Genomic DNA, 213,531 nt, shown 5'->3' on the forward strand with positions numbered 1-213,531 from the left:
GGTCATCAGAACCCCTCGCCAAGGGCGTACAGATGCACAAACATAGGAACAAGGGACAAGGCCAGGCACACAGCTGCCCCACCCCCCACCCCGCCCCATTTTTTAATTTCAGGGGAAAGTGTCGAGTTTCTAACAAGTGTCACTGGCATAACAGTGAAAACACATGGAAAATGATGACTTTTCCCTAACAGTTCCCACTTTCTGAGTTATTAGATATATTCCCAGAACCATCATTATAAAATGCTAGTTTTATTTATAATGGAGATGTATATTATTTCCTAACAAGATGTTAATCTTATGCCAAAGTAAATTAACGTAAGATAGATGCTTTAGGTTATATCCAATAGCATTAACTTTTACATATGAAATATGTTAGTGGAAGGGGATAGGATTAGATTCAGTTTCATTCTCTTAAGTGAAACCACAATAAATTCAACAAGGACTCTTAAAACTATATAGTGCTTAAAGTTATAGATCCATAGGATAACAAATCGGTTAAAGTCAGCTTTAACTCTAACTTAGATTTCTTCCAAGTTGTAGCCTCCCCAAGGCTCAGTTAACAGGGTAGACACACTTGAACTGAACTGGGTGGAGTCAGGAGGATGACCAGAAGACAGATAAGGAATGTACTTGAACTTATTGAGTTCTATTTATAAATAATATGTTCACTATGTTTATCCAATACCCTAATCAAAAGGTTCCCGTATTCTGCTCCTCTGATATCCTATTGCTGTGGTGTGGAGACCCACAGAGGTTTCCTAGTGAGAACTTACTCAGGGTCCGAGAATCTGAGCTTGCTTTACCCAGCAGGGCTGCATAAGGGGATGATTTGATCACGGGCATGGTTACCAGGTGTTTGGAAGGGTCTACACTTGGCTGTATGGTGTGCTTTGATCTTGCAAGGGGGGGGGTGTCTTTTGCCACTCCCCTTAGCATGTTATAAAAAGCCTTTTGAATAAACCTTCAAGGCCGTTGGGTATTGATCCAGGCCCTCCCAAAGCTATCCTGTGTTTCTGTCTTTCTTCTCCTCGGCTAGGTCTCTCTTTTTATCTAACATTTCCTTATCCCTCTCTCCTCCTCATAAGAACCCTAGAAAAGGTGGGGAAAGCAGGAGCTGAACTCCCACAGAATCCCACACTGTGGAATCATCCTTTTGTACACTGTTAATAAAAAGCTGATTGGCCAATGGTTTGACAGGACTTTTGGTGCAGGGAGAATGCTGAGAAGGGTGAGTCTCAGAAGATGCCATGAGACACAGATCGTGCAGGATGGGAAGTGTGTATGGGAGGTAAACAAGCCTCGGGGCAGCATATAGATTAATAGAAGTGGGTTAATTTAAGTTATAAGAGCTAGCTAAAAGCATAAGTTTCAGCTGAGCATTTATAATTAATAGTAAGTCTCTGGATGATTATTCGGGAGTGGCTGCCAAGACAGAGAAACTCCGACTATATCCTATGGAAATCCTTTTCTTTTATTGAAAATAGATTCTTTTTTCATACAATATATCCTGATTGTAGTTTCCCCTCTCTCTATTCCTCCCAGTTCCTCCTCCCCTCCCCTCCACTCTGGATCCACTCCCTTTCTGTCTCCCCTTAGAAAAGGACTGGCTTCTGAGAGATAACTACCAAACATAACAAAATAAAATATAATGATGTGAAGCAAGAATTATCGTATCGAAGTTGGACACAGCAACCTGACAGGAAGAAAGGAGTCCCAAGAGCAGGCACAAGAGTCAGAGACCCACACGTTCACAGAGTCAAGAGTCCCATAAAAAATACTAAGCTAAAGCTGGGTGGTGGTGGCACACGCCTTTAATCCCAGCACTCGGGAGGCAGAGCCAGGTGGATCTCTGTGAGTTTGAGGTCAGCCTGGTCTACAGAGCGAGATCCAGGACAGGCACCAAAACAATACAGAGAAACTCTGTCTTGAAAACAAACAAACAAACAAACAAAAATACTAAGCTAAAAGCTATAATGCATACACGGAGGACCTGGTGCAGACCCGTGTAGGCCCTGTGCTTGCTGCTTGCATCTCTGAGTTCATATGCACCTTGCTTAGTTGATTCACAGAGTCCAGAGGGCCTTGTTTTCCTGGTGTCCTTCATTCCCTCTGACTCTTTCAATCTTTCTACCTCCTCTTCCATGGGATTCCCTAAGTTCTGAGCGGAGGGATTTGATGGAGACCTCCAATTTCAGTTCTATCTCTGCATAATGTCTGGCTGTGGGTCTCTGCATCTGTTCCCATCTGCTGCCAGAGGAAGTCTTTTTGATGATGACTAGATAAGGCACTGATCTATGCGTATAGCAGAATATCATTAGGAATCATTTTATTGATTTTTTTTTTTAGACCAGTCATGTTTGGTTTTACCCTAGGACTCTGGGCTATCTAGTCTCCGGTTCTTGGTCACCTGAGCAGTGTCGGGCATGGGCTCCCTTGCATGGAGTGGGTCTGAAGTCAAAGAAGAAACTGGTTAGTTATTCCCATAAGCCCTGTACCACCATTGCTCTGGCATATTTTGCAGGCAGACGGATTGCAAGTCAAAGGTTTTGTGGTTGAGTTGGTGTCCACATTTCTCTTTCGGTGGTCTGCAGAGTACCTTCCCTCACCAAAGAGACTACAACGTAGGGTTGAAAGCTCCATGTAGGCACCAGATTGACTTCTCCATGTTCAATGAGTTGGGTGGATGTTATCCCCAGCAGTGGGGCCCCACTGTCAGCTGAATTCTCCTAATTCTTTTAAACAATAGCTTTCTTGTAGTGGAAGACATGACGTCGGTTACGTGCCTCTTTGAGATTGCTAACTACCTGCCACAGACACTTTATTTGACTCAGTTTCAGTCTGTGGTTGGAACTTGGGTCAGAATACCATGGAGGAGGGGACATGGAGGAAACAAAGAAATAGAACAGGACAAGGACAAGGTAGAGACAGTCCCCGGTGACCTGCTCCTAGTGTCCTGCTAGGCCCGACCTCCTACCTATTCCCAGCTCCCCCAAATGCCATCATAAAATGAATCTATCAAGAGATTAAGCCACTGATCAGGTCCAACCCCTTATGATCAGTTATTTCCAGAAACATTCTCACAGACACACTTGAGATGTGCTTGCCTCTGGGTGTCTCTTTATCCAATCAAACTGACAAATGAAAAGGTATGTATTTTTTTTTAAGTCAATGATGTGCTAGGAAAATATGCCCCACTACAGCAAAACTGAGTTTACTCTGCCTAAAACCAGAGTCTGAGAGGCTTACTCCTCCATGGGCAATCTCTGCTCTATGCTGTGGGGAGATCACGCCAGGGAAATTGGGAAGAGAAGGGCATAAACCTTCATTTGTGAAATGTGACTCTCCGTTGTTCAGGGAAGAAGCCAGACAAGTTAGAAGTGATAGGCAAGACAGACAAAAAAAGACACTGCCAACCAGAGCTAACAGAGCTGTTCCCTCTGTCACCAAAGACACCATTAACTTGTCCCTCTCCCCTCCATTTCCAAAGACATCTACCTTCCAAGGCCAGGCCTCCTCTCTGGCTACAAAAAACCGAACTCACCTCTCTTCTTCTGCGTTAGCTCAAAACCGATTCCAATCTTTCCCTTATCCTAGAGGCAGGGGACTCTTTATTTTAAAAAGACAAGCAAGAGTACATATACAGCTGAGACAGGAGGATATAATAATGTCAAGGCCTGCCTGGGTTAGAGTGAGTTCAAGGCCAGCTGATGCAGGTTATCAAGACTCTGTCTCCAAATAAAAAGTAAAAACCAAAGCGATAATACAGTCCAAGGGCAGGATAGTCACCAGGTTATGTGGAGCCTTAGGTTCAAACCTCAGTATTTTTTTTTAATACTTTTATCTTGGTGGAAGCAGTTTCAGGTTCACAGTCTACCTACCTCCAACCCTAATTATGCCATCTCTTCCCGACACCAACATTGCACAGGAGAATGGTATCAGGGTTAGAATCCACCAACCAAGGTTGTTGCATCAGCATCCCCGACGGTGTACACCAGGCTTCACGCTCCACGCACGCTCTGAAGGTTTAGGCATTTATGAATGACACCTGTCCATCATAATCATGTCATGCAGTGATCCTCACTTGCTCCAAGCATCCTCTGTGTAGAGCAGTCTTTTAAAAGCACAAATCTAATCACATTGTTCCCCTACTGAAACCCTTCACTGGACAGTGTTCCTGAGCCCAGCCTCTGCCTTCCCTGCAGGTCTGCCCCACATCTGTCCGCCTCCCTACCCTCTGCCAATCTGCACCTGCCTGGATCTCCAGCTCCTACCAGCCCCCCACCAGGGTCCTGGAGGGTGCTGTCAAATCCACCCGGAGCTTCTCCTCCCTCTGTCTCTCACAGGCCTGCTGCTTTTACGACTCAAGTGCCAGGCACCCCATCTAGTAGTCAGTTTCCTTGTTCTCAACTCTCACAGCTCCCTCTGTCTATCTCTCCTCAAGCAGGAGGCCTACTCTGTAACGCCCTCACCTCTGGGCACTCTGCCTGAAACACAGGATTAACTGGATGAACATTTGTTGAGCACAGAAGTTTCTAGACCTTTCCTCCTTTTATGTCCTACATTTGGAAGCCTTAGGATCATCATCGAGCCACTGTACCTGGGAGAAGTTACTGAAAGGAAGATCACCTTAGTAACTTCCTCTAACTCAGAGTGTGGAGAGAGAGAGAGAGAGAGAGAGAGAGAGAGAGAGAGAGAGAGAGAGAGAGAGAGAGAACATGAGCCCCACATTTGTTGCTTCCAAGAACCAAGTAGGCAGTGATCCATTTTGGATCCAATCGCAGCTCTTTATTCTTGCTCAGCACTCTTGTCCAGAAACACACAGGCCTCCATGGTGAGCAGACTCTGGCCATGAAAGCGAGTCTCCCTCTCTTCCTGGCCTTCTCAGATGAAGCATTGGACAGACAGCCTTCAGGCTTGCCTAGAGCCTGGGGAAAACAGAAGCCCACCAGTCCCAGTGACAGCCACACCTCCCAGGACTCTCTCCTAAAGGGAGTCCTCCCCAGTGCCCCCTGCCCTGCCTGACCCAGCTGTACAAGCAGTCCCTGCCTGGACAGAAATAAATCAGAACCAAGTCCTGAGACAACCCTGCACTCTGAAGCCCCGCAGCCCTGAGCTCAAACCCGGCAACCATTTCTCACAGGCACACTTTATGATTCACCATCAGAAGCCAGGTTTCCACCCCTTCAATCCCTCCAAGGAAGAACACCGTGCCCAGATCATAACTGCGTGGAGAACGTGCCTCTTTTCTCCTATAAAACAAGTCCAAGTGCCTAAGTTATCATCTTATCAGGGACTATGTGCTGGGTGATTTTAAAATATTGCCCCCCAACTGCACATTGAGTATGCCAAGAAACCATCAACACTAAATTACTTCCTGCTCCCAGGGCCAGGCTGTGGGTACTGTCCCCATGCAAGCTGTTCACATAAAATCCAAGATGTCTCACACTTTATCTTGAAACTTTGTAAAATTTATTGATCTTTATAGCCATGAAAGGATAGAGGAAATATATTTCAAGTTCATGTCTTTTATTACTGACCCACTGACCATGCGAAATGGCTCAAATTTATCCTCTCCTCCAGCTGCCAGCATTTATGGCAACTTCTAAACGTGTCACTTTACCCAGAACTTTGCATGGCTCAGGACACTTGGGGAGTTTGCTGAGTGGCTCTGGCTGCAGGATCAGAAAAACCGCACAGCTTAAGTACTTTCGCAGCTCACCGGACAGTGGAAGTGAAATGCACTTGAGAGGATGGTGGACCGTGGATCCCAGAAACTTGGTGAAGAAGCAAGCTCTCCCCAGATTTATGTCTTTCCACCTGGGAAAAACAGAAGTTCCCCTTGTCAAAGGGAGGTATGCTTGCTTCTCTTCTGTGACAGAGTACAAGGAACAGCCGGGTTCCCTTGTGACGCTCAGTATCTGCAGAATCGCTCTCTAACAGAGACCCCCAGTGGCCACACTTGGCCAGGACCCAGAGTGGACAAGAGCAACCGAAGAACAGAATACCCATACAACAAAGGTGGGACCAGATATCTGGACCAAGAAACATCTCAGACATCATAACTCCAGATGCCCAGATCCCAGGGTTAAAATACATACATCAACAGTCAATATGCTGTGCCTCCTCCAGAAGCCAGCAACCCTATCAAACTCATAGGACAGGGACTTCAAAATAGCAATTATCTGTCTGTCCAGAGATTTGAAAGAGGATATACCTTAATGAAGACCATGAAAACACAAACGGCCAAACGAAATAATGAAAGCAATTCAAGACACAAAAGTAGAATTTAACCAAGAAATAGAGTTACTAAAGAAAACCCAAACTAAAATAAAACTGGACATGAAAAAAACTCAGAATATCAAACAAAAACCTCAGAGGTAAACCTCAAAAACATCAAGAGACATGGAAAAAAAAGGATTTCAGGTTCTGAAGACAAGAAATGGATAGCTCAGTCAAAGAAAATGTTAATTTTTTTTAAGTCCAAGCATAAAACATCTAGAACATCTGGGACACTATGAAAAGGCCAAGCCTATGAATAATAGATACAGAGGAAGAAACGTGGGTCAAAGGCTCAGAAAATACTTTCAACTGTTTGCCCAGACTCTAGGCTGTGTTCATTTGTTTGCTAGCCTTGCTAAGCGGCTTGTACAGCATGAATTTGTTGTCCCACAGTTAGGAAAGATGGATATCAAAGATCAAAGTGTCAGGAAAGTTCATGTTTCCTGGAGGCTGTGAGAGCGAGGCTGGCCATGCTTCCTCCTGGATTTGGTGGCATGCCTGGGGCACGTCATGGCATCCCTAGTCTCATTGGTACATCACCCTCAACTCTGTCTTCATCATCCCAAAATGGTCCCAAGTCTCCCTTTCTATAAAGGTGCCCATCATTTCAGACCTCATGATAACTCAATTATCTCTCTGAAGTCTTAGGGAATAAAATCCAGGAGTTTTGTCAACCATAGAGTCTCGGCAACACAGAGGACAGAGCACTCAGGAAGCCCCAATCTTGCCTCCAGGGAGGGACTAGAGGTGGAGGCTAAAACATAGGTTCCACCTTCCCTGAAGAAGGTTGCCAGGTAAATGCTGAGACACTGGAGTTGGGGTACTGAGGGGGGGGAGCCAAAGAAAACAGCTGTGGACCTGCAAGGCAGCGTTGATCTCTACATCTGGCCTCAAGGGACATGTGCTAGATTTGCTTATGGCGAACTGCAGGTTATTTCTTTGGGAAACATTCAGGACATTTCCATAGCCGAGCAGGTAGGGGGTGATTTGGCTTAGAGAAGGCCGAAAAAGCAATCTGTGCTGTGTCTGTGAAGAGGTCTGTTGCCCTCCCCTTAGGAGATGCTCGGGATGGGTGTACACAGTCCTGGGAAGGAGACTCCAGGCGGTCAGGCCTCCCTAACCCGCTGAGGCTCAACTTGTCAAGATCTGGGAGAGCTCAGCCTTCCCTCCACTGCTAACTCATATCCTCCCCACACCCTGAAAACGTCTTCACACACGGTAACCCACTGGTCCCTTGCTGGTCTTTTCTCTGGGTTCTGTTTACATTCCCCTGGAGATGAAGTGTCTCTCAGAGGATGTCCGGTCTGTGATGATCTATTTAGAAGCAGGAAGGTGGCTCTGGGACAAACTAAGTACCATGGGGACTAAGGATGTGGTTCAGGGGTAAAGGGCACACAGTGTTTTTCCAGAGGACTAGGGTTCAGTTCCCAGCACCCACACTGGGTGGCTCACACCCCACCCCTAGCCTCTACAAGCATTGTACTTGTACATAAACCCATACTTACACACATGCACACACACAATTAAAATTTAAAATAAAATCTTTTTTTTTTTTTTTCAAAAATGAGTACCGGGTCCATGTGAGGAAGTCTTCTGGAACTATTGCGGACAGACAAAGCAAGTGGTCTCTGAGGCTTCAGAGGGGTTCAGCTTGCTGTGGGCGGGAAAGCATGCCAGTCGGAGCATGCAGCAGCTGGTCACATTCTCTGCAGGCAGAACTCAGGGAGAGATGGATTCCAGTGCTCGGCTCATGCTTCAGGAATCAGCCTACAACTTTAGGCAAGTCCCTTGACCTTTCTGGGTCTCAGTTTACCCATCCATGAAGTGTATAGAATGCAACCTACTGCTCAGGTTGCCAAAGAGAATGCTTATGCATGTTTATCTAAAACATTGCCAATATCTAAGACATCGGCTGTCATTTTTATTGCTGTTAGAATTTAATCAGCTACAGGGGTGCATGAAGGAGGGAGACCGAGGTTGCTCCATTTCTGTTCCCTCCCCATGGCAGGCAAATTCCATCCTAACTCTGAACACACTGAATCCGCAATGGAATGGACTGGCTTTGAACTGAATAATCCTTGCTTGGCATAAATTTGATCTGAGGTGTACCAGGCTACATGCAGGCCACTCTGGATACCCATGGAGAACCCACGTACTCAGGTGAGCCCACAGCAGGTCTCTATCGGTATCTCTGAATGAATCACACAAACTGTGTGAGGATTAGCAGGGCTTCTCAAAGAGCTTCATACCCAGAAAAGATTTGTATAAAAATGCAAATAATAAGACTGCACTTCCCAGTTTCCTCTGAATGGGTGGTGACAGCCTAGGGCGCTTCCACTTTGGTCCATTCAGAAATCTCAAGCCCGGATTCTGCATTCGTTCCTTTCTCATCGCTGACAAGATGCTGTTTCTCCAACCTCTATCACTTTTCTAGCATCCATCTGCCTGCAGCATCTTCCTCTGACAGGGTACTGCCTTCTTCCACAGCATCTCCATCCTTCCACAGCATCTCCATCCTTCCACAGCATCTTCATCCTTATATAGCATCTCCATGTCCTTGTCCCCTCCTGCCCCAATGTCTGGAAACCATTCCTCTGCACTATCTTGCTCCGACCAGGCAGTGAATTCTCATATCCGAGACTTCTTATCTTCCCCCTTTCAGGCAGCTCCTGCCTGCTTACGCCTATTCCAGTCACCAATTTTACAGAATCACTCCTCCCCACCGCTGAGTGACTCAAAGCTGGCAATTTGTGTCTTTTCTGAGTTCACTGGGTGTGCTCCTTTAATAACTGTCAAGGGGAGATTTCCTGATAGAAATCAGTTGGTGTAGAAATAGTAGCTGTGTTGGGTAACAGGTTCAGATGCTAATCTCATTATAATGGCAGTTCTAAAGGCCAGATTAGCTCACAGGAGCCAGTCAGTTGTAAAACTGCTATTACTCGTGGCTGGATATAGGACACAGCCTCTTCAGGGATGATTTTATTGTTTGGGAGGTTGTTTTATCTTTGTTGTGTTTGTAAAATTCACAGTGTACCTGGGGGGAATCTGTCCCAAGTTAGTGGAAAAGCACAGAATGTTTAACTTAGAACCCAGCTCACCAAACAATAATAAGTTCTGAGTTCACTTCTCACTTTATATGACCCAGATTTGGAGCTGAAAAAGCCAGCAACCTGGAGGCACCAATGGACATTTACAGTGGTTAGCCTAATTGTCAACTTGGCGCAACCTAGGATTGCTCTCATTACATTGCATTTCATTACATTTTCCTGTGGGCTCGTCAGTGAAGAATTGCCTTAAGTTAATTGATTTGGGAAGGCCCAGCCCACTGCAGGTAGCACCATTCCCTAGGCAGGCGGTCAGGAATGGATAAATCAAGCTGCACACAAGAAAGCAATTGAGTATGCATGCATTAATTCTCTTTCTAGTCTTAGAGGTGATAAGACCAGCTGCCTGTAGTTCCTATGTTGATTCCTCTGCAGTGATGGACTGGACTGCTGGTTGAAATTTTAAGCTAAATGAACTCTTTCTCACTTAAGTTGCTTTTTTGTCAAGATGTTTTCCTACAGTCACAGACATGAAACTAGAACATACACAAAGACAGCTAATGAAAGCCTGCTCCCCACAGCCACAGGACCAGGAAAAGACAACCTGGAAAGACAGACTAACCACAGTCACACCATTTCAGCCAAATGCCAGAAAGAAGCTGTGGTCTGGTTGCTACCCACACCAGCAAAGGCTGAGTGGGGAGCCCAGACTCACAGGCTACCAGGAGGTGCCCTAATCCTGTCTCAGAAGGCTGAATAGGGAGCTAGACCTTCCAGATTCCAAGCAGAACAAAGCCCCTTTGCCCTTGCACGGTGCCACAGGAGACCACCTGGGAAGTGTGGGTCACCATGCCAGTTCATAGTAACAAGGCTGAGTGGGAAGTCAGGACGTTCACCAGAGCCCAGTGGTGATAAGATGGGTGTCTGCCCCACTCCCAACTTTTCAAGTGAAAGGGAGGAGTGCATCATTCACACCCTCTCAGCAGAGGATCCGCAGATAGGGGAAATGATAAGACAGTGGGATTACAATGATTGGACAGATTCTGAAGCAACTGCTACAAAAAGTGCTTCAGAAGCACGTGTGAGCACAAGCACACTAGCAGCCAATGGGAAAGCATAAAAACTGCTCGTGTCGTTGTCTCCTTTCCTGCTGATGGGATCAAATACCCCGACCAAAGCTACTTAAAGGAGAGTGGATTTGTTTGGCTCATAATGGACCATTAATTCATAATTAATTATACAATAGGTGCTTTCTTTGTTTTTGTTTTTGTTTTGCTTTGTTTTTCTGAGACAGGGTTTCTCTGTGTAGCCCTGGCTGTCCTAGAACTCACTCCATAGACCAGGTTGGTTTTGAACTCAGAGATCCACCTGCCTCTGCTTCCCAAGTGTTGGCTAATTACATAATTAATTAATTAATGCACTCTACTACTACCTTTCCAACTCAGTTAAGACTCAATTTCTCTGTAAAAATCTTTCTCATCTTCCTAGTTCATTCACCTCCCCACCTTAGCAAGCACCTGCCAGGGGGACACCCACCATCTAGCTCATAAGTACTATAATTCCTAGGTGAAGGTCTTCTCTCTTAACAGATAAAGAGCCTCCAAAAGTCAGAATCTTGGCAGATGTTACAATGGCCCAGTTTTCCCCACTAAGTACCCAGCACATCACAGCACCCAGGGAATGTTTGACTCCTAAGTGGCACCTGCAACGGACAGAATTCCTTGTGCTTCCTTCAAAGAAAGACACTTCACAGAATGTTACAAGGGGGCTCTCTCACATCCAGGAAATGGGTAGTAGAAAGCCTGATGGGTCCTCTCTGGGAAGAAAGCACTGATGTGCTGGGTACGGAGGGAAGCCACAAAAAGGATGCTAATGTTGGCAAAGAGCAAAGGGGAGAGCCAGGAGCTGTGCTCAGCTTTTCTGGCTTTTAGAGCCAGAGCTGGAGAGAAAAGAAGGAAGTAAATCTCATCTCAAATGCTGCCTGAACCAGGCCAAGGCTGCAGGAAGGAACATGAGGATTTTAGGGGTCTAACCCCACCCCCCCATCCCCCACCCTCCACCCCCGCCCCCATCTCCCTGTCCTGGCTCTCACTTCTCTTTTAAAATTTAACCCAAGAAAAACACACCACAAAGCTCTAGCTAGAGCGTTATGACCCGCTGACCTCTCATCGTACATCTCTATAGAGGACAACAAAGAAAGCTTTGTAGAGGGTAACCACCTTTACCCATGCTGGGTAGCCAGAAGGGGGCGCGCACAGGGGCCACAGCATGGGCTCCACGAGGCAAGCCGGATGCAGTGCCACGGATGGATGCAGTGTCACGTCCATTGATGGATGTTGACCACAAGCCTCACCCGTCACCAGACCCCAGACCGGAAAACAGGAAACAGCACCGAGTAACCTCTGGTGCAAAACTGGAAGACATACCCACAAACACGCAAGTATTTAAAGAAAATAATCTTCAAGGGAAAGCATCAAACTTGTTGATGGAAAATCAGTGGTCCAGGGAAGGTATTCAGAAGAAAACTCAAGAACAGTTGTAACTAATTGGATACAAATCATAGATAGATACACATTCTTTTATACACAGGAATTTTCAACTTAAAAATACAAAAAAAAAAATTAAAATAAAGCTCAAGCAAAACTGTCCAGGAAGACAAGCATAGGGGCTCCTGCCTGTCATCCAGCACTTGGGAAAGGCTGAGACAGATTGTCTTGGCTTCAGGGCCAGCCTGGGCTACAAAGTGAGTTCTATGCAAATGGCGCTAAAAGATGGAAACTCTGTCGCAAAAAAATAAAGAAGTAAAATAATACTTCCAAGGGGAGGGGAGGGGAAGACAAAAATACCCAGTGTGGATGCATACCCAGTGCACACCTTTGATCCAGCACTCAGGAGGCAGAGGCAAGCTGATCTCTGTGAGTTCGAGGCCAGCCTGGTTTACATAGTGAGTTCTAGGACAGCCAGAGCTACAGAGTGAGACCCTGTTTAAAAAACAAAAAGTCTTCCAGTGCTTACATGGGGGATGCCTCTCTCTGAGTTGTTGGCTAGGGGGCTCCTGGAGCCTGCCCAAACCATACAGCCTACTGCCATTGAACTAGACAGTAATGTTGTGAAATAGTCCTTTACACTGTCTGAAGATGTGTCGCTGGGATTGGTTTAATAAAGCTGAATGGCCATTAGCTAGGCAGGAAGAGGTTAGTGGGACTTCTGAGGACAGAGAGCTCTGGGAAGAAGGAAGGAGAAGATGCCAGCCAGACACAGAGAGAGCAAGACACGCAGGAGGAGAGGTAAAAGCACGAGTCACATGGCAACATGTAGATGAATAGAAATGGGTTAATTTAAGTTATAAGAGCTACTGGGACCAGCCTAAGCTACAGGCCAAGCTTTCATAATTAATAATAGGTCTCCATGTCATTTTTTTGTGATCTGGCGACCCAAAGAAAAATCCATTTACACAGTAAGACCTGGTTGCTAAAGACAGCACACACTTTATGTCTAGGACACTGAAGAATCAAGCTGGAGCCACACTGGTGCAGGAAGTGCTGTACAGGCTGCTGGGGGAGAAACGTCATTAACAGTCTTAAACAGCTGTAGGCCCTGTGTGCTATGATACTGACCAGTCAGGCAAGAGGCACCCACTGACGCAACAGTGGCATGATCACTTGTTTAGGGGGTAACCAACCTCATTCTCTTTAGGTTGGAAGCCTGCTCCATGGGAGGGTGGTACTGTAAATCTAGTCAAAAGCTTACCGCTGGGGCTGTCCAAGGCCATAGGGGAGCATTTACTCCTGATGTATTGCTAAATGGATATGAACTAAAACTGTCTTTTAAATATGGGGATGTATTTCCATAGACTAGTGCTACTCTCAGCCTGGACCAGGGGAGCTTCTTTTTGCAGAGGATGACAAACAACACAGAGACTCCTGATTGGTCCAAGTGCTCAGAATAAGTGACTGTTGAGTACAGACAAAAGGACTGTCAGAGGAGGGGGGGAGGAGAGGGGGAAGGGTGGGGAAGGAGGGAGGGAAGGAGGGGAGGGGGGAGGAGGAAGGAGAGGGGAGGAGCAGGGGAGAGAAGGGGGAGGGGGAGGAGGAGAAGTAGAAGGAGGGGGAGGGGGGAGGGGGAAGTAGCAGGAGGGAGAGGGGGGAGGAGCAGAGGGGAGAAGGAGGAGGGGGAGGGGGGAGGGGGAAGTAGCAGGAGGGGGAGGGGGAGGGGGGAGGAGCAGAGGGGAGAAGGAGGAGGGGGGGAGGGAGGGGAGGAGGGAGAGGAGGACTAGAAGACATTCTTTGATAGGACATGGCCATTGCAGTCATGAACACAGCCACTGTATCAACCCACAAGACCTCATTTTTAAGAAAGACATGGAAGCAGGAGGGAGCTAGTTGGAAACAGAAGGTGACCAGCAGGAGCGGGAGGGGTTAAGAGAGGGCAATGGGGTGCATATGATCTTACTACATTAAATATATGTACGAAACTGACCCAAAAAAAATGGAAAAATAAAAGATACTCCACGATGGGCAGTGGTGGCGCATACCTTTGATCCCAGCACTCGGGAGGTAGAGCCAGGAAGATCTCTGTGAGTTCGAGGCCAGCCTGGTCTACAGAGCAAGATCCAGGACAAGCACTAAAACTACACCGAGAAACCCTGTCTCAAAAAAAAAAAAAAAAAAGAAAAGAAAAGAAAAAGAAAAGGAAAAAAGGTATTTCCAGTTACATCACAGTGAATCGGATCCTGGTGTCCACCCCTTCCCTCAGCTGCGCACCTACCAGGCCCTCCTGGATTGGCTGTGTGACTTCCCTCAGCCCTCACTAAGTCATCAACAACTTGGGATTTGTTTGCAGAGTTTGCCTCAGTCTCTCGAGTGCTCATAATTTGCTATTAAAAAAAAAATGGCTCCAGGGGCTGCAGCTCACAGAACTAGGCCCACGGGACAAACCCAAATCGAACCAGAAGCAGCCAGATTTCAACTGACCCACAGACCCACAAGCAGGGAAAATACATGCTTGGCATTATCAGTCACGGGACCAGAGATTAATTCTTAGAGGGCATCAGTGCGGCCATGCCTGGGTAATAACACACTTTACTGCTCAGGCCTCATCTCTGAAAGAGGTAAGGGTTAGCTAAAAGACACCATCCTTCAGCAAAATGCATCACAGCCCAAAAGGGGTAAGAAAGGAGTAAAATGTATGGTTACATTTCAATAGGTATTAGTTGCAATAAAATAGCAATAATCTATTTATATATTTATGTATTTATTTACAGGAGGTATTGATTTGTTGCCCATTGTTGACTAGAAACTTACTATGTAGTCCAGGCTGGCTTCAAGCTTACAACAATCCTCCTGCCTCATCCTCTCAAGTGCTGAGATTACAGGCATGAACCACTGTACCTGGCTGTGAGTCACTGTAACCAAACACACTGTAGCCTGCAGATAAGGAATACACAGCTCATAGCTCATAGCTTTGAAAGCTGAAAGTGCTTGCATCATAGCACAGGTCGGGCAAGGCTACCCCTTGGCCCAATTACCTCTTGACACAGATAGCCAAAAAGAGTCAGGTATTGCCAAACTCAGGCTTCTATAACAATCCTTCCCAGAAACTGCTAAGGAGTCATGAGAACTACCCAGTGATCTGAGACACCTAAGGTCCAACCACCTCCCAACAGCACCACCCAGGGAGCCAGACCTTTAGTCACTATGGGGGTGGGAGGCAGAGGTAAACAATATCTCACCCTCTTCCTAAGAACCCAGTGACAAACCAAGATGAGATTCCATGGAGGTTCTTTCTGAGGAACCAATGAATGTATTAGGCTCATTTACGGAGCAATGGGTGAGGGGTTAAGGGCAGGAGTGTGGGCGGCCTTAACGCAGCCAGCATGGATGGTGACTCCCCCGTGGCTGGGCAGATGGATCGCCCCCCTTAGCCTTTTCCCATTTATATCCTCTAGTCCTTCCCAGAGCCCCTAGGCTACATGTAATGCAGAATTTCATGCAACTGGTTGAGAAAATGGTTGGATCCTCAGTAAAGGTCCCACAATCCTCTCTGCCCACTCCATCTAAGAGGCAAGATCAGCAGTTAACAAGCTGTAAATTATTTTGATCTTTTTAAATGCTTCTTTCAAGGGTTGAGGATGGTTCAGCAGTTAAGGGCATCTGCTGCTCTCACAGAAGACCGCTCACAATTGCCTCTAACACTAGTTCCAGGGGAATCTTACGCCCTCTTCTGGATTCTTCTGGTACTGCACATGTGGAAATAACATGCAGAGATTAAAAAAAAATTTAAAAATCTTTAAAGTACACAGAAGTACAAGTCTACAAAAATAGCCAACATCATCTTGGAGGAGGACAGAGCTGGGTGATTTCTATTGCAAAGAACTTAAGACAATGCTGTCTGTTTTGAATATGTAGACAAATGGAGAAACAGGACAGAGAAACAGACCTTCAGATGTGGATCCATATGCAGTAATAGCAAATGATAAGAAGACCTTTTCCATAGAAGTTTTGGGGTCAATCAGATGTCCATATAGAGAAAAATGAACTGTATGCCCACCTGATGCTACGCACAAAAACCAACTCCAGTATTATTGTCCGCTAAAGGTGGAGGGCAAAGCAAATGAAGTGTCTGTTGGTCAAGTTATTCAGGAGAGTAACTGTTTTGGCTACTGCTACATCAACTTGATATAAGCCAGAGTCATTGGAGAGGACAGAGCCTCAGTGGAGAAAATGCCTCCATACAAGTGGGCTGCAGGCAAGTCTACAGGGCATTTTTTAAATTAGTGATTGATGGGAGAAGGCTCATTGTGGGTGGGGCCACCCCTTGGCAGGTAGTCCTGGGTTCTATAAGAAAGCAGGCTGAGCCGGGCATCCGTGGTACATGCCTTTAATTCCAGCACTCGGGAGGCAGAGCCAGGTGGATCTCTGTGAGTTTAAGGCCAGCCTGGTCTACAGAGAAAGATCCAGGACAGGCACCAAAACTACACAGAGAAACCCTGTCTCGAAAAGCTGAAAAAAGAAAAATTAAAAAAGAAAGAAAGAAAAGAAAAGAAGGAAGCAGGCTGAGCAGGCGTGAGGAGCAAGCCAGTAAGCAGCACCCCTCCATGGCCTCTGCATCGGGTCCTGCTTCCAGGTTCCTGCCCTGTTTGAGTTCCTGTGCTGATTTCCTTCAGTGATGGATTACAAAGTGTAAGCCAAATAAATCCTTTCTTCCCCAACTTGCTTTTGGTTGTGGTGTTTCGTCACAGCAATAGAAACCGTAAGACAGTAATCCTACAGTCTGAGCTAGGAGAGTTTTCACACGAAGAGATAAATTAAAGAGACTCAGCAGTTAGTGCATACTGCTCTTTTTTCTTTTTTTTTATTGTTAAGAAAAGTTTTCCATTCATTTTACACACCAATCAAAGATCCCCCTCTTCCCTCCTCCTGCCCCCCCAGCCTCCCCCTCCCAATACTCCTCCCACTTTTCCCCACAAGAAGGCAAGGCCTCCCCTGGGGAGGCACATCCAGCAGAGGCAAGTCCAAGCCCCTCCCCCTGCCTCAAGGCCTCACAAGGTGTCCCATCATAGGTAATGGGTTCCAAAAAGCCTCCTCATGTACCAGGGATGATTTCTGATCCTACCACCAGGGGGCCCCCAAAAGCAGATCAGGCTACACAACTGTCTCACCACGCAGAGGGCCTAGTCCAGTCCCATGCAGGCTCCATAGCCGTTGATCCAACTTTCATGAGCTCCCACTAGTTTGGTTTGGTCGTCCCTGCAAGTTTCCCCATCCTGATCCTGATGCACTTGCTCATAGAATCCCTCTTCTCTCTCTTTGACTGGACTCCTAGAGCTCTGCCTGGTGTTCGGCTGTGGATCTCTGCATCTGCTTCCCTCAGTCACTGGATAAAAGCTCTGTGATGACAGGGTATTCACTGATCTGATCACTGGAGTGAGCCAGTTCAGTTCAGGCACCCTCTCCATTATTTCTAGTAGTCTAAGCTGGGGTCATCCTTGGGGATTCCTGGCAACTTCCCTAGCACCAGGTTTCTCTCTATCCCCATGATGTCTCCCACTATCATGGTATCTCTTTCATTGCTTTCCCACTCCATCCCTGTTCCATCCCATCCCCTTATGTTCTCATCCCCTATTTCCTACCCTCCATTGCCCCCCCCTGCCCAGTTTACTCAGGAGATCTCATCTATTTTCCCTTCCCAGGGCAATCCATATGTCCTTCTTTGGGTTTTCCTTGTTAGCTAGCTTCTCTGGAGTTGTGAGTTGTAGTCTGGTCATCCTTTGCTTTACATCTAGTATCCACTTATGAATGAGTACCATGTTTGTCCTTCTGAGTCTGGGATACCTCACACAGAATGGTATTTTCTAGTTTCATCCATTTTGCCTGCAAATTTTATGATGTCATTGTTTTTCTCTGCTGAGTAGTAATCCATTGTGTATATGTACCACATTCTCTTAATCCATTCTTCAGTTGAGGGGCATCTAGGTTGTTTCCAGATTCTGGCTATTATGAATAATGCTGCTATGAACATACTTGGGCGTGTGTCCTTGTGGTATGATTGAGCATTCCTTGGGTATATGCCCAAGAGTGGTATAGTTGGGTCTTGAGAAAGACTGATTCCCAATTTTCTGAGAAACCACCATATTGATTTCCAAAGTGGCTGTATAAGTTTACACTCCCACCAACAGTGGAGGAGTGTTCCCCTTGCTCCACATCCTCTCCAACATAAGCTGTCTTCAGTGTTTTTGATCTTAGTCATTCTGACATGTGTAAGATGGTATCTCAGAGTCATTTTGATTTGTATTACCCTGATGATTAAGGATGTTGAGCAATTCCTTAAATGTCTTTCAGCCATTTGAGATTCTTCCTTTGAGAATTCTCTGTTTAGCTCTGTCTCCCATTTTTTAATTGGATTATTCACTATTTTGATATCTAGTTTTTTGAGTTCTTTATATATTTTGGAGATCAGCCCTCTGTCAGATGTGGAGTTGGTGAAGATCTTCTCCCATTCTGTAGTCTGTCATTTTGTCTTATTTACTGTGTCCTTTGCCTTACAGAAGCTTCTTAGTATCACGAGGTCCCATTTACTCTCAGTGTCTGAGCTACTGGTGTTATATTTAGGAAGTGATCTCCTGTGCCAATGCATTCAAGACTATTTCCTACTTTCTCTTCTATCAGGTTCAATGTAACTGGTTTTATATTGAGGTCTTTGATCCACTTGGACTTGAGTTTTGTGCATGGATCTATTTGCAATTTTCTGCATGTTGACATCCAGTTATGCCAGCAGCATTTGTTGAAGATGCTTTTTTCCCCCATTGTACAGTTTTGGCTTCTTTGTCAAAAATCAGGTGTTCATAGGTGTGTGGGTTAATGTCAGGGACTTCAATTTGATTCCATTGGTCCACATGTTGGTTTTTATGCCAATACCAAGCTGTTTTTATTACTATAACTCTATAGTAGAGTTTGAGGTCAGGGATGGTGATGCCTCCATAGGTGGCTTTAATGTACATGATTCTTTTAGCTATCCTAGATTTTCTGTTTTTGCAGAGGACCCCAGCACCCTTACTGGGTGGCTCACAACTGTCTGTGACTTCAGTTCCAGGAAATCCAATGCTCTCATCTTGCCTCTGTAGGCACCTACACTCACATGTGCCGACCCACACATTAGTTCTTACAAAATAACCCTTTTTAAAAGAAGAATTGCTGAATTCAGTTTCATCACAATTAAGGATGTTTGTTCAGAAAAATAAAAGCCATTCAGAGAGTGAAAAGCTTATTGCTGAGAGAAGGTTAATTGTAGGATGAATATTCAATGAGGAATTCACATCCAACATACATAAAGGATACTTCCAAACCAGGTAAAGACTGACAGTCCAATGTCACAACTGAGCAATAATGCAATCAGGCCCTTCGCAAAAAGAACTAACCAAACAGCCCCAACAAACAGCTGGAAAGGTGCATGTTATTAATCAGCGGTGAAATGACCACTCTGTCCCCCTTATGAAGGAATCTCACAGACTAGTGTCTGAAAGACACCAAGCATGAAGGGGACACACTGGGGCACTGCTTTCAAAACATGAGAGTCAGAATAGCAGCTACCTTCTGAAGGAGGTGATTCTTGGGCATACCCCGTGCCGGGATGGTCAAGCCCCTTATTTAGATGCACTGATTCATCATCGTCTACATTTTCCCCTGTGCATGTTGAAAAATTTACCCCCCCCCACACACACACACACAAAAAAACACCACCAAAAGCCTCCAGAAAGCAAGGAAGGCTGACCAGACACTGCTAGGAGTGTGAGTGAAATGCAGCCCAGCTGAGGATGAGGCTGACCAGAGCCTGCAAGCAGAGTCAGGAAGTGAGACCGGATTTCTCACTTATCAAATCTTCCAGGGCCTGTTCTTGCTGAGATGGAGCAGCTGCTGCTCTCAGTACCAGACAGAGATGTTTAGGAAATCTGGCTCAGGCCACATGGAAAACTTGGCCTCCTTTGCCTCCTCCCTGTGGTTTTGAACCATCTCCAGTTCTTTCCTGATAGCATGAAAGGAAGAAGTGTGTGTACGGATAGTCGACCCCACGCCCCACCCCGAAAGAAATTTCTCTCTGAAGATGAGCTGGAGGAAACAGCAGAGCTCTAGTGTACCGCTCTACTGCCTCTGGGGACTGTCACAGCCCCTTCAGTGACGCTGCATGGGTGAGTGTAAGCCTCGTGTCAGGCAGCGTCGGGCACAGAGAAATGCACTAGCCTGGTTAATCCCACACATCTATCGTACATGTTTTTTTTTTTTTGTTTTTTTTTTTTGGTTTTTTTTTTTTTTTTTTTGGTTTTTTGAGACAGGGTTTCTCTGTGTAGCTTTGCGCCTTTCCTGGAACTCGCTTTGGAGACCAGGCTGGCCTCGAACTCACAGAGATCCGCCTGCCTCTGCCTCCCGAGTGCTGGGATTAAAGGCGTGCGCCACCACCGCCCGGCCTATCGTACATGTTTTATCAGCTCCATCCGTGATGTTCAGATGAGAATACTGAAGTACATATAGACTATGCTTGTGGGAGTGGACCATGCAGTGTCATTCAGCAAGCTTTAAGACCTAAGTTTGATCCCCAGTACCGGCTAAAAAGATAAAATGGCACCAAATGTTTTTCATCTCTGGGTGTGGTGGCCTTGTGACATTGCACTGGAGAAGCAGAGGCAGAACAGGCAGTACCCTGGGCCACTCACTGTCTAGCCAACCCAGACCACTTAGTAGGCTCCAAGCCACTGGAGACCAAGTCTTAGAAGTAACAAGACCATGGACTAGAGAGATAGCTCAGTGGTTAGAGCACTGCTCTTCCAGAGGACCTGAGATTGGCTCCCAGCACCCACAGGACAGCTCACAACCATCTGTAACTCCAGTTTTAAGAGATCTGACATCTTCCGACCTCCAAGGGCACTGTGTGTATGTGGTGCACATATAGACAAAACACCCCTACACATAAAATGAAAATGAAAAAAGTACAAAAAAACTGGCTAAGGCTTGAGGAACAATACCTGAAGCTATCCTCTGGCCTCTACACACACACCACACACACACACACACACACACACACACACACACACACACACATACACACACACATACACACACACACAGGGGTATGCTCAGACACACAGAGAATTTTGGTACCTTGATAATTCCCACTGACAGTAGGTGGTAGAGCTGGGGTCTGCCCCGCCCCTTTCATTCCTGCACTGTTCCAGCTCCTGGTGGCACAGGTCCAAATCACCCCCACGAGTTACCCAGGTTCACACCTGCAAGACAAGTTGTCTCCTGAACAAACAGTCTTAGGAAATTCAAGTCCAACGTATGTAATCCATGCATAGAGAATGTGTATTCCACAGGGGGAAAAAAAAATTCAATTCAGTTTGATTACCTCACAGGTTAACATTTTTAGAGAAGCAACCACAAACAAAATTTCATCAAGTAGAAATGTTCTTTTTAAAAGGTTCATATATGTAGCTGGAGTTTTCTCCAGTCCTGCCTGGGCCCACTCAGACCCAAATAAACACACAGACGCTTATATTAATTAAAACTGTTTGGCTTAATGGCTCAGTCTTCTTGCTAGCTAGCTCTTACACTTAAATTAACCCATAATTCTTATTTATGTTTAGTCACATGACTTGGTACCTTTTCCCAGTTCTGCCTTCACATCTTGCTTCTCATGGCGGTGGCAGCTGGCAGCATCTCCTGACTCAGTCTTCCACTGCCCAGAATTCTCCTCTCTGCTTATCCTGCCTACACTATACTTCCTGTCTGGCTACTGGTCCATCAGCATTTCATTTATCAATCAATCAGAGTAACACATTTCACAGCATATAGAAAGACATCCCCAGCACATATACATTTGGGAAAGTTTGATTCACCCACAGTCTCACATACTGCTATTTAGTCTACAATAATGGCCAACCCCATTGGCCATTACATTGTATTTACATGTAAATGAAAACCTTTGCAGAACAGATTATCAATAAAGAAAATCACCTGCAGTGGGGTTTCTACCCACTGCTCTACACAGTACCCAGAGGAGGGAGAGTCCCCCAAGCCACGAGGCTACCTCCACTAAGAAGTGACTCATCAGAGACAGGGTAACAATCCCATGAGCTGGACAAGTTACCTTGGTATCAAGAGGTTCCCAGACCATCTTTGGATGCTAAAGCCATATTTGCACACAATCTATAAATACACCCTTGTGTACTTTAAGTCACATAGATGACTCATGTCACATAATCCAAAGTAGAAGTTGTGCAAGTGGCTGTTGTACCATATTGTTTAAAAAAATGGTAAGAAAATAAATCTGGAACTGTTCAGTACAATTGCAACTTTTTTCACAAGTTGAATCCATGTGTGCAGAATCTTTGAATACAGAAGGCCAACTGTCCCATCAAGACCTCTCTCTCTTCTCCTTACCATCTAGAACATTCCAGAGGCAGCTGGTGAGCATGAATATTCCTTGCTGCTAAGGGCTGGAGTAGTTCCAGATGTAAAGTCCTCCAAACCCATGAACCTGAACCGATGGAAAGAATTACTCTGAGGTTACAGCTCCTCTCCTTCAAAGGATGAACTCTGTATCACTGTGGGGGTTGTAAACATCAGCCATCAAAAGCAATGAAGAAAGGGACAAACAATTTGGAGCATGTGGAGGTCATTTGGGTCATGATTAGCAAGTACATTACTTCCTTGTATACAGTCTATTATTAATGCTTTTCTCAAGTCACCCTTCTCTGTCTACAGTGACAGAACCAGCTCCCTCGAAAACCACAACACAAAGGGGGCCCTTGTTCCCGTGCTCGGACGAGAAGTGCTCAGTTCCACAGGGATGAGGGATGAGGAGAAAATAAAAAACACACACTGCAGTTGCTCGGTGTGTATGTGGATCAGGAGATGCTGAACTTAAGTGGTCAGACATGGTTTTCTCAGGAACAGCATCCCAGGGAAGGGCACACGGGCCTCACTGTTGATCCTTCCTGCTTCCCAGATCACCCTACAAAACTTTGTGTATCAACCACTGCAATACAGAGTTCTGCATAAAGGGAAGCACATGACATAAGAATTATTCTGATTCCTAAAAGTTTTATTAAGCACATTATTTCATTCTGGGGTGGCCATTAGTATAGCCTCACAAACATCCCTCATGTGGAAGAGAAACTCAGGTTCCTGTACACTGAATCGGGGTAAAGGAAATGAATCCTATTCCCATCTCCAGAACTTTCTCCTCCACTCAGCACTTCCCTGTTGGTGACCCAGTCACAACTGAGTTCTTGGGGCAACTAGGAAAGCGTGGTGTCCAGGGATGACTATCTGGCTGGTTGTCCAGCCTCAGACAGTTTGGATCTTCAGACTCTGCCTTGACATACCACCTGGCCTAATCCCACTGAGTGGGGAACCTCAGAGAATCTGTTTTGCCCTCTTGAGCCTTGCTTTCCTCATCTGTAACTTCAGACTTCCAGAAAGTCAACCTAGAGCTCTGATAATGACTTCCATTCACAAGGATGATTAAGAATTGGTTGTCAATAAAGGGCACAGCCAATTATTCACTAAAAACAGCACTCAGAACCATACCAAGAGACTCCCATGGCCACAGCACCCTCATGACCTGCCTGGGACTGACTACCTTGTTCAGCTCTCAAAGCTTCTCACCAACCATGGTATCACTTCCGGGTCAGCCTCCGCCCCATTTCTTCTTTGCAGACATTGGCTGCCAACTTTGGGCCTTTCATTTCTTGTGTGGAGTTTCTCTCTGAAATACCATAACTTTCTTTTATTTTCTTTGCCCCAACTTCCGGCACGTATGGGTTTTTCTCCTTTTTAAGCAAGCTAAAAGTCAATCTGAGAGAATGTTTTTGAGAGTTTCTTTACCCTGATCTGGTCGATGTATGCTATGAAACATTAAGACTCATCGAGTTTTGCTCCAGGAGAGAGGAGAGAAAAATCCAACAATACAGCTGCCAACACCCTTCAAAGATTGTTTTTCAAGGCCCTCACTCCTGACAGTCTTCAGTGGGTAAAACAAGGCTGAAGATTTTGCTGAAGACCAGATTTCTTTCGAACACTTTATGGCACCTGCCTCTCCTTCTGCCGGTACTGACTGACAATGCCATGATAATCGTTCTCTCAAGAGTCCCGCTCTTCATTATTTTCATTTTTTTCTAAGCCACTGACAACTGTCATGGCATGTGCAGCTGGGGTGCCCAGTCTCCTTTCTGTGGGTTTCATGGGCTTCTGCATGGTACGCAGCAGTTCTGACCCAACCCTTCAATGGCAAGCAAAGCCATTCTTAGCTGGGGCCCTGTCTGTCAGTGCTAAAGAGGGACACTGGAGAGGGACGGAAGAGGGATTGTGTCTTGGGGAAATGCTGCATGGGGTAGTGCGCTGCTCTGTGGGGCAGAAAGATGGAGAGAGGACCCTGGCTTCTGCAGCCATCCTGCTCCAAAGCCACCTTTCTGCTCTGCTGCACTAACTGTCCATTAAAAGGACAAGGAAGGGGCTGGGGAAATGGACCTGTGGATAAATGAAGGGCTGGTGTTCAGATATCCGATACCAACAACATGTGCCAGCCTGCCCGTAATTCCTGTGCCCGAAGGCTGAGACAGGGCTAGCTACACCAGCCCACACCAGCCATCTCCGGGTTCTACTGAGAGACCTGACTCAAAGAACAACGCAGAGAACAGGCAACAAAGCATCTGATGTCAACATTGTGCACGCACACGTGAGCTCGCACACATGCACATGAGCTCACACATGAGCAACTTGCACATGCACACTACACACACATGCACATTAAAAAATAAAACTTAAGCCGGGCGGTGGTGGCGCACGCCTTTAATCCCAGCACTCAGGAGGCAGAGCCAGGCGGATCTCTGTGAGTTCGAGGCCAGCCTGGGTTACCAAGTGAGCTCCAGGAAAGGCGCAAAGCTACGCAGAGAAACCCTGTCTCAAAAAACAAAAATAAAATAAAATAAAATAAATAAAACTTAAATAAATAAAATTTAGAGGACAAGGTAATGCTTGAATATAAGAGAGCCCTGGGGGCTCCAGGCTTGCTCTTGGCTGGTCTTCTCTTTACACAGCAAAGGGCAACATACATAGAGACATACACATACAGACACACACAGAGACATGTACACAGACACATACATATACAAACATACAGACATATACACACATTTGTACGTATACACACAGACACATATATACACACATACAAACATATACATACACACATGCACATATATACACATACACATACAGACACGTATACATACTCACAAAGATATACATACACAATGCACATATATGCACATATACATACAAACCCATACACACATGTATACACACAAACACATACATGCCTGGCTTGGTCTCCCTGGCAGGAGTTAACCAGAGCAATGATTGAAAATGCCAAATCCACAAAACACAATCAGAGTCCCAAGACCAAATGGTTTCAATTCCCTCCTGTCTTCCACCTGATGATAGCAGCAGCCGGCAGGAAGGGTTCGCCCTGCAGGTTAACTCTTTCCTGCTCGGTCCTCCCACAGTGCGCAGACAAACCCACCACTTCCCTTAGGACCTCTGTTCAGGGTCACCTGATCAGAGGGTTCCTTTGTTGTGAGCCACAGGGTAAAGGTCGAAACAGTTTCTTCATGAAGTATTATCATTCACTGCGGCTTCTGATTTACCATGCTACCGTTCCTTAATCCGCCGTACAAAATGACTGGGATGCCTAGTGCCAACCCTGAGCCCAAGCAGCGGGGACAGGAGGATGGAGCTTCCTCTGCTCATGACTCAAACTTTCAGATGGTTTGTGTCTCATCTATGGGCTGTTCAAATAGGACACATCGTTTATTATCCTGAATAGAGAGCTGCTGGAGAGAGGCTGACCAACCCCTTAGATCCCACAGGTTCTGGTTCCCTGTAAAATAGGGCAACAGCCTTAGTTCAGGCAACTGTCATCCTCACCAGTGTCCAGTTGAGGCAGTGAGTGTGTGTGTGTGTGTGTGTGTGTGTGTGTGGTGTATACACACGTGAACCAGTACATTTGCCTGTGCATGCCCATGTAGACACCAGAAGCTAACTTTGGTTTACTTTTTATAACAATGTTTTTATTTATTTATTCCGTGTACATATGGGACATCATATACTACACTGTGCACGAGGAGGTCAGATAACTATGTGAAGAGTCAGTTCTCTCCTTCCACCGTGTGGGTCCTGGGAATGGAACCCATGTTGTCAGGCTTAGTTACAGACACCTGAACCCACAGAGTCATCTCGCCAGCCCCCGGCTGACTTAGCTTTTTGAGACAGGGTCTCTCACGGAACCCAGACTGGGTAGCCAGTGAGTTCCAGGAATCCACCTATCTCTGCTACCCTCCCCACCCAGCCCGGAGGTTACAAGAACCTGCTGCCACACTCAGATTTTATATGGTTGCAGGGGGTCCATACTTAGGTCCTTATGCTCACATAGTATTTTGCCTACTAGGCTATCTCCCCAGCTCCAAGACCTTGGATTTTCAATTACGTTCTGTTTTCTTAGTGTGCTCTGAATGCTGACTGCGTTGTTTACCCCCCCCCCTTTTTTTTTGCACCAACCTTTCCTTTTCAGAGCTTTAAGCCATGTATCAGCGACATGGTGTTCCTTGACACTGAGCACCTCTGTCACCCTGAATCCTGCTCTTTCTTCCCGTACTGTAGGCCAGACACTACCTCAAGTCTTTACCACCTCCATCGTGGAATCAGCAAGGTCATTCCCAAACACAGTCCTGTCGTTACCACAGTCTTACTAATAGAGGACACCACATTCTGCAAGCACAGAGCCCTGCCCAGCAAGAGGAGCCAGGATCCGAACCAGGACTCTGGGATGTGCCAACCAAGCTGTGATGTGACAAATGCAGAAGCTTTGCCCTCTGCTTCTGGCCCAGAACCTCTAACATCCTTGTAAGTTCCTGAGTGTAGAAATGTCCTTATTGTTCATTAGGATGTTTAAGGTTGATTGTCAACTTGATAGCATTTACCATCACCATGTAAATAAATCTCAGGACATATCCACAAGGGTTTTCTAGATTAGGTTAATGAAGGGAGAAGACCCACAATAAATGTAGGTAGCAACCATCCCATAGGCTGGGGTCCTGAACTGCATACAAAGGAGAAAACTTGTTGTTCGAATCTTAGATTGTTTTTTAATAAAAAAAAAAAAAAAAAAAAAAAAACAGAGCCAGATATCAGGGTGAAAGCTGAAAGATCAGAGAATCAGAACAGCCAGCCACTAGTTCTTACCTCTACAAAATCCTCAGCCTAAAGAGAGTAAGTTCCTATTTCCTCACAACTTATATACCTTTCTCTGCCCTGCCATATTACTTCCTGGGATTAAAGGCATGTATGCTTCCCAAGCAAAGGCATGAGATCTCAAGTGCTGGAATTAAAGGTGTGTGCCACCACTGCCTGGCTCTGTGTCCAATTTAGCGGCTGGCTCTGTCCTCTGATCCTCAAGCCAGTTTATTAGGGTACACAATATGTTACCACAAAAACTAGCAAGAACCAGCATTCATCCGTCTCTACCTCCTGACTGTGGATGCAATGTGACCAGCAACTCCTGTCTCCAGGTCTTCCCCGCCAAGATGGAATGATCCCTTCACACGATAAGCCAGAGTAAATCCTTCAGCCCTGGAACTGCTTCTTGTCGGGTCTTTAAGTAACTGCCGCAATAACAATCTAAGTTTATGTTAAGGGGGTGACCCCTTGGATAGTTTCGAGGGAGGAGGTGGTATAGTTACAAAAACCAAATATACGACTGGAGAGCTGGAATTGCTCAGCCCCAACACTGGGTCCCTGTGGACCAGAGGGCAGCAAGCATGGAGTTCAGTCCCATGGCAATCATCTCATTAGCATCTATGTGATGAAATTGCAAATGAAACCAAGAGAAACAGGGCTTGGAGCCTTTCTAGCTGGTGAGTGTATATGTCTGTATTATAGCTGGTGAGTGTATATGTCTGTATTATAGTTGGTGAGTGTATATGTCTGTATTAACCGAGGACCGCCCCTTAGCACCCACTCAGATGGGGAAACACACGTGGAGCCCCATTTAGCCACAGACATCCCAAGACTAACCCAGTGTGAGGCTTCCTAAATGTTTAATGGATTACCAGGATTAGCATTCTTCAGTAATTGACTAAGAAGACAAGGCGCCTCCACAATGCGCCCCTCCAGTGCTCAGTAGCATGACCTACACATTGCTGATGGGGTTAGCAGGCCTTTAAATCGAGTTTCCCCTTCTTGCATTAAACAAAAGGCCAATAACGGGGTGTGGGGGGGGATTTTATGTTCTTTCCACAAATCTGCTGAGAAAACACAAGCTTTATTTAAGACCACTTTTTCCTTGTGACCAGCATGTGAGTCTCTATCTTGCTCTCTTAACTCAACACATAAAATTCCCCACGTCCTTAATGTTCCCTCCACCTGCCCAACGAGCGCAAAGCGAAGACTGCCAACAATAATACTGCACTGTGTGTTTACATTTCCAAATTACTTTCGCACACATTGCCCTGTTCCATTTTTCTTTCCAGAGCAGAAATAGCTATGTCCATCTTCCTTTTTAAACAGAAGAAACTCGAAGCTTCGAAAATAACAGCAAGCACACACGAAGCATTTATTCTGTGTATCCCTACGCTGTCTTTTCATGAACTTCTTTACCTGGTCCTTTCGATATCCTGGGAGACCAAAGCTCTTAGTGACCCACAACACAGACAATGGAACTGGAACTGCAGAGGCTGGAGATGCGGCCTGGGGCTTACAGAGTGGGTAAGGAGTCCTCACTCTTGAGTGCAAAAAGCCATCCCCTGGCTCCATGCCTGGCTACCTCTGGATGTCCATCTGTGATTAAGTCTTCCAACCTGGTTTCATATTGTCTTATTCCTGGTGACAGGTCTTGACATACCATGTCCCTTCCTGCTCTATCCCTCCCTTGCCCACCCCCCGTCTACTAATATTATAGCAAGGGTTCAATAAGCAGTGTTGTCAGTGGTAATGCAGAGACTGCCATTTTATGGACGTCATCAACTGGAGACAGCGAAGGAGTGTCATCTGATTGAATTCTCTCGTCTGATGAGAAGGACACCAAGGCCCAAGATTAGAAGAGAGTTCTCATGGAGGTTCAGGCACCTGACCCAGCTGGGGCTGGAGGCAGGGACCCTTATGTCCAGGGCTCTCTTTATGGACCATGCCACCCGTGGTCTACAACTGCTTCCCTCTCTACAGCCCCAGGAGTCTATGTAACAGACAGCCCGCTCCCTAGCCTCCTTCCCTGGCCCTTCCTGTTCCCTGAGGTCCTGTTACCATCTGTTCAACACAACTTCAGTCTGGAGATTGGGAGTGCTCTTCAGTCTAATTGGTGAGTACAGAGAATGGGCCTGGGAAATATTGGCTCAACTCATTCTTGACTCATAGACAGGAGTAACTCACCATTTGGGTGGAAAGGCCACACTCCTACACAATCAACCCTCACCCAAGTACTAAAACAAATGACACGAGTATCCCCATTTTGCATCTGAGAGAACCAGGCTTTTGGAGGCCAGGTGACTCCCCCAAGATGATGCAAGTTGGTAACTAACGCAGTGGGGACTTCAGCTGGGGCTCCCCCTGCAACCCTTGGCCGAATCTGCACCAGTCACTAGCTGTGGGGCCTCAGCCATTGCCTCACACCAGCCCCGGAGATGATCTCTGTACTGTACAGAAGTGAAGGACCTGACCTCCCGGGCCCATCTCAACACAGAAATGCTGTGGTTCTCTGGCGTTCTGAAATTTGTGACAGTTGCATTCTGCTCACAGATCACAGGCAGGAGTCTCAGATGTTGCCAGTGGATGTGATCGGTTTGAGCTCCCTGCTGGTGCAGGCAGAGTCCTGGATGCTCACTGTTGCTGGGGAGGGTGCCTGAAGGAGGGATAGAAGGGGTGGGCAAGCATCCTTTTGAGGAAAGACATTTCTAAGTTTCACTTCTCTTCACTTGTGAAAGCCTTCTGTTGGGAGCCTGAGATCCACATCTGATGTTTACATGGAATGAGCTTTGAGTCACAAACTCAGCTGCCGGAGGAATCTGCAATGCATGCTGGGCCCCACTGCAGCCTGGCTGCGCCCTCAAATAACTCTTCTGCTGCTTACCCTTTGGCTTCTTCTTGGGCTCTTCCTCCCTCAGAAGCCTCAGGCAACCTGGGGACCCTGGGAGCCTCAGTAGAACCCATACCCTCTCACCTCCAATACCTGGTTCTTCTTCCTTGTGTTGATACTTGGAAAATAAGATGTTCTTGTGGTGGCCCCTGGAGCTCTGTGGAGCAGAAGGAAAGCCACTTTCTGGATCACCTCTGTTTGCTTTTCTTACCCACCCAATGGCGCCTCCAACAGTCAGCTGTTAGTGATCACAGATTTTACACAGTTTTAAAGTGAACTTCAGGTCCCCTGGATCTGACAGCAGGGGCAGCCTTGCTACACTCTTGGCTGGCAGGCTCTCTGAAAAGCCAGATTTGCCATGCTTTTTCTCTGGACTCATCCCCTAGGAAGCAAGAATTTGGTAGGATAATTCTAAGGGCAAGGGTGCCTAATACTCTTCATAAGCATTGCACATTATTGTGATAAGCAGGGCTAGCCTTTTTTCTTTTCTATTCTTTTTGAGACAGAATCTCCTTTATCATTCCCTGTCCTTGAACTGACTTCGTAGGCAAAGATGTCCTTGAACCCCTGATCCTCCTGCCTCCATGTCCCAACTGTTGGAGATATGTACCACCACTCTGAGTTTATGTAGTCCTAGAGCTAAAACCCAGGGCTTGGTGCATGCTGGGCAAGCACTCTACCAACTGAACGCCCTCGGCTGCCCTTTCCTCTCAGTGGTGAACAGACCTATACCTCCTTCGCATGAAACATGCAGTATACCATGGAGTCACACTCGGCCTCAGGCTTCTTAAAGGCCTCAGTGGCTTTGAACACAGCCTGGGGAAGAGCAGAAGGGGAGGTCTCCAAACTCCCCCTGCTGATGGGATCCTGTGCCCTCCCCTGGGACATTTGTTTGTATTACTATTTGGTTTTTGTCAGCTTGGCACAAACCTAGATTGACCTGGGAAGAGGGGATCTCACCTGAGGGACTGTTTCCATCAGATTGGCCTGTAAGCAACTTAGCAGGGCGTTCTCTTAATTGATGATTGATGTTGGAGAATATAGACTGTGTCTAGTGCCATGCCTGAGGAGGTGGTCCTGAGATACATTTTAAAAAAACAGGCTGAGCCGGGAGGTGGTGGCACACGCCTTTATCCCAGCACTCGAGAGGCAGAGGCAGGCGGATCTTTTTGAGTTCGAGGCGAGCCTGGTCTGCAGAGTGAGATCCAGGAAAGGCGCAAAGCTACACAGAGAAACCCTGTCTTGAAAAAAAAAAAAAAAAAAAAAAAAAAAAAAAAAAAAACAGGCTGAGCAAGCCGTGAGGAGCAAGCCAATAAGTAGCTCCCCTCTATGGCCTTTGCTTCAGTTTCTGCCTCCAGGTTCTTCCTTTGAGATCTTGCCGTGACTTCCCTCAGTGATGGACTGTGACCTGAAAGTGTAAACTGAAATAAACCCTTTCCTCCCCAAGCTGGTTTGGGTTGTGGTGGTTCTTTACGGCAACAGAACACAAACTGCGTGTTTGTCAAATGATTCGTTAAAAGGGTCCTTCCCGGGACTCAGTGAGAGAATCCATTTACAGCCCAAGACAGCTGTGACCACTGCTGCTGAGACCCTTGGCTCTGAGTCCTGGAGGCGAGTGTGTGCCGCCTAGCAAGCGGCCCACCCGAGAACAGGGCAGCCAACACTGAATGAACTTGAACTCTCCCAGGCCTGGCTGTGCTGTGAGGTACTCTCCATTCTTTTGAAGTACAGTCTCCATACCATACCTGACTGCAGCTCTCCTGCTGTAGAGGGCAGGCGCACAGGAGCAAGAGCTGGATGGCATCCAGGACCTCTGCTCCCCGGGACCCTAACCCTGGCAAGCCGCAACTCCTGGCGTCGTCTCCATCGGCATCCTGAGGACCGAACTGGAGGTCAGTTACTAACAAACGACAGCCACGCAGCACCCGGACTCTAGCCTCCTTCGAGGTGGCCTCTCCCGTTTCTAAGGCAACTTTCAGTTTTTTTAGGGGATGCTGGCACAGCGGGAATTCTGACCCCCCAGAAATAGGATTTTACTTTTTTTGGAATATGATTCGCCTCTAGTCTGGATTTTCCTCTGTGCTTTTGAAATGAAAATCCAATGGACTCTGGACGGAGACCAAGTCTTCCTCTTTGAAGGCCTCTGCCCAAATGTGTGTTCCCCCACAAGCTTACCTCTTAGAAAAGTCTGAGGGAAAACAGACTCAGTGAGGGATCCAGAAAACATGGGCCAGGGGTTTGAGCCAGGAGTGGGAGAAGACCGAGGCTGCAGAAGTCTTCACTCATCCTGGGCATAGAAGTGAACACCTCTAGTCCCAGCACTTGGGAGGCAGAGGCAGGTGGATATCTGTGAGTTCAAAGCCAGTCTGGTCTACAGAGTGAAACTCTGTCTCAAAAATAAATTTTAAAGACTTGCTTCTCTGGGGGCTGCTGTACAGCCACTCAGTTCTGTGTCTACCTCACATGAAAAATTGACAAGTACCAGAACCTGCTCATGTTAGACCTATGTCACACCAACGGGCCATCTCTACCTCAGGACAGCATGCCACCACGCATGCCACCACCCATTCAGATTCAGTAGTGGTCCTACGACTGCACCTGCCTTCTATACACCTGGACTTTGTGATGCACGTTACAAGAATGGTGTCCTCAGTTGACAGGCGCTGTATCGAAGCAGTGAGTTGGCTCGGTAGTTAAGAGAGCCTGCTGCTCCTGTAGAGGGCCGGAGTTTGCTTCCCAGCACCCACATGGGTCAGCCCACAAATGTCTGTTACTCCAGCTCTAGGGATGCCCTCTTCTGGCCTTCACAGGCACTGCATTCACATCTGTACACGTACACACACACACACACACACACACACACACACACACACACACACACACACCAAATATAATAAATTTTAAAATAATTCAGGTCCGTGTGGAATCTCAGAGTGTTATTTGGAAATAGAGTCAGCAGATATAATGAGTTGGGGTGAGGCCATATGGGACAGAGTGAGCCCTCCGTCCAACGTCCGTATAAAGAACAGAGACACAAAGGCAGCCAGGTAAGATGACTGAGTGAAGAACCAAGACACAGCCACAAGCCACAGAACACAGAGGGTCAGCAGCAACCAGCAACAGCTGGAAGAAACAAGGAAGGAGTCTCCCCGGGACATTTTTAGGGAACATAGTTGTTTTCATTTACTTTAAGTTTCTTTGACAAGCATTATAACCAAAAGCAACTCACAAGAGGAAACCACTTACTTGGCTTATACTTCCACCTCACAGCCATCACTGAGGGATGTCATAGCAGGAACTTAAGGCAGGAACTGAAGCAGAGACCACGGAGGAACCTCGCTTACTGACTTGCTCTCCAGCTCTTGCTCAGCTAGCTTTTTTACATAACCCCTGCCTAAGGATTGTACTGCCCACAGTGGGCTAGGTCTTCCTATGTCAGTGAGAAAGCAAGGAAATTAAATTCTCCCGCAGACATATCCACAGGCTGATATGATTGAGGCAATTCTCCAATAACTCTGAGCTAACCAGGAGGACAACCCCAGCTCACACACTCACACTGGTGACTCAATTCCAGACATCAAGTCACCAGAGCTGTGAGGAAACAAACTCCTGTTATTACAAGCCATCGGACTAGGGCAATACATTTCAGCAACCCTGCAACATTCACAAGGAAAAAGATGGTCAGAGGATAAGGGCATAAAAATGAGTGTGGAAGAACTGCAACACACTGCAAGTTTCTCCAGCTGACTGTCCTCAGCAGGTCAAAAACATCAAGTCTGGAACTTGGCTTAGCCTCCTCTAACCACAGCTCTCTGCTGAGCTGCCTGCCTCTCCATCCATCCATTTGAACGTGCTGCAAGCCTACATCAGGATCGCCCCTCTGCTCCACACAACCTCCATCCAATCCATCACCCAGTCCCTTCTCTCTGCCTTCCAGGCTCCCTCCTCCAATGTAGACCTTAGCAATCACGTTCACATGGTCCCAGTCCTTCTGGTCTTTGCATGCTCCCATTGACAGGGCTTGTCACATCTCCAGTCAGGTCACATCGCGTCCTGGGTAGGTGTGTCTACTCACTCCTTCCCCGGTGCATTAGTTACTTGCTTGTTGCTACAACAGAAAGCCTCACAAAGACAACTTAATGAAGGAAGGGTTTATTTTGGCTTCTGGCTCAAGAAGTGGAGCCCATCATGTCGGCAGGTGTTTATTACACGGTTTGTTCACATCTTGGCAGAACAGAAAGGGAGAGCTTGAGCTAACACCACAAGTGGCTATGGCCTTCAAGGGCCACCCCCAGCAATTTACTTCTGCTAGCTAAGTCACGGTCCCAAAGTCTCCACCAACTCCCCCAAACAGTGTTACCAGCTGGATGCCAAGTACTTAGACATAAAAAGGAGCCTGTGGAGGACATTCTAGAGTCAAGACATAATGTTCTGACCCTCGCAGGCTAACGGTCATCTCACTGTGCATTCATTTGGTCCTGAGGAATAGTCTTAACTATGGTAACACTGTTCAAAAGTCCAAAGTCTCTTCCTGAGACATGAGGTAATTTCTTAATTGTGACCCATGAAAAAGAATTTTTAAAATGAGTTGCTGACATCCAATGGCAATGCACAGAGGAAACATTCCACAATAGAGAGAGGAATCGGTGGATATCAGGGGAAATTCAGGGGAAAGTGAGACTAAAATGGAGCAAACACAGTTCTTGCATCTGGGTCCCAGGTGCTGGCACCATCTCAGCTCTGACATGCTACAGTCTTTCTGCTCCCTTTTCTACAATGATGCCTGAGCTTCGGAGGGAAAGGGGTGTGACTTAGATGTCCCGTATATGGCTGGATACTGAAAAGACAATTATTCTCTGCACTTTGATGTTTTAGATTGAAACCGTGATGCCCAATAACCTAAACCTCCTCCTGATATGAGGCGGTGCAGCACCCTCAGTTGTGAGTATCTGTGGTAACCACCATCACTGGGCGGGGGGGGGGGGGGAGCTTCTCTGAAGAGGTCTGAGGACTCACTAGTCTATGGGTAGAGAGATACAAATTTAGAAAGCACTTTAACACTATATCCATGTAGCATACTAATAGTAGTAGTTTCAGCCCGGGGTCCTGTGAATTACCCAGCCACAGGTTCTTGGCCAGATTTACAGTACCAGGCATGTTTCCTCCTGTAGAGTGAGCATTAAATGCGATCAGAAAGTGGTTACCCTAGAGCATTCATACCCCTACCACTCTCATGGGCATACCTTCCCACATTAGTCATTGTGATAATTCACAGAACTTGTAGCTGGGTGAGACTATTGATGGCTTCTCCCCCAGGCAGCCTACAAGCACCTTCTGATACCATGAAAGCCAGCTGTCAGGGAGCAAGCTTCCCGGTCAGCACCAATTTGACTTCTCCATGTCCTGTGATTCATGTGTGCGATATCTTCAGCAATAGTGTCTTATCATCAAGTTCTGGTGAGCAAACAGAAGCATGGCAAAAGTATTGTTTTGGGGGGTCTCCAGGACAGCTCAGACCAACAACGCGAAAGAAGGTACCTCACACCTACCTGGTGCTGGGATATTTATTTGGTGGATTACGGCTTCTGTGTAGGCTAACTCCAATTGAACTTTGGTATGAATATGTTTTGTATGCTTATAAAATAGATTTCCATAGGAATTTTTCAAATATTCTTGGTGTTAGTTATACACCAACCCCCTACATATTACGGCCTACATTCCTGTGAGTCTTCACTTGATCACCCCTGTCCCTCTTCCCCTTCATATCAACTGTGTTCTACAATTCCCCTCCCTTAATGATTTTCAGCATCTTCAAAGGCAAATCTCAGTGACAGAGACTGGGGCGCCCAGAGCAATGACATACTATTCCGGGGTGTCTTTCCTTCAAGCTCCCACACAAAATGCAATCCCTAATACACCTGGGCAAAACAGATGACCCATATATAGCTCTCTCCTAAGTAACTGCTTTAAAACTAGAATAAACAGGCTTAACCACAAGGAGAACCAACATTTGACCTATGACCACATTCTGACCCAACCTCAGCATCAGTACCAGACTCCCATCCTCACCTCCCTGAGTGCACACGACAGGTCAGCCAACTATTTTTAAACTGTGTTTTTCCTCCTGGACTGAGCAGAACAACGTAAACACCATACTTAAAGCTCTGCCATGGTCTTTACAGGTGCAATTACCTTAGCAAGCTAACAGTTCCTCCCTTCACATCAGCCCCAGGATTTTCCTGCAAGAAAAGGGAGCAATCACATCTTACATCTAAAAAAGCTTTGCTTAGGGTGTGGTGGGGGCTGGAGAGATGATGGGAGACGGTTCAATGATCGTGATTATTCACGTAGAAGACCAGAGTTCAGTTCCCAGTCCCCATGTCAGGTGACTCACAGGCACCTGTAACTCCAATTTCAGGGGATCCGACACCCTTTTGTGGCCTCTTTTAGTAACTACACTCATGTGCACAAACACTAACGTAATTTAAAATAAAAATGTTAACTAAAAAATAACCCCTCATAAACATAATTTAAAGCAGAATTTCAAATTAAAATAAAATTAGCTTTGGGGTGGGAAGATGGCTCAGTGGATAAAATGTTTGCCCAGAAGTTCGAGGACTGTAAGATTCCCAGAGGCTACTCAAATGCCAAGAGAGCAGACTGGGACACCTGTGATTCTGGTGCCTGGACAGTGGAGACAGGGTCCCTACATGATGTCCATTGTGGGCCTCCACATGCATAGATAAATATGCACACTTGTACACACAGGTAGTGCACACATACATACACATACACACACACACACACACACACACACACACACACACACACACACCCCACGCATATACACATGGAAAAAAAATCATTCACTTTAAGGTGTAAACATTCTGGCTTTTCAGTTCTAAGTCTGTGATGTGACAGTAGCAGCCATTAGGTGGATATAAATGACGAACACTGTCATTCACTCACACAGTCCCGCCACATGGTCCCTGAGGCTTTAAAGTTCCTTTGTGGCTGTATTGGTTTTATAAGGCTGAATACTCAAGTGTCATACACTTAACTACTTAAAACCACACCCATGGGTCACATACAGTTCATCGGGTCAGATGTCTAGACACAGCATGGTTAGAGTCTTTGTTCGGTCTTAGAAGGCCGAAATCAAAGCATAGAGATAGTAGACTTCCTTTCTAGACTCTCAAGGAACTGTTTGGCCAGTTTCCCTCAAGTTGCAGGATGAGTGACCGGTAGGATTACAGTCCCCAAGAACTGTAAGATGTGATTGGCTCCCACCCATATCCTTTGCCATATTGCCCCTTCCCATCTTCAGACGCAATGGCAGAGCATCCTCCTCACATCAATTGCTCTCACTATTGGCATCTTTCGCCAGGAAGAGCTTGGCCTCTTCACAGTGAATACCCTGTTAGCCCGGACTTCCTCAAGATAATCTCTTTCCCTGATAATCAGTCTATTGAGACCTAATTCTACCTGCAAAATCCCATCCCAGCAGCGCCTGCTTTGGGGTCTGACCACATAGTTGGGAGAAGGTGCACCAGGGAGCAGAAACTTTGGGAGCCATTGTGGTGGCTTAGATTTGAATACGCAAGTCCTTGTCTTCTTTTCAACAAGAGTGGGAAAGGGTCCTTTACTTCTAATTGTTTCAATATGTTAGAAAATGAAACTTCTTTGGAGCTGACAATCCGTTCTGTAGCCAAGCTGGCAACATTTCAGAGTCCAAATAAAATCCAGCCTACTCTGAAAGCTGTTTGCGCAGGGCCTGGTGTTAAAGTCTCCCAGCACTTACGACTATCAGCAGAACCGAGGGGTCACTGGGGCATGGTAAGCTACCAAATGGTGCTCTAGGGATAATCGGGATCCCGAGCAGGTAGGCCTAGCTGGATGTCTCCTGCACTTGCTGTTCTTAGGAGTCATGGCTCATCAAAAGGCAATACACGAAGTGATTCCCTGAGCCAGCCTGAGAGCCGGGATGACATGCAGAGCCCAAGGCTTTGTGCCAGACCTGCTGAGCCCAAGGCTGCCTTCCCACAAGGTTGTAGATGAGACAGTCACATCTGAGGAGCATGGCTCTAAACCTCCCAGGTGATGGAGTTAAAAGTTGAGGATAATGGTTTGTGATCAGGCCATGAGTGTGACCCTCAGATAGGACTGATCTCCTTATAAAAGAGTCTTCAAAGAGCATACACACACACACACACACACACACACACACACACACACACACCATTCTTCCATGCAGACACATACATCATCAATAAGAACAAGCCCCTCTGCAGACACGGAACCTCCCGGCACCCTGACCTTGGACCTTTTAGCCTCTAATATACATTAGTAAACTGCCATCTACTTAAGCTTGTTGAAAGTGGACTCCAAGAGTGAGGAAGCCCTCCCACGTCCCAGACTCAAGCATGTTCAAGTACCCTCCCAAACTCTGTGTCCTGGGGCAGGCTGGCCTTCTAACTGTGACCATAAGCTGTAACTGGAAGACAGCACACATTCACTCAGTAAGCGGACCTGAGTTTGAATTCTGCATCCCCTCTTTCTAGGCATGTGGCAATTTGGATGTCATCCCAATGCTTGGAGCAATGTTTTTCTTGGATATTCAAGCCTCTTGGTTTGGCTTTCCCTCCAGAACCGCCACACTTACCGGCCTTGATTGTGACCCATGGTCCCAATCTCTGTTGCTCACTGGGGTCACCCAGGGACCCTTACTGATAGAAGAACCCCCAGATAACATGTTTACTACTCTGCGTCAGAAGAAAGAGCTCCAGTTTATTTACCTATCCCTTCAGTCCACAGCTAACTGGCTGGAACTGGTCACATGTCTCGCCAGCCTCAAGAAACAGGAAGCAACTGTCCTTCCAGACAGTGAAGACTATCAGGTAATTGTTGGCGAAGATTTCCAGCCCACTGATGCGGAAGGCAGAGGAGAAGCAGGTGGGTGGTCTCAAGGCTCCCCAAATGTCCCTTGCCTATCCTATCCCCATAGCATTCTGAGTAGCAATTAGGAAGCCCCAAGAACCCTTTCTCCAGTGGCACATTTTCCAGTAAGTAGTAAGATACAGGAGGGCAGTGTAGCCCACCCCACCCCCACCTCCCTATTCACCAGCTAGTCCCAGAACCCACCTTGCTGACAGGACAATGCCCATCCTCACGCTGGTGTCTGATTCTCTCGGGGAAGGTGAGGCTTCCCTTTCAGGAGGCAACTCTGCCCGACTGTAGAATAGCTCTAGCTGAGAGAGAGCTCAGAGAGTTTGGGAGGTCCCAGGATCCAGGGCCGTGGCTTTGTGTCCGACGACCATGGGCTCCACCAGAGGCTTCACAGCCAGGCAGCCAGTGTTCTAGTCTCAACAATTTCCCTTCCTAGGGTTTGGCTAGGAGCGAGCACACTAACCTGCCAAGACCTTCATTTCCTTCTAGGAGCCTGGGGCTTTTAACAGCATCTCCTTCACAGTGCTGAGGCTCCGTACAAGGATTAAGGGGAGGGTTACTATGTAGCCTTGGCTACCCAGACTCCCCAGGTGCAAACTCTGGTGTCACACCCCAGGAAGCAAATGGAGTGAGACCAGGGTAGAGCATGCTGGCTGGGAAAGAAGTGAGCTTGCACCAGGAGCTTCTGCGGCTATGGAGTATGCTTGGGTTCTTGAGTGGCTCCTTTCGTGAGTGTGATGGCTATTCTTGGTTGTTAACTTGACCACATCTGGAATGAACTGGAAACCCAAGCCACTGGCTACACTTGTGAGGGATTTTTAGTTAACCAGATCTTTGGAAGTAGGAAGACTCACCTTAAATAATTCAGATCACTTGAGGTCAGAAGACCCGCCCTAAATCTGGGCCACACCTTCTGGTGACAGCCTATTTAAAGGACATAGAAGCAGGAAGCTTCTCCCGTTGGCAAGTTTAATCCTTCACTGGTTAGCGCCTAATTCTTCCAGGATTCTGACATCTACTGAAGACCAGCTAAGACATCCAGCCTCCTGAACTGAAAAACGACTGGATCCTTGGATTTTCTGTTGTTAGCCATTGTTGGACTAGCTGGAGCACAGCCTGTAAGCCACTCTAACAAATCTTCTTTTTACGTCGAGAGATTCATTCTATCGGTTCTGATCCTCTAAAGTAAGCTGACTAACACAATAAGTGAGCCGAGTTTGAGTTAGTGAGTGCTAAAGGAACCCCAGCTTTGTTCCTAGCCTCTTCTGGGGACATTGACCCACGGCTGATGGCAGGATGTCCCAGCCTGGATGAGGACAGGGCTCCTGATCTTGTCACTCACATCCCACACACAGGTCCCAGTGCCTCAGAATCCTGGGAACAGTCACACAGTTAAGGAACCTGGGGGCTTTCTCACGCTGTAACTGAAGTTGAGTAGCAGGTCTTGGTGACTTCTTCAACAGGCTGTGTCCAGGGAACTTGTGGATAACGCAGGGTGTCCAAGGGTGTGAAGGACAGTCTGGTCTTTTATCCACCTAGTGGTTGGCAAGTGGCATATGTTTCATGGCTCCATTTAGAAACCAGCTGTGTGCAGTGAAGGCACCACAGCTGGCCTTTCAGAGCACCACCCCTTTTATTTTCCTAGAATATATTTTTAGTGGTTGCTGCTTTGGAATATGACAGCCATTTTCTTATTCCGAGCGTGTGGAAAAGCAAGGAGCACCACTGTAATATGTTGTATTTCCAAGGGCTCGTTTTGGATGAACCAGAGAAGTTCTACAATGTTCTATATGTTCTTAGCAGGAGAGATAGTAGCATCCTTTTACCAAACAGAGACCTGACAAGTGTGCCTGCCTTCATATGATGTTTGGAATATGTCATTTACAACAGGTGGGTTTTGTTAGGCTTGGAGAGAGGGGGCCAATGACCCCTTGAAGACATTTAGGAATCAGTAGGGCCTTTTTTGTTTACCACGATGGCTCTCAGCTCCCATGCGGATCCACAGATACTGTATTGTAGTGACTGTGTTTAGAAGCAAGACAGTGAGGAAACACCATTTAGATAATCCCTTCAGCAGTGCAGGATACTGGCAGGTGGTTCCTTTGAGAAGTGAGAGGAATGGGCAAAGAAAAGGAGGCTGAAATATTTTTCCAGGACTCTCTGCATTTAAATATATACTACTGACCCAAAGTATATTTACATCCAAGACAGAAAAAAAAAAATCCATGTTATAAAAGTTCCCTTTGGGGACAAGATAGGGCCAGTGTTATCAGAAATAAGGCCTCCCAAGTCCCTTCCAAGATTCTGTCTTCTATACCAAAAAAGATCTCCCTGGGCCTTGCTATTCCCAGCAATTTTCTTTAAAGTTAAGGTCAAATACTCTATTGCCTGGCCCAGTAATACAGCCTAAACTTTTTGGCAATTTGTGGGTCCTAGACTCTGCTCTTATCCTTTAGAAGATGCTCCATCACCTGATCCAGACTATGGTCCCAAATTCAGGTCTCAATTATTTCCCCGTCCAGACAGGTCTGCCTTCAGCCTCCATGTTCTGAGGGAGAACATGACTACCTGCCCCACAGAGTTTTGATAGGGGTTTCACAGGGGTGTGAACAATATTTATAGGACAGATCTCTACCCCAGCAAACATGACCACCTCGCTGATGAAATATCTGCATTCCAAAGTCCTAAAGGAGGTTTGGGCTTGGGGTACAGTGAACCCTTTCCTTTCCCTTCTATCCCAAGTAACATCTCGATTTGGGGATCCTTGATCTGACATGGAGGCAGCAGAATGCTCTGCTAGGGTGACACCAGAAACTTTGAGCAAATTCATTGCCTTCACTGTCTTGCAGGGGTGTCAAGCTTCTGAAGGCTCCTGCAGTGACTGGCCTCTCAAGGCTTTGTTTTCAAGATTCTCCCACCCCATTGACTTCTGGAAGGACATAGGTGAGCCTTGTTGCCAAGTCTCCCAGAGCCATACAGGGTGAGTGTTCAGTGAGGGAGGGAAAGTGGATGGCTAACTGGCTGGCTATGTGGGTGGGTGAGTGCATGAGTGGGCTAGTGGGTATATGCAAATGGATATAGGTGACCAGACGGACATAGGTGGTAGGTAGATGGACAGACTGTAAGATAGATAGATGTACAAATGGATGGGTGGATGGATGGATGGATGGATGGATGGATGGATGGATGGATGGATGGATGGGTGGATGGCCGGATGCTGGCAATAAACTCAGCCCAGGTGGGAAGTTCCTTGCAAATGACCATGGTTCCAGAGTGGTTCCTGTTACTTTCTGGGGGAGAAAGTAGTTCTCCCTTCTGCCCAAGGCCTCCTCTCTGGACTGTCTGAAGTAGCTGACGGGAGAAGCTGGTGGTACTTTGGGTTCATCACAACGTCTCAAATCATTTTTCAGGCTCTTGGCCCAGCCCCTCAGACCTCTTGCCAAGCACTTTTTTCCTCTGTTTCTAAGCCCTTGGGAAATGTTATCTGAATGTTTCCAATTCGTTTATGCTCAGCTCATCAAAATGCCATTTTATAAGAGCTGTTTAAACTCCAAAAGGTCTGGGAAACTTTCCCCTCATATATTTATATGTGGAAAATAGCCAGGGTTCTTCTAGTAAATGGGAGGCCCCACTGTGCTGTCAGGCCCCATGCTCCTGATACTTGCCCTTCCTGATCCCAGCCTGACACACTTAGGACTGGACACAGCCAAGGCCAGGCAAGACAACTGGTCAACTGGGTCCTGTCCAAGCCATATTATCTTCACAACTAAGAAAGAACACTTGGGTCCTTGTAGCAGATCTGATTGTCCACTGGAAGCCTTTCCAAAAAAAGCTTCCTCCTGACCTAGCATCCTGCAATGCAAATGCAATGCCAATGTTATGCAAATGAGATGCAAATGAAGAGTTCCTGATGAGGGGAAGGAGTGTATCCCCTCAGGACAGCTGAGGGCCTCAGTATCCTTCTCTGTTTCTTCTGAACAGGGCATGTGAGGTTTCTGGATAACACCTCCCATGTACCCCCAAGCTCCACTTGATCCAGGGCCCCTTCCAAGAGAAGCTAAGAAGTGCTGGGGGGAGGGGTTGCCTTCCTCAAGACCTCCAGCTCCATTCCCCAGGAGCCTGGGGGTAGAAAGAGCATAGATAGATTCACAGTATCTGTCCTAACATTCCTCTCTCTTCCTGGGGCTTTTCTCTTCCTCCTCCACCCACTCTTCCCATCAGCCCCTGAAAGAGAAAGATGGAAATGGCTTCCTCACCCCGCATCTCCATTTTCCCTTCTCTACCCCCAAAGTTACAGGTTCTTTGGAAAACTCAATAAAATTGACAAACTTGTATCAAGACTGTCAACGAGATAGCACAGGCTGCCAGCATCTCAAATGAACTAAAAGATAAAACTAGAGCTGATACAGACATCACACAGACAACAAACGAGATTTCATACACAAGTTGGGCAATTTTGAGGAAATGGATCTATTCTGTGAAAATTCCAACTTCCACAAGCACCCAAGACAAAACGTTTACTAGCCCTGGAACTAAAATACAAATGTTAACCATGCTCTATAGCTCCCTGAGAAGAACTTCCAGGCCAGATAGTTTCTCTGAAGAGAATTCTACCAGATGTTTAAAGGTGATTTAACATAAACTTCATACAATTCCTCCCCCCAAATAGAAGGGGATACTTTACAACTTATTTTATGAAACTGGTATTACCTGATATAAAACCAAAAATAGAGCCCAAATCCCTGCAAACTTCGTGAGTACAGATGCCAAAAAATCCTTAACAGGATATCAATAAGCAAATTTTAGAAATCTTTAAGAGATTAATACCACATGACCAAGTGGGGTTTATTTTAGGGATGCAAGATTGATTCAATGCTTGGAAATCAATCAGTGTAGTCCACACGAACCACATGTAAAACATAAACCACTTGATGAGAACGGAGGATAACGAAACAGGAGGGGTTAAATGGGGTGAGGGGTGAGAGGGCAGGGGTAGAGGAGGGGTGTGGGGAAGGATAACAGTGAAGACCTTTGAAAATGCCATCTGGAAACCTACTACAGTAGAAGCCTCCTAATATAAACGCACTATGTATAAAGGGGTTTAAATGGAGTTACCCTGTGATGGGAGGACCATGTCTCCTCCAGACACCATAGACTATCAAATAGATAAACAAATAAATAAATCAGTACCAGGCATGGACTATCTCTCTTCTGAGCTGTCTATCAGTGTGATCCTTTAAGCCCCTGCCCCCCCCAAACATTACAAACTATCGTCAATTCTCTTGGTTACCACTGAGAACTAGATGGTAAGACCCTATTGCTGAAAACACTACATACCTGAGTCACAGGATGAGGAGAACTCACGCTGGTACTGACCTGGAAGCTTCCTCCCAACTGACTGGATTTCATAGTGCTGGAAGGTTTTATGTGTTCTACCCAGGAAGAAAAAAATCATCCACCAGCTTACTCAAGTGTGAACTCTGAGCTATGACATGGAATGGCCTGATAAGATGTGTCCATTGGTACAATAGTGGTACAGATGTTATACATATAACCAACAATTTTATCCTTAGAGCCAAAGCCTACTCTACAAGATGGAACCCATGCCTGGAATCGCTAAGCCAAGAACCTGTAGCTACACAGGTCGTAGAGGAGAACCCAGTACTATTATTCTGCTAAATGATCACGGTAATAAACTGTCTCCTAAGTTCTTGTTCTTATACTCATAGATTAGTGCATCATTCAACCCTCACCAAAGAAGATTCTTTTGCAGTTGATGGCAATTAATATAGAGACCCACGACTAGTCAATATGCAGAGAGAGAGATTTCAGAGTGCTTGACCGTAAATTGAACATCTGTATCACATCCCTTCCTTCCAAAGCTCAGGAATCATTAAGGAACAGGGGGCAGACAGATTGTAAGAGCCAGAGGGAGTAGATGTCCTCAGCAAAACAGTATTAGCCAGACATGACAGGGTAGTTACACACACTAACTCACAGTGGCTAGGACTGCAGACTTAAGCTCCGGTCAGCCAAAATCCCAACATGGATGGAGGAGGGCCTCAGGAAGTTCCACTCCTGACAGATGGATACCAGAGAAGAGGGGAGTCAGTGTTCACCAAGGATGTGGCCCCTGAGAGGAGATGCTCCCAAAGTGAGCACACAGGCAGCATTAAATGGACCCAGTGGTACTCGAGAGAGAGTACACATGAAGTTGGAAGGAAACGTGGTGAGGGGATGGGGAAGGAATATGAGGAGAGGGGATGCGGTGGGTTTGATGAAAGCAGATTATATGCATGTATAGACATTGAATAAAATATTTTTTAACAAATTAAAATTTTGACAGAAAAAAAGACAACATTTAACAAAATCTGACACCCACTCTTGCCAGAACTATCAGGGAAGGAGTCGATACTTAGCATTTACCCAAAACTACAACTAACATCAAATTTGATGAAGGATTGAATGCTTTGCACCCAAGACTGGGAACAAGGCGAGGCGTCTGTTGTCACAGTTGTTAATCAACTTACTTCTGGAGGTTCCAATAGCACCATAAGGCCACAAACGAACAAAAGGAAGGAAGAAAGGTGGGTATCCATGGAAACCACTGAGGAATCTGCCCCACCCCCATTTTTGAACCAGCATTGATAAATAAATATAAGAAGGTCATAAGCACTGTGTTCCTACATACTGGTGTGGATGTATGGAAACCAAAACAGAACGCCAGACATACTCTAAAAATGAAATATTTAGGTATTAGTCTAATGTACCACATACAGGATTTTTATGCTAAGATCTAAGGAAAGTGCTAACAAAATAAAGACAACAGCAAAGACGCCAGTCATCCCCAAATAGAAGTCCATGTTCAACACTTTCCATCAAAATCCTAGCAATATATTTGTATTAATTTTTGGTTAGCATACAAAGAAATGGGTCGCATTGTGATGGGTGTGTGTGTGTGTTTGTGTTTGTGTGTGTATGTGTGTATGTTTGTGTGTGTGTATGTTTGTGTTGTGTGTGTGTATGTGTGTGTATGTATGTTTGTGTGTGTGTTTATGTGTGTATGTTTGTGTATGTGTATGTTTGTGTGTGTGTATGTTTATGTGTGTATGTTTGTGTATGTTTGTGTGTGTATGTTTGTGTGTATGTTTGTGTGTGTGTATGTGTGTTTGTGTGTTTGTGTGTGTGTGTGTGTGTGTGTGTGTACTATTTATACTTTGTTTGTCTCTCCCCGGCTGTCATCTCCTGTCTTCTAGCAAGATATTTTTAACTTTATACAAAATTATTCTAAAATTTATACAGAATCTACTACTATTCTGCTAACAGAACAAAGCAATAAAACAAAAACACCTCATGGCATATTGCTATACCCATAGATCAAGGCATCACTCAACACTCGTCAGAGATGCTTCTTGTAGTAGACTTGTGGTAACTAACGAAGAGTTCCACAACGAGGATGAGGTGCAGAGAGTAAACCATTTTGGAACACGCATCCCCAAATGGGATGTCTTTGTCAAACTCTTCCCTTCATGGCTCAGGGATCTGTGCAGCAGAGGAGGCAGAGAGATCTCAGGAGCCAGAGGTGGTGGATGACTCCAAGGAAACAGCTTCTTCCAGACACGACAGGCCTGGTGCACCTATGAACTCACAGAGATGGCATGCACAGGACCCACACATATGCAGCCAGACAAAAACCCGGTAGGGAGAAGGGGAAGGGGACACAGAGTCCCACTCCTAAGCAAGAAGAAGCTCTTTACAACTGATAGCTGTCGTGGGAAAGAAAGGTCAGTTTTCTTCAGTGGAGTGTCACTGAGTATATCAACAACACTCCAGGGCAGGCCCCATGCTCAGGAGTAGCTGGTCCACACAAAACAGACTCCATGGTTTTTTGTGTGTCTTTTGTTGTAGTTATTGTTACGGTTTGGTGTTTTTTGTCTGTGGGTTTGTTTGTTTATCTTGGGTTTGTTGTTGTTTGTGTTTTAGGGGTTTTTTTGTTCTGCTTATTTTTGAGAGGAAGGACATGATGCGGGGTGGGTAGGGAGATAGGGAGGATCTGTGAAGACTTGGGAGAGGGGAAGAATGTGATCAAAACACACTGTGTGAATAAATAAAATTGATAATAGATTTAATTCATTTTTCATTGATTTATTTAATAAAATAAATTAAAATTTATACAGAAAAAACAAAGAGATTTATAGTTAGTTTTTTTAACTCTTTTGTTCTTTAACTCTTTGCTCTTTTGGGGGCCCTGCCACCCAGCTCTCAAATAAATATCCACAGAGGCTTATTCTTACTTATAAATGCCAGTCTTAGCTTGGCTTGTTTCTAGCCAGCTTTTTTAAAAAATAATCTGTCTACCTTTTGCCTCTGGGCTTTTATCGTTATCTATTCCTGTATTCCTTTTTGTTCCTTCTTATTCCATGTCTGGCTGTGTGGCTGGGTGACTGGCCCCTTCTTTTCTCACTTCTTCATCTTCTTTTGCTTCCCAGATTTCTCCTATTAATTCTCTGCCTGCAGCCCTGCCTATCCTTTCTCCTGCCTCGCTATTGGCTGTTCAGCTCTTTATTAGACCAATCGTGTGTTTTAGACAAGCAAAGTAACACAGCTTCACAGAGTTAAACAAATGCAACATAAAAGAATGCAATACATCTTTGCCTCGTTGAACAAATGTTCCACAGCATAAATAAATGTGACATATTGTAAAATAATATTCCACAACAGAGACTAGAATAGCTAAATCAATCATAAAAAACAGAACAGGAAGAGTCAGTCTGCCTGAGTTGCAGAGCTAGTACACAGCCGTAGTGATCCAGGCTGTGACTGGCTGAGAAGCCCACACATAGACCAATAGGATTGAGGGAGAACTAAAAGCCAGCCCCAGGAAGAGGCTCACAGAGCTGGAGAACTTTTCAACAAGCCACATATATGACAAAGGACTCATATCCAGAATACATATTTTTTTAATAGCTCTCAAAACTAAACAAAGTAATTAGAGAATGGACAAAGAGATATGCTGTGGTGAAATATTGTGTCCCTCAATATATTGTGCACCCTAATAAACTTATCTGGGAATCATAGAGAACAGAGCCAGGCACTAGATTACACACAGAGGCCAGACAGTGGTGGCACACATGTCTTTAATCCTATCACTCAGGAGGCAGAGATATGTCTGGATCTCTGTGAGTTCAAGGCCACACTGGGAACAGTGGCACAGGCCTTTAATCCCCGCACTTGAGATCTCATATCTTTGCTTGGGAAGGAGACACGTCTTTAATCCCAGGAAGTGAAGGCAGGAAGCAGAAAGGTATATAAGGCATTCGGACCAGGAACTAGAGGCTTTTTAGCAGCAGTTCAGCTGAGATCCATTCGGGTGAGGACTCAGAGGCTTTCAGTCTGAGGAAACAGGATCGGCTGAGGAGTTGGCCAGGTGAGGTTGGCTGTGGCTTGTTCTGCTTCTCTGATCTTCCAGTTTTCATCCCAATATCTAGCTCTGGGTTTTTTTTTTTTATTAATAAGACTATTTAGAAATTCATGTTACAGCCGGGCGGTGGTGGCGCACGCCTTTAATCCCAGCACTCGGGAGGCAGAGCCGGGCGGATCTCTGTGAGTTCGAGGCCAGCCTGGGCTACCAAGTGAGTCCCAGGAAAGGCACAAAGCTACACAGAGAAACCCTGTCTCGAAAAACCAAAAAAAAAAAAAAAAAAAGAAATTCATGTTACAATATATATAATCCACTGAAGATAAAACACATCACAAGCCACCAGGTAAATGCTAATTAAGAACATGTAAGCTGTCACTGTCCACCTATGGGAACTACAAAAATAGAGACAGCAGCAATAATAAGTGCTGGTGAGGACAGGGAGACCGGAGCTCTTGAGCGGCACAGTTGCCAAGACAGAAAGGTGCTGTCTCTGGAGAACAGGCCCCCAGTTAGTTCAGTCAAAAGAGCATTTCACTCTTAAAAAGCGTCCCCCCCCCCAAGCTCAGCAACTGTTGCAGAAGAGGAGGCAGAAAGATTGTAAGAACCAGGTATCAAGGAAGTGCAGGATGACACAGGGTGTTCTGGACACAACAGAACTGTGGCACTCGTGAACTCAGGACACCTGTGATTACCTGGGCAAGATCAAACCAGTTGGCACACCAGTATGGGAGGAGAGGGGTTCATGAGCTCCCACCCACAGCTGAGGAGCTATGGACCGTTGATGGCTTCTAGAGAGGAAGAGTTGGTTTTCTTTAAGGGTGTGTCCCCTGGTAGGTCAAGAATGCTCCAGGGGATGGCCTCACACACAGGAGAATATGGGAAGCTCACACTGGACTTCCTGGGTTACAAAAACAAAAGGCTATGAAATTCTCAAAGAATTAATAAAATTTTATATTAAAAAACAGAACTGGGGGGGAGCTAAATGTAAGGCAGGCATTGTTATACACCTGTGATCCCAGCACTCAGGAGGCTGAAGCAGGAGATCACAAGTTCAAAGACAGCCTGGGCTACATGGTGAAACCATGTCTCAACAAAAACAAAACATGAAGGAAGGGGAAGGAAGAAAGAGGAAAGAAAAGGCCTTCTGGGTACTCTTCCTTTCCTTACATTCCAGTGATTGAAATAGTGAATATCTGTCTCCTGGACACAAGAACATATCTCCACCTGCACAGAAACTTACACACACACACACACACACACACACACACACACACACACACACACACAGTGATTCACTTGTTAAAGCCAAAACCAGAAAACACCAGTGGATGAATGATTTAAGAAACTGGTACACAGGGTCTCCAGAAACATGAAACCAAGGGTGTGTGTGTGTATGCAAGTGTGTATGACTGTGTATGTGCATATCACTGTGTGTGTGACTGTGTACATTCATATGACTCTGTGTGTGACTATATATGTGCATATGACTCTGTGTGTGTGTGTGTGTGTGTGTGTGTGTGTGTGTGTGTGTGTGTGTGAGAGAGAGAGAGAGAGAGAGAGAGAGAGCACATGGAGAACAATGGGTAATTTGTGAAATAGACAGAGAGACTGGGAGTGTGTGTGTGTGTGTGTGTGTGTGTGTGTGTGTGTGTAGAGAGAGAGATGGAGACACAGAGAAAACGATTCTAAGAAAGAAACTCTCACATGGAAAGAAGTCCCAGACTTTGCAGGTCACACTGGGAGACCAGAAAAAACTGTTGTTAGAAGTGTCTGAATAATTCTCTTCCTTGGGGAAAGCAGTCGTTTTTTCTAAAAGGGCCTCCCCATGAGTTGCATCTACTCCATGGAAGACAATCTGCTTTACCCAAATCTGCTGGTTTAAATGTAGCCTCACTCCCCGCAAACCCTTTACAGAAACATCTAGAACGTTGGGAGGAGAGTGAATTGCCTGTACACCTAGCACTGAGAATACTGAGGCAGGAGGAATCATGGTTCTAGGCCAACCTGGACTACATAGTGAGACCCATACTCCAAAGAGAAAAATGGGGGTGGCAGGAGAGGAAGGGAAGCAGGGATGAGGCAGAAGTGGGGGGCTGGGTGAGGTCAAGTGAGGTAATACCTGTATTTGACCAAATAGCCAGTATTATGATTTACAGTTTGACCCATGAAATTGACTATCACAAGGAACACTACTCAGTAAAAACTAAAAAAAACTAAAAAAAATAAATAAGCTCAGTACACACAACATATTGCCCAGGACTCAAGGTAATTCTGCTGAGTGAAAAACAGCCGGTCTCAAAAGGTCACACACTACACGATTCCATGTATGTGACATTTGAAAAATAACAGAACTGCAGACATGGAAAAGATCAGTGGTTGCTGGAGGCGTGGGTGAAGGGGTGCATCCACCCGGGAGGGAGGCTGTCTGTGGGGGATGGACTCTGTCTTGACTGCAGTGGCAGTTTGGGGACTGCGTGCCTGTAATAACATGTCATTAAGCCTCAGACACGAGATACCCATGACAGGTCCTGGTTTGGGCTCTGTGCTGTAATTATGCTGGAACCAGCAGGGCCAACTGAGTGGGAGCTGGCCAACCCTCCGCACGGAGTCTGCAACTGCATGTGAACCTGGGATTATTTCAGACCAGATGATGGGGAAGGGGGAGGGGGAGCAAGAGGGGGAGGAGGAGGAGAATTTACAGCAAAGAGCCCACATGGAGACTTTCAGCAAGGAACACAGATACCTGCTAAAATAATATGCACATTCCCAACTTTTTCCTTTGTTAAGCGTGTGTGTGTGTGTGTGTGTGTGTGTGTGTGTGTGTGTGTGTGTGATCACACTCATGTCACAGCATACATACGGAGCTCAGAGGATGAGGATGGCCTGTGGGAGTCAAGTCTTTCTTTCCACCATGTGGATCCCAAGGATCAAATCCAGGTGATTCGGCTCAGTTCAGCAGCCAGCGTGTTTACCCACCGAACCGTCTCACTGGCTCCTTTGTCTCTCTCATTTAAAGAATAAAATGCAATTTTTTTTTCAAAATTTTAGACAAGAACCTAGAGTCAGATGTGATGACACACATATGTAATCCTGGCACTTGAGAGGTAGGTTCAGGAGGATCCGGAAGTCAATGCCAGCCTTGACAAGTACAAGTCCGAGGCTAGGTTGGAGCCAAATGACACTCTCTCAGAGAAAGAAAAGAAACCTGGTGCCTCGCTGGGTATGGCGGCACACACCTTAAATCCCAGCACACAGGATCCCTTGAGGCAGGAAGATCCAGGGCGTAAGGCCAACCTGAGCTACACACCAAGACCCCATAGGACTAGGGGACCAGCAATTACAGCTCAGTGGTGGGGCATGAGCTCATACACAACCAAGGCTTCCATCCCCAGCACATCAACTGTTAGAGCAAGGGGGAGAGGATATGCAAAGTCCCTAGGGTGGCCAAGCCCCAGGAATCCAGGTCCCTGGGGGAGGGTAAAGCCCTTGCTGACCCGTTATCCCCCTCTTCACGGACCCCAAGACCGTGGAGCGGCAAGGGCAGCACACAGCATGTGGAAATCAGTTGCTTTGGAACCCAAACTCAGTTTCCATTCCCTCCTCTTCTTAAGACAAGTTCAGCTCCATCAAAATCAACAGCTGAAGTGGAAAATAACACTCACGACAAAGGTCACAGACATCTGCACAGATAGACGCCCTTCACAGGAACAGATTAGCCCATAGAGGTGGACAAACCCTCCTAAGCAGGTTCTTTATCCCACTCAGTCCATTTGCTGCTGCTGCTGGAATAGAAAACCACAAGCGGAATGGCTTGTAAGCAATGGAAGCTGCTGGGCTCATGGTTCTGGAGGCTGAGAAGTTCAAGACTGAGGGACCACATCTGGAGAGAGCCTCAGAGCAGGAGCATAACACAGCAGAATGATCGGGCTGGGAACCAAACCCTGGACAATCAACCAAACCCATAGGTCTCACTCTGTAGCCCAGGCTGGCCTTGAACTCACTCTCGTAACCCAGGCTGGCTCCAAACTCTCTTGCCACCTTGCTACCTCCTTCTTCTAAGTGCCAAATTTACAGACATGGGCCCCAATATCTGACTCGGCCCCACTTCTTACTACTGTTACAGTGGCAATTACATTTTTGGTGGGAACAGTCAGACCAGAGCTGGAACAATTGGCGATAAGAACTGAAGAATAAATCCGAGTGACTGTTGAAGCTACATAGATCCTTTTAATCTGACTCTCCAGGTGCCACACCCAACTTGCCTTTTAAACAGTATTCTATGATAGAAATAAGGACTCTGTAGACATGGCCTTAGAGGGCCCTACAGAGCCGGCAGTCAATCACCTTTAACAGGATTGGTAGAGAGGACAGGGCTGGCTAATGGAAATGTCGGTTCACACTACTGAATTTCACCAATGATGCCCTCGGGCCTTTTCCTAGCAGCCTCACCTTCTTCTTGCTTTCCATGTCTCTCCTTCCCTCCAACCAGGATGCTGGGAGCAAGGGGTTAACTGACCACCCTGGGCCTGGCACCTCCTCTCGGCAGCCCCCCTCCCATACTCTTGGGGTAGTAGCCCTGACTGGTTGGCTCCCTTCCTGCCTGTGGTTGTTCATGCTGACTCAGAGTGCCTGGGCACAGTCTGTAGCACTGATGGAGCAGGCTTATGTTAGATCACATTTCCCACTGTCATTAACTCTTCCTGGAAACCAGGATGTTCAACAGTGCAAACACAGCCAAGGCCATCTGTGCTCCACGCTCATCTGGAGCAAGCCAGACCTTGTTGTCTTGTCCATGCAGTGGAGGAAATGCATCTGCACCTGGCCGTTGGCTGGCATTGGGCTGCTCACTGCTTCCCCAGCGAAGATGCTGGTTTGAATGTCCATTTAGACCTCAGAATGCGATAACTACAAGGAAATTATAAATCAATAAACCCTATAGCAGAAGTCCTTGAGTCACCACAGCCACCCAACCAACAGGGAAACATAAACTCTCCTACATGAACACTGACAGATACTAGACTTGTAGATCTGAAAAGACAATGTTAAAGGGCATTTGGATCATATGTTGTTTGTTTGTTTTTTGAGACAGGTTTTCCCTGTGGTATAACTGCCCTGGCTGTCCTGGAACTTACTCTATAAACCAGGCAGGCCTCAAACTCACAGAGATCCTCTTATCTCTGACTCCCAAGTGTTGGGATTAAAGGTGTGTGCCACCACTGCCCAGCTCCATAAATATTCTTAAGTAATTATGCCCACCACACAAAAGACTTCTCACATCCACAATTTAAAACTACTGGGCATCTGGTCAGCACCAGCTAGTGCAGACATTCTTAACTGGTTAAAGAGCCAAAAATTAGTGGCGATGGAGTACTTGGCCCTAACTGGGACACTGTATCACCCAGCCCAAGGCTCGGGGACTATTTCAAAAGAGAAGGCAGAAGGAATGTAAGAGCTGAAGGATGGGGAGATGAGACACAAAAGGACATCTTCTGAACATGGCATAGTTAGTTGCACTCATTAATTCACTCCAGCTGTGGTTACCTGTGCACGATTAATCCTGTCAACATTTCTTCAGGGGTAGGAGAGGGACTCAAGGTCCCACCCCTCCTTGGGGGATGACTGGTGGGTGACAGTTGCTAAGGGAGGGGAATTCTCCAGGGGTGTAGCCACCAGTAAGTTGTCCCTGTTCTAGCAAATAATACCCCACCCCCATGTTCGAGCAAGTAACTTTAATTAAACTCAGTGAGTTGTTGTGGAATATCACTTTAACTACATAAAGATGTGTTACATTTGTTTATGCCACATTTGTTTAATGATGTAAAGATGTGTTGCTTTGCCTGCCAAAGCACCTGATTGGTCTAATAAAAAGCTGAACAGCCAATAGCTAGGCAGTAGAGGGATAGGCAGGGCTGATGGGCAGAGAGAATAAATAGGAGGAGGAATCTAGGCTCAAGAGAGAAGAGAGAACAGGGAGAAAGGGAGATGCCTGGGGCCAGCCGGATGAGAGTAGGAAAGTAGGACATACAGAATGAAAGAAAGGTAAAAAGCCCTGAGGCAAAACATAGATGAAGAGAAACGGGTTAAAATAAGTTATAAGAGCAAGAAATGAGCCTAAGCTAAGGCAGAACATTTGTAACTAATAATAAGTCTCCACATCTTTATTTGGGAGCTGGTTGGCACCACCTCCCCCCCCCAAAAAAAGCCTGTTACAGTGAGTCTTGCCTAGAAACAAGACACAAAGTGGGGAGGGGCCTTGGAAGAAGGGTTCCAGTTAGAGGGGGTGAGAGGGAAAGCCACCAAACCTCATCACATGCATATGTGACCTGTCGAAGAATTTTTAAAAACCTAACCATATAAAATATTTTAAAGAAGGTAGTTTGCTTCTGTATGCTGTGATGTTTAAATTTCTCCTGAACTGCTCACCTCCTAGGAAGATGAGCTGGTGAGGGTAAGAGTCAACTTGTAAACCCACAGGGCAGTGGTCAGGTAGGAGCCCTTCACACATTCCAGTTGAAAGGGGGCAAAAATGCCCTGCTGCCTCTGTATGGGTACAGTCGTGGTCTCATGGTCCCAGCCTTGTTTGGAGAGCACATATTCCATCCCAGGAACTGCACTAGGCACTTTTTTGGAAAATTTCAATGGCTCATTCATCCGTTTTGGTGCTAGGGATTGAACCCAGGACCCCTAGCTTGCTAAACCCACCGCTCACCACTGAGTACCACTTCTAGCCACAATGCCAGTGCTTTTGGCTTCAAACAACAAGGTGAAATGTGTTCCCTCACAGGGAAATCTCAGTACTCTGGTTGAGGTCCAGAGCAGCAGGTGCTCCAAACTGAGGGTGCCCCAGTCCCCTGCCCTTACATGGGTGTCTCCTGGTCATCTACCCTGAGGCCTTCATGCTGAGAGAAAGCCAACGTTACATGTAGGCATTCCTGCCCATAAGGTTCCAGCTGACAGCTTTCGGGGGAGATCTCTGATAGAGTCCGACCTCAGTTCAGAGAGTGGAGTCTACATTCAGCTGGCCAGGGTGGACCAAAGGGTTTCCCGGTGGACTCAGAGGGAGACAGAAGGGCACATAGGGGAGGAAGAGAAGGAGCTGAGGTGTGTGCCCTTTCAATCTGGAAAGTGGAGAGGGACAGGGTCATGTCTAGGTCACTCTGTGGGTCTCTCAGGTTTATTGCCTAATATTTATCCCCCAAGTTTTATCTTTTAATAAAATGATAAAAAGAATCCTAATAGATAGCATCAACTGCCTCAAACACAAGTGAACCTTTGGGAGATTCTAGGCCTCAGTGTTGCATCATAACCACCTGAGGCCCCAGTCACCATCAGCAGAGACTGTCCAAGGAGGCTAATGCAACTCATGACATGTCGCACCGAACCAAAGACAACAAGTTTGTGAATGAGTGTTGTTGATTCTAAGAAACGTAGGATTGTTGAGGATTTATGCAAGAAAACTTGCGTTCCCCTGAAAACCAAGAACTTACACATGGAAGATACTTGTTGAAAATACAGACTAAATGACCCAAAGCTTGCAAAGATCACAGCTCCTTACAAAGGCTCGGTGACAGAATTTAGTTGATCTGCAAGTCATACAGGAGGCTCCTGGCATTACCCCCAAGCCAAGCTTTTGGAACTTCCAGAGGGGAGATAAGTGTCTTAAGTCCTGCTTGGAAAGGCAAGCCTTCCCACATGTCCCAGTAGGGACAGACAAGGGCAGGCTGTCAGAGGGGACTATTGGGAAGGGGAAATGGGAAGGGCAGAATGGGTGGCTAGCAGTGATGCTAGAAGTTTCTAACATCTGATAGCACTATAGGGTGACTGTGACAACTATATACCAGAGTAAGTAGTAGAGAGGACTCTTAATGTTTCTAACACACACACACACACACACACACACACACACACACACACACACACAACATGGTTAGTGTTTGGGGTGATGGACATGCCAGAGTCCTCGATTTTTACACATTGTGTACGTTGAAGTGGCTTCAGCTGTCCATCTGACAAACCTACAATCACCTGTGAACAGACTCATTGGAAGACTTTCCAGAGCAGATGTCACTGACATGATGTACTCCATTCTGTGGGCATGCACCCTTGGTCCTGAGGATATTTTATAGAGAATCACACAAAGGCAGCCTCTTGTCAAAGCTAATTACATAATGAATTGCACGACAATCACATTTAGCACTTACTGTGGCTCCCTGGATATCTGGTAGTGGCCATCTTAATTAAGTTGTTCCAGACATCCACACTGGCGCCATGTTGTCTAAACCTTACATTCATTCCATTCAAACACTGTATCCCATAAACATGCATAATTATTAGGTGCCAATCAAAAGCTCCATGCATTTGGGGGATGTATATTCAGAGTTCTTTAAGAGACAAGTGGTCTTATTCCAGGTGTGTCCTTGTAAGAAAGAAAAACGAGACAAAAGCCCTGGCCCTTCTTCCCAGCGTCAAGACTCCTGTCAACACGTGGCCAGAAAGAGGACCGCTGCACACAGCTTGGTAATGCTTGTATCTCCAACTTTTCCAATCAAACAAGACAGTTCTACGCTGGGCAGGTCAGTAAACTGACTGAAAGAAATTGTAGTGTTGACCCCCTCCCCCCCAGGGCAGCTGCCTTGGACAAAGCTTCTTCTCCATGTGGGCTTGAGACTGAGAGAAAATCCCATGTGAGCTCCAGTGAGAGGGTGGTGGGCGCAGCGGGCCCGCTCTCTTCTCTCTGGCATGTGAGTAAACAGTTTCACTTTGTGTCCTCTCCCAGGAGAATAACCTGACCCAGGGGGCAGTGGAAGTTGTTACCCTCCATGGGCGCGACTGTAGGAGTTGCCCTAAGAGGGGTTCTTGGTGGAGTTCACAGAAGGGCAGGTTCTCAGACACTTGAGGCTGGTTCTTCTCCTGACCTTTGGGTGCTTTTCATGGAGAACTCACAGTGGTGAAGAGAGGACCATAGGGGAAGCAGAGAGGAGAGAAACAGGACACATCATTGGACACCAAGAGAGAAGATAGGGGAACACCCTGAGAAGCTCCCCCCAGACACACCTTGGTTTAAATGGCAACCAGCAGCCAGAGGATCAATGGGTACCAGGATGCTTTATGGAGCCTCCCATCTCTCTGTGCCTCTTCTGAACACCAACCACCGCGTTTTGTGTCCAAATCTAAGTGGCAGGAAGACAGCTATGCAGGTGCCTGGCCACACCCTTAGCTGACTGCATCCTGCAGGCAAACAGGAAAGCAAACACCATGACTAGACTCTATATAAAGAACTGGCCCCTGTCTCTCCTCCATTTCCCTAGAACACTGTAGGCCCCGTGGAACACAGTGGCTTCTGTTTAGATATCTCGCCTCCTCTACCATTAGCTCAGATCCATCCTTTTGAGTCTAGCAGACTTCCCTGAATGGAAGGGTGGACTAGTCACAGGTGTTCAATAAATACCAGTCAAATAGTAAGAGGAAAATCTCCAACGTGGCTTTTATGATATTTAAGGTCCTCAGTGCCCTCTGAGCCTCAGCCCCTTGGGTCTCAGGATATCCATGGTTTCTGTCAGCACAACAAACACGACATGAGTACTGGCCAGCTGGGTAAGGAACCATCCCACACTCTACCCATAGGCCTCTGAGGAGCAGTCCCCCCCACGTGCAGGAATGAAGAGACTGTAAGAATCTCTCATTGGCCTCAAGAGCAGCATCTGGCCCAGGCAGGGCTTCATCCTACAAAGCCCCACCACCCCCACCTCACCAGCATATAGGCAGTGCGGTAAACATCGCTGATCCGCAGGCCACGCTGTTGCTCATCTACAACGGCTTCCCCCACGGAGCTCAGGCGCTGCAGCAGAGGATCCCGTTAGAGGATCAAGCTCTCAGGCCCCACGTACTCATGAAAGTAAGCCCCACTGCCTATTGTCTTCCTCCTACACCGTCCCATGTGCCTCCACAACTGCTCGTGGGAAGAAGAAGACAGCCCCTAACAGCGGTGCACTAACTGATGTCCCTCCGAGGAAGGCCTGGTAAGAAAACTGCAGGGCAGGGCCTAGTTGCTGGACTGGGGCCTCAGCATGCATGAGGCTGTGGGCTTGACTCCCAGCACTGCATAAGCCAAATGCTGCTACACGTAACTGTAATTCTGGAAATCAGCAAAGGGGGGCGAGAAGGTCAAAAGTTTAAGGCCATCCTTGGCTACATAGGGAGTTCAAGATCCAACAATTTTTAATTTCAAAAACAAGGAGAGTCAGGCACAGTGGCAGACACCAATAATCCCAAGACTTGAGACGGGAAGATGAGGAGTTTAAAGCCAGAACGTCACAGCAATACCCTGTCTCAAAAACAAACGGACTCAGTTAGGTCCGGAGGAACAGACTCATAATCCCAGCTGCTTGGGAGGCTGAGGCAAAAGGAACTGAAGCCTAAGGGCCAGGCTGGGCTACAGTCCAAGTTCCAAACCAGCCTGGGCAGTTTAATAAGAGTGTCATCTCAAAAATAACACATGTTTATTCTCAACAGAAGAATCTCAAATGACCGAGACACACTTAAAAAATCGCTCAACATCCTTAGCCATCAGGGAAATGCAAATCAAAATGACTCTGAAATTCCATCTTACACCTGTCAGAATGGCTAAGAGCAAAAACACAAGTGACAGCTTATGTTGGAGAGGATGTGGAGCAAGGGGAACACTCCTCCACTGCTGGTGTGAGTGCAAACTTGTACAGCCACTTTGGAAATCGATATGGCAGTTTTTCAGAAAATTGGGAATCAATCTACCTCAAGACCCAGCTATACCACTCTTGGGCATATACCCGAAGGAAGCTCACTCTCAATCATACTATAAGAACCCTTGCTCAGCTATGTTCATAGCAGCATAATTTGTAACAGCCAAAACCTAGAAACATCCTAGATGCTCCTCAAATGAAAATGGATAAAGAAAATGTGGTGTATTTATACAACAGAGTATTATTCAGCCATTAAAAGCAATGACATCAGGAGATTTGTGGACAAACTGATGGAACAAGAAAAAAAAAATCATCCTAAGTGAGGTAAACCAGGCCCAGAAAGACAAACCTGGTGTGTACTCACTCATTAGTGGATATTAGCTGTAAAGTAAAGGATAACCATGATACAATCCACAGCCCCAGAGAAACTAGGTAACAAAGAGAATCCAATGAGGAATGCATGGGTTTCCCTGGGAAGGGGAAAGAAATAGAAGATCTCTTGGGTAGACTGGGGGCGGGTGGGGATGAGAACATGAGGAATTGGGTTGAGGGGTGGCTGGAGGGGCAGAGTAATGAAAGAGATGACTTGATGGGGGGGGGTGCATTTTGGGATCAGGTAGAAATCTGATGTAAGAGAAACTCCCACAAATCTACAAGATTGCCCCCAGCCAAGACTCCTAGCAATAGTGGATAGGTAGGCTGAAATGGCCGTCTCCTGTAATCAGATTGGTAACTACCTGCAATTACCACAGGAGAGCCTTCATCCAGTAACTGATGGAAACAGATGCAGAGATTATCAGCCAGGCACTGGGCCAGGCCCAGGGAATCCTCTTGAGATGGAGGAAGGATTGTATGAGCCAAGGGGGTCAGGGTTATCACAAGGAAACCACAGACTCCCATAGTCTGCTCATGGGAGCTCAGACTCTGGACCAACAACTAAGGAGCCTGCATGGAACTGGCCTAGGCCCTCCACATCTGAGGGACAGTTGTGTGACTTGGTCTACTTGGTGAACTCCTGGCAGTGGGGTTGGGGCCTGTCCCTAACTAATTCTTTAACTGGCTTCCAGGAACCCATTCCTCATGCTGGGTTGCCTCGCCCAACCTTAACACAAGGAGAGGAGCTTAGTCCTACCTCAACTTAATATGTCATGCTTAGTTGGCACCCATGAGAGGCCTGCTCCTTTCTGAACAGAGGTGGAGGAGGGATAGATTGGGGGGGGCACAGAGGGGAAGGTGGGGGAGGAAATGGGAGGACAGGGGAGGGGACACTGTGGCTGGGGTGTAAAATAAATGAAAAAAATAAATAAGAAAATAAAATAAAAAATATTTTTAAAAGTTTGTGGGGCCGACAAGATGGCTCAGCAGATAAAGGTATTTATCACCAGGCCTAACAACCTAAGTCTGACCCCTGGGTCCCACGAGGTAGGAGGAGAGAACCAACTCCCAAAGTTGTTCTCTGACCTGCATAGACATGCACATACACAGAGAAACATACATGAATAAACAAACCATAAGGTTAAGTTAAAAAGTGAGGTACAGTTCAGGGATAGACCACTTACTAGACTTACCATGAATAAACGGTCTTGGGTTCACTGTCTAGTACCAAAGAATAAGTAATGCCTGAGCTTGCTCCTTCCAGAAATTAGAATGCAGCAGGGCAGAGACCACCTGTGTGCCCATCGCTCTGCCCTTCTCCTGGCTCAGTGAGATCTGCCGAGCCCTGCGGCCTGTCTCCCTGGGAGCATACGCCATGGCATTCGCCTCTGATAATACCCGAATCAGTCACCCAGCCCAGACCCCTCCCTGAGTGCGTCAGTGCGTCTGTGAGGCAGCAAGGTTTTGGAATTTCTTGTCGCAGGGAAGGAGTGACCTGGTGGCAGGGCACAGGGAAGGCTAAGTACCAAGTGGTCACTGTTGATATCAATTTATGTTATATTACTTTGTCCCAGGCCTTTTCTTTGGGGCCACCAACCAGCTCCCAAATCATGACATAGAGACTTACTGTTAGTTTTGAATGCTAGGCCTAGCTTAGGCTTGTTTCTGGCTAGCTCTTGTGACTTAAATTAACCCGTTTCTCTTTATCTACCTTTTGCCTCGGGGCTTTTTACCTTTCTTACTTCTGTATATATTATTTTCACAGCTTCTCGTGTCTAGCTGCCTGGCTTCTCACCAAGGGCATGTCCCTCTTTCTCTCCTCCTCTCTCGTTCTTCCTCTTTTTTTTTTCTCGAGAGCCTAGATTTCTCCTCTTATTTATTCTCTCTCCCTGGCAGCCCTGCCTATCCTTTTTCTGTCTAGCTAGTGGCCATTCAGCTTTTTATTAGACCAATCAGGTGTCTTAGGCAGATGTAACACATCTTTATATAAATAAACCCATGTCTTTACATCGTTAAACAAATGCAACATGAACAAATGTAACACATCTTTGTCTAGTCAAAATAGTATTCCACATTACTTTTTTTTTTTTTTTTTTTGTATTCTTTTGTTTTGAGACAGAGTTTCTCTGTGTAGCGCTGGCCTCGAACTCAAAGAGCCACCTGCTTCTGCTTCCTGAGTGCTGGGATTAAAGGCATACGCTACCACTTCCAGCTTTAGTTACTTTTATTGCTGTGACCTAGTACTTGACAAGAAGCAGCTTGAAAGTAGAAGGAACAATTTCGGCTTACTTTTTAAGAATGGATAGAGACCATCATGACAGGGAAAGCGGGGCAGTGAGAGAGTGTGGCGTCTCTCCCATCACACTAGGCTTGAAGGAAGCAGCAAGCAGACCAGAAGTGGGACCCGGCTATAAAAAAGTGACCCACTTCCTCCAGCAAAGCTCTGACTCCTAAAGGTTCAGTAATCCTTCAAAAACATCTCCACCCACTGGGACAAGTGTTCAAACATGCCATCCTTAACAAGAGTACTATGACACGTAATAGTCTAACCCATATATGGCCCCAGCTACAGACTAGAGCCCCAGGCCTGCAGAGCCCAGTGTCTGCACTCACAGGTAAACTGAGGCAGGCATGAGAATGGTGGTCAAAGGGCCAGCTTTAAGTCATAGTTTTGCTACTGCTCTGTTTAACTAGCAAATGGCAACCACTTGGAGACCCACAGTGAAGGGCCCAAGCTGGTGAGTCCCTTCTCTTTCCCTCTGTATGGAAAGAGAAGCCTCATGTGCCGTTTCAAGGAAAGTTCACAAGATCTCACTTCAGACCCGAGCACCAAGGGAAGCGGTAGGCACCTGCGGCTCAGGAGAGGGTAGGTCTAGTCAGTCTGTTAGTGTTGGTGACAGGGGTGTGTGTGTGCATGTAATATAAACAGCTGCCCAGGGTCTGAATGCCTGAGCAGGTGGAAAGAAACCCAATCCAGAGTTTGGACAGACACTCTATATCTAAAAAGCAAGAGAATTTGATGAGAGATGTTGGCTCCTGGAAGGAAGCAAAATCACAGTCTGAGCATGCGCGCTCACTTCCAAGGTAAGGATTTGCTTCCAGAGGGCTGAGAGGCTCCTGAGGACTGGTCCAGTAAAATGGATAATTCAAATGAATGAATCGATATCTTGATGCAAGCTCAGTTGAGCATCACAGAAGCCTGGCTCAGTATCTGTTCCCAGGGATGCCCCACTGACATTGGCTCCATTAAAGACTCGCCAGGTCTCATGTTCCATGTCTCTTCTCTCTACCAAACTGGGGCAGCCCCGGCACTACAGAGACCAGGCAGTGCTGTTTCAGACACCCAAACATCTGTTGTTCTTGCTAAGTAAAAACAAGTGACTAGTCACAGCAAAACCATGAAAGAAAACCACAAGTGACCTAAGGATTTCTGACTCACCCTTCAACCTGGGTACTTTGTGACATTCCACCCAAAGCTCTCAGCCACCTGCAGCAGAGCTGAGAACTGCAGTCCCTTTGTCTCCCTGGCTCAGGGTAATTACCCTGCCCCCAGATGGCTTTTGCCTTCAGAACAAAATAAAGAAAAACCACCTTCCCTCCCTAAGCCCAAGTGACTAAGAAAAGCTGGCAGGGACCCTCCCTCAGACCATAATTGTGGGAACCTCTTGCAAAACAATTTTCGTTGCCAGATAAACTGTGTCTTTTCCCAGCAGCCAAGTGCCACACCTCAGAGACGGGGTGAGAGATTTCCTTTAAGATACCACTGAGCAGATGTGAAGAACTGGGGCTCTCCTGCCCACTAGGGAGAGCTGTGCAGAGTCACATCCAGAGAGAGGCTCCCTTGCTCACTAACAGCCTTTGTGTCTGCATGGCACCCATGCGGTTCTAGCCAGCAGCGTTCTGAAGTTCAGGCCTGGAGTCAGCAGCCCCCTGCTGACGCAGGGCTCACACTGGTTGCCAGTCAAGACCTTTCTCTGCAGGATGGGCAACTGTGACAAGCCCAGCTGTCCAGGAGAAGACAGAAGGCAGCAAACACCACCTTCACCTTGGAAACCATGCAAACCATGCCAGAGTTCTTTGTCGGGTTCTGCAACGCGTAGCTCAGGTCTTTGGGGTCACAGCTGGCAGAACTGGGCCCAGACCTCGAGCCAAATGCAGTTTCTAGAGATTGGATTGCATGGTTAGCTGCTCCCCAACACTGCCCAATGTGGGTGGCCTGTGGGGAGCTAGGAACCCTGACTCTGTTCACAATCTCCTTCACATCAGGAGCAGGAAAAAACACACTAAGCCTTCTGCCTTCAAGGGTGTTCCATCACCGGAGCCGCTAGGTTCCACAGCTCAGCTACCTGCAAGTGTCAGGCTGCCAACAGAATGTCTCTGCTCCGTAAACGCCAACCAATGGGTGCTGTGGGATGTTCTGTATGTTAAATGTGTCGCTCTGATTGGTTAATAAATAAAACACCAATTGGCCAGTAGCCAGGCAGGAAGTATAGGCAGGACAAGGAGAGAGGAGAATTCTAGGAAGTGGAAGGCTGAGGCAGGGAGACGCTGCCAGGCGCCGTGATGAGAAGCAACTTGTTAAGTTACCGGTAAGCCACAGATTAATAGTAGTGGGTTGATTTAAGATATAAGAATAGTTAGCAAGAAGCCTGCCATGGCCGTATAGTTTATAAGTAATATAAGTCTCTGTGTGTTTACTTGGTTGGGTCTGAGTGGCTGTGGGACTGGCGGGTGGGAGAGATTTGTCCTGACCGTGGGCCAGGCAGGACCAGGAAAACTCCAGCTACAAATGGGTGTGACGTTAAAGGTCTCAATGCCAAGGCAGTAGTTGGCAGCACAGAGAAGACACGGAGGCAGGGGTCTGAAGGAATTGCCTAGACATCAGAGTGAGAAGAAAGGAATTCCAAGCTCCATGGGGAAGAGCAGCCAGCACCATGATCAGTGGCTGGGCACCATCTCAGGGTGTTAGGACACCTCACTGGTCAAGAACAGTATCTCCATGGAGGTCTCCTCCACAAACTGAAATCCTCCATCGGAGCCACGCTTCAGCTTATGTTCTTTCAACACATGATCACACCACCTTAGGCGTGAACGACTCTCTCAGCCCATTTTTGAAAAATATTTATTTCTGCGTGTAGGGGTGTTTTGCCTACATGTATGTCTGTGTACTACACGCATGCAGTGTCCTCAGAGACCAGAAGAGGGCATCAGATCCCCTGAGACTGGCGTTAAAGACCTTTGTGAGCTGCCATGTGGGTGCTGGGAACTGAACCCAGGTCCTCTGGAAGAACAGTCAGTGCTCTTAACTGTGGAGCCATCTCTCCAGCACCTCTTAGCCTACTTTATAGATGAAGAACTAAATATAGTTGATCTCACAAAGCTCCAGTTCAACCCTACGGACATCGGACATGACACACTTCCCTTTGCTCTATTGCGCCCCCTACAAGCCTGCAGCAGAGCAAGTTGGTTCTCTCTCTTGAAGAGGCTGGTGCTGCACAAGTCTGGAGAGTCTGATGTTTAACCCTCCACCTCAAGGGGTCCTGGGCTTCAGGCATCTCAGGAGAAGGACCCACATAGGACCTTATTAGGATCCAAAGGGTTTCTGCTCTTCGGAGAGTGATCTTCCCACAGCCTTCTTGGTTGCTTCATTTAGGTATCGCGAGCACTGGACTGGCGTATTTTGGCAGCAAGCATCATGTTTTTAGTTAAATTGTTTTATGGTAGTAAATCTTTTTAAGAATTTTTTAAGATAAGTAAACTTGAAATTTGAGAATCACAGCATTCTGCAACACTCCAAATCATCCCTATGATTCCAAATTCAGCAGTTAGCAGAGGTTGAGGGGAGTCTGAACCTGAAGGAAAGAGAGACATCACTTCAAGAAGGCAACACTCCTTGTCTAGACACCCTAAGGATAGCCCTCTTCAGAGTCTGTGTACTGAGAATTATGTGTAAAGTGACAATTTTGACATTTCTCAGAGGGAGCGTCCAGCCTGGGCCTGGGTATAAACCAAGGATCTGCTAGCTATAGATGTCATACAGAGAAAAGCCAGAAGTGACAGTGGCTGGTGTCCAGCAGCTCTGCACATCCCCTGCCCACCACTACTGACCACACTTGAGTGATTTACGTGACGTTATCTAATACATTACACCTTTCCAACCAGAAGCCTTAACAGTGAAAATAATAAAGACTTGAGTAAAAATGTTAAGAAGCCAAGAAGGAGTATGGAATGTTCTAGAAAGAGATCCTTCCCAGGCTTATTATTATTATTATTATTATTATTATTATTATTATTATTATTATTTCCACAAGCTGAGTCCTGAACATTCATTCATTGCCTGCCACCCTTTCTGGCTTGGAGCTCCTTTAGAACAAGTCCAATCTTGACCCCTGTCCTCCCATCAGGAATCAGGAGATGTGAAAGGGACGGGGACTCTCCTCACCTCCACAGCCCCCCCAGCTGAGGCTGCTTTCTGTCTCTGGAAGAAACATTTTGCAGAGCCATTTGGCAGTGTGAGTTGGGAGCCTGAAAAGAGTTTAGGCCCTTCCACCTGGCAATAGCCCGCTCTGGAAAACCGCTGGAAGGAGGAGTAAGTCAGCGACTTGGACTGCCGTCCAAAGAGGGCTCAATGAAGCTTTATACACAGTCGTTAAACGCTGGCAACAGTGTGTCTGCCTGTCTCACCTTATGGGAATGGTTAAGTAATTACCGTGCGTCCAGAAGACAGGCTACACCTCGCAGTTTCAAGATGGCACCTCCAAGGCTATTTAACGATGTGGAAACATAGGATAGTTTCCATGGTGTTAAGTGGGAATCTATAACACGAAACCAAATACACGGAACAGTAAAAGTACGTATATGTGAATGTATACAGAGAACTGGACAGGAAATAAACTGTCAAAGGGAATGCTCTGGGTGGTAAGATTACAGCTCATTTTTTATGCTGTCCTTTGTTGCTCTCTATATGCTGCCTTTATAGGTTTTTAAGTGACTGAAGAGAAATTTCTACCAAGAGAAAAAAGAAAAGAAAAGAAAAGAAACTCCCTAGCTAGCGATGCAGGCTGAGATAAAGAGCTTTTCTGTGTGGAACATCAGTTGACCGTGACAGTGAGAAGCCCAAGCCCCTGCCCTGGCCTGACAGCTTTGCCTTGGGGAATTGAACTTGGTGTGGAGTTCCCAAGCGCACAAGGGAGCAAGAGATGAGGGGGAACCCAGAAGGTCTGCAGGAAGAGTCAGCCCAAGGGGCCAGCACCACTGACTTACTCTACCCAGCCCCTTGTCCTTTTTAAAAACACCGTCAGGGCAGCAAGAGGTTCTGTAACTACTGTGTTTGCATGGGGAGATCGTTTTTCAGACAATGCCAGTATCCGCATAGGGCTGAGGTGCTGACGATGGGCATCCACCCCAGCATTGGCAGTGAGGAAGGCAACAGCTTCCACCTCATGAGACAGCTCTGCCTATTCAGAGTGCTGAAGCTTCTAGAGGACAGCCTGCACCTCCCAGCCTGTCCCTGGTGGTCACAGTGAGCACATGGAGGCGTGGCTTCTGCCTTCTCCACCAAGCCTCCATGTTTAGATAACACATTGTGCCTCTCCAATACAGCCAAAGAAGCTGGCTCCTACACACTAGCATCTGGAACTCAACGCACAATTCCTACTTTAAAAAGGGACCCCAATCATCCCACACACCTATCATCCCACTGCTCGGGAAGCAGAGACAGTAGGGATCCCAAGTTCCAGGGCAGCCTGGGCTACATAACAAGATCCTATCTCAAATAAAAGCGGGGGATAGGGAGGAGGAAGCAGGAAAGAGAGAGAGGGAGAGAAAGAAGAAGACAAGGGAGAGGAGAGGGGGGAGGAGAAGGAAGGGGGAAGGGGAAGGACCTGATGTCACACATTTGCTGCAGTCAGAGGCTGCCTCTTTTCCTGTGCCCAGGTGGCCCGGCCCAGCCATGTTCTTTCTGGGTGAGACTTCCTTTCAACAGCACTAAAAGCCCAACACTAGGAAGGTACACTGTGTCACAGAACAGCAGCTTACGTCTCTGCTCTGTGCACGTAGCAATCGTGCGCTGCCTGGACTCAAACCACAGCTCGCCCTAGCGATGATTTATGTGATGGCTTGATCTGCCATGGAGCTAACAGAACAAGATGCTGATCCAAACCGTGTACTTAGAAACGCACTGCAAGCTCAGCAGGCATCCCACTGGGGATGCGGATGAGCGGCCTCCCACCAGGGTTCAAGACCAACAGTGAACCCTGGAAGACAGTGTTTTATTTAACTCCCTCACAGGATGCCTGGCTAATGTAACATTTTTTTTAAAGCCTATCTGGGTGCAGTTAACATATCCTACAGCCTCTCCTTTCTCCAATCTCTCTTCTCTCCACCAGCAAACAGAGGGAGCGATGTTTATATCTTGCATAACAGAAAACTTCCAAGCTTCTCGCAGCTCCATGGCAGTCCTCGGACCCCAGACAGCTGCATAGTAAGATGAAGAGCCTGAGCAGGAGACGGGGAGCAGAGGCTTGCTGAGCCGAAGCCAAAGATACAGCAGTAGGAGAAGAGATGGGGCCAGGAAGTGCCTGCCACCCAAGAAGCTCAGGTTTGATGTCTGCCTGAGACTGCTCCACTGGCCAATCGAGGTGGAGCAGGGGGAGAGGAGGATGCCTGGAGAAAGCCAGTCTACAGTGCTCCGTGCATGTGTGTGTGCGCGTGCGTGCGTGCGCACATGCATGCGCTGTGTGTGTGTGTGTGTGTGTGTGTGTATGTGTGTGTGTGCGTGTGTGCGTGCGTGCATGCGTGCATGCACACATGCATGCGCTCTGTGTGTGTGTGTGTGTGTGTGTGTGTGTGTGTGTGTGTGTGTGTGTGTGTGTGGTGGAAGCAGGCAGCTCCAGTCGGCCGGAGCTGACCTCCCCCACTGTTAGGTGTATGTTACCCGAGTGAGCACTACTGTGGCCCTTACTTCCTAGATTCCTGTCCTGTCAGTTCGTGGTTATCAGGTGCTTACCACAGGCCAACTACCTCTTAAAACACAATCGGTATTATATGGTACCGCAAGACAGTTAAATGAAACGTCATTATTTTGGAAACTGCTGAGCAAGTACGCTTTCAATGCGCTCACCACCCAAAGCGATTATTATGTGAGGTCATGCATATGTTAATTAGCTTTATTGAGACATTCCACAGTGTATATATACTATAAAACATGTTACACATGATAAACATGTATGATTTTGTCAATTTAAAAAATGAAATTGTATTAAAAACAGTCAAAGTTCAATCGTGCTTTGTTTAACAATGGGACATGTTCTTTGTCCGTTTGGTCATTGTTCAAAAGTATATTTAGATGGTATTTTCAGTCTGCATCTACACAGTGTGTCATAAGCTGCTGTGCACAATCCACCCAAGGGATGGGTCCCGTTATAAACTCCATTTTAGAGATGAAGAAACTGAGTCATTGGGAGTTTATAGTACTTTCTCAGGGCCAGTCAGGAAAGGCGGTCTTCAAATCCAGCTTGAACATGTGTTGCTAAAGATATATCATTCTGTTTCCCTAGAAACGCATGTTGAATAATTAATCAAGGCCATCAATCAGAGGTCCTTAGGGAACTGTATTTCTTCCTAATAGTCTAGTAAAAATGTGTCCTCAGGGCTTGTGGGTATAGCTAGTCATAGAAATACTTGCCTGGCTTCCTTGAGGCCCTGGGTTTAATACCAGTGCCAGAAAAACAAAATAGAAAACAAATGAAAAAAGTTGGCCCAGGGCTAGGAAGTTAAGAAGTGGGAATAGAGGCTGCATGATGTGATGCTATCAGTCCCCATGGTGGGAATGCTACTTTAGTGAACTAGCTTATCTCTGCCACAGACAGGCAGACATCACCAGGTGTCAGTTCCCATGATGGAGATGGCTGGCTCACCATCACAGACAGGCAGACATCACCAGGTGTCAGTTCCCATGATGGAGATGGCTGGTTCACCATCACAGACAGGCAGACATCACCAGGTGTCAGTTCCCATGATGGAGATGGCTGACTTACCATCACAGACAGGCAGACATCACCAGGTATCAGTTCTCATGATAGAGATGGCTGATTCACCATCACAGACAAGCAGACATCACCAGGTGTATAATGATGCTGTTAATGGGGGCTGACTTTCAATTCCTCCTTTCTTCCTTGTGCTTTCTGTGTTGGATACATTTTAATTTACTTTTGCCTTTACAAAATAAAAATCTTTTGGTTAAAGTCCAAGTCTATCCCCTCTCCCTAGGGGTTCACCATCTAGTTGTGACAATGTGTCCAGAGTTAAGGCAAAGGAAAAAGGAAAAAGGCTACCCTGAGCATCCAGGAGCAGGCAAGTGCTGGGGCTGGGAGAGATGCAGACAGCAGGAACAGCTAGGGACCTGCTTTGCAGGACAGAGGCTGGAGATGGACAGCACCCTTTGAACTCAAAGTTTCTGAAAGTCTCTAGAAGGTGAGCTAAGTGAAAAGTTGGTTAGGGTGTGTCGTTTTTGTTGAACTAAAAATGAACAAAATGGCAGGTCACTATCTGTTTCTTTTCTCATGAGCTAGAAAATTGCATGGTGTATACTTGCCATGTTTCCTGGGAAGGTCTGGATGTGGTAACAGGGGTGAAACCAGGCTCAGCTCAGCCGTGGGAAAAAGCAAGGTGCACACATGACTCCCTCAACCAAAACACAGCACAAGAGGTTCTGGGAATGAAAACCACAGGTGAGTCAGCGCATGGGAGAGGGGACAGGACAGGGCACGTGGGTAAGTCCTCATCCCATCCCAGAACTTAAAGAGAACGTTCCAAGTGGGAGGAGGGGGAAGCTCTCCAGTCCAGGTAGGAGGCAGTGAGCCAGGTCACAAGAACACTTAGGTGAGCACTAACCAGCGCTCAGCCATCCCCAGGGCTGCCCTGAACGGCTCAGGCAAGCCTCAACCCAGAAGGAGCCTGTTAGGGCTGGAACTCAAAATGTTCCACACAGGCTCGACTTGATCCCCAGCTGGTGACATTGTTCTGGAAGGTCGTCGCATCTAGGAGGTAGACTTTCCAGGGGCAGTGGGTCACCCGTGGCGGGCCCCGCCCACTTCCAGACTACTCTCTGCTCCCTGATTGCCAGGACAAGGAGATCTCCCTCCTCAGATTCCTATTGTTGTGCCTGTCCCAGCACGGTGGACGGTGTCCCTCCTTAAATTGCCTGGTCAAGTATTTTGTCAGAGCAGTAAGAAAGGTAACTCTGCTGGGCACAAAGCTGGCCTCCATGAGGGCTCTGAAATATCTGACGCCCATACAGAACCAGCCAGCGGGGGGGGGGGGGGGGGGGGGGTCCCCCAGCCGCATTTGCTCAACAGACAGACACATCCATCCTCCATGTGCTGGGGAACTCCAGTGACTGTTCGGAATCAGTTCCCTCAGAGTAAACACCACACTTAAAGGATTTAAAGGAAACCTCTGTGCACCCAGCAAAGAGAGGGCGCTCACTAAACTGGCTTTACCAGCGGAAGTGGGTCAAGGCTGTACCCCCACAGTCACGCCAGTGACTCCCGAGTACTCCTGAGCACGTCTTCCATGTCTGGTGCTAAGCTAATTCGGCAAGAATGAGTTCATCTTGTACCCAGCCACCTTGTCACTCGCTTCCTATTGTTAGCCCTGCTGAGAAACCCGAGAGTCAGAAAGGTTTCGAACTTGGCTGGTGGTCACTCGTGGGTAAATAAATGGCAGCGTTAGAATCTGAGCCCAGGCAGCTCACTCAGGATTTTTCACAACTCTGTTGTCCTGAAATGTCTCAGTAGACTGTCACACCCTAACATCCGGGGACTTCCATAAGGGTTGGGTCCCTGGGCTTAACACAGAATGACCCAAATTGGAGCGGCATCTCAACAAGGGTGTATTCAATCTAAAATGTTGGGGACATCATTCTTAGGCTCTCCCTGGGAACATGCCCACAAAGCCTCATGCAGGTTTCGTCAAAAAGCAAAGTCAGTATTTTCCGCATCTCCAGCAAAGCAGCAGCAGCTTAGACAGGATGCAAGGGGAGGCAGGACATGGTGCGGTAAGGATGGGACACACTATCTCACACTACTTGGCCACAGCTGTCACTTGCCCGTAGTACACTAGACTAGAAGCCACTTAGGTTTGGACACTGGAGCCGCAGTGACAGGTGGGTGTTAAGAAATGGCAGGGTGCCCTAGCCCTGAGCCCTGCTCTGAACCTACGCAGCCTGTGACGAGGCAGTCTTACAGAGACATGTAAGCAGCAGCCTCCCGGGGCCCCAAGGGCCTTGGGATCCTGGAACTGTCCCCTCTTTTGCCCTCGAGTTAATAACCCTGGTATTCATAGCTCCAAGTCTCTAGAGACGGGTAGATGGCAGGCGATGGGCATTTCCCTGACACAGGCTCGTGACCCAGGTTCACAGGCCCTTTGTGAGTCCTGCAGCCCATTCATTTTCATTGGCAGGAGTGACACTCTCACTGGGTCTCAAAGCAGCCATCTCTGGTTTGGTACATGAGTGTGAGAGGAAGGGGAAGGGCCACTGAGTTTCAGCTCCTTCCAGACTCTCGAGGAGAGGGAAAACAGCCGCCACGGTGTGGCAGTGAACAGTGAGCATCCGCCCGTCCGCAGCTGTGAGCTTGTTCTCAGCAGTTTCTGGTGCAGAGGCCATCTCTGACAACAGGCTCTCAGAGGCACCCTCCTCTGTGGGACACAGGCCTACACTGGCCTGCTGCTGACTATATTTTCATATTCATACTTCTGATTTCTTTTCCAAAGTCTTTTAAGTATTCAAAGTGAAAGGTACGTCTTTCCAGGAGCCACATGAAAGTCTGCACAGATGTGCTAGGACATGCGCAAGCCACAGATGTGCTGTCCTGTTCCTCCAGCTGTTCTCGGGGAATCCCAACTGACTCTAACTCCAGCTGCCCAGAGGCTGGTAGAGGGGAGGCCAAGGGAGGCTGGATTCAGGGTGACAGGACCAGAGGAGACTGGGGAAGGCCAATGGCAGGGTTACCCCATTGGTATCAGAACAGTGAGGAAGAGGTACCGACTGTACCCCCAGATCTGTCTTCCTGAACTGCTCAATTCTTCCTGAACCAAACTTTCACCTCTATTACCCATTTGTTATCGTCTTAGGAATTAATTACCCGATTGCTCCAGGCAGAAGCCTGGAGCTGGAAGAAAGCCGCAGGCATTCTGCAGACGCCCGCAGAGCAAGACAAGCCATGTTTGATGCTGAAGAACAGAGAGGTCCTTAGAGAATGGATTCTGATGTCCAGTGCCTACTTTGCTCTAACTACATAAAATGGCCAGTCCTCTGACAGATTCCCCCCGCGGGACATCTGCCAGCATCCAAGAAGTATAAAACCACTTCAAGAGGACCTCTGCAGGCAGGTCTGTCTTGTGTCAGTCTAAGGACTTAATTTTTTTAAATCAGAGTACATAAGAGTAAGTCAATGCATGGTTGAAAACAAAAAGAAACACCACACTTGCAAACTTCCAAAAATATATAGGGAAAACATCAAGACCATCCCAAGACATGGCTAAGAATCTCTGAGTTTCTTGCATTCCAGATGGCTGCTTTTTCTTGAGCTACAAAAAAATATCCTCCAAACTGCTTCTCTAGACTGTATGAAGGGTTTTGTGCAAGTGAGGTCAATTAAGAAGGGATGGTGGGGGCCGGGGGTGGGGGGCAGCTCATGGAATAAAATGCAAGCATGAGGTCCTGAGTTCAGATCCGGTTCCTAGCATCCACACAAAACGCCAGGCTTGGTGCTACACACTCATAATCCCAGTGACAGGAAGGAGGAGAGAGCAGACTCCTGAAGCCTGTAGACCAGCTAGACTAGCTGAATCAGAGGACACAAGGGTCAGTAAGAGACTTTGCTTCAGTTTGAAAAAATGGAAGCAATTGAGGAAGACATCCAATGTCAACCTTTGGCATGTGCGCGCGCACGCGCGCGCGCACACACACACACACACACACACACACACACACACACACGGGGTGGGGGTGGACAATAATGTGGTTTTGTAGCACACACACACACACACACACACACACACACACACACACACACACACACGGGGTGGGGGTGGACAATAATGTGGTTTTGTAGTAAACAGTAGGAACCAGAGCCTGGGAAGGGTGGCCAGGAGGAGCTAGTTAGCAATATAGAAAAGGGGTGGGGCAGAAGTAACTTCCTGTATTTTACTGCACGGTAAGGTAACTATGGCTGACAATAATTACTGGTGTATCTCAAAGTAGAAAGTAAAAGAGCTTTTCAGTGTCCCCCAACACACTATAAAAGAATAAATGTCCAAGGTACAGGATCTAGCAAGTACCTGCTGTCATCATTACATGCTGCATTAGACCCTTTTCTTATTGCCCTGACAAACAAAACTTCAGGAAGGATGCATTTGGGATTCTGGTTTAAGGATACAGTCCATCATGGAGGGGCAGATATGGCGGCAGGAGCCTGCGGCATCTGGCCATACTGCATCCAGAGTCAGAAACCAGAAAGAGATGAGTGCTGATGCCCAGCTGCTTTCTTCCTTTGTTTCTTTGGATTTAGTCTGGGATGGCAGCCTCTGGGATGGGGCCCAGGTTTCCTCCCTCAGTTAAACCTTTCTGGAAACACTCCCCATAGACATCTGGAGTTGTGTCTCTTAAGTAATTTGTTTATTTGGTTGGTTGGTTGGTTGGTTGGTTTGGGTTTTTGTTTTTGTTTGTTTGTTTGTTTGAGACAGAGTTTCTTTGTGTAGCCCTGACTGTCCTGGAACTAACTCTATAGACCAGGCTGGCTTTGAACTCAGAGATCCACCTGCCTCTGCCTCCAGAGTGCTGGGATTAAAGGCATCTGCCACCACCTCTTAAATGATTCTAACTCCAGTCAAGTTGACAATGAGGTTTAACCTTTACGCAGTGCACAGGAGTACAGAACAGCACCTTATGCCCCATAAAAAGCTTCCATTGATAGGTATCAGTTTTCAAATTTTTCAAATAGAAAATTAACTGGAGAGTAACTGATAACAATAAAACCCATGATGGTAAAAGAAATTATCAAATTGCCATGGCAGAAATGGGGTAGGGTTGACTTAGCAGAACTGGGAGGCAGCAGAGAGAATAGGAAAATTCTAAGAGATTCGCAGAAGTATTTGCAATGGGGGAGATGTTTGTTTGGTAAGACATTTCAAAAGGTGAGCAAAGCATGTGTATGCATTAACTATCTATATGTCAGGATTTCAGGAGTACTGGAAATGTCTGGGGGAGCACAGACCATATAGTAAAAGAATCAGCATCTCCCCTTTAAACCCAATTCCCCACTTCAGCCTTCTAAAAGTCTATATTTTTTGTGTATTTGCAATAAAAATCTGCCATGGACATCATTCCACTATTTGCATTCTATGTTTAATGATTTACCATGAAGATCTTTTGATAAACACCTCCCCCTCCCCCCCCCCATCTTTTAACAGCATACAATACATTCATGTCGATAGCTTCTAACCGCTGGACACATTCCCTGTGTCACCCAGAACCCTGAGATCTGCAGGCGACTAGGTGAGGGTACTCTTCAATGCTGAGTTTCCTTCAGGATTATCCAGATCAGGTCAGGGAAGAGAGGCTTCCGGTCATGCACTGGCCCTTTCCAGCCACATTCTTGGTTCCCTTCAGGGCAGGGTCAAAGGCAGACGCTGACTTCCAGCTCCCACCGCTAGTCGCTCAAATACAAAGCCTTGCATCTCACTCGGCCCTTAGAGCTGTGAGAGGCTCTGCCCAAGTCTACCAGAACATGCTTGCCTAGAAGACTGACTAGGAAATGCATGAAATTTAAAATCCGTAAAGCAAAAGATTCATAAATAATCTCATGAGCCTGTGTGTGCCAACCCCTGAAAACTAAGGCATCCACTCACTAACTAAAAGACCCATTGTTCTGCTTAAGGGGCTTCGCTCCCCTCCCCCATCCCTTTTATGCTCTGGTGTCTACTCGTGACCTGTACTCATCTGCCATGAGCTCCTGCCCCACTTGGGCCCACTAGCCAGCTTGGAAACAAGGAGGTTGAAGGAGCTCCCATACCATCTCAGCCCCACAATGCCCCTGGCAACTAGCACAGGGCTTCCCGCTTCCTTCTGCATTCTCGTCTCCATCCAGGTCTTCCCTGAGGTCCTACATGTCTATCTCACCTGGGGGGAGGGGGGAGCATGTGTCCACATGTAGTTGCACATATAAGCCAGAGGACACTCTTGAGTACCGTGCCTCAGGCACTGTTCACCTCTTTTGAGGGGACAAGCTCATTTACTGACCTGGAACTTGCCAAGCAGGCTGGCCTAGATGGCCAAAGAGCCCTAAAGATCTACCTCATTCACTGAATCTAGTTTCCAAAGCTGGGACTCATCTGCAAATATTCAACTTCATGTATAGATAGATGAAGAACAAAACAGGTAGCAGAGAACGTGTTGGAATAAAGCCAAAAAAAAATTCCTAGTTCATAAAACTGTCTGGTTCAGAACAATCAGTGACCTTCAGCAGAGGCCGCTGGCAAACATGCTGGACAGTTAGTAGGGTGATGCAGCCATAACAGAGTCCCCAGTAATAAGGGTGTGCAACCAGTCACCACCTCCCCCCCCCAGGCTCTTACTGTCTCCCTCCCAGGGGGGATGAGGCAAGTCTTCTTCTGTTCTGTACCCCCACTCCCCACTCTGTAGTGCTTGGGGAGGGAGGCAGGCCCTTGCTGTGGTCTGGCTTCGGGGCAGAGTAACCACAGGCCAATCACACTGCCAAAATTACACTCGCTTTAGCAGAGTCTCTGTGGGTGCTTAGGCTCGAAGGGCCTTCTTTACAGCACTGAATCATATTTCAAAAATACCCAAGGGAGTGGCGGGGAGGAGAAGGGGAGAGAAATCAGTCCTGCTGCGTGGATCACATTATGTATAAAACAGCAGCTCCCACCTGTGGCTCTTAAAAGGTGTTTAATCCTCTATGCCGCTGGAGAGTGTGACCTGTGTCAGGACAGCAGCCCCATCTCCATCCCTCCCAGGACAATGTCGCCCACCCACTGACCTGAGTCAGCAAGGAGAACAGGCCCCTGTGCCCACAAGAGAAGCAGCATGGTGGGACGGAGCATTGCGATATTGCTCAGGGTGGAGGCATCCTGTAAACAAGAGGCAAAAATGAACAGAAGCTGCAGTCCTGAGACAGAGAGAGGGGTCTGCACAGAGCCGTTCACACGAGTCCCTGTTACCTCACAGTGGACAAGGATATATAAGGTCTGTGAACTTACCAGACGTGATGGTGAACACCTTTAATCCCAGTACTTGGGAGACAGAAGCAGGTGAACTTCTGTGAGTTCAAGGCCATCAGGGGCTTCTCGATGAAGACCCCGACTCAAACAAACAAAAGAAGTCTGTGACTTTGAGTGCCTGGCCTGTGACTCATCATCTAGGCCTTCACTAGAGAGCCCAGGTGACTTCTCTGACCCGTGCTGGAGGCTTCCTCCTCCACGGTCCACCCAGACAGCTTCAGACCAAACAGGAATCCAGAGGAATGCTCAGAGACTAGACTATAACCCCAACTCCCTCTGCAGTCAGACTTTCCTTTGGGCTCCCAGCTCACAGATAACGACACTTACCATTAACTAGGAAAGCTCAGCCTTAGCCTAGGCTTGTACCACTAGCTCTTATAACTTAAATTAATCTGCTTTTATTAATCTACATTTTATCATGTGGCCTTTTACCTTTCTTTTATTCTGTATGTCCGACTTCCTGTGTCTCCATGGCATCTCCTGGGTGCCTCAATTCATCTTATCTTCCTTTCTCTCCCTGGAAGTCCTGCCAATACCTCCTGCCTAGCTATTGGCAGTTCAACTTTATATTAAACCAATCACAGCAATACACGTTTACCCAGTGTACAAACTTCCTACAACATCCCTTTGTTCAATTTTCCTTACACATAATTTTGTTAAATTTTTGGTTAATGTTAAAAAAAAAAACTTTTTTCTTTCTTTTTTTATTATTAAGAAATTTTCTATTCATTTTACATACTAACCACAGATTTCCCCCCTCCTCCCTCTTCCTACCTCCCAGCCTTCCCCCCAATCCTCCTCCCATCCCCACCTCCTCCAAGGCAAGGTCTCCCGTGGGGAGTCAGCAGAGCCTGGTACATTCAGTTGAGGCAGGCCCAAGCCTAAAAATTGTATGCGTGTGTGTATCCGTGCATGTGTGTGTTCTTGTTGAGTACAGGTGTGTGCTATGATGCATGTGTGTATGTCAGACGATAACCTTGACTGGTCCTTACCTTCCACATTGTTTGAGACAGGGTCTCCTTTTGCTGTCCCATACACCAGGCTAACGGCCTTTGATCATCCATGGCTATTCCTGTCTCCAGCTCCCGTATCACCATAGGTGCACACACGGTCACATGACTTCATCTGGCTTTATGTAGGCCCCTAAGGGACCTAAGGCCAGGTCTCACACTTTCATGCAAACACTCTCCTCTCTGAGTCATCTCCCCAGCCTCAGGAGCCACTTTTAAAGACCCTTAAATGAGGGAAAACACACAGGACCTAGATGAAGAGCTACAGACAATGAAAAACTACTGAGAGAGGGCAAATCACCCCAGATATGAGTACCCTAAGTGGTCAACACTAAAAAAGCAGACATGCAAGCCACACTAGACGAACTCCACCAGATTACATGTATAATATTAAATATTTAAAATATTATTTAAAGAGATAAAGGTCCTTAGAACAGAAAGTTTTTCTCAACTTTTGACCTGAGAAAATGAAAGACAGGCAAGCTCTGGGTGTTGTGTCTCCTCTCTCCCCCGAGACACGTTTTCAAAATATAAGGCTGAGCTAAGTCACGTGGACACCACAGCTAAGGCACCCGTGGACTTCTCCATCCAGAAAAGCGGTACAACCCAGAGTCATTTACTCCAGTGTGGTACAGAAAAGGCAGTCAACCTCCTCCCGTTCCCAACGTCTGGATGATGCTTTCCATTCAATCTGTCTCTGTTTGCCTCCACATCCCATGTCAGCTCTATGAGAAAGTTGAGTCTCTCAGAGACAAGAAGTGGTCTGCAACCTCTGTGTAGGTTGTCTGTAGGGGAGGGGGACAGACAGATAAGAACCCAGAAGAGGCCAGGAAAGTCCCTGGCACCAAGTCTCCATACACTAAGTGTTTTGTGTGTGTGTGAAATTCACACACACATATATATGTATGTATTTACACATACACCACTGAGGAACTTTATTTTGTAAATTAGGCACAGTAAGAAATGAGCAACTTAAAACACACCAAAACAATTAAAACAGTATTATGAACTTAAAAGTTATTTAAAACTTGAGGCTGGTGAGATGGTTCAGCAGTTAAGAGCACTGGCCACTCTTGTAGAAGACCCGGGTTTGGTTCCCAGCACTCACATGGTGGCTAACAACTGCCTATAACGCCAGTTCTGGGTAATTCAACGCCACCTTCTGGCCTCTGCTGGTACTGCACACCATGGTATACATACAGTAAGCAGGCATACACATGTACACATAAATAAAAATAAAAAATTTTAATTGTTTAAGGCTATCAGAGACTTCTGAACTGTTCCTCTTGGGAATTTTTCCTTGTATATTTTCAGATCTCCATTGCCCTTGGGTGACAGGGACAGGCCACTGCACAAAGCCAGAGCTGGTGTAGAACCGAAAGGACTTGCGGGGTACTCAGAGAAGAAACGGTGTACAGAGAAGCAGGTGAAATCCGGTTCTGCCCCAAACCACACAGCAGTTCCGCCAAGACTAGAACACTGACCACCCTGTGCATTGACCTGCTCCTTCACGAGCACCAGGGATCAACTTAGAACTCTTCAGACCTGGGGGAGGAGTGCATCTCAGCAGAGCACTCATGGACAGGAAGCAGGCCAGAACTTGTTCCTGGATCCATTTGTCAGGTCTCTCAAAATAATTTATGAAGAAAAAACTCAAGTGAATGAGCAGGGCAAAAGCGGTCGGTCTAACTCGAAGTGGCAAAATCCGTCACTCTCCACACCCTCCCCCACTGGCACAGTCCTCCGTGAAAGGCGTGACCTAAAAATAAAATTTGAATATTGAGTCTTGAGCCTATGGTCTGACACTTGACATTCTCTTGTAAATTTGGTAGACATTTCAAACTCTTCTGTCAAAGCATCATTTTCAAAACGTTAGAGATTTGGTCCTCTGACACCTGTGCCTGTGCTGAACACAGTTACTCCATGAAAGCACCCCAGGAGGATTCTGGGAACAGCTGGAGGCCAGTTGTCAGAAGAACTAGTTATGTTTGCTAAGACGCACGCAAAAATCAGTTCATGTTCAATACCACAATAAAACCGTGATGGTTGGGTAATTTTTTTTCAACCAGAAAGAAATTATTTCCCTGATCCTATCAACACTCAATCGTAGAAAGGGGATGGGCTTTCTGGCCTCCACTCTACTTCTGAACTATTGGCGGGGGATAGACTTTGGAAGAGGAAGAATCTTTGTCTTTAGTTATGTACCCCCTGCTGGGTCCACAGGCTCCCAAGTCTGGGTCACAGAGAAGGCTCGGTTGTACTGACTGAGTCACGAAACAGGAGTCTACAACACTACGGAAGCGATTTGAGATTTGGGGACGACAGACAGGGTGGTAGGAGTAAGGCTAAGGGCGTCCATAGGCATCGCAAACAGGTAAGAAACTGTCGAAAGCAAGTTAAACTGATTAAAAACGATAAAGTAACAGTAGTAAATTCTTTGCATTTTTTTTTTATTTGACGACAGTTGTTTCTAGTTTGGGGGGGGGGCGTCTGTCCTAATTACTAGCAAACAACATGAAACAATGACTGTTGGCCTGGAGATTTAAGGAGTCCCTCATGGAGCCCCTGGGCAATGCTCCCAGATGCACAGCAGCTCCGACAGTTCCACAGCTGTACTGTTGTTTCCTTGTGGTCAACCTTCGAGTCCCCTTTCTGAGCTTGTCGCAGGTCCCTGGCTAACAGTCTGGGCAGCTTCTAGGGAGTTATAACTTCATGACCAAAAGGCTGATGGCCAAAGCGCAGATCTGCAGACAACTCAACTCCACGTCTCTACAAAAGTGAGCTATGTGATGAAGACAGAGTTGAAGCTCCCCAGAGCAGCTGCATCTAGAGCGACAATCTTAGGGCTGGGGGCGGGGTTAGTAACAGAATGCCCTGAGCACCATCCCAAGCATCTCTGTCTATATGTCCCGCTGACAGCTTGACCTTGGCTGACTAGAACATCGTGACTGAGGAAAAGTGAAATGGAGGCTGTGAGCAGGTGTTACCTTGAGCTGTCTTAGACCAATTATCTTTTGGATCTGACTTAACATGCTCATGACTAACAGGTGAACTTCTCAGAAGGTATCACTGAGCTTAGCAGGACTCTGCCCTCCCCCAACCCTGAGGCTAAGAATGCTCTAAGACTATGTCTGACGCCTTTAGAGGAGATTCTTCCCCTACCCTCTGCTCCAGCTCATCTACCTATCAGCCCACCCCCATCCCCCAAGTAATTAGTCAGTCTACTGATTCATGACTCTTTTTTTGGACTGTGGAATATGGCGCTCAGAGTAGCTTGAATTACATGTTCCTGGAACATGGTCATTCATATTTGGCTCAATAAAAAGTAAACTATTTTTTATTTCTTTTATTTCAGTTCTTTTAGATTGGCAAAACAAAGCATAATATTAAACTACTGAATTAAATAATATTCGTTTAGTTGCCATCTATAACTGAGAGCAAAATTTAACCAACACCCAGACACAGATCTTCATGGTCTGTCCACCAGTCAGTATCCAACTCTACCTGGGTCTTCCCACTTAGCTTAAGGAGAAAGTTCAACTTTGTCTGTAAAGGCCAGCCAGTCTGTAACCTCAGGCTTAGCCACCTGGGTCGTGGCTACAGAGAGTTAAGGAGCCAGGGCACAGCCTGGGGACCTAGAACAAGGCCCTGGCATGATGGTACACTAGCCCCTAGGAGGCATCTGAAAGCATGGGGTGACATTGGAGCTTACATCTGGAGTCCAGCCTTTAAAGAACATCCAAAGCATGGCCGAGAAAGCGACCCTCTCAGGGAAAGTCCAAATCGGAGACACCTCCCTCTTCCATTCTGCCTTGATAGCCCTGGACCACACTTCTAATCCAGCCTTTATCTTGGCATGCTACACTGCACAACAACATCCGGTGTCTTCCTATGCCAGGGCCTTGCAAGACCCACACCAATGCCTCGCTCAGCTTATTCAGCAAATTTTCAAATGCTTCTAATGTGCTGTTCCTACAGATGCCCAGAAGAATAACCAAGGCAAAGTTTCTTTTCTCTTCCATAAGAACAAAGAGACGAGCAATCAGAGTAACAGTGGGTGACTATGAAAACAAAGGTGACTGTGGTGGTACAAACCCATCACTCCAACTCTTAGGAGAACGGGAAGTGTGAGGCTAGGCCAGCGTGAGCTATAGAAGGAAACCATGTCTTGAAGGGGGAGTGGGTAGAGGGAGGAGGAAGCAGCCAAGGCCCCTTTACAAAAGCCCCCCCCAGGCCAGTCCTAGCCCTCACATGGCTCTGTGAGGTCCTCACATGGACCCCACCATCTGCTTGGGAAGGGAGACACTTCATGACACACGTCCTGCTCTTTCTTCTCTCCTGTTGATTCATCTCACTATGCCATCCAAGGGCAACCTAGCCTCGTCCGTGCCATAATCACGCTGTCCTGTTTAGCCACAGAACCCGCCATGCTAGCTCCACCCCAGCCAGGTTTCTGTCCCAGGCTCTAAGCCAAATGGGTACCTGTAACAGGGGACCAGACTGCATATGTGTCCTGGTTCCCCTCCTGTTTGGCCCAATACCCAGTACACAGTGATTCTCCAGTTGACAGTGTTGATGCTTTGGAAGAGAGCTGTATGGGTAGAAGGGAGAGCCACCCGTCTGGGTGCCTCGGGTGGCCAAGGTTCCTGGATAGCCAATGTCTGCAGGCAGTTCCAATGCCAGCAGGGTGACCATAGGGGCCTGTGTGCATCTGACTGCTCCTGCTGTTTCTCAGGAGAGGAGAAACATACATGGCTCTATGGTCTTGTGTTAAAACCTTCCACTCCATGTGGCAGCTCTGAGGAAAAGGTGAGAGTCGCCAGAGGTCCTGTCTCACAGCGCCGGTGAGCACCCTCTGCACCCAGAGAAGAGCTCCTCAGAAGAAAGATCCCTCCGCTAACCGTAAATCATTTCAAAACGGCGATGTGTTTCAAAACTGAAAAAGCTTCCGCCACAATTATAGCCATTTTCTAACTCCACTCCACTGTTTCCCAGCTCCCTCTAGGCCCTTATTTTAAAACAGAAAAACACTCCTGTTTCCCAACATGTCCCTCGCTGGGTAACCTGGGTTTGTACTGGGTGCTGCCTCACACCCCGGGATTACTCCGGACTGTGGGATGTGGGACAAAATGGGTCATACTGGATGCTGCTGTCTCTGAACGACGTGTGGAAAGCTGGAGTTTAAGAGAGGCTAAAGCTCATCACTAGTGAGCCAGGACCTGCTGGTTGCCAAGAGTCAGAGAGGTAACCAGAGAAGCTGACCCCAAGGGAGGAGCCGAAGAGACGGCTCCCTTGCTAAAAACGCCCGCTGTGCAAGTATGGAGACCTGAGTTCGTGTCCCTAGTAAACATGCGAAAGCAGGTACAGCCGCATCTGTAATCCCAGGACCTGGACTAAGTCGGGAAGACAAGTGTGTTTCTGGCGCTAACTAGCGGGCCACTCTAGCCAAACCGGTAAGCTTTAGGGTCAGTGGGAGGCCCTGTCTCAAAAAATAACCTGGGGATACCTGATATCTACCACTGGCCTTGCACGCTTGAGCACATGCGCGCGCGCGCGCGCGCGCACACACACACACACACACACACACGCATGCACGCACGCGCGCACACACACGGGGGGAGGGGGAGAGAGGAGAGAGAGAGAGAGCGCTGACCTCACAGGAGACCCAGCACCTGCAGTTTGGGGATTGTGTGTTACCAGCTGAGCAGGTATCAGGGAACCTCTCAGTGCCTCCCGACATTAAGACAGGATCCTCAGACTTTAAAAGGATGAGCTGTGGGCTGTGAGCTTAGGATAGGACATTTTCTTGTGTCTAGTCATTTCTCTGAATGAAAAACATGAAGACATTTCCCCCATCCGGGCTTAGATGGAGTAAACTTCACCTGAACTTGACCCAGCTCAGTGATGAATAAGCGACATCCTTTAATCCCACAAATCACATGACCCAGGGCTACAGTGGGGGCCGGGAGTCTACTCCTGCTGTGAGGTTTGCGAGCTTAAACTGATTTCCCAGCGAGGAAGCCAAAGGATTCTATGAGAAGCAACTACTTCGTACTTTAAATAGTGCACAGACTTATGAACCGTAGTTGCCACCTGTCAGCCAGAGTGGCCTAGGGACTGCCCAAACCCAGCGTGCCCAAAGGGTATGTAGATTCTACCAGCCTTGCAAGAACTTTCGATCTATGTCATGCCAACAGCTGTTTTGCCCCCCATACTTTTCTTTTCATTGGGAGTCAGTTTTACCAGAGGTGAGAGACAGTGCCCTCCACGCCCACTTCAAGTATCCAGCAGAACCCTTCCTTGCTCCACAACGTCCATCTTGGATTTAAATTTGACTGTGCCTTTCCCTGGAGCACATGAGATAAAGGCCAGGAACTTGGCCGTTCAGGATATTGCAAATGTCTCTGCCATTAATCACTTCCCACAGATATTTTTCCCCGCTGGCCTTCAGGCATTATCTCAACATGGGAGGAACACACACACACACACACACACACAGAGCCTAGAGTTCAAAACAAGGTCGCCTCATCCACAGGTATGTTACCATCTTTTCCCCCAAAGCTAAGTAACTTAACTACTTATGGGATCCTATGAGATGTCTCTAATGCCACCACACAGGTAGATCGCTATGGGTTTCAGGAAGGCCAGTGATGCATTCTGAGCTAATGGTGTCCATTTTGATGCAAATGGAACAGCTATTTTGGAAGAAAAATTTGGTGAAATCTTACAGAATTTAAACATGTGCCTCTATATGTGGCCCAGTAATCTTACTCATGAGTATTTTACCCCCTCAAATAAATAAATAAAAATAAAAACAGGAGCCCACACAAAGGCCCACTCATAAATACATAGAGTAGCTTGATTCGTAATTGCCCCAAACTGCAAACTGTTCAAATACCCAACTTGTGAAGGGAAAGTCTGATTGTGACGGATTCCTACAGCGCAATCTCCCTTGGCCATCAACAGGGATCCTCTACTAACTCATGAGGACATGAGCAAGTCTCCAAGGCAGAACAGTGAGTAAAAGAAGCCAGACACAAGCGATGACACACTGTTTGGTGTCGTTGAAATCCTATAAAAGGCAAAAATATAGTGATGGAAAACAGGTCCCTGATTGCTGGGGCCCAGGAGAAGGATGGGATTGCAAAAAAACGGTCAGGGAACCTGTGTGGGGTGGTAGGAGTCTGCGTGTGTCAGTTGTCACTGGTGGTTGTGTGATGATATACATGGACAATTACCAGAATTCATAGCATCTGCAATAAGTGATCTTCAGAAATCCACCAGCAAGGTACATGAACTGTCCCAAGGCAAAGGAGCTGACAGGCTGCGAGCCTCTGCCTCAGGGCATAGCACCCCTCAGGGAAAGGGGTCCTCAGAAGCAGGAGGGAGCCTCCGGAGCTGCAGCTCTCCTACCTCTTCAGATTCAACCCACTGCGAAATATTAAAGAAGGAAAATCAATAAAAGTAAAAATACCACAATAAGGAAATAATGCCACTAATTTTCATTTAGGAACGTGACCACATTTACATGGTATTTTGCTTTCTATTAGGTATTGTAAGTCCAGAAGTAATTCCAGGTCAACAGGACGATAAGCATAAACTATATGCAAACACTGTTCCATTCTCTGTAAGGACCCCGGAACCACTTTCCTCTGGACACGGAGGGGTATAACAAGCATAAATGCTGAGCCATGGCAACACGGCATTCCTGTAAGGCATGCCAAGATTCTCTCATTCTCCTTCTCTAGAAAACAAGCCAGGACGTCGTCTCTTACTGAGAGGGCCAACACCGGAAAGCTGGTTTGTTATTTTTCCCAATGCGGCACATGCACAGAGCCTGGGAAAAGTTTTGAGCAAGAGTGAAGGGCACCACAACTGACATGTGTAGGTCAGCAAACTGACCACATGCTCCCCCGCCACCCTGCTCACTGGAAAGGTGTTAGCAAACAAGAGAGCCAGCACTACCACATTCCATGCCAACAGTTGGTACCAATTTCTGTGAAATAACAGAGAAACCAGCACAGACTCTCTGAAGCCAAACCCTGAATAATGCCGACAATACCACAGTGGCCCCCAAATTAAAGGTTGTAGCCTCTAGTCATAAAGGGCTGCCCTGGAACCTAGCCAAGACCCTCGGTCCCTGCTGAACACTGCCCCACAAGCCCTTTGAAAGCCACAGAGGGTGTCAGGCTTTTGCAATCAAATGCTGATGAATTTATTTGAAAACAGAGTAGGGTAACTGATATTCAGGCTCAGTGAAGAATATGCCATCTTTGAGTGTCCCGGGGATCCTTGTCCAGGGCCTGGCCCAACTCTGTTCTTCCTTCCTCCAAGGGAAACACTCTTCACCCCTCTTCATGCTGCCTTTCCCCTCCACATGCTGCTATTACCTAACTCACAGGACAAGAGCTGTATGAGGGAAAGGCTTAACTAGGCAATATAAACATGCAGAGCTTCCAACTTGTGCATGGCAGAGCCCAGACTGCACTTAGCCCTCACGACTTCAATCCTGTAGCTTTGAGGGAAGATTCTCTATTTCTCAGTCCACCTTGCATTCCACACTTGCGGATGCTATTAGGTGGTGTTCTAAATCACTCACTCCAAAGCTCAGCTGCACCCAGCAGCCAACAGGCCAGGATTAAGGAAGTCATGGTTAAAACAAACCATGTACTCTGTTGTTGATGTAGATACTGTTGTTTGAAATGGGATCTTGGTTTGTAGCCCAGATTTGCCCCAAAGTCAAGACTCTTATGCCTCAGCTTCTCTGGTGCTGGGATTACGGCAGTGTACCACCATGTCTGACCCAAAAAGCGCCAATGAGTGGTGGTGTGAGCCCCATTAAAATGCTGGCCTGTGGATGCAGGGGTGGAGAGTCCCCAAGTCTAAGGTCTGGGATTTCAGGAGTCTTGAAGTGCAGACTCAGAAGATAGATGGCCCAGTTCAGGAAGAGATGATGTACCATTCTTCCATCTGTTTTATTTGGGTCCTGGGCAGCCTGGGTGATTCTTGTCCATGTTGGTGAAGGTGGGTCTTCTTTATTCAGTTAGAGACTCAAATGTTAGTCTCATCTAGAGACTCTCACAGCTACATCCAGACACAATGTTCGCCAACTATTTGGTCACCCCTTAGCCCAGTCAAGGCGGCATACAACATCGATCATCACGGGGGCTGGAGAGGTTCAGCAGCGGAGAATGCTTGCTGCTCTTGCAGAGGAGTTCAATTCCAGGTACCCACGGCAGGTGGCTCACAGCCACCTGTAACTTAAGCTCCAGGGAATCCAGCAGCCTCCTGTGTCCTCCATAGACATGCGCACACACATACGCATATATGTACACACAGACACACAAATGAAATAATAAAATACAATCTTAAAAAAAATAATCCTAGCAGTGGTGGATAAGCAGCCTGAACCAGCCATCTCCTGGGACCAGATGTGTGCCTGCTCCAATTGTCATCAGAGAGGTGCCATCCAGCAACTGATGGAGGCAGGTGCAGAGACCCACAGCCAAACATCAGGCGGAGTTTGGAAATCCTGCAGAGGAGGAGAAAGGAGTGTAGGAGCCAGAGGGGTCCACGACACCACAGGAAGGCTCACACAGTCAACTACCCCGGACTCATAGGGGCTCACAGAGACTAATCCGACAACCAGGGAGCATGCGTGGAACTGACCTAGGCCCTCTGCATACACGTTACAGCTGTGCAGCTGGTCCTCTTGTGGGACTCCTAACAGTGGGAACAGGGGCTGTCTCCGACTTTTACTGGCTTCTGGGACCCTACTCCTCACACTGAGTTGCCTCGCCCAGCCTTAATATATGGGAGGTGCTTAGTTACTGCAACTTGATCTGCCGTGTGTTATTAACACTCATAGGAGACGTGGCCTTTCCTGGATGGAGACAGCAGAGGAGGAGACAGGGGAGGAGGGGAGAGGGACTGGGAGAGGAGGATAAGGAGGAGGCTGCGGCCAGGATGTAAAATAAATAGATGAATAAAAAAATAAATAAAAACTAAAAAATAATCACCACGTATACAATGGAATACTACTTACCTAGGGGAAAACAGGAATACATAATATATAACATACAATACATAAAATATCCCATCATATAATGACAGGGACTCTATGATTCCATTTATATGGGGTGCCTGGAGTAATCAAGTCCCTAGAGACAGGGAGCAGGATGGTGTTGTTAGTGGCTGGGGGAACCTCTGGTGTTTACCAGGCCATGTAATGGGTATAGGGTTCCAGTTCTGTGAGGCACAAACAGCTCTGGATGCTGGGCGTGAAGGTGCTTAACACTACGGAACTATGTACCCTTCAAGTGGTGAAGCTGACTGAGATTGGGGGCACATGCTTGTAATCCCAGAGCAGGGAGATTATAAACTCTAGTCTAGCCTGGGCTACACTGCAGAACCCTATCTATAAATTAATTAATTAATTAATAATGAATGAATGAATGGATGAATAGCGCTGAGATGATGAGCTTCATACTATACGTATTTTACCACCGTTAAGATTTTTGTGCCGAGTTTCTACACATACTGTGACCCTTGCTGCCCCATCTTTGGGTGGGGTCCACTTTTTCTTTGGCTGAGATGTATCTCTTCTTCAGCTTCAGATCCATCTGGTGCCAGTTTTATTAATGGTAGAATGAAGTTCAAATAAACCCTCCTCTCGAGAAAAGACTAACTCCGGCACGCTGCCCGGACGACAGAAAAGGCAAGGACGCATGCGTCGGTGCAGAAGGCGCTGGGTACCGTGGGCAGGCTCAGTCCGCAGGTGATCCGGACACCAGGATTGGATCTGTCGGGGAAGACAGAGGAGCAGAAAGGCAGCCTTCAACCACATTACAATCCACAACATGTAGTATCACTGTCCTTCTGGATTCTAAATGTTTCTTTCAATGAGTCACGAAGGTTGACTGGCTGTTGGGTTTTAACAAACTAGCCGGGTTTTCCTTATATAGATTGTCCTCAGGAGACCTCTGGCGGAATGCTCTCTCCTCCCTCCTCCCCAGCAAGCAGCTGCTTCTTAGCATGTGTGTTTACAGAAATACCAGTAGTCATTGCATGTTCCTTGCCATGTGATTAAGCACTGCCATAAAGCCCTGGCTAGATTAGAAAAAGATCTTCCCTTTCTGAGACAGTGTGGAAGCAAGCTAGTGCCCATGATGGACCGCTTGTGCCACCTACTGGCCAATGGTAGTATCACATGTCGGATATCCGCCTACCCAGGAGAGGTAGCTAGAAAATGCAACCACCGAGTGTGCACACACACTGTGTGGGTACACACACACATGTGCATATACGCACTCACATACAGAATCATACGTGTTGGCATTATATCACACAGTGTATACTCAGCCATGGAGATGAGTAGAGTCTATTCCACTATGGCTGATGACTTTCGTTTACAGCGCTGTCCATGTAGCATAGGCCAAATGGTATCTCCTTTGACCGTTCGAAACAGTAGGTAAGAGGCTGGAGAGATGGCTCAGTGATTACCATCACTGGCTGCTCTTCCAGAGGACCCAGGGTTCAATTCCCAGCACCTACATGGCAGCTTACAGCTGTAATTCCAGTTCCAGGGGACCCGACACCCATGGCAAAACACCAATGCACATTTTAAAAAATGAAGAAGGAAACAGTATGTGAGACAAACTCCATTATTCTTATTTTAGAGGTGGAGAAGCTGGGACATGGAAAGGTTTGCTCACAGTATTAAATGTCCTTCTGCTTTGCCAATGGATCAGAAGCTTTGTTGGGTATGTATTGGGAGGAACTATAATGAGATTACTATTTTGTCCCTCTATTTTTTAATTTATATTATTATTTTATGTGTGTGGGTGTTTTACATGATTTTCATCTGTGCATCACTTGTATACAGTGTCCAAGGAGGCCAGAAGAAGACACCAGATCCCCTGGTACCAGTGTTACAGACTGTAGTGAGCTGCCATATAGGTGCTGGGCACTGAACCCTGGCCCTTAGGAAGAGTAGTCAGTGCTCTTAACACTGATCCATCTCTCCTGCCCCCTCCTCCATTTTTTTCAAAGCAAACACACCATTGTAAAGGTGTCTAGTGTACTCTGAAGAATCCAAAAGATCCTACTTAAGAGGCCTACAGCAGGGGCTGGAGAGATGGCTCACAGTCAAGAGCACTGGCTGCTCTTCCAGAGGACCTGGGTTCAATTCCCAGCACCCACATGGCAGCTCACAACTGTCTGTAACTCCAGTTCCAGGGGATCTGACACCCTCACATAGACATACATGCAGGCAAAACAGCAATGCACATGAAATAAAAATAAATAATTAAAAAATAGATAGATAGATCAATGATAGATTAGATAGATAGATAGATAGATAGATAGATAGATAGATAGATAGATAGATAGATAGATAGATAGATAGATAGATAAAGAGCCCTACAGCAATGGCAGCCCGTGCTTCGTTCCAGGTCCCCTGACAAGGTCACCTCTTTCCAGACCTCACATGCTGCATCAGGTGGCTACGTCTTTATTCCCTGCCTTGTTCTTGATATCAACAAACATGTGGCTAGTTCTCCAACAAAAATCAACTTTGCATCATGAAAGATTGCTACCACTGAGGCTATTCCTGCTCTGAGGCACCTTCACAAGCATCTGAGAATCATGCCAGCAAATATGTGAAAACTCCAAGTGTGACCATGTGAGACAAGATTATACCCGTGAAAATAAATGGCCCAACTAAAAAAGAAAAATAAAAACACTTCAAAAAAGTCAGTGGTGTCTGTTGAGAACGACAGTTGAAAGTTAAGGAAAGAATCAGTTGCAATGGCCGCCTCCCCTCTCTCTCTCTCCTGCCTCTTTCTAGTGGGTCGTGGGTCAACAGCCTCACTTGTCCTTATTGAAGAGAAAGGAATAAGACCCTCAGACTTATCCCGCTGCTTCCCCTTGGCATAGTTAACGGCATGTCTCCATCTAAAGTCAAGGCAGCCTCCTGCTAGTGTGAGGTAGAGGTGGCCACTCCTCTTCACAGCATCAACTTGACTGGAACACAGAACCTGGGATGTGGTCCACCTGCAGAGTGTGACCCCGGGGTGGGGCATGGCATTGTCTACTTACGAACTCCTAGAACTCCGGGTTTACCTGGGGAGAGCACAGATTCTATGTAGTAGAGATTTCAAAATAATGTCCATGTCAATATATTCGGCAGTTTATACCCATCAGCGCTAACTAGTGACCGTTTTCTTTCTTTTTCTTTCTTTCTTTCTTTTTTTCATTTCCTTTATTAAGAAATTTTCTACTCACTCCACATACCACCCGCAGATCCCACCTCCTCCCTCCTCCCACCCCCAGCCCCCTCTCTCAAGCCACCCCACATCCCCACATTTCCCAAATTAAGCTCTCCCATGGGGAGTCAGCAGAGCCAGGCACACTGAGCCTAGGCAGGTCCAAGCCCCTTCCCACTGCACCAAGGCTGCACAAGGCATCACACCACAAGCACCGGATTCCCAAAAACCTGCCCATGCACCAGGGACGGATCCCGATCCCCCTGACTGACTGCCCCCCAAAACAGTTTGTGCCAAACAACCGTCTTCCGTATCCAGAGGGCCTTCTAATTAGACATCTATAGCTGAACCCTGAAGACTGCTGTTGCTCTAAAGGGAACAAGAAAGAAGGTTGCTGGCCAAGGTTCAAGGTGGAAACGGGATGGAGATTCCATTTCCAGGAACCATTCTCATATTTTCAGTGGTGTGTTAAAGGAAGGCGTAAGAGTCCACAGGAAATTGGAAGGCAGGGCTAATAAAAAGTCTTTATATTTAATCTATCTTTCCCTCCCTCTCTCTCTCCCTCTTTCCCCACCCCTACTTCTCTGCCCAGTACCAACAGGAAACCATGACGGCGGCTCACAAGGAAGACCAGACATGATGCTGTCTCCTGACCCTGCCGCTCCAGTGTTCCTGCAAACACCAGCGCTTGGCTTTCTCCCGAAATGCAGCCGTCTTACTTTGTTTTCCGTGGCTGTGATAAAGACTGTCGCTGAAAGCAACCTGGGGAAGGACGGTTTTATTTCAGCTTACACATCCCAAGTCACAGTCCATTGAGGGAAGCCGGGGCAGGAGCTCGGGGCAGAACCCTGGAGGTGGAGCTGATGCAGAGACCATGGAGGACCACTCACTGCTTACTGTCTTGTTTCGCGTGGCCTGCTCGGCCTGCTCAGCCTGCTCTTATACCACCAGGACTGGCTGCCCAGGGGTGGCACCACTGGACCCTCCCACGTCAACCTTTAATTGAGAAAATGCTCCACAGACTTGCCTACAGGGCAAGGAAGAAATTTTCTCAGTTGGCATTCCCTCTTCCCAGATGACCCTGGCTTGTCTCAAGTTGAAAATAAATAAATAAATAAATAAATAAATAAATAAATAAATAAATAAATAAAATCTAACCAGGACATAAGGGAAAAAATAAACCAACAATTTGTTGGTGCTGCAAACAGTAATGAAGCCAGGAAATGGAAAAAAAGCAAGCGAGAAACGCCCAGGAGAGCAACCCACGGGAGAGAATACAAGGCTACATCCACCCACCTGGCAGCAAAAGGGAGCTGGGGAGCATAGAAATGCAGTGGCACCAGGAGAGGGCAGCATGGGCAGAGCTGAGCAGACCAGACCAAAAAAGACATAAACACTCAGCGACATCACAGAGGAAGCAACAGCCCGTATGACGACCTATGAAACCTCAGGCTCGCCCTCGGAAAAACAGCTATTCATTCACCGGGTGTTCTCTGAATGGAGACCTAGTGCGTACCAGCCTTGTGGACTAAGAACACACTATCCAAGTCAGCCTTGTCTCTGTGCCCAAGTGGCTCACACTCAAAGGGAGGAGTGTGAAAAAGACAACCATACAGTCATGCTCTGAGCAGAGTAGAATGTTCCAGAAAGGAAGCATGAGGCAGAGGTCTGTCTGAGCCAGGGCACCTGGACAAGAGCAGCTGGGAAAGCAAGGCTGGGGAAGTCACACTTACGTGGAGTGTGTGTGGGTGTCAAGGGTGTCTCAAGCAGAGGGAAAAGTCCTTGGAACGCTCTGAGTGCAAGACTCAGATCGTGACCATTGGATAGCTGGTCTAGGAGAGAGGCAGAAAGGAGCTGGTTTGGCCTTCAGAATGAAAATGTCACATGGAGACCCAGCAATGGGAGCCCACCGAGGACACAATCAGATCTACCCATGGAAACCACTCCAGCTTCCGGTTAGAGAGTGGCTTTAATAACAGGATAGGGTGAGCATGACACGATGAAGGGGCCAAGTCTGAATTCTTCCATCACCCCAGTGAAGGACAGGAGCCTTTGGATTTATGAGGCTCTTGGAAAGAAGAGGCAGGCAGGTTCAAGGTGATGGTGGACACATGCTGTGAGAAAGTGAGTTTCAGCACAGGCCAGTTTGAAGCTAGTAGTATGGACATAGTCTTGAGTACACCCAATGGGACAGGTAAGAAGCCACTATGGAGCATCAGGGCATCTGGTGTCCTCAGCACTGGAGTCATAAATGGAAAACAGAGCCGTGCAGGATGATGGAACCGAAATGAAAGAGAATACAGCAAGATAATTAGGGGGACCAGGCCCAAGACTATGTAGCATCTGTGTGGGTATGTGGGAAAGATGAGAAAGGACTCATGTCTTTGTCTCTTTTCTGTTGATGCAGCAAAATATCTGATCCTGAGAGACCTAGAGGTTTATTTGTTTCACAGTTTGAAGGTAGAACATCAAAGATTGGGCAGCCCCACCAATTAGACCTATGATGTCCTCCTGACATTTCAGTTGCGAGCCTAGCCTTTAATGGCTGAACCATCCCTCTTGTCCCCTCTGAGGTTCCCAAAGGAGCCAGTATTACAATGGCAGAAATATACTCTCCTGGAATCGTGAGAAACCAGACAGATGCAGGGCCTCTCCTGCTCTGTTAGAATGACTCTCTCTCAGAGAAAGTGGCAATCCCATGAGAATTACATCAACCCCTTCCACAGACCCCATTCCCAATGAAGTAACCATCTCTTAAAGAGACCATAACCTCTGAACAGAGCCTCAATGGGGATCAAATCTCCAGCACATGGCACTCAAGTCACCTCTAAGCCATAGTAGGCCACCAGGAATGTTGGAACATCAACCATGGTTAAAGGCTCCAAAGCAAAAGATGCTGGTACTAAGTAGTCACAAATGATAGAGCCAAGAAGTGCCTAGTGGGATGTCACAGTAACAGGGTAGCTTTAGAGGGCCCTTCCCCAGCCACCCAGCTAGGCTGACAATGGATAACAACACCTGATATAAAGTGAGTCATTAAAGTCTGTCCGAACACTGACTTACGCCTTCAAGACCTGTGTACCTTCCAGTATTCATGCCTTACATTGTGTAAGTGTGAAAACATACACAAGTCTGGGTAGCAGGAATGTCCCGACAGGTTTCAGGAGGAATCATTCCTTCCCAAGATTTCTCCCTTCTGCAGTAACCCAACAGTCCCTTCGCGGCACTGCGAATCCTGGGTGCTTATACATGGATTTGCTCACAAAGACACCGCCAATTGAGGATTGTATATTCTGGACATACAGATGCACCAGGAACAGTAAATGTGCTGGATGGTAGGGTGAGAGGTGAAGAGAGAAAGAGGAAAGAGAATTCGTGACGAGGATAAGACGTGCCAGTCAGAGAGCAGAGAAAAATCACTGTGTATGGGGTGGCCAGGAATGGGCTCACTGCAGATATGGTCCTGTCTCAGGCCTATTCACGGACCTTGTATTTGCCCCCCACCCCCACCCCCGCCACACTGTGCTTACCACGAGGAAATCTGAGAATGCAGAGGCCCGGGGGTGTGATAAGAACCAGTAGCTACAGAAGCACAACTCTTCTAGGCAGGGCCATTATACCCCAAAAGCCTGCCCTGGAGCAAACAGTCCCTCTGACTCAGCTCCACAGACAGGAACTGAAAAAGCTTCCCACCTTCCCTAAGAGCGGAAATCGCTGAGCTCCATACATACACCTGAGAGAAAATAACTAATCTTAACTCACTGAGCTGCTACACAAATGCCACAGGTCATGTCCAAGTGGGACATTACAAATTCCTCTCCAGACACTCTGCCACGTGTGATGGTGGTATTCGAAAAGCTGGTTTGAAGAAGCCAAGCAGCTGGCCATTTGTAGGAAACATAAATAAATTCCTGACTATTTAACATGTAAGATGGTGACATTTTCACAATTGAAATCATACCTAATCACATAGGTGTGCCCTCTGCAATGGTCCTATGCTGTCCAGGGATTTCTACACCGCAACAAGACTACAAAGCACACTGTCCCAATGTGGGGCACTCTAAACATGTCCCACAGGCCCCTGAGGTCCTGACAAGTCCCCATGGACCTTGGCAGGTAACCAGTGATCATGTTTCAGCCAGTCCTCCCAGGCACACCAAGGTAAGTGGATAAGGAAATGAGACTGTGTTGTGTTGGTCCAGGAACCAAGGATTCATGACTTCATACTCAATGCCAACGTGTTTTTACAGTTTACATCGCGGGACACCAGTACAAGCAGAGCACTGCTCTCCTCCCTCCCATTCTCCTGTCCACACATCTCTTCTACCTAAAGGAAGAAACACTCCTACGTGACCTTTTACACAGATTGATGATGCGGAGAGAAATGAGGCCTGCTTACACCATGGCTATGTTCTATCTGCTGGGCGAACAGCCAGCCAGCCAGCCAGGGCCATCTACATAAGAACACAGTAATAATAATAATACGTTTTAAAGTCTTTATGGCTTGTTGGGAGAAGCATCCTTTTCGAGGATTCCTACTGCCCAACCCTGCCAAGAATTCTCTCTCCCCTCACTCACCTGCAGTGACATCTCAGTTGGCACATGGTCCCTAAAAAGCCACATTCTCATTCCAAAGGTCCTTCGTCCATGTGCCAATAGTCTTCTTTATCAATGTTCCTTCCTCTGGCCATGTGCCAATGGTCCATCTGCCATGTGCCAATGGTCCATCTGCCATGTGCCAATGGTCCATCCGCCATGTGCCAATAGTCCTCAGTGTTCACAACCACTCATCCCTGTGTAATGAATGAGGCCTCTGTGCGACACCCCACACATACACACATACACACGCACACACACACACACATGCACATGCACACACACACGCACACATACACACAAACAATGAATCTGGATATGACTATGCTTTCCCTTTTCCATCCACTTACTTGTAACTCAGTCTGCAAAGTTTGTATAACCTTATAAAGAATGAACACTTGGATCTGGCTTTTCTTTCCAGTCTGGAGACCCTTGCCTGAATTTATATCGTAATGCTTACTACCTACTAGGAGTAGTTAGTACCCTACCCGTGCCTCTTGCAATGCTGAGGTTGAACACCTCTGATTGGTTTTTATTCTAGGGCAGCATATCAGATTCACCATCAGGCTAACCTGCAAGACTCCAGAGCCCACACACTACAGGGATGTGTGAGGCTATTGGAGTCTCGCTGCCTCTTACTTCTTCTCCATACCAGGCAGCCAGCACCATTCTAGAAGAGTTGTGGGGCTACAAGCTAGGATTTAGCATTTGGTCTAGGCCAGGCTGTAGCTTCTGGAGATCCAGGTCCTGTCTGGTGGTGGCCAAACAGTTGTTCACCTGGTAGTATGACTACAGGCAAGTGCCACCATACCCACCTCAGAAACAGGACTATGACAAAGGGGTAAAAGCAAAGAGAGCTTTGCCAATAATTATGCTGGAGCAAGAGCAATTCTACAGTGCAAACCTAAATCAACTCACACATCTCTCACATCTTCACAAACCACTGACAGTACACTAACCTGTACTGGGATGTGGACTTAGTGGTAGTCTTCAAAACTTTTGAAAACACACATATACCTCCACCAAACTAAATACATTTCATGAAAATGAACAACTTTGACTCTGTGAAAGACCTTATTGGGAATACACAGACGCTCTGGGCCAAGGGAAAGGCTGACAAATCAGACATCTGACGAAGGACTTGTCCCTAGGTCGTAGAAACCGTGCAAAGGGGGCTGGAGATGACTCTGTGGATAGGGTACGTGCTGCATGAGCACAAAGTCGAGAGTCTGGCTCTCCAGCACTCATGTAAAAAGTCCGGCTTGGTGGCCAGCTCAAAGAGGGGAGACAGGCAGATCCCGGGGGCTCCCGGGCTTACCTGCCCAGCCAACACAGAGAGCTCCAGGATCATTGAGAGGGCCTGTCCCCCCAAAATAAGGTGAAGATGCAATTGTGGAAGATGATGACATCTACCTCTAGCCTACACACACACACACACACACACACACACACACACACACGCACACACACACACATGCACACACGCACGCAGTCATAAAATTCTACATTAAAAAGGACACATTGGGGGGGCTGGAGAGACGGCTCAGAGGTTGAGAGCACTGACTGTTCTTCCAGAGGTCCTGAGTTGGATTCCCAGCAACCACATGGTGGCTCGCAAACATCTATAATGAGATCTGGTGCCCTCTTCTGACCTGTAGTCATACATGCTGTATACAAAATAAATAAATAAATCTTTAAAAAAAAGGACACATAGGTAAGTATATGGAAAAATTATCATTTACTATTAGAAAATGTCAATTAAAATAACAACGTAATACATGTAAAGTATAAAGTAATAATACCATGAGACCCTGCCTATGCAGTGAGCCACATTGCTCATCCACTTCTGATGTGAGAGCAAAATGGCAGCTGTCTAGAGCAGAGAACAGTGAGGTTTGCAAAAGAAATCTGCACTGCTGTGGCCTGAACCAGGATCCCAGAATGCCACGTGGTAGAACCTTTCTCCAGCACTCTGGGTGTGGTGGGACATTGAAGAACTGAGGGCTACTTGGAGGTGCTAGGTCTCTGAAGTAGCTGATTCTGGGGATCTTTGAAGGGGGCTGTGGGTTCTTCTTCTCTTACTTTCCAGCTATTATGAGGCAAGCATCGTGGTCTACCTCACAGTCCCTGCAGTGATGTATTACATCACCATGACAACACAGCCAATCAACCATGGACTGAAGTCTCCAAAACTGATAGGAAATTCACTTTTTGCATTTTTTCATTTTGCAGTGTAGGGGATTGAACTCAGGGCTTCCTGTATGCTAGGCAAGCACTCTACCACTAAGCTACACCTTCAGAGGCGTGCGCGCGCATATATGTGTATGTGTGTGTGTGTGTGTGTGTGTGTGTGTGTGTGTGTGTGTGTGCTTGCCTGCATGTGTGTGATGTAACATAGAGGTCCAAGATGGAGGACCATCTTGGAGATGCTGGTTCCCTGCTTCCACCGAGTGGTTTCCAAGGACTTAACTAAGTCATCAAGCTTGTTGACAAGGGAAAAGTCATCGGGGTGCTTGGCAGCAAGCACCTTTACCAGCTGAGCCATTCTGCCGACCACCTACCCTCTTTTTCACCAGACTGCCTCAAAGATTTTGTTTCATTGCCAGAAGGGTGACTAACCCCTGCATGTACCCATATGACCTTGGTGTACTAAAGAGGAATTAACTATTGGTTCTTCCAATTACTTAGATGGATCATGAATGTTGCTGAGGAAAAATGCCATTCCTGGACTATAAATTCCTCCAGTTACATAATATTGTCATGAGGAAGGGGACACAAAATTTAGAGTTTCAGACTGTCAGGTCCAAAAGAAACTCAGGACAAATGACTATCTGAGGCACCTGTTAGCACACCAAAGCCCATGCTGGCCTCCAGGTGCACTCAGTACCTGTGGCTCTTCTCACCCCACCCCCTCCCTAAACTCCTCCAGCTCATGGACTTCCCATCCCCCCTTCCTACATAACCTTGTCATTTCAGCCATTCACTTGCTTGGTCCTCTTTAGTCTTTCTCTCCTCTCCTCTCCTCTCCTCTCCTCTCCTCTCCTCTCCTCTCCTCTCCTTTCTTCTCCTCCCCTCCCCTCTTCTCCTCTCCCTCTTTTCCTCTCCTTCCCCTTTCCCCTCCCTTCTTCTCACCTTCTACCCTCCCCCCAACCTCATCCCCTCCCCTCCCCTCCTCCCCTCCCCTCCTCTCCTCCCCTCCCCTCCTCTCCCCTTCCTCTTCTCCTCTCCTCCCCCTTTCTCCTCCCCTCTTCTCCTCTTTTACCCTTCCCTGTCCTCTCCTCTCTTCCTCTCTCCTTTCCTCCCTCTCCCCTCCCCTCCCCTCCCCTCTTCTCCCCTCCTCTCCTCTCCTCTCTATTGCTCTCCTCTCTTCCCCTCTCCTTTCCTCCCTCTCCCCTCCCCTCCCCTCCCCTCTTCTCCCCTCCTCTCCTCTCCTCTCTATTGCTCTCCTCTCTCTCTCACTCCCTACCTCTCCCTCTACTCTCACGGCCTGGTCCAATCTGCTGGCCACGTTTAGTCTACTTCTTTCTCTCCCTGCTCTGAACTCTTCCAGATGCCTCTGGCCGTACACTCCTTCATATCTACAATAAATACCTTCCCCTCAACCATACACTGGAGCAGTCATGTCCTCACTTTACACACAGATGAAATTAATGGTTGCCAGGGATATCAGGGAAATAGAATCCTTTAAGAGAGAACGTGATGGCTCCTTGTCATAGATGTGTACATCATGATAGAGATCACAAATGCACATATGGTACATATAAATTCACAGAACTAGATAAAGACACATAAGTACATGCGTGTGAATATGGAAAAGCCATGGAAGGTTGGGGACCAATCTCCATCTCCCTGATATTGAACTGATCCTGAAAGTCATTAATATGAGGGAGAATTTGGAGAGGGCATGGACGATCTCTAGGTATGAGTTCTGACAGCTGCATACCAATCTTGGTATCAACATAAAATTGTAAAGATGATTTGATTGTAGCATGATAGTAGCTAAGGACAAGTAAGACAACAAAATGCACAGGATGACTAGCTTTGTACTACAGATGAGGGGTCAATGCTTAACCGTGTGTCTTCTGAATTGACTGTCAGGAACATACTTTCTGTTGCAATCTTGAAGGACTTGGTCAGGCACAAGGTGAAGTTTAAATGAATCAAGAGAACATCACTTGGGTCAAGAGAACATCACTTGGGTATGCAGGAGACACATCCCCTTTCCCGGATGCCCATGGCCTGTTCCTTGGCTGTGTTTCTTTAATAGACCAGAGAGTAAGTTCTGGTGGAATGGTGTGATGTCATCAGTGCCTTCAGAATGTTGGTGTTCACTTAGCTACCGCCAGTGCTCTCCTCAGAGCTGTGAGGCTGAGTTCTGGGTAAGCTCGGAGAAAGCCTTCAGGGCCTAGATCTTGAGAGAGCGGAGCAGCTGCTTACACGGGTGAGTGTCACCCAATGCCATGCTAGACTGAATGTCAGGGCTCGACTACGTTCCTTCAGAGAGTCTTGGAGGTGTCTGAGATCCCCTGGGAGTCCCCAGAAGGACAACTGGTGATATGATGGGAATGGAAACAGGTTTTTGAGAAGGGAAACAGAGCCCAGGAAGTAGTGGGAATGAAGGGAAGAAAAGTGAAGACAGGGAGGCTGTGGAAGAGGAGTCTTGTCACCCAATGACTGTCCTTGAGAGGGAGCCATGAGGAAGACGACGTGGGCCACATGGCTGCATGTTTAGGGGGAGTTAACAGCCTGTGAATTTACAGAGGTTCATAGAGATACGGAAAGAGGTGACGACAGAGAACATAGGTGTGTGAAGTCATCCAGCTGACCCCACGGGAAGCATGACTGATGCCCAGGAGGAGCTAGTCTTCCCAGTGGCACACCCACAGTGGCCTACCCACAGCCAAAGGACACATCCTAGGCAAGTCCAGAAATCACCTTCTCAAGTGTAAAGCAGATGAATTATAGTCTTCACTTGCAGATTACAAGACTACAGTGGGGTCTCCTTTATGCACTGATTAAGTTCTAATTTCATAACAAATCAAGAATGACAGGGTATAGCTCCATGGTAGAGCACTTCCCCAGAATGCCTGAAGCCCCAAGTTTAAGTCCATCACCACAAAAGAAAAATCTTCCAGCTACCATTAACTATGGAACCACTGTTGCAACTTTTATGACTATTTTGTTTTAGGAAAAGGAGGTTACAGGGCAACAGCCTGGGATTGGAATCAGTCTGAATCTTTCCTTGGTTTGCAAACCAAGACGACGACAGGATTCCTTAATGTCTGCACCGGTTCCCTCAGACACAAGACCAAGGCTTCAGAACCCAACGAAAGGTCAAAAGAAAAAAGTACTGGTGACAGCCAAGGCAGGTATGTATGACCCTTGGTGCTTTCCCCTTGGTCCCCAGACAAGTGAGGGGTGACACAGCAAGGCCACTGCCCCAGTCCCACCTTCCCCAACCACTCTGAGCCAACTTCTACAGGGGCATGGCAGGGGTGTCCTGGTGAGTCACACCCCTTTGTATTTATACCTACCATAGAAAGAAGACCAGAGATGTCAACTGTCTCCCCAAAGGTGCCCTGCAAGCAGAATGATTCAGGGAACGAAGTGCCAGACGACAGTGTTTGCTTGGCAAAAAAAGGTACATGGGAGGTCAATTCTAAGCCACCTTTGTAGATACGTGCACGTGGGGATTAGGGGCATTCCTTGGATATCTTCAGATGTTACATGCAGACCCCTCAACGTGTGTGAGAAGGGAAGAGCCAGCACTGGCCAAGCATGTCCCTCTTGTGCTCATGTCGGGGTCTCTCCTCCTGCAGCAACACAGGCCAGCAGCGTTTGGGCTTCCAGTGATGCTTCTGCAGGGGATGTCCCTGAGCAGAGATCCAAGAGGAAGAGGGCACCGAGAAAAAGGAAACCGGAGAATGTCATCACTGGTATGTGTGTGCACGCCCCTTGACATTCATGTCCCAGTGTGAGTGAAACAGCATGGCCACTATGCCTAGTCCCTCCCTCTTCCCAAACTGTCCTAAACCAGCATCTACAGGACCATGGAAAGGGGTGTTCTGGTGAGCCAGGAAATCCCTTCCTTGTTCACTTTTGTAGCTCTATCAGATAGAAGATCTACAAGTTCATTTGTCTCCTTGCTGGTGTCCTGCAGGCAGAATGATCCAAGGGTAAAGGCACCAGAGATGAGCTGGTGCTTGGCCAAGAACAGTACATAGTACCTCAGTTTCTAGTCTCCTTTGTGGATGAGTAGAGCTCGTTCCTCCCAGATGTCTTCAGATGTCGCACGGAATCATCAGAAGGGAAGAACACAGCCATGTCCAGGTTGTCCCTGTGAGGTGGTCATGTGGGGTCTTCTCTTCCTGCAGATCCAGGGACCTGCACCATTCTTGCCTCCAGCAATGCCTCTGCTGGGGATGTCCCCGAGCAGCCAGCCAAAAGGAAGAGAGGCCAGAAGACAAAGACACTGGCGGATGTCAAAGCAGGTATGTGTCCCATCATCCCTGGACATTCTTGTCTCTGTATGAAGAGCCAATTGCACCCGAGTGACTACTTGTTCCTCTGTCTACATGAAGTGATAAATTCCTGACTAATGGTCAGGAAGTTGCCAGAGTCCCCTTATGGCACATCCATGATGACTGAGAAGCTTTTGTTCCCACAGCTACCCAGGAGAGCAGCCTGCGGGCCTCAGGCCCAGCCACCTCTGAAGCTACCCCTGAAGCTGCCCCAGAGCTGAAGATCTCCAGGAGGAGGACGAAGAGGAGCATATGGACTGTGGACCGGATCGAGGGGACAAAACTCATAATAAACAAGAAGAGAAGACTCAGTTACCAACCCGAGGACCTTGAAGCCTTCTACCGACTTCTGGGTGGGTTCCCTGAACTGAGGACTGGACACTTAGGGCCAATTTTCAAAATTGAGAATTAGGTACAGGGAGCAGTGGTTCCAATTTCCCCACAGTGATCCTGGGCCACCTGGTTATGTGGAGGTGTCTCCTCTCTTGACAAGTCCTTGGAGAGAAGGAATCAGGCTCACACATGTATATGGAAGTAATGGTGCTTCTCTACTCACAGACCGACCCCACCACTAAGATGGTAGATAGAGGAGGGGGATCGGCAAATGCCACTGGCCCCTGCTTTGGGGATGCACTAGCAGGAAGATCCAAAAACAAAAAGAACCAAACATTTACAAAATGGAGATGCTATCAGCTCTCCATAGCTTCACAGGAAAGGTTCAGAAGGCCATGGCACCTAGGGGTAGGACAGGAAGAGACAGTAGAGCTCTATGAAACCAGTGAGGCACCAAAGGTCTCTCTGAGGTGATATCGGGCCATAGATCTGGGACCAAATGCGGCAGGTTGGGAACAACACCCAGGCAAACCACCCAATACAACATGCACCAGTCACAGACAATGATTTACTCTGTTTTCAATGAATTAAACAGACCATATACATTCAGTTCCTTGGTTTCCTCAGCCCTGATTCCAGCGTTCAGTGGATGACAGGAACAAACTATGTCCTTCTTCATCTCAGCTCAGGGGGAGAAGTCTGGAGGCCACACACTGCTCACAAAGCTTCACCCACAATCACACACTTGACCCACCAGATGGGAACTCCAAGTTCATCTCATGCTTGTTCTCTTTGCAGAGGATCCTGTGATCCAGAACTTCTTGGCAGCTGACATTTTCTTCAGGGTGACTGACAAGGTACCTATAACCTAAATAGTCTACAGTCACAGCCCTCGGGGGATGGGCAGAAAAAAGATGGTCTGTGAGCCCAGGATAGCCCAGGACTGCTCTCAAGAACAGAAGCAGGAGAAACGTGCTGCCCATCCCTAGTATATCCCCCAGATTCCTTTCAGGTTTTATAATCAGCTCACATCCACCAGAGCAAATGTATTCCAGCCCCCATTCTGTGTATCATTGGAGTATAATGATCCGATGCAGAAGGTCCAGGCCCCACTGAGATTGCTTGCCCCCTTGTCTGCTGCCTGCCTTCCCTCACCAGCCCTCTGTCCACACAGTACCTGCTGTCCATGGTGGTGGAGTACTTTGGACGACTTGGGCTGCCTGGACATCTCTACAACAGGATCCACTTCTTCCTGGCCCTGTGAGCATCTCCTGGGGACCAGTCTGTCCAAACCCCATTCCTAAAGCTTCCATCATGCCACTGGGACTGAGTGGTGACCCTCAGCCACAGAATAGTTGACACTTTCAAGGGACCAGGAGGGGAGAGAAGAGGGTCCTGACATCATGACAGTAGTTAAGAAGAAAGGGAAGTTTCCTTTTCCTGGGAAGTGAATGGGTCCTGCGGGCTTTGTATCAAGGATGCCCTGGGGATGATCTAGACCAAGGTCACCCTACACAGCCTGCTTCCCCACTTTATCTCTAGAGCTACATGCTCCCACCTGCATCTGGCTGTCACAGTTAGGGACATGTACTTCTCCCTCCCTATGGCAGGTACATCGCCTGTGACATGGAAGAGGATGACCCCATATCCAAGAGGAGCATCTTTCAATTCTTGCTGGGCAGAGACACATGGCAAGACTTGTACAAGGACTTCCAAAGGCTACAGAAGGAGTTCCTCCAAGTCATAGATTATCAAGCCTGGGTCACACGACAGGAGTGTGAAGAGGTCAGCCAGGGTTCAGGCAGGGGAGTGGGTAGACGGGTTCAGCCAGAGGAGTGGGGAGATGGGGTTCAGCCAGGGGAGTGGGTGGATGGGGTTCAGCCAGGGCAGTGGGGAGACGGGGTTCAGCCAGGGGAGTGGGTGGACAGGGTCCTGGCCAGAGAAGAACAAGGGTGGGCCCATTTCCTGGACTCACCTCTCCTCTCCCTTCCAGATCCAGAACCAGAACCCACACCACTGGGTCTGGAGCCGGGTGCGCCACAGCGCCCCTTAGCTCCCCAGGCTTGGGACACCATCAGCAGGGTCGTGGAGCATGGGGCTGCACATGAGCCAGGTGAGTGGAGGGCCTGGTCATGGGCTCCACATGCATGGGCTAGCTCTGTCCTCTGAGTCCCTGAAGCTGTATTCTGGGCTGTGTAGACATGGGCTGTCTTGGAGTTTCCTCTTAGATGGGAGCGTATGGGCATATGAGCACTGCTGAGGCACAGGAAGTGTTTAAATCCCAATTCTCCAACTGGATTGCATCACAGGACCATACAATCCATGACACAAGGTTTCAATTTGCATGTCCTTTTTGTTGGGTTTGTTTTTTAAACTCTCAAAAAAATTTTAAACTCACATTGTCTAGGCAACAACTCCTGTGTGAGCTCAGATGGCATTTAAAAATCTACCTAGATGAAAAACACTGGAGTACTCTACTCTGACGAAGAGACTCTCCCTGTGCGGTTCTTGGGAGAGAAGAGACATTCCATTCTCTGCTCCTAGGTCTTATGTTTAGCTCCCACATGAAATGAGGTTCACTGAGCTGGGCCAGTGAAGGACATCTTCAGGTCACATTTCCACAGACAACAGAAGTCATGGAGTCACTAGTCTCTGAAAACTGTGAGATTTCTGGGAAGAAAAAGAAACCAATGGGCAAGGACTTCTGTGAGGAAGTCACAATCATGAATGACATAGCCCAGAAACAACCCTGTCTAGTATCATACCCCGAGGTGCACTTTGTTTGGTTAAAATTTGCTTTTCTATTTGGATTTACTCTAAGTGAGGAGAGAACTCTAGTGAAATGCTTAAGGGTCTCTTCTTCCTGGCATACGGTTGTGCTAAAATAACCTACTAAATACCCTGCCACACTGCAGGGTGTGACAGAGCCCCATCTGTTCCATCGGGTAAAGAGTTAAGGGAGAATGATGAAGTCAGGATCCTGGGTTATAAGATAGACCCAGTTTGGCAGAAAGTTTACATCATCCCATGGACATTTCTAGTATAGTAAAACTCACCACATACATACACACAAGGGATCTCGAGATTCCAAAAGCAGCAGCAGTCATCACAGCTACTTCGGATTTGTCACTTGGAGCAGTGAGACATGACCATGACCTTCCATCGTTTTTTCCACTATGAACTTTGTGTGTGATGGGCAGGAGTTTGTCTTTTATCCTAACAACACTTTCTTTCCCTCCTTATACAGCTCCTGCCCACCCCTGCCATCTCCTCGCCTCACCCAGAGACCAGAGCTTTTCCCCATTATACCAGCACCCGCAGAATCCAACATCCAGTCCTGGGCTCTCCATATAGATTCAGGATGAAGGATCCAGGTTGAGCAAGTGCCTCAGCAATGTGAACCCAGAAGCCACTGTAGCCAGTGAACCTCGGGCTTCAGGGATGGCAGCCTCCAAAGGTCGACAAACCTTCATTGGATCCCGCAGCAGCTTGGAGGGGTCCAAGCAAACCATCATCTCCAGCAACTGAGGACAGATAGCTGCAATGTCACACAAAGTTCAGGAGTCCTGGACCAGAGGAGGAGGAAGAAGCCAGTGCAGGCTCTGGAGTGTAGCAGCAGAGAGGAGGAGTAACTCAAGTCAGAGGATGAGGTCAGCCCTGCCTACTGGGCAACCAATGTCTTTGGACTCTGTTGTCAGAGACACTCTCAAATAGTCTACTGGCTTCTCCAGCGATGTCTCATTCCAGATGATGGAGAAATCTCCCCAGGGGCTGATGGGAAGCTCTGAGACACTGAGTATAATGGTGTGGACACCTGAGGCCATTATCAAAGTTGGGTAGGAGGAAATGGGTCCCATGAAATGCAGGCTGTTACCACAGGGAAACAACCCAGCTTGCAAAGGAGAGAGCCAAGGAGCAGAAATGGGTGGGGAAGATGAGGTGAGGGGATGACGGTCTATGGGTAACCCCAACACTGGGAACAACATGGTGAAAGCTGAGGACCAGGAAAGATGGACGCACAGAGGACAAATAGGGCAGATCTCAGGGGTCACAGTGATGCTTACAGACTTGACAACTGCAAGGCAGACAGGATTTAAACCAAGAGAGAGGAAGAGCATATAAATTCAGCACATAGCTGACCATGTTCATATTATTTTGTTATATTGTTTTGTTATACTGTTTCCACTCTGATTTTTGTTATAATTGGATATAACATTTTTATTATATTTTGTTATAATATTTTGGCTATATTTGTTTCATTACAAAAATTTTGGTTAAATTTGGTTATATTGTTTTGGTTTTATTTGGTGTTCTATTATGGTAACATTATTTTGATTCATCAGCTTGCTTGTGGTATTTCTAGTACATTCATTCCTATGAAGTTGTTATTGCTACATTATTTGAGTCATAATATTTTGTTATATTATTTTTATTATAGTATTTAGGATACATTATTTTGTTAATATTATTTTTATGCCTTTTGGTTGTAATAATTGCTTGTATTATTTTGCTGATAATTTTGTTTGTATTACCTGATTGTAATGGTTTGGTTATATTATTTTGTTAGGTTATTTTGATTGTAAGATTTTGGTTATATTATTTAAATTACATTATTTCATGACACATTAAATTACATTGCATACTGAAGTTATACTATTTTCTTTATAAAATTTTATTATCACATTTCAGCAATACTGTCTTGGTTATATTATTTTGGTTGAATCATTTGGTTCTAACATTATATGGCTCATATTACCTGTGTGATACATTATTTGTATTAATAAAAATGAATTATTTGTTAGCACTCTGTCTCATAAAGCAAAATTCAGCTCATTGCTATTTGAGATACCAAAGTGATTCTGAAATGTTAAAGGCAAGGTTTGAGGAAGAGGGGCTGGCAGGTGGGCACCCCAAGATGAGTAGGATGCACATCTGGATTGCAAAGGAAAGAAGGCCAGGTCAGAGCTCCCCCAGAGACGGTAAGGACACACTGACAGAAGAGTCTCCGCTCTGAGCTCCTGCGAACCAGGAGGGTGGCTAGGCATTAAAACACATTCATCCACACAAATTCATCTAAAACTCATCTTATTGAAAATAAGGATGTGAGAGGTGATTACTATGCCTGATTTCAACACGCAGGGCCATGAAATAGATGGCCCAGGTGTAAGTCCACACTGACGTTTTTCTATCAGCTTAGTGGCTGCACATGAGTCTACTGATATTTTAATTATCATCTGCGGCCACACAGCCCTGCATTCAATGCCCAGCCAGCTACTCAACCTCAGCCTGACAGGTGTATTGGTCCTACAGCCTGACTCTGCCAAGGACACAATATATAGGTTTAAATTAAATTTCTATCATTCTATTTACCAACAAAGACTCAGAAGTCAGATGTAGGGGTGAAAACCTGCTAGTTCAGAGAAGCCGAGAAACAACCAGATGACCTTGTTTTTTGGCCAAGACTCTGCAAGAGCTGTGTCTCTTTCTTCATTCCAGAACCAAAGGGAAGCTCAAACCATAGGTTTCCCCGACACCCCCCCCCCGCCCTCCTTTCCTTCCTGTGTGTCTTCTCTACCAAATTGTTGGCTTTTCTGTGACTAATTCTGGTTGGCTGGTCACTGGCTCTGTCTCCTGATTCAAGGTAAACTTTATTGACAGTCTGGAATGTCACAGTGAGATCAAAATATTTCCCCTTTTTGTCTAAATAAAAAAGAAAGGTTTTAACTCTAACCTAGTAAAACTATATACAATAATTACAATTATTGGGGAAGAATTATATTTACAATATCCAGTCCCTCAGTATTTGGCAAATTTGGAGAAATTATTCCATTATCTATTCTATCTTTTGAGTCCAAATTTTCACCTATTTTCTGTCATAACTTGTATTACCATCCAAAAGCTAACTTTTTAGACCTAAAAACATCTTCTTAGATAAATAACTTTTTTATGTTCCTCAACCTTATAAACGTTATGTCCCTTATGTAAATTTCTTTTCTGAATTTGGTAACAAGGAAAACTATAACCATCTAGTCTTCATCCCCATCAAAGACATGATATACTATTACCTGAGTAGACAGGAAGTACAGAGTAAACAATTTCCAAAACTATAGAAATGAAAGAGCTGGTTAACTACAGTCACCCAAGGTTCCTCTGCAACACTGGGGCATCCATCTTCAGCCTACAGTCCTAGAATGTTTGACAGACTTTTCTATAAAGCAGGAATTTTGAAAGACTTTCCTACCTTGTCTTGGCCAAGTTTATCAGTTGTTTTCTTTTGTACCCTGCTTGTCCAATTTGGACAGAATACTGTCAGCAGTCAAGGCAAAGGCAGTTTCTTTGCCCAGTAGCTAACTTTGCCACAATTTACTTAAAGTCCATATAGAGGTTCTTTGATGTATCACCCTTTTGGAAGTAATTGGTTATTAAACCATCTTAAATGCTATATTCTGTAGGTCTCTGAAGTGTTTGAATATATCTCTGTTTGACCTTGAAAACATACCTACATGACTAAGTTTGACTGTTAAAGATGACTAACTACTAACTACTAATTTCTTAATTATCCTAAACAGCTTGTAATAATAGCCTTTAAGGCTAGAACTTTACATTACATTGTGTGATAGGAAAGTATACAGCTTATCTGTTGTCCTGTCTAGAATAGTCTGTGAGGCTGGACCATCTCAGCTAGCAGCTTTGAAGTTCTTCTGCATGTAGAATTTTGAGGAAAATGCAACAGAAGCATTCTGAGAGGCTGGATCACGTGGGCTGCCTGTCTTCATTGGTGTCTTGTCCCTCCCTTTTTATTTTGAAAACACACAAACCTTTAAAGGTAACACATACATCTGCATTAACACAAGTATGGAATGTACAGTGTGCACAAGTCAGCTAAAGATGACTCTCAGCTCTGTGTGTGAGCAGGTAAAAGACATCTGTCAACGTTGTAAGTTCGTTTGGACCACATACCCAAACAGTAATATAACTCTCTATCCATGCCGAATGGAAGGGTGGCATGTAATAATGTGTCATGAGGATTCTGTGGCTAACAAGATGTGTCATGTCTCATCCAGTTTCAGAGCTGTTCCCCTGCAGAGAGATCAGCACACATATCACCCGTCCTGTAGTCTTTCCTGGCTTCCTCCCTCATGTCTGCAGCCAAAATCCTCAGGAGGTCTCCCCAATCAAACCCAATACTGATTAATTTTGAAGGAATCCATAGCTTTTTGTTTCCTGTTGGCAACAAAGGCACAACCTTCCCTTGATGCCCATGGCCTCTTCCTTCGGTGTGCATCCACTCACTCATAATTTAACTAAGTTTTAAAACTAAAAATTTTAGAAGCCATACTATGGTAGTTTGAATGGCCCCCATAATCTCACAGGGAGTAGCACTATTAGGTGGTGTGACTTTGCTGGAATGGGCATGTCCTTGTTGGAAGAAGTGTATCACTGTAGAGGCAGTCTTTGAGGTTTCCTTTGCTCAGGATACCATCCAGTGTCTCAGTTGATTTCCTGTTGTCTGCAAGATGTAGGACTCTCAGCTCCTCTTCCAGCACCATGTCTGCCTGCATGCCATCATACTCCCTGCCATAATGAGAATGCACTGAACCTCTGAAATTGTAAAAAAGCCACCCAATTAGATGTTTCCCTTTATAGGAGCTGCCATGGGGTATCACCACCCCTGACTTCAAGCTCTACTACAGAGCTATAGTAATATAAACAGCATAGTACTGGCATAAACACAGACAGGTGGATCAATGGAATCAAACTGAAGACCCTGACGCAAATCCACACATCTATGAACGATTTGTTTTTTACAAAAAAAAAAAATATATATATATATATATATATATACAATGGAAAAAAGAAGCATTTTCAACAAATGGTGCTGACATAACTGGATGTCAGCATGTAGAAGATTGCATATAGATCCATGTCTATCACCATGCACAAAACTCAAGTCCAAGTGGATCAAAGACCACAACATAAATCCAGTCACACTGAACCTGACAGAAAAGAAAGTGGGAAGTAGCCATGAACACATTGGCACAGGGGGGATGAGGGGGTGAAGGGGGATAGAGGGTTAGGGGGGGGCAAGGTAATGACAGGGGAACCCACAGAGACAGCTGACCAGAGCTCATGGGAACTCATGGAGTCTGGACCCCATGCTAGGGAGCCTGCATGGGATCTATCTAGGCCCTCGCCTATGCGTGGTAGTTGTGTAGAATAATCTGTTTGCAGGGCTTCTAACAGTGGCATCAGGACCTGGCCCTTGAGCTGGCTTTTGGGAGCCTATACTCCATGCTGTGTTGCTTTGCCCAGCCTTGATGCAGGGGGAGGGGCTTGGCCCTGCCTTAACTTGATGTGCCATGCTTTGCTGATGCCCTCCAGAGGCCTGCCCCTTTCTAAACGGTGGTTGTTTTTTAATCCTTTGGGGGCACTAAAGAGATCCCCAAGGGACTAGAACCCTGATTTCCAAAGATAAGCCACAGGACTAGTGCTTCCATTAGACCTGTCTGGCTCCCTAGCACACGAGGGGCAGGATCATCCTGAATCAGGAACCCAGCAACCTTGTGCAGGTGCATCTTAAATCTCGCCCAGCTCGAGCTGAGATGGAGGAGGAGGAGTGGTTCTTTTGGGGGGGGGGTGTATAGATGGGAGGTGGAGGGAGGAAACAGGAGAAGAGGAAGGAGGAGAAACTATGGTCACCATGTAAAATAAATGAAAAAATAATAATAAAAAGTTGCTGTGGTCATGGTGTCTCTTCATAGCAATAGAAACCCTAAGACACACACATCGAAATTTTTGGAACCTAGGGCTACAGAAGAGTTCTAAGACACAATATCAAAAATACATTAAAAATGCAAAATTATGCTGGGTAGTGGTGGTGCACACCTTTAATCCCAGCACTCAGGAGGCAGAGGCAGGTAGATCTCTGTGTCTTTGAGGTCAGCCTGGTCTAGAGAGAGAGTTTCAGGACAGCCAGGGCAACATGGAGAAACCTTGTCTCAAAAAAATTGCAAAATTGTAATTATAAAGCAAATTTCCATTTCATGAAAATGTACAGCTTTGGCCTCGAGGAGGTTCTTAGGAAGGTGTAGAGATAAGCTACATATAGGCTGAGAGGAAAGACTTGCCTATCACTTCTCTGACATACCTGGAAGACAGAAAGAGCTCATAAAATTCAAGATTAAAGAATTCAATTAGAAAAAGAATCAACTGCTGATCCATGTAAAAACTTGGGTAGATCTCAAAATCATGCTGAGGGGAAATGTAATCTCAGGGCACATATGTCCTGGTTAGTATGAAAAACAAAATAGTACAGTCAGAAGACATTGTTACCAGGGCTTTGAAGGGAGGACATACTAGGGAGGAGAAGCATGAGGGTTTCTTGTCATAGGGTTGAGCCTGTCTTGATGGTGAGCTTACAAATGTACACACAAGACACATCTGTGCTGGACTAAACACGGATACATAAGTACATGCAGACACAGCTGTGCAGTCTTCATCTCTTTGGGGATAGTGTGCTACAGTTATAAGTTTCCAAAAGGAAAAATTCAGTGAAGGGACCAAGGAGCTTGCCAAATAACTTCTTACAAATGCATGTGAATCTTTATAGCAAAGTATAAAAGTTTAGAAATTTTACATTTTAATATGATTGTAGCTGAACATAAATATGACAGCAAAATAAACTGCATTAGTAACTTTGTATTACAGATACTTAATTGTTCATTTTCTCAACTTTTTAATGCATAGATATATTTTATTTAGATTTACTAATAAGTTTGATTATTCACAAGAATGAGGTTCAAAGTCAAGTAATAATGGGGATAAGAGAACATCATTTGAGTGTTCAGAGGAGACGCCAGCCCTTTATCCTGAATGCCCATGGCCTGTTCCTTGGATGTGTTTCTTTAATAGACCAGAGAGTAAGTTCTGGTGGAATGGTGTGATGTCATCAATGCCTTAAGAATGTTGGACTTCACTTAGCTACCAACAGTGCTCTCCTCACAGTTGTGAAACTGAGCTCTGGACAAGCTCTGGGAAAGCCTTGAGGGCCTAGCTCTTGAGAGGGGAGCAGCTGCTCACACAGGGTGACTGTCATCCAGTGCTATGCTAGACAGAATGTCAGGTGCAGAGTCTTGGAGGTGTGTCAGGGATCCTTGGGGGTCTCCAGATGTACAACTGGTGATACTGTGGGGACAGAAACAGGTTTTTGGTTGGGGAAAACAGAGAGCAGGATGTGAACAAGAGAAAGAATAAAGTGAAAGAGGAAAATGAAGAGAAACTTGTCTACTCATGACTGCCCTTGGGAGGGAGTCACATGGAAGGTGGTTGTGTCATCATGGTCATACTTTGGAAGGAGACTTAATATGTGAATTTGCACTAGTTCATAGAGATACGTAAAAAGAGATGCTGATAAAGAGAATAAGTATATGAGGACAGGTGGCCTGACCCCATTTGGAAGCATAAGTGACACTCAGCAGCCATCCTTCTTATTGTCACTCAGCACACAAAAATTATGGCCCTAAATCTGACAGAATAATCCAGAAAAGAGGCACCAGAGAGCAGCCTATGCATGGCAAAGAATGGTATATGGTAAGGCAACCCCTGGCCTGGCCAAAGTCAAGGGACATACCCTAGCAAGTTTTATATGATGGTGTATAATCATTTTTCCTTCTGTAAATCAGGTGAACTATAATTCTTACCTGACAGATTATAAAGTGTAAGTGAGGCCTTCTTACTGCATAAAGTAACATCTAAAGTTTAACAAGGGATGGAGAACTGCTATGTATAGCTCAGTGGTAGAGCACTTCCCTAGCATGCATGGGTCACTAGATTAGATTCCCAACACTTCAAACAGGAAAGAAGGAAGGGAGAAGGGAAGGAGGAAGGGTGAGAGGGAGGAAAATTATGATTATTATTGCAGCTTGAATTATTATTTCTCCACGAAGCAGATTAAGCATAAAGAAATAGCCTGGTTAGTGAAGAGGCCTAACATAGCATTAATGCATCTATGATAGGCTGCAGACTAACAGTACTGGGACTAGGCCTCACCATTACAATAACCAGGAAAAGCCTCAAACTATACCCTGGAGGAGGCCAATCAGAATTGAGACAAACAAGTGCTAGATGCTCCAGAACATAAAGGATAGCTTACATAATCTGTATACAAATTGCCAAGTTCCTTGCAGCAACGCCAGCACCAATCCCTGTTTGACGAGACTTCTGTTGCCTCATTCCTGCCCAGTCAGGAGCTCAACCCCCATCTGAATCTGGAATTCCCCTACCCCCATCCTTTACTCCTTAAAAACCCTGCCTCAACTGAGCTCAGTGTTCTCCCTGATCCAGCTGCTGTGTTAGAACGGACAGAGAGCCCAAGCTCAAGCTTGCAATAAAGGCTCTTTGCTTTTACATATGATGGTCTCTGGGGGGCTCATGACACAGGCATAACATTTGGGTGTTCATGTGGGATCCCCCAGACCCACCAGAACCTCAACCTGTGGAGTCTTTGACTGGCCAATGAATGTCTTTCTATTTGTCTTGCTTGGTTTTACTTTGTCTCTGTCTTACATTATACTTTGACCGGGCCCATTTCTGAAGTCCTTGCAAAGGTCTAAATGGACACACAGGAGGATCACAGGCTGGGGAACCGGGAGACATCCCAGGACCCTTCTGATAGGGGAACTGGGGGACTTCCCTGAACCCTTCTGTACAAGATTGGATCCCTCTGGTTTCTCAAAATCTACCGGGTAGGTCGCACCCACCAATCGACAACAAGCCATCCTCTCAGTTTCAGTTTTTCCTCCAGTGACCAGGAGGAATCTGCACTGTTTCATGTTTTGTTTGCTTTTGCACTGTTTGTTCTATGTGACACTCAAGGCTGACATTATAGGACAAAAGCCAAGTACTCCCACTCCCTTGATTCTGATTCTTGACCATTTTCAGGAGTTTAAGACTAGAGCACAAAAAGACGGGTTTGAAACTAAAAAAGAAAAATTAACCATTTTCTGTCCACTAGAATGGCCTTCCTTTGATATAGGCTGGCCAGGAGAAGGAAGTTTATTAAGGTACACGATATTTTGGGGAACATAATACCACCACATTTCCTCTCTTTTTGTCTAAAATTAAAGAAAGCTTATAACTAATACAAGAAAAACTATCCAATAAGTATATACAATATATACAGCCAAAAATTACATTAATGATGTCTAGTCCATTAACATTTGACAGATTCAGATAAAAACTCCATTATATATATTAACAATGTCCAGTCCAGTAACATCTGATAAACTCAGACCAAAAATTTTTCATTACTTATCTTATTTAAAACAAGTAATGCCTTTTTAAAAATAGATTCCATAATCTCCCTTTTTATCTTATCATAACCATATTCTCTCTTTTTTTCTTTTCATAATAGATTCAGTAGTCTACCTTTTGTCATTTTTATATCTTCCCCTTTTTCTTTTCAGTGTAGATTCAATGATCTACCTATTTATCCTATTATTTCTTTATCATTTTTCTCAGAGTAGATTCGATGATCTATCTCATATCTATATATGGTGGCTCATGCTAAAGATGTCATCTCTGGGACTCCCAGCCTTCTGGACCAGATTCCTTACTTTGTCACATGTCAGCATCTAGTCCTATACCCCTCTTCTTCGCTAACACCCTTTATTTCCACAGGACCGCCAAGAAAAACTATCTTGGCCCTCAAAGAGGAAACTGAAAAGCCACACCCCAAACCATCAGCACCAGTCCTCAAGGGGGAACTGAGGAAGAACCAGCTTTTCCTCCAGTGGCCAGGAGGAACCTGCAACCGGCCCAGGTCAGAAACTGAGCAGGTCAATGCCTCATCTGCCTCTCCAGCCAGGTTGGCAGAGCAGTGGGATGTCTGGGTCCCACTGACAGGATATTTGGTTCTCTTCCCATTTCCTCTCCCACTCTATTGGTTGTCCTTGGAGCAGCAATCTGTCCATGTCTGTCAGTTTGTCTGTAGTTTTATTTAATTGCTTAATTGTTGCTCTATGTTTCATATTTAAAAAAAAAGGCGGCTCTTTCACAAAACCTGACAAGCTGTCTCTGCTATGGGAGCGCTGCACCCACAGCTCCATTAAATTGTATCACGGCTGCCCAGAGCCACACCCTGAAATAATTCAATAACAGCATATGGTTGCAGAATGTAGTACTTGGGCTTATGGGCAGCTTTCTCTGGTACCCAAAGAATTGGATCCAATAGCTATTGAGACAATCCTCCTTGAAATTACAGCTAGAGAAAATAAAAAAATTGTCTGTTTGTTTTAATATTTGAATGCATGAATATGGCCACTGCACGTCTGTGTCTGACTGGTCTTGAATGTATGGGTTTACTATTTCTGTGTGTCTTGGTTACAGCTCAGTTGTTACTATTACAGCCAGCCTCCTGGGCTCAGAATTTCTCTCTCCAGCATTCTGGCCATTTTAACTAATATAATAGGGATTCAAATGTCAATTAGATATGAATAAAATTAAAATTATTTTATGCAGTTCTACTTTATTAAGGGCTGGCTCTGAAATTGGGTTATGGCCCACCCTTTTTCAGGTCCAGACTTGCTTTTAAAAATCTCTATGTCTGAGGTAAAAAATTGGCAGACAGAAAGAACAAGAGCAGAGCAGCTAAGAAATTATTGATTTATAAATTTATTGAACATACTTAAAAATCTATAATATTTATAACAAAAAGGTTAACTCAAAACTTTAACACAGGGTTAATAATCAGAAGGCTACATAGGTAGCTTTAAAACAAAGATCTACTCCATCAATGTCTATAGTTCTGGGCAAATATTCAAATATGCTAACCTTGTTTTTTAACCCCTTTAGTTCTGCTTCTGACTGTTTTTGTCAACTGAAATATGTCAATCCCCAAACATGGTTTTTATGTTTAAAAGCTCACCCTGAGGAAGACTCAATACTACACTAGAATCCCAAACACCCAGTGTAGTCACTGGCCAACTAAAGTTAGGACCACAACCGCTAGGCACCAAAACTGGGATATTTCTGTCTTATAATGCAATAAGACAGTGACCTTAAATAATGTGGCAAAGAACTTGGTGTGGGAGCCCACAAAGATTCCAACTTGTGGTTTGACTCAAGGTCAGAGTGTCAGAGTTTATGTTGTTCTCCAAGGCTGCATAACAGGGTGCAAAGGCAAGGTCACCAGGTGTCTCATACTTCAAGGCCTAATCACAAGATGCTTTGCCTGGGGCGTGGTAACTAGGTGTTTTGAAGGGTCTACACTTGGTTGTACACTGTGCTTTGATCTTGAAAGGGGGAGGTCTTTTGCCTCTCCCCTTGCTAGTGTATAAAAAGCCCATTAGCAATAAACTCAAAGCGACTGGGTGTTGACCCAGGGCCCTCCCAAAGCTATCCTGTGTCTCTTTTTCTTAGTCTAAATCTATATTTCTTCCTATTATTTCTCAATTCCTTACTCTTCCATTGAAGAACCCTTCGACAGGTTGGGGCTGGTTCCCTAACAACAACAGTTTTCAACCTCAAGACTCTGGGGAGGTCAAAAGACCTTTTATAGAAATAGCCTAGGGCCACCTGCATGTCAAACATTTGCATAACAATGGCCCACAAAAAGTTAAAAACCACTGGCTTAAAGAATGTCTCTCTCAAGATTTATCGAACTTTACAAAAACTGGTTTAAAGATATATATCTAACCTCTTCATTTTTGCCAACATTATTAAGCTATGGCTATTTTGGCAAACTGAATCATACAAGAAATTATTATATTTCTATAATGGTACTGAAGGAGAAAAATCAGTAGCCCTCTTGAGTGTCGGCCCCCATCTGAAGGTATCTGCTGATCTATAAATGAACCCAGAAGCTGACCTGGAAATTTAGAGCTGACCAGAGATTGAACTCATGTGAAAATAGGGTTGGAACAATAAACCTAAGTGTATATATCCTGGACTCAGCAAAACAGGATATAGAGATTAAAAAATTTATGTCTCTGTAGATACCTTGCATCCTGTCAGCCATTAGTAATTTCATGCTTATAGTTCAGCCAGTAACTTCAAAGAACTACTTTACCCCCAGTTCCCTCATCCAATGATATGTAACCCACTGCATGTTAACTTTTCCTATACAAACCCCTTGTAATGAGTGCTCAGGGCTTCCTCCTTCACTCACTTTAAGGGGGAGTGTCAGACAAAGCCCCTACCCAGGCTTGGCTTGAATAAAGAAACCTTTTTTTTTTTTTTGCATTGGAAGTCAGCTCCTTGGTGGTTTTGTTGGGGGACTTGCGACCCGGGCATAACAGTATACTATAGAATCAGGAAAATTCCAAATCTGTTTATAGACTATGTTTATAAATTAAAAGTCTTATCTGGTTATGTTTCTCTATTCCCTTAGTAATCAAAAAAAACAAAAGCCTGACAGGACAATTGGTCTTGGACATATTATTAATCGTATACACCCTGTATGACTTGCAAGCTTGACTAGAAATATATCATTACACTGAGAATTCAGAGGTTTAGAGTTTTAACATTAATAAAAGGAGTTCAGATAAATTGATAGAGCACTGAATACTCACTATTCAGTCATAAGCTCAAGATTTTAAATTTTCTTTATAGACTTAAAGATGTTTTTCATCAGGCTAACCCAAAGCCATAACTTTTGCTATGTCTCCAAGATGTAAATCTGTCCGAGCTGTCTTATAGACACTTGTTGCAAAAAGTCAAAAGGTCATAAGGCTTAAATCTACCTGTCACAGGTCAAAACGGACTCCAGATAAATAAAAGTTCCAAATACAAGGTTTTCTTTTAAGCTCCTAAATTTTAACTTTTGTCCTTAGTCTATATTTACCTCAGCAGATTTAACAGACACCATCTTTGGAGTACCTATGGACTGCAAACTGCTGAGCTCTGGACTTGCTGAAAGCTGATGCAAATCAGTCTAGTCAATATGATTGCTCCCTGTCCCTTCTCCTGGAACAGCTAATCAGATGTGCCTGATAAATGCCCCATTGCCCAGTCTTTGACGAGCCTTTCGGCCTTCCTGGGCCCTGAAAACGACACCCCAATTTCAGCTAGAAGCAGCTACAGAAGAGAGTACATCATCCCGTCCCCTTAACAGACTGAAAATACTAAGTCAAAGGCAAATTCCCTTTGGGGAAAATCTGTTGCTTACATGTCAATCATTCTGAGAGAGTCCAGCAAAAATAAAACCTTGACTGTGCAGAATGAAACTCATTACACTGCCCATTCTGGATGATGGGCCTGCAACACTGGGTTGACCCCATGCATTCATGTTACGGTCCTAAGGCAGGAAAGGGGTACTGTATGATGATCCAGCTCTTCTCCAACATAAAATACTATAAAGAGACTTAGATGGAACTAGCTCTGTCCCCCTCCTCCAAATCTAAGAGGGCCATAGGGGCAGCCGTAGTTCGGTCAGACTTGAGTTAACAAGAGCAACAGGTATAAGGACCTCAACGTTGATATTACAAGACAAAAACTACAAGGGTTTACAATCAGCCATAAATTCAGACTTGGCTCACATTGAGGACTCGATTGACAAACTAGAAAGTTCTCTAAACTCCCTAGCTGAAATAGCCTTACAGAACAGATGGGGCCTGGATCTCCTTTTTATGCAGCAAGGGGGGCTCCATGCTACACTTGGGGAGAAAAATGTTGTTTTTCTGTTGGTCACTCAGGGATCATTCATGACTCAATGGCTATACTAAGAAAAAAATTAAAGACAGAGAACGGGAGATCCAGAAACAGTCTAGATGATATAAAGATCTTTTTAATCAGCCCCCTTGGCTAACCACCCTACTCTCAGCACTAGCCAGAAACTTCTAGTCCTTATCCTCTTACTGACCTTGGGACCCTGCTTGACTAACAGGCTGACAGCCTTTGTGCAGGGAAAGAGTCAACACAGTCCAACTCGTGGTCCTCCAGTCTCAATATCATCTCCTAACCCTGGACACACAGGATCCATGATTATGTCCTCTCTAGTTACTTATTGAGGTGGGGGAGTGAAGAGGCCTAATTTAACATTAATGCATCCATGATAGGCTGCAGACTAACAATACTGGAACTAGGCCTCACCATTACAATAACCAGGAAAAGCCACAAACTATACCCTGCAGGGGGCCAATCAGAATTGAGATAAGCAAGTGCTAGATGCTCCAGAACATTAAGGATAGCTTACATAATCTGTATATAAATTGCCAAGTTCCTTGCAGCAACGCCAGCACCAATCCCCGTTTGACAAGACTTCTGTTGCCTCACTCCTGCCCAATCAGGAGCTCAACCCCCATCTGAATCCAGAATTCCCCTACTCCCCATCCTTTACTCCTTAAAAACCCTGCCTCAGCTGAGCTTGGAGCTCTCCCTGACCCAACCACTGTGTTAGAATGGAGGGAGACCCAAGCTCAAGCTTGCAATAAAGGCTCTTTGCTTTTGCATATGAACTAAAGGTCTCTGGGGGGCTCATGACGGGAATAACAGTTAATCAGGCTGAGTCCCTTACTTGTTTTGAGACAAACAAGAGAAGACAGGATTCTTTTATGTTCACATCGGTTGCCTCAGAAATGGCCCCAAGGCATCAGAACCCAGTGAAGAAGTGTCACCAGTGAAGAAGGGTCTGAAAAAAGTGCCCGTGGAAGGTGTGTCCCTAGTCCTCTTCATCCTTGGTTTCCAGGTCCCCTCTTCCCACCATATCTGCTCTTCCTCAACTCTTCATGTCAAGTTCTAGCGGGGCACTGCAAGGGGTGTCCTGATGAGCCAGGAGGGCAATCCCTGTCCACTTTTGTAACTATGACACAGAGAAACCCAACGAATTCATTTGTCTCTATAGGACATTCTGTGGGCAGAATAATACAGAGAAAGCAGCACCAGAGAGCAGCCTATGCATGGTAAAAAATGGTATACAGTAAGGCAATCCCTGGCCTCCTCTGTAGGTAAGTGCAGGTGTGTGTATGGGTGGGGGCAGGGAATGGGAGGAACCACAGACCATTCCTTTCCTATCCTCAGAATTCACATGCAAATTCCTCAGAAAGTAGGAGCCCATATTGCCTGGTATGGTATGTCTCTCCCAAGGTCATGTGGGGTCTTCTCTCCCTGCAGCGTCTCAGCCTAGCTCTAATGATGCTTCTGTAGAGGCTGTCCCCAAGGAGAGAACCAGGAGGAAGAGGAGCCAGAGGCAAAGTAAGTTAGGGGATGTCCAAGAAAAGTATGCATACTCTATCACCCCAAACTTCCGTGTCTCTGAAGGAAGGCCCAGTTATAGCTGAGTGACTTCTTGTCACCTTGTCCTCATGAGGCGATGTCCAAATTTCAGAGTGGCAGCCAGGAAGCACTTACAGTTTTGTTTCTGCAGAGTTCTAGAACAGCCCGCAGGCTCCAGCACAGCTGCCTCCAAAGCTGCCATTAAGGCGGCTTCTGAGCTAAAGCTCCCCAGGAGGGAGCAGAAGAGGAGCATGTGGACTGTGGACCATATTGAGGGGACAAAACTCTGGATAAACAAGAAGACAAGACCCAGTTACCACCCTGAGGAGTCAAAGAGCCTTCTACTGACTTCTGGGTGTGTTCTGTGAGCTGGGGAAATGCCTAGGGCCAATTCTCAAAATGGAGAAACCTTCTCCCAGGCTTCAGAATAAACCCAGGTGGCATGGATTCAGGGTTCACTAGCTCTGTAAGGTGTAAGGAGTTTCCCTTCATGTGTCAATGAAGTTCTCAGAACAAAATAGGCTGACAAATTACAGACAGTTACCTCTTCACAGGTAGACCCATTTACTGCTCCCACTAGTCATGGTATTGAGGGCAGCTGGTAAAGGATACAAAGATCCCTACTTCTCGTAAAATCTACTTCTTCACATAAAATCTGTGTCTCCAGAAAACAATTCTAAAGCAAAGAGCTTCTAGGTGGAGGAAAAGTCTCAACACTTCAGGCAATGAGAAGATACAAGAAAGCAGGGAGGAAGGATGCTGTGGGCAGTGTGGGCTATGACCTCTCCATCCCCGCCAGGATGTCAGTATCAGTCTTCACGGAATGCAAGGGGAGCCAGGCACAGTCACAACATGGCAAATTGACAGATTGTGGTATCACAGACACAGAAGGACAAAACCCAGGTTCTTGAGTTGAGGAAATTTTGCTAAGCATTGAGAACCATGGAGAAACAGATCAAATCCCACCATTTATCATGTTGAAGAGTCAACAGCAACAACATTCAACAGGCTATTATCCAACATGCATGTGTCAATGATGTGAAAAGCAAGCACAGTTTGGGATATCAGGGCTGAGGGCCTCCTGGAGGAAGGCAGCTGCCTCCCCCAAGAAACAGCTGATAAAGGGGTCTAGATGGACAGTGGGAATATTTATAAATTCCAAATGCTGTTAATCTTTAAATTCCAAATTCAGGGCCTCTAGAGCCTTGTCTTTCATAGACAGCTGAGTGACCACTAATGTCCCCAGCTGTTTTCTTCCATGCAGGCTCTATGCAGTGTTTAGGAGTTTGTCTTGCACTTCCCCTTTGTATGGTTGGCCCTACCCATGTCATCCCCTTCCTGGACCATCGTCTTATCCCTGGGATTCAGGTATCTGTACAATGGCAGCCACCCACCTCCATCCTGCCTCAGGATGTAAGATGGAAAGCCCAGCGAGAGCAAGCAGTCTTCAGCCAAGGAATCACTGTCCTCAACCTCCAAATGAGTACCAACCTACAAAGGTCCCTGACCCCTTGACGTCCCAGGGAAAGGTCCCTTAAAAGAGGCAATAGCCTCAGAGACCAAGGATAAGAAGGTTATGATAGAAATCTCAGGAGTTTTCCTACTGAGGAAGAACATGGAGGTGGAAGTCAATTCCACCACTAAGAAATGACAAGGAGGACACTAGAGAGACACCTGAGATGGGGAGGGGAACAGCTCAGGCTGGGAGATGGAGACTTACATCAGGGGATGAAAAGACACTTTCTAAGTTTCCTGGGGAAGCTGTCTTCAAAGCCCTTTCTGCAGTCTACCAGATTATCCAGTGAAGGCTTGCTTACACCACATGGAGGCTGTGGGAAAATCCGAGATAAAGCCCTGAGGTACTGGACCTTATACTGTAGAGATGTGAGGCTGAAATCAAAGTCAACAGGAGGGGTGAGCTTATATGCAATTACATGTCCTAATGAATTAACACGCAGCCATTAGGGCCCAGGAGGAGGAAGAGGGGAAGCCCAGAAGGTAAGGGTGTGGGTACCACCAACACTAGAAACAAAAAAGTTGGAAGACAAGGAATAGGAAAGAGGGATTGGAGAAGTGGAGCCATCCTAAGCACAAAGCATCCGATAGGTTTGAAAAGAGCAAAGAAAACAGATCAAGTAAAAATTTTAAATGAGAAATTAAATACCACACAGCATTACATTGTACCGGTTATATCATTTGAATTATATTGTTTTGGTTCTGTTGTTTTAGTTAGTAGTAGTTTGGTTATATTTGGTTACATTATTTGTTTTTTGTTTTTTTGTTTTTTTACTAAAAAGAACTGATTGACTCACAAAGCAAATTCTAGCTCTTCACTCTTTGAAAGATCATTCCAAAGCACTAAAAAACAATGGTTGGGAAAGGGAAGGGCTAGCAGTTAGCACCCCCAAGACAAGAGTGCCATCTGCATGACCGAGGAAGGAAGCCAAGGTTCAGAGCATCTAGGAAGGAAGCCAAGGTTCAGAGCATCTAAGGCCTTGGGAACCAGGAGGAAAGCCAGGCACTAAGGGTGATTCAGTAGAGCCAGCAGATTAAAAAAAAGCTCTTGCCCTGCAAGCTTGATAGGAGTTTGATCCCTCGAGCATGCCACACAGCAGGAACTAGAGAGACCATCCCTCAGCAATGTAGGTGAAGACACACACTCAAAAGTTTTCCTCTTGGAATTAAAGAGATGGCTCAGCCATTATGAGCACTGCCTGTTCTTGCAAGGGACCTGGGTTCAATTCCTGACACTTACACAGAAGCTCCCAACAGTCTGTAAATCCATTCCCAAGGGATCTGATGCCCTCTTCTGGCTTCTGGGGACACTACAAGCATGTAGTGAATGGACATACATTGAAACAAGCACTCAAATCCATAAACTTAAATCTCAAAGAGTGAGTAATCCCCACCGTGGGGATTCTGTGGCACACATGCGCCTTCACACATACACAACTGCTTAATTTAAACATGATTCAAGAATTAAGTTGGTCGTCTGATGCTTGGTTTGTCTACAAGCTCACATGCAGACCATGAACTGGGTGGACAGATGACTTAAAGAACTAGTACAGCAGAGTTTAGAGTGAGGTGACTGGAGAGAGAACCCATGGCCTGCTCTCGGGGTTGAAACAAATTGTGTACAGGATGTGGAAAAAGGGTTTGACCTAGCTCGTGTCGTCTGGAGGGTCGGGAAGGCTGCAGCTTAGCAGGCTACTTAAAATGGGTCTGTTCAGGATTCCTCAGCTTCAGATCTGTGCTCATCTGTCCATAACTTTTCCTGTTTAGTGAAACCACCTGTTTAATTGCTGACAGAAAAGGTAATACTGAAAATATTTCTGTGTGGTTAGGGGATAGAACCCCGGGCCTAGTATGTGCTTACACTCTATTACTGAGTCACTGACTCAAACTCCAAACATTCTTGAGAAGTCAAATGTGCACACAAACAGCCAAGTACGAACGATAGCTGAGTGGTACTAACTAGCTTTGTGTGACTTTTCCTGGGGAAGACTCTTCCCCAGCCCCGAGCCTGATCCATACATCATCAGTTAGGGAAATCAATGACAGACCAAAGAAATGACATTGCCAAAGTCCAATTTTGCAAATTAATGAGTTTATTGGGGGCCGCTTACAAGAGTAGGGGTGTTGCGTTCTAAGAGCAGGGCAACTCAAAAGCAGCTGTATCACCAAAGCCCAGCTCAACATGGGCAACAACGCTTCACAACTTGCAGGTTGCTTGACTAGTCAGAACCTCCTCTCCCAGGCAGCTAAGCCTCCTTTAGGCAGCTCTGGTGGTCACAGTCAACCTGTCCCTTTCAGTCCTGTTCCCATCCTTCCCCTTCCCCCAGCACACACACACATACAGAGTTCCATTTCTACAACCTTGGGGGAGCACTTTGTGATCCTTAAGCGTCAACTTTCCAAGACATGTGATGTCTCTTTAGTCTCTTGAGCCTCCTCTACCCCTTCTTCCTGGAGGGATGTTTCAATCAGAAGGACAATTCCACCTAACACTAGCTTCCCACCTCTGTCCTTGTTTTAGGGACCCATCCTACATCCACCCATGAGGTGACTGTGACATCAGGATCCAGCATGTCTTGAGTTCTTAAAGCATACATTCTCACAAGGCAGAGACTTGAGACATCCATTAGCTATAGAGAAAAGCTACCAGTTCAGCTAAGCACTGGAGTATAAAAGAACAGAAATTAAGATCTGGCAGGTACTTATAAATCTTACTGAATTTATTATGAAGTTCCTGTTTTAAAATTCTAATATGAATGTTTCAAAGAAAAAAGTCTGAAAAGTACTTTCCAAATTATTCTAAAGGAAAAAGATTACAGTATTAAAAGTTTACCAAAGAAGCATTTTTAGCTAAAAGACAACAGCTTAAACAAGATGCTCTATGTATGACGATAGTAATAGACTAAGTCAATGAGTACAACTCAAGAAAACAGACACAAAGGCCCATGTGATTCCAAAGATGCTTGCCTGTTTTTCAACGTATTCATAAGCTCTGCCAACGCAAAGTCCTTTCAGTTCACATTGAGTAGCTAGAATCCGTGCAGGCGGCAGCAGATTGAAGTGGAACTGGGGCGCAGTGGGATGAATAGAACCCAGCATGTTGAGGGCTCTGACAAAGCAGTGCAGCTGAAGCCTGGCATCTGACCTCAATTTGCCTTTGCTCCCTCACCAGACCTTGAGGGAGGAGCAAATGTCAGTATCCCTTAGGGGAAGGATCTGAGTGCACTGTTCAACTGTGTCTGTCTGTAGCAGACAATACTTGTACTCACAGCAGCTACGCCTTGTCTCCACTCCATGTGCACAGGAGGTGAAGCAATATAACAAGTCCTGGCTAATCAGCCTTCACTTGAAGTCACAAGTGCCGCTTTGAGACTAGACACTTCACTGTCAGGTTTCTCTAGCTCTTCCCTTATTGTAGCTCCCGGGAGGCTGGCTGTTGTGGATGGTGAGACTGCTTCCTACGATTTGTTTTGGAGACTAGTAAAGATAATGATTTATCTGATGACCCTAGCATGCTGACTCAAGAGCACTAGAATTTCTTCTTGGTGCCCATCCAGCTGACCAGTAGGCCCACCAATGCTGTTTCCACTGTATTCAGTCCTCTCTTTAAAGCTCACTATTCACTCTTGTTGACATCTTCATGACTATTTTCCCTCCTGAATGAGTTAATGTGTGTCCAAACACTACTTAAATGCCTCTAAAATCTTCCTATGGCAACCATTAACAATTGAGAGCGAAAGTAACAATTGCCTGGACAGTGGGTTCAATCTTGATGAAACCGATGTTCATCACCTACCATTTCATAGCAATCTTTAAGTGGGAAGGAAAGCACATCTTGCCCTCAAAGTCAGCCACAAATTACCTTGATACAGGCAGGCAGACGGACATCACCAAATCCCAATGGAGCCACTTCTATTTGCTTTTTCAGAAACAAACAGGAAATCAGTAAATAGACATTTTGCAGTTCCTACCCATTCATGGTCCCACTCGTCTGAAAGCAAGCTGTGAGTACAGGCTGGAGTGAAGCAGAAGGAGCTTTTTTCCTGCCCCATGGAGCTGAAGCTTCGGGTGCCCTGAGAGGACTACCTTGCATCATGGGCTGTCCGGAAACTCAGAATACAAAAGCACTCTCCAAATCTTCACTTCAGATGGACTTTCTTAACACTCCTCTACAGGGGTAATTTTATATTTCAGGTATCTGGGGCAGCTATCATGCACTAGCCTGCACAGGCTGCTAAAACCAAATACCACAGACAAGATGGCTGAAGCATCACAAATTTCTTATACTTCTAGATGCTGAGGTCCAAGACACTATCTGACTGCTTCCCCAGGAGGGAATCTTCTTGGCTTTTAAGAGCTGTGTTGCAAATTCTCACATGATACAGAGAGAAAAGCATCCCTCTTCCACTTCTGGGTAGGTAATTGCTTCTATCATATTAGGACTCCTCCTTATGGTATCCTTTAATCTCAGTTACCTCCGAAGAACTGCAGGTCCACATACAGTCACAGTGAGGTCAGGGCTCCAACATAATTTTCAGAGGCCTAGTCCAGCACTCCATGCTGGGCAATTCTTCCCTAGAAACCTTCTTGTAGTAGAGAAGACAATTGAGACACACAGACAAACAGGAACTCTCCTGCAGCGGCAGAAGTCCACTTTTGTGATGTGGCTTTTAAATCTTGCACTTCTGAGTACAGACCTTTCTCCTGAACCACTGAAGTTCAAAGGCTTCAAAAATCCATCTGTCACTCTGCTTTCTGAAGTCCAAAGCAATCATCAATAGTTGTGAAAACAAACCAAAAATCTTTATTTACAAAAGAGACTTTTAACTGACTTTTATACATTGGATAATGACACGTGAACAGCAACAGTGTCTCTGGACTATTTTCAACATAGACTTTAAACATAGTGAGGCGTCTGAGTTCCACTGGTCACAAAACGCTGGCTGCCTTAGCTCTGCTGCCATCATGATTCTGTGCTGCAGGCAGCTTTGAGTTGGTGTCCTACCAGATGTGGTCACATAACCATGGGCTGGGGGTTTCCAAGCAGCAAAGGAGCCAGTCTTAGCAAAGCTCGGACTGGAATCTTCAGCTGTTTAAACCTGAAGAGGAGTTCAGCAAAGCTTGTGCTCCCTGAAGAGACAGAGATGCAGAAGGTTACGTCGCTGCACAGCCTCAGTCACACAGCCCTCCCAAGGAGCTCAACACACCATGTTTGAGCCAGGCAGTCTTCCTTCTAGACAGAAGCCCCCAGTGGCAATCCCTGAATTTTTAATTTCCTGAAACACTAAGAATTAAAACTTATACCATTCCTGGGTTGGTGGTCCTGGGTTCTATAAGTAAGCAGACTGAGCAAGCTGTGATAAACAGACTAGTAAGCAGCATTCCTCTATGGCATCAGCTCCTGCCTCCAGGTAGGTACCTGCCCTTACTGCTTTGATGATGAACTGTTAAGTGAAATAAACCCTTTTATATGGAACTGTAAATGAAATAAACCCTTTTCTTTGCCCCCCCCCCCAAAAAAAAGAATTAAAACTTACCCATTCTGTACTTTAGAAATTAACCACTGTGGGAACTTACTGGTGTATATTAAATTTAATTAGCCTCAATTACTATAAGAGATTTTGAAAAGTGATTCTAATATTTAATTTCTGATCTGTGAGTTCAATCTTTTACCAAAAACAGAAAACAAAAACAAAAACCCACCACAGACTGAAGACTGAGAGTTGACCTAATGTCTACTAGTCTTGGTCCCACAGATTACACATAACTCACTGGGAGTGAGGCCTGGGCATCCAAGGTTTTGAAAGCTACCCAGATGATTCTATTATACTACCAAGATCTCAACCCATCGCACCTGAGGGAAGTTTGGGGCATCACCATAGAAGTCTTTCGAGCTTCATCACACACACACACACACACACACACACACACACACACACACACACACACACACAATCTCAACCCATCGCACCTGAGGGAAGTTTGGGGCATCACCACAGAAGTCTTTCGAGCTTCATCACTCACTCACTCACACACACACACACACACACACACACACACACACACCCCATAGTCCCAACAGTCCAGGTTATACACACTTTCCTGTTTCTCTGCATCTTGGGATTATTTTTTCCCCTCATTCTGTAGTGTTTACTTTCTTATCTGAATAAGAAGAGGGTGGGGAGCAAAGGAAGAAAGCACAAGGGGAAAGGGAGGGAAGGATCTGGCACAGCCATAAGCCAGGGAAAGCCAGCATTTGACTTGTAGCAACAAAGAGGAGTGCAGAAGCGGCTTGAGGCAGCACACATCTAACCAAGCCCAAGCCTGGGGCTGCATGAGCATGGCAGCTTGTGGGCCTGTCAATGGAGCTGTTATTACTGTTGCTATTTTTCCTGAGACAGGGCCATGGCCAGCCCTGAACTCACTCTACAGCCAAGGATGACCTTGAACTGCTTCCCCTCCAGGAATTCCTGCCTTCCAAGTGCTTAGATTACAGGTGTGGGCCACCATATGCTCAGTTTGGGGACTGTTTTTTACTGTATCCCAAATACTGAATTTCACCCACTTGAGTGCTGGGCATTTCTGTGTTCTTGAGCTATTAAACTTTGATCTGGATACAGTTAAATTACAAAAAAACATACATGCAGTTATGATCACAGATCACAACTTGTGTTGATCCTTTGATATTTGTTAGGTGTGACCACAACTCTTATTTAGTCCAGAGGCAATTTACTTCCCATGACTAAGGCCATACCCTCCTAAATTCTATTAAGAAACTGTGAGACAGGTGCTAGTCTTGGGCTGATATAAACGACTGGCAAGTTATCTTGTCCATTTGTAAGCTCTTCCCTCCAGGGAGCTCCTTTACATGCAACTTTTTGGCCAGTAGCTCTTCTGAAAGCAGAGGCACACTCTGGCATTTTCTGAATGGCTCTCTCCTCTCTGAGAGCCACCTTGCCAACTCCAGCCCCCTTGGCCTCTGTCCTCACCCCCCTCCCACAATTTGAGGTCTTCTGGCTGTACCACCACAGCCAAGAAACTCTTCAACAGTCCAGCCAGCAAGGGGAACACCAAGCTGCTACTTTATGCATTTGTCTTTCTGCATTTGTTTCCATGAGAGAAGCCACAAAACATAAGCAATTCCTCATGGCCGTAATTAGAAGTCTGTTTATAGTACATTTTTCTGAGGTTTCCTAAATCACATAAACGAGTAATGGCATTAAACTAAAAGTGATTAAACATTAACCAAACAACCTTCCCCTTCTCAAAAATATTTTGAGCAATTTAAATGTGACATGAATAAAACAAACTCAGTGCCTATTTCCATATTCCAAATAGCACTCACTCACTTCTTATACTTCTTCATGTAAAAATTGTAAATATATACAAAAGTAAGTACCTGCAGCTTTCAAGTTTTAGGGTAACAGAAATTGTGACTACATACAACTCTTAAAAACTAGGAAACAGGCCGGGCAGTGGTGGCGCATGCCTTTAATACCAGCATTCGGGAGACAGAGGCAGAGGCAGGTGGATCTCTGTGAGTTCGAGGCCAGCCTGGTCCACAGAGCGAGATCCAGGAAAGGCACAAAGCTACACAGAGAAACCTTGTCTCGAGAAAAAAAAAAAAAAAAAAAAAAAAAACAAAAACCCAAAAAACTAGGAAACCTTAGAAAGTTATAAGAAAAGTCAAGTAAGTTCTATAAATATAGCTCAGTGGTAGAGTGTTTGACTGCCATGCCCAAGACCCTGCGTTCAACCCATATAACTTAAATACACATACAGATGCCATTCATTATAACAGAAAAATATTCACATTTAGTTTATAGTCCTGAAAAACATCTTTTCTTTCTTTTTTTTAATAGAAGTAAAAGTATAAGGTTTGTTCTATTTTCAGAAAGCATTCTCAACAAACACAAAGCATGAGCACAGATGAGCACTGCATTTGCAAGGGTAACTCACCAGAATTTCTCCCTAACTAGAAACTAGTGGAACAAGTACTGAAAAGAGGGCCGAGATAGGATTACCTTCCAGTCCCAGAGGCGGCAAGTGTCGTGGTGCTGGCACAGAGTGGTAGACAAGGAAGCAGGCCAACATGGTTAGCTGAGATTTCTCAACAGGCTGCCCACTGAGGTAGGCATGCACACACACATCACCTCCAGCTGTGAGAGGACACAAAAGGAGTTGAACGGACCAAGAAGAGAGAAATGGGAATGATTATTTGTATTACTTTTTCAAAAGTGCATACTTAGCCCTTGGCACAAACCAGGCAGTGTTGCACAGGTACAGATGCCAGGGTGGCCTAATATTGGCCTGTTTAGAGTGCTGACAAGGTGAGAAAATATACACAGATACATGTGATTCCGGGAAAACAAACACCCACTGGCACATCTTTTCCTGCAGTGTAATATTCAGGGAGAATGCCTTCAGCCCAGGACCAGACTCTGTTTACTCTTGGCAGGAGATGATCGAATTCCAATGCCTATCACAGTGCTTCTGAAACAGTCTGACTCAGCCTGGAGTTTCTGGAGTGCAAGCACGAAAGCACGTTTGTAACAAGATGCGGGCACTGCTGCTGCTCGGGGCCATGCCTTGAGAATCACTGGTTTAAGGCAACCACAGCAAGTCTGTCCTCAGGCAGTGACCACTGAGGACAAGTGACCCAAGCCATTCAGTAAAGGCATTCTCTGCAACAGGGAGGGGTGGATTGAGGAATGGGATGAGATGCAGCTTGGGTCAGCTTGGGAGATGGTCAATGCCACGTTTGCTTCTGGGACAGGAATGACCCTATTTTCATACCAAGGTTCCTAAAAGCAACTCCCTTCTCTGAGCATCATGAAAATCTGAAGGAAAGGAATTGCTGGTTGTTTAGTACAAAGAGATAATGTGACCACACACAGCATAGCAAACAGAACTTCAGGTAAAAGGTTAAGCCCCAACAATTTAAGAGTCTCTTAAAGCTGTCTTAACTGTGTGCTTCTAGTAATACAAGCTTACTGCTAGCTTCGTTATTTAAACCAAATTCAGTTCAGTCTTCTGCTACAGACATAAAACATTTGAAGCAAAAAGAAAATTTGAGAAAACAAATAAGAGACATAAAGGTGTCTGGAAAACTGAATTCACCAACTGCCCTAAAGAGCAACAAGACCAACCAGGTACTGAGCTAAGAATGGGCTGTCACTGCCAAAATTTTCCACTCTAAGACGTTTGCCATCAGAGAATTTGCCAAGACTTCATGACATACTTCCCAATAACACTAACAAAGGCAATCTACAGGTGTTGTAATACCAAACTCAATGGAAAGAAAACATTGACACCTATTATATAGCATTTTCACAAAAAAAATGGTGATTAAAATGCCTGTCACAAACATTTCAGAGCTACACAGAAGCATCTGGTAAATATACGGGCAGTGTTGGCACAGCTGCTTCCTTCAGTCACTCCCCATAAGTTGCTTCACAGTCTGAGTGTTTGTCAGAAACTTATTTCCCAGTGTCCAGCAGGACAGCTTAAATAAGGAAGCACAGTTATTACTAGGACTAGGGTTGGCATGTACTCAAAGCAGGTCACTGTCAGCTATTTGCTGCGAAGATTTGAATGAAACGAAAGGAATATAAAAATCCAAGAACTGACTGCAGAAAGTCAACTTCAGGTACAAGTACACTGTCAACTGTATTCCCATAGTCATGATACTCAGGTGAGTCAACATCACTTCTGGAGTTAAGAGTAACTTGACAGTTTCCTTCTTTCTGAAGTCAGTACTTCTCCTGGCAGAGCCATGACCACAGTATCTCACTGACTCATTCAATAAGCCCATTCCTAAAGCAGGTGTATTTTTTAAAGACATAACCAGACTTGAACTCATCAAACTAGAAACAATCAAGCCACAGATTGTGCCCAGGTTTACCTTGTTTGCCAGTGAGAACTGTTAGAATGGAAGAGTCTCAGTTAAGTGTATCCTAAAAGCACAAGTGCATGGTGCCACCATACCTTGCAGCCACTGGTCCAGGGTGGCATCGATAGTGCACTTCACCACAGGCAGGAACTCAGAGTTCATGAAGAGCCCTCGCTTAGGTTGGTTCTGCTGCCTTTCCTGGTGGCTTCGTGAACTGAAAAACTCTAATATCAACTTTATCTGCCAAAGATCAGATGTGTCTGACATGTCTCTCTTTTTAAGACTTCTTATAGCCTGTGTGAGGAACAGAGAGAACGGTCTGTTTACCAAACGGTAAGATGTTCCAATCATGTCATTTCCAGGGTTGCATTCTATGGCATGTTTCAAATATGGCTGACAGGATCAACACGAGGCTATGGAGATCCGTGGGTGCTGAGATCCACTTGACCACACTAAGGAGCCCTCCCTGGTGTGGCTCACTTTCTTCATCACGAGGGCAACTTCCAAGTAAAAGGAACAAAGGTCAAGTTCATTCTTGACTCATAATGGAGATGCACTGGTGTATTAATCTCTGGGGAAGAGGCTGCGTACAATGGCACAGCAGGGAGGAGACGGGAATCCCAGTGTGGCAGGGCTAACTACTGATCTTAAGAATTCCCTCTAAAGGTACCAAGGCTACAGCACCCAGAGGAGACATTCTTCCGTGGAGACTGTTCCAGATGGTGGAGGGGTGAGGGTTCCCAGAGTTTTTAAAAGGAAGAGAGCATTTAACTAGCAACAAGAAGCACCGCCTAGCTACTGTGCCAAGAGAGGCAGCAAGCAGAGGACCAGCACAGTGCCACAGTCATTCTCTGCAACCGACAGCAGACGGACCCCATACGGGAGCAGTGTTCTGGGCCCCGGGCTTCTGCTAGAATGTGGAACTCTACTTCACACACACACACACACACACACACACACACACACACACACACACACACGGCGATTTTCATGTTAGGGAACTCTCTCCTGCCTATATGCTTTTCAGCTATCCAGAAGATTATTTTGACTATCAAAGATTAGGTCTCTGGCATGAGACAGAGTCCCAACTGCTAACCTATAAACTCTCCATATTTACTGAGCACTTTTAAAACTACAGGTTCTGGATGCTGCCCCTCCCCCACCCCCACTCCAACTAAGCAGGTGTGGAGCAGGATTGGAAGATCTGTATTTGAAGACTCCCCACGTAAATTTTAGCAATTTAGAAACTACTGGCTTAGCTTACCTGCAAATTAAGGTCTGAAAAACTCTGAGACTATGAGAAAGCTGTATTAACAACAACCCTGATGAGGTCAATGCTTTAGGAAATCTCTCAGGCATTATGTTCTACAGGTCCCTGTTAGGCACTTACAAAATAGCAAGAGAATCAAAATGGATACCATATACCTAAATCACCAATTCCTGGTGCTGAAACTTCCTGCAGACTTGGTCAAGGAGTGGGATTTCACATCCCAGCAATCACTGGGGCACATATGGCTCAGCTACTGCTCATTTGTGGCCTTCCTATGAAGCAGACTTCCAGAAAGGAGGCAAGAGATGACCCAAGAATGCTAGAGCAAGAGAGGGAAAGATCTCTTCTTCCCCAAGCCCGAAGAAGACGGACAGGGGCATGAACTCCTAAGAGAAAGGCAGCCTTCCAGACAGCACTTCTCCTAGCACCAGGGAAACAGCAGAGAGCTGTCAACTGGGAGTGGTTCCCTGATAGGATGTCTAAAAACAAACAGGAAACTAAAAACTGAACCCATAGGAACACTGTGAAGTAGGTCATTTGAAACACAGGATCAATCGCACTAGAACACAGTCAACTTTGAATCATACCTGATCCATTGCTATGTAGGCAGGCAACATCTCTGGGGTCTCCTGAGTAACACACTCATAGAGTATTGAAGAAAAGAGGTCCAGAATCTCCTGTTTCTGTGGAAAAAACAAGCACCTTATAGCACATCAAAGCATGTTCCAAAATCAACTCTAGAAACAACTGTGTAACAGCTACAATGCCTATTCTGAAGCTCCATGGCAAAGAGTGAAAAACGGTTCATCTCCATAAAAAGCCACAGTCCCTGCAGTGTTACAACTGCAATCAAAACCCAAAAAAGGATGGTAGGTAGCAGCACATGATCTGACCATGATCAATCTAGGGTTACGGAACAAACAAAACAGGCTGCGAGAACACCAGAGACGCCTTCAGTCTGCTGGCAAGAGTGGGATACAGAAAGGCAGCACGGACCGACGGAGATGCAGGGATAACAGCACCAGGTGAGGAAAGGGTTCTCAGACACACTTCAGCAGTGGGGGCTGGGAGAGAGGAAGGCGTGCTGGGGGCAAGGCAGGCACAGCTTTATCAGAGCTGTCCCTCCGGCCTTGAATGTGTGCATACCCTCGTCCTTCTAGCTGTGTGGACTGGGTGTGTGACGGCCGAGTGGCAGTCTCCTCATCTGTAACCCAATGATGACACACCTGTACCCTGGGTTAGAACTCTGAGACATGTGTGGAAAGTCCTCAGCACAGTGTGCACTGTGTAGGGAGGATGCAGCAAGTGAGAGGGAAAGTTATTGCATCTAAACATCCTACTTTAGAAGGAAGAGGCCACATCTGAGAGCGGCTGGGAGTTTCCCCTTGACCACAAACACTTTTAGACAACAGGCTTCCACACCGAATCGTCCCATTGCTTCCTATATACTCTTCCCTTTCTAAATAATTTGCTGAACAAAGGTCACTAGACGTGTGAAATTCTCAAGAGAACAGTTGTGTGACAAAGAGCAAGAAAAGTTAATACAAAAAGGAGACAAAACCACTGAAAGTTTACAAAACCAAGAAAGGTGCTAAACACTGAGAACAAATTTTCAAGAATGGACACAAGAAATGTCACCCATCAAAGCTGGTACCTTAGCTTTGTAACCTTTTTCTTCTATTAGGGTAGAAAGCTACTAAATGTTTTTGTGACAATCTCTATTTTCCAAGCAAAAACATCTAACAATGTGAAGAATGTCATCAGTCTCAAAGGTAGATGGTAATATTGCAGGTGACTTTGGTTGTCTATTGATGGAACTAATAAAGTCTTATCCTGAGGCCCAGCAAACCATATAATACTTACTTGACCCATGTTCATAGACGGTTTACAGAAATATTCAGCAAAGGACAGAAGTGCTGGGTCAGAAGTAAAAGATGAAATTGTTTCTGGCTAAAAAAGAAAAACAAACCACACTTGAAGTGAGATAACCAACTTTTACCTCTCTTTCTGCTCATAATGTAAGGCCTAATATCTCTAGCCCCTCTTTTCACACTGTCCCAAAAGACAAAACAAGCTAGAGCTCTGTTACCCTCTTCTGTTAGGAAATTGCAAGAAGCTTTTGCATAAGTTAATATGAAGTGTTGATCTACCTGTGGGGGGCCGACCCCACCTATTCCCCCAGGGTACTCTGAGGAGTGAGGAATAAGAGATTTAGAGAGGAGAGAGACAGACAGAAAACACAGGATAGCCTCGGGAGGGCCTAAATCCTAATCCACCAGCCCCTTCTGTCTCTCCTAAAGGGCTTTTTAAAGGAATGCCAAGGGGTGGAGCAAAGGACCTCCCCCAGCACAGCCAAGTGCAGACCCTTCCAAACACCTAGTAACCTTGCATGCAATCCATCCCCTTATGCAGCCCTGCTGGGTAAAGCAAGCTCAGATCTCACTAGGAAACCTCTGTGGGCTCCCACACCTTTCTTATAAGCCACCCGCTTTTAAAAGGCTTTCTTCCCTATGTCCAACTAAAAAGCCTGCTTATAAGTACAAGTACTTAGGGGCTCACAGAGACTGAGCCAACAACCAGGGAGCCTGCATGGGTCTGACCTAGGCCCTCTGCATAGTTACAGTTGTGTGGCTTGGTCCTCTTGTGGGACTCCTAACAGTGGGAGCAGGGGCTGTCTCTGACTCTTTTGCTGGCTTTTGGGAACTCATTCCTCATACTTGGTTGCCTTGTCCAGACTTAATATGAGGAGAGGTTCTTAGTCTTACTGCAACTTGATATGCCATATTTTGTTGATATCCATGGGAGGCCTGCCTTTTTCTGAACAGAAAAGGAAGAGTGGATTGGGGGATGAGGACAGAGGGGTGATGGGGGAAGGGACTAGGAGGAGAGGAGAGGAGGGAGGGGAAACTGTGGTAGGATGTAAAATAAATTAATTTTTTTTAAGAAGTACAAGTACTATGGAAGGGTAAGAAAAGAGGAGTCTCACTCAAGTAGGCCACCTCAAAAGGACAATCACTATGATCCTTCACATATGAGGTCCTTAGAGGAACTAGAATCACACAGACAAAAAGGGCTAGCAGAGGAGTTAGTGTTAATAGGGAAAGCTTAGGTCTGCAAATTGTAATTATTCTAGTGATGGCTACATGTCAACATTGTATCTATTATCGTTCAAAAGCATTTCACATCTAAAAACAGCTCAGGCACTAATTTCATGTTTTGTGTATTTTACTACAATTTAAAAAATTAGTAGGAAAAATCCTCAGTCTACAATTTAATGTTCAAGACTGAAAATGGAGTATTTCCAATTTAGATTCCTATTATATTTCTAAACTCCTAGCAGGCAGGACACTGAGCTAACTTTTAATTTTTATATACTTTCAATAGTCAAAACTAAGGTATAATTTATCTATTTTTCCTATAAATTGGATTAGCTTTTCATATAGGCTCTAATTTAAAAAAAAAAAGAAAGAAAAGAAATAGTGCTGGGGGAAAGAGGAGGGAGGACAGGGGCATCTGTGGTTGGTAAGTAAAATGAACAGAAGTTTCTTAATAATAAAAAAAGAAATAGTGCTAACTTAAGCTTAAGAACAAAAACAAACAGAAAACCTTCAAAATATTCCAGAGATAATCTTTTGCTTGCTGCCAAGAACAGCACACTGACATCAAAGCTGGAAATTTCAGAGCTTTACAACCTGGTAACTATGAGAAAGGCTCAAGGTCAACTGACTGATCAAATGTAAGCTGAATTATAATAATCTGTTAGCTCCTTCCTCGGGGATAAAGAGCCAAGTTCTGTGTCTGCCCCTTGGCTGCTGAGGGGACACATCCTTGCTATGTGGGTCCCAAGTACTCTGAGGATCCTCAGCAAACATCCGCCCACAAAACTCTTAAAAACTAAGATTAGGGGTTGAGGATTTAGCTCAGTGGTACAGCGCTTGCCTAGCAAGTGCAAGGCCCTGGGTTCAGTCCTCAGCTCTGGAAAAAACAAAACAAAAAAGCTAAGATTAATTTCCCAAGTTTAATGTGAGACTACAGAACACATTTCTAATGATGGAAATGAATTCTAGAACACAGAATATATACTGACCCCTCCACAGTAATGAATTTTAACTCATACTTTTATTTTAACTATTTCATTTTAAACACTACTGTACTAGTAGCTGACTACTATGAAATAAATTAAAAAATCAAGATTCAAACTGTATCATTTCATTTTCATGAAGATTAAAGAAACAAATGATGGTTTAAAAATGGAAGTTTCCCCCAATGCAATATAGCCAAGTATGGTGGTATATGCCCATAACCTCAACACTCAGGAGACTAGGGCAAGGGAATCAAATGTGAGGCCAAGGCTGCCTTACAGCTAATGGGAGAACATTTAATCGCATGTATAAAGCCCTGGTTCAGTCTCTAGATAAAGGGTAAAGGTGAGCCAGGGAAAGGAGGTGCCAGCCTGATCAACACACTGAAACACTGCCAAAAGAAAGGGGGGTGGGTGAGAAAAAAGTGCTAACTTGCAAAATTCTTCCTCTATTTGAGGAAGTAGTAAGTAAAATAATTAAACCAAATACTGCTTGTAGTATGGAGGTTCATCATAGGTGGCATTAAATACAAGTCTTCCACAGAATATTAGCAGGATGTCCCATTTTATTATGGGTGTCACAAAAGAAAGCAGTGGAAACCATGGCCGATTGATTAGGTTTTTGGTTTTTTTTGTTTTTGTTTTTCGAGACAGGGTTTCTCTGTGTAGCTTTGCACCTTTCCTGGAACTCACTCTGTAGCCCAGGCTGGCCTCAAACTCACAGAGATCCTTCTGCCTCTGCCTCCCGAGTGCTGGGATTAAAGGCGTGCGCCATCATCGCCCAGCCAATTAGGTTTTACAATCTGCAGCAATAAAAGAACATGGTTACACTACCTTGAAAGACCGGGCTTCTGAGTTCCTGTTAGAAACAGTCTGCGCCAACAAACTCTGCCACCCCATTGGATCTTCTTTGTAGGACAGCTGGCCTGCCCTGAGCTTTACATATAAAACTCCATCCTTAGAAAGAATGGACCTGAAAGAAAAACAAAACAAAACAAAAAACAGAAAGATGACTTTACAGGAGGTTTGACTGGTAGGTATCTGCTGAAGTCAGTGCTTTCCAGAGCCACTTTTAGAGAGGAGGAAGTCTGCTCCACTCTCTGGTAGGATCATTTACTACACACAAAATGAACTCGTGCACATAAGTGAGGATGCACCTCCACTCTGCTGTGGTCCTGAGATTCTGGGATTGTACCTGCTCAACACTGAGCTTCTCAGGGATCTCACCTCAAACTGCTGGTTCCTACGTCCCTAGAAATACGTCTGAGACACTGCAAATACTAAAGATCTAGTAATTGGTTTGCAGTAGAAAATACTAATTAACCTAAGAGAATAAATAGAAATTAGTTACTAGAGAATAAGATAATATAATTGCAACTATGAAACTTTTTATGGATTTAAATAAATTACCCACTTCCCAAGGTATAAATTAAAATGCTAAAATAATTACTTGCACATAACTTATTCTACCTGAAAGCAGTCTACCACAACCTTATGTTAGTTGTAACAAGACAACAGTAAAAGAGAGCAACAGAAGATGTCTGACAAGCGTCGGTAGTTATAAAAAGTCCCCTTTAAACCAAATCCTACTGCACCCGCAGAAAACCCTGTCACTGTCTAAAGCTAAGTCAGTTCTAGTTTCTCAATGAACACATGTGAACATTACAGTTTGACTTTCAAATTAAAACTTTTACATTTTAAAACAAATCCTGCTTCAAAGACATAGACCACACTGTTCAACATACTTTATATGTGCTTGGATGAGATCAAAGAATGGCAAACAAGTCGCAGACACTACTCCAGAGTCTCCCCTCCCTGTAGACGTCTATGCACTGCTGGAAAGGCATGAGTAAGAATTCAGCATACTTACTTCAAGTGCTGTTCTCCCTTGCTTAAATCTATGAGCAGTTCCCAGTATCTTGGCCCTTTAACTTTCATCTGCAGGGAAAATGTAAACACAGTCACTCAAAGCTGGCAAACTGAACATGCTTCTTAGAGGAAATAGTGACTTGGCTCCAATGAGCCACCGATAGGATATTAAGATCCAATTGCTTGCAAAAAAGGCAGGTGAATCGTGTTCTGAAAGGACATAGACTATTAGTAAAGACCACTAAGACAACACCTCTATCCTTCCTAAATATTCCTCCAGCTGTTGCTGCTTTCCTGTTTTCTTAAATGGGGAAGGGAGGGGACTTTATTGCTATGCAATTCTGTTTCAATTTACCCCCTAGATAGACCACCCAAGTCACGCCAACTTACCTGCTTTAAGAGATGAAGTTCTGGAAGAAGGGTTGGAGCCATCAGTTCTTCTTTGGTCTGTTCATACCACTGAGTGCCCTTTACAAAAGTAAAACACAGCCAGCGTGGGTCAAATGTCCCTCTGTGCCTTCCCCTTGCTCATGGACTGCACATTACTATGGAACAGCACCACCTCTCTGGGGTGGTTTGAACGAAAATGGACTCCAGAGGGAGTGGCACCATTAGGAGGTGTGGCCTTGTTGAAGAAAGTGTGTCACTGTGGGGGTGGGCTTTGAAAGTCTCCTTTGCTCAAGCCACACTAGTGTGATAAACAGTTCACTTCCGGTTGCCTACAGATCAAGATGTAGAACTCTCAGCTCCTTCTCCAGCACCATGTCTGCCTCACTGTTGCCATGTCCTGCCATGATAATGGACTAAACCTCTGAAACTGCAAGGCATCCCAGTGAAATGTCTTCCTTGGTAACAACTGCGGTGGCCATGGTGTTACTTCACAGCAATAGGAACCCTAAGACTCCCTCTGATAGTCTTTTTGCTTGGCAGTGCTAAACTAAGCCCACAGTCTGGTGCACGCCAAGCAAGCATTCTGGGGCTGATCTACAGCTACAGCCTTAATACTCAAATCTCTAAAGACTCAAGCCTAAACTCTTTACAGAGCATTTATCACCATCACCATCTTGGAGGACTGCCCTTCACTGGGCAGCTTCCACAGCATGGGTTTATACACATGTTGAGAAGAAGCTCCATTTCTCAGACCAAACTCTTCAGCAGGATAAGAGCACTCTACCATACCACATACCCCTTCAATTATCACACTGTTATCACTGCACCCGCACCTAGCCATTCATTTCCTTCAGGAATATGACATCATCACCTCACTTTCACATCTCCTAAGTGGAGCACATTTTAACAAGCAGTATTTACTGATTTGGTACTGACTACATCATTTGTAATCTATGTATGCATGCCAATGAAAGATCACTCAAATACATAATTTAGGGATTTCAAATGTTCAGCAAAACCACACTTTAAGAATCATTCTAGGGGCTGGAGAGATGGCTCAGAGGTTAAGAGCACAGATTGCTCTTCCAGAGGACCTGAGTTCAATTCCCAGCAACCACATGGTGGCTTACAACCATCTGCAATGAGATCTGGTGCCCTCTTCTGGCCTGCAGTCATACATGCTGCATACATAATAAATAAATCTGAAAAAAAAAAAATCATTCTAACCCAACTGACTTTGCAGAACAATTTAACAATAAGTTACTGGGAACATTTCCCAGTGATCAGCTGTAAAGACAAAGGGACAGCTGGAGATGCCAAAAATCACCCCAATATAAGAGCGAGCCTGAATGGCCTGGCAGTGAGCAGCAACTTGGGAGGGAGGCTTCATTTTCTATGACTGTTCAACCTGCATCATCACCTTCTGCTACAATGCTTTGAAAATACTCTAGCCTATAAAGATGACCGGAAGAGTTACCTTGTAAGTAACTTCTATAAGGGCATAGCAGGGTGTGTTGGTATCCACATCCACAGGTACCAGGAGCCTTGGTTCTGCAGCTAGCACATAGAGGTGCCGAAGGGCCTGGAGATGATACCTGTGCACAGAAAACAGAGAAGTGACAAGATCAGGAGACTGACAATCACTGTTGCTGACAGGCTACAAGAAGCTGGGGCGATAAATACCTTCCTATAAAGAATCTGAAATATTCAACTAAAAGTACAGAGAAATTCTAGTTAAAAAATTTTTATTACACTTAGTGTATGTATGCACATAGGATTACATGTATGCAGAGGTCAGAGGACAACTGAGAGTTCTCTCCTCCCACCATTTGGGTACAGAGGATTGAACTCAGGCCATCGTCAGGCTTGGTGGCAAGCACCTTTACCTACTGAGCCATCTTGCAGCCCCAAAGGAGACAGAGAAATTCCAAGAAACTACTTATGTAATATTTGGTCCAAGAATTCTTTGTCTGAGTTCACAGGTAAAAAGTTTAATCAAAGAAAGTAAAACATGTCTTAACAGGAAAATATTTATTAACGATGGCCTGAACACTGATTTAAAACAACAGTTCCATTCAACCATTCTTGGCTGCTCCACACAAGACATCTCTTGTCACCTTTCTCAGGGATATGCTGCAGTTGTTTTCTTCGGGGTGGATAGGGAAGAAAGGACACCAGTCAGTTCTCCTCAGGGAGCAAAGCTCTCTCTCTATGTCTGCATCCTTGCATACAAACAATCACACACACCACTGAAATACATAGCAAGACAGTGATGGGTGAGAGTAGCCATGTGTTTGTAGGTCTGCTTTTGAATCCTCACTTTAAAAATTTTAACTTTACAATTTGTATTTTAAATGTAAACACAAATGCTTAATTTTTAGAAACCATTCAAGAGTAACGAAATGAGATTACAATAAAGAAAAAAGATAGACCAGGGCTGAAGAGATGACTCAGTGGGGTGGATCCCAGAACTAACATAATCCTGGTGCAGAGGCATACAGCTGTAACTTCCCGGTGCTAGGAAACTGAAGACAAGTGGATCCTGGGACTCTAGGGGCTCGGTGGCCAGCCAGTTAAGCTCTATATTCAGTAGGAACCCTATCTCAAAAAGTAAAATGGAGAGTGACAGATGAAAATAATACCCAATGTCAATCTCTGGCCTCCACATACACATATAGGACACACACAAAAACTAGCAATTAAAAAAAAAAAAAAAAAAAACAGCCTCCCTTCTTCTCACTCAAATCTATTCACTACTATAAGTGTATCAAACATAAAACTGAAAAGGGGAAAAAATCCTAGCTATTAGTTATATTTAAAAAGGGAGGGCAGTATTAGATATTGAATCCTGGGCCTTCCACATGCTAAGCAAGCACCCTGCCACTATGTTACACCCCCAGACTTACATAAAGTTTCTTGATTTTTATCATCAAATTGCCTTAAGATAGGTGTGATGGTACATGCCTATAATCCCAAAATGCAGGAAGCTGAAGTAGAAGATCACAAGTTCAAAGTCAACCAGGGTCATATAGCTAGTTCCATGCAAACTCTGAATATACAATAAGACCTTGTCTCAAAGAAAGGGATGGAGGGAGAAATTTCAACTAATCACATGACTGGCATTCCACTGTAATCACCTAGTAACTGAATTTAACAAGTCACCAAACCATTTTAAATGACAGGATGGAGGCCACATGTCAGAGCTGTATGTAGAAAGTTAACAATGTTCTTATGCTCCACCTAGCAGCTTGGATTTCAGATCAGGCTACTTTTGCAAAGCAGCCTTTGTCTGTCATTGGTCATACACAACACTGTAGATGGCAGTGACGGCTGAAGTGATTTCAAGGGCTCCTGACCCCTCACTACCAGACAAAGAATGCTGTTGACTCTTTGAGCAGACAACAGAGGGTGCCATCAATTAAGTACAGTGCCAACTGCCTACAATGTCATTTATTTATTCATCCATTCAAGATCTATTTGTTTATTTAAGGTTTATTTATTTATTATGTACAGTGTTCTGCCTGCATATATGCCTGCACACCAGAACTCATCATAGATGGTTGTGAGCCACCATGTGATTGCTAGGAACTGAATTCAGAGCCTCTGGAAGAGCTACTGGTGCTCTTAAGCTCTGAGCCATCTCTCCAGCCCTACAATATCATTTATAAGGAACTGTTTTCTTTCCCAATGCACAAAAGAGGTCCCTTATCCTGAACACGTTCTAGAAGAATGATTAGTAATTCTTTGTGCTTTACAAGCTCTCTAAATGCTCTGTACTGCTTACTTTATGACTTCTGGGGCTACTGCTTCCTGTCACTTCTAAATTGTCTGTTTCATTTTTTTATAGGTCTCTATTTTTGTCTCTTTGATGTCATTTACACAAAACTGCTCAGCTACTGTGTTAAAGAAGGAATTCACATTGCCACTAAATCAGATTAAGTTTTTTCTTGGAATTAAATAATCTTAAATACATATATAAGTAAATACCTATATTATATACTTATGTTATATATGTATGTGTGTATATATACTTCCCTTGGCTACTAAAGTTTGTATGGCAAATTTGTACCTAGAGAAAACTCTATCTGGCCTACATATGGGTTCACAACAATTTCACAGATGTGAGAATGATCAGGTATCAGATGTCCAGAATTTTCTTCTAGTTTAATACTTTGAAAGAGATGCTTAAAAGATTTAGTCAAGAAGGTAAGTTCAAAAACAAAGCAACAGTCCATGAAAGCAAAGCAAACTGATTACCATTAGAGAACTCAGGAAACAGTGCTAAGCAATGCAGAGGACTCACCGGTTGTCAGTGCTGTGGGCTGGGAAATGTGGGTAAAGAGCACAGAGAAGAGCAGCAATGGACGAGTTGGATGTGCTCAAAGAGTACCTGCAGAGCAAATTCAGTGGGGACAGACATTAATTTCCCTGCTCTCCTCTACAAGGCATTCTTGAATCAGAAAAGTGGGGTTCTGTAACAAGGTATACTGGTGAGGTGCCATGATAAACAAAGTGGATCATCTTTGGTATGGACACATCTCTTTACAGTTAATCCCTGCATCATTTCCAGAATGAACATTATTCAAACAAAAGCAACATTCTACAAATGTTAAAATTCAACCCAGGGATTAAATAAGCAAGGTTTATCCTATAACAGCAGAGTAAGGACAATGAAGTACTTTATCATTTTGGTAAATCAAAATTCAAAGATGAATATTCAGATATTAACACTAGAAACTTGGGGATTAAACATAACAGTGCAGGCTGTTATAAGTATAAATCTTCCAGAAAACATGATGGTTTAAAAACAGAATAACAGTTAACATTCCTTTACTCATTCTTGTTGGCTCTTTAATGTTTATTGTTGTTGCAAAAATTCAAAGGTCGGCCGGGCGGTGGTGGCTCACGCCTTTAATCCCAGCACTTGGGAGGCAGAGGCAGGCGGATCTCTGTGAGTTCGAGGCCAGCCTGGGCTACCAAGTGAGTTCCAGGAAAGGCGCAAAGCTACATAGAGAAACCCTGTCTCGAAAAACCAAAAAAAAAAAATCAAAGGTCGGGCCCTGTACAAGACAGGGAAGTACTTTATGCCTGAGCTATAGCCCTAGCCTTTAAGAATTCATAATTCCTAATTACTAAAAAGAAGCAATATTCACAAAACATATAAAGAAAATGCACCTCTTCCCCATAATCTCTAATTTTTAAATCTTTATTTTTTTTATACTTCTAGAGAGGTGAAAATAAGCCTACATAACTCAGAAATTAGAACAGCTGGCTAAGGTCACAGACATCAGATAAATAAGTGAAGTCACAGATAAAAGAAAGGATGGCAAGCTCTCTGCAACTGGAGTAGAGTCAATGCAGTTCTAATTAATGTTTTATCAGGTTATTTACTATGGAAAATGACAAATTCCAACATTTATATGAAAAAGGCCAACAACAGAAAAATGTTCTATTAAAACTAAAAAAAAAACCAGATCACTTTTACAGATCTCTCTCATGAGCTCTTTTTATTAAGGAACAAACAAAATAAAACATATTCATTACCTTCCTCCTCCCAAAAAGAGAAGGCCCAGGGCCATGTGGTGGGCCAAGTGGAAACCATAGTTCATCTCTCCACCCGTCTTCATGTGCAGGAAGCGACAGAGTTGCAACACCTTCAGGTTCCCAGAGCCAGCCATCACCATGGCAAGAGACAGGAGCACCACACTCAGGCAGGTTTCGAGGTTGTAAGGCCCCGTCTGGTGACACAAAAACATGACTCTATGTTAGCTGTAATTATGTTTCTTAATTACCAAAATATCTGACATTGGAAGATTACAGATGTTTGTAACTTTAAAACTGAATCTATAAAAATGAATACTCTGATTATGAAATACAAATTCAATGTAAAGAGTTTAAAAATAGAGCATCATCAAGTAAATAACAATGCTCCAACCACCTAGAACTGACATTATCCCTGTAGACATCATTCTCTCAGAAAGTCTCCCCATACATACATATATACTTATAGACGAAAATCAGACAGCACTACACGTTAACTCTCCTAGTAACTTATAAGCAATTTACACACACACACACACACACACACACACACACACACACACACACACCCTATACATCATGATGTTGCTACTTCCAATGTGTAAGAGCATGTGGATATGCCATAACTTAGTGAAATACTTCAGGAATTTCTGATATTCCTAACTTTTTCACATTATAAAAATGACTGCAAAGGTCTGTGTTGTTAACCAGGAAATAAAATCTTGTAGTCTCCTTGTTATCAGAAAAATAATGTCTTAAGAGCAACTAAGTTTTTTTTATAAAGGAAACTTTTGGTATTCAGTGACATGACAAAATATGAAGTATGACAATCTACAAATATTATACCTCTCTTATTTACTCTCTTGTCACAGAATTAGAAATACACGCATCCTCCCAGGCTAATCATAGTCTCAAAGGTAGCCATATTCTCACCTAATTTATTATCTTAAAACCAAAACACAAAGATGAGCAGTGCTTCAAATCTTTTCAATTAAATAGCAAAAGTATTTGATAACCTATGAGTTTCTGGCTTACATATGAATTTTCTTTGTTTACTTTATTCCCAAATAGGGGAAAGAAAAAAAAATAGACTTACTACAGAAGCATTGGGTGCAGATAAATAATTCATAAAATCTTTTGCAAATTTATGCTGGAAAAAAAAAGAAAAATCCAAAGTTAAAAGTGGCATCTTAAGGCTTTACTGGTAAACCAGAAGGAACACTCAGAGCACAGCAGCACGAGCCAAGCTAGTTCTCACCAAACAGTTAAATGCCGATAAGTTTTCTGAGCCAGCAAATCGAAAACCCAGAGACAAGCAGGCTCCTGCAATGATGTAGACGTGTGCTTGCCTGAAAACAGATTACAGAAAACATGTTGTTGTTACTGTCCTGTAAAATCCATTATCACCTATCCTCTTGGGATAAAAATAAAAAACTCATCTTCTCCAAACCAATTTTTAGCCTTCTGAGAATGCTGAAGAAAGCCCCCTAACCAATCATCAGATTTCTGTGGATTTTTGCAGATTATGTGACCCTTACTGATATAACATTCTTTCATATACTACAAAGGACAATTTTAAAAAGCTCCCCCCCCCCCCCGCCCCCGACCCCTTCATGGAAAGAATGAAAAAGGAGAAAATACAACTAAATTTCCATTTTTTTTTTCTTTTTTTGGAGACAGGTTCTCATATGTCCAAGGGTAGCCTTGAACTCACTTATATAGTTAAGGATGCCTGATGTCCTGTCTCTACCTCCTGAGCTTTATTTACACTTACACACACACACACACACAATCTGTGGATATCATATAAATAATGATTACAAACATAAGGGATTCAGAATTACTCAAATCAGGTGACGGATAGTTCTCCTATGTAAGTAAACTGATCTGTCAGGTCCTAACATAGTGAATAATGTATTACATTACTTACGACAAGGTTTCCAAATTCAAGTCCTCTGAACAAGGCAATTCAATTTCACTCAGAGAGATACTATTTTCTCTTATAATCTGTCAAGACAGAAAATAAAATCCAAAGTGAGTGATTTATATATACAGGGACAACTGTATATATACAGTTCATATATATTAGAACTCATCTATAACTTCCTATAGGAACAGGTTGTTTCATTTTGACAGTAGGCATGTCTAAGTTCCTTTGAATTACTTTTTAAAATTATTTGTGTATGTATTTATTTTATTTATTGTGTGTGGGCACATACAAACATGCCATGGTACATGTATAAAGGTCAGAGAACTTCTTGTAACCACAATTCTCCTAACATGCAGAGGTTCCTAGGATCAAACTCAGGTCACCAGGTTGGACAGCAAGAGCCTTTACTGACTCACTGAGCCATGTCTCTGGGCCTCCTTTGGGTCTTTAACAGAACATGTGCACTGGAGCTTGGGCATGGCTCCAAAGCCAACTCTAAGGCCACACCCAAGTTGCCTGAGAGCTCTGTGATTCATCTACACATGAACATGATGGAAGGTAATCCACTGACAACTCTTAGAATTGGCACGCTGTATACAGAAGTCTTTTGTGTTAGCTACAGCCATGGTCACAACACCACACTTGATCATCAACTAAAAAAGCATCACTAAGAATATGAGTTGTAAGTAACTGCAATGAAAAGCCCTCTAGAATCTGGGCTTTTGTCATCATCCTATGGTCTCTAAGTTATAAAAAATAAAAATCAAAAATCAAAACAGGAGAGATCAAAGAGAAGGAGAGAGATAATCACTTGCAAGCAAGTAAAGGTGTACAGGAAATACAAAAACATTACCAAACCTCAGGTGGAGTATGGAGTGTGCCTGTGAGCCCAGCACTCAGGAGGCAAAACCAGGAGGATTCCAAGTATGAGGTCAGTCAGGTCCTAACAACCCTTCCTTCGGGGTGATTCTGCCCAATGCCCACAGAACACTAAATTTCAGCAACTGTGCATTACTTATTGCAAATCTTTACAGGAGCCTTTACATGATAGCCGGAAGCTGAAGCTGCCCAGGTGCCCAACAAGCAACAGAAAAGAAACTGGCATGATCACATGCAGAAAAACTTAAAGGATGGACTATTAACACACCCAGTAGTATCACACACCACGTTCGGTGGAAGGCTCACACAAAAGATATGTACTGTAGGTGACTTCATTAAAGGAAATTCATCAGTAAGATTAGCACACTGGGGAAAAAATAGAATGTTTGAGTATGGAAGGATACTGTTCAGAGCAGCAGCGTACTCGACACAGGTTTGTGTCCATAGGCACACCATTAGTCACATCTTATTAAACAGTACATTTAATTGTGTTCTATGATTCAGAAATTTTCACTCAGTAGAAAAAATGAAAACTGACATCTAGTTAATGATACATACACCGATATATTAGGGACAAGTCCCATTACTGTTTACAACTTGAAAATGTATTCAAAAATTATGCATAAAATAATGGGATGGGTAAGCCAACAGACATGCAATTAAACTAGCTTATACAGTAAAATGTTACCTATAGAATGTATCAGTAATATGGGAGTTCATATAAAGTCCATTCACATTTTAGTTTTAGAAGTGTTCTACTCAGGGTATGGATTGGAAACAATGCAGGACCCACACTGGCAACAGCTAGTTATAGTAATGCTTCTGAAGTCTTGTTACAAAGGAGACTGCTTGCTTTTAACTAATATACCCAGCTTTTTAGTATGTGAGCAATAAAAATGCAAATTTTATAACCAGAATCTTAAGATAAATGTATAATTAGAATAAAATATCAAGAGTGTTCCAGTTTAATTTTAAACAATACAATTTCAAAGCCTCTGAGGACAAAAGGCTGAGAGAGGTCTGTGGTCAATATACAATTTTTTTCCCTTTTTTTTTTTTAAACTTCTTTTCATGTGCATGTGCATCTGGTGTGCAGCATGTATACATTTAAGCTCGTTTGTGTATGTATGTGAGCCTGCGCCTGTATGTACATGGGTACAGAGACCTGAGGTTGATGCCAGGAATCTCCCTTGACCCTCTTCTGCCATATCCATCAAGGAAAGATCTCTTAATCAAACCCAGAGGTCACCAATATGTCTAGTCCCATCTCTACCTTCTCCCACCAGGATTTACATGGGATCTGGGGACACTAACATCACATCCACCCTAGCACTTCAAAAAGCACCACCACACGAGCAGAGTACTCACAGTAAGCTTAGTGGGAAGTCTCCATCACTACCCATCCCACCATGCCAGTCTATAACCTCTATCGGATAGCCTGAAGAGGTTCAGAGATAGCCTCAAGGTTCCAATAGATCTGGGAACTAAGGGCTCATGTGAAGAAATGTGACCACTAGCAGGACCAGGACACTACAGCCCATGACCACCCCTGCAAAGTGGGACCTGCCTGAAGGGGCAAGAGCTGGACATTCTAACTCTGGTCCTCTTGCTTCCAATGCAAGCACTTCAAATGCTGTGCCATCTCCACGGCCCTCAGAATATACTTTTAAAATGAAAGCTCCTCTGTCTTCAAAAGATACCCCCTAAAGATGAGCTGAAAAGACAGCTCAGCAGTTACAAGAATGCACTATTCTTCCAGAGGAACTGAGTTCAATTCACAGAACCACTATAAGCAGCTCAAAACTGCATGTAACTCCAGCTCCAGGAGGATCTGATGCTTCTTCAAGCATCACACTATGTGTGCGCATGCACACACTTAAAAACAGTAAAACAAATCTTTTAAAAAGAAGAAACCGTAAGGATAAATAATTGCCTTCCTAAGAAAAAAATATTCTATAGCACTTTGGAAAATCTTGCAAGAAATCACAATTTATGTTATTAAAGTTACAGTATTGGTTATTTGTACCTACCTGAGGAACATTGCTGTCAACCCACTTGGAATTTGGTAAAATATCATCCCACAAAATCAGGCACCGAGCAAGTGTCTTAAAAATGAATTACAGACAAAATTAATTAGACAAAGCTCACATAATTCCTAACAATTATAGCAGTAAATAGCTAAGGATTAGTTCCCAACTAAGGATTACTTTAAAAAACATGGACTATCGGGGGGAGGGGTGGGCGAGAGGGGGAGAACAGGGGATTCTGTGGCTATTATATTGAACTGAATGGTGTTGTAAAATAATAATAATAATAATAATAAAAAAAAAAAAAAACAACATAGACTATCAACTAAATATATAAAGATCTAGATCTTAAAAATAATTAAAATTCATTTCATTATCATCAAGGGTTTGGAAAAGGCTTTAAGTTGTTATGAAAGAAAACTCCAAAGGGAAAAGCCATAGCTTGGCTTATATATTGATTTAAAAGCTTCCATGTACTGGATCAAACATTAAAGAAATGCAGAACAATTTTAGACAGTACTAAACTGTTACTCTCATTACAACCTTAACAGTACTATTGCATCCTTAAAATACTAAAAAAATAACACAAGGTCCTGGTCATGTGCTGCCTTTTAGTAAGTTTTTTAATACAAATATAAGAAACATCATTTCAAGTATTTTCGATCAGGTTGGTCATCTTTCTTATCCTTCCTAGGTTCTATTTGGGAAACTTCAAAAGAACATTGCCAATCAGAAAAATGTGGCAAGTTAAAAGTAAAATCCTTTTGTGGAAAGGCATTTAGGTGTAATGCTAAACTTGAGGATCACAAAACATCCCCTTCATGTCAAGAAAGATGAAAATGACAAAGCACCGCACCCTAAGCAAGAGAAATTCTGGCTTCACAAAGTCCAGCAAATACATGGTATCAGGAGCTCGCAGCCAGTCGGCAATGGATCTGTTGGCAGAGGACATCAATGAAGATTACTGCTCAAGAAAGCCAGGTAATCAGAACCCAAAAGACATCAAATCATTTCTCCCCTCCAGCAAAGGTCTAGCTTTTCCATTAATGCTTCACACATGTTGGCATAACATTTATTTTTTTAGGACTCACTATTAAAATATAAGTTCCATGACAGTATTTTTAATTTTGTCTTGTTCAATGAAATATCTCCAGTATCAAGAAGACACTGACATAACATTTATCCAAACAGAAGGTTAATGATATCTGTTACCACTTCGTTAATTCTGCATAGAATTTTCCTAGTTGCAGGAACTTCGAATGTTATAGGGTTTCATGAATCTCAGAATATTTTTCAAATGAAAAGAAGGTGAGCTGGGGACATAACTCAGGACAGACTGGGAAAGCAGAAGGTTTAGTCATTAGAAAAGCTTCTAAACAAAGCAGAAACCATTTTTATAAATGGTAACCAAGTACCGAATAATGCTAAGTATTTCTGGCTTAAAAAGTACTCACAAAGATAAGCCAAATTACTGAAAGGAACTGAGCAGCTTTTTTTTTTTTTTTTCAAGATTCTACTTGAAAGTATCAGGAGGAAAAAAAAATCTAGCTTAAACAGATGGTCTTTATGGTCTTTTGATTTTTTTAATCATTATTTCTCTAAACAATACAGTATTAACAACCATTTATACGGTATGAATAAGTGTATCTCATATTGTAAGCTCAGATGATTTTAAGTACCAAGATGAAGTGTATATATTACACACAAATCCCATGCTTTTGTGGGTTCTAGTGTCTTTAGGGGTCCTGGGACCAATACCCTGAACACAATGAGTCGAGCATCCTGATAAACAGTATTACCAAAGCAAACACTACATAAAGTCTACTCAGTTCCTGATATCTGAGAGAGCAGACATCAGGCTGCTCTTGCACAGGGGAGATATACATGGGAAGACTGTACTGCTGAGGACAAAAAGGACGCCACATGTCATGCAAGGGGCAAGTGGGTGCTCATACCTGTTATTGGTTTTTAAGTAGATCATAGCCAAAGCCAGAGTAGCACCTGGACAAGTCACATCCACATTTATGGTATCTCCTTCCTGGTGAGAGAAGTTACTCGTGTAAGAACTCTGAATTCACCAGGCTGACACACCAACAGCACACTTAAAACTGTTGGCAGGAACCACTACTTTGAAGCTAGCCTCTTAGCCTTCTCAGCTTGTGGCATTCTGATCTCTAAGTCTGATTTGACTTACTTTGATTTGGTAACTTGGAGATTTATGTTTCTCCCTGTGCATTCCAGTCTGAAAACGTCTATGACCTCCAACCATGTACTGATACAGCTGCTCGGGCACATTGAGATCAGACATACCGATCAAATTGCTGCCATGCTGGAAAAATCAAGTAACTGAGATGAAAAGAAGTCTTACAGCAGTAAATTAGCAACACACACCCATAGTAAACAAAGGGACACACTTCAGAAGAGGGTATTTTAATCTTCATGTTCCTTCCAATTACAATAAAGATTTTACACATTAACTAATATCAAGCTATTAATTCTCAAAAATTATAATTTACACTCGGATCTACATACTTTCATTTCATAAAACACAGAGTCAAAGACAAATTACATTCAGAGTAAAGGAAAAGACCGAGTACATATTAAAAATCTGACCTGTGAACACCTGAGTATCGTCACTGCACCATGGCTCTCTTCAGGCAACCACAATAACTTACTGGATGTTTACTCAGTATCGTGTTCAATTCTGCTGTAGTCAGCAACCCCATTTGTCCTAGTTAGCTTTACTTCTTAACCTGACACAGCCTAGAGTCACCTGAGAGAAAGGCCTCAGGTGAGGAACTGTCTACATGAGATTGGCCTGCAGACATGCCTGTAGGGACTGCCTCGATGATCAACTGACAAGGAGGCCCCAGCCCACAGTGGCAGGCACCATCCCCAGGCAGTTTCCTGGGTTGTAAAACAGAGCTCGCTAAGAATAGCCTGTAAGCAAGCCAGAAAGTGAGCCAACAAGCAGTACTCCTCCATGTTTCTGCTTCAGGTTCCTGACTTGAGCTCCTGCCCAGCAAGGAAGGGTGAGCAGAAATAAACCTGTCCTCCTCTAAGGTTTCTGGTCAGTGTTTGACCAACAGAACAAAAGTAGGATACTACTGAATAGCTATCAGTAAAAATCTCATTTATAATGAGAAAAGGGAGGTGCAATTTAAGCAGCCCAAGGTTACCTACCTAGCTACTAAACGGCAGGACTGTATGTCAAACAGTTCCGCTCAACAGTCATATGGTTGCTTAACCAACAGACACTAATGTAGTCAAATAATCAGATTCACCACTAGTCTGGACCAAAATTCCAATCCCAATTCACAGTATGATGCTTTTTACACAGTACCACCTGCCTCTTTAGCTCACATGTCAACATTTTGAATATCATTTAGCTTGACTAGAACACTACATTGGTGGATTTTCAAGGCAATCACATTCCAAGTAAAAAATAGTAATTACATGAAATGTTTTTGGTAGTTTTGTAGACATCTCTTGGATGGAATTAAAGATGAGTTAACCTGACACTGCATTCTGTTACAAAGCAAGAGCTGCTATAGCAACTCTTGGAAACAGTGTTAAACAGAGCAGCAAAGGAAGATTAGGGCTATTTCTAGCAATTACTACAGATTTTTAAGGTTTCTAATCATATATATTTTCACTATTTTTCTATTCATGTATGTGTAGAGAGAAAGAGAAGTGTGATCATTATATGTGTGTGAATAAGCATATGTGTCTGGGTGTGGTGTATGTACATATACACATACACACATGTATGCAAGTGTATAAGTATGCACAGGGCCACAGGAGGATGCTGGGTATCCTGTGCTATCATTCTTGGTGTGTACTGAGATCCAAACTCAAGTTCTCACACATACACAGCAAACATTCTCACCCACTGAGCGATCTCTCCAGCCCTCCTTTCTCCAGAGTGATTTACCACTCTTCATCTTATCTCTTGAACTTTTTTCAAGAAATGTCAGGACTGGAGAGATGGTTCAGTGGTAAAGAGCACTAGTTGCTCTTCCAGAGGACCTGGGTTCAATACCTAACACCCATATGGTGGCTATGTGTAACTCTAGTTCCAGAGGATCCAATGCTATCTTCTGGGCTCTGCAGGCATTGCACATACATGGTAAACAGACATACATGAAAGCAAAATATTCATACACATAAAATAAAAATAAAAGAGAAATATCATAGTTTAACTATAAAAAAACATGTAAGTCAGGGAAAAGAAATCTTAAAGTCTCACTTCACTGTAATTTTTCTCCACTGTATACTTTGAAAAAAGAATCCAGAAAGAAGAAAAGGTTGGGCACTGGGTTAAGTGGCAGGAGAGCAGAGTGGCCTTCAGGGCTAAGTGTGAAGGTTGTTCTTTCAACATGCAGACGTCCTGGCTAAAAGCAGGGTAAGACTGACTACTCACCCCCAAGCAAACCATACCCAGGGCCAGGCCAGCAGCTAAAGAGTAGGACTCTCTGTCAGTGCAATATTCCATCTCCGGACCAGGGGGCCGCCCTGTGGAGGACAGAGGAACACAGATCACATCAGCCTATAAAAACCCCAACTTGTACAAGTTTTAGAGACTTCACTTCCCAATTGCTTAAGATAAAGACACTGTCCAAAGGGTGTCCACATTATCAGCTTATCTAAAGCTCCCAAAGGTTCTTAACTATACCTATCAAAGCTTCTATCAGCAAAGACTTTCAAACAGTATGAAAACTTGGATTTTACCAGAAAGTTGCCAAGAAGTTACAGTTTTTAAAGAGAAAATTACTTTGGGCTGGCCCAATTTGCTGCCACGCTTGCAATCTGAGTGCAATGACCATGGTGGGAGAGCAACTCCAGCAAACTATCTTCTGACCTCTACACTGCAGCTCACCCCAACACTTAAAAAAGGAGACAATTACTCTTAAAGAACTTTTCCCTAAAGATAAACGAAAATAAAAGTATTTGAATTTTATTTTTATTCTTTTCAAATGTATTCATTAGATGTGATTAAAAATGTTCAAGTACTGTTAATAAATAAAACGTGTACTTATTTATGCTCTCAAGTGAAAAGCTGTGTTTTCAGATTTTCATTTGATTCTATATAATATATAATTGTATATAACACATATCATGTGTGCTTATGGTGAAATTTCATACTTTTAAAAGCACTCCGTTCTAACTCTATGCTTCAGTTCTCAACTAGTGCATATCTCCTACACATCGGATATTTACATTATGATTCATTACAGCAGCAAAATTACAGTTATGAAGTAGCAATGAAATAATTTTATGGTTGAGGGTCACCACAACATGAGAGACTGTATTAAAGGGTCATAGCATTAGGAAAGATGGAAACCACTGCTTTAGGGAAACAAAATGTGTTATGTATAAAGAGCTCTCCCTCTAGAAAGAAGTTCATACTTCTGGAATTTTATTCTTCATAGGGGAGAAAATGACATTCAAAAGAAAAAAATTACATGAAGGTAATCAGTATAATACTTATGCATAGTAGCAAAGAGACAGAAACAGCTCCTAAAAGTAGCTGGACAAGATGGCACCTACTATAATGCCAGCATTTGGGAGGTGGAGGAGGAAGCAGTTCTAGGCCAGCCTGGGCTGAGACCCCACCTTAAAAAGAAAAGGGAGGGGGCACTCAGTGGTTAAGAACACTTGTTGCTCTTCCAGAGGACCCAGGTTTGATTCCCAGCACCCACATGGCAACAGCTAACAACTGTCTGTAACTCTAGTTCCAAGAGATTGAACACCCTCTTCTGGCCTTCATGGGTACTACACATGGTGCACAGACACACATGCAGGCAAAACACTCATACATATAAAATAAAATAAAATTTTTTTAAAGTGAAAGAAAAAGTCCTAACAATTAGGTATTTTAGAAAACTTAACTATATAAAATTCATAACTTCATTTATGATATTAAATTAATTTAAAGACACTTATGACAATGAAGCATTTTCAAAGGCAGAATATAAATATCATGTGCATATGAATCAAAGATGAAATCTTGTATTCAGAACATGAAAGAGGTGTGCTGTGGCTGTGAGACAGTGGTTACATCACTAGACAGCACTGTGGTACAGCAGCATTCACTTACCCTGTGGCTCCGTGGTTCTCAACCTTCCTAATGCTATGACCCTTTAATACAGTCCTCATGTTGTGGCAACCCCCAACCATAGAATTATTTTTGTTACTACTTCATAACGGTCATTTTGCTACAGTTATAAAGGTATCCGTGTTTTCCCATGGTCTTAGGTAACTCCTGTGAAAGCTGAGAACCACTGCTCTAGAGGAACAAGCTCTAAACAGCAGTGCTGGGGACCTTCTGAGTACTTTTTTCAGACCCATAATTTATGCAACACTGTATTTCGGTATAGGAATGCTTCCACTTTGTGAATAACGTCTACTGTCACCATGGCACTCAAAGTCTCAGCCCAATCTTCACTGTCCTATGATACACCCACTCCATCCAACAGCTTTTCGGTGGACCTGCCAGATGCGCCCTGGTCCTTCGCTGGCACAAGAGCAAAGAACTGAAACTTTGGTTACTGAGTCTCCTACATGCACATCACCCTCTAGCCTGGGTCCTAGAACAGGAGAAACAGAACAGAAGCAACCAAACCACACACAGATCTGCAGCCTAAAGCAGAGCCAGCAGGCCAATTTAATGGCAGTTCATTATGTAGGAGTGTGGTAGCAACAGCTGTGATGCAATCATGCTAAAGGATAATGCATCCTCACTAACACACTCTGGGTCAGAAATCTCCAAAGTTTACTTCAAGCCATGGTTTCCCTACTGGTAGTCAACACTGTTCTGAAAACATTAAATGTCAAATTCTAGAAATAAAAATGCTCAACTTCACTAGAGCATTATAATCATCCTACTCTCTAACGTCAGTTACCATTGTTAATTTGTTACTTTTATTTATAAGTTAAAGTTTGTCACTTGTATGTACAGTGGCCTCATTTTCTGTAGGTTCTGCACCCATGGACTCAACCAATCACACACCAAAATACTTTTTAAATTGTATCTCCACTGAACATACAGACTCCCATCATTATTCCCTAAACAAACAAGTGTAAAAACTACAACATTTACAGTAAGATGTGAATCCTTTACATTTTACCAGTGATTAAAAGATAATTGAAAGGCATGTGATGTGTATAAGGTACAGGAGACAATCATTTCATTATTTTTCAAGTGTTCTTGTCCAACAGAAGAAAACAACGTGACATTAGGAACCTAAACAATCTAGTTTTAAGTGCAGGTCACTGCTAGACACTGCCTTGTGTGAGATGAATGGCACACTCACTTGTGTCCACTCAAGCTCAGCAGTGACCTGCCAGTCCAGGCTTACCACCTACACAGCCACAGAAGCCCGGGCTACATTACTTGTTGAGTTTTGCTTTTTTTATTTTTCCTTTTAAATAATTATCTGATCATTCTGTACTCATAAAAGCTACTCTTTGTTTTCCTTAATTTTCTATGGGTGTAGGTTTGAGTGGAAAATATACACCTGTAAAGATTAAGCACTATTAACTGCATACCTATTTCAGCCAACAGGACTTCGGCAGTATGTCTGTGAGCTGTGCCCTGATAAACAAGGCCAATGCCAACCACCGCAGCCACTTGGACATTGTGAGGCACATCAAGCTCCGTGGACGTTGGGGGTAAGAGAGCAGGAACATGAATGCTAAGAAGCCGGGTAACGGACATGTCCATGGTGCCAAGTTTTGCAGCAGAAACACCAAGTAGCAATCCAATGCTTGTCATCTCATGGCCCTACAAAGGCAAACAAAGTAAAACTCAGACACTACCAGAACAAATATGGTTTTCTTGAAATAGTGGGAGTGCGTATTTCTGTGTCTGTGTTTGTGTGTGCATGCAAGTATATTTTCAGAAGCCAGAGATTAACCTTGGATGTTGTTCCTTGGAAGCTGTCCATCTTAGTTTCTGAAGCATAGTCTCTCACTGGAACCAGAGACTCACGTTCAGGTAGGATGGCTGCCAGCAAGACCCCGTGGTCCTTTTTCCTTGACCTTCCCAGCACCAGAATTACAAGCATGCTCCACCACAGCTGGCTTTTTTTAGGTGAGTGCTGGGAACCAAACTCAAGTCTTCATGTCTGCACTCAAGCACGTTATGAACTGAGCTATCTCCCCAGCCTCATGGGTAGTTTTAGATAAAATAAGGCCTGCCTCTTTCAATAAGAATCTTCACATGGCAGGCACTGAGAGTATAGTGGCAAACTAAACACATGTGGTCCCAGCTCTTAGTGTTCTAATGGGGGAAAACATGCTAAATTAAAACACAAAAACCCACAATTAAAAGTTGTTTACAAATACAGAGTATATGAGACCATTTAAAGGAGACTAATATTTCTTTATTAGGAAGGGCTGGAGAAGTATTAGGAAGCTCTAAAGAACCTAACACATCAGCCAGAAAAGGGGCAGGAAGGGGACACTCAAAGGAAGAGCAATGGCATGGGTGCAGAAGGGAGCTGGACCACAGGGCCCCGAAGCAGACAGCAGTGGAGGGTGAGTGAGTGGTTCCGAGCAAGGGTCACACACCATCAACACTTTAGGAAGACTCTGTTTCCTGCTATGAGATGAACATAGTTGGAGGTGCAGCAATGAATCAGTGCAAGCAGACAAGTAGGAGGTGGTGCAGTAAGTGTGTGTGGCACCATGCCAGGCATATGGATGACAGGTTCTCACCTTAGTTAAGTAGTCATGGATATTGAGAGTAGCCAACTTGGTGAGGTGCCCGTTCAGACCCAGGGCCATGAGAAAGCCAGCGTACTCATTGGCTAACTCGGCATGCTTCGGCTTGTTGTAAACAATCCAAGCTGAGTCTATCTGGGAGGCAGGGGCTATCTTCAGGCCAGCAGCCACACCATTATGGAAGCTGGCCCAGCTTGTCATATTGGGAGGCACATCGATGTTCCCACTATTGAGATCTACAGTTGTGTTTCTTGGAGGGGCTCGCCCTAGGCAGACAAAGAAGTGAATTAAGAGAATTTACAAAATTAAAACCCAGGCCTTTGAAGTAAGGTTGCCTTTACTGCATTCAAAACCCCTACTGGGGGCTGGAGAGATGGCTCAACAGTTAAGAGCACTTGCTTCTCTTGCAGAGGACCTAGGTTAAGCTCCCAGCACCCATGTGGCAGCTCAAAACCTTCTGTAATTCTGTTCCCTGGAATCCAATGCCTCTCTGACCTCTTTGGACCCCTTCCCACACATGGTACACATACACTCAGGTGTGTGTGTGTGTGTGTGTGTGTGTGTGTGTGTGTGTATAAAATAATATTTTACACACACACACACCCCGCCTGGGCATGGTGGCACAGCCTGTAAACCCAGAACCCCAGAGGCAAAGGCAGGTGGATCTCTGTGAACTGGCACCCAATCTGGTCTCTAGAGAGTTCCAGGCCATCCAGGGTTTAGAGTGACACAGCTGTCTTAGAAACAACAAACAAACTGTATAGTTTAAAATACCTCCTCAGGGTCCATTTTACTAACACACAGTAAAATAACTGACACCAATTTAACTTCCAACCGCCTGGTCAGGGCTCTCGCTGCTCTGCATATTTACAACTGCAGGAAGGCAGAATGAAACCAAAGGTAAGTCAGTGTCACAGTTTAACTCCATGAATAACAAATTCCAACAGGTGACTGAGGACACTGGTGTTCATTTCAAACATTTCACTCCTATACTGTTGTCTAGATATTAAAGCAAAGCAAATTTTAAGAGGCAAAGACCTTCAAAAATCTGTCCTATCTCTAATTCATATGTCTATGCCTCAGCACATAGATATCTATAAGTAGCTAACATATGTTAGATACTAAAAATGCCAAATGTGGAGCTGGAGAGATGGTTGCACTATTAGGACCACTTCCTGTGCTCTAAGACCCAGAGTTTGGTTCCCAGCATCCACATCAGGTGACACAACTACCTGCAACTACAAATCCAGGGGGTCCACCACTGTTCTTTCACCCCATAGGCAACCACGTGTGCACACACACACACATGCACGCACAAATACAACAGTTTCTTTTAAAATGCTAAATTCAACTGAGTATGGTGGCACATGCTTCTAATCCTGGCATTTAAGGGGTCAAAGCAGGAGAATAGAAATTTTGAGGTCAGTCTGAGCTACATAGCAAGACACTGTGTCAAAAAAGAAAATGTCTGTGTACAGAGAAGTTACCTAGCAAACTAGAAGGAACTAGAAAGGAACTTTTTCTACTGTAATGGCCTGTAAGTGATATAAATTAAATGTTGATAAGTTCAGTTTGAATTTTTCTAATTCCTTTGGGTTTTGGTACATATTGTATACACAGACATGACCAAATCATCTTTATATTATGAATGGCTTATGTTAGCTCAATTCATCAATAGACATTTATAAGACTGATGTGATGTCCATTGTGCCAAGATGGCAATGTGATGAATAAATTTAAAATAAATACTGATTATTGTACAAAGCTACTAAAATCTTTAGACTTTGAAAATACCATTTAAAGATATCTAAAACATCACTGAAAACAAATTCTGAGTAGATGAATAATGATGTGTAGCATGTATGCACACAGAAGAATGAGTGTCTGAAGAGAATCTAAATATTGTACATATTAGACTTTAAGATTATTTAAAGCTGGGCAGTGGTGGCGCACGCCTTTAATCCCAGCACTCGGGAGGCAGAGGTAGGCAGATCTCTGTGAGTTCCAGGCCCGCCTGGGCTATAGGGTGAGTTCCAGGAAAGGAGCAAAGCTACACACAGACACCTTGTCTCAAAAAACAACAACAACAACAAAAAAGATTATTTAAAATTCAAGTCTCACATTAAAACAAAACAAAACAGGATCTTACTATGTAACCCCAGATGGTCTGGAACTCTACCTCCCAAGTGCTGGGATTAAAGGCTTGGGCCACCTCACCCAGTCCTAAATTGTTTTACCTTTATCAATAATAATTCTCTGAATGTTTTCTATCTTAAAATAATCACAATAAAATGTAAAATTAGAAATAAGCTATATTTTATCTACTTTTCAGTTCCCAGCTGGTGGCGCCGTTCTAGAAGACTGTGGTATCTGGGGTGTGTGACTACTACTGAAGGAACTGAGCCCCTGCAGGCTGCTCTTGAGGTTTATAGCCCCCTCCTGTGTGTTTGATTGTTCCTGCCCTCATGCTTCCTCGGCAACAATGGACTGGATCCCCACAAACATGACCCTTCCCCTAAGTGGCTTGACACAAGTGTTTGTGAGCTCCAACAGCCACTACAGTGCTATTAGTGCATAAAATCAATGAGAGCACAGAAGCACTGCTTCAGTTTTAACCAAAATAATTCAAAAGAGCGCCACTGCCAGCCTTCCCCGGCACTCACACTGGCCACAACAGCTTGTGGAACTGGCCAGCACCGAGAAACCACCAGTGGACATTCCCACACAGCTGTACTGCTCTCAACCTGCAGGGAGCAGCTGGGAGAGGCCTCTTTGTATCGTGGCCAGTGAGAGACCACGGGAGTCAGCCTTGTTGCCACTCAAGCCCGCTGTGTTAGCATCTCTGTACCACAGCCCGTAATGAGCAACATGAACTAGGAAAGCTGCTCTTGGAAAAGCTCTCAGGTTTGAGGTGGGAATTCTTGTCCCACCTTAGGCACCAATTGTAGACTGAAGTTTCTCTGTCCTGCCTGGTCCTAACCACACAGCAGCCATTTTTATAAAATAATCACTCAGAGGCCTCTATTAATTACAAACTGTTTGACCTATGGCTCAGGCTTCTTACTAGCTAGCTCTTTCATATTAAATCAACCCATCTATTAATCTATGTATTGCCACGTGACTGTGGCGTCACAGGTCTGCTGGCATGCTGCTCCTTGGGCATCAGGCTGGAGGCTGCTCTGACTCCACCCTTCTTTATCTCCATCTTCAGTTTACATGTACCGCCTAACCTTATTCTGCCTCACCACTGGCCAAACAGCTTGATTGATCAACCAATGAGAGCAACACATATTTACAGCATACAGAAAGACATCCCACAGCAGAATTTAGTCCTTTGTCAATGAGCCTAGAGTTTAACATACCCGTCAGATTCAATTTAGGAATAGGCAAGGGCTCTGTTGGAACAGGATGATATGAAAACAAGGTGAACATTCCTCGTCCCACTGGAAGGGCCATAGTTCGCTGACACAACTGGAGCAGTCTATAATAAAAACACAAAACAACACACAGACTGCAACAGAGTTCACAGCTGGAATCTAACAGGAGGTAATTACTCCAGAGGAACTAATACACACAATTAAGTCCTCACAAAGCAACCTCCCCGACTCCCCCGAGATGGGAGGATCACCAATTCCTCTCAACTCTCAGCCTCATCAGGATGCTGAAGCAGACACACACTGCCTTTGCTCTGAAAGAGACCCAGTTCTCCTGGGTACACTGACTGGTGCTAACCTGGTCTAAAGATGGTTCCTCTTGGTGTTACTCTCAGGTGAGCTGCATCAGTACACACAGATCCTACTCTCACTCCTGCTGTGTGATAGTTTGTCTGTGTTCTGACAAATAAAGCTTGCCTGGAGATCAAAGGGCGGAGCTAGCCACTAGTTAACCATAGATGCCAGGCAATGATGGCTCACACCTTTAATCCCAGTACTTGGGAGGAGGAAGCAGGAAGATCAGGCGTTCAAGGCCACCCTGGGCTACTCGAGATTGAACCAGTCTAAGAGAGAAACGGCAGTGGTGCACACCTTTGATCCCAGCACATGGGAGGCTCACACCTTTAATCTCAGCACTAGGAAGGTGGAGACAGGAATATAAGGTGTGTGGAGACAGGATCCTCTCCCAATCTCCACTCAGTCTGAGGATTTGTAGAGACAGGATCGCTCCCCATTCAGTCTGAGGATTCGTAGAGACAGGATGCCCTATTGGGTCTGAGATTTCCTAGAAGAAAGAAGTCTCTAGTGGCTAGCTCCTCTGCTTCTCTGATCTTTCAGCTTTCACCCTGGATATCTGACCCCGGGTTTTTAATTGTTAAGGCCTATTAGGATTGCACATCACACTCCTTATACCAATACAGCCTCGAAAATGCCACTACCTCCATGTTTTATACACAAAGAAAGGAAGTAAATAGTCACCAGATCAATACACAAGGTATGTTCAAAGTTAAAATGGCTTCTCTTGGTCACACTGAAAAACTAACACCCCCACTCTTGTTTCTGCACTGAATTCCCTCTAGAGAGGCCCCTAGGACAAAAACTAACAGAAAATTTTGAAAATAGGAATTTCTATTTAAGAGAAGCTTTTAAACATTGCATTTGAGACTAAAGAAAGGACCTGCAGAGACTAACACAGCATTGACACTCTGCAGACAAAAACATTCATCAAGGTGATTTCTCCCTAATTACATAAATGCACTGTTCCTCTAGCTCACTAAAGAGGGTTCTAACGTTCTAATGTTCTGACAGTCCTTGGGACTATAGCAGTACTATAACTGGGGATGCAGGAAATTCAAGTCCATGAAGCTGGATCCTACAGAATATTTTAGTGAAAGCTTTATACATAGTCAATTCCATTTGCAAAAGTAATAAAATTAAAGCAATAGCACTAATGCTGTAGCCCCTAGATGCATGAGGCCACTAACCGGATGCTTCATGATCCCATTAAGCACTAAGAAAAGGTCTCCAATTAGACTAACATCAACTGACCAAAAGATACATTCTGATTTCAGATATATTAAAACAAGTGGTTCTCAACCTGTGGGTTATAACCTCTTTCACAGAATTCACCTCAGACTATCTGCCTATCAAATGCTTACATTACAATTCATAACAGTAGCAAAATTAGTTATGAAATAACAACGAAAATAACTTTATGGCTGGGAGTCACCACAACATGAAGAACTATATTAAAGGGTCACAGCATTAGGAAAGTTGAGAACCATTACACTAAAAGATTAAAGAGAAAAAAGACACTGTTAACAATGGCTGACAACAGTAAGCTTTACTATGCACTATGAAATATTTTAAATGTTATGTAAAAGAACTGACTGTAAAAGAACTGATGAGGTGTAACTGTTACAATCATGTCTAACAGCTGAAGCAATTCATAAACTAACAGGTTAAGTAACTTAGCCAAGTCCATCCAGGAATGATGTCAGGCCTTACTACACGAGCCCTGTTCCTAGCTATGCGCTCGACTCTCAGTTCAGGTGATGACCTATTATAGGCTGGGGACCAGCTTCTGGGCTGCTGACAGGCTCAAAGAGAAAGCCGCAGTGTAGCAAAACTTAGGACTTTTATCTGAGAGCTTTTTTAGGAAGTGAATGAGTTCACACGAATTTTGATGGTTACTTTCTTTATTCTCTCATGTTGGCTCTCTCTCTATCTCTTTGTCCTTACAGCTATCCATACCCAACAGAATACTACAGGCAATATAGAAGTTAAATTTGAAGGTCAAATTTCATTTGATAAGAAACAGTCATCCCAACAACTCACTTGTAATAAATCTCAACTTGCTAAATGGTGGGGCTGTTATTTGCAGCTGCAAAGAACCCATCATTTCGTTATCTAACTAAAGAGATAATCATATAAAGGATTTTAAAGGAGTTATGAAACTAAACTACTGAGGAGTCTAAGAAAAATAAAGAAATCATGGATTATATCCTACATATTTTAAACTAGTATTTGTGATTAATAATCGTAAAAATGTTGGGCTCTCTGACTTGGATTGTTTACAGGGAGAGCTGTGTCATCAGGGAGAGTGCAGGCTGCTGCAGCTGGGAGGCATATCATCCCATAACACACACACATACACACATACACACACACACAGCTGGGAGGCATATCATCCCATAACACACATACATACATACACACACACACACACACACACACAGCTGGGAGGCATATCATCACACACACACACACACACACACACACACACACACACACACACAGAGTGCATCCAAGCTGCAGGGCAAGGGGCAGGGGCACAGCTAAGCTTACTCTGCACTCTCCAAGGCATAGTGACACTAAAAGCATTTTAAATCTTAAAATGTATTTTTCTGTCCTGCATTTAACTTTAGACCATAAAAAAGGAAACTTGTAACTTGGGACTATGAAGTACTGAAGTTAGGAATTTGTGCAGAAAGTTAAGTTACTGTCCTATGTTATCAGCCAGACCTAGCAAAAGAAACTGGCATAGCAATTAGGTTGCTGCGTTTTTAACCTTGGTTCAACAAATTAGACAACTGACTATATGTCCTTGTGAGCTAGACTGCTTTTCCTGGAAATAGTTTATCTTAAAAACCATTAGCAAGACACCTGGTCTAATCTAAAGTTACTTTGAAGCTTTAAATCAGCTAATGGTATACAGTTCTCCTGACGGCTAGGAAATATAACTATTTTCCTATGTCAACCTGAGCTGTGATTAAAGAACAGGTCTAAGTATCTCACAGTCCTCATGGAACAACAGGCCTAGTTATCAAACATATCATAGTATTATTTCTATTCATCAAAATTATACAACTTAAGGAGAGACCATCTTCCTGACAATCCACAGATATAAATGTGCCCAAGAAATGGAATATATTCATGAGATAAACACACTACAATACAGGCAATGGGGGATTTCCCATAACCACTTAGGGAAAAATTGCAATAGCACATGTGAAAATTACAGACAGAAACAAACAATATTCCAGAGTCTATAGCCCCTTGGCCTAATGAGGTTTCCCATGAGAGAATTATTCTTCTAGTGAGCTGACACCTTGAATACTAATTGCCATCTGCTGTTCTATGCCATGGCTCTTGCAATAACCTGAGTATATGTGGTGGGGAAACAGTGAGAGAGAAATTAGGGTTTTCAGTGGACTGTAGCTAAGCATGAGTGGTGACTGTTCTTGAAACAGTGTAAGAAAAAGAATCTGAAAAAAAAAGAAAAGAAAAGAAAAAGTAAAGGAATCTGGGCTGGTTCACACACCTATTTTCCAGCTACTCAAATCAGGAGCCACAGAAAGCCCAACCTGCACTAGAGAAATCAAGGCCAGCTAAGTAACTGAGTAAGTTTGATGTCAGGAGAGGGCGGGAATAAAGGAAGGGGGAAGAAGGGTAGAGAGAGAATAAGCCGCCTCACACTCCTGTCCCCATAGACAAAGCCACTCCACCACCCTGCCTCATACTTTCTGAAACTAAATTCCTAAGTTGTTTCTGTCAGATATTTTTTTATAGCAACAAAAAGGTATCTAATACAACTGGTGTGAATTTAAACCACATTAAAAATTAGCAAACAAGTACCTCAAAATCCCCTCCTGAATTAAGACACAGAAGAATGAGTTCAATGTATATTTCACTTACAAATTCTATTGTCTTAGATTTGCCTTCTCTGAAGTACACTGTTCTATTTCAAGAAGAGGAAGAGTATAATTATATCTTCAAAAGCCAAAAATATTTTTAAAACATGTATGGTTTACTGAAGTTGGATGTAAAATTAAAATAAAAGGTAGATTTTTAACTTTAAGTAAGTTGCTTTGTTTTAGCTTTAGCTTTTAAGTATCTTAAATGCAAAAACAAACAAGGACAATAAAAGCATTAGGTAAGTATTGTAGTTTCCTTTCTATGGCTGTGATAAACTACCCTGACCAAAAGCAGTCTTTGACAGGAAAGAATTTATTTGACTTACAAGCCCAGGTTACAGTTCATTATAGAAGGGAAGTCACAGTGCAGGATTCTAAAACAGCTGTCCACATCATAGCCACAGACAAGAGCAGAAGAGAGAATGCACCCATGCTGCTTAGTGGTCTGCCTCTTGCTCAGCTAGCTTTCTTCATTCTTAGACAGTCAAGGGCCCAGCCCATGAAATGGTGCTGCCCAGTCAGGGTTGGTCTTCCTATTCAGTCAACAAGCAAGACTGTCTCCACATATCAACCTGATCTAAGTAATTCCTCAACTTAAATTCTCTTCCCAGGTAATTCTAGATTATAACAAGCTAATATTTAAAACTAAACACCAAGCTGGCAAGATGGTTTAGTGAGAAAAGGCACTTGCCACTGAGCCAGTCTGAGCTGGATTCCCCTGAAGCCTAGTAGAAAAAAAAGAACCAATTCCTCTGACCTACACACACACACACACACACACACACACACACACACACACACACACACACACACACAAAATCAATGTTTAAAAAGAAGAAAAGTTATAATATTAAAGGAAAACAAATAAACAAACTAGTCTTAAATGTAACAAACTGGACAGGAGATGAACCTTTTTACCTGTTTTCTTTTTCTTCAATGAATTCATGGTCACTGAGTTCTGGGTACTGCACCACATTGACACGGACAGGCTGTGCACTTTGAAGCAGCCTTCGAACATCCTGCACCCGTAAATCTTCACTCCATATTAATGACATAACCTCATGATTCAAGTCATTCATGCCATCATCTTCCTCCTCAGCCTCAGTTCCTGAAGACACATCTGAGGAGAGTACCTGTGTGACAGACTTTATTGTAGTGACTTCAAAGGCAGCTGCATGCCTAAACCGAGAGGACAAACAGGCTAAAAGAACACAATCCTATGCTAGAGGTAAGCATAACTGGTCGGCTTCCTGAAGTCACTCAACACTGTCATACAAGCTGAGCTCATCTGCACTGGGAGATCATTATGTCACCCAAACCGGCCCCACCCTACTAGTCTCATTATCACTCTGGGCCTACATAAGTGTCTAGTTCCTACAAATCTTTTTAAAGTACTGCAATGCCTACTTGGGAGTCATTCTTTACTAAACTGAAGAAAGGAGTTTATATTTAGAGTTGTTCATAATCAGGGAGTAGAACATACTAAAACAATCCATTTGCTATTTTTTTTAAGGGAAGTGAATTATTTCAAATAGAAGATGAGGCAACTCACTATTACTGCAGGACTAATGCCTACTTCAGCATTAACAGAAGCAGAGGAATAAAACCTGGAAGGACACACACATCAAAGGCTGACTGAGGGTGCACAATACTTGGACTGTGATGGTTTTCACTTTCCACGTTCTACACACATTTTACAAAGGAAGCAGACTAACCCCTCGACTGCCAGCCAACCCTGACAACCTCACCTGTGCTCTCATACAGGGCTTCCCAGCCCCAGTGCTTCAGACCGACTACAATATCATGTGTACTGCATGGACTCTCCATTTCCTCTCAAGTAAAGTTCTACACTCCAATAAAAGATTAAATCCAAATTAAAATGCTAAAATTTTCTTATCCTGACATTTAGTGTGGAGGCAATAGTGTTAGCCTGGAAAAAATGGTATATATGACCAGATAAAAACTTACACTGGTTCCTATGGAATAACTAATCAAAAACTATAACCATGCACCACATAGCACTTCCACCAAGAGCCCATACACGATGGTGCTAATGACCCAGCTACACACACTATCATGCTTGCGCATCAGAATTGCCTACAGACATATTTCTCAGAATGTATGCCATCATTAGGCAATATATGACTGTATATTCTAATGTATAACTTACCTAGAGAACACAAACGCAAACAGCAGAACCAAGTTGAAATTTAGCCTCAAGTAACTGAAGAAACTAAATTTAGAAAAACTTGCCTAGGCTGCCATTTAAATAATTTATAGATTAATATTTATAGTGTTTATGTGCTGAATTGCTCCCAGGGGCAAAAGAAATCTAAATGCCAAAGATGTGTGTGTGTGTGTGTGTGTGTGTGTGTGTGTGTGTGTGTGTGTGTGTGTGTGTTGTGTTGTGTTGTGTTGTGTTGTGTTGTCTTTTGGGGCAGGGTCTCACTATGTAGTTGAAGCTACCTTTGAACTCCTGGTGATTCTCCTGGCACAATCTTTCAAGTTCTGGTTACAAGCATATACTACTACACCTGGATTTTCTTGGTCAAGAAAATAAAAATGGTTTTGTATTTAAAACAAAACAAACACCAAGTCAATAAGAGTTGCTATTTAGATACAACTTGAGATTGAGATTAGACTCCCATGGAAACTGATTCTAGCTCAAGTCCAAGGCAGGCAACTGTTGGGTTAAGAGACCTACTATAACTCTCTCACAATTACACCATACTGATTATGATGTGATGATTCAAAGGCTAATGGAACAAGCCTGATTCCCACTGTTTGCTCAAGCATGTCACAGGTCTCTATGAGTCCTATGCCCATCGGCCTGACCTACAGACAGATCCTGTCTCCAAAAAAAAAAAAAAAAAAGAACAAGAATTTTTCCTCATTTCTAGGCTTCTTAGAACCCATTCTGAAACAGATGTAAAGATAATGAAGGAGAGACTTTAAGGCACCTAAAAGACTAACCCTAGTGGAGACAGCATTCTTTCTCAGGATTCAGTGGTACTGTCATACAGGGATTATGTAAATACATTTATACCCATTTAAAAGGCTAACTTCAAGAAATCCAATCTCTCAAAAAGTATCAACAAGAACACAGTTGTTATTATAGCCAACCAAATGGAGGGTACACAGGCTCTTGGTTTTCCTATGTAGTAATCAGCTGCTTCTACGGGTATAAGCAGCTGAACAGATGTAGTTGGTGGCTTGCTAACTCTACCCCTGTCCTGATTCTGAGCAAAGAAAGGTCCAGGCAACAAAGGACATTCACTAAGTCCATAGTGCCCATGCTCAATTATAAACTTTATCTGACTTATAACATAAAAGACAAACTGATATGCAGAGTTACCAAAGTATAAAGGTGCAAAGGGAAATGAAGACAGTTTCCACTTGGACTTTCTCTGAGGCTAAAGCTGAATTTCCTATGTTGATACTCACAGATTTGCCTCTGGGTAGATTTCCTTCACAAGCCTGCTTGGAAAGATCCTGACGTCCAATCAAGAGGCAGACAGCTTCTGACCAGTCTGAATCAGGCTGCTCCCGACAGTGATATATTGCATCCCTGATGGGAAGAGCAATTCCAAAGGGAAGAGTCTCCAAATCTCTTAAAGTAAATCCTTGGAGTGAAACAAGGGGAGAGACGCTTTTCAGTTAGATCTGCCACTTCCCTAGTCATCCATCTAATTAGTCAACAAACACTGAAGTCAACCAATACTAAGAGCTGCCAACTCCAGGAGACAGCAGTAATTCTCACCATAACTAACAGTGCTGTAAACTGGTACCCTAACTTTGGGAGTTGGCATAAAAAGATACATCCACTCCTCTGGTACATCACAGCCATAAAGAACACTGTTCACATGTGCACCGAGATATAAGAATAGAAATATAAAGGAGGAAATTTGTTTCATTATGGGTGTTTGAAAGGGAGTGGGGGGCTGTGGTGGCGCACGTCTTTAATCCCAGCACCCGAGAGGCAGAACCAGGTGGATCTCTGTGAGTTCAAGGCCAGCCTGGTCTACAGAACGAGATCCAGGCACCAAAATGACATCGAGAAATCCTGTCACAGGAAAAAAAAGGGGGGCAGGGAGGGCAAGTCCCACTGTCTGTCTTCAATAAATGACTTACAGCTATATCAATCAGCTCAGGTGAATGTGGTACTTGTATGTACATACACAAAACACCCAAACATACATTCCCTAAGCAAAATATAAAGATGACTAATAAAGGAAAGCAAGGCAAAGGTCACACACAGGTAGGTAAGTGACAGCAGACAGGTAAGCACTCCCTGCACTGGTCACATTCTGTTTGAAAGGTGGGTGACCTGAGCAGGAGCCAAATTCACTTTAGCACTATTGTAAGGATTTGGTCCTTAATTACGTCATCAGCCTGTGACGGCGTCCCAGCCTAAAAAGCAGGTGGGCCCTCTGTGCGTCCCTCTCTTTCCTTTCCGCTCCTTCCTTCCATCTGTCCCCTCTCTCCCTCTCCCTCTCCCTCTCTCTTCCTCTCTCTCTCCCAATAAAGCTCTAAAAAGGTAACCATGGCTGTGATTCTTCGATCAGTACTCTTCTCCGCCGGCATGGCCGCTGCGGGTGGCAGCCAGCCACAAGCAGCAAGGACCTGTTGTGACGGCTGCCGCCTGCCGCCTCCTCCCCTATCTGGCCAGACCACAAGCGCAGGGTGCATCCCTCGCCTCCGCTGGACCCCCACACCGCTACTACTACTGCTACCGCCATGATTCCTCACCACAGTGAGTCCGCTGTTCTCACGGCTGTGGTCTGAGCTATATTCTTTGCGATGGACACCCCAGGGGTTGTCCTCGGGCTGTACAGGAAAACGGCAGGCACATTTTCTCTCCTGAGAAAGTAAATGGTGTCTAGGGTTCAACGGGGGACCAACTGCAGTGCAGCCGAGCCCTCACCTTCCCTTGACGAAGAGGAACGGCGACTTGAGCTGATTCACAGATCTCTCTCCAGTCTTTGGGGATGCCCAACATTGTAGTCTGATGCTGATTTATTTTAATTTTTATTTTTCTCTCAACTACAGCCATGAGGCAAAGGGGCGGATACATTTGCCACCTACATTGGCAGATAGGGGCGGGCACAGCTGTAAAACTGGCCACATAACAGAGTCGTGGGAACTTCTGCCAGCGAACGGACAAATAAGAGTTATTTTATCCCCAAGCTTTCTGCTAAAACTCTAAACTCTTCTCCTTCCCCACTTCTGCATCTGCCACATACAACCTTTTCTATCTGACTTCCGCCAGCAGTGGGCGGGCTCAAATGGGCGGGCTTGGGCGGTTTCTACAACTTTCACCTAACTCACCTTAACTCCACCCACTCATTCTCAAACTGCCTTGAGAAACACAGACGGGTCTGGAAGCGGCTAAGATCCATACAAATAAGTTTACAGGAGTCAGGATGGCTCTTAAGCCAAAAATCAGCTTATAGCCTCAGACAAGTCTTCCAAAAGGATCAGTTTATAGTCTGCCTATGGGCAGATCTTCCAAAAGCTGTCCTTAAGCCACCAATCATCAGGAAAAAAAAAAATTCAGGACATGGAGTAAAATCCATCTCTTGTTCCCCACACCTCCCCGACTAAAACTTAAGTATCTGGAGAGCAAAGCTCCTGACCCCACAGGCAAAAGAGTCATCTGTGGCATTTAAGGTGTGCCAGGGAAGAGATAAAAGCCTGAAAACAAAATTGCCAAGTGCCGGCACTCACTGACTCCTAAAAGCTGTTGAGTCCCTGGTTTAAGTGAGGAAGAGGCCACTGGCGAGGCCATCAACAGCCTTGTTAAAAGTGCCGCCTAGATCGACCTGGTGGAATCTGTGGCTGTTATATAGATCTGAATAGTATTGTAAAATAAAATAATAAAAAAAAAAAGAAAAGAAAACTTTCCAGACAACTTACATTACATTTAAAAAAAAAAAAAAAAGTGCCGCCTAGAAAGACAAAGAGTCAGCTGACTGCCCCCAGGCGCGAAGATGCATTGGGTACATCAAGCTAAGACCTCCAACAGACCTAGGCTTGGCTACAGACATGGCAGGGAACCCAGAACGCAGCAGGGAAATGATCCATTTCTTTCCTTCTGGACACCAGAGCCACTGACTCAGTCCTGGGAGTTTTGGGATGCCACCTCTCCTTTATTGTCGGTACAGAGAACAGCTTACCACCTCACCAGATATAAATGCACTTTCAGAGTTACTTAATGAAAAAAGATTTCCACCTAAAATAAGAGCTCATTGCTTCACTCCAGATCCACTGCCTATGTTTCTCACGTGCATACAGACAGGGCCCTGATCTTTGCCTTGTCCCTAATTCCAAAAAAATAAATTCTCATGCACCACAAGCTTTTCTCTTCCCAGTTCCCTGTTCTAACTCACTATTCAGCCAATGATACAGGACACCACAGAACTGGAGTCCAGAGATGATCAAGTAAGAACCTGTAACAGCTAAAGGTATTTACACCCCCAGACCCAAAAGTGTCTGGGCGCTACAAAAAGACTTTAATGTAAACATCTATTACTATGAGATGCTTTTAACAATTGATCACCTGTCTCCTAGATGCTGAACTAGTAAAGGAAACAGGTGCTTTAAAATAATCTGTCTCTGATAAAGCTTAACATGTTTCAAAATCCATAGGGACAGGTCAGATCTACCTCAGATAAATGTCAACATAAAATAATAATAATTCTTTTATCTAAGTTTTTTTTCCTGTGTCACTGGCATCTTGTCAAACAAAAAGTTCCCAGCCACAACCAAGAGGGATACATGTCTCCAGAGCAAACGGATGACAGACAGCATCCCACAACTCCTGTCAACCTCAGAAGACTCCCCCAAGAGTCAACCGACATTCAATTGTCAGCTGGAAGCAGTTTTTGAGAGGAACGACGCCCCTATTCCCATCTACCTGCTTTTTTATAATAAGCAAAAGTCTGGGATATAAGGATTTGGTCCTTAATTACGTCATCAGCCTGCGACGGTGTCCCAGCCTAAAATGCAGGTGGGCCCTCTGTGCATCCCTCTCTTTCCTTTCTGTTCCTTCCTTCTGTCTGCACCTCCCCCTCCCCCCTCCCACCCAATAAAGCTCTAAAAAGGTAACTATGGCTGTGCTTCTTGCATGCGGCGGCCAGCCACGAGCAGTGCACCGTTTAACCAACCATCCTCTAGACACATTTCACACACTCTTTTGTATGTTCAATACATTTTATCTTCAAAGTTCTTGTAATGCTCAGACCAATTCAAATTTCTATTTCTTTTCTAGAAATGTTCTACACTTCACAGTATTTAGGCTATAAAAGTTTTGATTGAAGCAAAAGTATTTCCTTATGCAGGAATAACACTTTTATTAAATATGAAGTGATATATAATAGACAGAATTTATCTAATTTTTTCATTTACTCATCCTATATGTACACTGTGAGGCAACTATTATTATTTTTCAACAAGTCACACAAAAAGAACTGTGAAGACATTCACTGAGAACATACTCTGGGTAACAATCAAGAAACACCTGTGACATCACTGAAGTATTTTTTTAAAGTACTAAATTTGTAGAACAGTATCAATTTTGTCATAGACTCATTTCAGTAACTTTACCACCCCCACCCCCCAAGCAGGGAACAGTCTTACTATGCAGCCCTAGTTGGCCTGGAATTCACTATGTAGATCAGGCTGGCCTCAAGCTCAGGGTCACCTGCTTGTCTCTGCCTCCTGAGCACTGGGATTAAATGAATGCACCACCACTTCTGGCAGGGGAAAATTTTTGCTTTTTGTTCTTGTTGTTGCTTTTGCCCAGCTATTTTTTTAAAAACAAATAATTTTACTACACTTTTAAACCTAGGAACAAGGGCATCTGGACCAAGAAACAAAGAATTAATTTTCCTCCCTTCTTGTTAGCAGAGTATTCACTCATCACAGTGCCTAAACTCTCTGGCCTTTATCATCTGAGAGCACTCTCTGAAGTGCTTACACAATTACCTTAAATGTTGCCAGAGTGGGCATTTCTGGTATAGAAGTCTCAGAATGGCTTCACATTTAAAGGTACATGAACTAAAGATTGCCATTCTGAGATCTATTTACAGAGTAACAGCCTCAATTGATCTACAGGGAATGAAAATAAAGATAAAGATTTCTAATGCCCTAAGATATAAAAGGCTGCTGTCCCATCTACTCTGCTACAGAAAACTAGAGTCTCTCTCCTCACATCTCCCAAGTCCAGTGAGAGCCGGGAAGCAGAACCTAGTTCAGCAAAGACAACACAGTCCCAAGATGACAAAGCAGCTCTTACCTACACTGGTCATCCAGACAACCAATCTTTCTGCTAGACTTGAAACTGAAGCAGAATGCCGGAAAGTAAACCTACTGAGAATAAAACAAAAGAACATTAAACACAAACACTTAACATTGCTTCCAATTTTAAATATAAAAGCACAAACTGAGGGCTGGAGAGATGGCTCAGAGGTTAAGAGCACTGCTTGCTCTTCCAAAGGTCCTGAGTTCAATTTCCAGCAACCACATGGTGGCTCACAACCATGTGTAATGAGATCTGGCGCCCTCTTCTGGCTTGCAGGGCAGGGATATGTGCAGACAGAACACTGTATACATAATAAATAAATAAATCTTTTTTTTTAAAAAAGCACAAACTAAGCCGGGCGTTGGTGGCGCACGCCTTTAATCCCAGCACTCGGGAGGCAGAGCCAGGCGGATCTCTGTGAGTTCGAGGCCAGCCTGGGCTACCAAGTGAGCTCCAGGAAAGGCGCAAAGCTACACAGAGAAACCCTGTCTCGAAAAAACCAAAAAAAAAAAAAAAGCACAAACTGAAACAAATTACCTGTTTTCTTCTTGTTCTGCTTGTGGCTTTTGGGGAGCTGAAAGGCAACAAATGGAAACCTAATTTTGATACACATCCTGGTAAACAACATGCAGAAGGTATTTGTAAGAAAAAATTTATTAACCAAAAACTCCTTAAAAATAATAAAGCAATAATACTGCGACAAGCTGCAATGGACAGTCATTTCCTTTAGACTAACATAGTCCTATACAGTCACACTGAGAAAAGAAGCCAGGTCTGTCAGACTTTATGTAACCTAGCATCTGAAATTCAGTAGTGGTTATAGACTGAATAGTAATATAAAGAGGTAAGATGTGTCTCTAAGACAAACACTTATGAACATTTCAACATTCTGTTTGGAGGAGCCAAACATTGTAACAACTTACTTAAGGTTACTTTGGATAAATACTGGGAGGCTTCATCAGAAACACAACTCTCATCACCAAGGATGTAGAGTGCAACACTCTGCAGAGTAAAAAAAGGAATGTTACGTGTTAGTTTGTTTTTTACTTTTAATTTTCAGTTGTTTTGGTTACTTTTGTTTATGAAATAGGGTCTCATGTATCCCAGAGTGGCCTCAAGTTCCCCATGGATCTGAGGCTGGCCTTGAACTAGGAGCCTCCTGCCAACAACTCCCTAGCCCTAGGATTACAAGGAATGTGCCTCCACACGAGGATGAACCTGTTCTTATTAACCCACTGAAGTAAAGGAAGAAAGGCAAGCATGAAGGAAAGAAAGACTCTGCACTTAGGTGTACACTGTGAGTCTGGACAAAAGTTATAAAACCATGTGACTACTATCACTCTCAATACAGAGAAGCTGCATCTACCTCCAACACCCCTTGTGTTCTGTAAGCAACCTTTCTAAACAAATGTCAGAAATAACTCATCTGCTCTCCTGCCCCCTAGCCCATCTGTCCTACATGAGGTACATGGGATCACACATCAGAGTCTTCCCAGTTCTACTTTTAAAACATAGTACAGGCATGAGATTCATCATCTTTATGCTACAGTCAGTAGTTTGTTCCTCTTTATGCCTGAGTATATGCATTACAGGTATGTACCAACTCAGTACATCTACTCAAGAATTGATGAACATGGGCTGAAGAGATGGCTCAGTGATTAAGAGCACTGGCTGCTCTTCCGGGGACCCAGGTTTAATTCCCAGCACCTACATGGTACCTCTCAACTATCTGTAACTCCAGTTCTAGGGGAGCCAATGTCTTTTTCTGGCCTCCATGGACACTGCATTGCACATGGTGCATAGTATACTTGCAAGCAAAAGACCCACACAAACACAATAAAATTAATGATTTCAAAAAACCTTTTTAAATTAATGGACATACAGGTTATTCCCAATTTGTATCAGTTATAAGAAAACTGACTCATGCCTTCAAATGTAGGTCTTTGTGTAGCCACATATTTCATGCCAGATAGTAAATTTGCTTTGAGTTATGATAATACAAGTTAAAATTTACAAAATGTTGGAGCCTTCTTATATTCCCATACTCAAAGTCAGAGTTTCAGCTGCTCCATACCCGCACCATGTTTTTAGTTATCCTTACAGGTACCTCGTCATATTCTAACAGTACCTAACAGTGGTCGCTATCCAAAAGTATCTCATTTAAGCTTTAACTTGTTTAGAAACATATTTACTCAAAAACAATACCAAGAAAAATTGCAAACCAGTTCAAGTGACTTAAGCACACCCACAGAAAATTATTTCTGTATGGTGTGTGTTTGGTGTATATATGCATGCATATTCCTGTTGAGTGCTCATGTGTGAGTATGAGCATGTGCATGGCAGAGGACACATGCGAAGGCCAGAAGACAAACTCAGATGTGGGCTCTGTCAGCAACAGAAACCAGGATCTCATGGCATGAGTGACAACTTGGACAAATTTCAAAAGAGTAATTTTGGAGAGGGGTGCTACAAAAGCTCAATATTCTGATTTTATGAAATTATTTATCTGCTGAAGTGTATAGAACTGTATGGGGGGAAACACTGTAATTGTACTATAATTTGTGTGCATACATCAGAGTGCTGTGTTCTATATATGACAAATAAAGAAAAATAAAACAAAGTAAGACAGTAATGCTCCGAATACATACCAAGACCACTAGCCTGCTCCTTTCGCAGACCCCGGGGAGGTAAGGATAGGGTGGCATTCCTTCGCCCTTCAGAAAAGAACTCACCCACTGATAAATACTTGGTGGCTCAGAAGTAAAAAATGAGGGATGATGCATAAATCCCACTTGACCTTTAAAATTACATAAATGTTTAGAAAGACACACAAATACATAAGACAAAAAGAAAGATGATCATAGTACTTGTCCTTTCAAATTATAAGAATATTTTCAATATTATCCAAAATGAATCATATTTTTGTCATGGTAAATAGGTGATTAGATTATTTTTAAATCTAAATTATTTCTATTTCACTCCATTCAAAATAGAAATTTAACAATGTCATTTACAAATCATATAATGTACTAGCCAAGAGTTGACCAAATGGCACAGTAAAAAGCACCTGACACCAGCCTGACAACCTGAGTTCCATCCCTGGGTCCTACATGTAGAAGGAGAAAAGTGACTCCAGTAAGTTGGCCTCTGAATTCCACACATCTGTAAAGGCACATGCATAACCACATATACATGTATGTAACCCTACACACACAAAATACATATAAAAGTATTTTTTAATTGTTTTTAAAGAATCTAACTTTTTTTTTTTGCCTAGCTCTACAAAGATGAAAAAACAAAGGGACACAAAAGATTGAGCTCTGCTTTGACCCCGACAATTCAAGTCTAGACTGGAGCAATGGTGTATAAGTGGTTTACGTTTGTGCTGCCCAACATGGCAACTACTAGCCCTTTGTGGTTACTGGGTACCTTAAATGTGGCTAGTGCACTGAGGAACTAAACTTTTACTATAATTGAAGTCAAGTAAATACATGACTATTGGCTACTAATGTACAGCACACACTAGAGGCTGTTTATGCTTTGGAATGGATGAAGTTTTAATTTACGTCAACTCAGAGGTCTAAGGGGTCAAATGCTACCAATTCAAAACCGCTTGGCTGAAAAGACATCTATCCTCTGCTCTTCCTTGAAAGACACAACAAAATGCCCAGCCACTATTCAGAAGACTCACCTTGATCAATTGTACACACTTGTCCAGTAGTTTTGACAAGAGTTGGGTAATCTCTGTAGTAATGATCCATGTAAGGCCCTAATTTTAAGTCCCTAGAACAGTAAGAGCATACACAAAGGTGTTATAGCAGCCCCCTTCAGTTAGCTTTTCAATCTAAAAAGCATGTTTATGAGAAAGCTTTCAAATCTAGACTACTTTCATGTGCATCTGTGTCAGACACCCAACCTTCTGTCTAGACAAGTTTCATGAAGGTCAAAGAGAAAGAGCCCGACCTTGTTCCTCCCTGTGTTCACTGGCTGTATGATCCTCAGCAAGTAATCTCCACAGACCAGTGTTTTCTTCTAGCAAACGGAGACATACTACCTAAGTAACTCTGAGGCTTCTAATATTTTTTGTTTTACTTTTTTCCTCAGACAGAATGGTCTCCCCTCAGACACCATATTTCCACCAGTCTTCCAAGCACTAAGTTTATAGTCATGTGCTACTACTCCTGGCTACTACAAGGTTTGAAGATTAAATAATATAAGTGTGGAAAATATGGGGTATGGAGGCACACATCTGGAAATCCTAAAATTTGAAAGGATCAGGGAGGAGCATCAAAGTTTTAAGGCAGCCACAGCTATAGGGACAGGTGCTATATATTTCAGAAAGCCATAATCAGGGTTTGAAAATCAAATTACAAAATGGCATTTGTGGTGGTAATGATCTGTTACTAGGTAAATGGATCATCAAATACGCATGCCACATTTCAGAAAATTATTTCAGAATCCTCAGAGTCACAGAAGTCAGAGAATGTGCTATCATCTCAGTCAAGAGGCTGAAACACCAACTTTAACTGAGATGGGTAGACTGGAGTTGTTCTAACGAGGTTCCTCTGACACAGCACAGAAAGCGAGTCCGCTGAGGACCTCTTACAGTGTCCTAAGAACACCTACCTTGCTAACTGAACAAGCAGGTCAACAAGGGAACAAATCCCTTCTCCCATTAGAGTATTCAGCTTGAGCTCTTCATAGACCAAGTGAAGAACAAAGAAAATTGCAGGGATGTGAGGAAAGAGAAGAGTAGAAGAATCCAGACTGAGATTCTGAGAAAAATCATCTTCTTTCCCCTTCGCGGTTTCCAAAGAACTCAAACATAAAGATTTGTTCAGAAGATGAGACTCGACATTGTGATGATAGTCTGAATTCAGTAAGTATTCCCAGTCCTAAGAAAATAGAAAGGACAGTAATTATTTACATAATGCTTCTTGGAAATGTCACTTAAAAGTAACTGCAAGGGCTGCAGAGGATCAGCAGCTAAGAGTACATACTACTTTTGCAAAGGACCTGACTGAGTTTGGTTCCCAGCACCCACAACGGGTGCTTCACAACCACTTGTAACTACAGCTACTGGGATCTGATCTCTCTCCTTACGGTCTCCATGGGCATCTTCACTAAAAAAACAAAACAAAACAAAACATCTGGAAACACCTAATATACCCATCAGCAGAAGGAGGGCAAAGCAAACTACAGTATAGTCATACCACTCCGTAATAAAAAGAACACACAACTGATATTTATACCAGCCTGGATGATCTTCAATACATTATGCTGAATGAAAGAAACCTTATGTGCACTAGAATACAGACTGTTCTATTTCATTTATATCAAATTCTACAATAGACACAACTAGCATATGGTCAAAGAATTCAAGTCAGTGCTTGCTGAAGATAGGGAGAAAGGATCAATTACAAATGACACAAGGAGACAATCCAGAAACGTTCTGTGCTCTGGACCACTTTAGAATACACCATGGAATCTGTGATATTTAAGTGTAAACCAGAGAAATGCTACATAAAAGGGTAAATACTGCTGCGCAGTGGTGGCGCACACCTTTAATACCAGCACTCGGGAGACAAAGGCAGGAGGATCTCTGAGTTCAAGGCTACCCTGATCTTCAGAGTGAGTTCCAGGACAGCCAGGAATACAAAGAGAAACCCTGTCTTGAAAACAAACAAACAAACAAAAAAAAAAAAACCAAAACAAAAAAAAGGGTAAATGCTGGCAAATAGGTGATCAATTACTAATAAATATCCACAAGCCTACGCTGAAATCATGTAGAAATAAATTTATACTAATTTTTGTATAATGATTAAAGACAAAAGTAAATAAATGACAGAAAATATAAGACTCTATCCTTTAAAATAATGTACTCAGAAGTAAAACCAAAAAAAACAAAAGATATTGGAAAAACGGACAAATTCATAGGATTATCAGACATGGGACATCTGTACAAGTCTCTACAAATCAGTAACATTAGCAAGAATAACAATGCTTACATCATCAGATCCAGTATCGGAAGGCCTCGCTTTTTTGGGTGCAATGACTGGGGAAAGTGATCCTTCGAAGTCTAACTGGAAAACAACCACAGAGCAGAAGACAAAAATCATGACTTTATTACTGTTAACCCACCAGCTTAAGGATTCAGGTGTCAGTTGTGCTAACTACAGAAACTCAACAAAGTCACTAACACTCTTTTTTTCACCAGGACATATGGTATAAATCTCTTCTTAGTCACCATGGAACTAAATCAAGTGTGTAAAGCATTCAGTACAGTGCCTGGGCTTGTAGGTACAGTAATGGTGATCTCTTTTCCTCCCCTACTTCTCTGGTGATGCAAATTATATCCATACAAAAGAACACCAAGAATCACACAAGGAGTCAGAGCACTCTCTGCCATGTTATGAAAATGAAAAGAAAAAAAGTAAGTAAATCTGGACAAAGCAAAGAGAAAACGAGCACCATGGAACCTGCTGGCCACTGAGGACCATTCCATCCTAAGCTTTGGTCTAAAAAAGATGACATAAGTTTAATGTGTCCAAGTAATATGGCCTTAAGAACAGACTTGCAAGCTAGGTGGTGCTATAAACATAGTTACTAAAGAGGCTGTGGCAAGAGAATTGCTGAGAATAGTTCAGGACCAGCTTGGGCATATACCAAGATTCATCTGGGTTTTTGTTTGTTTGTTTTAAAGAGATTTTCTTCTCAATTACAGGCTACCAGGCACATGGAAGTCAATGGACCATATCATTCTTTACAAAAGAGTGGGTGTTAATCCTTCCCGCCACATGAAAAGTGGGGTGAGTCAGTTCACTAACTACTCTGTAAGAGAGGTACAAAACTCTTTGTCAACAAGCTCTACTGGTTAGTTGGAGATAAAACAAAACAAAACCCACAACAAGCCAAAGGGTACTTAGTCATAACTGTAAAATCCCCTCTCTCTTTCTCCATGTGATCAAGTGCAGAAAGACAGCAGGAGGGAACAGCTGTACTACAAACACGTAGACTAAAAGTCAGCTCTGTTCTCACTGGAAGACTTTTCTCAAGTAAACTACAGAGGGCACTTCCTTCCTACACTAAACAGACATTAACTTAGTACTGAGGACCTTCACTCAGGAACTGTTCTCTGAGCAGCAGCCACTTAAGCCATGCACCACAGGACAGAGTGGTGAACAAGATGAGGAGAACTCTCTCCCTCCCTCACGAGAATTCATATTCCAGTGAAGGACGGGCGGACACACAGGGAAGAGAAACCACATTGAACCACACAGGCAAACAACGAAGGAGCAACTGTCCACAGAGCACCAGGGAGGCTGTACTGCAGTGACAACGCAACAAACCCGCACGCCTTTCAAAAAGAAGCATGATCGGTAAAGGAAACAGCAAGTGCAAGGGCTGAGGACAGAGAGGTCAGGGTGGCTGGCACAGACGACAGAGAGCAGAGAGGTCCAAGAGGGTGGGTGACAGGGCACAGTGCAAGTCCATGGCTGATATCCTGAAGAAGACAGAAGCCTCTGGACTGACCAGTGGGAGCCTGAAAAAAGAAACTCATTCCCACTTGCACAGAAATTAGAAACAACTGCTCTAATCTAGCAGAGGGTCACGACATCACAAATCATCAATGTGGTAACAGGGGCAGTTTTAAACAACACTAGCAAGAATGTTGACTGGACACCACTTCTAAATGTTAGCTAGCCCCATCTCTTAGAAGATTTATTTCTTGTCGGGCAGTGGTGGCGCACATCTTTAATCCCAGCACTCGGGAGGCAGAGCCAGTCAGATCTCTATGAGTTCAAGGCCAGCCTGGTCTACAGATCGAGATCCAGGAAAGGCTCCAAAACTACACAGAGAACCCATCTCAAAAGACAAAACAAAAACAAAAACAAAATTTATTTCTTGAGAAATAACTAGATATGTGATTAGTAATTTTTGTAAAAAACATTGGCAAATTACTCAAAATCAGAAAAGTTTTCTAGTGCATCACCTCAACCACTTAGCCATGACGAAATAAGAAAACTTTTCTAATAAAAGCACAGTATTAGTTATTTGTTTAAATATGATAAAAAGGAAGGATTCTATGAAACACTTTTAAGGATTTACAAAATTTCTATCAGTATCATTTATGTAAAAGGCACCATTAAAAATGTCTACAACAGGAGCAGGGGACAATTGCTTGCTTCTTCCATTTTCCAAATCTTCCTCAGTGAGAAAACACTTTCATAGTAAAGATCCCTTTTTTTAAATGGAGTTACTAGCATGAGGCCAAAACACACAGGTGAGTACATTTGAGTTTTGGGGATGAAAGGTTAAGTTTATTCTATCATGACTTTTTCAGAATCCTCCACATGGCTATCTGGAGAGTGATCTCCAAAGGAGCGAACACACCATACTGAAGGCACTCTGCTGGTGGATGAGTCTGTCATCACCTATGAAGGTCCTGCAGAAAAGGACTTGGAGGCCTGAGTAAGGCACACAGCTTTACACCACTAACAGTGTGCTCAGACTAAAGAACTTTAAATGAGCGAAGCACAAGTCTATGACCTCTCTGATTCACCTACCGACAAGACCAAGAGTATTATTTGCAGTCATTTTACAAAGATGAATTGAGAAACAGTCAAAATCAGGCATTAGTAACACACGACTACAATCCAAGCATTTAGGAGGCAAAGCCAGTAAAGTGAGTTCGAGTCTAGCCTTAGCTACATACAGCAAGATCTTAGTTTAAAAAAAGGAAAGAAAGTAAAATGTGCTTTAACACGTTATAAAGTCTCAAAACCTATCGAGTATTTGATTCATGACATATAAATACAATAAGCCACAGTCCTATTCCAACATCATATATAAGGCATGCCTATTACTAAGTGTGTTAGGTTCTCTCATGTTATGTACTTATGCAAGCACTACAATTATAAAGGATAAATGAGGAGAACAACTATATTTACTTACACTTCGGGTCCATGCTAAGCGGTCTGTGTTATAACCCATCATGTTCAGGAGACAGATCACAAATAAATTCCATTCCGAGTGGTAACTGGGTCCTCCTGGAGCACTGTGGACATTGTACCACTTGACGAGCATCTGAACTGCTATTTCTTTTGGCAAGATGAACTTAATTGCTTGCAGACACGTTTGTACTATTAAAAGCAAACATCAATTTTAGTATGCTTCCTATGTATGTACTTCTTTCCTCCTTTCAAATGGAAAGGTTTAAATTGCTACTATGTCAAGGCCAGCCACTAGGAAAAGAGAACCGTCATTAAAGAGCCAACCCAGCACAAACATTTCCTCATTAATGTCAATCACTTTAAACCAACTATTAATTCAACAAGGGCTCACAGGAGATCTAAGGACAGTTGTCAGATCTCTAATTTTGGATTAGAAATAGGTGAGCATATAGCCCAGTTCACCTAAGATAATCCTGATTTAAACCACTGCTCCAATAAAGAACTATTCCCTCTTCATTCTCAAAACAGTCATAGTTTAAACAACAAAGTTTACTCTGGGAAAAATATCTAATTTCTACATCAATAAATTTACATGAAATACTGATTTAAATCCATACAGAAACAACACACAACACAGACATCTAGCAACAGGAATGCTTAGGGGCTACAGCAAGATGCTCTAAATGAGTCAACATTCCTATCAACCAAAACTGCAACTTCTAGTTTCTAGAGGTCTTCCCTCACGCCATAAATGGGTTATGGCAAATGTTATGTTATAGATACTATTCTTTTTTTTTTTTTTTTTTTTTTTTTTCTTTTTTTTTTTGGTTTTTCCGAGACAGGGTTTCTCTGTGTAGCTTTGCGCTTTTCCTGGAACTCACTTGGTAGCCCAGGCCAGCCTCGAACTCACAGAGATCCGCCTGCCTCTGCCTCCCGAGTGCTGGGATTAAAGGCGTGCGCCACCACCGCCCGGCAATATAGATACTATTCTTAGTGATGCCAAGTCATTTGTGTGAATGTAGTTACAGTTGAGAGAGCTAAGGGTACTGCCTGCTGTAAATGGCATGGGTCTGCTATTGGGAATAAATGACTCCAGATAATAAGTTTCCATTCTCATTCCCTCTCCTCCATCACTGTCACTGACTCCACCTTTTGCAGAAGTCTCTTCCTCACCAATCTGCTGTATGAGCACAAACACTGCAAAGACTAGAAGCAAATGGCAACAAATCTCAGAAAACTAAAGAGGCAAGTATATAGGGCTGAAAACAAATAAGAATTCTTAATAAGTAAGAATAAGAGGAATCACTACGAACAGAAACTATGGGCTGGAAAGATGGTTTAGCAGTGAAGAGCACCAGCTTCTCTTGTAGAGAATCTGGGTTCAATTTCTAGCACTCATAAAGCAACTCAACCATCCATAACTCTAGTTGCAGATGATCCAACATCCTCTTCTGGCCGCCATGGGCACTGCATTCACATGATGCACAGACATACATACAGGCACATACACACATAAAATAAGTCTTTAAAAAAAAAAGAACAGAAAACTGCTTCCATCAACTGTGTGACATCCATCCAACTGAGAACACACGGAGTACAATATGACTCGCTCGTACCTAATTCCGAGGTGGCCACTTCAGGGATAGTGATCCTAACCATGGAGCCATTACTCAGTTCCTAGTGCAAAAATGGAAACAAGAAAAACCAGCACTTTAAGAATTCTAAGTCTTTGAAAGCTTTTTAAATATAAATAAATATATATATATATATATATATATATATATATATATATATATATATATAGTAATTTATACCATCATCTGCCTGTTGAAGCAAAATCCAATAAAATGATTAACTACATTTTTCAAGCAGAAACAAATGCTTCTAACTAAATATACATTTTTTGCAAAACACTTCCAAAAATTTTGTTTTAATAAAGTGTCCACTTCCTCCCGAGTGCTAGAACTAAAAACATGCACCACCACGTCCAACCAAGTGTCCACTTTTTATACAAACACTACAAGACACTATCATCAAAAGGTGACTTTTGCCGGGCAGTGGTGGCACACGCCTTTAATCCCAGCACTTGGGAGGCAGAGGCAGGCGGATCTGTTCGAGGCCAGCCTGGTCTACAGAGTGAGTTCCAGAAAAGGCTCCAAAAAAAAAAAAAAAAAAAAAAAAAAAAAGTGACTTTCACCAAAAAGACAAAAACATGGGAATATGCAATTAATGGATTAAGCATGCTTGTTTTAAATAAAATTGTTAAACATTTTTATTAATTACTTGAGATTTCATACAATGTGTTTTTAACAGTCACTTCCCTATCCCAAAACTTCCTGCTTCCTGTCCTCTCTCCTTTTTCTTAACAACCCATCAAGTCCAATTTGTGCTATCCACAATTGTGGAGTTATCCACTGAAGGGGAGTCACCCCCCAGGGACACTCCCTTCAAGAAAACTGACTCTCCTTACCCCAAAAACCATCAACTCCCCAGTCCCCCAGTGAGGGATGGAGTTCAGTAAATGTTTAATACAGAAATCTCAGAAAAAAGAAACACAAAGTGAAACAGTATAAAATGATAATACATTTTTAAAAATATGAGATAAAGAATGGCAGAGTAGCTCATCAGGTAAAGCAATTCTCTTGAAAGCCTGGCAACTTGCATTCAATTCTCACAACCCACATGAAGGTGAAGGAGAACCAACCCCACAAAGTTGTCCTCTGACCTCTACATATACACATCATAAACACAGTAATGAATACTTTAAAATCACAAAAAATGTTCATGTCCCTTTTCACACACGATGAACCGTGGCCAGCTACATCACCCTTTGAAGGAAGACTTACCAGAGTGACTCTGTTATGAACAGGGTCTCGTACAGAATGAATGTAAGTTCCAAGTTGCTGGAAAGTGCAATCCTCATTGTAGAGAGAATCATTAAGCTTTGAAGAATCCCTCAATTCTGGAACTGGAGACAACAGAACCACCTACAAAAAGTCACAACACAAAACAGATGAAGGACTTTTTGAGAATTAAAGATAAGGGACTATATTTTTGCATATGCTTTGATGATTCCAATCACTCTGCTCCAGTAATGATAAGCCTGCAGCAGACCAAGCTATTCACAGAAAACTATAAAAAGCAATTGACTGACAACATACATAAATAGCCATACTATGACATCCTTCAAATGTAGACTACTTGTCTCCAGGTTTTCTAGCCTGGTGAGCACAGGTACCAGGCTAAGTTGCTCACAGAACTCAGCCTCATTCCCCAATGGCACTCTAAGAGAACACAAGCTTCTAGCCGACACACTATCATTTACACCTCTTTAGGACTGTCACGTCACCCTCTATCTCTCTTATACTGACACAGACATCACCTGGCCTTCCTATCTTCAACCCTGAGAAAAACACACCTAAAGACATGACATACGTCTTCTGACTGCACTCAGTGGATGCACTGTCATGTCACCCACCTTCCTTCAAGAACACACTGTAGGAGTGTCACTTCCAGTGTTATCACTGAATAGCTTTCTAACTTTGGACAACTAAGCTCCATGCACCTCAGTGTATCCAACTATAAAGTGAGGACCAAGTATCTTCCAATCAGTAAAGTTGCTATAAAGTCTTACATAGGAAAATACTGATAAAGCAGACAGTGCCTAGCATGTAGAAATGTTGAAATAAGAATTATTATTAAGTATTATTCTATTATCCCACTCTCTGCTCTGCCTTACCCAACACACTACTAACACATTTCACAGAACTATTTTGAGTCTTTAGGAGATGGAGATACATGGATTAAAAGATCTTCTAGCTGGCCAGGTGGTAGTGGGCCATACCTTTAATCCCAGCACTTGGGAGGGAGAGGCAGGCGGATCTCTGTGAGTTCCAGGCCAGCCTGGTCTACAGAGTAAGTTCCAGGCCAGTCAGAGCTGTTACACAGAGAAACCCTGTCTCAGGGAGAAAAAAAAAGTCTTCAAGCTAGATATGGTCGTGCATATCTGTAGTCCCAGCACAGAGGAGGTGAAAGCAGAGCATCAGGAGCTCAAGGTTATCTGAGTTTACATAACAAGTTTGAAGCCAGGTGAGCTATATATGATGGCCTCGGGAAGTCTTTTGCACTCTCCTGCCCTGTGTTCATGCCCTTGCCCTGAACGGCCCTTTCTATTTACCCTTCTTAGCCTCAAGATTCAGGCCAGGAATGACAGGCCTCCCAGCAATGTGTACTCCCTTCAGTAAACAGAGCATTAACACCGTCTGTTTTTCACTTATGACTCTTAACAGATTATCCTAAATTATGACTTCTTATGTAGACCACACATCTACTACATCCTGGTCAACTGTGGATCTCTAGATAGGAAAAAAATGTGCCATTTTCACCTCCACATCTCAGAGAACACTTCCCACAGCACAAAGGAGGTCAGCATGTGGTAACCATCACTTGTACTTGAAAACATGCATCTGTACATATTACCTAGAATTAAGTTAACCATGGAAAGAATACCTGACCAAACTTTTTAAAAACACAATGAACAGTTGACAGGACTTCTTACCTCATCCATTGATTCAAGTAATTTACCCAGAGGCTTGGGAGTACTAACACCATCAAGGGGTGTACTAGGCCGAGGCATCATGTTGGACATCGTCAAGGAAGGAGCCGGAAGTCCAGGAATAAAAACTTTCCCCACCTTTGAGCAATAAAAAGATGGGGGGGTAGTGAACAGATCATATATTAAGCTAATGTTTAGGCACATGAACTAAAAGTTGCAGTTCACACTCACTAAACACAACACATGTTTAACAACTTTTCAAATTAGACCCGCCAACTGTGAATGCCTCAGTATAAATTCTTTTGATTCAGAAACCTTTTTTGTAGAAAAACTGGAAAGTGATATTAATATAGTCAAGATAGTATATAAAATCTCATAAAGCACATCTCAAGTCATATTTATAACCCCCTTTATATAAAAATTCAAAAAAGAGGAAAAGTAAACAAACTTATGTTCTTTAGTGACACATAAGTACAAAAGCTAACAAGATCAAAGGGCGGTTTATTGGAAAAGCCAGGCTAGTGTGTTAGGGGGGCAGGTGGCAGCTGCATTCAGAGAACAGAAAGAATAAAGCTGCTGGCAGGCCAGGTATCCAGGAGATGAAGGCAGGAGGGTCCCAAGACCTGTGCTACTTAGTGAGATCCTGCTTCAAAAAAAAAAAGAAATTTAACAGCGGAAAAAAAAAAAAGAGATGCTGGCAATACATTTTCCTCATTATTCCTCAAACTAAGTATATATTATTATTTATTTATTTACTTTTGGGTTTTTCTGGAGGGGGGGTCGTTGGGGGGTTTTGTTTGTTTGTCTGTTTGAGGCAGGGTCTCACTATGTAGTTCTGTCCTGGAACTCACTATGTAGACCAGGCTGACCTCAAATTCAGAGATCCACCTGCCTCTGCCTCCCAAGTACTGGGATTACAGGCATGCACTACCCTGCCCAGCTTATATATTTTTAAACTTGACAAAGGTTACAAAAGGAAGCTACAACCAACATATATAACGTTTAATATAATGAAATACTGCAATGTTGATGCTTCCCAAAGCTGCTCCTCTTCCATTCCAAAACTGGTTTTTAATACTCTACCTACTCTCAATAAAGGTTTCCCATGCGATGGAGACAGGTGCACAGTACCGATGCATTTAACAGGGTGCCCTAGTCCAAATCAGGACTGGCCTCCACAATTAGCTTCATTTTCACCTAACAAAAATCCTCTGTCAAACTGCACAGCAGAAGCAGAGTGAACTGTAAATGGCGGGTGTTCTACCAAAGGCACAAGCACCGCTTCTGACATACCCGAACCACTCCTGTGTACAGCACCAGGTTCCCATTACCTTCCAGTACCAACATGGTGTCTATCTTCTGAAAACAAAAAACAAAATCTCTTGTATCATGAGTAAATTAAGATAACTTTCCATAACGATCTGATAAAGCATAATGATTTTCAATATGCATTTACCTCCACTGGTGCTGCATCTTTTGCATGGACATTGGTGACAGAGCCAAAGATGAGCTGGGTCTTGTCATTACTCTCTTGAAACTTTACACAGCTAAATATGAAAGTAAAAACAGAAAGAAACAAGTCTTAAGAGTGTCATTTGAGCCGGGCGTGGTGGCACATGCCTTTAATTTCAGCATTTAGAGACAGAGTAAGGTGGATCTCTGTGAGTTCAATGCCAGCCTGCTCTATAGAGCAAGTTCCAAGACAGCTAGGGCTACATAGAGAGACTCTGTCTGAAAAGAGAAAGAGAGCAAGAGAAACAAGTCTGAGAGCAGGGGATGGATACAAAAGAGCAGCAAATGGAAAACCTTCAAGGTGACAAAGGTACTTTGTATCTTTAACTGTTATGACAGTCATACAAATCTGCAGATAGGAGAAAGCTGCATGAATTCATATAAATATACACAGAAATGAATACGTGTAAAACCAGAGAAAGGTGTGTGGGTCATACTGATACCAGTTTCCTGATTTTAAAAACATCCTGCAGTTACATAAGATGTTACCACTGACAGAAAACTACATGGGGCCAGAGAGCTACAAGGCTCGGCAGGTAAAGCCAGACAGACTGGGTGTAATCCCTAGGACCATACAGTGAAGGAGAGAACAGATTCCCCCAACTTGCCCTCAGACTCGAATGCCATAGGACAGATGGACACAAAAACAAAACACACAATGCAGTAATAAAAAATTTAAATTAAAAAAGACTTCATGATATAGAAGGACCTCACTACAATTTTGCAACTTGCTGTAAGCTATAGTTGTTATTAAATGAAAAGGAAAATGAGTAGAAAAAAACATGTGAATAGGCATTTCTCCTATGAAGGCAAGTGTGTGAGAAAATGACCATTATCAAAACCATCAGGAAGGGGCTGGAGAGATGGCTCAGACGTTAGGAGCACTGACTGCTCTTCCAGCCAACCAGGTTTGGTTCCCAATACCCACATACCAGCTCACAACAATTTGTAACTCTAGTTCCAGGGGATCCAATGTGCTCTTATGCCAAGAACCTTTGTGGGCACCAGATATGCACACACATAGTACATAGACATACATGCAGATAAAACATACATACACAGAAAATAATTATTTTTTTAAAAAGCATCAGGTGTTGGAGCCCACTAGGTCTCCTAGTGGCTGTACCCAGCAGGACTGCATAAGAGGTTGGTTGGACCACTGGCCTGAGTACCAGGTGACTGGAACTAGCAAGGGGAAGGTCATTTGCTCCACCCCTTGGCATTGTTATAAATAGACCTTTGGAATAAAGTTCTGTGCCAGTGGATAAGGATCCAGGTCCACCTGAGTCTATCCTGTGTTTCTCTCTGTTTTTCTCCTCTCTATTTCTAAGTCTCTTATCCCTTATTCCTCAAGAGTTCCTGGGGTAAATAAGTGTAGGGGCTGGTCCCCTACAATCAGGAAAATATAAATAGAAACCACTTGACCCTCCATTAGGGTGGCTATAATCAAAGATGCTGACAACATTCAACATAAAGAGATACAAACCTTGACACACTGAAGGAAGAAATGCAAAAGTTTACGGCCTATTTGGAAATCAACTGGCCAATTTCTTGAAATGTTCAACATGATTTACCAATCAGTCCAACAATTCCACTGCTAGGTATCTACCCAAGAAAAGCAAAATTATATATGTCCAAACAAAGATATTTGTCCACAGGCTCCTAATTCACAGTGGCCAAAAAGTGAAAACAACAGGCATGTTGGCACACGCCTTTAATCCCAGAGGGAGGTGGAGGCAGAGGCAGGCAGATCTCTATGTGTTCAAAGCCAGCTTGGTCTGCATAGTTTCTGGATATCCAGAGCTACATAATGAGAACTATCCATCAATTGGTAAGCAGGCAAATGCAACCCATCTATACAATGAACACTGAGGAAGTTCTCATACATGTCCCAACAGGGTGGATCCTAAAAAATCACTATGGAAAGTGAAAAAGTTGATCACCAAAAAAAACCCAAAAAACAAAAAACCACTTTTATAGGACAGGGTGTTGTGGTGACAATGCTTTTAATTCCAGAACTTGGGAAGCAGAGGCAAGCAAATCTCTAAGTTCCAGGCCAGCTAGGGCTACAAAATAATAGTAATAAAATTTTTTTAAAAAAATATGGCTAGGGCTGGAGAGATGGCTCAGAGGTTAAGAGCACTGCTTGCTCTTCCAAAGGTCCCAAGTTCAATTCCCAGCAACCACATGGTGGCTCACAACCATCTGTAATGAGATCTGGTACCTGTGGGGATATGTGCAGACAGAACATTGTATACATAATAAATAAATAAATCTTTAAAAAAAATATGGCTAATATACAAGGCAGAAAGCACCCTAGAATAAAGCCTGAGGCTGGGAGCAAATGGCAGAGGGTTCCTCCATGGTGATGGGAATGTTTAAACCTGGACTGTGGGAGCTGGTGGCTACACACCACTATAAATTTACCAAAACTCATGTAACTGTACACTTACTACAAGTTAATCTTCTGATATATAATCTACCTCCCAATAAGGCTACACAAGAAAAATGGAAAGGGAGAGAAGGAATCGGTCCTAAATTTCTTCCAAAATAATGGGAAATAGAAACTTACCGTAACTGAAGCTGGGCCTCCACTAAAAAGCACAAGAACTTCTGTCCACACAGGTCAGTTGTTATAAATACCTTGGAGGCGTGGGAATTTTTCTCTCTGAAGTAGACACATTAATAAACTATTAGTATTAGTCCAAAAATCGACTACCATAACTTAATCTTTGGAAACATTCTCTGAGAGGTGGAGCACTTCCTAACTCCATGCGTATTGCTCCACTATCACTTCTAAACCAATCTCTCCACTTCCAGATTCCCTCCTTTACCGCCCTTTCTTTTCTCTCCTCTACTGAGTACCGCCCTACTCAAGTGCTCTACGTTACAGGTCAGACTAGAGCCTAGAAGGGATGATATAAATCCGAGTTAAGAGGAGGGCTATGAAGGTGGCGCAACTAGAAGGCACTTGCCATGCAAACGTAAGGACCGGGGTTCGAATTCCCAGAACCCAACTAAGTGTCAGGTGAGTGTGGCATCAAGCCCAGACCTCCACATGTTCATACCAGTATAACTGTACATGCAAGCAAACACGCAAACACACACACACACACACACACACACACACACACACACACACACACGAGGGAAAAAGACAAGGGGGAGGAGTTATTTGGTCAGGTTGTAAATAGGTAAAAAACTCATTCTTCTCTTTTAGATATCCAAAGCAACAAATTTGGATGAAATTCACAGAGACTACTACTTTTCATTACATAGTTCATCAAACACAAAACACTCCCAGACACCTCCTTAAAACATGCAATAAAGGCCGGGCAGTGGTGGTGCACACCTTTAGTCCCAGCACTTGGGAGGCAGAGGCAGGCGGATCTCTGTGAGTTCGAGGCCAGCCTGGTCTATAAATCGAGTTACACAGAGAAACCCTGTCTCGGAAACCCCCCCAAAAAAAACCCATCCACTAAGCCTATGCTTGCTTCCTCCCCTCCCATTTGCCTCTGTACCATGCTTCCCTACCACCCTTCACCCTAAGGTGAGTGACCAGACTTGTCACTGTACCATTCTCTGAGGCAATAGTCAGGGCCAGACAGTACCAGCACCTGGAAATACCAACACTACTCTCTTCTTGAAATGTCTGTATGTTTGTGATGACCCTGCTGCTACTCCCACCTGACTTCTCTCTCTCTCTCCTCTCTCCCCTCTCCCCTCTCCCCTCTCCCCCCTCCCCCCTCCCCCTTCCTCTCTCTCTCTCTCTCTCTCTCTCTCTCTCTCTCTCTCTCTCTCTCTCTCTCTCTCTCTCTCCAGCAGCTCTCATCCATCACCCACCTCCAGAACCCCTGTAAATTTATCCACAGGCCCTCCAGGAACCCCCGAAACTCACATTCTTTAAATCCTAGTCCACTCCTCTTGCCTCAGTCATGCCTACACCTGTTCTGCTGTTTCTGTTTACTATGCACATGGAAGCAGGCCTAAAAAGCAACTGCTCTCTCAAGCTTCTTCATTCTTAGACTGTCCCCTCCCCTCACAAAGCAAAGTAGGAACATCTGTGATTCACACTTACACTCGGAACTGCTCTTTGAATCTTCCCAAAGCCTTACCTGCAGGACAGTGAGAGCTCCAGTGTCACCCTCTTTAGCTGTATGTTAGACAATCACTAAACTGCCATGCTAATTAGCACACACACTGGCACGTGGTTGAATTAATTAACAAATTATCAATGAGATCATAAAAGGATCAGGGTCATTTATTTCTCAAAAAGCAGAGCTGACATGTAGCACAAAGACAAAATTTACCCAAAACTGCTATAAAATCTCAAATTACTGAAGCTACATATGGTGGTTTAAATGAGATTGGCCCCCTTAGGCTCACATTTAAATGTTTAGTCCCCAGCTGAAGAGCTGTCAGGGAAGGATTAGGAGGTGTGGCCTTGTGGGAGGAGGTGTGTCACTAGCAGTGAGCTGTGAGGTTTCAAAAGCCCACTCCAGGCCCAGGGTCGCACTCTTGCTCTGCCGGATACCTATGGATTAGGATGTAAGCTCTCAGCTACTATTCTAACTACATGTCTGTCTGCTTCCCACCATATGAAACTATAAGCAAGCCCCCCAATTACATGGTTTCCCTTATAAGTGTTGCCTTAGTGTCTCTTCACAGCAAGAGAACCCTGACTATGGCATTACAGAATTAAGTGTTTTGCCCCAAAACTTCAAACACCTCAAATCTCAAAGGTTACTATATTAAAGAAATATTCATGAAAAAATTTTCATGATCACTTAGCATCAATAATTTCTTCTAAAACTAAGGTATAAATATGTATCTCTATAGTGTTAATACCATAACTAATGTTGAAAGACATTTTAAAACCCTTCACACATACTTGGCAAGCACTCTATCACATAGTTAAACCACCAGGCATAACATCAAACATTTCCAAAATGCTAGTAATACTTTTCTTTTACTATAAAATTATATCCACCAAACCTTATATTAGGAAGTGTTTCAGTCCACAAGTGGTCAATGCAAAGCTCAGGAATAATAGGCTCTGTTTCTGGTGCCAAAAATGAGTCGTTGAAACTTCCACTTGGAGAATGAGAAACGCTGTGTCTCTTTGGTGACTGGTTATGGCTTGAAAGGTTGAATCTTTGCACCCCAGAGAAAGAGTGCACACCTAAGGCGGGAGAATGAGCACGGCTGCAAAATAACCAGAGAGAGGCCGTGACCATGAGCAACCGGGCTCCTAACCCGTGCCAATACACATGGGAAGCACTCGGGGTACAATCCCCGTCACACAGACACTTTCAGAAATGAACAGCTATTTAAATGGTTTATCCTAATGCAATTTATTTAGAACTCATGTTAAAACGTACTCATGCCAGACAAAGAGGAGCATGTCTTTAATCCCAGCACTCAGGAAACAGACAGGCAGACCTCTGTGAGTTCCAGGACAGCCAAGGTTAAACAGAGACTCTGTCTTCAAAAAATAAATAAATAAATAAAAAATTAAGATTAAAAAAAAATTTTTCTTTCACTTAGAACTGAAAATGAGTCTATATTCTTCTTCAAAAAATAAATGGAGCCAGGTGGTGGTAGCACTCACCTTTAATCTCAGCACTCAAGAGGCAGAGCCAGGCAGATGTCTGTGAGTTCGAGGCCAGCCTGGTCTACAGGACAGGCACCAAAGCTACACAAGAAACCCTGTCTCAAAAAGCCAAAATAATAATAATAATAATAATAATAATAATAATAATAATAATAATAATAATAATAAATGGTATACATTATTCAAAGTATGTTGCTGTACTTTCAGACATATGCAAACTGGCCAGGCCTTTAATCCCAGCACATAAAAGGCAGAGGCAGGTGGATCTCTTAGAGTTCAAGGCCAACCTAGTCTACAGAGTAAGTTTCAGGCACAAAGAAACCCTGTCTGAAATTAAAAAAAAAAAAAAAATTAAGGTTAAAAAACTAACATTATTTGTAGAATTAAACGTTCACCCAAGTGCTGCCACATCACGGGAGAAACAATGCTACTTTACAGCATCTTAAGCAGGTTCTAAATTCGACTCAAACACAAAATATTGGGCATCATAGATTTAGAGGTCTTAAAGTGACCATAATTGGGTTTACATCTAGCCCCCCTAAAAACTACCCAATAATTGTCAATAGAAACCTTCAATTTTGGCCGGGCGGTGGTGGCGCACGCCTTTAATCCCAGCACTTGGGAGGCAGAGGTAGGCGGATCTCTGTGAGTTCGAGGCCAGCCTGGACTACCAAGTGAGTATCAGGAAAGGCGCAAAGCTACACAGAGAAACCCTGTCTCGAAAAACCAAAAAAAAAAAAAAAAAGAAACCTTCAATTTTTCAAAGCATAAGAGAGCTAAAAAGGCAGGTATCCGTTGCTTGGAATACCTTGTTTAAAACAAGGAAAGGCACCCACCTGAGAGCCGCCATGTTGGAGATGGAAGGCGAGCGAGAATGCAGACTGGGTGACGAGGCAGAGCGACTCTGACTGTGAATGGAGGAGTAATTCTGGAAAGGTGAAGCCACAGGGGATTCGCCTTTGGAGAGGCTTCTGAGATGTGCCGTGAGGGAGCTGCTAGTGGCTACGTTCTGAAGGGTCCCTGCCTGCTCAGGGAACTTTAAAACCGCATTCTCTTCCTTAAGTCAAAATGAATGGGAAAAATAAACAGTTAGAATTTAGAATAAAGAATGAATGGAAACTCTCAAAACTGTGCAAGTGTTCAGGATTCACTCTCTCTCACAGGAAGAGGCACTACCAGTCCCCCTCACCTCTGGCTTTACTCTCCGCAGAGTCCACACAGAATGCACATTCTGAACAGCATCATAGGTCATTACAATGGAGGGGTCGATATTGAGGAACACAATTTTCATTGCAGGATCTACAACATACTGCACCCGTGATGATCCAAAAAGACCTGAAAATCAAAATGGAAATGACCAGGTATAGAATAGTGGCTTTACTCTTTTAAAAGAATTATTTATGAAGAAAGTTTTCACTGTTCCTAAAAGGAAAGGGAACCAAGCCAATTAAAACCCATTCAATATTATGTAACTGACAATAAATTTTAAATTGACTGGGTGTCAACTTCTTCTAAACGCATTGAACGTGACAGGACTAGCTGCACACATGTAACTCAAAAGTTGAAGCTTCGTCCTGATCCATCATTAAACTCATCAGCCAGAGGCAAAAGGTCCAAAACTATTTCAACAATCAACCTCCTCTTCTTTTTCTTATTTTTGGGGGAGGGGGGTTGTTTGTTTGTTTGTTTGTTTGTTTGTTTGTTTGAGACAGTTTCACTATGTAGCTCTGGCTGTCCTGCCTGGAACACACTAGGTACACCAGGCTGGCCTTAAACTCAGAAATCCACCTGCCTCTGCCTCCCAAGTGCTGGGATTAAAGGCGTGCACCACCACATCCAGCCAACAATCAACTTCTTTCAAGATTATAATCATCTGTTGGAAAGGTCTGACTGATTGGCTCACTGGCTCTCTTCTGTCCTCTAATAATTAACCCAGAAGTAGTGAACAATATGTGTTTTACTTATTACAAATGAAAAGTTTTTCCTGCTGAGTTCAGTTATTTTTTTTTTTATAGCACCACAGACCAGTTTCCACATCCTTAACAATTTCCTTCTCAGTTAAAATACTAGGGAATGAAAAAACATGATTATTCTGCAGAAATAAAAATTATTGTATAAAGAAATAATAAAGGCATGGTGATACACACCTTTAATTCCAGCACTTGGGAGGCAGTGGCTGGCAGATCTCTGTGAATCTGAGGCCTACCTGATCTACATAGAGTTCCAGCCCAGCCAGGCATACACAGTAGGATCCTGACTCCAAAAAATGAAAAACAAACAAAGAAAATAAATAAGAAAACTGTTTCACAATGCCATCATCCCACTAAAGTTAGCGGGTTTTTCTTTTTAGGAGAGGGAGGAATGGAGCTGGAGATGGCTTGGCCATAAGAGTGCTTGCTGCTCTTGCAGAAGACCCAAGTTCAGTTTCTAACACCCAGGTCAGGCAGCTCACAACCACCTGTAACTCCAGCTCCAAGGATCCAATTCTATCTTCTGGCCTCTGTGGGCATCTGAACTCATGTGCACATACCCACACAAGAGTATACACACATAAACATAATTAAATAACAATAATATCCTTTAAGAGAGAGAGAAACAGAAGCTTCACTGTGTTGCCCAGGATGCCCCCAAAGTGCTATTCTTACGCAATCTTCCTGCTTACCAGCACAACCCAATTTTATCAAATCAGAATCTTACTGTGTTTACAGTTTTATATATTATTCTTAACAGCCTACATGATCAACAATCTTTTTTGCCATTTACTACAACCTTTAAAAAGAAAGCTGGTATGTTTTACAAAAATAGGACAGAGGTTTGATTTAGCCCGTGGCTATCCCACTCATGGGGCAGGAGATGAAACCTCAGTGGCATTTGGAATGCACCAGTAAAATGACCAAAGACTATAAATGGCCTTCCAGTCTTCAATCTTTATTATTTGTAGGTGTCAATTCATGTTTGGTAAAGCCTAAACTTAAAGTCAAGTATACAGCAATACTTGAGATACATTCAAAGTGTGGATCGCTAATAAACTTGAACAAAAAAGATGAAATACTAAAATGTACCCAGTTATTTGTGACTTGGGTTTTTCATCCAAGGATCATTTATTTTCTTATTTTTAAATGGCAGTCACCTACAGGCAAGTTTTCAAACGTCAGTGTCCCTCACTGATTTGTATGTCTTAGTTTTACTGAGATGACTGTGTCCTTGCTTTCAGTGTTATAATATGCTTAAATTATCTTCTGATAAAATAAACTTTTTTATTTTCCTCCCCCCCTTTATAATAAAACAGAGCTATGTAAAAGAGTATAAAGCACACTTACTTCCAGATTTACAAACAAGTGGAGTTATTTCATCCAGTGGGTGCAACATGCTGAACATAGTAGGCAAAGGTTCTCTAGCAATAAAAAATACACAAACAATCACCAACAAGATAACTATGTGCACCTTGGTAGTAAACAAGCAACCAGAAATCTACTGTTACCACTTGAACATAAGAAGCCCTCATAGGCTCATGTTTGAACACTTGGTCCCCAACTTGCAGCACTGCTTTGGGAGGCTGTGGAGCCTCTGGGAAAATAGGGTCTGAGAGTTTCTGCCCAGCCCTGCTCCCAACCCTCACTTCACTTTCCGACCTGTCAAGATGCGCAGAGCCTCTGCCACACAGCCTTCCTAACACATGCTCTGCTCTGCCTTCCCTGAATGAGGGGCTGGAACTGTGAGCAAAATAAATCCTTCCTCCCTCAAGGGCTTGTCAAGCATCCTGTCACAGATATCTCAAAAGGGAACCTTCTATAAATTCTTCAAATACCATCTAACGTGGCATCCTCTGATTTAATTCTGAAAATATCTTCTTGTAATAATTCTATACATTCACACACAGAAAGAAAATGGCTGTCCAGGGGAAAAATCTGCAAGACAACCATCACAAAACAGAACCTGGAGAACTGAGATTCAGGCCTAAGTCATTCACTTATCTCTCTTAGTAGCAGTGTGACTATGGTAGCTAAGAAATTTAATCTCTTGTACTTGTTCATAGAGGGGTGCATTTTTAAAAAGAAGAGAAAAATACTTCAATTAAGTCTGCAATTTTCAGAAACTGAGAGGAGGAAAGGCGCTGGTTTTCTATGAAAGCAGAGATGAAAAGCTGCACACAGCTCTAGCACAGCGGTCATCTGCTGTTGTACACCCCGTGTGTGCTCTGTGCGCTCCTCCTCAGTAAGCTCAGTATACAGGGAGGTGAGGCAGGCGCACTCTCAACAGGTATCCACCACTGACTGAGCACTTAACAGACACTGGGCCCTCTCTGAGAGTCTGCTATACCCCAAGAGATAACCAATAACATTCCTGTAACAAATAAGGAAATGAAAACTAAGAGAGTGATGATATGTCCAAGGTAGCACAATGAAGACATGGCAGAGCTAATAACCAAATCCTGTCATTAAGCTATTGTTTAATGTTACTAAGGAGAGTACAGGGCAAAGAAGTGTTGATAAGTAGTCACAGCTGCACTCAAACTGGCATGAAAATGTTTTAATACTATGCTGTGAACATGGACATCATCAGCACCCCAACATTTAGGTTAACAAGTTTACTTCAGAATCAACACTAAAAAAAGCCCAAGAAATAACATTTATAAGCAGAATAAATTGAATACCTAGGTACACTTGGAGGCACCTCATGTGAAGAACTGCTTCGTTCGAACAGCAAACCATATTTAGTGGCCCAAACATTTGCCACCTATCAATAAGAGTGAGGGGAACAGAAGTAAGAGAACAACAACTTAAGAAAAGGTTTCAGGAAACATGACAGAACACTCAATTTTCTTTGAATTTACTGAGAGCTTTCAAAGTAACATGATCACAAACTATAGTACTTCAAAATCTATGATTCTTAACAAGCAATCTAAGACAAAAATCAAACCCACAGAAGAGGTGCTCAGTGTGAAGTTGCTGCCAATGTGGATACCAACACCAGAGTGTAATAAAACTTTAATAGCACTGAGCATTAAAAGATGATGCATTGCAAGAAAAAAGCCCAATATTATTCATATACCTATATATCATATACCTACTATAATAAAGCCAAAATGATTTCTTAAATATTATTAAACTGACAAATATTTCATACTATAATTTAATTTACGTCACTAAAACACTATTTTTGTAGAAAGGATAGGCACACGGTGAACTAAAACTACTAAATACAAATAACACCCTTCACACATACCAAGATCTACATAAAAATCCGCTACCCACAAGCTCTACCAAAACACACGGAAAACTTCCGAGTTTACCTGAAATGGTAAGGATGCTATATAATCCTTCCCGTCTACGCTGTGCATGTTCATACACGAGCTCTGTAATATACATATGCATTTCTCTACCTCATGGCTCTCTGAAAGGAACAGGGACAGGATTTATGGGTTATTTTCCTGCTAAACAGTTCAATCCAAACAGCAAAAGCTCAATGTATAATGCAAAACTTTTAAGTTAAATCACTATGACTAAGAGTTGCTTATAAATATATCACACAGTGAGATAAATATTTGGAATCATGGAAAATAAGATTTCATAAAGAAACTTACTGTGGATCTTTTCAGATTTATCCTGTGATGTAATGAAGTCACACCACAATGCCTAAAACCAAAACAAAATGCTTGTCTAAGAAAATTACATCTAAATAATCATCTGCCAGCTAATGACATCAGTATCAATGATATTACCATAATACATTTCCTCAGCTCAATATAGATGTATTTGTGTATACACACACACACACACACACACACACACACACACACACACACACACACACATACCATGGAAATAAACAAGAGTAACAAAAAGTGAGATTAGAACACTTAATGTCACATAGTCTAAGATGACTTATGTTTGTAATTAAATCTTAAGAGAAAGGAAAATAAAACGATAAAAGACTCAGTTGATACAAGTCTTACAATTAAAGCTCAAATATCAGCTCGGCCTGTGTAAATCCTGCATCCTATAAAAGCAAGGATTATGTTGAGAGTTTAAAAGTGACTTGGCAACTGATCTCAGACTCTTTATGCTCATATTTAAAAATGTTTAGAAAACATCTTCCTCTCTATTAATGCCACTAAACTGTACATTTGAAAATGGATTAAAGCATAAACTTTATATTGTGAATTTATAGTCTGCCATAATCCTAAAAAATAATAAAATGCCACTAAATAATTTTAATTTAAAAATTAAAGATGTTCTCTTTTTATTTGTTTGCTTTTGAGACAGGGTCTCACTGTAGATCTGCCTAGCCTGGAACTTACTATGTAAACCAGGCTGGCCTCTGCCTCCCAAGTACTAAGATTAAAAATAATATACTAATTAATCACCTAACAGTAAATCCTTCTTTTAACTTTTCCAACTCCTCAACCAAAAAAAAAAAAAAAAGAAAAGAAAAGAAAAAAAATCTTTTACCTCATTTTTTAGAACCACAATTCAAACAATGTTCATTTAAAAAGGTTCAAAAACATTGCATTTGGCCTGGCATTGGTAGCCCATCCCTGTAATCATAGTACTAGAAAGGCTAAGGCAGGGGAATGCCCATTTTAGGACAGTCTGAGGTCTACAGTTTCTGCTGAAGATTGATGATGTCGTTTAGTGTCTGCTGTCCAGAACAGTCCTTTCCCTCCCTGATTCACTTTTAAAAAGACCAGAATGTAAACATTTCCAAATTCTGGATTCATCTAACTACTAATTTCCCTATTCTTTTCTTTTAATCTTTTTATTATGGAAATTTTCAAATACACGCACAAAGAAACACAATGTATCCCCATCTACCAGCTTCCATAATTATCAGTCTTCAGCCATTCTTTTTTTATTTTTTGAAACAAGGTCTCTCTACAGAGCCCTGGCTGCCTGGAACTTACTATGTAACCCAGGCTGTCCTCAAACTTACAGAGATCTGCCGGCCTCTGCCTCCTGAGTGCTGGGATTGGAGACATATACCACCACACTGAGCCTTCGTTCTTTTTTATTATTATTACATTTATTATTTATTTTGTGTGAGCACACCTGCAGAAGTCAAAGGAAAACTTGCAGGAGTCAGTTCTCTTCCCACCATGTGGGTCCTGTGGATTCAACTCACATTGTCAGGCTTAGCAGAAAGTGCCTTTATCAGCCTAGCAATCTTTTTGGCCACAGCCACCACTAAGTAACCTCCAACCCATTCCTCATCTCATGCTATTAGTAATTCTTCATCTCATGGCTACTTTGTAATTTCATCACCTCAGGCCTCAAGTTTACTACAAACTGGAAGCTAGATCTAATATTCACATTAAATATTTCTCAAAAAGAAATAGAGTAAACATATTTTTTTTCTGTGTCACAGCTAGTTGAAGGCACACCAAACTCAACCACTTGGCTGAGCCAGAGACCAAAAACAACTTCAAAGAAAAGATACATTTGTTTACTAATATTCAGCAAGTAATACCTTACCGGCATAGTATTATCCTTTTCCGCAATGGTATTAATAACCATTACAACCTTGCCTGAACTGATTAGCACACTAGAAGCTAACAAAACGATTTCTACTTCTACCCTTTATTTTACATTTATGGGTTGGTATTCTTCAATAAGTTAAGAGTTTCCTTCATCAAATAGATAAATCGCGTATCTTCCTAAAATAGTAAGTGCTTAATTTCTTCAATCAATTTTTGGAAACTGGTTCCAACAACCACTACAATAGTAGCAAATTAGACTGAATTTCCTTTCACTATGAATCCAGTAATTTTAATGTACTCAATATCTGGAAATGAATTATAATAATCATGTTTTTTAAGGTCACGTAGCATTGTGTTGATAACAGATCTCAAGGTCCACTTCTAGTGTTAACATACTATTATATGAAGTGCAATATATGCATATGTAAAGGAGCTTGTCTAGCACATAGAAGGCCCTAAATTCAGTCCTCCAGACAAAAACAACAGCAATATAAATAAAAGATTGTGCCAGGTGTGGTGGTGCACACCTATCATCCCAGCATTCAGGACGCTGGGGCAGGAGGATCTCAAGTGCCAGGGCAGCCTGGGCTACAGAGACCCTGTCATGATGGATAAAGGGAGAATCTCACTTTCCTGTCACTACATGACATAATGTACGCTCCCAGGACTGCCACACTGCTTTGTCATCTGTTACAATTTAAACACAAGCTTCCTTCCAAACAGATCCACACTCCCATGAAACAGTTAATGGACTGTATAAACTCGCTGAGCTCACCTGCTGGACAGTGCTGTCCACTGTGAACGCTTTGTACACGGCCAGCGCCTGGCTCTTACTCCCTTTGCTCCAGATAACCATGTTCCCAGCCACATAGAGCTCCTCATCGTAGTCGGCTGCATCTCCAATCTCACTCACACCTTTTCTTAACTGCCAGCTTTCCTGAAAAATTAACACACAGGACATGCTCAAGCACTTCCTTTGTTTTCAATAGACTGTAGTAAGATTTGCCTGTGGATTAAGACTCAATCCCACACTAACTCCTGAAAAAACTGTGGTACACTGATGGGCAAAGTGGGTGAATTAGCAAAGTGGATACACTCTATCAGGGGATTCCTGAGGTAACTTAAGAGAGGTAAGAGAAACGCTTCAGTGGTTAAGAGCACTGGCTGCTCTTCCAAAGGACCCAGGTTTGAGTCCCAGCACCTAACTAGGTCTCTCACAACTGTCTCTAACTCCAGTTCCAAGAGATCTGACACCCTCTTCTGACCTCTGTGGAAACTGCACACAGATAGTGCATAGACACACAAGGTAAAACACCCAGTTTTTTAAAAACTGACTCAAAAATTCTCTGTATTGTTTTATTTTATACTTCTATGTCCCCTGTATTATTCTGCCAAAAACACAGGCAAGCAAAAAGTGTCTTACATACAGATCATCAAATACATGCTTGAGAAGAAATTCAAAGTGTGTATTAAATATAATGCAGAGTAGAAAAGAGCCAGTGAGGTCCACCTGTGACTCAATGGAGGACTTGATACAGTGTAGACATCCCTGCTTCACAGCAGCAAATACATTCACCATTTTCTCCTTGTCCCACCCACAAGATGAATGCAAGACAGAAAGTTTCTAACTACGGAAGTTCCAAGAAATTTGATTTCAAAGATATATGAAGATTAAGTAAAGCAGGAGAGGAGAGGTACAGCTCAGTGCTTGCCTATTAAGACCATAACCTTGGCCTGACCTATCAAAAACAAAAAACAAAAAAAGGGGGACCGGAGGAGACACACAGAAACTAGTCTGTTCTGGCAGTCTGGCACTGCTGTTTTCTGACAGACTTTTGCATCTTATCTCCATAACTAAGAACCACTCCTTTGCCAGGCATTGTGGTACATATCTCTAGTGTCAGTACTCAGAAGATTGAGACAGAAGGATCAAAAGTTCAGGGTCAGTCTGAGCTACTTAGTGAAGCCACATCAAAAAAAAAAAAAAGGTACTACTGCTCTAATACTCTCATGTGACATCAGGCAGCCCCCTCTTCTGGAAAAACATGCTGCAGGCACCATTTCTATGTGACATCAGCCCCCTCTCCTGGAAAAACATGTTGCAGGTACCATTTCTATGTGACATCAGCCCCCTCTTCTGGAAAAACATGCTGCAGGTACCATTTCTATGTGACATCAGCCCCCTCTTCTGGAAAAACATGCTGCAGGTACCATTTCTATGTGACATCAGCCCCCTCTTTGAGAAAAACGTGTTGCAGGTACCATTTCTATGTGACATCAGCCCCCTCTTGGAGAAAAACGTGTTGCAGTATCATTCCTAATCTCTAACATTTAGTCATACGAAGTGAAAATAAAGTTCAAAATGAGCCATGACTGCAGTACTTAACCCTCATTACAAGTTATGTAGTATGCCCAAGAAGGCGGCGCTGACTGAAATTACCAAACATGAGCCTTTAAAGTCCAAGTGCCAACATACACTTATGTCTCACGTAAATCTAGGTAGCTTTAAATTACAAGTAGATTATTCACGCTAAATTTCAAAAATATGACGAGCATATTTATAAAACCTTCTGTTTCTCATGGATTGTAACCTCCTGAAGAGATCCCACCAAGCCAGCTGCACCATCAGAGGACCATAATTCAGAGGCTGGCTGCAGCTGACGAAGCTGAAGGTTCAAAGCATTAGGGTGGTTCTTGCAGTGGTCGCGACCGAAAGGAACGAATTCCTGCAAATCCCCGGCTGCAATCATCGTTGCCCTTTCTTCAGAGAAGTTCGACATGGGTTCCAAATATCACCATTATTTCTGTGTGGATCCAAACACATTCTCGTCAGGCTGCTAGTCAAAATCAGTTTATTACTACAAAGACCTGGGTGGAGCTATGGCAGAAACATGCTAGTCCACCTCACAAATAGTTCTATGCACAGTGAAGAAGGGATGGCTAACAACATCCTAACATTCTGTGGTGAGGTATGTAAAGTGGGTGTGGGTTCTGTCTCTGACAAAACCTCTACAATAAAAAATGGGTGTCGTGGCTTTACATTTAAATCACAATACCCAAACATGGCTCAAAACCAGCATTTGATATCAGCACTATCACCAACCGTTAGTGTCTGAAATGACACTCAAGATTAACAACGTCTTAACTAAATTTGACTTGAAGCTCTCAAGTCAAATTGAAGCTCATCTGAAGTCTTTTGGGTATCAGTCTTTTTGTTTTGTTTGCTTTTTACAAACACCTCAAAGTCTCTACAAAGCTACAAAGCCTTTTTTTTTTTTTTTGGCTGTGAATTAAATGCCATCCCTGAGATGAATATGTCCAAAAAACAGGAGCGAGCTTCTTTTCCACCTCCTAGAAACAAACCAGTATTTATTGAGAACAGCTCAACCTGAAACAGAACCCAAAATGCCTTATAAAACGTGTAAGAAATTCCAAAATGTGACTGGCTTTTTCAAACTCTACTCAACAAAGTAGCCGACATTAAAGAACTTGGCGACCTTATCCAACTTTTCCTTGTGCGATTATGTGATTTCACTCTCTTATACCTTAAAACAAACCTCCAGGGTTATTAATTACAGCATCATTTTCACAGTTAGATGTCTTTCAGCCTCCAAAGCATCATACTTCATACTTTCACGGTTCTCCCAAAATTATTAAACGTGTTACTCGTGACGAGCCACATAAAAGTACCGAGCTGACATGCTGCAAATATAAAACTGTCACTCCTGGTTACTAGGAACAGATGCAAACAGTGGAACCCAGAGTTGTATTTCTACAAGAAAAAAAAAAAAAATAGGCTTCCCCGTGCTTTGAAGTAAACGGCGCTAGAGGTAGCGGCCCGCGAATCCGGCGCAGGGCGCGTCGGGCGCACCCCGGAAAGCCCAGTCTTGAGACTAGGGTCTCCCTCACCCTAGCTCGCCCCGGGGAGCTCGGCCCTGCGGTCACCGGGTGCAGCGACACCCCGACACCAAGTCGCAGCAATGCGCTCCCCAGCCCGGCCCGCACCTGAGTGACTCGGGACGCGTCAGGCGCTTGAGAGCCCCGGCTGCTCCCCGGAGGCACAGGGGCCGCGGAGGCCCGAGGGCAGCGGCAGGTCGGTCACGATGGCTCCTCGGCCGCCACAGTGTCTCATCCCTTGTCCCTCACTAATTCAGGGGTGGGGGGGGGAAGAAAAATGGGCCGCAGCGGGGAAGCGAAGGCGGGGAGGGAGAACTCAACTAGAAATCTCCATCTTCGATTTCCCGGCCTGCCTCGCGCTGGGGCAGGGCCACGCAGGGACGCGCGGCAGCGGGGCGGGCCTAGCGCCTGCGCAGTTAAAGAAGGCGCCTGCGCGAGGGCCTACAATCCCATGACGTCACCTCTCTGCCTTCCCTGGTCTACAAGACCGCGAACTGCCTTCTCAATTGTGTTCTGTTAGGTATTTTTTTCTGGATGGTTGCGTTTCCTCCTCATCTCAAAAAGGGATGCGTGCCTCCCGACTGAAGAATGGGAGCGCAAGGGAGACCGCTGGTTTTCTCAAGAATGCTAGCGAAGCACAGGAAATCACACCCCACCCACCCAAAATGGGTTCTAATTGCTTGATATCTATGACTTTAATTTAAAAAAGAAAAATGGTGGAGCCTCTCAGTGCCTAAAGAATAAAGTCCCAGTCCTCTTCTTTACCCAGAAACGCAGTTACCTGGAATTTGATGCCTTCGCTCTAGGTGTCTATTGTGATACACATCTTTATTTTCGTTCATTCTCATCCCTTTACTTGGTTGAGTGAGGCTGCACTCCAACACGAAGGAGCTTCTCTTAGAACTTGGTGACTGGAATGCCTTTTTAGCTGAGTATTCAAAAATAGGCTCTTCCAGCACCACAAGTATTCCTTACAGGGTCCAGGCTCCTCTCACACTTCATATACACACACCGCACCCTATCCTAAGCCTGAACTTCACTTCGATTCCCCTTGCCTGGGTATTCAAAAACAGTCAAATTAACAACTACATTCCACATGCGTTGCTCCAATCCTTTATTCCTTCCCACAAACCCTATCATCCTATGAAGTTTTTTCTATCCCCAACAGGGCTTTCTAGAAGAACCAAGAGAAGAGCACACTTAAATTGCCTCTTGGAGTCTTGTTGCTTCCCTTTTCCATCTCCTCTACCTCTTGTCCCACCACAGTATACCGGCCCTATCAACCCTACCAGTAGTCACTCAGGGTAGAAGGGTACCCCACTCTCCAGGATGCTCTGTGCAACCAGGCCAGTGTCATACCCCTTGAGACTATGGTTTCTTTTACCACTGCCATTGCCACTTGGACATGAGAGCATTTAACAGAAACGAAAAACAAGAGCCAGCTAAGGTGGCGCCCAGGTTTGGCAGTTTATAACCGTCTCCATGGGCACCTGCAAGCCTGAAATCCCAGCACTCAGGAAGTGAGACAGAAGGTTCAGGAGTTCATGGTCATCCTCAGCTACATAGAAAGTTCTAGCCCAGCCTGGCCTATGTGAGACCCTGTCTCAAACACAATAACAACAACAAATCCATTGAAGGAAAAACAGTCCAAAAAGTGGAAACAAAAGATGTAAAGGAATGACGTCTTTGGGGAAATGAACTTGACAATATTCTTGAACTGCCTATCTTGATGAGAGAGTTAATATGGTGATGGACTGGAGCTTGACTTTGGAAGACGTCTGAGAAGACATGCAAATAAACCATAACAGAGATCATAACTATTAATAATTCAGGGGTGGGGGGAGAAATGAACAGATTTGGAGAGCTCAGATCAACTGATTTCAGGAAGTACTTAATATTAAACCTCAGGGTAACTACATGAGTGACTTGCAGGGGGGAAGTAGACACAGACTCTGGAGCAGATAGAGTTGGAAACTTAATACGAATATAATAAATTGGCTGAGGTAGCGAGGAGAGGGGTAGCAGAGTCTCCCTGTATAGCTCAGGCTGGCCTCAAACTCACACTCTTCATGCCTCAGCCACCAAGTGCTGAGGCTGCTGGCTATGCCATCATGTCAAGTTTTCTCTCCCCAATTTCTTTCGATTTCTAGAAAGATTCAAGACTTAGATGCAATGATGCCTTGTTTTCCCAATGAGTTACTATCAAAGCCAAGCAAAATTTCTCCAAAACCAGTCTCCACAATACCAGTTAAAAATATCCTTCTTCTTTTTTTAATACTCACTGAGTCTACTTAGTGCTGTTTGTATGTACATAGATGTGGGACTGTCACCAGGTGGCGGCGGCAGCGGCGGCACATACCTTTAATCCCAGCTCTCAGGAGGCAGAGGCAGGGGACCTCCATGAGTTCGAGGCCAGTCTGGCCTACTAAGTGAGTTCCAGGACAGCCATGGTGGTTACACAGAGAAACCCTGTATCAAGAAACCAAACAAACAAACAAACAAACAAAAAACAAAAACAAAAAAAATGAGACCATCTACTGGCTCATGGAGAGCCTCTCAAGGGCTGCATCCCTGGAGAAAACTGACTTTGGAGGGAAAAGTGTTGGGAGGGATAGGGGAGAATGTGGGTGGAATTCATCAAAACACAATCGCATGCATAAATATAAATAAGTCTTTTTAAATAAATAAAAATGCTCCCTTCTGGACGGGGAAGATGACTCTGTCTTTCCTGTTTATTTAGTTATTATTATTTGTGTGTGTGTGTGTGTGTGTGTGTGTGTGTGTGTGTAAGTGTGTGCAAGAAGTGTGTGTGAATGTGGAGGTGGGGCACACAGGTAGTATGGACACATGTGGAGGTCAAAGTTCTGTTATGGGCGCTGGGAACCTAACTCAGGTCCTCTGAAAGAGCAGCAAGCTTGCTTAACTGCTGAACCATCTCTCCAGCTCTTAGCAGCAGCTCCTTCACACAATGTGGAAACTCATGTACGTACACACACACACACACACACACACACACACACACACACACACACACACACTTTCTTGTTGGGCTACTACTTTCAAACAAACAAGACATAAACCATAGAAAATTTCAAGAGACAGAAAGTACCCACAACAAATGATCAAAAATGTTGTTAATCAGGCTTTGTTGTATGCCACCTGGCAACTCACCAACTAGTCAACCAGTCCCAAGAAGCTATAACAGGCATGTGTCTTAACTACAACATACAATTCAGCAAGTGAAATCTCTTTTGACACCATCTCCATTCCTTCCAACAAACTGCAACAAGTTGTGTTCCCTGAACTACAGGCAAAAAAAAAAAATTTGACTACTATTTTGTTCTGGAAGCTAAATGGAGTTGCCTACTGCCATCAAGTGCAATTTTCTGATAAATTACAGGGTTCACTTTCCTGATAAACTACAAAGTCAGACTGCAGGGTTTCTGCATGTCCATCTATGTGGAGGATTGGGTCTCCCACGTCTATCATCTCAGCTTCCTCCACTCCCCATTGCCAGACACATGTACTTCCAGTAGAGTTTTCTGGGGACGTGAGAGTCTTCTAAGTATCACCTTGGTGCCCCATGAACTCTAATGTCTAGATATTTTCATATCCCTCATGCTGTTTATCATGGTAAAGAGAGTAGCTCACCTACTCCCTATCTCAGGTTTCCAAAACTGCATGGACTAGACACTGGTCCTTCTCCCCACAAACCCTCTCACCTGCTTTGGTATTTGCTTCATCAGTTAACTGTGATGATCTGAGAAATGTTTGTGTAGTTCAGATATGTAGGTGACCAGAGGTCAGCTTGGGTGTCATTCTTCAGTGTTTTGAGACAGGTTCTCTCTAGGATCTGGGGGCTAGGTTGGCTGGGCAGTGAGCTCTAGGAATCCTCCTGTCCCTGTCTCCCCGGTGCTGGGGCCACAAAGATGAGCCACCACTTTTTAAGTGGGTGCTGAGGCTCAAACTTGGGTCTTCATGCTTGTATAACAGGCACTTCACCCTAAGCCATCTCCCCAGCCCCTGAGACTTTTAAAAAACACTATCTGGTATCACTTACACATGCACACACACACAAGCTGGATGCTAGTATTTCCAATCCTGTTTTCAGTACATGATATGATGTATACATACATGCTACAGTCATTACACACAACAGTTGCAGGAACTTGGCCTTCTATTGCACAACTGTGTTTAATGAACAGTGAATCATATACCTTTCTTTTTTCCTTGAGGTGTTTTATTTTATTTTATTTTTTAATTATGTGTATAGGGATGGGGTATGTGTGAGTGGGAGCAGTTGCCTGTGGAGGACAGGTGAAGGTATCCTAGAGATGAAGTCACAGGAGGTTGTGAGGTGGGTGCTGGGAACCAAGCTGGAGCCCTTTTCAAGAGCAGCACATACCCTTAACCGCTGAGCCATCTCTCTGGTCCACCCTGCCACGCTCTTAATTGTATAATAAGTTACAAGTGCCGGACACTGGAATATCCACTTTGATTTCAGTTCCGTGAAAACACACAACTACCTCATTCTGCAACAACAAACAGTGATGCTTATCTAATTGGACTTCTCAAACTTTTTCTAGGACACCAAAAGAATTCTCACATTGGGCATGGTGGTGCACCCCTGTAACCTCAGCATTTAGGGAGTGGAAGCTGGAAGACCAGAAGTTTAAGGTCATTGTCAGCACTCCCTAGGGAGTTGGAGGCTGGCCTGGGCTACATGAGACTCTGTTTTACAAAGACACACACAAATCAAAATAAATAATTAAGTAAATCTAAAATAAATAACAAAAAAAATGATTCAGAACATCCCTTTTCCCAAGAAACCACACATGTTGGCTGTTCTCTTCCATAGATTGTTCTGTACACTAAAGGCACAACTTTCTACGGTACTATATCATTTCTAATAGGATGGGGCTGGCTGATATCTTTCCTTCTAGGAAGTTTTTTCAGCCTATCGGGTGGATTGTCTTGCAGGGTGGGGCATGAACAATCTACAAAATAAAACATCTTTATCCCACTATCACGTTCACTATTGTGCGTGCAGTCTTTTGCGTGTGCCCCTTCACTTTGCAACAACTGCAGAAGCCACCCTACTGGGAGGAAGATTCCTTCCAGAAGGCCTGGAACTAGCCTGAGCTGTTTGCTGGAGTCCCCGAATGGCACTGAGTCCCAGCCAAGGGCACAGCACATTCATTTACAATGTTGCTTTTTAATCATAGTTCTGAGGAGGATCAGGGAGCTACGTACCAACTTGTCAGCATTGTTAATTGAAAACAGTGAGAGAGATGATTTACACCTGCACTCTGTGGTTGAGGTTGCTATTGCCTTGGGATTATGCCTGTGCAGCCAGTAAACAGAAAAATCCCGGATGAGCCCCCATATTGAGATCCCTGGGTTCAAAGTATGCCTTGCATCCACCAGTGATCCAAGAAAAGATGCATCTGGTCATTTCTTTATAGAAGGCACCTCACCTTGCTGGGTCTTTTACCTTAGATAGCCTTTGATTATGGTGCACATATTATTTTGTTACTATTGCCCACAGACGGGCAGGAATGTGAGTGTGGGTGGTATGATTCACCAAAGGAAAACCTGGATGCAGTTACTGAAGGACTATAGCATGAGTTCTGGTTAGATGATAGCCAGAATGGTCCAGGCCTTATCTGGCACTAGACTCCATAAGATAGAGATCCCCGGCTGGAGGAGCAATGCATGATCTCAGCAATCCTTCTTACACATTTGTTTATGACTGAAATTAAGCAGGTAATGAATGGTCCATAACTTCCTGTAGGAAGCTATAGATCTTGGAATTGAGATGTTAAAAACTGAGCCATTTTTAAGACCTATTTAACAGTTATACAACTGTTCGATTCAGCTCCTGTGTTGGCTAGTTTTACGTCAACTTGACACAAGCTATAGTCATCTGTGAGGAAGAAACCTTGATGGAGAAAATGCCTCCAGAAGATCAGATTGTAGGCAAGTCTGTAGAGAATTTCTTAATAGTGATTGATGAGAACAAGCCCAATGTGAGTGATTCCATCCCTGGGCTGGTGGTCCTGGCTTCTATAAGAAAGTAGGCTGGGCGGTGGTGGTGCACACCTTTAATCCCAGCACTTGGGAGGCAGAGCCAGGCGGATCTCTGTGAGTTCCAGGCCAGCCTGGGCTACAGAGCGAGATCCAGGACAGGCACTAAAACTACACAGAAAAACCCTGTCTTGAAAAGAGGAGGAGGAGGAGGAGGAGGAGGAGGAGGAGGAGGAGGAGGAGGAGGAGGAGGAGGAAGCAGGCTGAGTAAGCCAGTAAGCAGTACTCCTCCATGGCCTCTGCATCAGCTCCTGTGTCCAGGTTCCTGCCCTGTTTGAGTTCCAGTGCTGACTTCCTTTGAGGATGAACAGTGATGTGGAAGTGTAAGCTGATTAAGCCCCTCCCTCCCTAAGTTGCTTTGGTCATGGTGTTTCATCACAGCAATAGTTACCCTAACTAAGACAGTTCCAAATGAATTACATTAGCTGAAACCTACTCCCCTAGGTAGCATGGTGTTGAGCACATTGAATAGTCTCTTCTAGGTACTATTTGGTCCTTCTAAGAAACTCGAAGATGTTATCCTTCCCTCGTGACTTTTGGCATTCCGAGTGGACTCTCTTATGGGCATCATCCTAGTTCCCCAGCAAACTTCAAGAACCTGTCATTTACATCTCCAGTGTGGTACTGAAACCACCAAGAGTTATTTATGGGTAGTGTGAAGGAAGTAGCTATAATGCATGAAAC

The 213,531-nt window shown here is 44.3% G+C and overlaps 2 protein-coding genes and 2 long non-coding RNA genes across 5 annotated transcripts; 2 read left to right on the plus strand and 2 right to left on the minus strand.

The window, feature by feature from the left end:
- Nucleotides 1–88,384: 88,384 nt before the first annotated feature.
- LOC121828828 (uncharacterized) lies at nt 88,385–99,282 on the minus strand. The gene is made up of 2 exons (XR_013050749.1): nt 99,226–99,282; nt 88,385–88,574 (listed from the first exon to the last, which is right to left on the minus strand). It is a non-coding gene; the product is annotated as an uncharacterized LOC121828828 (long non-coding RNA).
- Nucleotides 99,283–99,733: 451 nt separating this feature from the next.
- On the plus strand, nt 99,734–107,135 carry LOC102911537 (uncharacterized). The gene is made up of 11 exons (XM_042276204.2): nt 99,734–100,075; nt 100,823–101,003; nt 101,174–101,275; nt 101,454–101,570; nt 102,009–102,125; nt 102,302–102,508; nt 103,287–103,345; nt 103,663–103,748; nt 104,099–104,273; nt 104,482–104,601; nt 105,736–107,135. The coding sequence occupies exons 2-10, from the start codon at nt 100,913–100,915 to the stop codon at nt 104,539–104,541; spliced, it is 1,014 nt and encodes a 337-aa protein (XP_042132138.2). The 5' UTR covers nt 99,734–100,075; nt 100,823–100,912; the 3' UTR covers nt 104,542–104,601; nt 105,736–107,135.
- A 13,190-nt stretch (nt 107,136–120,325) lies between these two features.
- On the plus strand, nt 120,326–121,144 carry LOC121828829 (uncharacterized). Its single transcript, XR_013050750.1, has 3 exons — nt 120,326–120,430; nt 120,597–120,677; nt 120,850–121,144. It is a non-coding gene; the product is annotated as an uncharacterized LOC121828829 (long non-coding RNA).
- Nucleotides 121,145–124,288: 3,144 nt separating this feature from the next.
- Anapc1 (anaphase promoting complex subunit 1) lies at nt 124,289–207,126 on the minus strand. Of its 2 annotated transcripts, none has more exons than XM_076570613.1 (48): nt 206,869–207,126; nt 205,431–205,667; nt 203,639–203,800; nt 200,971–201,022; nt 200,680–200,780; nt 200,041–200,123; nt 198,707–198,780; nt 196,576–196,721; nt 196,223–196,443; nt 194,768–194,977; nt 192,345–192,440; nt 189,717–189,807; nt 189,554–189,619; nt 188,264–188,398; nt 186,552–186,692; nt 185,322–185,382; nt 183,707–183,894; nt 180,760–180,834; nt 179,378–179,646; nt 178,443–178,534; nt 177,400–177,548; nt 175,675–175,753; nt 175,289–175,325; nt 174,746–174,816; nt 169,894–170,072; nt 167,368–167,582; nt 162,182–162,300; nt 158,814–159,085; nt 157,644–157,878; nt 154,516–154,607; nt 152,287–152,421; nt 152,048–152,130; nt 150,949–151,027; nt 150,096–150,170; nt 147,187–147,263; nt 146,515–146,605; nt 146,353–146,406; nt 145,260–145,453; nt 144,019–144,105; nt 141,193–141,310; nt 139,716–139,793; nt 139,327–139,394; nt 138,291–138,429; nt 135,239–135,325; nt 133,963–134,058; nt 132,201–132,399; nt 130,238–130,372; nt 124,289–127,343 (listed from the first exon to the last, which is right to left on the minus strand). In XM_076570613.1, exons 2-48 carry the CDS (start codon nt 205,641–205,643, stop codon nt 127,228–127,230), a joined length of 5,835 nt encoding a protein of 1,944 aa, XP_076426728.1. In that variant the 5' UTR covers nt 205,644–205,667; nt 206,869–207,126; the 3' UTR covers nt 124,289–127,227. The 2 variants fall into 2 exon arrangements, with proteins under 2 accessions (XP_076426728.1, XP_076426727.1); XM_076570612.1 differs by having other exon boundaries at nt 174,746–174,819.
- Nucleotides 207,127–213,531: the final 6,405 nt, after the last annotated feature.

The sequence above is a fragment of the Peromyscus maniculatus genome, chromosome 4, assembly GCF_049852395.1.
Source record: "Peromyscus maniculatus bairdii isolate BWxNUB_F1_BW_parent chromosome 4, HU_Pman_BW_mat_3.1, whole genome shotgun sequence".
Classification (NCBI taxonomy): Eukaryota; Metazoa; Chordata; class Mammalia; order Rodentia; family Cricetidae; genus Peromyscus; species Peromyscus maniculatus.

Coding starts and splice junctions, on each gene's coding strand:
- LOC102911537 (XM_042276204.2), top strand. CDS start 100,913: ATGTCTGCACCGGTTCCCTCAGACACAAGACCAAGGCTTCAGAACCCA. Junction 102,509..103,286: donor AGCCTTCTACCGACTTCTGG/GTGGGTTCCCTG, acceptor TTCTCTTTGCAG/AGGATCCTGTGATCCAGAAC. Junction 103,346..103,662: donor TCTTCAGGGTGACTGACAAG/GTACCTATAACC, acceptor CTGTCCACACAG/TACCTGCTGTCCATGGTGGT.
- Anapc1 (XM_076570612.1), bottom strand. CDS start 205,643: ATGTCGAACTTCTCTGAAGAAAGGGCAACGATGATTGCAGCCGGGGAT. Junction 170,073..174,745: donor TGTCTGGATGACCAGTGTAG/GTAAGAGCTGCT, acceptor TTTCACTCCAAG/GATTTACTTTAAGAGATTTG. Junction 127,344..130,237: donor GCCGCCTCTGGGACTGGAAG/GTAATCCTATCT, acceptor CTGTCTCTTCAG/GGAGCACAAGCTTTGCTGAA.